Here is a 228,464-nt window from a genome sequence, read left to right as displayed (position 1 = left end):
AAAAAACCTACTTCCGGGTTTGCAGCGTTCTTAATCCAGGTTGTTCATAAACAAAGCTGTTCTTAAACCAAGGTCCCACTATATAAGCGTCAATAGACTGACCTTTTAAATAGGAAGCTACTCTTTATGTTTCTAAGCAATTTTTTACCTTTCAATTAATTCACCAATTTTGTGATGGCTCTTAGTACCATTATTTACCAGCTTTGTAGTAAACAATATACAAGTGAAGACAGTGAGTATACAAACAACTTAAAGCAGGGGTATATCTGTCCTCTATCTTGTTTATAAATAGTTGCCTTGGTGATATTATCTTGTGTCAATTGCAGTAGTCATTGTATCACCACCCTGTCCATTGTTTTATTGTTATAGATCAGGGGTCAGCAAACTTTTTCAGCAGGGGGCCGGTCCACTGTCCCTCAGATCTTGTGGGTGGCTGGACTATATTTTGAAGGGAAAAAATGAACGAATTCCTAGGCCCCACAAATAACCCAGAGATGCATTTTAAATAAATGGACACATTCTACTCATGTAAAAACACGCTGATTTAGAAGGCAATTGGGCCAGATCCGGCCCCTGGGCCTTAGTTTGCCTACCCATGTTATAGATGGTAACCAGACCAATGGCAGGGAGGAGAGGAGTTGGTTTATGGTGAAGCTGTGGAGTCTGCACCTCCCTTTCTTTGCTTATATTTTTGCATGATGAAGAGCTCTGGAGAACTTGAAAGCTTGCACTTTTTTTTGACAATTTGATTAGCGTAATAAATGTGTTGTAGCCCTATTGTGGATTTGGGAACTTTCCTTACTGGTCAACATGGAAGACGGATTTTATGACTAATGCGGCCAGAACCTTTGAACAGGTAGTGGGAAACTATATGGAGCCCACTCAGGAACCAAAACAGGAGCGTGCCATGACAGAACAACTGAAAGAAGAGGACCTTGCTGAATCTTGGGCGCTAGGGATGGAGGGACTTTTGGCCCAGCAGGAAAATGAGCCTTTGGATTTGACAAATGAACTTGGAAAAAACCAGATTTGGAAAGACAAAGTTTGGATTGATTTGGAAATGGGGGGTTGGACTGACCCCCCTATGCAGGGATGTTTGGACTTTCCGAGTCTGGCAATGGGGCGTCAGAGGTTTGGAGCTGCTGGGACTCCCAATCTTGGAGGGAATCTGAAACATGTTTTAAAATACCACATGGAGTCTAGTCTGGACTATGAGAAAGGGGCTGATTTTTTGAAATGGGTCAAAAACACTACCAAGCTGGAATTCCCACGAGTGAAAGGAAAATATGAAGAAGAGCTGCGGAAGGTACATGGTAGAGATTTGAAGGCCTCGGATACAAGATCACCAGGTTAATGTGCCAGACTAATGGGTTAAAAAAAAAGGACTGACAATCCCGGGACCGGGGAGAGGGGACGCTGGAAGAAGATTGGATTGTTTTTATTCTTTTTTTTTCTTTTTATTATCAGAAATGTTTTATGAACGTTGGAAAAATGTTGAAATGAAATTACTTGGCTCTTGTAAAAATGTTTAAAGAATCAGGTAAAAAGGTTATGGTTATGAGAAGCTGGTAAAAATAAGACTTAAGTCTTAAGTTTTAAGGTTTTTTATAAGATAAGATGAAAATAGAGTAAGATAATGTAGACAGAATACTATGAATTATGGAAAGGATTTGCTGTGACAATTGTTAATCAAGATACAAGAGATGGGAGGAGGAGGAGGTCATGGAAAGAAGGTAATGAAATTCGAGAATTTGAAAATGATGGTTTTATTTTTTCTTTTTTTCTGTTTTTGTCTTTTTTCTTTGTAACTTTGTCTTTTTATTTCTTTGTAATTTTTTAAAAAATTCTTTTTTCAATAAATATCATTTTAAAAAAATGGCTAACTTCCTCTGCGCTATTTGTATAGATGAGTCACACAACCACCCCTTTTTTCATATTTGTATTTGTACCTTGAAAATCAGTAAAAATATATTAAAATTAAAAACTATGAATTCCTGGAGCAAAAGGCTGTCAATGGCTACCAGTCCCAATGGCTATGTTACCTGGCTGAAGGCAGCAGGTGCCTCTGAATGGCACCTGCTGGGGCTGACAAGAGGGACAAGGGCTCTTGCGCTCAGCTCTTCCTTTTGGGCTTCCCGTTAGAGCAGCGTTGGGAGCTCCGTTGGGAGCGTAGATCTTAATTCGTTCTGGAGGTCTGTTCTTAACCTGAAACTGTTCTTAACCTGAAGCACCACTTTAGCTAATGGGGCCTCCCGCTGCCGCCACGCTGCTGGAGCACGATTTCTGTTCTCATCCTGATGCAAAGTTCTTAACCTGATGTACTATTTATGGGTTAGCGGAGTCTGTAACCTGAAGCGAATGTAACCTGAGGTACAAGTGTACCTGGCCAAAGCAACCTCACACCTCTCTTTGAATTTGTATACATAGTTAAGTAAGAGGCTCATTTATAATTATATTTTGGAGATGATTCATGTACTTATGTAACTGCATTGTTTTATACTTTCTGAATGTCTATGGGTGTAGCCAAAGAGGGGCAGGGAGGCAGCTGCCTCCCATTAAATCAAATAAATACAGTGGCACCTCTGGTTACGTATTTAATTTGTTCCAGAGATCCGTACTTAACCTGAAACTGTTCTTAACCTGAAGCACCACTTTAGCTAATGGGGCCTCCTGCTGCTGCCACGCCACCGGAGCACGATTTCTGTTCTCATCCTGATGCAAAGTTCTTAACCTGAGGTACTATTTCTGGGTTAGCGGAGTCTGTAACCTCAAGCGTATGTAACCCGAGGTACCACTGTAAATAGAAAAACTTAACTGAGGTTCTGCCCCCCCTCAAATCCCATAAATCCTGGCTACATGATCATATTATAAAGTAGTTGTGTTCCATATTATATAGAACAATTACTGCCAACAGTTCTTTGTTTCTCAATTACAGATAGGTAGCCGTGTTGGTCTGCCATAGTCAAAATAAAAAAATTCCTTCTAGTAGCACCTTAAAGACCAACTAAGTTAGTTCTTGGTATGAGCTTTCGTGTGCATGCACACTTCTTCAGATACATCTGTATCTGAAGAAGTGTGCATGCACACGAAAGCTCATACCAAGAACTAACTTAGTTGGTCTTTAAGGTGCTACTGGAAGGAATTTTTTTATTTTGTTTCTCAATGTATTTCTTACCAATACAAAATTTGGTGTGGCGAGAGCAAATTTTTATTTTGAAAGTGTGGTCCAGAGAGAAAAGTTTGAGAACCCCTTGATGACTGGCAGAGGACCGCAACACCCCCCCCCCCCAGACCTGGGACCTCCTGGTTCGCCGGCGCATGACACGTGTCTATATAGAGCAACCTCGCTTCAGCATATGGGGGGGTTTCAGGAGGCGGGGAAGCCCTTGCGCAGGACGCCCCCACCTTCCCGGGCCCTCTTCACACGTGCACAGAGCCTTCCCCGCCCGGGCGCTGCGGTCGTCACGTGTGAACCGGTCCCCGCCCCTCGCCGTCACGCGCAAACCCCGCCTCTTCCTGCCGTGACGAGGCTGTTTTGGTTCCTCCGTCGCCCCGCGGCTGCTGCGTCTGGAGAGGCGCCCCTCGCCGGGCCTCGTTGGCGGAGCCGGGATGTCGGCGCAGGACGAGGCTCCGGAGCCCCAGGGCATCTCCGTCAGCGACGTGCAGCTGCTGCTGCGGAAGAAAGACGAGCTGGAGGCCCAGATCCGAGCCTATTACGGGGTCCTGGAGGACGTGAGTAGCAACTCCCGGGCCGGGCGGGTTGGGGCCTCGCTCGCTCGACTGCCTGCTCCGCCCCGGGGTCTCGGCGATCCTAGGGCGACCCGGGGAGCTGCTGCGACGTCGTGGCCTCGCCCTCATTGCCCTGGTGAATTTGCCGCCCTGCCCTCTGCACGCCGTTGTGTTTCCCTCCTGCATTGCCGGGGGTTGGGATGGATGACCCTCGGGGTCCCTTCCAACCCGATGGTTCCATGAGGGTACCTGTAACCTTGCAGCGCTTGGTGTCTCTTAATGCTACCGTGGTCACCTCTTGTTTTTATTATGTGTTTTGATCTTGTATTTTAATCTTGTGTACTACCCTGAGGCCTACGGATAAAAGGCAGTATGGATATTATTATTAATAATAAACTTGCAAACTAAGATCTCTGTTAATAGCAATGCTATACCTATCTGGAAGTCTCATTGAACTCAATAGAACTTACTTCTGAGTAGACACGTGTAGGATTGTACTGTAGAGGAAAGAGGATTTTAAGCTAATACATTATCTGCCCTATTCAGGAAAAGGTCTCAAAGGGGTAATTGTGTTTTTTTCTTTTTATGCTGCAGCAAAAAGGTGTCGGGATGAACGAACCACTTGTGGATGTTGAAGGCTATCCACGTGCTGATGTGGATGTCTATCAAGTCCGGGCGGCAAGGCACAACATCATCTGTAAGCAACAGTCCCCAATTTAATTGATTTGCAGCCCGGGTACATTTACTTGGGTATGTTTACTTGGTAGTCAGCTGCACTGTTTTCAGTGGGGCTTACTCTCAGGTAGCATTCAGTGCTTGGGATTGCAGCCGCAACACATGAGTTCAGAGGGGCTTAGATTGGCTTGCCCACCAACCTGAAAGGAAGATATTACTTTAACGGGGTGGGATGTTCTATATGGCTGGACAATATCTGGTTTTCAGCATTGAGCTATATCCCCAGTTAATATACCAATATATCACAGTGTCTGAAATAAGGATGGAGCTATGCAGAGACCTCAGTTGGTTCATGTTTTTCCCGGTATCATGATTTTTGCTGGCACCTGCTCTTCTGTTTTGCTGCCCCCTGCATGAGGCAGGGAAGAGCTGAGCTGGCAAGAGTTAACAGCAGGTGCAGAAACGAGAGGAGCATTGGCTGGCTTCACAGTTTCCCCCACATTGTGATTTTTGCATAGCACATACACACAGAGAGAACGATTCATGATACATTGCCAGGTCAAACATTACGAAACCGATATCATGGTATGGACTTCAAACTGGTTTTGGACAATACAGTGGTGCCTCGCAAGACGAAAAGAATCCGTTCTGTGATTCTCTTCGCTAGCGGTTTTTTTGTCTTGCGAAGCAAGCCCATTGACGGATTAGCGTATTAGCGGCTTTTAGCTGATAAGCGGCTTAGCGGCTTAGAAAAAGGGGGGAAAGGGGAAAAAACCCGCAGGAACTCGCAAGACATTTTGCTTCGTCTTGCGAAGCAAGCCCATAGGAGATTCGTTTTGCGAAGCACCTCCAAAACGGAAAACTCTTTCGTCTAGCGAGTTTTCCATCTTGCGAGGCATTCGTCTTGCGGGGCACCACTGTATGTCTCCCAGCCCTGGGGTTCTATAATAAGAAGCCTATGATCAGCAACCTGTGGATAATGCTGTAATTCTGGTACAAGTGCAGATAAGGTCTAATGTGTAGAGCATCTAATGTGTAAAGGTGTTGTTGTTTTTTACAGTCAAGTGATATATAAGTTTTATGAAATAAATAAATAAATCCACTTTTCATTGCTTGAAATAAGAAGAAATAACCTAGTCCCAGTCACTATGAAGCCGTGTTAGAAACTCAGATATATAAGCTAATTGCCAAACGGCGCCTGGGTTACGGTTACCATAACTAATTGTCTAGGCGCCTCTTTTAATGATGCCATTTATTGCTTTTGTTGTTAATTTAATTTCTATACTGCTTGATATTTTAAAGGGGAAAAAAACCACAGCAGTTTACAACACATTAAAACATCAAATAATCCAGAATAAAACAAAATCAAGTTTCAAGGAAAATATTTCATATCCTTCTCTAGGTGAGATTTTGCTCTCCCCATGTTTATTTACCTGCTTAATAGGGGGTGAACCATGTACTCCTTGGAGAAAAAGGTGAGATATAAATGCAATAAATCAGCTGTTCTGCTTAAGAAAGCTGGAGGGGCCAGCCTGTTGGAAATGTCAGTTGCCATCCTGGCATCCAGAGATCTCCACAGGGTCACTATTGGAGCCCCAGCAGTAGCAAAACGCGCCTGGCACCTGGCTAATTTCTAACGCTGCTGTGAAGATAGGATTCAAAGCAGTGCGGGCAATATCCTCAAAGCCACAGGGAAAGGGGTTTTGTAGGCTTGGCAATGGGTGGCTGGGGCGTCCGCATGTGGCCCAGGTCTTTGTCCTTCCACATGATTAATGCAATAAAATAAATCACATGGATTTGGGAAGCATGTGAACATTTGCATAACCTTGAAGGAAAGACCATGTGTCCTTGGGAGAGTATCTGTTCTGCATGCTGAAGATCCCAGCTTCCCATTGTGGCAGCATTTACAGGTGGACCTGTGACCAGGAAATATTCCCTGGAGAGCTGCTGCCAGTCGGTGTAGGCAGTACTGAGCCAGATGGACCCAGATCAAATTTGGTACAAGGCAGCTTCCTATCTTAGGAGAATCCAGCTGTTCTCTGATGTATAGTTCAAGTAATTTTGTTCTCATTTTTTGAGTTAAATATTATTTTGTTATCATATATAACAAATGATTAATATTTTATCAGGTTTATTCATCACTGTGTACCAAAAAAAAATCTCTAAGCAGCAGGGTTTTATAGGTTTATTGGTGGCTTAGAGACATTATTATTATTATTATTATTATTATTATTATTATTATTATTATTATTATTATCATTTATATGGAGTGTGCAAGCTTGTTTTCTGCTGCTGCAGAGGGCAGGACCAAACCAATGGATTCAAATTACAAGAAATGAAATTCTAAGTAATCATTAGGAATAACTTTCTTGGTGGTGAAAGCTGTTCAGCAATGGAATGGACTCCCTTGGAAAGTGGTTGGCCAGCCATCAGTGGTGGTTTTGAAGCAAAAGTTGGTGGCCTTCTGCCAGAGGGTCTTTAGCTGTGATTCCTGCATTTCAGGATGCTGCACTATATGGACCCTTTGAGTCCCTTAAAGCTCAACAATTCTGTGATTATTGTTGTTTGTAGACCATTTCCTGAGATCGCTCTGCCATTTCTCCTTTCATCCTTTTCATTCCTATACTGTACATTATTGTACTGAAGCCTCAGTACAGATTTCAAGCCAGCTTGAAATTGTTGCCTATTCTTCCATTGCCTCCCCTCCCCTCCGTTTCCTGCCAGGGATCCCTCATGCCTGTTCATCCCCAAGCACATGTGTGTGGATGGCGTTGCTTAAAGAACCATAATAACTCAGAGAACAGGTTTCTGTGCAAATACATCTTGGGCTTACAGGAGCTTCCCCCTGCTTTCAGGTTTGCAGAATGATCACAAAGCCTTGATGCACCAGGTGGAACAGGCACTGCATCAGCTCCACGCCCGGGAGAAGGAGAAGCGCGAAAAGGACGAGGCGGAAGCGCGAGCCGAAGCCAGGAGCCAGAGTCAGGTGTTGCCCCAGCCTTTTGCCAGGGTGAATTCTGTCACGCAGGGTTCTCCAGCGAGCTTCTCGGCAAGTATTGCATCTCTCTCACCCATCCAGACCTCTGTGGGTTTGTTATTTGGCGAAGTAGAACCCTGCTGCTTTGGGCCAGTAGCCATTGATAGCCTTACCCTCCTCGGTGAATTTGTCTAATCTGCTTTGGAAACTATCCAAGCCGGTGGACTTTATCACATCTTATTTGTAATTTAGCTCTTCACTGCTGTGTGAAGAATTCCTTCCTTTTGTCTGCCATTAATCTTTCATCCCCAACTTCACTGGATGACCCCACTGGGTCCTGGCATGATGAGAAAGGAGAAAAAGTGTCCATACCATGTATAATTTTATTTACACCTGTCACGTTTCCCCCCTCCGCCTGTTACTCAGCCATTTTCATTTGGGATACAATACTGCTACCAGCTCCCCTCCCCCCCGGCCATAATCCTTGCTGAGCTGTGCACAGGATTTCAGGTGTCTGCAGCTTGTATTTCTCCTTTTGTATCCCAAACAATCATAATCTTGCTGTTTTTAAAATTTCTAAGGTTTGGGCGGTCCCCTGCTATACTTAGAACAATTCTAAAGTACCGGGTACTGAGTTTGGCTTCCTTCCCAAGGGGAAACCAGGGTGTATAATGTGTTCTTTGGCTCTCTCTGAAGGGGTTGCAAGTTGAAGATGAGATCGTCGAGTTTGGCTCCGTCAACACTCACAACTTCCAGTCGCTGCAGAATATTGCCACTGTGGTCCAGCACAGTGAAGGGGTAAGCAGCTTCCCCCCCTCCCTCCGTGTCTGAAATGAAGTCTCGCCTTAATCCCCACAAATGCCCACAGAGCCTGCCAGTGTCAGTGACCAGGCAGAAGGCAAACCAAGCCACAGTGTGGAGCATGTGCAGAGCGACACTTGCCTGAAGTCACCCGCTGATGCTGCAACAGGGCAGGAGACTGATAGCTGCCGTCCTCCTTAAAGCACTTGTGTCACACCTACTTTCTGGCGCCAAAAGGGGCTTCCATGCTGCTGCTCCTTTGAACAATGAATCAAGGGGGTTATTCCCTTTGGAGTAGACCCTTCAGTGATGACCTGCTGGTGGAAAACAGCTCTAGCACTTGCTGTGAATCTGTAGCCCAGCCTGGAGGCACCAGTGACACAGTTCCCACCTGGGAAGGTACCACAGTCTGACTAATCATAGACACTGGTGTCCCAAGCAAGTCTACCAGGATGCATGGGGAGTGGTGTCCATTGCCCTTTACTTCTGTGGCTGGTTAAGTTGTGTGTGTGTCTGTGTGTTTTTATGTTTTTTTCTTATTTTTGAATTTTAAAATCAAAGCCTATAAATCTAACCCCACCTGAACACGTTATTAAAAAGCCTTTTAAAACTTAAATGCCATGTAAGCTGACAAAGCAGTGGTTTATTTGGAAGCCTTTGAGTAAAGGTTCTGTGATCAGTCAGTAACGTGAAATGTAACACCAAGTGACTCAGAACTTTAAATCCTATAAAGTCCCTTGCCCTTTACTTTTGTGGCTGTATGATTTGTTGATTTGTGTGTGTATTTGTATGACATAGAATCATTTGGTGTTTTTATCTAATCAAGTTTATTTGCTGCTTAATCAGAAGAGACAAAGAAAAGTAGAGCTAAATATTTATTAAAAATACCATTAAAAGGAGAGAAAGAAACTTAAAAACAAGTAATAAAATGACATGTCTAGGTAGACTTCCCTAATCAAGATCTTTTAGCAGGCGTCTAAAATGATACAGCTAGGGCCCCTACCTGATGTTAATAAGTCCCCACTTTTGGCTATGCCATAAGCCCAGCAATGAGGCACAGAGGACATGGGGGTCTCCCCTCCCTCCCTGCACCTACAGCTCCCTTGGGCATTCCACACGATATTCAGCCAGTTACAAAAACTGTCTTGGGTACAGTGAGGACTCTTGTTTATTTTCTGCCCCCTGCAGCAACCGCTAAGTGTGACCGTGATCCGCAATGGTCAGAAGCTTCATTTGGGGCTCACCCCGAAACGCTGGAGTGGAAAAGGGCTTCTGGGGTAAGCAATGCAAAAATCAAAGGCAGAACTGACATCAACACCTTTGTAGCCGGTCCTGCATCACTCTGTAACCTCTGTTCTGAACTGGCCAGCAATGATTGGAATCTTTGCCTCTCCCTTCCATGTGCATTGATGTTTGGCCGCACTAAGGGGAACATGTTGGGAGAGGGCCCTCCCCTGTGACACATGTGGCTACCTGTACAATCCTGCCCAGGTGCTAAGAGCCTTCACATGTTGCTGGTGAATGAGAGAGAGGGCCGTCCCTCCTCAGAGAGGCTAACCTGGCTCTTGCTTGGTTAGGCTTAGGCTTCCTGTTCAGACGGGTTTTTGGCAGCTAAGGGGCAGACAAATACTGTGCATTTCATAATGCTGTTTTTCAATGTCTGAAGCTGCCTTGATGAATCGAAGCTTGAGATAATGGTGGGATGTAAATAACTGAGTGAGGGAGAATACTCCTGCCTTCCAGAAGGGCTGTTGGGCTCCCAGTTGCCATCACCCCCACCAACATGGCTGATTTGGGGTGGGTGGGAACTAGAGTCCAGCAGCGTCCTGAGGGCTACAGCTTCCCCTCCCCACCTGCTCTAGAGGTCCATACCCAGGGAGACTTTCCCTGCCCCCCCCCAATGAAGCAGCTGTTTGTGTCTGTGTCTCCTCCAGGTAAGCTAAAATTGCATCCTGCAAGGACAAGGAGCTTGTGACCATTCCTGGCCGTTGTGTGCAGAAAGCTGGATTCTGCATGTAGCAGGAGGGTAGCCCTGGTCAACCTGATGCCCTCCAGGTGTTTGGGACTAAAACTCCCAACTGTGTGGGCAGGGGTTGATGGGAGTTGTAGTCCAAATGGTCTGGAGAGCATCAGGCCCAGGGTGTAGGAGTTTGTGTGCAGCCTGTTTCTGGACAATCTGGTGGCTGCCTCTTGCATGAATTTCCCAGGGTTTTTGTCCCATTGCTGGCAGCCCCCTTCTCAGGGAGAGTCCTGAGGGGTCTGGTGTCCTGGCCAGTCCAGGGTCTAGAATGGTTGTTGCACTTCTTTCCTTCCCTGCCCTTGTTTTGGGGAAATAACCCCTCCCCCCCCCGGTTTTTAACGAGAATCTGCAGTTCTTGACTAGCCTTGCCAACCATTTTACTTGTCCAGCTTGCTCATTTTACTTGTCCAACTGTCAAGCAGATGCTCTTGTGAGTTACAACCCTTCCTCAAATAAAAAGTGCATGTCTGAGAAGTATGATCCTCTGAGATTTCTTATAATCAAAATATTAGAATTGCAGAAGGTCTCATATCTTTCTCTTTTCTTTCCCCCAAGTTGCAATATAGTCCCTCTGCAAAGATGACGTTTTTCAGTGAGAAAGCTCCAAAGTACTTGATGGCATCTCAACCTGGGTTTGAGCCCCTTAACATCTACCCGAAGAAGCCAGGATGTGGAAAGACAAGCGCTGAGGCTTTGGTGTTGGCTGTCAAAGGGGTTTGAATCTGACACACAGATGCTGTTTTGAAAGAGTTTAAAGGATTTAAAGGATTAGTTAGTCCTCCTCTTGCGGTGTTTGCCCCTGTTGTAAATAAAAGTTGGAAAGGGGAGCTTGTGGATTTCTTACAGAATTGGATGACTTATTCTGTGACGTTTTGGTTTGCTTGGGAATTTGCCAATAAAAGTTTTACACCAGTACTCATGGTGTCTTTCCATTTTCTTCTTTTACTGTAGCATATCTGTTGTCAGACCTGGAATGTTAATTCATGTTGTGCTTTGTATTATCAGGTCATTTTGAATAAAGTTTTAAAAATAGGCTTCATGTTCCAGCTTAGACGGGGAAGGGACATAAGCTCAGTGGCAGAGCACTTGCCTTGCATATGGAAGGTCCCAAGTGCACTTCCTGGCATCTGCAGGTAAGGCTGGGAGAGACCCCTACCTGAAACCCCCAAGAGCTGCTGCTGCAGCCATTGTAGCCAATACTGAGCTAGATGGACCAAAGCTCTCCCTTGGTATTAAGCAGCTTTCTTTGCTCCTAGAGTAACTAGCAGTATAGCCCTGTGCACAAAGGCATACTTGGGAAAATCTCTGCAGAGGCGGTACGTTCTAACTAGCAGTGGACACAACCCAACTGTCTAATTTATATAGACAAATACAAATCATCTCTGTGAGAAAGTACGTGGCCTGATAGCCCGTGTGCCTATTCAGTCTGCGTTCCAGGAGCTCACTGCTGAAGGAAGGGCAGCTTCAAGGTCCTCTCTTTCTTGGGCTTTTTATTTTTATTTTTTAACCAGACTGGGACCAAGCTGTTCTGCATCTAGAGGGTGTCTTTAATAGCCAGTCATTTTAATGACTGTTCTGCATTGTTTTTAAAGGTTTCTTAAATGCTGCACACTGCCATTTTGGGGGTCTGTGTGTGTGTGTGTGTGTGTGTGAGAGAGAGAGAGAGAGTGACTGACTGACTTCCCTCAGAACAGCCCTTCAGACATTATTTTGTAAAATAAAAATGGCCACCTTATCTGTTGGAGGACAGAGACGTAAATGTCACATGGGCTGCCCTGGGCTGCCTCAGGGGCAGAGGGCACTATCCTGTCACCAGAGCTGAAGAAAGAATTAACTGCTAGTCCAGTCAGGTTTCTGAGGGAAGAACCATCATGTCCTCCAAATGTTGGTTGAAATTAGGTCAAGGAGCTCGGGTCTGCAGTAGAAGGATTATTAATTAATTAATTAATTAATTACCTGCCTTCAGAAGATCCAACAGCAGGGCAGAACAATAGGAAATACAAAAACCATATAAAATTAAAATGACAGCTAAAGTGGGACATTATATAATCTCAAGTACCCAAGACCAGGGTAAAGTAGAGTGTCTTTTGTCATGCAGTATATAAATATTGTGAAGTGTAATAAAGAAAAATTATGATGTGATGAAACTTCAAAATGAAAATTATGGGTGAGAATAAAGACACATGGGAGAAAAGCCTTGAGCTTCTCTTCAAGATGCCAGGCTAGTTCAAAGCAGAGTGACATGCCAACGGGTAGAAAAAAACAGGTAAAATTATTGAAGAAAATGAAACGTCACGCAGACAATAAAATTAGATAACCATATAGAACTTCTGTATCATGGGCTGAGGGAGCTGCGTATAGGCACAAAGCAGAAGTATTTCAAAAAAGCGGAAAAATGGCAAAAGTGGAGAAGATGCTCTCGGTGATTGTGGATGTGTATATGCTAATAAACAGAGTAGAACAGGGAAGAATTCTCAAGGAAATCAGACTCGTGACAGAAAAGAAGGTAATAAAAAACAACCTTCAACGGATGCATGTTTGTGAACTAAAGGTAAGAAACAAGCAGCATAGCATAGCATAGCAGTAAGAGGCTCAGGCTGGAGGCGTCTCGTCCAGCTGCACCCACATCTGGAACAGCAACGCCCTTGATTTCAGCAAGGCATTTGACAAGGTGCCCCATGATATTCTTGTAAAGAAGCTGGTAAAATGCGGTCTTGACTATGCTACCACTCAGTGGATTTGTAACTGGCTGACTGACCGAACCCAAAGGGTGCTCATCAATGGTTCCTCTTCATCCTGGAGAAGAGTGACTAGTGGGGTGCCACAGGGTTCTGTCTTGGGCCCGGTCTTATTCAACATCTTTATCAACGACTTGGATGATGGACTCAAGGGCATCCTGATCAAATTTGCAGATGACACCAAACTGGGAGGGGTGGCTAACACCCCAGAGGACAGGATCACACTTCAAAACGACCTTGACAGATTAGAGAACTGGGCCAAAACAAACAAGATGAACTTTAACAGGGAGAAATGTAAAGTATTGCACTTGGGCAAAAAAAATGAGAGGCACAAATACAAGATGGGGGACACCTGGCTTGAGAGCAGTACATGTGAAAAGGATCTAGGAGTCTTGGTTGACCACAAACTTGACATGAGCCAACAGTGTGACGCGGCAGCTATAAAAGCCAATGCAATTCTGGGCTGCATCAATAGGAGTATAGCATCTAGATCAAGGGAAGTAATAGTGCCACTGTATTCTGCTCTGGTCAGACCTCACCTGGAGTACTGTGTCCAGTTCTGGGCACCACAATTCAAGAAGGACACTGACAAACTGGAACGTGTCCAGAGGAGGGCAACCAAAATGGTCAAAGGCCTGGAAACGATGCCTTATGAGGAACGGCTAAGGGAGCTGGGCATGTTTAGCCTGGAGAAGAGGAGGTTAAGGGGTGATATGATAGCCATGTTCAAATATATAAAAGGATGTCACATAGAGGAGGGAGAAAGGTTGTTTTCTGCTGCTCCAGAGAAGCGGACACGGAGCAATGGATCCAAACTACAAGAAAGAAGATTCCACCTAAACATTAGGAAGAACTTCCTGACAGTAAGAGCTGTTTGACAGTGGAATTTGCTGCCAAGGAGTGTGGTGGAGTCTCCTACTTTGGAGGTCTTTAAGCAGAGGCTTGACAACCATATGTCAGGAGTGCTCTGATGGTGTTTCCTGCTTGGCAGGGGGTTGGACTCGGTGGCCCTTGTGGTCTCTTCCAACTCTATGATTCCCCCACTCCCCAAAGCGCACCTGGCGGCTCCTCTGCTCGCGCAGCCTCTGAAAGGGGAAACGTTAAGCTCCGCCCTCCTCCTCTTCTCGGACCGCCATTGGTCTTTAATTTGCATAGCCCCGCCCGTCAACTCCCGCGCGCCGGCGAAAGGAAAGGGCCCGGGCTGCCGCCGGTCGCTATGGCAACAAGGGGAGGAAGCCAAACAGCTGCCGGTCCCGCAGGAGAAGCTACGCGGCGGCTGACGAGGCCCGGGGCTCCTGGGGGTCTGTTGCAAAGGGGCAGGGGAGGAGGTAGGTCTCTCTGCTGCCTCTACTGCATTGCATATTCGCGCCCCTCCCTTTTCTCTCCAAGGAGCTCAAGGGGGATCCCCTGCACGGGGTGGTTCTCCCCCCCTCCTCCTCCACAACAACCCTGCGAGGTAGGGCAGGCCGAGAGGCAAGGGCTGGCCCGAGGCCCTCACTCTGTGGGCAAAGTAGTGCCCAAGTGGGGGATTTGAACCCTGGTGGGTGGCGCTGTGGTCTAACCACTAAGCCTCTTGGGCTTGCCAATCAGAAGGCCGGCAGTTCGAATCCCCGCGACGGGGTGAGCTCCCGTTACTCGGTCCCAGCTCCTGCCAACCTAACAGTTCGAAAGCACACCAGTGCAAGTAGATAAATAGGTACCACTCCGGCAGGATGGTAAACGGTGTTTCTGTGCGCTGCTCTGGTTTGCCAGAAGCGGCTTAGTCACGCTGGCCACATGACCCGGAAGCTATACGCCGGCTCCCTCGGCCAGTAAAGCGAGATGAGCACCGCAACCCGAGTCATTCGCGACTGGACTTAACTGTCAGGGGTCCTTTACCTTTACGTTTACCTTTACCCTCCGGGGTTCTAGTCTGGCGCTCTTCGCCACTGTGCCTCACTGGCTCTCTCTGCACTCTGCTCTTCTTTATAAGTGAGGCTAAGATTGTTGCCTAGAATATGAAAGACGTAAAAGCAGCCTGGAGTATTTTTTCCCTCATTAGTGGGCAATCTCGGGTGCTTGCTTCATAATTACATATACTATATATACTGTGTATTTTACAAAGTCATTTTTCTATGGACACCTCTTAAAGAGATGATGGCCAAACTTTGCATGGAGGTTTGTGACGCCAAGGAACAGGTTGTTGTCTGTGTTTGGATACAAATGGGCACCACTGAGAACCAATATGGTAGACTGTGCTTTTCAAAACTGCACTGATTTATTTATTTATTGTTTCTTAAGAGTTCCTGAGTTGCACTGGGCACAAGACTGCTTGTTTCCAGTAAAGTTCCTTGGAGATGGAGGAAGACACCAATGAAACGGACCCCCCTTCTCAGGGGACAAAAGGATCGGAGGAAGCGACTGAGGCACCAAGAGAAGAGATGGAGGTTGTGGGTGCTGCTATGGACTCGGAGGTAAGCCTTCAGAGCCAGCCCAGTCTGCAGCCCCAATTTCCAGCAGAACCCATGGAAGCCACTTTTGACACAGAGAGACACCAGTGCAGGCCTCCCAAGATGTTCTCCCAGCAGAAACCAGCAGCTCTCCAACCCTGCTGGAAACTTCCAACAACACTGCTGCCACCAGTTTACCTGGTGTAAGTATTCACACAAAGCATTTGTCATGGTGAGTCTCATAAATTAGCAGAGGTGCCCCAGTAGCCCAAAGACACGGGGCTTTTTGTTCTGCAGTTGGGCACACAGCATGCAGCGTCCTAGGGAGCTCACCTTTCATTTTGAAAGACTACTAATAAAAACATCATGTTTCTAGTTCTCATGAAAGTATTGATAGGCCTGGAAGTATTTGGAGTATTGCTGGGTGAACACCAGGGAGCAGAGATTCAGGGCTTTGCAGTTTGGGCTCCTGCACATGAAATTGATAAACTATTCAGTTTTTGCAAGCACTTAAAGCAAACTGAAAATGTATAACCTGCAAAGATCTCCATAGCTGGACACCTCCTCTCCCCACTCTTTTTCAAAACTTTGGCTTTGTGAAGGTGCTATCCTGAGAGGGATATTGTTGCTTATTCATAGGCAGGCAAGGAGACCAAAGTGGATGGCAATTTGCATTGAACTTGCAAGTGCCTATTTATAAGTCTGTAAGTGCAGATTTAGGGACGCGGGTGGCGCTGTGGTCTAAACCACAGAGCCTAGGGCTTGCCAATCAGAAGGTCGGCGGTTCAAATCCCTGCAACGGGGTGAGCGAGATGAGCAAGATGAGCTCCGCAACCCTAGAGTTGTTCGCGACTGGCTCTAACGGTTAGGGGTCCCTTTACCTTTAAGTGCAGATTTAGCAATGGTTGCCATAACTTAAATAGAAATACAAATTAGAATGAATTATTAGGCCATTTTCATGCATTTGTATGTATATATTATTGGTGTCCCCCCCCCCCCGTGAACCTATTATATACTTATCTGTTTATTGTAACATTTGTACTCTGCTAACATTTATTTATTTATTATCTATCTCATATTATACCCCTTGATTGCAAAAAAAACCCCTCAAGGTGGTTTTCAAAAGGAATAAAACAATAAAATTATCTATAAAAAAAGCTAAAACATTTTTTTAAATCAGTGATCAGTAAAAGCAAATAAAAACACATGTCAGCATTCTACATGTCTGAACAGACTTCGCTAAAGAAAATTGTTGAAAAGAGTACAGTGAAGGCATCTGCCTGAGGTCAATAGGCAGGGAGTTCCAAAGATTGATTCCTTACAACTGCGAAACGAGCATTATGTGGCACCTGGGCCACTTCTGGTAGTTGTAGTAGCAATGATGATAATACTAGGAATATAAAACATCTCATGATAGTGGGGAAATCTAGCCAGGCAACTTCTGATGGTCAGTGTCAAGAGCTGTGGCCTCTTCCCTTCTTTTGCCTCTTTTCTGGACTTGGTGGTTTCAAAGAGAGAACAGCCCTCTCTGACAATTCAAATCGAGAACTCTCCCCTGCAAAGCAGGGTGTTCAACCCAAAACTTTGTTTTGCCTCTTAGGAAATAGCGGCTAAGCAGCCTTCAGAGGAGGAAGAGCCTGGAGTCCCAGAAGACGAGACCAGCAGCAAAAAGACTCAGGAGTCCCCCGCCAGGGAAGCAGCAGCAGCAGATAACCAAGGTGCAGAGAACGTGGCTGGTGCAGAGGAAGGACGTGGCCTCATGCGCACCCAGAGTGTTGCCAGGAGAGAGGAAGCCGGGAGCCCCAGAGAGGCAGCGGTGAGCTTCAGAGAGCCCCTTGCCTCGGGACAAGCTGCAAGCTCCGCAAGCAGTGGTGGGCCTGGCAGTCCGGCCACAAAGGCCGAGGCCGAGGTGAGCCACGAAGTCAACGCTGCCCTTGGAGGCACAGGGCCCTCAAGTGAGGATGAAAGGGCCAGCCGGGAAACGGAGGTGAAAACAGCCCAAGGAGAGAGTGGCCCTTCCCAAGCACCGACTGCAGCCAGCAGCCTGACTCCAGCAGAGGGGCAGGAGGAGTCCGCTGTCTCTTCGGCCCTCCCTGGCATGACCTTAGAGGAGACCAGCAGGCCACTCTCGGTGCACCCACTTGTGAGTATTGCTCAGAAAGGGAGTGGCGTCAGTAGAACAGTGGAAAGAGAGGCTCCACCTCCTGTCTGTCTTCTTACAGTTGAAATAAAAAATTAAGGATGTATATATATATATATTTAGGCTGAGGCAGCACAGGAGGACAGCCCTGGAGCCATTTTGGCTCCCAAACTGACCAAATGTTTTCTCTGCAAGGTCAAAAGAAAATGGAAAAGCCTCCCCATTGTCTTTTCATTCACAAAACCTGTCTTAAGGGTATATCTGTGTATGAATAGGGTGAGCCTGTGACCTGGCTCAGGAACTAAGTATTTGTCACTACAAAAGACTGGCCAGGCTCCCCAGGGTATCCAATCAAGTAAGCATTAACAGGTAACCTGCCAGACAGGAGATAAACAACGACAAGAGATAAACAATGCACTCAGATTTCTGCTGTAGACCACCCTTTCTGTGATGTATGTATGATGTTTCTGGGGCTGGTCTTGGACTCCAGGGAGGGCAATTTAAAATGTCTATATAAAAAGGCGGGCACACCTGGGTTCTGGGTCCTCCTCCTTTTCTGCGTGTGAGGGGAGCACCCTCTTGCAAAAGTTCAATATAGATCAGGCTTATGAGCTGCTTTGCTTCTCAATATTCTCTGGTTGGCCTCTGTTATTTTCTCCAACCGATGGAGAACCTACAAAGGACTCTAACAGGGCTCTTCTGTTCCCCATAAGGCAATAAGGGCAGATTTTCATTTATTACACAGTAAAATACAATCACATCTTATGCACATTAAACCTGTGCGACTTTATGCATGCACGATTGAAGCCCGGTCAGTTTGAATTCCACAAATTAAATGAAGGCAAGGTTTTCACTGTGTGAAAAGAGCTTTTAAGCTCTCTGTCCTGCTTACTGGGACAGGCCGTCTCATTGTGCCGTCTCTGGAACTGTGGGGGTGTTTGCACAGCATGATCTTGTGAGATCTCACGAGATCATTGCCAAGCCGGCAGGCTGAGTGGGCCTTGCCCAGTAAAGCTCTCTGTTTCGCTTGGGAGACAAGGCCCATGTGGTTTGCCAGCTCTGGAAAAGAAAGGTATGCATTTTTGCATATATGCAGCACACCCAGAACATGACCCCAGATCTGGTTGTACTGAACATTTTTGAAAATCAGTAAAAATTAATTGGCCAAAAAAATTCTGATTGTACTGTACAAGCGTTATTGGGAGTCACCCAGTCAAACATCAGTTTCATTCAAGGGCCCATCTAGACATTTTAAAGTTGTGCATTCATGATGGTTTGTGCTTGTGATGGTCTCAGGGCAGCTCTGTGATGTAAGGAGGCATCTTTCTCCATTCTGCCCTGCATTCCCCCCCCCCATTTCTGTTCCACTGCCAAAAATGACGTCAGAGTACACTCGCAATGTAAGCACATGTACCGTATTTTCCGCCCTATAGGACGCACTTCTCCCCCTCCAAAAATGAAGGGGAAATCTGGGTGCGTCCTATGGGGTGAATGCAGGCTTTCACTGAAGCCTGGAGAGCGAGGGCATCAGTGCGCACCGACCCCTCTCTCTCTCCAGGCTTCAGGAAGCTATCCGTAAGCATGGGGAGCCCTAGGCTGCGGATAGCAGCCTGCTGGCCGGAGCGTGGGGGGAAAATAATTTTTTTCCTTTATTCCCCCCCCCCCCCCGCAAAAACTAGGTGCGTCCTATGGGCCGGTGCGGTAACTTCTGCACATTCAGCTTTATGCACTTGGCAAAATTAAAAAGGAGGCGGAAAGGTGGTCAGTGTGCAGGGGGGAAGTCTTTGGCAATCCCACCCTCCATCGCAGCCAGTGTGTTTTGACTATACACGGTTTTGCTTTAGGTGCAATCCCTGGAACGTAACCCCTGGGTAAGTTGCGGGCTTACTCTATTTGTATTGTTTTCTGCTGTAGCGAAATGACTTTTAATTAAGTAAATTACATAAGCTATGTTGTCATTACATTATTCTACCGCATTTATTCCACAATGTTAATGTTGTTGCAGAAGACACCCAGACCAAAAAACAAAAAATAAAAACCAAGTACCAGTCTGGAAGGGCACAAAATTCATGGTTGCATGCAAATTTAATTTATGGCATTTGTGGTCACAATATGTTGTTGATTGCCGCTGGGGGGGGGGTGCCTTTCCACACTTTCCATTTACTGCTGTGCACACTTTACGACAGGAACACTTAGCATATTGCTGCTGTATGATGTGATCTGACTCATCATTTGTAACTCCCTCCCTCCGCCCCCCACTCTCCCTGGCACAGCCGCTCCCCCTCCCCAGAGTTGCCAACAGGCAGCTCCTTCAGCCCCCCCCCCCCATCGCTGTCCTGCTCTGACCAGCCCCTCCATGATGCTTCCTTGGGACTCACTACCTGCACCAGTTGTGCTGTTGGGCTTACTTACCTCAGTAAAAAATGATGTTGGGGTGTGTTTGTGTGTGTGTATTTTTTATTTTTTACTAAGCAGAGCCCCCCTGCTCTGTCTTTCTCTTTCAGAGTTTGTCTTGGGTCTTTGGCTATAACAGCGAACTCCCGGTTTTCAACCTGCTTGATGAAGACTACCGAGTGATCTTATACGTCTCCTCTCACACGGCCGTGATCCATGATGTCCTCAGGAACAGGCAATATCTCCTCCAGGTAGGGGTCAGTTCCGTATCGGTGCTGGAGAACCCATTTGTTCTCTCCTCTCCTCCTCCCATCAGGCCAATGAGGAGGAGGCTTCAGGCCGCAGAGGCAGATGGCAGGAGGGAGGAGGAGCGGTGACCTGGTGCTGGAGGACAGAGCTGAGTGTGGCATGTGGCCTGTTTTGTTTTTGCTCTGCCTGAGGCACAGAACAAGATGGCGCCCCATCCCGTTCTTCGCACAGAACCTCACCAAACGGGCAGCTGAGATGTGGTTCCACACTGGTGTTAGGGCAGCCATCTTGTGGTACCCCTCAGGGCAGCAGCCGGGCAGATTTCAGGGCGCACACAGAGCTCTCCATCATCCCAGCACCACTCCCCGGCTGCCCTATACAGTGGTGCCTCGCAAGACGAAATTAATTCGTTCCGCAAGTCTCTTCGTCTTGCGAGTTTTTCGTCTTGCGATGCACGGTTTCCCATAGAAATGCATTGAAAATCAATTAATGCGTTCCTAGGGAAACCGCCTTCAGACCAGGTCTGGGGACAGTCTGTTCCCGGACCTCTTCTGAAGGCTGGGGGGGGGGACAAGGGCTTTTCTTCCCACCCCCAGCGTTTTAAAAAACCCCGGGACAGCGGAGGACTTCTCCGCTGTCCGGGCGATCTTAAAATGCTGGCGGGCGGCATTTTAAAATCGCCCCGGGACAGCGGAGGACTTCTCCGCTGTCCGGGACGATTTAAAAGCCCCTGGGAAGGCAGGCAGGGGGGACAAAGACTTTCGGCCCCCGCCCGCCTTCAGAAGGTGTCCCCTCCCCCCCCCCGCCCGGCTTCGGAGCACCGTTCAGAAGCCGGGCGGCGGCGGGAGGTGTTCCCTCCCCCCCGCCCGGCTTCGGAGCACGGTTCCGAAGCCGGGCGGCGGTGGGAGGTGTTCCCTCCCCCCCCGCCCGGCTTCGGAGCACCGTTCCGAAGCCGGGGCGGCAGCAGGAGGTGTTTCCTCCCCCCCACCCGGCTTCGGAGCACCGTTCTGAAGCCGGGCGGCGGCGGGAAGTGTTCCCGCCCCACCGCCCGGCTTCGGAGGAGCCTTCCGAAGCCCGGCGGCGGCGGGAGGAGGTGTCCCCACCCCGCCGCCAGGCTTCGGAGGAGGTCCGAGGACAGTGGGGAAGACGCGCTGCGCTTCCCCGCTGTCCCTGAGATTTCCCTATGGGCTGTCGTCTTGCGAAGCAAGCCCATAGGGAAATTCGTTTTGCGAAGCGCCTCCAAAACGGAAAACCCTTTCGTCTAGCGGGTTTTCCGTCTTGCGAGGCGTTCGTCTTGCGGGGTACCACTGTACTAGGTTCCTTCCGCTAGTATGCTTCCCTCAAGCACAGCGGAGGAAGTTTCCCTGCTGCCAGCGCTTCTGTCTGGTCAGCTTCTGCACATGAAACTGGATGGGGCGCCATCTTGCCCTGTACCACAGGCGAAAAAGGTCCCGTGTCAGAAGGGTTTTTCCTGTTTGCTCTTCTTGTTCCAGCCGCTTTGGCCTACCACCTGCCTGCTTGGCGGCACATCTTACCTAACAGAGAGAACTGTAATCTGAAGTCGCCATGATGAAAACTGAAGGGTGGAGGGTTTTACTGTAGACGACTTAATCCTGAGCACGTTTCCCTCTGGTGCTGCTGGCCATTGGCAGGGGAGGACCTTGGTCATGTGGAGCTCTGTTTGAGGCCAAAATTTGTGGCCTGCAGCTCTCACGCTGCCTTCCCAAAGCTGGGCAAGCACTAACTAGGCTGGGGTAAGGACTCCAGGACCCTGTCAGAGCCCTCACGCCTCCGTCCCAAAGTACAGCGTTTACTAGGCTTTGGGAAGGCCCCCCTGTGTCCCATGTAGGGAAACTGGGTGTGCTGCCCTAAGTATGCACCTGCCATTGGCAGTGGCCCCACTGAGATGCATTCCTTGACAGATTACCCACAAGGTTATGTCCCCAATAAAAAAACGGTCCAACATTTAGCATAACGGCTTGAGGGAGATTTCCCATGAGCTGCCTCTGCAGGGCTCACTCTCTTCCTTTGACTTTCCAGGGACACACAGACTGCATTTCCTGCATCTGCATAAGTGAAGACCGAAGGTGGATAGCAACAGCTGACAGGGGCCCCCAGAGCATGGTGACTGTTTGGGACGGGTACTCTGCGTAAGCATCTGGTGGAGGAGGTTTGCTAACCATTTATTTCTGCGTTAGACCTCTCCCGCATTGGCCTTAGCTGCCAATAGTGTTGTTGTCGCGACTCTTAAAACTTGGTGGGTAATTGGGCAGCCCTAAAGCCAATGTCTCGGCTGCCTCTGTCCCACCAGGGCAGAAGTGAACCTGCTTCAGTTTCAGAGCGTTCAGTGTGTACTGTGTTCTCCAGGATTCCTGTGCACACCATATTTGACAGCCACCCAGAGGGCGGAGTCTGCGCCATCGCAATTTCGCATGATTCCAAGTTTCTGGCTACCATCGGGGCTGGGGAAGTGCAGGTAAAGGAAGCATTTCCTGTGCTGAATCCTCTAACTAGGGTGCCTCGAATTTGTGAAGGAGAGAAGTGAGGGGGGCACTCTCGATGGTGGGAGGGCATGAACAGTTTTGTTTAATGGGCTATAAGGAGTCAGGATTTCCCAGAACATGGACTCTTTGGGCTCTGCAATGGTGGAGCTTCATTCTTCGGCACCGGGGGGCGGGGGGGAGGCGGAGACCAGGCGAGGGCGGGGCTGACGCGTGTCCTGGGGGTGTGGCGCACCACATGCAGGGGCCGGCAGCCCCAATGGCACCCCACCGGGATCACGCTGCCAGGGGCGGTGTGCTCCCCCTGCGCCCTTCTTCCTTCTCCAGTGGGGCTCTGGGGTGGGTCTTCTAAGGCACCCTTTTTCTGGAAAAAAAAACACTGGGGTGGTATTAGAACAAGTATACACCCTTTGGGGTGAGGCAATCCTTCAAACAAACTGGTCCCAAGCTGTTAAGGGCCTCAGAGACCTAACAAATGGGCAGTCAGTGCAGGTCTTTGAGACAAAGTGTAACCTCACTCCTGTCCATAATCGTGCTGACACAATGCCCAGTTAGGTTTCATCCAGAGTAGTATGCCATGGGGGATGTGGGAGGTCTGTTAAGTCTTAGGAGAGTGTGTTATTTTCTTGCCTTAAAATGCTTTCTTCATCACATCAGAAAGTTTGCATTTGGAGGTGGACCTCACCTGAGACAAAGCCTGTCTGCAGCGTAGAAATCCAGCCGCAGTTTGGCTTCCAGGTGAGACATGAGTTTGGTTTGTTTTATTGATGGGTGGGTGGGTGGATTGGGCGCTGTGGGTAAAACCTCAGTGCCTAGGACTTGCCGATCGTATGGTCGGCGGTTCGAATCCCCGCAGCAGGGTGAGCTCCCATCGTTCGGTCCCAGCTCCTGTCAACCTAGCAGTTCGAAAGCACCCCCAAGTGCAAGTAGATAAATAGGTACCGCTTTATAGCGGGAAGGTAAACAGCGTTTCCGTGTGCTGCGCTGGTGCTGGCTCGCCAGAGCAGCTTCATCATGCTGGCCACGTGACCCGGAAGTGTCTCCGGACAGCGCTGGCCCCCGGCCTCTTAAGTGAGATGAGCGCACAACCCTAGAGTCGGACACGACTGGCCCGTCCGGGCAGGGGTACCTTTACCTTTACCTTCCCCTCCAGGGAGCCCACATCCACAATTTAAAAGCAAAAACAAATTAAAAGCATTTCATCTAAGAGCAACTGAGCAATTCTGCCGTGGTATCCTGTTTGTGGTGGTGAAACTGTTCTTAGGATCTCTTAGATGACTCCTTCATCCTCCTTGCTTACTTACTTTGTATTCAGCCTTCCCTCCACAGAGCTGCAGGCAAGGTACATTGGATCCCCCGCCCTCTTTACCTTCTCGTCAGCCTGTGAGATAGGCCAGGCTGTGACATGCCTCTGGCAGCTGCCTGAGTACCTGGGGATTTGAGCCCAGGTCTCGCCATTCCAAATGCTCCATTCACCACACCACACAGGCTTTTCTCGTTCTTTTTTAAAGCACCGCGTATGTATGACTGGTGAGATAGATGTGGACATTTGTGAGCGTGCACACACTATATTGATTCTGTGAATCCTTACTGTAGAGACAATGACAATTCATCAGTGTTGCAGAAAAAAGTGTGTGAACTGACTCTTAGTTAATACTTAGGCATCAGATTTCATTAAAGCAGCCTTTCCCAACCTGGAGCTCTCCGGAAGTTCTGGACTACAACTCCCATCATCCCTGCCCATTGACCACACGGTCTGAGTTGGGGTCTGAGACATCTGGAGGGAGGCATCCATTTGAGGAAGGCTGACTTAGGGGTCAAACTCTATGTAGGCTTCCAAATGAGAAGAAATTTTAAGTGCCATGAGCTAAAGCATGGGTAGGCAAACTAAGGCCCGGGGGCCGGATCCGGCCTAGTCGCCTTCTCAATCTGGCCCACAGACAGTCTGGGAATCAGCGTGTTTTTATGAGTAGAATGTGTCCTTATACAGTGGTGCCCCGCAAGATGAATGCCTCGCAAGGCGAAAATCTCGCTAGACGAAAGGGTTTTGCGTTTTTTGAGTCGTTCAGCAAGACAAATTTCCCTATGGGCTTGCTTCGCAAGACGAAACATCTTGTGAGTTCTTGCGAGTTTGTTTCCTTTTTCTTAAAGCCGCTAAGCCGTTAATAGCCACTAAGCCGCTAATAGCCGTGCTTCGCAAGACGAAAAAACCGCAAGACGGAGAGACTCGCGGAACAGATTAATTTCGTCTTGCGAGGCACCACTGTATTTAAAATGCATCTCTGGGTTGTTTGTGGGGCATAGGAATTTGTTCATTCCCTCCCCAAAATATAGTCCAGTCCCCCACAAGGTTTGAGGCACAGTGGACTGGCCTCCTGCTGAAAAGGTTTGCTGACCCCTGAGCTAAAGTGTCATTCTGCTACTGCTGTCACCTCTGAGCTTGTTCATTTTCCAGGATTACATTGCCTTTAATTGCCGAGACCATAATGAGCTGGTCAGCAACAGTAAAATTCAAGTCATCTTCTACATATGGGTAAGTTGGAATTAAAATGTCTGCTGTACTTTGGTATGTTGTTTTAGCTGGTAATAAGTCCACGGGGGATGTAAGTGTTCTCTGTTTTATGACTGTGCAGCTCCAACACAGAAATGATCAGAATTCAGCCTCCTGGAAATCCCAGACAAGGTTCAAGGCTCCCTTTGGCCTGGGTAGTGCCGGCACTTCTGAAAATGTTGGGGAGGGGCCATAACTCAGCTTTTGGTTTGCACACAGAAGGTCCCAGGTTCATTCCTTAACACATCCAATGCATTTACCCTCCATTCATCAGCTGGAAAGGTTCCCAGAAGGCTTGCAGTTCAACAAAAACAAGACACAGGCTGTGCCCTTGTTATGTAAAGACATGGCATGAAAGGAAAAAGTGATGGGGAGGAAAGAAGAAAATGATGTTAGAAGGTTCTTAGAATAATAAGCTTACTGGAAATGGGCTGCTCACAGTGAGGTGGAGGGGTGGGAGACAGGCCTGGGTGGTGTCTGAGATTTGATTCTGTTTTTTCCTCCATGTCTTCTTAGAATGCCGACATCTTGCACTACCATGCTCCGCCCCTGACAGATAAAGTGAGTATTGCATTGATCACTGTAGGAATGTACAGAACTGACACCTTTGGAGGGCCTTTGGGCAAGGCGCCCTCCTACTCTTCCTCTATGTCGCCACCACTGTTGTTGCCAACTGCTGCCCGTCGTTGTCTTCTCCTTTCGCATGGTGCCCCCTGCTTGCTTGCCAGGCAGAGAGCCAGTGGGTAAGCACGCAGGGGCATCTGTTGTTGCTCCTCCTCCTCCTCAGCACCACCCATCAACTGGGGGTGGGGCTCAAATATTTTATGGGGAGGCAAAGGGACGACAGCCCCTAGGAGTTGGCGCCTATGTTTTGTGTTATGGTTCTGCAGCAAGCAAATCCAAAGTCCTTCAGCAAAAACAGGTGACCAGACAATCTGTGTGCAAACTCACCATGGCTAGACACCCAGAGGCCAGTTCACACAATTGGCGGACCCTGGCTATCTCCAGTCCAAGGCCAGTGATGTAAACAGTTTAAAGACTTGCCTGTTAGTACCTTGATGGTGCAATTAAGCTGAAAGCAAACCTTTAAACTGGAGGGTATGTCGTCCCATCCAGCCCTGCTGCTTGTGCTCATGTCATTTGACTCATTCTGTTTTGAATGTGTAATTGCTGAACGAAATAATAATAATAATAATAATAATAATAATAATGATGATTTATTTCTACCCCACCCATTTGGCTGCGTTTCCCCAGCCACTCTGGGCGGGTTTCAACAGAACATTAAAAGCAGAATAAAACTTCAAACATTAAAAAGTTCCCTAAGGGATGCCTTCAGATGTCTTCTAAAAGTCGGATTGTTGTTTATTCCCTTGACATCTGATGGGAGGATGTTCCACAGATCTTGAGACTGGCGTGCTGCACACTCTGCCCATCAGCCTGCCCAGCCAAGCAGCAGCAAATGGATTATGAAGGGCTTGGCTGGGTTTGCGGAGAGCGGAGGAAGGCAAAAATACTCTGAAGTTGTGCTCCAGAGTATATTCTGTGTTATGTATTGAAGTTCTCACCCTCTGCCTGGTCCCGGTGGTAGAACGCATGGTGGACAGCAATTTTGGACGGCTTTGGAGCTTAGTGATTTTTAAGCTTCTCCTTTAGCACGTCCCGCAGCGCTGCCTGGACTGCTAGTAGCGCGATTAAAACTCAGGCCGTCTTGAACACCTTGGGCCTGCAGAGGCTGAGGAATAGTGGGTGGACATAGCAGACGACACAGAGATTTCTCCAAGTAGTTCTTTATAAGTAAGCTGAAACTGAACTGAACTGAACAACTCAGCCAGCCAGTTTTTATAGGCAGCCGCATGTCACATTGTAACAACAACAACAACAACAACCCAGGGTTTCCCGCCTAAAGTAACGTATTTTTCGCTCTATAGGACACACTTTTCCCCCTCTAAAAATGAAGGGGAAATGTGTGTGTGTCCTGTGGAGCGAATGGAGAGCGAGAGGGGTCAATGAGCACCGACCCCTCTCGCTCTCCATGCTTCAGGGATAGCCGCCTGAAGCCTTTGGAGTGCAGCGGGAACTTGTGCTGTGCTCCGAAGGCTTCGGGTTCCTTTTGCTGAAGCCAGGAGAGCAAGATTCTCCTGGCTTCAGTGAAAGGAACCCGAAGCCTTTGGAGCGCAGCGCAAGTTCCCGCTGCGCTCCAAAGGCTTCAGGCGGCTATCCCTGAAGCCTTTGGAGAACAGTGGGAACTCACGCTGCACTCCAAAGGCTTCGCAACCTTGCCGCCGCTCCCAGACCTGTTTTGGGGGCTGGGGCGGGGGAAGCTCGGGCTTCCCCCGCCCCAGCCCTGAGGCTAAAAAGGAAGCCAAGACAGCAAGCGGGATCCATCCCGCTCGCTGTCTTGGCTTCTGCCAAAGCCGCGCGCAGCCTCTCCTGGCTGGAGAGGTTGCGCGCGGCTAAAGAGGAAGCCAAGACAGCGAACGGGATGGATCCCGCTCGCTGTCTTGGCTTCTTTGCTCTTTGGGGCTGGGGGTGGGGATAATTCCCCCCTTTATCCCCCCCAAAAAACTAGGTGCGCCCTATGGTCCGGTGCGCCCTATGGAGCGAAAAATATGGTAACTGACGTGGACCTGAGTGAAAACTATATACACAATACCCCTGGTGGCCAGGGTGAGAACTTCAATACTGTACGTACCTAACATTCTGAACTGGCAGCTCAACACATTTTGTGCAGTGGGAACAAAGGGCTTTGTGCTGCTGGGAACCCGGAGAATAATAAGGAACATAAAAGCATAGAATTGTAGAGTTGGAAGGAACCCTGAGGATCATTCAGCTCAACCCCCTGCAATGCAGGGATCTCAGCTAAAACATCCATGATGGATGCTCACCCAACCTCTGCTTTGAAACCTCCAAGGAAGGAGAGTCTACCACCTTCCAAGGGTGTCCGTTCCACCGCCAAATAGCTTTTTCTGCCAAAAAGTTCTCTCCCCTCCCTCCATTTTCATAACCTTGAGTCAATATTTATTTATTTATTATTTATTAACTGCATTTCTATCCCACCTTTTCCTCCAAAGAGCTCAAGGCAAGTCCGGCTCATCCATGAGGCGAGGTGAGGCGGCTGCCTCAGGTGGCAGGATTCACAGGGGCAGCTGATCGGGCCTCAAAGGAACGTGTTGCCCGCTGCTGCCGACACAGTGGCAGCGACGGCTGCGCCACATGCTTTGAAGGGCGGATCTGCCACCTTCTCAGCAACCTCTTGGCCAATAGGAGGCATTGCTGGTCTTCTCCTACCCTTGTTCCCAAAGGAGAGCTTCACTCACCCCTTATGTCATGGCTTGAGGTGGCCTACATGGTTCTCCTTCAGTCCCCACAGCAACCCTGTGAGGTGGGTTAGGCTGAGAGGCAGTGACTGGCCCAAGGCCGCCCAGTGAACTTCGTGACTGAGTGGGAATTCTTTTTTTTTTAAAAAAGATATTTATTGAAGTTTTACAAATTATATCAAACAAAACAATACACACAAACACAAACAAAAAAAAAGAACAAGTATAATTTCAAAACCTTATTTTCTTAAAACTTACTTCACCGACCTCCTCATACCTCCCCTTTCTGCATTCCCATTTCAAATATTTAGTTCAGCAAATCCTCACCCTTAATTTTATCTAATTGTCAACCTTTCTTTTCTTTTAACTTAATCTTTACAGCTGTACTCCATTTGGTTTCTAACGCCACATCATTCTAGCACACATTGATTTTGCAATGTTTCTTAAGATAGTTCTTAAATTTCTTCCAATCTTCTTCCGCCGTCTCCTTTCCCTGGTCTCGGATTCTGCCAGTCATTTCTGCCAATCCCATGTAATCAATCACCTTCATCTGCCATTCTTCCAAGGTGGGTAGGTCTTGTGTCGTGACTGAGTGGGAATTCGAACCCTGGTCGACCCAGATCCTAGTTCAACACTCAAACCACTACCTTACACTAGCATATGACAGTCTCTCCTTCTTCCTCTCTTCCTTGCTAATGTTTCCCTCTTTCCTTCTTTCATTCAGGAGTGTCGTAAGGGGGTGGCCTGGGGTCTTTGCCCTGGTCCTCGGAGCTCCTGTCCACTATCTTCCTGCCTTTTAAAAACAAAACAGACAAACAAACAAAACTTTGCTTATACGGCTCTTGAGCATGCTGCTAAGTGCAGGGGCCAATAAGCCTTCAGCCACACAACATCTTAACAACAACAACAACAACATCAACAACAACAATTTATTATTTATACCCCACCCATATGGCTGGGTTTCCTCAGCCACTCTGGGCAGCTTCCAACAAAATATTAAAATACAATAGTCTGTTAAACATTAAAAGCTGCCCTAAACAGCCCTTCTCATCTTGCAAACTCATAAATATGAACAACCTAAAGTAATGGTTGACTCCATTGGGTATAGTAAATATAATAAAATTAAGCATGTGTGTTTGATAACTGCTGAAGGAGAGCAAAAGTGTGTTCTCTTCTTCAACAGCCCTCACCCCATTTCCTTTTCCAGTGAATAAAAGTATATTCCAGTTTAGTTAAATAAAACCTTCAGTCAGCACAGCAAATACAATTAACATTTATAAATCACACAGGGCATTTCCCCACAAATGTACGTGAAAGTGCCTTGGGGAGAGGGAAGGGGAAACAATTTTAGAGGATATTGGAGGTAGGAACTGTTTCCAGATAAACAGATAAACAAAGGAATGCACAAGTAATACATTAGGTTGGCTCAGAGGCTTAAATCTGTATTTTCACATACAAATTAGCATATGCAATGTTTTGAGCAAATTGTGCCCTGTGCCTATGCCCAAGTCTTCCTTCCTCCCTCTCTTTCTCTCTTCCACCTCTCCCCAATCTCCTTTGTTTCTCTTAGTTATAAGGATGGGGCAGAGGAGCTGTGCTCGCTGTTTGTGCAGTGCTGGGGGTGGGGGTGAGAACCACCGAAAACACACCCACCCCCCCACCCCCCCACCCCGCCCTCTCTTATTCTCTGGTAGGGACAGGTGAGGAATTTGCTTCTAATGCAAGTCCACTTAATTCACACTCCCTGAAACAGTATGCAAACTGAAACAATGTGCTTGTGTCTGAATTAGGTGATTAGTTTGGCAAGCAAAAAGCTCATATATTATGGGACACAGGTCATAAGAACGTGTATGTTATTGAAAGCGATGTGCAAAATGTGTTGTGTTGGCTTGCAAAAATGTGTCCATTGGAAGGATTGTGTAGGAAAATGCAGCTATAGGATTTTTAAAATAAAGATTCGCCAACTGATGCAGAAATGGGGTACAAATTGACCTTAAAATTGGAAAAAAAGAGAACTGGAGAGAGCGAGAGCTCACATTCTTCTATCTCTGTTCTCTGCCACTTGTATGCATTTGAAAGCCCTTCTGTCGCTGGCTGCTTTGTGTTTTGCTCGGTGGCGAAGGGCATCTTTCCCTTTCTCCCTTCTCCAGTCATTCAACAAGGTCGTGGGGATCTTCAGCCAGACCATTTTCCACTTCAGCTCTACTCAAGCCATTACTGGGACCATGGAAGGGAAGCTGGTGGTCTGGGATGCCGTTTGCCCTCCCTCCAAGTCTTCTGCCGTGTGCGTCAAACCCTACAACATGAAAGCCATCAAGCTGGTGCACTTGCAGCGGGATGGGATCACAGTGCTGGCCATCACAGACAAGTGAGCAGCTTATCTCTCAGGTCTACGTATCCCATCTGCCTTGTCGCCTGGGCATCAAGTGACCATGCTAGATCTTCAGGTACCATGAGCGCATCCATGGAAGACCAGCCAGGCCAAGTGGAGAATCCACAAAAGTATTCAGCAAATCCTTAGATTCCATATGTCTCTGGGAGAAGGCCATCTTAACAGGCCCATCCTACCCCTACGGGCGGGGGGAGGGGGAGGGGAGAACCTGTCACCAGTAGCCCCAGTTAGGGTTGCCAGACCTTCCAGGGCTGACCTGAAACCTTGGGGCTTGCCTGGCCCCCTCCAGGTGGCAGGAGGAGGGCTTAAATCTCCAGGGGGGTGAAAGGGCCCTTAATGTAATGTAATTTATTAAATAGGAAGACAACGTGTGCAGCTTGCAGGCATCAGCCCAGCAGTAGCCAGCTGCAAATTATTGGATTGACTCTCAGGGCACAGGGTCTGCCTTCCTTCCCTTGTTCTTCCCCTGTCACATTAACCCCCATCTCTACACATATTGCACAGACTTAGAATCATAGAATCATAGAGTTGGAAGAGACCACAAGGGCCATCGAGTCCAACCCCCTGCCAAGCAGGAAACACCATCAGAGCACTCCTGACATATGGTTGTCAAGCCTCTGCTTAAAGACCTCCAAAGAAGGAGACTCCACCACACTCCTTGGCAGCAAATTCCACTGTCGAACAGCTCTTACTGTCAGGAAGTTCTTCCTAATGTTTAGGTGGAATCTTCTGTCTTGTAGTTTGGATCCATTGCTCCGTGTCCGCTTCTCTGGAGCAGCAGAAAACAACCTTTCTCCCTCCTCTATGTGACATCCTTTGATATATTTGAACATGGCTATCATATCACCCCTTAACCTCCTCTTCTTTCCAGAGTCCACCCCCTGTGACATCACTGGGGCCCCATGACACCATCAGGGGGTCTCAGGTTTGGGCCCTGAAATCTTAGGGTCTGGATGCTTGCTGACCTAGCAACCCCAGTCCAAATGCAGCCTGCCACTCTTCTGATCCGATTCACCCCTCCTTCCACTACTGCGCTACTGTACTGTATTTAGTTTGGCTGTCATTTATGGGACACCTGGTGAGTGTTAAGAGGAGTTCCCCAGTTTTACCCAGCAGAGGGCACTGCTGCATTCAGGAACAGAGAAAAGTGCAAAAGCAAGGGATGGATTGCATCCCATGAAAGGGTTGGTTGTATCAAGGGCTTCACAAGAGACCTGCCATCCTGTCTCACAAATAGCACACAGCGCAGCAGCTCTATGAGAAGACCAAGGCAGCACTAGATGTGGTTGCAGGCCAAGCAGCTGCCCTGGCAATGCGGACAACGCATTATTTATCACAGGACCTGCTCTGTCACAAGGGCCAGAGCTTCAGCATCTGTGACATGGGCTCCCTGGATCTGAATTGCTAACTGAACCTTAGGGAGCCAAAGAATCCCAAGAAACATAGTTTAGTGCAAGAGCAAGGAATTGTTTTGCCAAATTCTCCTCCTTCTCTGTGGTTCTACTAACTGATTGCCAGCAAATTTCCCTCTCCCTTGGAAATAACTATTTGGAATGAGATTTCCAAAGCACACCTGCTCACCCGCCTCATTCAAAACAAGGCCTGAAGGAAGAGATGGCAGCCCTCACTCCATCCCACCTACCAAAACTGTTGAATTTGGCCCCAACAATGGCTGCAAGACGTTTCCCTCTCCCCCAAGTGGTGACATTAAGCTGCTGGCCAGGCAACACATCTTCTCAGACTTTGGCAGCGTTCGCCACCCCTAGCTTCTGCCTCACTCTTCCTAGTGACAGGGCTGGCCCTCAAGGGGTAAAAGACTGGCACCGTCTGAACAATATACATGAGTATAATAGCATATAGAAAACTGCTTTATGCTGAGCCAGATTATTAGTCCATCTAGCCCAATATTGTCTACACAGACTGGCAGCAGCTCTCTAGGGTTTTGGGCAGGGGACATCACCACTGGGGATTGAACCTGGGACCATCTGAACACAGGTGCTCTACCACTGAACTATGGTTTTTCCTATCTACTTTCAATGCTCGGTTGAGGTAGAGCTCCTACTGATGACGGACGTTGGTCCTGATAATAATAATGTCCTGTGCTCCCTATTTTGTGGCCCTTAGCTGCCAGTAGAAGCCATTCACATTATGTTTGTCCAGATTCTGACTCAGCAGGACAGATTGAAATGTCCACTGCAGGTAGCAGGTGCGGAGTAGAGCTGTGTGTGTCTTGCGCCCTGTTCTGCCTCCTCTGAGCTGGTGTGCTGCACTCGGGTATGGCAGAGATGCTCCCCACTGCTTGTCTTGGACATTCAGCTGCAGTCTTGCTGACTTGGATACAGAGAATGGTTGCCAAGGCATTGTGGCACCTGGGGCGAACCACAAAATGGTGCCCCCCCTCCTGCCAGGGAAGAGGGGATGAATGAAGATCTACATCAGTGACAAGGGGGCGGTAAAGATCTACATCAGAATCTGCTAACCTGTGGATCCTGCCACCTAAGGCACTCCCCTCACCTTATCCTTTGCCCCAGGAAGCAAAATGTCTTTGGTCCACCCCTGTAGCTAGGTTTTTCTTTTAAGAGGCAAGTCCAGAGCAGTAGTATATTACCTATTTTAGGTTTTAATATTATTCTTTGTGGCCAATGTGATGCCATATCTCTACAACAAATTGATTTTCCTTTCAGGAATTTTGTGACCTGTGATGTCAAAGGCCATGTGAAATTCTATGATGGAGACCTTCAGCTTCTTCACTGGTACAGCCAGTTTAAACTGGGACGCATCCGATCCATATCCTTCTCCAAGAAACCTATGTGTCCTGAGGACACCACCAAATTCCCCACTTCTAGCACTTTAGCAGGGCTTCCCTTTGTTGTCAGGTGAGAACTGAAGAGAATCGGGTTTGGTCCCACCCTGCAGGGCTATTTTCTACTCATGGTGATGTTGTCCCAAAAGCTGCCACCACTTAAGGCCGTCTGTGCAGCTTCACATTCATTTTCTGTGTATATATCGGTCACAAAGAGGTAAGTTATATAACGAACCATATAGAAAAACTGAGATGAATGGTAGGCATCCAGTAAATCTCATATTCACTGTCTCAGCATGTTACTCTGGAGCAGGCATACGAAAACTCGGCCCTCCAGATGTTTTGGGACTACAATTCCCATCATCCCTGACCACTGGTCCTGCTAGCTAGGGATCATGGAAGTTGTAGGCCAAAAACATCTGTAGGGCCGAGTTTGCCTATGCCTGCTCTGGAGTGTGAATCAAAATTCTGTTTCTTTTTCACGGTGCAGGAATTTTATTATTTCCACGGCGGATGCGTTGGTGATCCACGTCAAGACGGAAGGGACGAAAGTGAGCAAGTGCCTAGAGGAGCCCAAGGAGGCCGTCCATGCCGTCAGCTGCCACCCGAGCAAACCTCTCATGGCCAAGGGGAGTTTCTGCGGGCTCCTGAAAGTGTGGAACTACAAGATCAATAAATACCTCATTAGCCGAATCTTTAAGGGCGAAAGCATCCAGAGCCTCTGCTATGACTCCAGTGGTATTGATCCATACTCCTTCCTTTGCAAGAGGCAGAGCTGTAGCTACAGGGGTGGGGGCAGACCAGCCAGGCTTTTTGCCCCGTGTGAAGCCTCCAAAGGGGTGCCATTGAGGCTCCAAGCCTGTGTTTGTGCATTCAAATGCCTGGGTGTGGGTGTGCCAAACTGGGTCTTTAACCTGCGTGAAAGAAAGCCTAGTTTCGCCCCTGCAAAAAGAAGTCTGGGGAGGGGGGAGATTTTTGGCAGGTTGGGGGTGCAGGGTTCATTTCTTTTGAAGGGAAGGGAGAGTTTGAGTCTATTGATGCCTTTGCAATAATTCTTTGCATGCATACAGCTTAAGCAATGCTAGTTCTGTAATTATGGATCCTCAAAATCAGATTAACTCTTTCTAAGGAAGAATCCAGGGAAGAGGCCCCATTGCTGGTCATTAACAGTGGTTTTTGTTTGTTCTAATTGCTTCCGCACCAGCAGGGGTTTTTTTTGGAATTGTAATCCTTTTAATTCACATTTTAAAGAAAGCATTATTTCCAGCTAGCTGCTTTCTAGCATTCTTTGTGTTGCCCTCCCATAATTTTTCAAACCTGATTTGCAGGATTTGACAATAAATAAGTAAGTAAGTAAGTAAGTAAGTAAGTAAGTAAGTAAGTAAGTACTTGCAGGGCCAAACTACTGAGCTTTTGGAGGGCTACTGTGCCTTTAATCAGGAGCTTCTTCCTTGTGGAGTCTCCCTCTATAGGCTTCCTGTTCAGCATAGCTGAAGAATTGCCCTTTGAGTTATCTGTTCCCTGTGGAGGGATGAAGCGTAGGTTCATTGGTGATGGCTCTATCTCTTGAACAGAATGCAAATAAGAGTCAGAAGTCACAAGTAGGCACTTTTTAATTAAAATTGCTGGACAGCAATAATGTTTAAGATAGCCCTACGGAAAGATCTTGTCCATGCCAATATAGCATTATATTAGTTGCCACGAGGAGCCAACATTTTAATTCTTTCCCACCTAATTGTGAGGAACCACCCTCTCACCAGTAAAAAAGATGTTGCCTTATACCAGCCATTGCTGACTTGGTTTCCTCCAGAGGTTTTGTGCTGCAGCTCCCGTCATCTTCACCAGCACAGAGTTGTCCAAAACATCTGGAGTAGTTCAGGCTGGGGTCGGCTGCCTTAGATCATCCAATCTTGCTGGGATGAGAAGTTTGCGGAACAACTATTTCTCCCATGCACTTTTTAGGTTCATTATTGGCAGCCGGATTCATTGATGGAAGTGTTTACATTTTGGATTCTATATCTTTGGAAAACGACTGTCCAGAGCCTTTCCAATATTCCAGCACTCCCATCACCATCATGAGCTTCTCTCCTGACTCCCAGTATCTTGCGACTGCTGTGAGTATTCCTTCCCCTTATGTGTGAGTCACATAGCGCTTTACTCCTACAGAAGCATTTCTTGTATTTCCCTACAACACAGAAGCAGTCTGGGGGAAAATGGAATCAATGTTTTACTGCAAATACAATTCGGCCCTTTCCCCGAGAAGTTCAGAGCAGCGTCCACGGCTCTCTCACCCTGCCCCCTTGCCCCCATTTTATATCCCTAACAACCTTGCAACAGGCCAGTGACCGCAATGAGCTTTCACGGCCAAGAAGGGATGTGAAGCCATATCTCTCCATGCTGGAAGCCCACGGGCAGAGCACCAGCCTTGCCTGCCGTTGCCACAGGTCCTGGGTTCAAACCCCGATGGCATCTCCAGATAGGGCTGGGAGGGACCCCTGTCTGAAGTGCCGCTGCCAGTCCGTGTAGGCAGTACTGAGCTACAAGGAGCAGTGATGTGACTCAGTATAGGGCAGCTATCAAAATCCAACGCTCTAAACCATGGGTAGGCAAACTAAGGCCAGGCCTGGGGGGGGGGGCCGGATCCGGCCCAATCGCCTTCTAAATCCAGCCCGTGGACAGTCCGGGAATCAGTGTGTTTTTACATGAGTAGAATGTGTGCTTTTATTTAAAATGCATCTCTGGGTTATTTGTGGGACATAGGAATTTGTTCATTTTTTTGTCTAAAATATAGCCTGGCCCCCTACAAGGTCTGAGGGACAGTGGACTGGCCCCCTGCTGAAAAAGTTTGCTGACCCTTGCTCTAAACAGCTGTGCTGCTGTGGCAAAGGAAAAACGAAAGGAAACGATTTATTGATACAAAGTGAGGTTTTTTAAAATTGTCTTTCAGGATGAAAACATTTCATTGAACCTTTACAAACAAACCATGGTTGAGGGGAAGAAAGTCTGGGACCGCCTGGCAGCCTTGCACTCCCATTACAAGCCCATTCGCACCATTCTCTTTGGGGTTCACTTGGACAGCGATGAGCCCTGGCTCTTAACTCTTGGCGAAGATCGACTCTTGGTAGGTGCTGTGAGCAGGACACAGTTTCTGCTCATGCTGCATAGTTGCATAGAAATGTGTCAGCCTGGAGAGGCTTCAGAGCGGAGCCATTGGAGGCTGGGAACCAGGGACTTGGGAGGTCAAGCCAGCGGTGCAAGTCAGGTTGCCCAACGGCCATGACTGGCCTCCACTCTTCAACTTCAGCCCTGTGGAGGTTCAGCAAGGGTAGAATACCAAGCTCATTCCACCACACATCCGGTTGAATGCATCAGCATTTCTCCTAATGCACGCATTTTAGTACAGTGGTACCTCGGGTTACATATGCTTCAGGTTACATACGCTTGAGGTTACAGACTCCGCTAACTCAGAAATAGTACCTCGGGTTAAGAACTTTGCTTCAGGATGAGAACAGGAATCGTGCTCTGGCGGCGCAGCAGCAGCAATTAGCTAAATTGGTGCTTCAGGTTAAGAACAGATTCAGGTTAAAAACGGACCTCTGGAACAAATTAAGTACTTACCCGAGGTATCACTGTATGCATTTTTCGTAATACATACCTTTCTGCAAAGCATCATTTCCTGTCAGGAGCAAGCCAGCAGTAAACCACACCATGCAAGTTGGGCGTTAACTCTTTATTAGCAGAAACAGGACTGTCAGGCCTAATGATCACAGCAACGTATCTCCGGTAGCTCTTGCCCCCATGAAGCAATTGCTGAGACTGAAGGTCCCTGCCTCCCTGGAGCTGTCTTAGTCCCTTCCTCTCGTGGGTTTTCCCCCAAGCAATCGGAGACTGGACTCAACTATACAGCTGCAAATAAAACCTTTTAAGTGTGTTTTAAGTGCAATATACAATGTGACATCAGATGGCGATGGTGAGCCTTATGGAAAACTCAATATACTTTTTTTAAAAAAGCATTTTCAGAACGTTTTTTATATGTGTGTAGATTCCATCACTGTGTCTGTGTGTCGCCAACCTCTGTCCTTTTCATGCTTCTTCTGGTTCTGGGAGACAAAGTGAGAGGGGAGCTTGTTGCAGCAGGAGGGGAAGACACTGTGACTCTTCACCAGCCCAACTCATCTCTGCCTCATGGCCTCGCTCCTCCCCTGCTTCAGCTTCTAATTCTGATTCTGGACTTCTCTCTACCACAGACTCTCCCAGCTCACTAAGCCCAGTTCCAGTGCCTCCTCAGTTTTTGACACCTCCTCCTCCCAGTCTTCTTCCTCTTCTCCCTCTGACCACCCATCGTTGTCCCACCACCAGTCCCCAGGCACTGAGCCATCCTCCCTTGGAGATTCCCTTGGGGCTTCCCCAGTTCGCTCCTCCCACCATTCCTCTTTGTCCAACAAATCCATGACATTTCCCTCCTAAGGATGCATCATGGTTTGTTAGTTTCACTAATTGTGCATTTTTTGCACGCTTTACTTTGGCGCGTGCATTTCTATATACATTACGTGGCTGGGGAACTGCACTATGAAATCCAGAAAAGTGCAAATTTTGAAGGAGGGTTCTGTTGCAGTTTCAGAAAATGTACATTTGCTAGAATCACCTTTAAACGTTAACTGGATCGAATTTCTCTCACGTCCCTAGTTCAAACATAGTTCCTCCACACCCCCAGTAGAGTCACTTTCACACATTCAGCTTCAGGGAAACCAAGTGATGGACACAGATGTTTGGACACACACACCCCATCACTGGGTCTCTGTTACCTTGTTTCCAGGTGGAATATGACCTGGAGAAGAGTGTCAAGGATGAGCTGGTTGTCATCCGAAGGGACCGCATCGAACAACATGCCGTCCCCAGGTGCATCACCTGGTACCCACCTCTCACCACAGAATATTTTTTCCTCACTGCCAACGATCAGTACAAAATGAAAATGTATAATGTAACCACAAGATTGTGCAGGTAACCTGGTAAATCTCTGGTTTATTTCTTCCGTGTCTCCTGCAATTATCCCACTCCTATTTCCCTGTAAGTGCTGTATTTGTGTGTCTTTCCAAGTGGAACTCCAGACAACCAGGGTCCAGCACCATCTCGCCACCTGCACTCCCACCAATGCACTGTTTCACAAAGCCAATTGAGGTCTATGCGGCAATGGCCCTACCTCAGCTGCTGTGTCAGCCCTGCCACCTGCTCAGTTGCAGTCTTCTTGAGCTTGACCTCCCCACCCCCTCTCCTGAGCTACAATGTCTTATCTCTGGTCCATCTGACCTTTCATAGCTGCTTCTGAAACACAACCCTTTCCTTCCTGGTCACACAGCTTGCTGACGACTAGCTTCCCTGTGGACCCTGGTACCTTATCCCCTAGACAAAGTCTGAAGAACCTGAGGTCTATCAGATATTGTTGGACTCCATCTCCCATCATCCCTGACCACAGGTTCCTTTTGCAGTGCTGAAACTCCTTCCTCCATTAGGAGGTCTATGGGAAGATACTGTAACTAGGGCTGTAAGCTTTAATTTGTAGATTAATCAACTGACATTTCAGTTGATTAATAAGTAGGAGCCCATTGTTATCATTAGGGAGGAAAGTTCAGAGCATGTGGTTCCTTTTTTACTTTAGTGCAAGGAATGAAAAGCTGGATACTAGGCTTTGCCTACCCTTTTCTTCTGACATGGAATGGTAGTTTATATTTATTAAGTTATGAGTTAATTTGACCTATCTCCAAAAACAATGCATTCTATACCCGGATATGCATATATTTATGTGTATTTAATAGATTGGGTAGCGCAGGGGTTACTCGAGAGAAACTAGTCTGTGGGGAGTGAAGGGGTGCCAAGGATTTATTAGATGACCACAATACAGGATTTTAATATACGTGGGGCAATGGCAAATATATGTTTTTGTGGGGGCGGGGAGAAGGTGGAATGCCTGCTCTCCTTCACTATCCTTAGGTGTGATCCTTGGATTAATTTGTTAAAGGTCAGGTGCTCAAGAGCTCCTGTTGTTGCTTTGTTTATTTTAGGAAGACTGTTGTGGGACCAGCCTATGGCTCCCCCCTGGAGAAGATTCTGGTGCTTCCACTCGCAGAGGGACATGATTCTCAGAGACGGTACTTGGCCTACATTACAAAAGACAAGGCAGGTGAAGGTCTTTGGACCAGCCCCATCCTGAGTCCCTTCGAGGCCTGGGATAGGCTCCCAGTTCGACCTCTGCCCTCCTCAAACATTAGGGAGGCTTGCAACCGACATTGGCGATGGGTCAGGAACAGCCATGGGGTGTTGAGCACATTATTGTACACAATCCCAGGCACAGTTGTACAGAACAACCACAAAAAGTGCTACAAGGAACATTGCCGTGATCTTTTGTCTTTATCGTAAACTACTTATTTTTGTCCATATATTGTTGTCAACGTCATATGCTTTTTGTTGTGACATCCCAGGTTCTCCCAACCAGGTCTGTTCCTTTTTCAAAGCCACTATGGCAGGGAATACCCAAGTCTGCTAGCTTTTGTTGGCCTGTTGCATGACTCCAACTGTCCCCTCAGTTCCTGAACTGCTGGCAGATGGCCAAAAAGATGTGGCAATCTTCAGCTGCCCTTGGTAGGCCTCTAAATTCCCCAAAGAGGTCTTCTCACTCAACTTACCTGCTATGGTGGGAACAGCAGTGGAGAATTCCTTGGCCTTAACACCAAGGATGGGGGAATCCCTGGCCTTCCATACATAGAACTGAATTCTAGAATTGTAGAGTTGAAAAGGACCCTGAAGAACACCTAGTCCAATCCCCTACATTGCAGGAATATGCGGCTGTCCCATACGGGGATTGAACTTGCAACCTTGGCATTCTCAGCACCATGCTCCAACCAACTGAGCTATTTCTCCATGTTGGACTCCAACTCCCATCAGCCTCAGCCAGCCCGGCCAGTGGCCAAGGGTGATGGGAGCTGTAGTCTGGCATCATCTGATGGGCGGCAGGCTCCCCATCCCTGGTGTACACTCTAGGCTGTGGAGTGGGGAGGCGGACTAGGTGAGTCTTTGGGGAGAGTCACATCAGGTTTTCTGGATTCTTCCCTAGGTCGGCCTGCAGATACTGCCCATAGATGGGAACCCGCACAAGTCCTCAGCTTTCATTTGCCACCCTTCAGGCGTCACCAACTTGGAGTGCTCCTACGACGGGTGCCACCTCTTCACGACGGGGGGTAACGACTTAACTGTGATGAAGTGGGACATTAATTTAGTGTAAGTTGCAACAGAGCTTTCACTTCCCCTGATCAATGCTGGGATGGCCAGCAAGGTTGACTTGCAGAGCAAGCCACTGAGGGGATGGGAGGAGGGAAGCAATTCAGTCCGATTTACATTTAAAGGGGGACTTAACTAATTCACACTTATCAAAGCACAACCATCCATAGAAATTTTCACTTCTCCAAATTTTGCAGTGCAGTTCTACAGCCAAGTAATGTGCACAAAAATGTAAACACAAGGGGAAAGTGTGCATTCAAATACATCTCTTAATTAAAATACATATATTAATTTCAGTTAGAGGGAAGTGCTTAGCGTAAGTGTGTTTATTAGAAGAAATCCACAAGAAATGCTGATGAGGACTTAAAAAATTATTTTAATGCAAACTGATGTGGAAATGTGGAGAAGTGAACTTATATTTGAAAAATGAGAAACTGGGAGAAATTGAGATGAAATTGAGATGAAATTGACTTTGCCCCCCCCCCCACCTGAGAGTGCTCTTGAGTGTGGGTAAAAGGCATTATCCCAAACTGGCTGGGATGCAGGGCTGGCCCTATCTATTTACTTACTTGTTTGTTTATTAAATATATATACAGCCATACCTCGAGTTGAATGTGCTTAGGGTTGAGCACGTTTAAGTTGCGCTCCGTGGGAACCCGGAAGTAACGGAGCGCATTACTTCTGGGTTTCGCCACTCGCACATGCGCAGACGCTCAAAATGACATCACACACATGCGCGGAAGTGGCGAAATGCAACATGTGCAGATGCGCCGTCGCGTCTTGCATTCTGTCTCGGATGCGAACAGGGCTCCGGAACAGATCCCGTTCGCATCCCGTGGTACCACTGTACTGCCCTTCATCCTAATATCTCCTCAGGGTAGTTCACAGAATAAAATACAACAATAACCCTACCATTAAGCAAAGTGAGGTGGCTGCCTCAGGCCGTGGGGAAAGCCCCCTTGTTGTTTCCTTCCTGAGCCTCTACTCCTGTCCTCCTGCTGGAGGACAAAGCTGTGTATGGCCTGATCTGCCCACATCATGAACCTGCTGTCCTTAAGCACAGGGGATACCCTCCCGTTGCCAGAACTGAAGTCGGATTCCCTTGACAGTCCAGTTGCCACTTAAATGGATCTCAAGTAGCAGGGCTAGGAAGGATGCTTATCTGCCTGAGATTTAGGAGAGTTGCTATTAGAGAACATGGGCCCCAGCGGCATAGCAAGCCCCTTTTTGGGGCACCGCTGGGCCTGCAGGGGGCCCGAGTTGCCACGTCACTCCCAGGCACCTTCCTGCTGGAGGGCACCCAGGAGGGACATGGCAGCTTGGGCCCAGTGCTGCCCAGGATGATCCACCCCTAGCTACGGATAGGTAAAGGTAAAGGGACCCCTGACCATTAGGTCCAGTCGTGGCCGATTGGGGTTGCGGCGCTCATCTTGCTTTATTGGACGAGGGAGCTGGCGTACAGCTTCTGGGTCATGTGGCCAGCATGACTAAGCCACTTCTGGCGAACCAGAGCAGCGCATGGAAACGCCGTTTACCTTCCCGCCGGAAGGTACCTATTTATCTACTTGCATTTTGACGTGCTTTTGAACTACTAGGTTGGCAGGAGCAGGGACCGAGCAACGGGAGCTCACTTAGTCGCGGGGATTCGAACCGCCGACCTTCTGATCAGCAAGTTCTAGGCTCTGTGGTTTAACCCACAGCGCCATCCGCGTCCCTGGTGGTAGCTGAAAGCACTGCAGGAATTGTAGGATATTTTCAGCAGGTTGTGTGTGCTATGCCCGGGCATTCTGGGATGCGTTTTTTGTAGGGGGTGTTCAAATGCTTGTCACTTGGGGTGGGAGTGGGGTAAAAATGCTCCCCAGGACACTCCTGGCCGTCAGCTGTGGGGCCACTGCTCTACGGTAGAGGTGGGGAACTTGTGGCTCCCAATAGTTGGTTGGATTCCAACTCCCTTCAGCCCACGGTCAACGTGGCCAGTCGCCATGGGTCATGGGAACTGAAGTCCCGCAAGATCTGAAGGGCCACAGGTTCTCTCTCTGCACCCTGCTTTAGGGCATCTGGCTAACTAGCATCAGAGCAAGCAGAAAAAATACAATTGCAGTGGGACAGCTGTACTAGTAACATTTTCTCCACGCAGGTGCATACATGCACACTCTTTGTCTATGTGACTTAATCGGTTGGAGGTCCAGCCTGAGCAAGATTTAAACGAAGGCACTAGAATATAAATGATCCTTCTTTGTAATTGTTGGCTGGAGTCCAGGCAGTTTTGAACGGCTTTGTAGTTTGTTTATGGAGGAAGGAGCTTTATGAGCTAATTAGTGGTTTACTGCTGCCTTTGGCATCTTCTGTGTGTCTGCAATATTTAATGTCCAAGTTTAACTTAATTATATAGAGAAGCATCAAGCGTTTTGATCGCAGAAGGCACAGCCTTATTCAGGGTGCAGGCACATGGATCAAAATGTATGCTGCTCTTTGAGGTTGAAGCAAAAGGAAATATTGGAAATCACTCTATGCATGCATGACACCAAGCCATGGTTTGTTTTAACTATAGTTTGTTCAACAAGCTGCAGACCTTCATGAAGGTGGGCAAAGGTTTCTTTCCCCAAAGCATGGTTTGTTTTCCAGCTTGGCAAATGTCTGGGATGGGGCACTAACCAAACCATGGTTAAGCATGGCTGTTAGTTAAGCGTGGGCAGGACTGGAACAACGACAACATATTGATAAGGAGAATAAATTTACAATAAAGCAGGGCAAAATACCATTGCAATTACAAAGTGTAGAACTTCAGCAAGGCTTGCAAACAACCATACAAAAATAATTTGTAAGCCTTGCTGCAATTTACACTTTGTAATTGCAATGATTTTTTTTGTCTAACTTGAGCTAATGCTGAGACCATGTGCTGATTTATTGAATGAAGCTTTTGGGTTTCCTGAAGCGAAGAGTGAGAGCCAGGACAAGTGGGTTCAGGCTGACCAGAATATGCGTCCTTGAACTCTGGTCATGCTCTCGCTTGTCTGGATGGAGGGTAGAGAGGGACGTGTGTTTGTGTAGGAACCAGACTACTAAGGTAAAACCCACATTTATTGCTTCACCCACTTCTGCATCTGGCCCACTGGAGGTTGTTCAGAAGGGGATGTGGCCCTTGGGCTGGAAAACATCCTCCATCCCTGCTATATTCAATCATGCTGGGATATGCAGGGATTTTAGTTGCACAGAACTCCTCATCAGGTGGTGAGGGGGATATGAAGCACTCTTCAAGCAGCCCAGGCTCCACTCCGGTTCAGTTATCACCTTTTCATTAGTGTCTCCATTGAGATGCTCAGATGCAAAGAAGACAGCGCGAACTGGATTCTTTCCTTGGCTCCTGCAGGGATGGGCTTGGAGGCTGAAGGATTAAATTAAATTAAATTGAACTGCGGGAATTGAGGGCTTTCATTATTTCTGTGTGAGGTGTGTGTGTGTGTAATGCCTAGAGTGAGACATGTGGACTCTTTTATATATATATATATTTGTGTTTTATGGGGCTGAGGGATTGCTATTTCATGTGCTCAGACCAGAAGGGGAGGAGGGAAGCACACAGCTGGAAAATACAAAATCAGCACAAAACTATCCTAAGCCCCCAGCCTCCTTGGAAATACCACCTCCTGTAGCAAGCAATCAGAAGCTTCTGTTTTTGTTGTGATTGTCAGTATGTTTTTAATAGAACATATATACGTGCGTACAGATGTCTCCCCACATACATGCGTTCATCGTGTGTGCAACCTCCTTCTATGTGTGGTGCTGGGAAATAAATAAATAAATAAATTGATTTAAATTGCGAAAAGGTGCGAAAAGGGAAAAAACGATCCAGAAAGAGGGGGTGAAACTGCAAAAACCGTGGGAAAAGAGCTAGCAATCCCAGGAGCCTTTTTAACTATAATCCTATTGCGGCTTTGCACCAACCTCTGAGACATGTGGAAAGTTGGAGTTTGTGGAAAGAGGTTTGGAGGGTGCGATTATGGTGGAGTTTGGCAGATTTTTGTGGATTTCCAGAGGTTTGGATGATGTTCTCCATTTTATGCGATTTCACGTACATGTGTGTGACATCGTACACCCAGGGGGTGTGCAGCTGCCCCCCTAAATCAAGTACCAGGAAGGCGAGAGGACCCACACAGCTCCCACATGGCCCAGCTCTCCTGGAACAAGGGTTCAAGTCCCACCTAGGGGTGGCAAGACTCTTTTGCCAAGCAGCCAAGGGGAGGGCTGGGAGAGGCAACAATCACTGCATTGGTCATGTGGTCAGAAATGAGAAGATGGAGGTTCAAGCTCCCCCAGCTGGTAGAAAACAGCATGGTCCCACTCAGCTTTTGAATGCCTGGCAACAAAGTAAAAGGGGTGGAAATTGGGCCCATTTCTGGGGCTGGTGCAGAATTCCGCCCCCAACAGGGTGTGGCTTGAAGGGGTAGAAGATTCAGCGTGGGGGTGCTCCTCCCCATCACTTTCAGCGGTTCCACCTGTATATTTGATGTATTCGGCTGGCATGCCCGTCATGCTTATGGTACCGGTATATCTCAAAGCTCCTCCTCATACAGCAAAACTCAAGTATAGGATTGCACCCTTTAGGCTTTTTTGGAATTGCACAGGATAATTTTAATTTTAAGGACCTGTTTTTCAGTGCAGTAGGTGGCAGGGGCAATGGGGATGTGTGGGGCTCCTGTCTCACCCCTCTCCTCCAGACGTGTCTTTGTTGCTCTCCTCCTAGTGCTCTGGAAGCAGCTTCTTTTCTGGGGGGTGAAGATTTGATCCCATTCTACAACCTTCTGGAAGGCGGCAGAGAGGGCGAGTTTTTCAAGGTAATGTAAGACTTGCATGCTTTCCTTATTTATAGCTTTGCTACTCTACCTTTCCGCGTCCACACCCTCAAGGCAGCTTACAATAAGTCGATAATGAAATATATATCACCAAAAAGCAGCAGTAGAACTGCATAGATAAAAAGTGACAGAGTCCAGCATCAGCCCAAGATGCAATGCTGCCTGAAGCCAGTGGCGTAGCGTGGGTTGTCAGCACCTGGGGCAAGGCAAGTAATTTGCGCCCCCTAACCCGTGGATTTGCACCCCCTAACCCGTGGATTTGCGCCCCCTAACCCTAACCCCCAGATGTTGCGCCCGGTGCGGCCGGCCCCCCCTGCACCCCCACGCTACGCCACTGCCTGAAGCAACTCGTTCCATGCAGAGAAGCTGACTGGACTGGTGGCTGAATCTTATCCCAGTGCTCCAACCCCTTCCTTTGGCTTCCTGACCCCATCCATGCGCCTGCTGCTTCACCCTGGAGAGGGCCAGCCCTAGTGAGACAGCAGGTGAAAGCAGCAGTCAAAAATAAGGAAAAGGACTGTGACTATATAAAGCAGAAAATAAACTTCACCTGAACCCTTAACGCTAACAGAAGTGGTACCAAGCAAACTTATCTGGGAAGAGCTTCCAACATTTTGTGCACCAGTGTAGAGAAAACTCTCCAGCAGCTGCCTTCCTCAGCTCAGAAGACTGGGATACACGGAGATAGGCTTTTAACGAAGTTCCTAATCAGTGGGAAGCTTCATTGAAAGAAAGTGCTCCTTTAGATACCTCACCCCCATATTGTTTCAGGTTTTAAAGTTCAAAACATATCAGAAGAGCCTGGCTCCTGGATATACCTGAAGGAGCGTCTCCACCCCCATCGTTCTGCCCGGACGCTGAGGTCCAGCGCCGAGGGCCTTCTGGCAGTTCCCTCATTGCGAGAAGCAAAGCTACAGGGAACCAGGCAGAGGGCCTTCTCGGTAGTGGCGCCCGCCCTGTAGAACGCCCTCCCATCAGATGTCAAAACGATAAACAACTACCTGACATTCAGAAGGCATCTTAAGGCAGCGCTGTTCAGGGAAGTTTTTAATGTATGATATTTTAGTGTTTTTTGGTTTCTATGGAAGCCGCCCAGAGTGGCTGGGGAAACCCAGCCAGATGGGCGGGGTACAAATAATAAATTATTATTATTATAAGACCCAAGGCACATCCTGTTCTCAAAGGAGCCAACCAGATGCTCGTTATGGGAAGCCCAAAAGCAAAGCAGAAGCACGATGGCACTCTTCCTTCTCATGTTCTCCAGCAACTGATATTCAGAGGCTGTCTCAGATGCTGGAGGCACTATTGTATTTCAAATCGTGCTTCCAGTGAATGCTGGAGTAATATGTTCCTTGCTGCTGGGTCCCACTAGCAAGCCACGTTCTGCACCAGTTGAAGTTTCCAAATGCTTTTCAAAGGCAGCCCCATGCTTCACCTCCCCCAGATCCAAGTGCCCCATTGAAGGACCCAGAACCCTGGAGCCAGCACTGTTTCAAGATCCAGCCATTATTGCATGTCCAGTTGGTTGCTTTGCACATGGGGTCATTGCATTTTACCATTTATACTTGATAACTTCCCCCCAACTACATGTTTTTTTAAAAAGATGAAACATGAACTGAATGTCAGGGTTCAAGTTTAGAGGAAATGGCTATTAATGATATCATTTATCTAGCTATCTAAATCATCACCTTTTGTGTTGGCCATCTTCTACGGCAGTGAGTCCAACAACTCATGTAGCCAGGAAATCCTTCAAAATGTTTAGTCTAATCCCAATCTGAGCTGATTGGTTCCATTCCTACCCTCTGGAGCAAGAGAAAAGAAATGTGCTCCATTCTGTATGTGGCAGTAAATGAATATTTGAAGGTGGCTACCCAGTTGCCTTTCTTAACCATATGCTCTCCAGGCTGAATAGACTCTGCTCCCTCACCTTCTCCTCATGGGCTGTGCATTACATTTCCCCCTCCTCCAGGAGCTGGAAGACTATTTTTATTATGCTCAGCTGCGTCATCAAGGTATTGACACCATGGAACCCAGAAAGGTGTCCACACACATCCCTTTGGAGCAAATCCCTTTCGTCATGCGCGCCATGGGCTTCTACCCATCTGAGGAACAGGTCAGTATTACTACGGGGGAGAGTTGCACAAACCTGTGAGTAGGAACGGAATGGAAGAATCCCTCCATTTTGGTTCTCTCCCCAGACAACACCCCCCGCTCCCAATGTTGGCCACAACTCGGTGTCACTGTGTCCTGACATTGTGGGGCGTGCTGGGCACCCACCGTGTGGGGCCTAAGTTTTGGCACCCCTATTTAGGGGGGTGTACTATATATGGGGAAATGGCTTGCAAAAAAATCGTAAAGCATGAAAAATATTCTATTAAAATATGTATATGATCAGAAATTTGCACTAAATTTCTCAACGTGTGCATACATATACTGACAGTAGTCTGCAGAAATGTTGAGAGCTGAAGACTGGGGAAATAATCCATATTGTCAGGAAAAAGCAGCAATGCAAAAGCCAGCTGCAGGTGGCTGGAATGCAAAACAGGATGTTGATGTCTGCAACTGTACTAGTGGAGAAAGGGGACAGTCCTTTCTCTACTCTGAGCACCGGATGTTAGCTCAGAGTGTCATCTGACCTGTGCTGGAAGTACAGGGGTGGAGCAGAGACTCTACTGCCGGAGTCTGGAGGGTACAGACACGTTTTCTCTGTACTGCTGAACGACAGGAATAAAACATGTAAATAGGACTCCTGTCTGTCCTTTCTTCCCCTCCCTGGGGGGTGCAGGGAGGGAGAGAAGGAGGAAAGTGTGTTCTCCTCATGTTTGAGGAGAATCGCTGATTTACGACCTTGCCTGCCGGGAGACGCAGACGGAAGGTCAACAAGGATCCCAGCCGAATGCCTGGAGTGAGGCCAGACCCCAGCTGGAATCCTGACACATATAAGGGCCCTGTGCTGGTTTCCTGCCTTAAATTCCACCATTCCAGCTATATGCCACCGAAGGGACTGTTCAGGTACTGCAAGCAGTGGTGATTGCAGTGCTCCCCCCCCCGGGGTACTCAAGGGTACGCAGCACCGGTACCTTCTCCCCCCCCCCCCAATGCTAAAAGTATGGCACGTACTGCAACACTTCATGCTGAGTACTGACAACTTTTTTCCTTAAAAGAAGAGGACTGAGTGGTTGGATATATTTTTGATGTGAAATTGGCGCAGATACCTGCCATCTCAAGGTAGGGCTGAGAGAGACAAACCCGGAGAGCCACTGCTAGTCAGTGTAGACAGTACTTAGCTAGATGGACCAACGGTCTGATTCTGCATAAAGCAGCAGCTTATGTACTGAGCCAGATGGCACTGCATTGAAGAGAAGGGGTTTCCAGGGAGACCCAAAAGCTCCCTTGTAGGTTTTCTTGTGCATGCCTATTTTTTCAGAGCAATCCTATAGGCAGTTGCTCAGAAGCAATGAAAATGTGTGTCAATGGTTGCAGCTGTCACTTAGGGATGGCGGAAACCACCAAAGGGCATTGCTGGCAGGTAGTCCTGAAGGTGGGAGAGACAGGGACAGAGCAGAAATAGTAGCAAAACAAGGTGAATGTTGTGGAAGCCCCACTGAGCAAAAAGTGTCCTTGTTTCAGGATTTCACAGGGCTGTGGAGACAGCTCAGCCCAAGTGTGTGCTTTGAAGAGAAGGTGCCTGTTGGTGGCAGAAGGACAGGAAAAGCTCTTCAAGGGTGACCAAACATGTAGCCCAGTTCCCTGCGCATTGTAGCGTAGCGGGGAGGGTTCATGGCCTACTTCCCTCCGCTGAGCAGAAATGCGCAGGCACAATAAGAACAGCGCTGGAGCTGCCCCACTTTTATGAAACAGCCAGAGGGTGTGAAAAGAGAACCAGCTCTTCTCCCCACCTCACTAATCCTTTGCGACTCCTTTCCCCCTGTGCATGTCATATCCTTGGAAAAATGCCTCTTGGGGATGATGAGGGTCGTGGAGAGAAACTGATATTTCTAATTTTATGGCGGGAGCAGTAATTATTATAATAGCCTTGCAAGTGGCGTCACTTCTCTTCTTCCTTCTCATTCATAAATCTATTTTCACTCCTAACAGAATCTGTGTTATCAGGACCAGATCTGATTATCTGGTATCTGTGGCTGGTAAATCACCACCTCTGTTTTTCCTTTTCAGGAGGTTTTTATTGAGGGGTGTGTGCATTTATTTATTTATTTGATTTTTTAAAACGTATATGCCACATGGTTGTGAAAAACACCAAATTGGTTTTTTTAAAAAAAGAATAAAGCAATGACATTACTAGTAAAAACAACTGACAGCAGATTAAAATGCACATCAACTTTCCACATATCTGGGGAAGCTTCTCTAAACAAAAAGGTTTTTAGCAGGTACTGAAAAGAGTCTAGTGACAGTGCCTGCCTGATGTCAATATACAGGGGGTTCCAAAATGTAGGTGCTGCCACACTAGAATTTGGATTCCTTATAAATTCAGAACATCTGTAACAGTGCCAGTTCTGCAGATTGAAGCAGTTGAGTGGGCATATAGCAGGTTACTAGAGAGAAGCAATTCTTCAGCTTCTACCCCAATACCCAAGTTTCTAAAAGTTAAATCTCTAGTTGGGGAAGGTTCATCATTCTCTAGGGTTCATGCCTGTTAATGCTTGTACATGACTTCCAAGCTTGCATCCCCTTGAGCTCTTTAACACTGCTGAAGTATGGTTTCCCCACAATTATCTGGAAGCAGAATTAAAACAGAGGTTCCACAAAGCATTTGCTTGTTCCTATACCGTAATATTAAACCATGGTTTAGTTTTATGTCTGAAAAAGGCCGTTTGTGCAAACAATGCTTTGTATGGTTTTTCTGCTTTTCTGGACAATTCTCAGATGCTGCTCCAAACAGTGGCCCACAAGGGTGGAGCAACATTAGAAACAATGGTCTGTTAATTCAGATGTAACAGCAAACCAATTTGCTTAAACTGAACTGTATTGTATTTGTATGTTTTACTGATTTTGTAAACCACCCAGCAGACTTTGGTACACAGATGGCATAGAAACGGAACAAATATATATTTGGACATCATTGCAAACAGCGGCAGCCAAATGGGTAAGACTCAGAGGGAACATCATGCAAACCATTTATTCCCAATCCTTCTGAGCATGGGTTGGAGGGCTGGGAAATGTGACCTCTCTAGGCGGCAAAGTGTTCCTTTTTCAGTGGCCATGAAATGTCTTTTATTGTTGCCTTGGCGCAGAATGTCAAAGCATTCCAGTGGCGTCAGTATCTCCGTTTACAAAGGCACATTTTTATTCCTTTAGATTGAAGACATGCTAAATGAAGTCAAATTCAGTGAATATCTGGAGACGGGCATGCAAGTTACCGACATCAATTTAGGCAACTTTATCAAGCTGTATGTGAATCACCGGCCTGCCTTTGGGCTCTCACTAAAAGAAATAGAAAATGCCTTCCAAGTGCTGGGCTATGAGAATGAGAACAGCGAGGTGGCCATTAGCAGGGATGAACTGCTGCTGCTGCTACAACAGAGAGGTGGGCCTCAACCCAAAGGAGGGCAGCATTGGCCCCAAAATGGATTTGTCACAAAGCTAACAGGTTGTGTTTTTACCTTATTTGACCCAGGAGAGCATTTCACAGAAGAGGAGCTAGCAGAGTGCCTCACCACTTTGCTGGGCGCAAATCCTGAGGGGGGCCGCTCCGAGGTTGGCACCTACGACGCTACAGGTACTTGGCTACAGCAGTGGTGGAGGAACCCTCTCTGGCTCCTGGGGCAGGGCAGCCTGTACGGAGTGCACATGTGTGGCATCCCGCACTGTGCACTCCGTACAGAATGCCGCACATGTACAGTTTGTACGGGATGCCACACGCCTTACGGGTTGCCCTAAGAATAATTTTTTATTAACCGACCAATCACATCAAATCAAACCAAATTACATAAATTCCAAATTACACAGCCAAATTTTAAATTTTTGTTGGGGGTACCCATATTTCAAGTTCCGAAGGGGATCCAATCAACTTCTTGCTTCTTACTGCTGTTTTAATGTCCACAAATCTAACCTTATGATGTTCACAGTACTATCCAGTCCTTTCTTATTGTTTTTCCACATCTCTTGTTGTTAATTTCATATATTTTTCCTTTCTCTTTGTGACCTCTGATAGTCTCCGCAAGCTCGTTAGAACATTTTGTAATCCTGCGTGGATATTTTTTTTTATCCAGTAGCTATATCCAGACGTTTTCCATATAACATCACTTCCATACATCAAAACAGTCTTAGCGTCATTAATCTTCACCAATCTGCCTCCTTTCTCAAAACCTCTGAGGAGATTCACCAGGAATGCAGTCTGAAAACAAGTCCATTCTTCCTCCCGGCTATAAATCCTTTGGCAAGATGGCGACTCTGAATTAATTGCTGCGCCATTCCAAAAGCTCTTATTGCTTCTCGATCTCCATAAAGCATACTTTTGGTTAAAGTTTATCTCCACACAGACCTTAATCATCTTGCTTGGGTCAGTTCAACCAACGATTCTAATGAGGAGGGGTTCTTGTAAATCACATAGAAGGAAAGTAAAAAAGGTTCCCCCCCCCCATTCAGTCCCATTGTCAACATACCCAGCCTTTGGTGTATCTTCATCGTAAAATATTCCTGTTTCTCCAACCCGTCGTCTTCTTTCGCAGAGGTCACTTAAATTAGCAGACTTCACTCCCCTTCTTCACTTGAAATATGTGCATTTGCTTCTTTTGTAATTAATTATTCCAAATTGCTGCAGCTAGTGCGCGATCAGAGACAGCGTCCAGGAGAGCCGAGGTCCACACAGGGGCATTCTGCCTAGGGCCCTCACCCCCTTCTTTCGAATTAGGGGGTGATTTATGGGTACAGCAGGCAAGGGCAGTGTTCCTCATTTCCTTGGGGCAACTAGGGAGGCTGCCTACTCCCATAACAGCCTCTTAATTACCCCGTGTGGGTCGGAGAGATGGTATTGTCGGCCATCTTCCAATGCGCCCCCTAGTGCCCCCCCTCCTTACGGGTTGACGCTCATGCTGTATGGGCTGCCGCACATGCTGTTTAGGTTGTATAGGCTGCTGCACATGCACAGTCCATACGGGCTGCCGCTTGCACGGTGTCCATATGGGCTGCCACTTGCATGGCAACAGTATGGAGTGCGCATGTGCGGCAGCCCGTATGGGGTGCTGCACATGCGCACTCTGTACAGGCTGCCGCTCGTGCGGTATCCTGTACGGACTGTGCATGTGCTGCATCCCGTACGGCCACATGCACAGTCTGTACGACCGCTCTACAGCTGGGGGGAGGCAGGGGCCATCTTGTCACCCCCCTCCACCCCCCACTTTGTACCTCCCTGGGGTTCACTTACTGTGAAAACATCGGCAAAATGACAACTAATAACCTAGAATGATGTCTATGCAGCCTAGTGTAAGCTGTTGAGGGGAGAGCCCAGTGCAGATGCAACATCTTTATCTCTGTTGTCCTGAATCCTAACGTCCATTTCAATGCCTCTCGCCTTTCAGGTGCAGATGCCTTTATTGAGGAAGAAATTCCAGAGGAAATCACAGCGACGCACTTCATAACAGACATTCTTGACTTACCAATTCCTGAGCCGAGACTGACAGAGACGGAAACAACAAAGACCACAAATGAACCTGAATCTGGGAGCAGCACTCTGATCATTAAATCTTAATGGCCTCTGATTGTTCTTAAGCCTTAAAAAGAAAGCACATTGCTGCATTAAAAATATATATATTTTTTGCATCCCTTTAGAAATTGTATTTTCTTTTGAAATAAAAATTATCAGAGCCAGGGTCATGGAAGATGAAGGATTTTTTTCTGGTGATAACAGAATAAATGATGGGAAGGAGGGATCTGCAGTCCATGATAGGAAAAGAGGTGCATCACGCTCTTGACTCATGTTAAGATTGTGGTCCACCAAGACCCCTCGGTCCCTTTCACATGCACTGCTATTAAGCCAGGTGTCCTTTGCCCTGTATTTGTGCATCTGGTTCTTCCTGCCTAAGTGCAGAACCCAACATTTGTCCCTCATGAAATTCATTTTGTTACTTTGGGTCCAGTCCTCCAATCTGGGTCATTTTGAATTCTGATTCTGTCTGAGGCATTAGCTATGCACCCCAAGCTTGGCATCATCTGCAAAATGGATTAGCACACCTTCAGTTCCTTCATCCAAGTCATTTATAAAGATGTAGAACAACAACGGGCCCAGGACAGAACCCTGCAGCATCCCACTGGTCACCTTTCCCCAGGATGACAAGGAACCATGAATGAGCCTAGGTTAGCCGGTGCAAAATACTTGCCTGGCCCTGGCAAAACCATGCTGCACCACTGCCTCAAAGGACACAGTTCATCTGCATACTTATTAAACTGACTTGACAAGCAGTTTCTATACAGCACAAATCTCCCAGGTCTAGGCATTATTTTCGTTCATTCATCAGTTACCTTCTGTACAACAATCTTAAGGCGATGATGTATATAACAAGAAACTGTGAGTGAAAAACAAAAAACTCAGTAGGATACAGGGACAATGCAAAGTGCATTTAAAAGCAAAACAGGCACCACATGAAGCAGCCCCTTGTTGTGAACCCGCTTCGAGACCGTCCGTGTTTGTGTTTTACAATCAAGCTGCGTATAAATTTTATGAAGGAAATAAATAAATGCTGAGGTAAACTCATCCAGCTGGAAGATGCCAGGTGGGACGCAAAAGGGGTGGGGGGCGGGAGGAAACCCCCAAGCGCAGGCATAGGCAAACTCGGCCCGCCAGATGTTTTTGGGACTACAACTCCCATCATCCCTAGCTAACAGGACCAGTATTCAGGGATGATGGGAGTTATAGTCCCAAAACATCTGGAGGGCCGAGTTTGCCTATGCCTGCCCCAGTGTTTCGCAGGAAAGCGCAGGCATCGTCCGGCCAAGAGCGCTCGCCTCACACCGAACTGCGGCGCGGCGCCGCTTCCCTCAGAGGACAAAAGCGCGGGAACGCCCCTCCCCCCGCCCCAGCCGCGTTCCCGCCCCCCTCGCCTCGGGGGTGGAGCTAAAGGCGCGCGTCCGCCGGGCTGGCGCCTGCGCAGTGCCCCGCTCGGCTCACCTCCTCCTCCTCCTCCCTCCCTCCGGGGCGGAGCCAGCGAAGGCGCCTCCGTCGTGCGTGCGTGCGTGCGTGCGGGGGCGCTGCCGCGGAGCGAGCCGAGCGAGGACGGAGCTGCCTCCGCCTCCGCCTCCCGCTCCCAGCCTCTGCCGGTGCGGGCCCAGCAGTGCGAGAGGGAGCGAGCGAGCGAGCGCGGGAGGGAGGGAGGGAGCGCGCCAGCCAGCCAGCCAGTCAGCCGGAGTCCGGGCTCTCCCTCGCGGCGGCGGCGGCGGCGGCGGCGGCAGCATGTCGGGCCGGTCGGTGCGGGCCGAGACCCGCAGCCGCGCCAAGGATGATATCAAGCGGGTGATGGCGGCCATCGAGAAAGTGCGCAAATGGTGAGCGAGGCTGAGCCGCAGGGAGGAGGAGGAGGAGGCTTTTGTTTTTGTCTCGAGATTTATTATTTTTAAGGGGGGGTGTGGAGTGAGAGAAGGAGAAAGGGGATAAAGGAAGAGGGGCGGCGCGGGGGTGTCGGCGCCCCCCTCCCTTCCCAGACAGGCCAACATTTCTCCTTGCCTCCGAGTAGGTGGGTGGGAGTCCCATTGTGGAAACACCCACACCCACGCATGTGGCCTCCTCATCTTTTCTCCCCCCCCCAATATGTCTTACCCCCCCTCCAACATGTCTTCTATCTCTCCCCTCCCTCAGTTTCCACCAAATACCCTTCAGGGCTTTCTCCTTTCCGCCCCTCCGCCCGCTCATTGTTGAACCCCCAGACTCTCCCCCCTACCCAGTTCCTAGTACAGACCCCTTAGTGCTTTCCCTCCTGAGTCGCCTTCCTCCCACCCCATCTATTCCCCCCAAGGCAGCTTGGGGGCTCCTCCCACCTCCGTCCTCTTGGGAGGCTTCTCCCCTCTTGCACATAAGTTGAGCACACACCGCAGCAGCGCCCCCACATCCTCAGGGCTTTTCTCCCATCTCCTTTCCCCTTGGCTTTCCCCCTTCGCCTCTTGGTGCCCCTTATTGGTTGTCTTCTTTCTATAGATCCCCTAGAGTTGGTCAGCGAGACTCCCTCCAAGGCAGCCTTGCAGGCTTACTTCTTGGACCCCCTCCCCTTTGTTGTGGTCTTCCCCTTGTGGTCGACTAGAAGTCCCCCAGGCACCTCTTTTTTCTTTTTGGGGTTCTTTTTCTGACTTCAGTTTCTTATGCATATATTTCTTTGTCCTCCCCCCCCCCCAGTCCCTTGGGTTTTTGTCCCACCCCTTACTCTTCAATGGTTTTTGCTCAGCAACCCCACCCTCAACTCCTTGATTAACTTCATAGAATGGCAAAGTAGACCGCGAGGGTCATCTAGTCCAACCCCCTGAAAGACAGGAATCTTTTGCCCAGTGTGGGGTTCTCGAACCCGCAACCCTGTGTTTAAGAGTCTCATTCTCTACAGACTGAGCTATCCCTGTTCCTCTGTATCATATCTTAGTGCAATTTGGGTGCCTTTTCTTTTACAGATACCTGGGTCTTTCCCCTTCCTAATTTCTTCCTATTTTCCTCCACTGTAATTATTTTAAGGTTTTCTTTACCCATGTCTAGCCCCCCCCCCCCAATTTTTCACTGTTAGATCTTCTTAAACCTCTCCCTTGGTCTTATGTATTTCCTTCCACCTGTCTCTCTTCTCTTCATTGCCCCTTTAGCCATAAACTCATTTGGCAAATGCCTTGGGATGGATTCCTTGGTTGGTCTCCATGCAAGCATTTTCTTCCTGTCAACTTCCTTCTTGTCCCCAAGTGATGCTTCCCACACCCACTAGCTGTGTGTGCTCCCTGTTGTGTGAGATAGATCAATATTCTCACCATTCCACATCCTGTTCCGCTGAATGTGGCAGGAGGCAGAGGAGGACTTCTCTCTCCAAACTCTTCTTTCCTCTTTGAACCCAATATGACCTCTTCCCCTCCCAACTGCCCCTTGACCTAGATTTGAAGCATTCTTAGACCAGTCATTCGATTTTTTATATATCTAGCCCAGGACAGGCTCTTCAGTGTCTTGGGCAGAGGTTTTCCCCCTGTAGCTGAGATCCTTTTAACTGGATAGAGACTGAATCTGGGGCCCGTGACTCTGCTGTAGCCTTTGCGGGTATCTCGTGAGCTCTTCTCCCTACCATGAATTTTACAGACACTCTTTACCATCACTTTGTTCAGTGTGTGTGCGCTACTGTTTTCTGTGGCTATTCACACAACATACAGTGGTGCCTCGCAAGACGAAATTAATCCGTTCCGCGAGTCTCTTCGTCTTGCAGTTTTTTCGTCTTGCGAAGCACGGCTATTAGCGGCTTTAAGAAAAAGGAAACAAACTCGCAAGATGTTTCGTCTTGCGAAGCAAGCCTATAGGGAAATTCGTCTTGCGGAACGACTCAAAAAACGGAAAACTCTTTCGTCTTGTGTGTTTTTCGTCTTGCGAGGTACCACTGTATTTCTTAGAATGTGCATGGCAGCACCTTCCCAATATCCTCTTGGTGAGCTGTCTCCTACTTCATGGGGGGGGGGCAGAGCCCTCTTCTGCACACTCCAATGATCATTAGCTGTTGTAGCTCCTTTTATCCTTGTGCACCTTCTTTCTGATACCCCCGAAGTGTAGTACTGCTTTTGCTTGGCTCCCTTGTGCTTTTGTTTGGTTGGTGAGAAAGAGAACAGTGTGCTTTGTGAATTGTGATTTGTGGGTATTTCCTTTTTTATTTTATTTTTAATTCAGAAGGGAGAGTATATTATGGTGAATAGGCAGGCATCAGAAGTGACTTGGACTTTCATCTTTCTTTTAAAATCCTCATGCACCTTTAAGTGTGAATGGTTGTTTTAAATGCTTTTCACACATTTCAGAGGAAAATCTTAAAAGTGATAATTCTTGAAATCCTAGGTAAAGTTTAGAATGCGTATGTGTTCTGATATTTTAATGGGAATGGGTCAACCAAATGAATGTATTTTAAAGATTTTTAGTTTTGTGCTACAAATCACATTGGTTCCAGCTTGTATTGTTTAATTCTAAAATCTGAGTGGAGCTATACAGGGAGGGTGTAATTGCTACTTGAATTTGTTTGAAATTATATAATTAAAGGTTGTAACCTTGGTAGAATTGCCCTCTTTTGTTAAATCTTTACAACGTTTTAGCATTTTATTCTTTTGTGGGGTTTTTGTGTAGTTTTTATTGTGAAAATCATTGTGGCACAGCTAAACAATACAGCGAAATGGTTATTGAAGCACAATAGGCAATCAGTGTGCAGTTTGGTATTTTTGGATCAGATAACATAGTATGAATGTAATTCAAGACAGGCTTATTTTGTAAAACAATGTGATTGAGTTTTTGTTACACCAATGCACAGCTCATAAAAAGCAGAAATCATTGGATTCAAGGGTTTTGTGTTGGATAAAATAGTTCTTCTATAGGTATATATTATAAACAAGCAGAATACAGAAAAATCAGTTAGTATCCTTCTTTTCTTCCCAGAGTGGATGTTTGCAGTTTTAAAAGCTGTGATGTTTGTGAGCAGTCCAGTTCAAATTGCAATGGGCAAATAGCTAAAAAGTGTCTTTTCTGATGCAGACTGAGAAGAGGAATTCAAAATAGAAATCCAAGCCATTGTGTCGAAAAGCCGAAACACTGCCAGCCTTGTAGTCTTAATGATAGTACAAAGTTCTAGGAATAATGCTTTTGTTGTGCGCTTAAGAAAATGCACTTCGCTGGCACGCACTTTTAGGAGCCTAACATAATGCAGGGAGAGATGGTGATGCTCATTGTCAGCATCACTGTAGCTGGGTGCTTGATGCTCCATTTGTTTTTTCAAGGCAAGTGTGCGCCTTGTTTCCTTTTGTCGTTCTTTGCCAAAAGTGTGGAGAAGAGAAAATTGGAGCCTTGCTTCTTGTTTAACAAATAAGTCAAGTGAAACTTTTTTGCCAGCATCTTCTGTTGTCATAGCAACTATGCACAGGTGATCACACTGGCTCATTCCTCCAAGAGCAGAGTGATGGGGAAAGCCATAGAAATTTTGCAGACTTCAATCCTGACATAGCAGCCTTCCAGTTGCTGTGGGAAACCTAGTCAGATCCTTAAAAGGATTGTTCATGTCACAAGTTTATGTAGATCTTGTTCTTCAGATGAACAATGTAGGACCCCCCCTCTATTTTTCCCCATTGGGGAACAAGAACAAGAAGAAATGTACAAACCTTTACTAATGTACAGTGATAGGTTGTGGATATTTATGTATTCTGAGATGAAAGATTGTTGGCATGAAATTTAATGTCTCTACATGCCTTCTGTGTGCTGCACTGTATTGAAGACTTCAAGCTTGCTATTGCTGAAGACACTTTGAGTGGTATGGCACTGGGTCCCAACATACGTTGGGCCTTTTCAGTAGTGGCCCCCGCCCTGTGGAACACCCTCCCATCAGATGTCAAGGAAATAAGCAACTATCCTATTTTTAAAAGACATCTGAAGGCAGCCCTGCTTAGGGAAGTTTTTAATATTTAATGCTGCATTGTTTTTAATATTCAGTTGGAAGCCGCCCAGAGTGGCAGGGGAAACTCAGCCAGATGGGCGGGGTATAAATAAATAAATTATTATTATTATTATTATTGTTATTGTTATTGTTATTGTTATTGTTATTGTTATTGTTATTGTTATTATTATTATACGTTGGGTACAGTTCTGTGCATGCCTGCACATGTGCGTGCGGGTATGTAGAATGAGAGAGAGAGAGATGGTGCTGGAAGAAGAAAAACCTGCCTGAAGCAGTCATGGGAAAATAGCAAAACAGACCAGGCATATACATATATCTCTCACTGGAAGGTTGTTGCAGGCAAAATGTTCTACAAAAAGTTATTCCATTGCTGTTACCAAGTGTGATTAATGAATGCTGGCAAACTTGGGGAACCCAGTAGTTTCAGCAGTCATTGGCTACCTTTGATGGTTCAGGTGTTTGGATCGCTCTCTGCATTCATTCAGTTGAGAACAGACTGGTCCTTCTCAATCAGCCTGGCTACTGACACTGGTTTCTTCAGCCTCCAGTCAAACATCTGCTTGAGACAGAAAGGTTTATTGTTCAGTATTCCTGTGGTTTGATGGTGTTGATTGTATGTGGCTTGATGATTAGAGAAATATTTTTTTTTCCTTCTGAGGCACCTGGATTTCTGCTTGTTCGAGGTGTGCATCTGTGTCGGCGATGCAGCCTTCTGTTTATCAGATGGATACGCTATACCTTTGAAAACTCTAAAGTGGTATCTTAGGCATGAGGTTAAATAGGGCCTTGAAGGCAACCTATGATGAAAATGATTTATTTCAGTGCCAAAGCCTGTTGAGTATTTCTCATGTGTATGTGCTATGTTCACCTTTTTATTTGATATGTATATGCATGGTGCAGGCCAGAGAAACCAGGTGATCCTATTACTAGTAGAAATAGTTGTGTTTAACAATGTGCTTAATCATATTGATATGAGTGGTACTTAGGCATATATAATTTACTCTGGCTTGTGTCCATAACCGGTTTGTAGAAGGATTTTTATATTAATCTACCTTTTGCTTAGGTCCATATTAAGATAATGTGTTAAACTAGAAAAGTATGTCGCTTTTTATGCATAACTGAACTTGAGATTAAAACATGCCCCGATTTTAAAGAAGCTTAATTTGACCAAGATGTGAAAACTTATTGGACTAGTCTGCTGAAATGGTGTGGTGTAGTTAGCCAGATCTCTGGGGCTCAGTTTCTGTGCAAAAGAGGTGCAACCCGATCTGTTTGCACTGCTGCATACATAATCCTGGTGCACCCCCCAAAATCTTTATCCACAAGTGTAGCAGTCCCTGACCCTAGTTGGCCTCCTCCAGCTTCCCTGGAAGAAAACAAATGTCATTGTGCCCCCTTATAGGCCATTCACAACACAATAGAGAAAGGTCGAGATAAACTAAGAAACGGAGGTACTACTGCCAAGTGAAATGCTTGCAGGGAGGAAAAAATATTAGAAAGTGTTAATTTTAAAATACTGAAGGTGATGGTAGGTAAAAAGAAGAAATACAGTGGTGCCTCGCAAGACGAAATTAATCCGTTCCGCGAGTCTCTTCGTCTTGCGATTTTTTCGTCTTGCGAAGCACGGCTATTAGCGGCTTAGCAGCTGTTAACGGCTTAGCGGCTTTAAGAAAAAGGAAACAAACTCGCAAGACGTTTCGTCTTGCGAAGCAAGCCCATAGGGAAATTCGTCTTGCGAAGCGACTCAAAAAACGGAAAACCCTTTCGTCTAGCGAGTTCTTCATCTTGCGAGGCATTCGTCTTGCGGGGCACCACTGTACCCATCTTAAGTAGTCATGGGAAATAGTAAAACAGATCAGATAGCAGCCTATGTAAAGTAGAATCCTAATCCTGCTCAAAGAAACTGCTGATTTCCCCTGTTTTTTCTTTATTATTCAAGATTACAGAAGGCATATGCGTCCCTAAGTATCATTCATACAAATTATAATCCATATTGCGCTCAGCAAGCCCTATTCCATGCATACTACCCCATGCAGATTTTGGTATCTCAAAAATGTTTGTGGAATGGGGAACTGTAATTAAAATAGAGTGCTTCCAATTAGATACTGCTTTTTGAAGGACAGGTCAGTGAAGCAGCATTGCTAAACTGGAGGAACTAATTATCTATTTGCTAAAGTTTGTATGCTGTCATAGTGGCTGAATAGGACATACTGTTCAGTCGTACCTCGGCTCCCAAACACCTTGGGAGTCAAGCGTTTTAGCTCCTGGACGATCGAAAACCGGAAGTGAGTTTTCCAGTTTTTGAATGTTCTTTCGGAAGCCAAACGTCCAACGGGGCTTCTGCGGCTTCCTGCAGCCAACCGGAAGCCATGCTTTGGAAGTGGAATGTTTTGGAAGTCGAACAGACTTCCGAGGTATGCCTGTCCTGGGACATAGTGTTTCTATTCCATATCCTTACCAGTATGTCTATTCCCTCAGGTTCCCTGATTCTTCAAGCGTTCTGTCCTTTGGCCCAAACCCAAAGAACCGTGCAGCTAACACTGCATGCTCAAGGGGACTTTGGACTTGTATTTCTTAATAAAGCAATGGGAAACTGCTTTTGAATCTTAAGGAAGTTTCATGAGAGGCATGGGATACTCAAAGAAGAGGGCGTTAGTCTGCTGGGCACATCTCAGGCAGCTTGTTAAATCTTGTTTTTTTCAACATATGTAGGCCTGAGTTCAGTGCTCTTGATCATCTACATTAGTGGTGGGGGACCTCTAGCCTGGGGGCCAAATGTGACCCTCCAGGCCCTTGTCACTTTTCCTACCACACCCTTCACCGCCCCTTCTTCACCTCCTTCTGGAGTGTTTTTGCCTGGCTGGAATGTGTCCTGGAGCTCTGATAATGTCCTCTGCTTACCTGGAAGGAAGATAGAGAGGGATGTGTGAGTGTGTGGACTAGCCAATGGGTAAAATAGCTCCCCCTTGCACTGGCAGGTGACCCCCAGATTGTTGCCCACAAGGGAATGTGTCTCTTGGGCCAAATAGAGTCAAATCTACATAATTAAATGAAGACTCTCAAATATCAGGGATAAATTTCACTCTAGATTTTTTTTAAATAAAAAATACTAACATAGGTTTCCTCCTGTATTCTACAGTTGATCGAGTGAAGATGCTGTTTGTGGCTGCTTTGAGATGCTAACAGGTATATTGAACTTTTGGTTTTCAAATGCAGCATCTCTAATACATTGTGGAACAGATTCCGTTTAAATGTTGTTTTTATAACTAGAAACACACAGGTGTCTTGTGTTCAATAGAACAGTGATAGGTTCATTCTTCCATTGGCTTAATTGCTTAATTACATTACACATGCAGCCTTATGTAAACTGCTGAAGAGCTCTTTTTTGATTAAGCAGTCTATAAATTTTGTTAAATAACAAATTATGTTTAGAACTCAAATTTAAAGTGCGTTCTACTTTAGTGATTTTCCTTCTTTCAGTAATAGGTCAGTGCATTGGATTTCAGAGCACTGATAAACATTTCAGAGCATTGAGCTTTAGGAATGGAGAATGGCTCTGTTGGATCAGAATGTTAATATAATATATAAAATACATGTTTTCAGAAACACCATTGTAAGAAATGCTGCTGTGAGACACTATACACTTTTATGATGTGGATGGCCCCTGTTTCTAGATAGTCTTTGTCTTCACCCTTTTCTCTATGATGAATAGCTAGTAGGTGAAATAAGGCTATGGAGGGATTGCTGCTAATTTTCATAAGTGTCTCTCATTTAAAAGCAAAAACAAGCTTTGTGGTATCACAGAAATGATAAAAAGATAATCTGGACCTCTTTCCATTCTATTGTTGTTCTTAAAATTCCACTAAACCTCTCACATTCTGTTCTACAGATTAATACTTCTGGCCCACCAGGGAATCTTGTTTCTCCCCTTCCAGTGTAGCTGCTTTTGTTACTTATACTTGCTGGGACTTGCAAGGAGTTGAGTTCCAGCTAACTGTACATGTATGTGTGCTATATCATGCGGAAATTTAATGGGGTGCTTCAGACATAACACAAGACAGTGGTTTGGCATTGATTGAGTGAAGAGTGAGCAGTTTGGGGTTTGGGTGCCTCACGTGAAGTGATTATCTGGTTTAGCATTTGAGTTTCATGTGTCATGTATCCTTCCAAAATTTTCCTTTCTAAGCCTGACAGCCTCCCATTGTAGAAAGGCTCTCCAGCTGCCACCAGCTGCTTGGATTTTGCAGAGGGGATTGGAGGACATACATATGCTGCCATGTGGTATTCCTGTCTCTTGGAATTTGGAGTTAGTTGGTATACCTTTATACTTTGAGAAACACTTAAAATTGATTTTGGTTACGTTTCCCCTCAAATTAGATATTATCTGCTGTTGTGACATACTAAACGACCAAAAGATTGTGTTCAGTGCATGTGCTCTCTGGATGGGTAGGTCTCTCTCTCGCTCGCTTTGTCACTTTTGCTTGTTGGGCTGTGCCAACAAGAACCCGCAAAATGGCAAAGGTATCTGCTGGTTTTAAAAGATAACATGTCTCCTGTATTAAATGCAGACAACTCTACACATCATCGTATGTTCTCAGGTCCCTAGAGAACATACAACCAATTTGAATAGGTTGTTACAGACCTTCCACAATATATACTACCACGCCACTTTTTAATGTTCTATTTTGAAACTAACATGTGTTATCTTTTTGTAGGGAGAAGAAGTGGGTGACAGTTGGTGACACATCCCTCAGGATTTACAAATGGGTACCAGTAACAGAGCCCAAAGTAGATGATGTAAGTATTTCAAGAAGTGTTAGAAAGTGATATATAAAATCCAGGAGCCGAATGGCTCCTGGAACCTGGCTTATAGGGGCAAAAACAGCATGGCTAGTTGCCATCTGCCCCCCTCCAAATGCAGCAGCACTTCTTATTTTTTTTATTTTTAAATACATGAACTAATACACAGTTCAGTGACACATTGTTAATTTCACATGTTTAATAGCAGTTCTTAATTGGACACCACAATTAAGAGAGGTGGGCGTGGGTGGGATACTTTACAGTTTGTTTACTTGTGAAAGCAGTACCACAATGGAGTCTCTTGCGCATATCAGAAGGCTTCAGGGAAGTAGCATAGAAAAAGGGGATGATAACAGCTGCCCTAGCTCTTCTGCAGTGGAGATTTATTTCAGGCTACTGGAAATCACAACTTGGTCGCTAGGTGGTACTCTTGAGTTGCAAAAACTACTGGCGACGGCTTAATTTCGAACACTGATTTCAATATTCCTTGCATATAACTGGAGGAAATGCATAATAATCTTCAGAAAACAAGAAGATTGACCAAGTTGTGAAAAAAGGCTAGAAAACACATAGCCTCTTGATTAGGCTTGAGTGTGCGTGTGTCTAAATAGGAAAACGGGAGCACATTTCCCCCTTCCTTTTGGGCTTCTGTCTAATGTGTTTTAAAATATCAGAAGCTAAAAAGAATTCCTGTTGGAATGAAACTTGCAAAATATTGTATTGCCTAGTGTCAGCGCTTAATTGGAATGCTTGCATCAGAATGACTGTTTGCTGTAATTATAACCACTTTATTAATGTATTTTTTTTTAAAAAAAAACTGGCTATGAGATCTCCAGAACTGGTACCTAACATGCAACTTTACAATTAATGATACATTAGCATCATGGAAAGTTTATTTTAAAGTCAAAAGTTTCCTGGAAAGATACCCTCCATCTTTCATTATTGCTATTCTGTCTATGCAGAGGCGTTTAGCGATCGCAGTGTTGAAAATTGCGTCCTTTAATCATTTTGTAGGCTGTGTCTACAATACTGATTGCATAGCTATGGTGCTTGTGTGACTGCAACATTTTCACCTGTTTGTCTCAACAGACATACACAAATGCGGGTAAGAGCAAAACCCCCAACATGGAGTCAATGCCTTCTGTAGCGATAGGCTGTCATCTGGCCATCTGCTTGTAATTTTTTAGAGTGTTGCCTGACCCTAATGCTCTCATCTCTGAGCCCTGCCCCTCTCTTTGCCCCCTTTCAAGCATCTGGCTTCTCATTCTCTCCGCAGGCACCGAGTGTGCTTTGAGAGCAGTGCATCTGTCACTTTCTCCTAGGAGACCAATTACGTCACCTTCTAATTGAAAATGCAGCATCCTTTTTCATACATGGATTTTTCACACGGTTGATGTTATCATCCCTCACTTGGTTTTTTTTAGCTTCTGCAGCGCTGTTAGCATTTGAGGGAATGGATGGTGCTCCATGTAGCATCTGATTAGGTTTGTGGTTTCACGTTGATCTTATTGTTGTCTGCACCAGCGTATATAAGAATACTCCCCCTGCCCCAAATCGGATATCTTTAATTATTCATTTAAAATTGTGTAATGGTATGAACTATAAAAGAGTAAATTAAATCTGAGTTAAATACAAACATGTTAAAATAAAGTATATTTTATATAACCTCCTAGAATTTAATCCACAACTTTCTGTAAAACATATTGACCAGAATTAAGTGCATTAAAAGTGGTTTTCCTATAGAAGGAACAAGCTGCTTGAACTCTAGCATTCAAAAGACTGTGAGATATAGATATAATTACATTCATAAAGTATGTAAAATGTATATTTATGTTTTATTTTTAAAATCCAGTGAGAGAGAGATTGGATTACAACAAATTGTGGGCTTGGAAATGGAAACCAAGAACAAGAAAGCTATGGCAGGTGTGAGATCTAGCTTCAGAATCACATTGAAGCTGTCCTTTATTTCTCTGAACTTACTAGTCTTACATTCCTTTCTTAAGCCAGTTTCATGTTCCTCTCTGCTGCAAAGTTCATTGGATGACTGCAGAATCATATACAGTAATTGTAGATTTAGAAGGACCCCAAGACTCATCTAGTCCAACTGCCTCCAAGGCTGGAATTGCAGCTAAAGAATCCCTTACAGATGGTCATTCAACCTCTGTTTAAAAACCTCCATTGACTTTCTGAGGTAGTCGGTTCCACCGTTGACCAGGTCTTACATTCAGAAGGTTCTTCCTAATATTAGGCAGAATTTCCTTTCTTGTAATTTGAATCCACTGGTTTGGGTCCTCCTTTCTGGAGTAGCAGAAAACAAGCTTGTGCCATCTTCTATGTGGCAGCCCATCAGATAGCTATCATATCTCCTCTTAGGCTCCTCTTTTCCTGGCTAATCATACCCAGTTTCCTCAACTGTTCCTCATAAGGCTTGGTTTCCAGATCCTTGATCATCTTGGTTCCCCTTCTCTGCATACATTCCAGCTTGTCAATATCCTTCTTAAATTGTGGTGCCCGGAACAGGACACAGTACAGGCAGAGACTATTTTAGGCACGTCCAAGATATGTGTGACGATGCATGTGTGCATTGTGCCAATCCTGAAAATAACACAAATACATCAGAGAAAGGGGCGGGGCAGGGTTTTTTAAGGCTTTTTCAATGATGTTTCAAATATACACAATTTCACTTAAACATGTGGTGTCTTGGAATGTAACCAGTGCATAAATGGGGAGTTACCTGTACTCCAGGTGGGGTCTGACCAAGGCAGACTTAAGTGATACTATTACTACCTTGATCTGGATGCTAGACTTCTGTTGATGCAGCCTTTGAGGAAAAAAAGAAGCAGCACCATGTCCCTTGTCCTGAACTATTTGGAGGAAGAGCAGAAGAGAGATTTAAATAGTAATATATGTTTTAATGAGGCAAGCTCTGCAATTTTTGCTATGAGTTGTGAAAATGTGTAGTTTTATTTCCCATCTCACAGTGGAGAAGAGTATTTGGAGTTTTAGGAATACAGAAAGCTACCTTATACGGACTCAGATCATTAGTCCATTTAGCTCAGTATTGTCCATGCTGCCTGGCAGCTGCTCTCCAAGATGTCAGACAAGGTTCTCGTCTTGCCCTTCCTGGAGATGCGGAGGATTGAATCTGGAACCTTCTACATGCAAAGTAACTTCTAAGTTATGGCCCTTGACCCAAAATATTTTGGCATTAGTCTGCAGGAAAGTGACATTGTCCAGGTCTTTTTGCAAATACAATGAGATGATCAGAAATCCATGATTTGAAATGATTACAGCCGTACCTCGGAAGTCAAATGGAATCCGTTCTGGAAGTCTGTTCAACTTCCAAAACGTGAAACCAAGGCGTGGCTCCGATTGGCTGCAGGAAGCTCCTGCAGCCAATCGGAAGTTGCGTCGGACGTTTGGGTTCCAAAGAACGTTCGTAAACTGGAACGCTCACTTCCGAGTTTGCTGCGTTTGGGAGCCAAAACGTTCGAGTCGCAAGGCGTTCATCAACTACGGTATGACTGCATATGTATTTTAACTATGGTACGACACATGCAGTTTAACTCAAATTATGATCAAAGAGTTCTAAGCCAAATATTCTGTATCATTTTCGAAAGTAGTGAATACACACACACACACACACACACACACACACGAGCCATTGTATAGCTAAAACATACCTTCCTTACTAGGATTTTCCCAGTTGTAAATAAAATATGTTGATTAACTTAGAAAGTTGTGTAAAGTGCAGATCAGAAGCTTGGTCAAACATTGGTCCCCTCCCCCCATCAATAGGTTTCTCCTCCTCAGTTTAAATTAAATAAATTTAAATTAATACACCTTGGTCTCATCAGACTGGAAAATCAGCATTGATAATCACAAGCATCTTCAACAGGATGTAATTGGACAACCTTTTCCACAGCTTTCAGGGTTGAAGGAGAATTCATATACTTGCATAGAATCAGAATTGTAGAGCTGGAAAGGACTCTGAGGGACATCTCGTCCAGTTCCCTCCTCTCCCCTTCCGTCTCCTTGGGAGTCCTCCGGGCAGCTAATGCTGCCACCCCTGGTCTCTGAGCTGCCCCGCCCCAAATAGAGGTGCCTCCTCAAACTGACCCACAGGGACCTGGGAACCAGCCCCAGAGGCACCATTTGCCTGGGGAGCTTGTAGCCATGGCTGCTACAACAAACAGCCGCACAAGCCTTTGGGAGGCAGAGCTGTTAGAGGGCATCAGAGGAGGGAGGGAAGGACAGAGGGACAGACCTGTATTGCCTGCGGCACCCCTGACCATCATTCAAGGCACACTGGTTGAAAACTACTGGGCATCACCATTTTGGATCCTGCTTCTTTGATATCAATACAGTGGTTCCTCTGGTTACGAACTTAATTTGTTCTGGAGGTCCGTTCTTTAGCTGAAACCGTTCTTATCCTGAGGCGTACTTTCACCAACGGGGCCTCCCGCTGGCGCACGATTTCCATTCGCATCCTGGGGCAAAGTTCGCAACCAGGAGCAGCTACTTCCAGGTTAGCAGAGCTTGTAACCAGAAGCGTTTGTAACCAGAGGTACCACAGTATGTCATTAATTGATTAAAATCAGTGGCACTGAGGGATACTTGGTTTGCACTGTTATACAAGAGATGCTTAAACTAAAGTTTCAGTTCATAAAACAAACCATATTTAGTAACTGGGAATTGAACCTTGGTTGAATGGGTAAAAGTACCAATCCCTGATCATTGGACCTTGCAGTGGAGGCCACACGATTTCATGACTTATTTTTTTTTCCCTTCTCAGAAAACCAAGAACAAGAAAAAAGGTAAAGATGAAAAGTGTGGATCTGAGGTGACTACTCCAGAGAACAGCTCTTCTCCTGGGATGATGGATATGAATGGTGAGTGGAGCAAGGAGACAGTGCCAGCTTCAGCAGCTGCAGGTGTGGTGTGGAGAGGGGCCTCCAGACATGGCCACTTGACTTCCGCATGGATTGATAACCAACATTGGTTTAGTGTTTGGCTATATAATAGAACCCACATGGGCATGGCTGAGATCTGGGGTCGCTACTGATACCTATTATCACCAGACACAGTTGTGGACCACTTTTTGAAGTGTTTAGCACAGGCATAGGCAAACCCTGTCCCTCCAGATGTTTGGGACTACAGTTCCCATCATCCCTGACCACTGGTCCTGTTAGCTAGGGATCATGGGAATTGTAGTCCCAGACTTCTGAAGGGCCGGAGTTTGCCTACGCCTGGTTTAGCAGATTAAACAGTATAATCTAAAAGGCTGCTGGGAAGCGGCTGCTTCAGAGAGAGAATTTTTCAGGCTGGCTTTGTGTTGAATTGGTGCTGGTAGGTTTGGTAATGGTTGGCTTTCGTCTGGCATAGAAAATGAAGCAGTAGGAAGGGGAAATATCATTTGATAAGTAAGGTGTAAGGGAAGGAAATCTTAGCATTGTTTCCATAAGTTGAAATGAAGCTTGAAGCAAATTAAATAAAGCATTTGCTGAGTGATAATTAATTTTGATCTCCCACATTCCTGAATTCATATGTTCCATACCCGATTTTCTTTAAACATAAAACATTGGATAAGATCTGAAAGCAGCAAGGCAGTGCATGGGTTCAGGCACTTCCAAAGTCAGTGTGAGGCTGAGAGATTTTTCCTCGCTTAAAAGAAGGATGGGGATGTCTCCCCGATCTTGCTATGAGCTTGGGAGAATCTTGTCTTGCTCTTTTGTGAGACCTGGGAGATTCATTTGCCTTTCTTCTGTCCAGCAGAGAGCAAGGGCTGGTTCTTCCATCATGCTGGGCCTCTGAGGCACTATGAGTTCTTCCAAGACAGGCAAAACCACTCCCTCTCTCAGGAAGGAGCACTGGAAGGAGCTGCAATATTTGACTGGCGATAAAAGCTCAGCGGAATTTACGGTCCCTCTAGATTATTTTGGATACTAACTAAGGGGATAATGCTTCCCCTTAAATCTGTCTTTCTGTACTCTATATCCATTTCCTCTTCCTTTTTTGCATGAAAAACAGTTAAATAAGCACACCGTAGCAATGTTCTAAAGAACATGGAATGCCGTTTTTGGAAACACAGCAGTTCATCTCACTTGATGCCCTTGTTTCACTCTGATTCAGTTTTGTTACCTTGTGAATAATACGGCTTCAGATTCTCATCTGATGTCAGAAGAGATTCTAGGTCACATGGGGGTGCTTTCCTGCTGTAATATGTGTCCCTGGAAAGCCTTCAAACCTGACAAAAGAGAGTCTGGAGAATTAAGGTTTTCTCTCCAGAAGCATGTACTTGACAGATTAACACTTAAAGTGAGTCATTAAATGTTACCATGGCTACCATCAGTGGAATCTGTAATTTTCCAATTCTGAATGTCTTGGTGAGAGGCAAAGTAGGTAAAGCGATAGCTTTTATTAGCCAGCATCTTTCATCAAGAGTGTGGGGAACCGTTGAAACTCCATGGAGGAGTTTTTCAGTTGGTAGCTGTGACCAAAGCCTCTTTTTTACCCATATTAAGTTGCCCTGTATTTTATTTGAGCATCACGTGAAGCTGTCCTTATGCTGAATCAAATCATTGGTCCATCTCACCCAGCAATGTCTCCCATAACTAGTAACTACTCTTTAAGATCTCAGACCCTTGGGTCATTCTCACCACCTGCTACCATATTTTTCTAGCTGGCGATGATTAGGATTAGATTTAGGACCTTGTACAAATAAATCATGCATTCCGCCACTGAGGTATGGATCTCCCCATATTCAGTTGTGAATCCTTTCCCTAGGAGAGCTGAACTTAGAGAGGGTCTGCATAACCAGGGTGGAGTGGAATTGGTCCTCTTTCCTATAAGCAAGTTCAGGCATCTGGAATGGGTCTAAATCTCTCTGGCTAAGTGCATCCATACACAGCCATGTAGCGCTGACTAGATGTTTATTGGCATGAATGAAGGATGAATTTGCCTGAAATCTAATTACCTGCATTTACCTTGGTGCAGATTTGATTGAACTAGCCATTTTAGGTGCATGCCGTTGTCTGATGCAATTTAGGAGATGCAGCTGGATTTTACTCCATAACTGTGATCTCCTTCAAGTGGCTTTTTAGATGAAGCATTTGCCCCATGAATGAGGAGCTACTAACTTTCGTAGCAGCTGTGTTTCCTGTGCAACCCAGTATTTGTGACTGTCCTTTTGTCAATAATGGTCAATGCAGTTCATTCCTTGCATGTATAAGAAAGGGAAGAAGGAGCAAATCATGAAAGAAGGACTAGCCAACACTTGCAGGGAGAAGGTCAGGCGGCTAAAGCTCAAAACAAGCTCAGGCTTGCAAGAGAGGTTATAAATAATAATTAGTGACTTTTTTGGCTATATTTGAAGCAAGAGTGGGTCCTCTGCATGAAGGATATGGAGAAAATGCTATTGGGGGACAGGGTGAAGGCAGAACTGCTCAACGTCAGTGCCCAACCTGGTGTTAATGGAATAAAATAAACGATGCAGAGAGGGAACTGCAGCCCAGGATAGGCAGAGAGGGGGAAAGGGAACACCTAGCTACTTTAAATGAAATCAGATCTCCAGGACCTGGTGAACTGCTTCCAAGGAAACTGAAAGAACTTGCAGAAGTAATCTCAGAGCCTCTGACTATAAGCTTAGAGAATTCATGGAGAACTTGCAGACTGGAGGTGGGCAAATGTTGTCCCCATTTTCCAAAAGGGGAAGAAAGAAGACTCGGGGAACTTCCGGATGGTCAGCTTGATGTCAATACCAGGAAATGTTCTAGAACAGATAATCAAACAGTTGGTCTATGAGCACTTAGAAAAAACAAGTCATGATCTAAAAGTTTGGTGGGTCAAGGGAACGCTGTGAATGTAGTGTATCTTGATTTTAATAAGGCTTTCGACAAAGTCCCCCATGATATTCTTGTGGAGAACCTGGTTGACCGACTGAACCCAAAGAGTGTTTGCCAGTGGTTTGTCGTCATCCTGGGAAAAAGTGACAAGTGGGTTGCTTCAGGGTTCTGTGCTGGGCCTGGTGTTGTTCAACATCTTTATAAATTACTCGTATGAAGGAATTGAAAGAACGCTCATCTAAGAAATGGTTGAAGGAGTTGGGTATGTTTAGCCTGGAGAAGAAAAGCCTTACAGGTGGCACAATAGCCATCTGCAAATATCTATCAGGTTGTCACATGGAAGATAGAACAGAGTTGTTGTTTTTTTGCTGTTCCAGAGGGTAGGATCCGAACCAATGGATTCAAATTACAAGAAATTAGATTCTAAACTTCTAAAGGCTAGGGAGAACTTTCTGAAAGTAAGAGCTGATTGCCAGTGGAACAAGTCTAACTTGGAAGGTGGTGGACTCTCAGTCAATGGAGGCTTTTAAACAGAGACTGTATAGCCACCTGTCAGGGATTCTTTATCTGTGATTCCTGCACTGGAGCTTTGGGTCCCAACTCTTCAATTGTATGGTTCTATGTCCAGATTCTGTGGCAGTGGAGCAGGTAGGACATGTGCTTGTGGGAGGAAAAAGTACTTCACTTTCCTTTGTTGTAATTGTGAGCCAGCTCGCACTATGTTTGCTCTCTCCCTCCACCATTCCTTGGAGAATTTTGCTATAATGTGAGTAGCGTGACATCAGCATATTATATAGTCATATTTTTGACAAGAATAATAAGTATTGCATGACTGTACTGACTATTAGCCAGTATGAAGTCCCCATCAATACCACAGATTTAAAACACCTTGTACATCACTTAAGCCTCCACTTTTAAAAAATGGATAAATCCCAAACTTTAGGCAGCTTCTTTCAGCTTTCTCTGCATATTTAGACAGCTGGGAAGAGTCAGTGAACAGATTATTGATACTTGAAGTACAAACTAGATGCAACAGAGGCAGCCATGGTTGCTTTTCTGTGACATTAAAAGGATCTGCAAAAAGATCTCTCAAGTAATTAACCCTTATATTGGTCTAGTTTGAGTTGCCAACATAGATACAGTGGTACCTCGGGTTACATATGCTTCAGGTTACAGACACTTCAGGTTACAGACTCCGCTAACCCAGAAATAGTACCTCAGGTTAAGAACTTTGCTTCAGGATGAGAACAGAAATCGTGCGTTGGCGGTGCAGCAGCAGCGGGAGGCCCCCATTAGCTAAAGTGGTGCTTCAGGTTAAGAACAGTTTCAGGTTAAGAATGGACCTCTGGAACAAATTAAGTACGTAACCAGAGGTACTACTGTATGGATTTGATATGGAATACTGGGAAGTGTCAGAAATGTAGCCATGCACTATCTTGCTGTATAATATTTTCGTAAGAAAAAAAGTTGTCATCCTGCAGTTTGCCTGGCTGCCAATAGGTGGCCATGTCAAGTTCAATATGACAACAGAACAGCAAGCAGGCATACAAGCAAGTGTCAAGATGAGCTGCAGGGGAATAGTCAGGACAGACAGGGGTTGTTTCCAGAAACTGCCCTCCTCTGCTGCCATTGTATACCTGACACAGCCATTTTGGTCTCTGCATCTGCAGCTGGAGAGGAAGAAAGCAGCTACAAAGCAAGATGGTTGTTGAGGCCAGCAGCCTTGGGGCCAAAAAGGAGGTTACTGCAGAATACTTTATCCTCTTCACGCCCCTCTCCTCCATGAGTGGTGGTTGGGATCGGAGTGAGCTGTGAGGGGATTGGGAATAGCAACAAGAGTGAGTGGGTGGATAGGCAGGGGTGTGGGGAGTTGTGAGAGGCTGACGAAGTGAGGGGATGGGGGAGTTGGGTGAGGTGGAAAGGGGTGGAGGGCTTGGCAGGTCAGCAGCCCCTAACATGTAAATACAATTTTGGGAATGTTCATCACTTTCACCAAGCCTGTCTGTTATTTACAGATGATAACAGCAACCAGAGTTCCATAGCTGATGCTTCACCAATTAAACAAGAGAACAGCAGCAACTCTAGCCCCCTGCCAGAGCAGAACTCCACAGGGCAGGCAGATGGCCCTGCAACAAAATCTGACGATACTCAAGCAGATGCAAAAGAGGAGCCTGGTTCAGAAGGTAATTCATGTGCAAATCTTCCTACTCATAACTGGTAGATAAACAGTTGGCATTCCATGTGCACCACATAAACTTCATTTGTTAGCAGACCCGCTGTGTCTCCCACTTGAGAAGGAGATACAGTGGTACCTCCAGTTGCAGATGGGATCTGTTCCGGAGGTCCGGCCAGATCTTGAGGTTTTCGCAACCGGAGAGACCGCTTCTGCGCATGCACGCGTGTGGCAAAAACTCAGAAATATACTTCCAGGTTTGCCGCTTACATACCCCAAAGTTTATGTAAGCAGAGGTATGACTGTAACTATAATTTAAGATCTGCCCTCCTTCCTACTGCTTTGAAAACTGACACTCCGTTTTCACTTAGTTACTTTTTGCTTTCATTGACCACATTCACACAATGCTAAACCATGTTGTAGTTCTGTGTGGACGAGCCTCCATAAGACCAAGGAAAGTGTTAGACTCATAAGCTTCCCTTTCCTTCCATGCAGTCAGGGAAGGACTTCTGTCAAGTGTAGGCATTCTTTCTGCTTTCAACAAATCCTTGGCTTAGTGTTATGTACAAAACAAGGATTGTGATTTACAACATACAATGGTTAACTGCTAAACAACTCCAAACCACATCTTATGAAGCTGGCTTGTTTAACTAACCATTGTTTGTTATAAACCATGATTCAGAGTTTGTACATTTCACTAACCAGAGAATAGATAATTTGAAAGCAAAGTAAAAGTCAGTGGAAATACAGTGGTACCTCTGGTTGCGAACGGAATCCGTTCCAGAGGCCCGTTCGCAACATGAAAAGCCCGCAACCTGAAGTGTGGTATCTGCGCAGGTGTGCAGCATGATTTAGCGTTTGTGCGCATGCGCGAAGCGCGATTTAGTGCAACTGCACATGTGCGAGCAGCAAAACCCGGAAGTAACCCTTTCTGGTACTTCCAGGTTACTGCGGGACGCAATCTGAAAAAACATAACATGAAGTAAACATGGCATGAGGTATGACTTTACTGTTCCTGATGTGCTCCTTGTCCACGTAGTGTTGTTGTTAACCCTTGGCTTAATGCAAGAGTGGGGAACTTGACCCACCCGCCTGTTAAATTATGTGCCATCAGGTCATTCAGATTTTTAAAATCTGGAGCATGCTTAGAGTTTCTTCCTTCTTAAGTTTGAATCCAGGTTGTGACGGCAAAGATTCTGGCCAAAAGCAGGAATTGCATTTGGCACTGAATTTTAAATTTCAGCAGACATCAGCTCCACTTAGTTACTCCAATCAGGAGTTTAAATTGAAAACATGCTGAATGCAAGTGCTGCCTGCCGAAGAACAATTGGGAGCACACTCACATTAAGGCTTTTGCCTGCTTGCAGCCATAGCTTTACCTACTCACACCTGGTATCATATGGTGTCAGGTGTGGGCAAGGCTGGGGGTAAAATGGACTGCTGGCTCATATTTGACCAACAGCCTAGAAGTTCCCTATCCCTAGGTTAGTGATACTGTATATGCAAACAATAAGTCATTCTCTCTTTGTGTAATTACTGTTGGAGATAAATTTTCGCTGAGCTGAATGTAAAGCACAGCTCAGTTCTGAAAGCTGTTCACATTTACCCCTTAATTTCAGATAGCTTTATTTAATTACCTGACTGCTTTAGTGCCAGTTCCAAAAATATATATTTTGCTCCATCTTTCTTGACTCCTCTGCTGTCTTGAATTCAGTTGATTACTTTCTACATGATTACCTTTATATCTAAGAACTCACTGATTCCATTGACTTACTCTCTTCCTACCTGTTTGCTGTTCTAATCTGTCCTCTCCTTCTTGGTTGAGATCCCTGAGGGCTCTGTTATTAGTCCTGTATGCTTGTCTCTCTAGATTCATAAGCACACAATATTCCATGGTGCCTGTTATGCTGATGGTACCAAGCTTTTCCACTCTAGCTCAGAACGTTCTTCCTTCATCCAATTCCAATTCTCCAAGTGCTTTTCTGTTTCTGCTTGGATGCTTCATAGGGGTCTCAAGATGCCTAGGACTGAACATCCTGTCTTTTCTCTCAGCTAACATTCCCATTCCATTTTTGTTGTTGTTCTTTAGTTGTTTAGTCGTGTCCGACTCTTCATGACCCCCTGGACCAGAGCACGCCAGGCACTCCTGTCTTCCACTGCCTCCTGCAGTTTGGTCAAACTCATGCTGGTAGCTTCGCGAATACTATCCAACCATCTCGTCCTCCGTCATCCCCTTCTCCTTGTGCCCTCCATCTTTCCCAACATCAGGGTCTTTTCCAGGGAGTCTTCTCTTCTCATGAGGTGGCCAAAGTCTTGGAGCCTCAGCTTCAGGATCTGTCCTTCCAGTGAGCACTCAGGGCTGATTTCCTTCAGAATGGAGAGGTTTGATCTTCTTGCAGTCCATGGGACTCTCAAGAGTCTCCTCCAGCACTTCTTTATGGTCCAGCTTTCCCATTCTATTTATATTTCATAAAATGTATACAATGTTTGATTGTAAAAAACAACAACCTCAGAGCAGTTTCTAAAGATAAAAAATGGCTGTAAACACAGTTTAAAGCATGGGTAGGCAACCTAAGGCCCGGGGGCTAGATCTGGCACAATTGCCTTCTAAATCTGGCCCGCGGACGGTCTGGGAATCAGCGTGTTTTTACATGAGTAGAATGTGTCCTTTCATTTAAAATGCATCTCTGGGTTATTTGTGGGGCATAGGAATTTGTTCACCCCCCCAAAAAAAATATAGTCCGGCCCCCCACAAGATCTGAGGGACAGTGGACCGGCCGCCTGCTGAAAAATTTTGCTGACCCCTGGTTTAAAGCATTAATAAAAAACAAAATAATAAAGGAAAAGCGTAAATCAACATTCTACATTTCTGACTAGGCATGTCTCAGCAAAAATGTTTTTAACAGGCTCCAATAAGAGTACAGTAAAGGCGCCTGCCTCATGTCAATAGGCGGGGTTCCTATCATCAGATTGGGGGCTAAATTGAACCTTAAAGCATGCCTTATAAAATGCACTCATTCAGATAGTAAGCTGTGACATCTGTTTTAACTTTCATAGTTCAACATTTATTATAGGTCAGATAATATGGATGTAGATTGATTCTTCCTTTTCAGAGGAAAGGTCTAAATTATCAAGTTTTTAATCTGAAAATAAGGAAAGACACCTTGTTCAGGTTTTGGCAGAGAAATCCACACAGTTTTTCTTAACTTGTACAAAACTGCATCTACTTAGGCTATGTCTTCTGTACATAATGTTTCAGATTCTGAATTTAGATTCCTCCTGTATGTGATAGTAGGATGACAGTTGCTTATAAGTTTATAAGCTGTGGCTGGATTCCTGCGTAGATCCAATTATGGAGCATGTGTTTTAGCAAGCTGCATGAAATACAAAAGCCTTTCATGTTATGAGATACTACAGTGTGTACTTAAAAACCCTTTTAATGCAAATCTATCCTTTAGTGTGATCAGGTATGCTTAGGTGTGCTTTCAGATCAAGCTCTTACATTGCAGCCTTGTGAATACTGGAGGGGCTTACACCCACACCTTGCAGTGCTGGGCTAAAGGCTTTTCCATGTCCCATAAATACTGTCTGGATCCTTCCCCATATCCATGTGGTCTTGGCCTCCCTCTAGTGGCCAGCTCAAGATTTCATTTGTATGTTGCTTGAAGAAGAGGAATCAGCTTTTTCCCCCCAGCCGGAACCTCTTCGGCAACCCCTCTCTGTGTACATCATCCTGGGCAGGTGGCACGTTTTCTGTGTGCAGGAATTTGGATGGACCGGGAGCGATTTTTGCACTTTGCTTCTCTTCCAAAAGAAGCCCTTGAAGGGGGGAGACATGGTGCGTGTTTTCTCTAAAGCATGCGCTCTCAACAAGTTTGGCATCATCCTGAAAGAAGCTCAACAACTTAGGGTTGTCTGTCAAAGAAGGTGGGAGTTGCTGCACCTCTTTTTCTAGAAAAAAAGCACTGATAATAGTTATAATTCATTTTTATACTGCTTTTTAGTTAAAGATCCCAGAGCTATGTACAACATTAAGAACATAATTTACACAGCATCATAATGACAACATAATACACAGCATCATAATAAAGTAATCATAACTGGCCCCATTTAAAAGTCCATAGATTGCTCCAATGCCCAAGTGTCCTTGCATTCTAATCCAAAATCATTATGTCTCCCTTCTAGCTAAGACAACAAATCTGTAAGTAGTCTATGGCAGGGTGGAAAACAGATTAGCAACCTTGGTTAGCTTAATTGACTTTAAAGCCCTTTTTAAAGTTGGGCCGGCACATCTTGGAAACTATAATTTAATAGCAATACTTAAAGCCTGCTATCTGCACTTTTAATGCCTTAAAGGTGTTCCATCTTCATTCTTATACAGAAGGAAATGCTTCCCAAAGTATGCCATCTATCTATCTATCATCTATCTATCTATCTATCTATCTATCTAATCTATCTACAGTGGTGCCCCGCAAGACGAATGCCTCGCAAAACGAAAAACTCGCTAGACGAAAGGGTTTTTCGGTTTTTGCGTTGCTTCGCTAGATGAATTTCCCTATGGGCTTGCTTAGCAAGATGAAAATGTCTTGCGAGTTTGTTGGCTTTTTTCTTAAAGCCGCTTGAAGAGGCGCAGTTGCGACGGACCATGCTTCGCAAGTCGAAAAGACTCGCGGAACGAATTAATTTCGTCTTGCAAGGCACCACTGTATCTATCTATTCATCTTCTAAGAACAAGTAAAGTGCGTCGTTTTCTTCAAAACTATTGTTTGGCAGCATGCAAATTTATGCAGATTAAATAAACTAAAATTAATTTACTTTGCTATGGAGGTTTGTATGTGATGCCAATAAAAGGTTTGATGATGATAAATTAATTTACTTATAATCTCTAATTTGGTGAGAACCCTAATGAGAAGTACTATAATACATTGGTGATTCAGTGCAACTTTCTTAACTCTTTCAGATGCTTCTGATGAACAGAACTCACAATCTTCAATGGAGAATTCCATGAATAGTTCAGAGAAAGTGGAAACTCAACCTTTGGCAGAAAATGATATAACCACAGATGCATCTAAAAACTCTCAGGTAATTCAAAATCATAGATAAGCGAAAAGGTATCGTCAACAGTGTGAATGAAAGTTGGACCTGTCTTGTCCATTGGATTAACATCTATGTGTTCATGCTTTCTAGTTCTGTGAATGCTTTGATATCTTTGCACTTGAACATTGACAGTGAGCTGTTGTGCTTTGCACTTGGTCTAAGCAGCAAGTTGTCATTAATATGGGATAACTTGTTAAAATATTTGAAGTATGTTCCGTAGTAAACCGTGATGATCCTTCTAGTAAATTGCTAGGTGATCCTTTTAGGACTGTATGTTCCTTTCCACGTAAAGTGTTAATAGGCTGGAAAGATGGTAATGCCACCAGTTTGAAGTGAACAAATTATAGCAAGGTAAGGCAGCATGTTCCTTTTCTTCTAAAATCCCAGCCAGAAGCTATGAAGGTTGTACTCCAGCCTTGATTATCTTCTGAGTCCTCACATTATCCCTTCTTTCCCTATGTGTCTGGAAATTGATATAGCCTTAACAGTCCACAAGCTGCAAATATGTCTTCCAGGTGCTTACTTGTCTTAGTATGTCTTGCAAGGATAATAGAACTGTAGAGCTGGAAGGGAGCCAAGAGATGTCTAGTCCAACTGCATGCAATGCAGGAATCTTGGCTAAAGCATCCATGACAGATGTCCATCCACCCTCTGCTTAGAAACCTTCAAGGATGTAGAGTCCACAACCTCCCAAAGGGGGACTGTTCCACGATCAAGGAGCTCTTATTGTCAGAATGTTTTCTCACATGTCTTGGTGTGTGTGATCTTACGGGGTGGGGCTATAAGGTAAATGTGTGTTGCCATTTTGGGAACTAGGACTTACATGGGTAACTATGTTGGCAGCTTTCGTGTTGCTTTGTGGCCATGACACTTGCTTCCTGGGGTTTTCTTGTACCTCTGGAGCACAATAACATTATTATGCTTTTATTCAGTACTGATGCTGATTCTTCTTTTCTTTCTCCTCCTGTTAAGGACTCTGAAGGAGTGCCACCTTCTAAAAAGATGAAAGTAGAGGCTCCCTCTCAACAAAACATTGATGAAATATAGACACTAGATTTTTCCTGGCCAGTTTTTATGTAAGGTACATCAGTGGGCTAAATTATATAGAACAACCATATTTACGTATATTCTCTTGGATGAGGACAGAACTCCTATAAACTTTTCAAGTTACCAAGCAAAAATCCAAGAAACCAAGCAAAGGCATAATCTCTTCAGACACTGAAAACTTTTCTTTTCTGTGAAGCAAAACGTTGAGAATTTAAGTTACTGTCTCTGAAATGGTTGGAGTAAACAACTCAGGAGGGGTCTACGCACTGTTTCTAATGTCAAAATTACAATTATGTTGCTGCTGTATTTTATCACATTCTCTATTTAACATTATAAGATATTTAAGGATGGTACAGGTCAGGTCTTCTCATGTGAAGTTCATCCTTCTGGTGTGATGTCTGCTTTTTTCTTTTTGTGTGTGTGCCTTGTGTTCCAAAACAAAAAAACAAACAAAACCAGTGCTAATTTTTTAAACTTGTTTTTGACAGTTCTCTCCTCTGCAGAGTGGCCTACGGTTTATACAATGCCATATAGGAAACTTTTCATTGTGTTTGTTTGTTTCTATTTTATACCCTGGTGCTTACTATTTTAACATAAGAGCTATTGTGAGTGAAATCAGGAAGCCATTTTCACTGTTGGAGTCCAGAGAGAACCATACAGCTGACACTTGATTTTTCTGCATCCAGAAAATAAAAATGACTTATTTTTAATGCACCAACTTGAGCCACCAAGACCCTCTTCTGGCAACCTCCACAGAAATGCATGCAAGTTACACAGTAACATAGCTTTGAATAATTTCCTGATGGCATGCCTCCCCTTGGCTGAATAATGTAGACTTTTAAAACAGATATACCTAAAGTGAACATGCTCTGCTGTTTACTTAAATTGGTGCTGGTTTGGAAAAGTATTGAAGCAAATTATGCGTTTTAAGTACTAGATCTAGATAACTTTATCAGAGTCTTTTTTAAAAAGTGGGTCAACTATAAATACAGGTACAAATAGGCATATGTGTTATGACAGATGTAGTTTTGATTGAAATGAATTTCATTGTACTGTTCTTTTACAATTAGTTTACTGATACTCCAGGCAATACTGTACTGGAGGGGCTTACTTTTGTTTCAAGAGTAGCTTATAAATACAGTCTTGTTACTTCCATAATCTCTTCTTCAGACATCTCTCAGTTTTTGAAAAGTTCAGTTTTATTTCTTGCATGTTTGACTTGGCAGGAGGCACTGTGTCAATCTTATCCATGCTACATGGCCATTGAATATGCTGAACCATCTATCCATATCAGATGCTTTGATGCTACTTGTAATCACCGGTAGAACCACACGGTCGTGACTAGTTCCTTTTGAAATGCAACTTTAGATGTAACATTTTAGACATTCCCAATGGGGCTTAATTGTGACTAGAACTTGATGGGCTCGTTTATTATGTTTTGCACATCTAAAGAGGTTTTGAGCCCTTAAACCTCCATTTTGAAGGCTGGGGAAAATATGCGTGTGAATGGAAAACACAGAGGTGGCATAAGGAAGCAATGCGTCTTGATAACTACGAAACTGCAACCTGCAGCTGTAAATGTGGTTGCGTTTAATTTATAATGGATGTACTGGGTGACCTTTTTTTTTTAAAAGGAAAACAAACCTGCCTCCAATCAAAGCACTGCATAAAAGTCACTCACTAAGCTTTACTTCTGATTTCTCCAGCGGTGAAAATGGCTTGAGCTTTAACTACTGTATTGCATTTGCAATGAATTCCGAGAAAAGTTAGGAGAGGTGGAGGTGCCAATTCTGACCTTCCATCACAACATTTGTTAAGCTGCAAAGAAACTGGCGATACACTCAAGGCTGATATATTTTTTATCTTGAAATAAACATTTTACATCTCATCAAAATTAAAATTGGTTGCAAATTGTTCATGAAAGCAGTGTGCTCCCTCCAAAGTCTCTTTGTGCTTCGATCACAAAATTCATTTAATATCAGAAAGAGGTGTTATATTTGCACAGTATACATAAATGGTAAACTGATTTCCCCACCCCTTGAATTGTGTATCTGCTTCAGAAATGTGGGTTATGACTGGTTAAATGGCAATCGGTATGGACATTAAAACCATATTTAACCAGGGTTCGTTTTTTGAAAACATATTGGCTGATCTATGACATAGACAAATATATTTTTGAACTTTAAAAAATTGTAATTATGTAGCTTTTAATTGATCAGTGCTAAAATGTCAGTGGGTTGGAAACCACTGTTGATATGTTGTCATGCCCAGTAGTTGCTGTCTGTAGAAGCTTCAATTTTGTGGTTGTGTGTTTTTGATTTGTTTTACACAGTTTCCAAGGAAGTAGATAGGCTTTTTAAATTTCAGAGCTGAATCCTGTACTTAATAAAATATAAATAGCACTAAAATACCTCAATTTTTTTCATTAGGTAGAAATGTTTATTGGCATTACTGACACTGATAAGCTTCGTGATGAAACTGGCTTCTTAATTCCTACTGTACTTTCTTTCTTCAGTTATGTGTCAGCCATTCACTAAGGCCTGCTGCCGTCACACAATCCCCAGTGTCTTTCAGTTGGGCTTGCTTGTGCTTGACTTGTGAATTGAGACCTGCAAATGAAAGATGGGTGGCAGTAGCCTTTGATTAAGTGTACAGTCATTTTGCTATTCCATGACTCAAGAAAAAGAAAACCAGCATACCCACAGTGGTTAGTGGCTCTGCTTTGATTTGCAACGTTAGATATTTGAATCCTCTGCCAACAAATAGGGGTTGGAGAAAGCAAATGGAATTGGACTCCTTGCACCCATTAGGGTCAGTCTGCACCCATTTATCAGGATGGAGGAGGATCTTGATTCTCTTTGGTATGCAGAAATTTAAAAACGTGCACACTGTAACTGCCTTTTGATAGGCCATTTGGATGTGCAGTTAAAACACATTTTTAATGCTTGAAAGTTAGTTTAAATTCAACCAGCAAGGAAGGGATCTTGCAACCTTTGAGATTTGGTACTGGGTCCAGCTTCTTGGTTTGCTGCCATCTTTAGGGATTTTGTTTTATGGGCTTGCATGGAAAAGCCTGTATTGATAGCAGTGGGGAAGAGGTGAGGAGAGAGAGAGAGTCGACACATCTTGCATCTCAGTGACTGGAAATTCTCAGGCAGGCAATAGACGGTGTCCACCACACACACAGCTGTGCAATCTGCTCATTTCAGTGGAGGTCATGCAACATCAGTGGTTGGTGGGTTGAATCTGACATTTTTTTTAGAAATAGCGTGAATATCAAGAAGTGCTTCCTTATCGACACACTGGGCATTTGGACACTCAGTTACTCTCAAACTACATCTGTATACATAAGCTAGCAAGGTAAATGATCTTTGTGGGTTATGGGGTGAGGAGGGAGGCCTTCTAGCTGGGCAATTTACACAGTCAAAACATTTTATAGCAGAACTGTTCATTTTGGAGTTCTTATGGGTGGGGGAATAGTTGTTAACATTCCAAAAAGTGCTGGCACTTAACAACAACAACAACAACCAATCAGTGAGGCAGCATAAAAATTACTGGCTTTTGTGGTAGCTTGCTTCATACAGAAACATTGTCATGTTTTATAATGTTCTTTATATCGAAAGCCCTGCTAGAAGGTGTAAAGAATTTTGTGGGTTTATTTCATTACCTAATTGTTTTTCCATCTTAATGATTTTGTGTGTTGTACAGCAGTATCATTTTTCACTTATTTATTCCATCAGTAGCTATGGTTTGTACAATGTACAATGGTTTCATTAAAAAAATAAACTTTAAAGTCACAACACAAAATGCTGTGTGAACAATCTTTTGAATAAGAAATTAGTTGATTCAAAAGTTTGAGTGTGATAGCTTTCACATGCTTTAGGAAAGGACTGTAGAAAGCAACATACAGCAACATTATTTGCATCCAGAATGTCCTAGATTCAGCCTTTGGCATGTTCGGCTGGGAAGGAACCTGGTCTGAAAAGCTGGTGCCATTCTGTGGATGGTTAACTGAGCTAGATGGGCCTGTGGTCTAGCTACATTAAGGCAGTTTCCTGCAGTCTAAGCACTTGATAGTAAGGCATTTATCCCAATGGGACTTCTGAGTAAACATACCTAGGTTCTCAGTGTTGACCAGGCCTATAAGGCTATCTGTAGGTTGGTGGTACAGATCACTCAAAGTCTTGTGGCACCTTGGCAGGCTGACAAGTCTTTTGTGTTGAAAGCTTTGGGGGACTAAAACTGGTGCTTTAATAAATTACCCTTTGAGGTGCTCTAAGCCACTATGTCCCTTTCCTTTTTGCTGCAAATAGACTTAACAAGGCCGCTTCTGTGGAACACTGTCCCATGAGTTGTGGCACAAACTTATTGACAACTGGAAGAGGTTGCTTTGCCAACACCACTTCTCCTAGTGAGACACTTAAATATTTTATTTAAGCTTTATATGTACCACCCTTCACACAAGCATGCTTCAGGGTGATTCACAATAAAAAATACAATAAAATAATGATAATTTAAATACTACAAATAAAAGCACCTTCCACATTCATAAGGGCACCAGGACCCATTCACACAGCAGAAATAAAATAGATGGAATTCTTTGGCCAGGCAAGATAGCTTATCTCCCACCCATAGGATCTTTTGCCCTAGGCCAGGGGTCTGCAACCTTTAAGACAAAAAGAGCTACTTGGACCCGTTTCCGAAGAAAAAAAAACTGGGAGCCGCAAAACTCGTCATTATAAAAATAACTTTTTTGTCACTTTTTATTATTTCTTTGTTTGACCCCTCAGAATTACTCCTCCTTATAGAAATAAATGTTAAATTAACAAGTTACCCTTTTTTGTATGTGTGTTCTTCACTCCCCTTCAAAACAGTGACCAGCGTACATGCCCCTTACAATGTAGCGGGGCGGGCGGGAAGGTGACGTTGGGACGGTGCGTGACTAAGGCATGCACCGCCCCCATGCGACGTCACAGCCAGTACAGCGCCCGCCACAGTGGGGAGTGTCGGGGCGCACAATGCGCCTCCTCCCCTCGTTAGTATCCGCCCCGGAGCCGCGGCAAAGGTGTAAAAGAGCCACATGCGGCTCCGGAGCTGCGGGTTGCAGACCCCTGCCCTAGGCCAACAACCTTCCTGTGTTATAATTTAGCTGGTGCCTTTTTTTAATCTGGCTGGGTTGTGTCTCACTGAGGTAACATTCACACCGTGCATTAAAGGTGCTATGATTCCACGTTAAACAGTAAAGTGTTCCCTCAGAGAATTCTGGGAGCTGTAGTGAAGCGAGAGTGATTAGGACACCCCTAGCTCCCTTCCAGAGCTAAAATTCCCAGTTTCCTGGAAAGGCGGGCCAAGTTGGGGAAAGAGAACTGTAACTTTAATGTGGAATCACAGAGCTTCAAATGTATGATGCGGATGGGGCCAAAGTCATACTTTGAGCAGACCCATTAAAATGGATGGCGCTAAGTTAGCACATTCTGCATGCACATTCTCCCATCCCTGCCTCAAAGAGCTCTGGGCGTGGTAGTTTGCTTAAGGCTTGCTGGGAGCTGCGACCCCATGAGGGGTAAACTACAGTACCCAGGATTCTCTGCGGTAAAGAATTGCTTCAATGGTATCGCTGTGTGTCCTCCTATTTCAGTGGGGCTGCTGGCAATCATAGGAGCCAATTCCAATATAATATTTGAGGGGGCCGCCTCCCCCCCCCCCAGTTGATGGACCTTGCCGTTCAAATGGGGTGTGTGCACCATTTCATATGCTCGATTATGTGGGGCAGAGTTTACCCCCCCCAAAAAAACAATTTATTCAAGCTGCCCCCCCCCCCAAGCTGGCAAGTGTGGCTTCCAGCCGCCTGTTTCCACCTACAGCCGCTTTTCTGGGAGTTGCACATGTGCTTCTGGCTGGCTTTGGGGGCGGGGAGGTGATGGGTCCGCTTTGTTCGTGTTTCCCTCATGTGTTCGTGTGCTGTGAGCCGCCCTGAGACCCGCGGAGGAAGGGCGGCATACACAAGTCTAATAAAAATAAAAAAATTCCTTCCAGTAGCACCTTAAAGACCAACTAAGTTAGTTCTTGGTATGAGGTTTCGTGTGCATGCACACTTCTTCAGATACACCATGCATGCACACGAAAGCTCATACCAAGAACTAACCTAGTTGGTCTTTAAGGTGCTACTGGAAGGAATTTTTTTATTTTGACTATGGCAGACCAACACGGCTACCTATCTGTAACAAGTCTAATAAATAAAACCAATCCCTGTCGGCCGCCTTGCTGCGTGAGGCGAGGACTCGCCGCCTGAGAAGAACGAGGCCGAGCAGCAGGGCGCGCACGGCCGACGAGGCTCCCAGGCGCCCCGCTCCGCCCCTTCCCAGCCCGGCCGAGGGGGCGGCGGAGGCGGCAGGCAGGCGGGGCCAGGCGGGGCGGGAGGCGGCAACGGCGGGGCGGGCCGGCCGAGGAGCTCCACTCGGCCGCGCCGGGCCTGACGGGGCAGACAGAGCCGGCGGCGGCGGCGGCCCTCTTTCAGCTGCTCTGCGATGGCGGCCGGCGTGTTCCTCCGGGCGGGCCGCTTCCCGGGGCTGGAGGCGGCCTCTCCCTCCCCGGGGGCCGCGGCGCCCCTGTCGCGGCGGGCGGAGGCGGCCGGGCTCTCCTCGTCGGAGGACAGCGAGGACGAGGTTGGCGGTGGCGGCGGCGCCGTGTCGGCCCCTCGCGGGCGCTGCGGAATGGTGGGCGGGCGGCGTCGGGCTCCGGGCAAGCGGCCGGGCGTCGCGGCGCAGATCATCCACTCGGGCCACTTCATGGTGTCGTCTCCGCACAGCGAGCACCCGCCCAAGAAGGGCTACGACTTCGACACCGTCAACGAGCAGACCTGCCAGACGTACCGCTTCGGCGCGGCCGCGGGGGCCGGCGGGGGAGGCGGCGCGGCGGGCGAGGGCGGCGGGGGAGGCCGCCTCAGCATCGACGCCTCGCTCACCAAGCTCTTCGAGTGCATGAGCCTCGCCTACAGGTGAGGAGGGGGCGCCCGCCCGGGGAAGGCCGCCCGCATTGCACACCCTCGGGTGGAAAGAGGGGGGGGGATGATAATAATAATAATAACAGCAGCAGCAGCAACAACAATATAAATATAAATAATAAATGCCCCGCCCACCCGACTGGTTTGCCCCAGCCACGCGGGGCAGCTTCCAACACATACAAAAATGTTAATAAAACATTAAACGAGAGAAACCTGCCTGCTGAAGGGTGCATAGTTACTTATGGCCTTGGCTCAGGGGGTCCCATAACTCCAGACCCTCCAACGTTTTCCCTATGAAAATAGGCATGTCCTGAGGAAAAGAGGGTCATTGCGGGATCGAATGAGAAATCAGGATGGCTTCTGTAAATCTGGGAAAATAGGGACCCTCGGAGCGTCTGTTATTTAACTACTGCTACTGATCTTATTTTGGCTAGTTGGAGCAAGCTTCGGTTTGTTTGCTGTCTAGTTTCCAGCCACCTTTTCTCCCAGGCGCCCCAATTTGATCCTCACAACAACCTGGTGGTGATTATTTATTTATTTATCTCATAAGATTTCAGCACAGCTCCACAGTTAAATTTCTTTCTTTCGCAAAGCAGTTTACGAAAGGTAAAAAGGTAAAACCAAGGGAAAACTCACAACGCTACTGTGAAAACGTACAAAAGTTAAAATCCTAAAACAGATTAAAATCATCACAACCTTTTAAGCATCCAGATAGGCTTGTCTAAGCAGCCATGTTTTTATTAGCCTCCCCAGTCAGAGATCAAAGCGCCTGCTTGATCTCACTAGGCAGGGAGTTCCAGAGTTTAGGTGCTGCTGCCTTAAGTATTAAGTGGCACCCACAGTAGTGCCAATTGAAGTGGTCGAACGAGCAGCTGTGCGGTAGGCTAGGCTGAGAAACGGTTACTGGCCCACCAAAGTTGGAGATAATGGGGCTTGCTTGAGAGTGGATGTGTGTGCAGAAGGTGCAAGAGGCAGGTAGGGTTGGTGAGAGCATCTCCTTCTAATGCCACCCCTTCAGCGCAGAGTCCAGAGTGCTGCCACCCTGCATGCAACTCCTGTGGAGAAGAGTTAACCATGTCACTGGGCAAGCACTGGGCATGGGGTGTCCTAATCTTGGGAAGCGATTTTACTGGGGTTTTTTGTTCTGATTGATTGAGTGTGCTTTTTTGTATTAATAGGGTGCTCACTACTTCATAGAGAGCTTATGTATCAAAACGTTGGTTATAAATGGATACCAGATGCCATGCTGTGGTAAATTTTCAGCGTAAGAGCACATTGTGATTGCCTGTACAAAGAACGCCACCATCCTCAGCTGTTACTCTTTCTAGCTAGGGCTGATGGGAATTGGAGTCCATTCTCGGCTTGATTATTTTTCTCATGCTCTCACTTCCTCTGTGCTAATGTGTTACAAAAAGTAGTTAAAACTTGGAAGCCTCATCATCACCTCATTCCCTTGCCTGCCAATTGCCCTTGTCCTCTGCCCTCTGTCACATGATATCATTTGCCGTGTTCAGAAAAAAGTCATGGAGCTGTGCTTCCATTCTTCTGCACCATTGGTTAATGCTATTAATATAAATGCTTAAAAAATAAATCCCACCCTTCCTGTAAAGACTGGAGCATGGTTGCCCCATACCTAGCCCTTATGAGGTAGGATTATCCTCATAGCAACCCTGTGATGTAGGTTAGCAGTGGCAGTTGATGAGCAGCGGAGAAGGCAATGGGGGGCCTTTCATAAAATCCATGGTCCCCAGCTCCATAATCCCCTCGCCCTTATTAGCTGAACAACCCTCCCTATCAGGGACGCGGACTTATAAAAAATATTGGGGGGGCCCGGGAAAGCTCATGAATAATAAATAAGCTCATGAATATGCAAATAAAGTGGCGCCGCCTCCTCGTGAGCGAATAGGGGAGAGCGTGCTGCGCCTATTAATCAGCTCCGAAGGAAATTGGGTGGAGCTTTTGCGAGTCGGGAGGGAGGGCAGGAGGCATGCAGCCCGACCCTGTGCATTTTGGGCTGGGGGAGGGGCGGCGATGGCACTCTGCTGGAGGGGTGCCGGAGATTATTGGGGGGGCGGAGCCCCCCCAAACGAATTTTTGAGGGGGCTCGGGCCCCCTCAAGCCCCATGGAGTCGGCGCCTATGCTCCCTATATAGACACATAAAAACAATGCATGTCATAAAAAGTAAGGGACGGAGACCTATAGAGATGCTGCCTGTCCTAACATCATATTCAAATTGTGTTTGAGTAGGGGCATTCAGATTCAAGTCTAAGGCTCTAACTCAGGCATAGGCAAACTCGGCCCTCCAGATGTTTTGGGACTACAACTCCCATCATCCCTGACCGCTGGTCCTGTTAGCTAGGGATGATGGGAGTTGTAGTCCCAAAACAGCTGGAGGGCCGAGTTTGCCTATGCCTGCTCTAACTACCCAGGAACTGTGAGGGGAAGATGTGTTGCACTGGAGAGGAAGCCTGTATTCTCTGGAGCAGGCTTTCTCAACCTCGGCCCGCCAGATGTTTTGAGACTACAATTCCCATCATCCCTGACCACTGGTCCTGCTAGCTAGGAATCATGGGAGTTGTAGGCCAGAAACCCCTGGAGGGCCAAGGTTGAGGAAGCCTGCTCTGGAGGCTTGTGAGAGGGGCAAGTGGGGGCTGATTTAGTGTAGCAGGTGACGTTAAAAAAATGTACTGAATTTGTGTTGCAAAGAATGTGAGATTCTGTCTTCTTTTGCATGGTAGCAGTTTTCAAGTACGTATCAACAATTGTCTTTGGGTGTGACCCCAAATTAGCCAAAGTAGTTAACAGCAAATCTTCTTTGCAGAAAGAGCTATAAAAGTAAGTTTATGGTGGAAAATCTCAAGCTCCTCCAAGTCAGCATGTTGTTTTGGTTTCCACTCCTATTTTGCCCATTGCAAGAAATGAGTGTGCTTTCTCTTTACCATGCTTTTTCCTTTGTATGCATTAATTCTTTTAATTGAGAGATTGAAATGTCAAAAGCTACGTTGATAGAGGTCCAGAATTCCATGAGAGAATGGAAACAACTTTTGGGAATTTACATTACAGTCTGTTTTTTCTTGGGTAATTCTCCTCGTCTTGCCTCAGGAACATGATTTGCTCAACATTGCAATGTAAATTTGTGCTAAGCTAATTGGATGTGGAAACAAACGCAAGAGCTGCCCTGTTGGAGTAGACCAACGCCTGTCTTGTTCAGCATTCTGTTGCCTGCACAAGAAGGTCTGTTGTCATACTACTATGAGCAAACTTTTTATAACTTTAAAACAGTGTCTGCTTGCTTTTTTTTTGAAGCCTGCCATTAGAAGTTGGAGCTGGCGCATAAACCAGTAATCTAGCTGGAAAAAACAGGGTGTGGAAAAGGGCTATGAAGGGACTGGTGAACTTCCTTGCAAGGAAAGTTTATGTTTGGGGCTCTGGAGAAAGAGAACTAAGGAATGTGTGCAGCCACTATAAAGGTCTGTGTGCATGGTGTGAAGGAAGTGGATAAAAGTTGCTCTTCCCGCAAGAGATTCGGAGCAGACAAAAAGCAAAACTTCACACATTGCAAGCACAAGATATGGAGATGGTTTTAAAAAGAGACGAGGCAAATTCAGGAAGGATAAGGCTATCAATGGCTACTAGTCATAATGGCTGTGCGCCGCATTAAGAGGCAGTTTACCTCTGAATGCCAGTTGCTGAGGACCATGAGCAAGAGAGTGCTGTTGCACACATGGTCCCTTTGGGGGCTTCCCATAGCCGTCTTACTGACCACTATGGGGAAAGGGATGCTGGACTGGGTAGACCTTTGGCCTGATCCAGCAGTGCTGCTCTGATGTTCAAGACCAGTTTGTGGGGCTGCTTTCCAGGCAGTGAGTTACAAAGCAAACTTGCTTTCAATAATACCAAAACACAGTGTGTCAGGTGGACTATTAGGGCTACAGCTGAATTTTGTTTCTAAGTGGGCTAGAGTTTCAGAAGAGAAACCGCCCTGTTGTTGTAGGAGGGACATGCTTCATTTTTCTAAGCTAGTACTGTAGTACACAAATTGTGCATTGTGTGCTAAATTCATTCTGCTACAGTAATGAGACCTAGAAAGTATTTTATCTACCTCTACAAAGTATTGCAGGAACATTTTGTTCTCCTTGCCTTCCCCTCCTAAAGATCAAAGTATCACAACAGGATCAAAGATTGTGACTGATCCGGATTAGATAGGTGTTTGTAGGCGTGCACAGTCTCACAATGCTTTGCAACAGTGATTCTCCCTCAGTTAAATGAAAACTTGCAAGATATTTTGTGAAGGATTCTGTTAACTTTAGATTTACCCAAACTGTGCATGCATAGAAACCGTGTTACTACTTCCTTCCCTCCTATTATGGAAAAAGAGTGCTAGAGGCAAAGTAATGTTTAAGTGACACAAAATATTGTTAGAATGTTTTCCCTTCTTGTTCTTAACACAGGTGTGTAAATATTGTTTGTGATTTGTGTAAGCTCTTTTTAGAATATGCAGCAAACAGAAGCCTATACTGAGTTAGCGTAATGTACCAGGTTCATATAGCGAGCAGAAATTACTTTGTTGATCTATTTGCGTGCTTTGGAGGCGATCTTATCTGTTAAGGAGACTTTGCTTAAGATAGATGTGTGGCTGATGGTTATATTTTAGGAATGATGTTAACACTGGGATTAATCAGTGTAAGCCCTCTGAATCTTGTTTGTTGAGGTTGCCCAGATCACGATATCAACAAAACCTAGCTCCTATAAATTTTGGGTTAAAATGATGTGTGAAATTATTATTTATGATTATTGTTGTTGATTTCAGTGCTGTGAGGGTGGGTTAAAAAAATGAAATGCATAACTTCCCAGAAAATTCTCAATATTGGGGGTGGGGCAGGGCAGGGGGGAACAAGCATTGGGGCACCTTAAAGACTAATTGCATTGGGGCACCTTAAATACTAAGTCCTGGTCTGAAGTCTTCAACTTTATGGAGGTTTTCAGTATGAAAGCTGTGTAGGATAGTTTTGCTTGCATGCAGCTGGCCACTTGGAGCAAAGAAGAATTGCTTTCAAGTAGTTTGGTAGGGAAGTATCACAAAGGCTGATTGTGTCTCTTTTCCCTTTTCTTCTAGTTAATAAATAACTAGCATTTAGAACTATATGGAATAATAGAACTACAGTGGTACTTCAGGTTACATATGCTTCAGGTTACATACGCTTCAGGTTACAGACTCCGCTAACCCAGAAATAGTACCTTGGGTTAAGAATTTTGCTTCAGGAAATCCTGCTCCGGCGGCATGGTAGCAGCAGGAGGCCCCATTAGCTAAAGTGGTGCTCCCGGTTAAGAACAGTTTCAGGTTAAGAACGGACCTCCGGGACAAATTAAGTACTTAGAATCATAGAATCATAGAGTTGGAAGAGACCACAAGGGCCATCGAGTCCAACCCCCTGCCAACCCGAGGTACCACTGTAGTGACTTTTTTTGTGTGTGGTAATTTTTGTGAACTTATTTGCAAGGCTGCTACAGCTTGAGGCTAGTAGGTAAGATAAAAAATAACAGTCTCTTCTTGTTCCTTTTCCTGTGTGCAGTTTAGGAACAAGGCTGGATTTGGTATGCTGCATCTTTTACCCTGTAAAAGGAGCAGCTTACCAACCTTAGCCCTGTAAAATGTACAGAAGGGGGATTCAGCAGTAGAAAAGCAAGGACAATGGTCTCTGCGAAACCAACCATTGGATCATGTGGTTTGTTATCTCCTTCTGGTGAAGGTGAAGGTAATGCTGGAAAAATTGACTGACACTTTTCCTGCCTGATTAGCCAACTTACCTCTGGGAAATTAATCTGTCATTAACAGACAAAGCATTAACCCCTGAAGTGGGCAGTTTTTCACAGGAAGTGGTTTGGGAAGCAGCCTAAAAGACTAGCAGAGCATTTTATTTGTAGTAAATATTTTTAAAAAGATAATAGAAAGCAGCAGATCTGACTAAAAGGAAAGAAAGTTGATTGCACTGTTCATATTACATTTTGGGGGTATGAGAAAGTTATCATTCTACCTTTCAGTGGTTGGAGTCTGTGCCAAGCAAGCATTAGCCTTATTGTTGCATTTATTTACTTTGGGTACATTTGTACCTACCAATCTCTCACCAAAGAGCTTAGAGCATTAGATTGGGATTCTTTAGTTGTCTCATCCAGCTGTGGGTCAGGCTCGTTTCTGTGTTCCTACAGAGCTGGAACTATGGACTTGTTTATAGTGCATGTGAAATGAAAAGGCCTGCGTTTCTGTGGTTTAGGGTCCAAGAAGGGGCAACAGTGAACAAGAAGAAATGATTGTATGCTTCAGAAAGATTGTTTTCTATTAAACAGAAATTGTGTCCTTCTGTAAGAGCAGTTCATCAATGGGCTAAGCCTCCTAGAGACAGTGCATAATCTCATTCAGCGATCTTCATGGACAATTTGGACACCCGTTTTTTGAAAATGCTTTATGTACAGAAGGTCCTGTGTAGGACAGAGACATGCACTGGATGATCAGTTTGCATCCTGCCTAGGATGAAGTGCTGTTGACAGTTCCATGCCTGAATTCCTTGCAGCCCGATCATCCAGAGAATCCTAAAGTAGGATTTCAGCCTGCAGACTCTAGATACCTCATACACATCCTGTTTCTATGCTTCTTTACACGGAACCAAGGGGACGCAGGTGGCATTGTGATCTAAACCACTGAGCCTCTTGGGCTTGCCAATTGGAAGGTTGGCGGTTTGAATCCACACAACGGTGTTGAGCTCCTGTTGCTCTGTCCCAGCTCCTGTTAACTTAGCAGTTTGAAAGCATGCCAGTTCAAGTAGATAAATAGGTACCGCTGCGGCGGGAAGGTAAACAGCGTTTCTGTGTGCTCTGGCTTTCATCATGGTGTCCTGTTGCACCACAAGTGGTTTAGTCCTGCTGTCTGCGGATAAACGTCGGCTCCCTCAGCCTGAAAGCGAGATGAACACCACAACCCCATAGTCGCCTTTGATTGAACTTAACCGTCCAGGGGTCCTTTACCTCTACCTTACCTTTTACATGGAACCAAGTCCTCCTGACCTGAGTTTGATGGGATTGAATCCTTGGCATGAGAACACAGCATCAAAATTCTGAGCAGTATCCTCCCTGTGGATGAAGTGGCTGCTTGAAAAGGAAAAAGTTGCGTAACACAGGAATCACAACATTGTTTATTGAAGCTGTTATATCCACTGTAATGGACATGTTTGCTTCTAGTGGAGCTTGTCATTCCATATCATTCCAGAGCCCATCTGTTTTCAGACTACAGTATGAAATGAAAACAGTAGTAAATGAAAATGGTGCAGTTAGGTAATTTTAGACTCTGGACTTGATTGCCTTATTGGAATGCCCCTCTTCAGACAGTAGGTGGGTATTACTTCACCACTGTTGGAAACTCAGATATATAAGCTAGGCAGCAAATGGCTCCTTAAACCAGGGTTTCAGTCACCAAAATGGAATGCCTCGTTCCCATTTTTTGGCCAGACGACTCAAAAGTTATATTTTTCAATACAACTTTTTGGTTCCTGAAATTCATTCTGATTGTGCAGATGAAATAAAATGGATAAAATTCTACAGGATGTGTTGCTAGTGTGTGAGAACAGTCAGGATCCAAGGATCCCCAGGCCAGGCATGTACCCCCAGATGGTGGAGATGTCAGGCCCGGGCATCTTCATTTGGTTGCAAAGTGCGCCTGGGGAATTTTGAATGCTGACTTCACCTACTCCAAAATGGCAGCCTTGCTGTGTTTGGGGTCCCACCTGCTCATTCTCCTAAATAGGGTCTTGGACTTCTGCCCCCAAAGTCTGGTACCACAGGGTTTGCTGTTGCTGAGTTCCATTTTGCATTGCTGGGGCTGCTCCAAGTGTTTTCTTCCTGCTTGTGCAATAGTTATTTCCCAGAACTATTAGCAGGCAATTTTTTTGCATTTCCTTCTGGGAGGAGGGCTCAGTCAATACTAGCATATTGTGAAAATATAGGCACTTCTGTTTCTGTAGCTACACAGATGATTACTATTAGAATTGGAATAAGCATAATCTGACTGTTATTGCTACATGTCTGCTACATGCTGCTGCTACATGTCTGCTACATGTCTGCTACATGTCTGCTACATGCTGCTGATCCCTTGCAAAATTCATGTTGCTGAAGCATTTACAGGAGCTCTCCTTGAGTTTTTTCCTACAGTTTGTTTCTTGCAAAGGAAAAAAGAAAGTACACCCTCCTTGAATTCTGTGGTTTTACGTATCAGGGCATAATGGCAATCATCTCTTCCTTAGCAGGTCTTAAAATTAGGTACCGTATTTTTTGCTCTATAAGACTCACTTTTTCCCTCCTAAAAAGTAAGGGGAAATGTGTGTGCGTCTTATGGAGTGAATGCAGGCTGCGCAGCTATCCCAGAAGCCAGAACAGCAAGAGGGATTGCTGCTTTCACTACGCAGCAATCCCTCTTGCTGTTCTGGCTTCTGGGATTCAGAATATTTTTTTTCTTGTCTTCCTCCTCCAAAAACTAGGTGTGTCTTATGGTCTGGTGCGTCTTATAGAGCAAAAAATACAGTAAATACAACCTCAGATGAATAACAACACATTACACCATGCCTTGATTTATTTAATAGAAATAAATCCAAAATGGGTAGTTAGAGAGACACTTCAGTGGGTATAGGATCAGATAGCTAACATTTTCATGTAAAGTCTGCATATGTTCTTAGTTGGAATCCTTTGTGAAAGTACCTGCTTGTGTGCTGACAGAACTGCCTGCTCTCTCTCCCAATGGCAAAAAAGTGTTGCTCTTGATAGGGTGCTTGTGGATTGTGCTGCTATGCTAAAACAAACCAAGGCAAGAAGTTCACAATACCAAATGGGCTGTGTCCCTAGCAGCAGGTCAACAAAGGCTGAGAGGTCTGCGTTGTATTCTTTAAGCAAGGACTTCTCAAACTTTACCATCTCAGACTTAACCAACCCAAAACAAACAGTTGCCTGTAAATAGATGTTAAATGTCTTCTCTTTTCTCCACCTGCCTTCCACCCACTTGCTGCTGATCCCTTGCAAAATTCATGTTGCTGAAGCATTTACAGGAGCTCTCCTTGAGTTTTTTCCTACAGTTTGTTTCTTGCAAAGCTTATCATTCTGTAAAAAGCCACATGGGGTTTCAGATGCACAATTACACTTGTTGACGTTCATCTAAAATTCTTTGGCAGGAAATAATAATAATAATAATAATAATAATAATAATAATAATAATAATAATATTTATATCCTGCCCATCTGGCTGGGTTTTCCCAGCCACCTCTGGATGGCTCTGAGCAGAACAGTAGAAACACGATAAAACATCAAACATTAAAATATTTGCTAAGCAGGGCTGCCTTCATATATATCAGGGGTTGGCAACCTAAGGCCCATGAGCCAACCCATGGGGGTTGTTTAACTGGCCCATGGACCCCTGCAGGCCGCTTGGTCAGCTCTCGTGCGCCGTGCTAAACTGGTGCAGAGCAGAGCAGGGACTGCCTTCCGTGAAGCTGACTGGCTTCCCATTGGTTGCAGGAAGCTCCTGCAGCCAATGGGAAGCTGTGCACGCCTCCTCCATGCCAGAAGGAGCACCGGAAATAGCATTTGCGCATTCGTGTGCACGCGTACACTCCAGCCCACTGTGACGTCTGTGGGGCCGTGAACCTGCCCAGGTTTGCCAACCCCTGATATATATGAATGGGGAGAAATGGCCAGGGAGGAAAACCCCTAGATCTTCCAGCCCACCTGCTGTTCCTTAGCTCAAAATTGCAGCCTTCCAAGTTTTCTCTTCATTTGAAATAGAATAGTTGGAGGGCTGTTATATGCAGTTGTGGGGAATCTGTGGCCTTCCAGATGCTGTTGGACTCTAGCTCCCCTCAGTCTCTGCCACCATGGTCATAGAACTGTAGAGATGGAAGGAGTCATCTCAGGCAGGTCAGCTGGAGAGGCACATGCTCCCCACCCCTGATGTAATATGTAGTTTGCCTGTCAGCCATAATACTGCTCAAGATTTGCCTTTGGTATTCCAGCAATCCTATGCTAACAAACGAAAGCTGCATCTGTTAATTTTTTAATTTTGCTCTGTACTAGAGCAAAAATCTTTTCAAAAGCACCCCTGCTTCCACATCAAAAGCTGCCTGCTTAGCTGGAAGGCTTATAAAATCCAAAGTCTCTCTGCAAAGGGAAAGTTTGTATTTATAATCTTTTACATGGCCTTTGTTAAGCAGATAAGTGAATGGCAGCTCCTTTTATCAAGCTTGTCAGAGGTGTCGATGTTTGCAGCTTGATTCCATCGCCTCTCTGCTGGCTGCCTGGGAGCCAGTCATGGGCACAAGCAGACTGACTGCACTCCTTTCACCAGCACTCGCCACATTGTAGGATAATTAAGTGCCACTTGATAAGGCGAACTGCTCTGATGTGCTAAGTGAGGTAGCACTTGACTTCTCATCACTCTGTTCTGTCCCAGTGGCTGAAGAATGGCTCCAGGTTGGAGACTTTTCATTCTGAGCCCTGATGTTCCATTTAGAGCAGCTATTTCAAGGCGTCTCTGCTGAGCATTTGTATGTCTTCTTTAGATGAATGCCAGCCACAAATGTGGTTTTCACCACTCAGCAGAGGCATGAATGGAGGAGCCTTTTCCCAAGCCCTGTCTTTGACAAATCTACCTGCCTGTTACGCGAGTTTCCAAACACCTTTGTAGGACTTATTTACGTATTTAAGAAATGTAGGCACTGCCCATCATTTGGCCCCACAGTGGTTTGCAATAATAAAATGGTTATGAAATACAGTACATAAAACAATATAACATTTCTTAAAAGAAAACACAATGAAAAAGAGAAATAAAAAACTCCAAATAATTCATCACATTATTTTAAAAATTGGTTTGCTTAACCCATCAACCAAACAGTTCATTAAACCAATGAAAACAAAATTGCACTTCATCACCAAATGATATCATTTTTAAAAAATTGATAAAGAGTGACAATTTCTTTACAAATTGATCTATATCTGTAGAAAATCCTGAACCCAAATATCATATGTTTATATGATATGTTTATACACTATAGCTGTGTTCCATAAACCATTCTGATAACAGAGGTTCTACTTTTCTTCTTTCAGTACTTGGGAATTACGGTAACATTTTAGCCACTACTAAGTTAGTTACCGTCTCAACATTTGTACTATCCAGACATCATTCCAAATAATTCAGTAGCATTCCAGTTGGTATTCCATTTGGTTCATTTGGGATATAGCCAGTCATCTGTTTAATATAATGCAACACAAACCACTGAAAACTAGGAATCACATTTCAAAAATAATCTGTGTAAATTTTTCAACATCAACAATTATCCTGAGACAACTTGTTAATCTGTGTTTTTTTTAATATGGTGTAAAATATCATTCACACATTTACAAAAACTTTCTTTCAAATGAGCAGCAATTAGTACTTTACTTACATTTTCTCCCAAGCAATTTAAATGTAAATAAAAAATTATTCTAGTTAAAATAATAAATGATAGAAGGTTTTGGGGAAAAGTTCAACATTTGACCAATCAGGTTATAAAACAAAAGTTCATTTTGGACCCAAAAGTGGTGTTGCTTAATTATCAACCCCCAGAATTTAATTAATAAGAATTTAATTTTACACTTGTTAACAGCTGCAAAGTTAGTCATCACGAGACATTGGAAGTGCCTAGATGTGGACCTCTTTGAAACCTGGATCACACAGATTTGGACTTAATACTTATAGACACACTTAATACTTTGCAACAAGAACGCTGAAGTGGGGGGGGGGAGAGCACTGCTTTTTATGCAACATGGTTTGTTTTCTTCACTATGTACAGTCAGTCAGGTATGGCTTCCACCCCCAAAAAACACGAGAGACACTACGGAATGACACTTTGGTTCATTGTAAGGTGGTGGACTCTCCTTCCTTGGAGGTTGGACTAGATGACGCTCAGGGTTCTTTCCAACTCTACAAATATATTGTTCTGTTATTCTATATGAGCAAGAGAATATAGTCTTCAGTAAGAGAATAATTATATGAAAGGTTGTTGTTGTTTTTCCTTCTAGTTTTGTGTCTTTGGATGAGATGGTTCATGTTTTCTCCAGTGTGCTGGCCCCTCTTTTTCATTGTTTTCTTCGTTTCATCTCCTTTGGCATCAGTCTACGGAATATGGATAAATGTTTAGATGAGATGCCTTTGACTTTGGCTGTGTACAGCTGCTCAGAGTGGAAAAAGAAGACGGCAGCCAGCTTTGTGTTAACTCTTAAGATGCTGTAGGTAGATGATTACTGCAGTAACATTATGTGTATACTTTCTACTGTTAAATATTCATTTTAAGAACATGAGAAAAGCCTGCTGGGTCAGGCCAATGGCCAGTTTAGTCCAGCATCCTGTTCTCGCAGTGGATAGCTAGATCCTGTGAGAAGCTCGCTGACCTGACCTGAGTTGAGCACAGCAGCACTCTGCTCCCCTGTGTTTTGCAGCAGGTGGTATTCAGAAGCATACTGCCTTTGACAGTGGAGGTAGTACATAGTCAGCATGGTTAGTAGTCCTTGACAGCCTTATCTTCCGTAAATTTGGCCCTCCAAGTTGGTTGCCACCATTGCCTCTTGTGGGAGCAAATTCCAGAATGTTATGAGAGAGGGATAACAACTTTCTGCTGTCTCCTTTCTCCACATCATGGATAATTGTATACACCTCTGTCAAGTTTTCTCTCTCTTGTCTTTTCTCTGAACTAAAAAAGCCTTGAATAAGCCCTTTCCACATAGGGGATTTGCCCCATCCCCTTGAAAATTTGGGTGTACTTTTCTAAACCTTTACAGTATCCTTATTGAAGTGAGGTGATCAGAACTGTGAGTATTTCAGTTGCATTTGCACCATACATTTTGTTTTAATGATCAGAGTTTGCTCTGAAAGGCTCAGGAGCAGCTGTTCTTGACCTATTGTGTGTGTGTGTGTATGCATGCATGTATATGCATATCATTACATTACTAGAGAAGCCGTCAAGCTGACCTAATTGTCTTTTATAAACCTGCAGCAGCTGTTCTTTTTCAGCACAATCCATTCCTGAATTATTTCTACTCCTGACATGAATCAGGGGTATGGGAGAAAATAGCCTGTATCTGTTTCCAGGTAGACTCATTTTTTCCAAATGCCTGGCTATTTGGTGAAGTGTGTAGTGGCTAAACTCATGAGCTGTGAACTGGAAAGCATTTAAAAAACAACAACATGAAAAAACCTTTGCAACTCTGCCTTAGATGAAGATATCTATGTATCTGAAAGAATAATTTTTCTTATCAGCCGAGTCTGGTGCAGTAAAATACTATTTCCTGTGCTGCTTAGAGAGTTGGTGATGCAAAAGCTTTCCCGTGGAAAAGTTTGGGGGACTGAAAAATCTCCATGCTAGGATGATTTTAAAATCCTTTTTGCTGCCATTTCCTGGTCTTAATCCAGTCTTATTGGGAACACACAGATGGATTGTCCCATGTAGGCCAGATCCATCAGTGTGAAACTTCGCTCCCCTTAATGGCACCCCAGATCCACTGCTGAGGATAAATTGGGAAACTTCAAACTGCAGGACAGCAAGAGGTGCCAAAAGGATGGCCCCTCCCTCTGCTACGTGCCCTTAAATAACCAGGAACTGACATGGCTTTTTCAGGCCTTGTTGGCCAACACAGGAGTGGCAAATATGATGAGGCAAGCCAAACATGCAAAGCATTTTAAAACACATCCCTTACCCTCCGTAAAAAGGCTGCCCTGTAAGCAAGTGCTGTGATTTTTCTGCAGCCAGTGATACGAATTTTAAAAAGAGATGTTTGCTTTTGCTTTCTAAGCAACTTCTAGAATTCAGATAACACATTCCAAGGACATACTTTTAAAATCTGGCTGCTGTGATACAGGTCACTTTGCAAATTTATCTCATTTTAACTTGTTGCAAATCCTGTTTAGGCTATGAAAGAGGTCTTTTGGCTTTCACAGGGTTTCCTGACTAACTTATTATAACTTATTATTATTCTAGACTAACTTTTTCTGTGATTAATGTTTTGCCTGGTTTCTGTTCAGTTTAATGCTTTCAACAGTAAACAGGTGCTGTTGATGAGCTTTTGAGCTGTAACTGAAGGACTGTTTTTGCATTGTGTGAGAGAGTTTGCATTGTGGACAGGTTCAGCATGGGAGAGGTGAGCTGGTTCTTCAAAATGCTCTTTTCTGGAACACCGAGGAGACTGTTTAGAATAAGATCCTTGTAGTCTTCAGGGTATTTATAGGCTTGTCGTGTTGTGTGGGGAATGCTACATTATCCTTGGTGACAGAAGAGCCTAGCTTCAGGTTTCTCCACCTGTTATATGTGGTAAACAGCTCACTGTTCTATGAAGTCAGTAAACCTTCCCCAGGCGCCTGTTCATCTAGGGTAAGAGACAGGCTAATAAATAATTGGAATAAGGTTGTTTTGAGGTACTTCACAAGAGCCATCTTGGTCAGCTCTGCTGATAAACAAAACATCATCTCAACCTGGAGTTGCTGCTTAGACTTCAAGGCTTTGCAGAATTTGGAATCCCCCAGAATCCCAAAGCATTTGATTATTTGCCAGCACCCGTTACTTGGTTTGGGTGGTCATTTTTAATACTTGGAAGGAACCATAAGGTGACACTTCCAGCTTGGCAGTTATTTTTGGAAATGCTTCAACTTCAGCCAGAATTATGACTCGCATCACATTGTTAAACGGTTCTCGCATCTTTAGGATAACAGGGCTCCTGGAAATGCAATAGCCGAATAGCTGAGTTAATTTTGACAGGTGAATCTTCCCAGCCTTTGCAATACCATCGGCAGGAGAGAAGCTGAATTTTCTGAAATCTTCCATTTCTTTGTACAGTCGTACCTCGCGAGTCGAATGTTTTGGTTCCCGAACTCTGCAAACCCGGAAGTGAGTGTTCTGGTTTGCGAATGTTCTTTGGAACCCGAACATCCAACACGGATTCCTGCATCCAGTCAGAAGCCGTGCCTTGGTTTCTGAACGTTTTAGAAGTCGAACGGACTTCCGGAACAGATTCCGTTTGACTTCCAAGGTACCACTGTACTTACTAAACCAGATTGGCTTTGCATTTTAAAGTCTAATGTCTCTTGCAACCACCCCTGTGACTTGGGTCGTTTTTTAGTCACAATTTTACAAACTGACAAATAAGTGTGTCCCAGTTTAGCCCATGTTGAGCTGGGATTTTGAACTCCAATCCAGTTCTCTGTCCTGTCTTCCATGCTCATTTGTTGTGGCCAGCTGGTGTCTTCTTGCCCCTGGCTTAACCTTTTTGGTGGGGCAAGCAGAAGTGCAGCTGAGCATGTTAACTGCAACTTGTTACGGTAACGGTGGCAGAGCTACGTCGTCCCCTCTCTTCGTGTCCATCCCAGCCGTAATAAAAGGAATAAAGGAACCCTTGATAACTTAAAGGAGGACAAGTTGTTTCTGATCTCTTGTAACGTTCCTTTGCAGTCCAGTGCTCTGTGTTAAACCAGCTCCACACAGACTTCTGTTTCACCTCACTTAAGCCTTCATCCTCTTCCACACTCCTGAAGCTCGAGCAAGATTAGGAGAATGGAAGGGAGTGCAAAGAAGGAAGGGGAACAGGCATTTTTTTCTGGGGGGTATTCAAGGGTATGCAGTACCAGCACCTCTGCTTTTTGTTGTTGAAAAACTGTGGCACTTAACTATAACAACTTCATGGTGAGTACCAGCACCTATTTTTCTGGGGGGAAAAGCACTGGGTGCAGGCATCACAAAGGTTATTTTAGAGGCAGGAAGTGAGATAAATGTAAAATTCTTCCAGGGCATCCTCTCTGTTCCCTATCCTTACACCCCACCAGCTTGTCAAATATGTGGAAGAAATTATGGCACTGCCACATAAAGTGTCCATATGGCAGAGATGACAGGCAGTGACCTGGAAGCAATGGAGCACGTTACTTCTGGGTTTCGCCGTTCGCCTATGCGCAGATGCTCAAAATGACATGATGTACATGCGCGGAAGCGGCGACATGCAGACGCGGGTTGTGTTCACTTCAGGATGCGAACAGAGCTCTGGAATGGATCCCGTTTGCATCCAGAGGTACCACTGTAATACAGTGGTACCCCGCAAGACGAACGCCTCGCAAGACGGAAAACCCGCTAGACGAAAGGGTTTTCCGTTTTGGAGGCGCTTCGCAAAACGAATTTCCCTATGGGCTTGCTTCGCAAGACGACAGCCCATAGGGAAATCTCAGGGACAGCGGGGAAGCGCAGTGCGTCTTCCCCACTGTCCTCGGACCTCCTCCCGCCGCCGGCTTCGGAACGAAGCTCCGATGCCGGGCGGCAGAGGGGGAACGTCTCCTCCCGCCGCGCGGCATCGGGACGAAGCCCCGATGCCGGGCGGCGGAGGGGGAACGTCTCCCCCCGCCGCGCGGCATCGGGACGAAGCCCCGATGCCGGGCGGCGGAGGGGGAACGTCTCCCCCCGCCGCGCGGCATCGGGACGAAGCCCCGATGCCGGGCGGCGGAGGGGGAACGTCTCCCCACGCCGCGCGGCATCGGGACGAAGCTCCGATGCCGGGAGGGGGAGGGGGAAAGCCTTCTCCCGCCGCCCGGCATCGGATGGCTTTCCTGAAGACTTGGGGTGGGAGGAGGGTTTTCCTTCCCACCGCCAACATTCAGAATGCTGTTCTGAATGTTGGCGGTGGGGAGGAAAAACCCTCCTCCCACGCAAGCCCCGGGAACAGAGGGAAAGCGCTGCGCCCCTTCCCCTTTGTTCCCGTACCTGTCCTGAAGGCTTGCGGTGCGGAGAAAAGCCCTTCTCCGCACCGCCAGCCTGGCAAGCGGTTTCCCTAGGAACGCATTAATTGATTTTCAATGCATTCCTATGGGAAACCGTGCTTCGCAAGACGAAAAACCCGCAAGAAGAAAAAACTTGTGGAACGAATTAATTTCGTCTTGCGAGGCACCACTGTAGCTATCACTACTGCTGATGCTTATTAGACTTGTTAGATGCTTATTATCCAAAGGTCTCCAAGCAACTTATAACGCATTAAAACATCAATATAAATACATAATACCATAAAAGCAGAGCAGACAATATCCATAACTGACACAGGAAGCTCGGCAGCTCACTAATAACAAAAAACATGTGGGGGGGAGGGGGATGTAAGTCTTTATGGTGCCGCAATGTTGTGCACATTACCAGAGACTGGATTACCAAAGCCAGCCTGTCTCTATGCAGGTAGGGTCACAGCTAGAGTACCACCACAGACTGATGAAAGGCACTGTACACACTCCTGATTGGCTTCAGCAAGTCTCACAAGACCTCAACCACTCCTATTGGTAAGGGGAATAAGATTGCAAAAACACCCTTAAATATGATCTCCAATTTAGCTCTTTCCTCTTCATGGCAATAGGGCACTAGGCCAGAGTTAAGTGTGTCCTTCCTTGATGTGAGCCGATGGCTGTGCTCGAAGCTTTCAAGGGCAGTTGGGGATTTGCTTTCTAGCCATTTTGAAAACTGTATACAAACAAGTCAGTGGGTGAGTTTGGACTTCATTGAAGCCGCCCAGACAGGAGGGAAATAACAATTCTTATTGGCTCAATACAGGAATGTTTTTGTCCTGCCATGTCTGCCTTTTTGCTCCGCAGCACAATAAGTGAGCGTTCTTATCTGATGCTCTGAATGAACCTCTGTTTGAGAAAATATTGTTAGTTTTGGCTTGAAGAGAGCTGAATTCACGCGTCCAGTTTCCCACAAAAGAGATTAGATTAATTTTCTTTTAACAATAAAGAAATGTGGAGAAAGTGTGAGCCGTTGTCAAAACTGGTTTGTTTAGTTCAGTTGAACTGAAAAGGCTAGGTAACTGAATGTGTATTGAGAATTAGGTTTAGGAGTGTTAAGTTGCTCAGTTTTATTATTGTGCATTCAGATTAATTGTTTTAAAAGTCTGGTTAGTGTAGCAGAATATGGGTATCATCACTTAACGGTTTTATGACCGAGTTCCAATTAGGAATTGAATAAGTCGCAACAAAAAGACACCACTCATCTCCTACAAGGATTTACCAGTGACTCAGTGCCAGAATACAATTAGTTGCTGGCTGTGTTTTCTACATACAGAATGTAGATGCCAACATGGTTGAATGCACTGTACCACTTCAGATTTACAGGTGGGAGATAATCACTTTTTCATACTTCCCCATGTCTGCCCATAAAAACTAGCATACTAAGAGTAAAAGTTAGTTTTCTTTTTAAAACCAATATACTTCACTTTCTATATATATAATGTTTATTATATAACATAAAAATTATTTACATAATGCAGATATTATAAAATAAACCATCAGCTATAATTATAGTGCAGTTAAGGGTGTTAACATGTGAAAATAATGCACGGTTGAGCAGGGAGTAGGGTCAGGCATAAGGGGCCATTTGTTTATTATGGGTTTTTTAACAGACAACTGGAAGAGGAGAGAAGTGCAGAGGACTACAGTGGTGCCCCGCAAGACGAATGCCTTGCAAGACGGAAAACTCGCTAGACGAAAGGGTTTTCCGTTTTGGAGGTGCTTCGCAAAACAAATTTCCTATGGGCTTGCTTCGCAAGACGACAATGTCTTGCGAGTTCCTGCTGGTTTTTTTCCTTTTCCCCACCTTTTTCTAAGCCGCTAATCAGCTGATCCGATCAGCAGATAAGCCGCTAAAAGCCGCTAAAAGCACTAATCCGCTAATCCATCAATGGGCTTGCTTCGCAAGATGAAAAAACCGCTAGACGAAGAGAATCACAGAATGGATTCTTTTCGTCTTGCGAGGCATCACTGTATAAGCGGATGGGTGCCCTATTTACCATCCTTTGGACCCTCTGGGAAACTCACCAATCCAAATCTTCTGTAGCTTGGAACTGACAGTGCTGAGTAGGTCAAAGTTGTGGGCGACCTAGGGTGAGGTCACCACGTTCCATGACGCCTCTCTGTTGTGAGATCTTGTGGGTAATCTTTGAACTCATTTAGGCTCTGGGTGAGAGCCAAGGTCAATGGGTGGTGTCCTAGGTAAGAGCCAGGAAGCTGAGAGGTTTTGTGTCAGAAGGAGAAGGAATTGATACCAGGAAGCATTCTTTAATCAGTTGTGTTACTAATTCTTCTGTGTATTTTTGTAACATTTGCTGTTCCTGCTTTAGTTTTCTGATATATTTTTATTAATTGGGAGGTTTGGAAATGGTATAAACCAGGGGTCTGCAACCTTTAAGACAAAAAGAGCCACTTGAACCCGTTTCCGAAGGAAAAAAAACTGGGAGCCGCAAAACTCGTCATTATAAAAATAACTTTTTTGTCACTTTTTATTATTTCTTTGTTTGACCCCTCAGAATTACTTCTCCTCATAGAAATAAATGTTAAATTAACAAGTTACCTTTTTGTGTGTGTGTGTTCTTCACTCCCCTTCACAACAGTGGCCAGCGTACATGCCCCCTTTCAATGCAGTGACCAGCGTACATGTCCCTTACAATGTAGCAGGCGGGCAGGCGGGAAGGTGACGTCGGGACGGTGCGTGACTAACGCATGCACCGCCCCCATGCGACATCACAGCCAGTACAGCGCCCGTCACAGTGGGGAGTGTCGGGGCGCACAATGCGCCTCCTCCCCTCGTTAGTATCCGCCCCGGAGCCGCGGCAAAGGTGTAAAAGAGCCACATGCGGCTCCGGAGCCGCGGGTTGCAGACCCCTGGTATAAACAAAGAGGAGCATTTCAAAATGTTAACCCCCACCCCATGCTGCAGTCTGAACTGTGGCAGTCAGGTTTCTCCACTGTACAACCCAGCCTTTTGATTCAGCATAGTATTGTCAACAGCACTTTGCCTTTCCCTTATTCGGGCTACCCCTTTCTGAAATAATCTTTCACTATGATTATCACTGCTTTGCTACTTGGTCTGTGTCTGCTTCAAGGTGGAATGGTGTGTGAAAATTCTCATACATGAGATGCACACGGTCATTCAGAGCATAGTTGCTTTCAAGGGCAAAGGAGCAATGAGCAGATAGCAGCCAAATCACAGGGCCTGTGGTCCACTGAAGCAGCATGTGCAATGCACTAAGCAGCTCTTCCCAACCTGGCGCCCTCCAGTTATTTTTTGACTCCCAACTTCCATTAGTCCCAGCCGGCTTGACCACAGCTCAGGTATCATGGCAGTTGTGGCCCAGCACACAACTGGAGAGCACCAGATCAGGGAAGGAAAGCATTAGTTAACATGAAGAACGTGAGAATAGCCTGCTGAATCAGGCAGCCAACCCAGTAGTCCCTCTAGTCCAGCATCCTGTCCTCAGAATGGCCACCCAGATGTCCAGAACCTAAGTGCAGTAGCAGCACTCTCCCCACCTGTTTCAAGGCAAAGAGGGGAAGCCATCTGCAAGGCTCTCGTGCTCTTTTACTGCTTGAAGTTTGGTTTAGCAGTAAACATCAATTTTCATTCTGTCATCAAGACAGTCTGCGCAAGAGTTTCCCCCCGCTGCAGTTCTGCAGGTAGCACTTTAAGGGCCAGCGATTCGCGGCCTCTTTGTCCTGTGCCTTTTCAGAGCTGTTCTGTTACTGTTGTTCTGCTATTTCACTGTCTCTGTACTAGTGCTTGTGTGCTTTAGCTTTGAGCTATTATCACTGGTGGGAGGTTTCTTAAATGTGTTGTTGTTTTTAACAATGCTGGGGCTGGCTTTCTGGGCGGGAAATAGTAACCTGCCATTTTCATTTCTGACCCTCTATTTCATGGCCGTTGGGTAAGTAGTGAAGACGACCCTTTGCTGCAGTGTAGCTGTAAGGAATTGCTTTTATTTCATGAACTCAGCTGTGTTGCTGCACCTTGTGGAGCATCACAGAGCATTTCCCCCCCTTTGCTCCTAATGTACAGCTGCGATGCTCCGCAGGTGCTTACCTGATAAAATTAAATAGAAAGTCACACGAGACACAAATGCCACCCAGTAATAAACAACAGTTGTAATCTCTTGCATGTGGCAAGGGATTCCAGATTAATTTTAGGGGAATTATACCATCATCCTCAGGGTGGCAGCCTGGGAGAGGGCATTCTCTGTGGCAGCCCCTAAGCTGTGAAATTTGCTCTCCCCCACCCCCAGCAGAGGTGCATCTAACACCTTCATTGTATAGCTTTTGCTGTATGCTGAAGGCACAGCTCTTTACCCTGGCCTTTGACACCTAGATTTAGTTAATAGGAGCCACCACAGTCCTCTGATGTAAAGTTTCAGCTGGGGTGGGGGGGAAGGGTTAACCCACCCTGGGACATTATGGTGAAGGGCAGGTAACACATCAGTACAGAAAGTCAGATTATACCATAACATGTGACCACCAAGCAGCAGTTCAGTTTGCAAGACAAAGTAGCACAAGGAAGCCTCACTAGTAGAAAAGTGTCCTGTGCTGCAGTGGTGGCTGGTGCTCATTGGGGCTGGTGAGGTGTAAAACAGGAAGCCAACAGCAGGTGGAGCCAGAGGTAACGTCAATAAATTCTAGATTTGTTCCCATCTTCCTCCCTTCTGAGTTCTACAAGGGCAATTTTGAGGCTGAAGAAGAGGAATCTGACAGTGCCACCCCCTGGATTGGTAGCTAAGTAGCAAAATGGGCAGGTGGGGGGGGGATGTTGTAGTTGTTTAGTCGTTTAGTCGTGTCCGAGTCTTCGTGACCCCATGGACCAGAGCACACCAGGCACTCCTGTCTTCCACTGCCTCCTGCAGTTTAGTCAAACTCATGCTGGTAGCTTCGAGAACACTATCCAACCATCTCGTCCTCTGTCGTCCCCTTCTCCTTGTGCCCTCCATCTTCCCCAACATCAGGGTCTTTTCCAGGGAGTCTTCTCTTCTCATGCGGTGGCCAAAGTATTGGAGCCTCAGCTTCAGGATCTGTCCTTCCAGTGAGCACTCAGGGCTGATTTCCTTAAGAATGGATAGGTTTGATCTTCTTGCAGTCCATGGGACTCTCAAGAGTCTCCTCCAGCACCCTAATTCAAAAGCATCAATTCTTCGGCGATCAGCCTTCTTTGTGGTCCAGCTTTCATTTCCATACATCATTACTGAGAAAACCACAGTGGGAAGGATAGCTGAGAACAAACTGAGGTTGGGGGGGGGCAGAGCTACATTTCCCTCCACTGCTGCATAGGTTGATTCTTCCTTGATCTTCCAGTATGCATTTGCTCCAGTTTGCCCATGGATGGTTCCCTGCTTTCAGAACTTACTATGAACTCAGCTTTGCTTGCTTGCTTTCTCAAATCAAATGTTCTTCATATCTTTCCCGTGCTGTTTTATCTTCCCTGGGGGGGGTTGTAAATAAATGGCACAAGAGGTTTGTGGGTTTTTTTAAGAACACGTTGCTCTTAGGAAATACAGGATTAAAGGGAGGCAGTATGACCTTTGGGGAATTAGCAGCTTTAAAAAGTCACCTCATGCGATGCAGGTTGATTAAAGTATTGCCTGCCTCTTGGGTTGGGGATTAATTATTATCTGAACTTGGGCTGAGAACTTGAGTCTCTCCCTCCAGGATTTCAGCCAAGAGAGAGCAGAGTGCATTATACACATCCAGACTGTAGAGCTACTTTTGTTTTTAAACAAGTTTGTCAATATTTGATTACTATTACAGTATTTGTTAAATCCAGCCTTGCTAATAACTCCTAATAACATTTACATACAAAAAAATATCTGACTAGCCCACCCTAACTACATACTGGAGCCTTTTTTTGGAGTTTTAAACTGATTTTTGGAAGGTTGTCTTCAGTTGTTTACTAGACGTTTTAATTGTTATTAGTCTTGGTATGTTTGCCACCTTGGGCTCCTTTGAAGATGGTGTGGGTGTAAATCTGATGAAATACATTTGCTTGTCATTTATACCATGTCTGTGGCCTGAAAGGAAAAAAGCCACAATATAAATAAATATCTCAACCTCTGTGTCCAAGGCTAATGCAGGGCTGGGGGTGTCACCAAGATTGCAGCTGGAGAGGGAGGGGTTCCCCACACTCTGCATTCCTAGGGACCCCCCCACCCACATGCTTTGTATTCAAGAGGAAAAACCTGTGGCCAAAGCTGCATGCTATGCATTTGAAATATCATATATTTGGGCCCTCCGTATCTGTTGATTGGTGTCTTGGGATTGCTGGCTAAGGCCATGCAGTCTTACTTTGTGAGAGTGGGAGACACAGATACCCTTGTTGCACAAACCTTTTCCTGCCTGTTTTGGATGCACATGATGCAGAGGTTGTCATCACCAGTATTGCTTGATAGGAAACTGAGCATTGGACACCAGGAATATCTGAACCCCTGTAGCCACAGTTTCATTCTATGTTAGGCAATTGGGGTTAAGAGAGCCAGTGTGGTGTAGTGGTTAAGAGCGGTAGTCTCGTAATCTGGGGAACCGGGTTCGATTCCCCGCTCCTCCACATGCAGCTGCTGGGTGACCTTGGGCCAGTCACACTTCTCTGAAGTCTCTCAGCCCCACTCACCTCACAGAGTGTTTGTTGTGGGAGAGGAAGGGAAAGGAGAATGTTAGCCGCTTTGAGACTCCTTAAAGGGAATGAAAGGCGGGATATCAAATCCAAACTCTTCTTCTTAAGGCAACAAAAGAAGCTGAAGAATTATGTCTACCTTGGCCATTCACTCTTTTGAAAGCCCTGGAAATCTCAGGAGACAAAGAGTTGCTTTAGCAGATGATTCAAGTCTGTGCTTTTCAGTGTCCAGCAGGATGGTGTGTGTTTGGTGGTTGTTGTGTTTTGTTTTAAATTGTACTATATATTTCATTGCTATATAATGGAATGGAGCAGCCTTTGCCAATCTGGTGCCTTTGCCAATCTGGTGCCTTTCAGGTGTTTTCGTTCAGACCATCTGGAGGGCATCAGGTTGGCAACGGCTGGAATAACGGCTGGGAAGCAAGTACAGGAGCTGCATAGGTCAGGTGCTGTGGTAATAGCACAATACAGAAGAAGCTAAACAGTTACCTGACATTATCATTGCGAGGGGAAGCCAGTATACATTCATCTCGATGCAGTCAAACTCCTTCCGCAGGTTTTTACTACCCACTTTTGACAAAGCAATTGTCAGTGGGTTGGCTGTAAAATGTGCAGCAGCAAGTCACTAAAATCTTATTTAGGAACCTATTTTGAGCAGGGTGGATTTGATTTAAGTCAAATTGATTTAAATCACTAGTCAGTAAGACTTGATTTAAATCATTTTTTTACAGAAAGATTCATTCTTGCTGGTATAATCTTAATAATGAAGATTTCAGTTTTGGAATAATAAATTTTCAGAGTAGTTTTTACAGTTACCGGTATATCAAAAATTACTAATTTGGTTATACTATACATAGACAGATAATTATGAAACTATTGTGAGGTTTAATAAGTTAACTGTTTATATTTGGACAGCTTTCCTGCTTACTTTATTGGAAGGAGAAAAATAATCATTTCCTTAATAACAATTTAAATGATTTGTTTAACTAAAACAATAACATTATAGCATATGTATCCATGTTTGTTAACTGATGTGGTTGAACGATTTTTTTAAAAAACAACAACCTTAGACTGAGTTTTAGCACACATGAAAAACTTAAATCAAATCCTTATTTCCTGATGAATAGCCTTTGGACTATAATGTAACTTAAATAGAAAGCTATCTTTAGAAATATTTTTCCTCCAAAAGCATTTTATTTTAAAAATCCGATTTACATCAAAAAAATCTGATTTTAAAAAAATAATATCATTTTTAATTTTTTTTATTTTAAAAAATCATTGATTTTTATCCACCCTCATTTTGAGTTTAAGGGGCATGAACTTCACTTTGGATATTTTCTAGGAATGCAGTTAACCAACCCGTTAAGTCAGAATGACAGAGCGCAACTTTTAAGTTAAAGACAGTTTTTACATTAAGGCAGCAAGATGTCTGGTTATGGATTTCCTATGTCATTGTTTTGACCCAGAAATTGTAGCTGCTCCCTTGTGTGTGGTTTTTCAAATGGAATGTAACATCAGAGAATGAACCCAGAGGGAGAGCCTCGTGTTTAGTGAATTTGTGTTCCCGATCGGGCGAGGCATTTTCTTTTAAAGCATGGCAAGGATTAAAGAGGTCCTATGTGTCATCAGCCATTCTGCTCAAAGTGCTTAAAAACAGATAAAGCCAAACACCCCCTCCCAAGCAGTGGACCAGAAAGGAAGCCAGGTGGCCGTGTCCACCCTGTCTAGACTTAAGCCCGTCACAGACACAGTTGTCGCCATGAGCCATTACAGGATTATTTGGGGAATAATGCCAGGTCTGGCAATCCCAGGGAAAAACAAGCAGCTGTCACTGGGCCAGCAGGTGTGAGAGATCAGGGCTTTTGTCCCTGCACTAGATGCAGGGAAAGCTGTCGCTTTTCCAAGCCTCTGCGGGCCTTCTCATGCCTGCAGTTGCTTTGCTTTCTCTAAATCACGTTGCATACAGCCAGGCGGGTGGCAAAGGAGCAAGAGCTGCAGGGCCCATTTTGGTCCCACATCCCATGCGGCTTTTGTAACCTCAGTTCAAAAGCCCATCCATCTCCCGCTCTTGGAAACCATCGATTGTAGTGCTCATTAGGGTTGCATCGATTTTCTTCCAGATTGATTTTGAACACTGTCTTCAGTATACAAACACACACCCCCCCCTTTAAATCAGCTTAGATCAGGTGTTGGCAAGGTTTGCCTTGCCTGGGCTGGTTCATTCCAACGGAGATCCCTCTGTGGGCCGGATTGTGCACGCACATGAGCGTGCGCAGCCGTGATTTATGGCGTCTGCGTCTGTGCAGAAACGATTTCCAGTGTCTGCATCTGCTCAGATGTGATTTCCGGCACCATGGAAGCGAGTCCCCATGTTGCACTGCACCGGTTTAGCACAGCGTGTGGGGACTTGCCGAGCAGGCGGCTTGGTTTGGGGGTGGCTCGTGAGCCAGTTAAACGACCCCCATGGGCTGCTTGTGGCCCATGAGCCTTAGGTTGCCTACCCCTGGCTTAGATCAGCTTCCGAAACCCAGGATATCCCGGCACAGTTCGTGTTGCCTCTTGGCATCCTGCCCTCTCATTTGTCCAGACAGTTTTCTGTGCTTTCTGGCTAGTGGTGGTATCTTGTGCTAGCTGCACTGTAGCCAGCATCAGTGAATCCCCGCATGTACTTGCTTCCTCCTTCAGAATGATGTCACTGCCAATATATGTGTGTGCATGTAATGGCTACTATATGTGGTTTCCTTGCTCTAAGGGGCAGGGAGTGGTGGGTGCATCAAGAATCATGGCTGGATGTTTCAAGGCACATTTCAGTCCCTCTCATGATGACAAACAGTTTGAAAATAGCTGTTCTTCAATGAACCCCATCAGCTGTTCTGCGGTTCAGCAAAACATGGACTTCCTCTGCTGTCTTTGAATGAACTGATCATTTGAGGTCATTTGGCGTCACTTAATTCTGTCTCTTCCATGCTCTAGCGACCACATTCCTCATTTTAAATTCAGATTGGAACAGAAGCTCCTCTGTTTGTTTTTTAAGTATGTTTTTTCACCTCTATCTGCAATAGTGTTTGGTAAGTGTGGCGAGATGGTCAAGAGGTTAATATTTAAGTCTATCCTCTGTCGTACAAGTTGTTTTCCACGTGATTATTTCTTTTTTCTTCCTTGTTTCTTGGCTTGCTGTCTGTTGCAAGCGCCAGTGACCTTTAAAACCTTTTTGCACAGAATTTGCTTGTGAAAGGCAGCATTGAGAGAGAGATTGAAGCATGCCCCATCTGTGCTGGGCCAGAGTTAATAGTTCCCTTATAGCCTCTTCAGGGCTACTTTTGGCTCATGTAATGAGGCCATCCTGCAGGAATGCACTTAAAAACTTTCTCAGTCTTGATCTTCACCAGCTTTCAACACAGGAAAAATTCCCAAACCCAACCAATCCTGAAACGCAAAAGATGTTTTTAAAGTTGTAGAGGATTCTGGATGGGCTTGATTTCTCAGGGCATTGGCTTCATTTTTTAGGCAGTCTCTCAGGAAATGCTTTCAGCAGTATAGCTGAGAAGGAACCTCTGCACATCAACCATTGAATCCCTTCATGTTGCAAAGGGTTCTTGGGCATGTTCTAACTTCTAAGGCTCTTGGGTCTTACCATTACCCTTTATGAACTGGGTGTGTCATAGAACATCCCAACGCTCACCCCATGGCTTGCAGTTACAGGAGATACCATATTTTTCACTCTATAGGACGCACTTTTCCCCCTCCAAAAATTAAGGGGAAATGTGTGTGTGTCCTATGGAGCGAATGCAGGCTCCTTGGCTTCAGCAATATCAATGTGAAGCCTCCAAAGCGCAGAGGGAGCGCTCCCTCCGCATTCCGGAGGCTACGCGTTGCTTTCGCTGAAGCCTGGAGAGCGAGAGGGGTCGGTGAGCACAGACCCCTCTCGCTCTCCAGGCTTCAGGGATAGCCGCCTGAAGCCTTTGGAGCGCAGCGGGACCTTGCACTGCGCTCCAAAGGCTTTGGGTTCCTTTTATGAGAGCCGGGAGAGCTGGCTTCAGGGATAGCTGCCTGAAGCCTTTGGAGCGCAGCGCGAGGTCCCGCTGCACTCCAAAGGCTTCAGGCGGCTATCCCTGAAGGCTTTGGAGCACAGCTGGAACTCACGCTGCGCTCCAAAGGCTTCGCAACCTTGCCGCCGCTCCCGGACCTGTTTAGCCCCGTGGCTAAAAACGAAGCCAAGACAGCGAGCGGGATCCATCCCGCTGGCTGTCTAGTCCTTTGCCAAAGGACTCTCCAGCCAGGAGAGGTTGCACGCGGCTAAAAACGAAGCCAAGACAGCGAGCAGGATGGATCCCGCTTGCTGTCTTGGCTTCTTTGCTCTTTGGGCGTGGGGGGGGGAGAATAAGATTTTCCCCCTTGATTCCCCCCCTAAAAACTAGGTGCGCCTTATGGTCCGGTGCGCCTTATGGAGCGAAAAATATGGTAATCCACAGCAGTGGGTGAGCTATCTTTCCTTTCGTAGAGAAGCTTGTCCTCACCAGCAATTACCTTACAGAGAAAGACCTGATGGGCCTTCATGGGACTCTCCAGCATTCCTTAGGGAGGGGCCATAGCTCAGCAGAAAACCACATGCTTTGTGGGCAAAGGTCCCAGGTTCAACTCATGGCATCTCCAGCTAAGAAAAATGATGGGATGGGAGAAATCCCTCCCTGCTTGAGACCCTGGAGAGCTGTCATCTATTAGGTTAAAATGACAAATGCAGTAGCCTGACCTTGTAAGGCTTATAGGAAGCTTATACAAGGCAGTTTTTAAAGCCACTGCTTCAGAGTACTATATCCAGGGCTTTTCTTTTTTTAGCTGGAACTCAATTCTGACACCTCTCAGGTGGACACCATTGCCATTATTGGCGTGGGTGGCGCTGTGGTCTAAACCACTGAGCCTCCTGGGCTAGCGGATCATAAGGTTGGCTGTTTGAATCCCCGTGACGGGGTGAAATCCCGTTGCTCTGTCCCAGCTCTTGCCAGCCTAGCAGTTCGAAAGCACGCAAAAAAGTTCAAGTAGATAAATAGGTACCGCGGTGGCGGGAAGGGAAACAGCATTTCCGTGTGCTCTGGCTACCGTCATGGTGTTCCGTTGCGCCAGAAGCGGTTTAGTCCTGCTGGCCACATGACCCGGAAAGCTGTCTGTGGACAAACGCTGGCTCCCTTGGTCTAAAGCGAGATGAGCGCTGCAACCCCATAGTCTCCTTTGATTTAACTTAACTGTCCAGGGGTCCTTTACCTTTACTCTTACCTATAGGAGAACAAGGGAGGTGTTCATTGTGAGTTCCGGCACCTCTTTTTCTAGAAAACTAGCACTGACTATACCCCAAATCCAGAAACTAGCACAGTGATCAAAAGGGATGATGTGGCTCTTTTAAGGCATATATTCGCCTCAACAGAACAGAATATCTAAATATCTGCTGCCTAATTAAAAAAGTTGTATGTGAGCAGGGCTGGCTGGAGTAGAAACATGGGTTTGCCCTGGCAGCAAGATAAGGGGTTTCAGTGTCCCCATGAGTCACAACTTGTCCCCTTCAGCTCTGCTTTCAGGCCTGGTCAGAATTAACACTCAGGCCCAGGCAGAGGACACTAGGTAGCCTTCTAAGCTGTCAGCCTGGTGTGCTGTATCTTTGCTTTGTTTTGCTTCAGAATACATTGTTTATTATTGTTGTTTAAATCTGAACCTTCTCTGCTTTGTTGCAGCGGCAAGTTGGTTTCACCCAAGTGGAAGAATTTCAAAGGCCTGAAGCTTCAGTGTAGGGATAAAATCCGGCTCAACAACGCCATCTGGAGGGCTTGGTACATTCAGTGTAAGTTCTGCCCATCCTAAATGTGTTTGGGTGCTTTGGGAAAATCCACACATTAGTACGTGGCCAGCCTGGGACTTTTGTTTGTTTATTACATATCATATGCCTTGTCCTCTTTCAGGGTGTGCAGGCAATATAAGCAGCAATATAAAAGCCTCAACAAAGCAATCTTGTCACACAAAACCAGGAAGAAACATCCCATAGCCAAATCAGGCAGAGGGAGCAACTTCTCCGTTGTGTCAGATACCAGTTGAAAGCAGAATCTCAGCCTTTCCTAGGAACCCCAGTAATGCCAGCGGCAGGGAAGTCTCCCTTTGGAGAAAGCTCCATGGTTTAGGCTCCACCACTGGAAAGGGTCTGTCTCCTCTAACCCCCTCCATGCATTAGAGGGCAGGGGAATGTGGGGCCAAGGCCTGCTCACCCATTCTTTGTTCCCTAGGAATTTGCCCATGGTGAGAACAAGGCCATCTGCCCCTCCTTTGGTTCCTCTCCTCTCTGTGGATAGCATATCTGTTCTTTTTATTTTAATATTATTGAAAGTAACCTTGAACATTTTTAATTGAATGGTGAGGTTTCATTTTAAAATAAAATTAAAAGGGGATGGTTGAACCTGAAAACACTCTAAACATGATGTCTCCCTGGTTCAGTTGTTCACTACCGTAGATTCCGGCGTATAAGACGACTTTTTAACCCCGGAAAAGAGGTTAAAAAGTCGGGGTCGTCTTATACGCTGGGTATGGCTGCAGTGGGTGGTGGGCTCTGCTCCGCGTTGAAAGGAAGCTGCCTGGTGAAGCTGCCCAGCGATGCTAAGCTGGCTTTGCTGGGCAGCTTCCTCCCGGTGCGGAGCCCGCTGCCCACTGCCACTCCCGTTTTTTTCTTAACACTTGTGCAGAATCTGGCATGTGCACATCCCTGGTTCTTTAACAGCGGAAGTCCTGCTCTGTGGCTTACTTAGCATGGCAGTTAAATCTGACCTGACTTGCTCCCCCTAGAGATGTGCACTGCTAATGCCCTGGTTCGTGTTGCAGATCTGGAGAAGCGGAAGAACCCTGTGTGCCACTTTGTGACTCCCCTGGATGGTTCTGTGGAGGTAGATGAGCACCGGCGCCCTGAGGTACATCAGGCAGAGAAAAATGTGACTGTGGTACAGTGGATATCTCTTCATGCTGTGGGCTAATCTCATTTTATGCTGCTTTCACCTTAATTCAGTGGCGTAGCGTGGGGGGTGCAGGGGGGGCCGGCCGCACCGGGCGCAACATCTGGGGGTTAGGGTTAGGGGGCGCAAATCCATGGGTTAGGGGGCGCAAATCCATGGGTTAGGGGGCGCAAATTACTTGCCTTGCCCCGGGTGCTGACAACCCATGCTACGCCACTGCCTTAATTGCCTTTGCTTATCTGCCCCTTCCTGTCTTTCCATAGTTCTCTGTTGTGTTTTGACACTGGGGTAGAGAGTGTCATAAGTACATAAGCAAATGCACATATTTGAATGTAGGCTTCTTTTCAGTTCTGGGTGGGCAGGTGGGTCCCGCCATCAGGCAGATGGTGTGTCAGATGCTAGAGGCCAGGTGGTATAGTTTGTTTAGGGTGCTAAGAGTTATTTTGAGATCCCTATTCCCCTCAGAGCTACAATTCCCACAGTTCCCTGGGGAAATGGATTGGTTATTAAACCTCTTTGGGAAGTGTAACCTTCCCAGAGCTCAATAAACAAGGAAAACCTGTTGAGTGGGTAGGTGGGAGGGAAATAAATGAAGAGTGGGGAATGGGTTTCTCCCACTCTTTGTTTATTGATTCCTTCCTGCCCCCTGTGCCCACATGTGTAAAGTGAGCACGAGTGATGGGCCCACTGTACTTCGCCGCCACCACTTTATTTTTTAAACATTTTTCTTCCTCAGGCTATTGCAACAGAAGGGAAGTATTGGAAACGGCGGATAGAAGTAGTAATCCGAGAGTACCACAAGTGGAGAACCTACTTCAAAAAAAGGGTATGTTTTTCACATCCAGGTTTTATTTGGAAGTAGACCAGTATCTTCTCAATTGCCTCCAGAAAGGAAGGAAAAGTTTCAGCTTACCAATGAAGGCTTAAGAATGAAAAGGGTTGGTAATTCAACTGTATTAGTAGAAATATGCTGGCCCCAATCAATAAAATGTTAATTTTGTACTGATTTTTGCATTCTGTTGTCACTCAAATTGTCCTGGTTCACCTGAATAGTCCAAGTATCATCGAACTGTAGAGTTGGAAGGGACCCCGAGGGTCATCTAGCCTGCAGTGCAGGAATCCCAACTGCATCATACACGACAGGTGGTCATCCAACCTGTGGTAAGAATTTGCTTCTATACCACGCTGTTCATTACCCAGGCGAGGGACCTTTTAAATAAAACATGCAACTAAGGAAATGAATTCAAGTCCAGTAACCAGGAAGAACCCAGAATTATTGTAGCTATTGCAATAGGGGAGAGCTCAACTCAATGCGGTTGTTCTATCCGAACGGCCAGTTAATAAGAATTAGAACAAGGGTATTATAGGTAAACTGTGGGAGGCAGTGGAAGACAGAAGTGCCTGGCGTGCTCTGGTCCATGGGGTCACGAAGAGTTGGACACGACTAAACAACAACAATTATAGGTAAAGCTCACAAAGAGAGTCCTAAAACATCTAAATATTCTTAAAACATAAACATCCTTCTACTTACATCAGGAAAGATTGCAGGTCATAGGATGGTAAACATGCATGGCTCCATACTGTGATCTGCTCCCCCGCAATTACCGTATTTTTCTGTGTATAAGACTAGGTTTCCCCCCTGAAAAATAATGTCAAAAATTAGGGGGCGTCTTATACACGGATAGTAAGGGGCGTCTTATACATGAGGGTGTCTTATAGATGGGAAAATACAGTACCTTGGGGTGCCCCAGGTGCCCAGGCCTTTTGAGCCTCTAATGTCACATTTCTATCCCTGTTTCCCTGGTAACCAGGCCTTTGTCGAGTTGTTGACATTGCTTCCTTTATCTCACTTCCCTTCTCCTTTCTCCCAGGAAACTTCAAGGATAGCTGTTTTTAAACTCCTAACTCATGCAAACTCATGATAGACTTGGAATAACATCCTGGAGGGTCACTTTCAGGATTAGATAGGGTTTCTTGTTCATGGTCCAGATCTTGCTGGGAATTGGTGCCACTGCCTGAACCGTATCTCTGCTGGCAGCCAGGTGGGCAGAGAGCCTTTTGTGGCACAGCCTCTCTTGGGCTTATGCCTCTCTTTGTGGCTGCCTCACCCTTCCTCATGGGCAGACCAGTTCTGAATGATAAAATACTTTGCTTCAAGGCAGTAAGAATCCCTCACACAGATAGGAGCTCCAGTTCATGGTAACTCTAGAACTGTGTTGTAATTCTGTTGGGGAAAAATCTATTTTTCTTCTTCAGTTGCAGAAACATAAAGATGAAGACCTCTCCAGCTTGGTTCGGGTAGGTGTTGAGTTAGCTCTTGTTTTGTTTGTTGTTGGTTAGGCCTGAAAGTTAAGAAGAAGGTATTCCTCTTCTTATTTTTGCTTAAAAATTAGGTGTGAAACCAGGGCAGTCTGCAGGTCAGAGGGGAAGTGAGGGGTGCTGTAACCAGTAAAATTCACTGAATTGCTACAGTTGAGCACCATTTTGCATTCCAAAGTTCTTTAATGGTCCTATTGATTATTCTATAGAAAATCCACTATGAGTTCGGTTTTTCTTGCTCGCAGCTGCAGCTGAGCCAACCAGGATGCCCATGACTTAACTGAGAGATGTGCGTCAAGGTCTCCTTGAAAGAAACCCTATCCCCAAAGAATTGCTCATTGCAGAATGTGCTCTGTGACTCTCCTCTCAATTGAGAAAGGAAATTGCTGAGTTTTATGCCTTGTGGACTCCTTGCTAGCTGGGTGCAGCTCCAGACACTCCTGCTTCTTTTAATGTTTATTTTTGTTTTAAAATGTATTTTCAAAGAAACCACAAAGACAGTAATACAAAACATGACAGTCCCCACTAAAATTGCAAATACTGACATCCAAACTGGGCCCTGTTTTAACTTTTCCCTCCCTCCCTTGACCAGGATGATGACACGTTCCTCTGGCACAAAGAGACATACGGCAGGGAAACACCAGTCCCTATGGAACTGGACTGCCTCTTCAGCACAGACATGCTTATGTCAGAGCTGCCAGACACCCTCTTCTCCACACTGTCGTCTCACCAGCCGCTCTCTTGGCCAAATCCCAGAGAGATAGGTAAGAGAAGCTTGCCCTTTCCTGGATCATCTGTGGAGAAGGAATTCCACAGGATAGGCTTCCAAGTGCTTCCAAGTTCTTTCCTGTTTTGGGGGGCGTGGGAGCGAGGAAGTACCTTGCTGTCTTACTTCCAAATGTGTTTCCTAGCAGCCACCAGTATTGGGATAGTTTAAAAAAGACCACAGAATCTTGCCTTGGAACATTTAAATGGGTATCTCCAACTATACATAGAATTATATCACTTCTGTATCTGTGTTTTATTTTTTCTAGTTTCACATTTCTTTTATTCGCCATATCCACCATTTTTATTGTATTCTGTGTGAGTTTATGTCAGTAAGCTTTTAATTTTTGTTTTAAGATTATCTTCCTTGTTCACAGGCCCACCCATGCAGGCATCAGAGGTTAGGGGAAAAACTTCCAGGCAAATCCCATGCACTTTAGACATTAAGCACTCGTTTCTTTCCATTCTTTAAGTTGGGGGGGGGGAGGGGGCAAAGGTGAGAAATTGGTAGAACCTTGTCTTGAATCTAGAGGTCAAGGTAGATTATTTTCTTTAGAGGAATAGTTTCTAATCCAGAGAATAGTCCTTGGTGAGAGGTTCAGTGAAAGAGCCTCTGGGGGGAGGCACTGTGGTTCCAGGCACCCAGATGGTGGTCTGATTCCATGGAAAGAAAGGCAGCTTTCTTTGTGCCTAGCAAACCGCACCCATTACTTCCAATCCACCCACAAAACACTCAGGCACAGGGGGGAGCATTGGGGGTATTCTTGGACATGCTCTCAGTTGATGTGAGGTGGTAGAAAGTGTCCGGAAACCCTCCCATGCCCTGTGTGAGCTGCTCTACTTTATGCGGTCTTCCACACACCCTGCCGAATCTTCAGAAACCCCTTGGGTTTGGGGGACATATTAGGTAGTTGTCAGGGGACTGCCGTTGGAACAGGGGAGGGGCCAGGGGGGTACAAAGAGCCTCCAACGCTTCTGAGGAGCAGCTCCTCGTCCAGCGGTGGGGAAAGCCACACTTCCAGTGGAGCACAGTGGGAAGGAGGGAGATAAGCGAGGGGAGGGCTCGAAGATCCTACTGAGAGCCCAAGCGCCTCACCTAGCCTGACTGGGCAGGAGGCAGAGACACCGTTTCTGTCGCCCAGCTTACGCAGAGGGGAGAAACATAAGGAGGCGAGGCGGAGATTTGGGGTGTCCCAAGTTCTTCTGTTGGGGGAGAAACTGGAAGGGGCCACTCCTAGAATCTGCAAGTGACTAAGACGGACATGAACTTTGTGTTTCTGCACTGTAAATAATTTGCACCAAATAAAACCTGTTAAAGACAGGTCGGAGCCCTGCCTGGTTACTCATGAGCAACCACTACCAGCATCTGACATTAGTGTAGAAATTGTTTCCTGAAAATAGGAAATTTGATCATCGCTGCCTTGGAGGGGAAGCAACCATGTTTTGTACCATGCTGCCATCAGTTTCCCAGCTTTTCAGATCACAATGTTGCTCTTGTTACGTAAATGGGGAGGGTAGCAATAGGAGACAGAAAACACAGAGAAGTTGGCCTGCCTCTGGTGCTGTATCCCAGGGGCCCCAAACTCCAGGTATTAGTTGTTGGGCTCCAGATTTCCTGCTCCCCCCCACCCCCGCACACCTTGCTTTTGGGCAGTTGGGCACACTGGTGCAGTATTGGTGATGCCTGTACCACCCTCAACCTCAGTTTCCCAGAGTCATCCATACTAAGTGTATTCAGCACAGTGCCCAGATGTTGTGGACTACAATTCCTATTATCCCTGGCCATTGGTCATGCTGCATTGGGCTTATGGGAACTGTATTCCAAAGCATTAGAGGGCACCACAGAAAATCAAGAACAGGGTTAGCTGAACTGGTGCTTTCCTGATGCTGCAGGACTACAACTCCCATCATCCCTGCCCATTGGCCATGCTGATTGCGGCTGGCCAGCACCCTGGTCTAGAAGCTCTCCAGTACACCTTCTCACTCTTTTTCTCTTTGAAATTTTCCAGCACACTTAGGAAATGCTGACATGATTCAGCCAGGACTCAGCCCTCTCCAGCCAAACTGTATGGATACTTTTGAGTTTTTTCAAGGTAAGAATTTTGCAGGGGTTAAAACACTCTTGTTTGCCAGCACAGATTTCCCCTGGTATCGTTTATGAAGCTGTATATTGAAAGTATTAGGCTATGCTAATGTTTTGCTGCATTGCCCTCTGCTATCTGGATTTTGGAGTATCCAGAGTTTGTTCCTATAAGGTGTAGTTCCTCCAAGAGGAGGTATGTACTGTTCCACTGGTTTTAGACTGGCAGTCAACATTTGGGTGTGATTAACATCACCAGCAACACCGCTGTGCTGAGAATAGAGGTGCATTCCATTTAGCATCATTTCCTCTATTCAGAGTTTAGGAGGTATGAATATTGACCCATCTGTAGGCAAAGCAGCAGTACCCTCACTGGGCAGTGGACCTCTCTCTAGAGTGGTCTCACATGTGGAAGAATGCTGAAGGGGTAGAATGGCCCTGTTGTTGTTATTGTGGTCGTCGTCACCACCTTTACTTGGATTTTTATTGTTGGATTGTAAGCCTTTCGAAAGGCAGAGTAAAAGTGTTAATAAAAATATGTAAGAGTGGTTAAGCTACTTGGGATAGCTTGCATTAAAAGTAGGGCAACTATGTATTGAAATAAACCGAAATGAAATTAAAATAGGTATTTGGGTCCTTGTGTCTTTCTGAGAGGTCCCTCCTTACTAAACGCAGCTTTTCCATATGTAAATTAAGCAGATTCCCTTACTTTATTGTTGTTTTTAGTGTGGAAGGTGCTCTTTTCTTTTTTCTTTCCTGGTGCGTAACAAAGGTTTTCTGTTTATTTAAATGCAGCTTGGCAAAGTGCAGCTGTAAAATGAATAGGAGTATCCAGAAGTGATTGTAATATTTGCCTCCCCCCCCCCATCTTTGCCCAGATCTTTTCTCTTCCAGTCGTCCTAGTTACTTCAATGCATCCCCCATCACTCCTGCTGCCAGCTCTGCCCTGGAAGACACCTGCAGCCATTCTTCCCAGGTAAGGATGGGGAAGAATTGTTGCTCTGTGGCAGTTGGAGTGTGTGCTTTGCATGAGGAAAGTTTAGTCTCCCTGCAAGGCTGGGAAAGGTCCCCCAGCTGAAACTCTAGATAGTTGCTGACAGCTAGTGAGTAAATAATACTGTGTGAGGTAGATCTCAGTCACCTGAGTAGAAGCCGTTTCCTAAGAAGTCTTCCTAGAGTCAAGGTAGTCTGGTCTTTGATTTTCATGTGCATTCTCAATGCCTTTGGGCTGTCAGCTGGTCAGCACCACAGCTGGGCATATTTATCTGAACAAATATTCCCAGATGACTTTTATTTATTTATCTGAATTTATAAAATATCCTTAGGGTAACTCTAAGCAGCATGGCTTCTCTTAATTCAGAATGAGTTGGTGCCCATTTTGGACTCATATAACTATAGATCTTACTACATGAGCTGGTGTGTGTGTGACTCTAGCTGTTTGGTCCTAACTGTGATCACCTGTGAGTATGAAAAGTAGGCGCAGATGATGAAGCAGGGACATTTTTGTAACTCAAGTTAGGGGTGTGTGCGCTTTTCTTTCAGGTAGGCTAGGCCAAGAGATCAAGTGTCCCAGGGTCACCGAACTAGTTTCCATATAAAGCAGAGACTTGAACCCAGATCTCCCCAGTTGAAGGCTAGGTCGCTGATGTAATGCAAATGGGTGCCCTTCAGGTGTTGCTGGACTACAAGTCCCATCATCTTTTACCTTTTGTAATTCTGACTGTGGCTACTGGGAATTGTAGTTCAACAGCATCTGACGGGCAACAGTTTGGCTAGCTCTTCTCTATTGACTCCCGCAGGCTAATAGCTAATAACGGAGCGGGGAAGAGCATGTAACTTTAGGAAGAATTACTTGTGATGGTGGGTAACACCAACAGTGGAGTCCGATCTGGGTCCTATTTCTCTCCCTCAATACTTACCAGTTTAGAAATATAGAACATCCCACCTGGTATCTGGCCACATTTAACGTGCCTCTTCCCACTCTTTTTTCAGACATCCGACCTCTCTTCGGGTTCTTTGCCCAACACGCTTCCCCCAGTGAACCTCAGCGAAGGGCTCGTCACCACCCCAGTTCCTGCCCCTATCATTCCCTCTGCAACGGACGTTGGTGCCGACCAGTGCCTTGGCCTGAGGAGTGGGACGGACTCCTTCCTGCAGCCCTCCAACTTCAATTCTGAACCCCCTCTGAGCAGCCAGCCACAGTTCCTGTCTCCATTCCCGGCTCTGGTGCCGCTCCTTCAGCCAGGCGTGCTGCCCCAGACGCTGCCACAGCAGACTGCGCTGCCTCTGAATGCCGGCATGGCTTCCCAGGGGTCCATGTTTGCTGCTTCAGAGGTCCCAAAGTTTGGGCTCAAGTCTTCGGTGATCACTCACACAGCCTCAGCCACTCCGACGCACAATGTCCCAGCCACCACCTTCAGCCAGAGCCAGGCTGGCCTCCTGGCAACCCAGCAGCCAGGGGGAGGAGTGCCTTGCAGCCTGACCCTTCAGACTGCCGTGGCACAAAGACAGCCTCTGCTGCAGCCACGTCCCACCTTCGCGCTCCCAGTGGCCAGTGGCGGGACGAGGTCCAAGAAGCTGCAAAAGATAGTGCCTGCTCGAAAGCCAGAAACCGTCTCCTTGGTCTTGAAAGATGCCTTCATTGCCCCAGGTGAGTGGTCCTGGAATGCCCCCTTGGGTTGGGGCCAGGTGCAGTCAGGCATCACAAGTGCTACCAAACAAGGGTTACGGTGTTTGGGTGCTTGCCACTCTGTCTGTCTGTGTGTGTGTCAGACACCCTGCAAGTCTGGGGACAAACCTTCATCCTGAAAAATACTCCTCAGATACTTAGCATACTGTTTTAGGTGAGTGCAAAATGGCCTGTGTGGAGCCGGGGGGTGTTTGACTTTTAAATAGCAGACCTTGGTAAAGATGAGAAAGTCATATATAGATAGGTACTGACCTCCAGGAATCCCACAAGCAGGCCATGAAAGGAAGAACCCACTCTTCAGGGGCATCTCCCTCCCTTCCATATTGAACAGTTTATGAAACTCCCCACAACATTATGGGGTGGTAATCCACTGCTCAGGATACACAAAGCCTCCTTGGCCATGTGCAACTAGTCACATGGAACTTTGGCTCCTGTTCCAGGTTTATAAACTAACAGCGTGGCATCAGGCGTGGAGAAAAATAACACTAGGGCAGCTACAGTGGTACCTCGGGTTAAGAACTTAATTCATTCTGAGGTTCGTTCTTAACCTGAAACTGTTCTTAACCTGTGGTACCACTTTAGCTAATGGGGCCTCCCACTGCCGCCACACGATTTCTGTTCTCATCCTGAAGCAAAGTTCTTAACCCAATGTACTATTTCTGGGTTAGCGGAGTCTGTAACCTGAAGCGTCTGTAACCCGAGGTACCACTGTAATGCCAAGAGACAGAGCAGTGAGGGCCCTTGAGGGGCAGGGAGGCCACTTTTCTGCTGAGCTGCAGGCAGGAGTGCTCTTGGCGTTGCTGCTTGGGGCCTTGAGTAGCTGAGCCCAGCCACTTGGGATGGGACATAACCCCCTCCCCACAAAAATGCATTTTGCTGGCTTCTATGTAAAATTGTTCATGAAGAAGGAACAAAGAGTAAACACAATCATGCAGGAAGAGTAAAGCAAGCCATTTTTAAAAATAAATATTTCATAGTCCAATTTTGTTATTTTTCTTAAAATGGCCAAGTTTTGCCAATTTCCTGCTGTCTGCAAGAAGTGTGGGGCTGTAACTCTGATAACATGAGGCATGGCTATCTTTAGATGCTGCCTTTATGAAACCTCCTTTTGCCCTATAGGGGCGGGTGCCTGGTGCCACCGGGCTGCCGTATGCCAAGGGCCCACATTAGTCGAACTTGCTCAGGGCAGTGTCCTCCAGCTGGCTCCGCAGAGGCCTTTCTCTGCCCTTGTCCATAACTGCAGCTGGCAGGCGTTGAAAATGGGACAGGGCCTTTACCGCTGAGCCTCTCCAGGGGTCTCCAACAGCTCCTGGGTGCCACCGCTGGCCTTCTTGTTATTCAAGAGCTCTGGGCAAGCAAGTCTCCCAGTCTGTGACTCGTTTCCCCCTCTTGTAACATGAGGCTACTGACCTGCTTCTGATACATTCTGAAGCTTAATTATTTAATGGGCCTGAAAGCCTGAACTGAACAGAAAGAGATAATTTTTAAGATCTCAGCTTTCTCCACAGGATGGTGCCAGCTAATCAGCTGGAGCTGTTCTTCTCTTTTTGTAATTTTGACATTATTTGTATTATTTTAAAAGACTGTTTTGGATAATTGAGAATAACAGAGATTTCACAATGTTAAAGTGCATACTTTAAAGCAGTAGGTAAGTAAGACTGACGTATCGGTTCAAACACTCACTTGCTATTTTGTTTTTCATGTAGAGTGTCACTGCAAATATCCTAGAGAAGTGTGATGGTTTTGATACTTCAGTAATGGCTTTAGTTTCCAAACGGGTGCATTCGGGGATAGATGCGTTGTGTTGGGATTTCCATAGAGCACCATTGTGGCAAAATGGCAAACCTACCCCATGTTCTTAGTCTGTAGTCCCCGTGCCTCACATAAATAAATACATAAGCCTGTGTTCAGATCTTGCAGTCAGGAATAGGTACAATCAGGAACCAGAGCTTCCCTCCTGCCCTGCTGTGGGGTGAGCTCTCCTTTCACACACACACACACACACACACACACACACACACACACACACACTCCTTTACTTGTCTAAATTACACACATAGGCCCCCAATACCTGAAAGACCAACTCTCTCCTTTAAAACCTTCTCAGGTGTTAAGATCAGCAGAGGGAAATCCTCTTGGTAGTTCTACCACCCTCAGAAGTTCATGCAAGCAGCCCATAAGAGGGCACTCCCTGTGGCCGCTCCTTGGTTATACTGTATGGTTTCTGATGTGTGCTGAAGATGCTCCTCTTTGTTATTGATTTGTTTGTTAATCAATTTCCCACCCTTTCTCCCAAAGAAGCCCAGGGTAGCAAGTGACAAACATACTAAAACAATTCCAGTACAGATGCAGACTGGGGGAAATTTCAACTTAAAAGGCTTGCTGGAAGATGAAAGTCTTCACTAGGCGCCAAAAAGACAACCGAGACGGTGTTGGTCTAATATTCCAGGCGAGGGAATTCATGACATCTGCAGGAGGCCTTCACCTGCAGAATGCAGTGATTGATTGGGTATATAAGGGGTGAGATAGTCTTTACCTAGGCCTTTGACAACTGAGTGAGTTTTTAAGACCCACCCTATTCCTGTGACACTAATTTAATCAACCGTGTCATAATTATCTGGCTCCAGCATTTCATTTCCTGTTTCTTTATATCTGTTTCCTCATGCTCTAGACTTGTGCCATTTCTCCTCATTAAATAGCTGGAGCTTTTTAAAAATCTGTCATTCTTTTAAAAAATACCACTGAGGTGGTAGTTTGTGATTGTCACAGAATCTAGTCAATCAGCGCCTTGCACTAGGAGCCAGAGCTGAATCCTGGCCAAGGGCAGACATGCACAGCCAACTGCTAGTCGGCTAGAAATGAAAATAACCATTTGCTCCTGAGCTCAGTTCTTAAGGTTGTACATGTGTGACCAAAAAATGATGAGTGCTGACCCACATCGGGGTTACTACTCACACTATGTCTATATACACTTGAACTGGATTGGACCACATGTGTCACAAAATAAACTGGCCCATATATCAAGTGTACCATGCCATGCCATGGACTGTAATCCAGTTATTTCCACTTCCATCTCTCCATGTTCTGAAGGGCAGTGCAGAGCACAGGAGGCAAAAATCATTGGGTTAGATCAATACTTCCTCGTGGAGTAGGTGGACTATTAGAGTAGGTGGAATATAGTCTCAATGATTTCAACAGGTCTGTTCTAATTCCAGAATCACAAATTTTCACTATTAGCCAGGGATAAGCTTATGTGTGGACATGTTGAAAACATAAGAATAATGTCATATTTAAAATGGTGCGTTTTAAATGCTGGATGGAAACGCCCAATGTGGCTCCATCAAAGGATGCTCCTTCCCTAGGTTGTGGTTCTCTTGTTCTTCCTCTCCTGGTTCCTCCTTCTGCTGTGTTTTTCAGCTGCCTTTCAGGGACAGTCCAGAGCTGTGATTGTAACTCCAGCGCCATTGAAAAGAGAAGGGGTTTGGGCCCCAAGGATGTCTCAGCCCAGTGTTGTAATTGCACCTTCTGGAATGGCCAGAGTAAGAAGCACAATGTCTGTCTCGGGGCAGGGAATGGGGGAAGGCAGGGCATCTGGTGCTGGGAGGTGCCAACGTACAAGACATGCCTTGCGTTTTTCTCTCTGCATTTTGTTCCCAGGCACCCAGAGCAACAGAATTCCACAGCGGTATTCTGCTCAGCAGCCCAGGCCAGCAGTCTCCAAGCCCCCAGCCAGTCCAAGCTGCTGTTCCGCATCTTTTTTCTTCCAGTGCAATCCAGGAAGTGCTGGTGAAAGGCGAGCAGGCCCCTTCCCACAAGACCTGCTCACAGGTCCCCTCGCCTTCACCCAGTAAGTTGAAGAAATGCAAATCCTGGAACGGAAGCATCCCTTGCTGCATTCAAATGTGCATCAAGAGGATTTGGGCATGGGCATCTGCAAAGATTCAGAGGGTGCTTGAGCAGCTCCAGGGAAACTTGAGGGCCTGCTCTGCAGCCTCTGTTTTCAGCACTGGACTCTTCCTGCAGCAATGCTCTGTTTCACTCATGAGTGCCCCATGTCAGAGAGAGGCCCTCAAGCCGCAGTGTGTGGAGGGGAGCTTTGCTCCTCAAGGTGTGTCCACCTGTTGAAATGGTTCTTCTGCGGGCACTGATCTGAAAAGTATGAAGTGATTGATATCCCACAAGGCAATTGCAGAAATCAACTTACGAATGATGGGTGGAAAGAGTTACATATTTGTGTATTCATTTAAAACATTCTGAAATAAATACTGCCCATTACATTACATAGTAGAGTGCATGGCCATGTATTAAAACTGCTGCTGGAATTGGTGTGATTGAATTTTTATTCTATATTGAATTTAGATTATGGTCTCGTCTTATTTTGGTTGGACTGTTTTTTCTAAATTGTTTTAAAACACGTAATCCACCCCAAGAACAATTGATGAAGGGTGGATTTAAAAGGTCCTTAAAATACAGTGGTACCTCGGGATGCGAACGGGATCCGTTCCAGAGCCCCGTTCTCATCCTGAACAGAATGTAAGACACGACTGCGCGGGTGCGCAGGTCGCGTTTCGCCACTTCCGTGTATGTGTGTGACGTCATTTTGACCGTCTGCGCATGCAAGAGTGGCAAAGCCCGGAAGTAACGCGCTCTGTTACTTCCGGGTCACCGCGGAACGCAACCCGAAAATACTTATCCTGAAGTGTATTTATCCCGAGGTATGACTGTAATAGATAAATAGATAAAGAAAACAAATAACCATAACACGAAAACACTTTTAAATAGACTAAACTTCGGCTAAATTGGCAAAATCTTTTAAAATATCTAGATAAGCTGAAATGTTTTGACTGGTGCCTGAATGGTAGTGTCAGTGCCCAGCTAACCAAACTGGGGGAAGTGCTGTGAAGCTGCTCTTGGTGATACCAATGTTTAGATAAGTGTATAAATCGTTAGGCAGGCCAGATCTCCCTCTCACACGTGTTCATTCTGACGCTAGGACCATCCCAGACACAGCAGTCATTACTGTATGAAACTGCTGTTCTGATTGGTAGCAGCCTTACACAGGATCTTGGACAGAGAGCAACCTTTCCCAGAGATTCCTTTGCTTGGAGACGGCAGGGACAGAACGTGGAACTCTTCTGTGTGAACAGCATGTACTTTGTTGAACTTAGGTTTGTCTCTTGAGTTCTAGTAGGATACTATGCGCGTGCAAGCATGTGTACATGCCCAGTATTCTAAAGGAGCATGCTTGCTAGGACTGGGGTCTCAGGACAACAGAGAATGGGGAGTAGAGGAAAGGAACTGCTGTAGCTCACAGGCTGCCTACTGGTGAATAAAAATAAAGTGACATGGCTGCTGTAGAACAAGTGGCTTTCAAGCTTTCTGTCTTAGGGAAACTCTGCCGCATCATTTATCCCCTGTGCATCCACTTTGGGCTCCTGAAAAATGACAGAGGGTTCTTGGACATGTTCTCAGGCTCATGTTCATTCTGTGCAAGCTTAGTGAAATCTCCCTCTGCTCTGAGTCAGCTAAGAATGCGCCTAGATCACATTCAGCAGTCACTCATTGCCTTTTTATTGTTTTTATTAAAGATTTTCTTGAGGTTCAAAAGCACATCATCTCTGTTTTCAGATCAAAAAGTCCTTTCTATAGATTAGTTATATTCAATGCGAGACATTGATGTTGTGGGCAGTTTAAGGTTGGGGGAGAAGAGAGGTGGGAAGGGAAAGTTGTGCACTGGCAGAGGAAAGGACAGCTATTGTGTCCTTTTTAGAGGAAACTTCTTCATTATTACTGACACAGAGAAAAAAATAATGAAGACATTCCAAGGAGCCCCAGATTGGCCTGGTTCACACATAACGCAAGAGCATGGTTTATCAGACTGGCTTAGCATAATGTGCGAACCCAGCCCAGGTTAAAGGTTGCTCATTAGCCAAGGTTTGTAGTTGGTTCGTAAACCTTAATTAATGTCGTAGGATTATGTGAGAATGTGGTCCGTCTTCTTAACTCTGGTTAAAGAGTCTTCACCAACACAAAAGCTACAGAGTAAAGAGCAGCAGCAAATTCAAACCACTCTCAAGAGCTGGCTGGTGTTTTTAACTGTGATGTAATAAACCAAGGGTTAAGCGTTTGTCTACCAGGTACCTCATCTGAAACTATGGTTAACATTAACTTCACTTTAGCATTATGTCTGAACCAGACCATTGCATTGAAATTGTATTTTAGTGCTGCTGCTCCTTTAGTTGATTGCAGGTGCATCTGTATATTTTGTGTTATGGTTTTATTCCTTGTCCACCTTGAGAGGGCTTTTGCTTTGAAAGGTGGTATAAAACTATTTTAAACAAAATAGATAATTTTTTTAAAAAAAATGCTCTTCAGAGTATCAATCAAATCCCTAGAGAGGTTGCTGCTTGATCATTTAATCTGTTGTCAGGAATTCCCTTGGACTGATTGTGGGTTGTCTCCCCCCCCCCCCTCTTTCAAAGGCCGAGAATGTCAGGCCTCGCCATGCCCTTCGGACCTCAGTGCCAGCCCTCAGTCCCCACAGAACAGCTGCTCAGGGAAAACTGCAACTGATCCTCAGATGACTGCTTTTAAGGTTGGTGGTTTGGCCTTTTGTGGTTCCTTTATTCACCCATCACAGCATTAATGGCCTGGAGGAATCCACTGTTCTGCATGTGATAGCCTGGGATAGGTTGAAGGTTGGTTGCTTATATATTTTACAAAGAATGAGGGCAGGTCATTGCCTCAAGGAGCTTACAGTATAGAAATAAAAGTACAGTGGTACCTCGGGTTAAGTACTTAATTCCTTCCGGAGGTCTGTTCTTAACCTGAAACTGTTCTTAACCTGAAGCACCACTTTAGCTAATGGGGCCACCTGCTGCCGCCGCGCCGCCAGAGCACAATTTCTGTTCTCATCCTGAAGCAAAGTTCTTAACCCGAGGTACTGTTTCTGGGTTAGTGGAGTCTGTAACCTGAAGCATATGTAACCTGAAGTGTATGTAACCCGAGGTAATATTGTACAATGAAGATTGCAGAGGAAGTGGAGGGAAAGGTTTATTTTTCTTACACATCCCTGGTCTTATTTACAATAAGGCAGCCTTTGCCAACCTGGTGCCCTCCAGTTGTTTTGAACTGCAGCTCCCATCAGCGCCATCCAGCACAGTCTAAGGGGTGCTGTAGTGCAAAAGATCTGGAGGGCACCAGGTTGGCAAAGGCTGCCTTAAGCCAAAAGGGTGACAGGATTGCTTTGGAGTCTTCTCCCTGGTTGTCGTTGAGTCCAGCAAACTCTGAACCTTCCTAACCAACCTTTTTCTGTGGCCTGGCTGCTCCTTGGCTTGTTCACAGCTGCTGGTCTCTGGTCTTTTATTAACCTTGTTGTGCCAAGAAGTTGGCGTTGGCACTGGGAAGGGGCCCTTTCTGGCATTGTGGCAAAGCTCCGCTGTAGAGGTTGATGGTGAAAGTAAGGCAGCATCTATGGAAGCAACTAAAAGAGCCACATTTCTACTTGGTACAGAGTCGCAGGATGAAGCATATTTCAGCAGAACAGAAGCGAAGGTTCAATATCAAGATCGGCTTTAGCACCCTGAACAGCTTGGTGTCAGCAAACTCTAAATCGGTAAGCTGTGTGCTGGGATCCTCCATCTCCTGCTCCATCTCTCTCACCTACTACTGCTGGCAGCATCCACCAAATCGTGAAGTTCTGTATGAACTTATACAGTCTGGCAACCTGTATAAATTCAGCAAATGTGCATCATTTGGGATGGGAGTGATTTTTGTCTTCACATGTTCTTCCAGTTCATTAATGTAATTTATTTTGGTTTGGCTAGTCACAAGAGCAGGAGCTGTTCAGGCAACTGGAGCCCTGCCCTAACCACTTGGTTATCTGATTCTGGCTCACTCCTTTAGCTTCTGTGATTTGAACAGCCATGGCCTACACACTTTGAATCATATATTTACATCTGTGAGGGCTAGAAGCTTGTTTTGTATTGCCAATGAAAACTGTTGATAAAAGTACTTCTTCACGCAGCGTAGAGTTAAATTGTGGAGCTCTCTCCCACTGGAGACTGTGGTTGCTGACAACAAGGATAGCTTTAAAAGAGGATTCAACAGATTCATGGAGAATGCTTTCAATGGCTTCTGGCCATTACGGCTGTGCTCTGCCTTCACGGTTGGCCTACCAGTTGCTGGAAACGGGGGTGTGGGGGAGAGTTTTTTTGTTCTGCTAGAGGGTCTCCCACAGGCATCTGGTTGGCGACTGAGAACAGGTTGCTAGACTAGAACGGGACGCAGGTGGCGCTGTGGTCTAAACCACAGAGCCTAGGGCTTGCTGATCAGAAGGTCGGCGGTTTGAATCCCCGTGACGGGGTGAGCTCCCGTTGCTCGGTCCCTGCTCCTGCCCACCTTGCAGTTCGAAAGCACGTCAAAGTGCAAGTAGATAAATAGGTACCACTCTGGCAGGAAGGTAAACGGCATTTCCGTGCGCTGCTCTGGTTCGCCAAAAGTGGCTTAGTCATGCTGGCCACATGACCCGGAAGCTGTACGCCGGCTCCCTCGGCCAGTAAAGCAAGATGAGCGCCACAACCCCAGAGTCGTCCGCGACTGGACTTAACAGTCAGGGTTACCTTTACCTTTACCTAGAGGGTCTCCCTCAGGCATCTGGTTGGCGACTGCGAACAGGTTGCTAGACTAGATGGGCTATTGGCCTGATCCAGCAGGCTTTTCTTACATGCTTCTCAGGATGCTGAAATCTGCTCCCATTTCTACATGCTTCAAGTTTCCTGCACTCCCACAGAATCATGGCATAGAAATGGCTGTGTGTGTGTGTGTGTGTGCACACACACACAAATGGACACACACCAGTGGTTTCTCGTCCTCCTTCCTTTTCCTTGAACTTTTGTAGGCACACAGCCTTAGGGCACAGTAAACATACCATAATTTTCGCTCCAAAACACGCACTTTTTTGCTCCTAGAAAGTAAGGGAAAATGCTTGTGCGTGTTACGGAGTGAATGCACGGATCGGAGCCATGGCTGCCGTCAGTCAAGCAAAGCGGGAGCCGTTTACACGCTCTATGAGGCTCTCACTTTGCTTGCTTTAAAGCGACCTGGAGCCGGGGAGGAGAGCCATGGCAGCAAAGCGGACACGGAGGAGGGACAGACGCTAGCAAAGGTCTGCGCTCTCTCTAAACAGAGCAATGAGGCTGCAGAGGGACAGCAGGAAAGATAAAATTTAAGCAACCAGCAGCAAAATAAAACCAACCTCTAGCTCTGAGCCACGCAGTGAAAACCAGGAAGTAAAAAAAAAAGGCTGGGGAGGGGAAAACTTCGCAAATCCCCCTTGTCTCAGCTGGGAGGGAGCAGCTTGTTTTCAGGCAGGATAGATTTGAGCATTGTCTGGGTCCTAGTGCCCCTTTCTCTTTTTTGTGCTCAATTCTATTGCTGCTGGTGGCTGCTTATCACTCAGGCTGCAAGGAGGAGCGCTTTTACACAGCTAATGGCGAATCCCCTGCAATCCAAGTCCTCCTCACTTGCTCAAATCTATTCTGCCTCAAAACAAGGAGTGGAAGGAAAAGGCTGCAAACTGTTAAATGGAAAAAAAAACCAGGCACAGGGCAAATACCTTAAGTATACCTTTAAAGCAACAGTGCTCTTTCCCTCCTTCCTCCCCGCTCAGCTCCCCGAAAAGCTCCTTCTCCACCCCCCCCTCGCTGCTCCTTGTCCCTTGAGTGCTTTTCCTTCCCTCCCCACTTAAAACGTGGTTACAAAGCACGGATCCACATGGATCCTCAGGATTTTTGCACTGGGTCACCCCAAATTCACCATCAGATCACATGTCTGTGGCCACAGCATGAACCACAATAATCATACATCCACTGTTTCATTTAGAATATTTTTTTCTTGTTTTCCTCCTCTAAAAACTACATGCGTGTTATGGTTGGGAGCATGTTATAGAGCGAAAAATACGATAGTTCTCTCCCCACACCTTTATTCACAAAACACCCCTGTAAGGTTTAAGCCAGGCCGAGAGGGCAACTGACGGAATGACTCAAGGTTAGGCAGCTGCCTGGTTGAGTGCAGGTTTGAACTGACACTCTGCCCTCCTCACTGCATTGACTCTCAAGTTTGCTGAGCTCACTCACAATGGGCGCCTTTTTGTATCTGCTGCAGATCAGCCATGCCCTCACACTCCAGAAGACGGTGGAATATATCGCAAAGCTTCAACAGGAGAGATCCCAGATGCAAGAAGAAGCCAAGCGCCTCCGGGAAGAGATTGAGGATCTGAATGCTGCCATCATGTGAGGGTTGAAAGCCTTAGGGGCTCTCTCTTTCCCTTTCTACCAGAGACAGGGGACCATTCCCATCAGGGCCAGTATAGGCACAAAAGGATGTCAGAATAATACTAAACGAGGGATTCAGGAAGTGAATTCCCACAGCTGTGTTTCTGCAGAAACTTAACTGGTCCCAGTGCACACCCCAGTAAATGCTGCCTGGTACACAAGCATGGGCTGGGTGTTAGGGGTAGCAGCACTTTCTTCTGTCTTCAAGTAGTACCACCTGCTGGGTCAGCCCAAAAGCCTTTTCTCTGTCGCAGCAACTGTTTCCAGCTGCATTGGCCTTCCCAGCCTGGTGCCTGCTCTTCCACCCACCTCCAGGTTGGCGAGGTGGGTGTCCACGAGGGAGGGGTCCTTCTCCGGGGGCCTCATGGCTATGGAACTCCCTCCCATTGGGACTCTGCCAAATTCCTACATTGCAGGCATTCGGAATACTCTGAAGACTGATCTTTTTCAACAGACCTTGCAGGGATGATGTTTGTTAGCTGTGTAACTGTCTGGCTCAATTAATGTTCTCTCCAGTTCTGTAATTTTATGTCAAGGGTTCTAACTTTTGTCCGATTTTTATCTTTTCTTTTGTCTGCAAGCCACTTTGGATGGGCATTTGCCCAGAAAGGATCCTGAAAGTGTTTTCAAACAAATGAATAAAGCTGTTGAAAGAAATCACCACACTACTACTACTACTACTACTACTACTAATTTTTATTTATACCCCACCCTTCTGGCTGGGTTGTCCCAGCCACAATACTCAGAGCCACCTCAAACTCACCAGCATAGGCACAATCACTGTTAAAACTGATCTGATTACAGTGGTACCTCAGGATGCGAACAGGATCCATTCTGGAGCCCTGTTCGCATCCAGAAGCAAACGTAACTAGCGACGGCATATCTGCGCACGCACGCGTCGCTTTTCACCACTTCTGCGCATGCGCGTGACGTTATTTTGAGCGTCTGCGCATGCGCGAGCGGCGAAACCTAGAAGTAACGCGCTCCGTTACTTCTGGGTTGCCTCAACTCGAGGTATGACTCTATATAATACTCAACAGCAGTAAAAATGTTAGAATCCTTCTGAGCCCAGAGAAGAAAAGCAGGGTCTTCTGATGGCTGAAAAGGGAAAATTTTCTGTAAGCAAGGAGCCACCCCTGAAAAGGCCTCGTTTGGATCAGGTGAAAAACAGAACAAAGCAATCTCTTGCTATTTATTCCTATCTGATCATTGGTTTTATATTTTACTTTCAATTGGTACTTCCAGGTGGGGACTTAACTACCACAAATGGGTCATTGGCTGCAGACTTTTTAAGCCTATTAAATTTTTTATGGAAAGAATAAGTTTAGATTAAGGGGATGGGGGAATATGGGCTGGCAGTGTTGTGTGAGCACTGCAGAAAAATTTGTGTGCGTGAGCAGCACAGACCCCACAATAAACACCAGCCTGGAAGCCCCCAGACTAAACGGTGGAGGGAAGCGTTTCATAGTTTTCTCTTTTTATTCTTCAGTTCTTGTCAGCAGCAGCTCCCTGCTACGGGTGTTCCCATCACACGGCACAGGTTTGATCAGATGCGGAGCATGTTTGAGGAATACGTCAGGAGCAGGACCCTGCAGAATTGGAAGTTCTGGATCGTATCCTTTTCCCATGCATGCAAATGAGTGGCTGCCTTGTTGTTGGTCTGACCCTGATCTCAGTTCACTGATCTCAGCACTATCTACTCAGACAGGCAGCTCCTTGAGGGTGTCTTTTAAAGGCTTCAACTGCAGCCACTGGGACCTGGGCCCTTCTGCATGCCAAGCATGTGATCTGCTACTGAATTAAGAGCAAAATCTTAGCATGACATAAGAGCCCTTAGAACTGCGTTGTTGCATCAAGCCAAGGGCCATTGAGCTTCCAGGGCAGCCAGCTGTTGGCACCAACGTCTTGTGCATAGTTAGCGATAAAGGCCACTTGCTTCAGGATGCAGATTTATAGCTTAACTTTAGCAGTCAAGGCATGCCACTAGATTGTCCCTTAAATCCACCCAAGCCTAAGGGTCATGTGAACCTGCCTTCTCTGCCTTGCCATCATTTCCTACTTTCAAAAGTGACTTATAGGTTGCTGGGGTTCTTTTTAATGGAAACGGCAGTAGGCCGGCATCTTTCGTGGCAAGGGGTCACCCATCCTGAAAATGAAAGCAACATGTCATCCAGAAACCACTTTGGCAAGCAGGATGTGTTGCGCTCTCTAGGTTTTGAACTCCCTTAAAAGCCCAGGAGGATTTTGTTGAGTCAGTGGGAGAGACAACTCATCGGAAGCCTTGATGCTTTGACATAGTGGAGAGATGGGAGGGGGTTCTCCAGGCTTCAGTTTAAGATTAAAACTTCTCATTTCCTGTGATGTATATCAGACAGGAAGGCTCTGGCAGGAAGGGAGCGTTTTTCTTTTCTTTCTATTTCAAGACCTTGTTTGTGTCTGAGCCTTGAACATAGCTAAGTACAGGACTGGCCTGAAACTAATATTGCTGTCTCCAGTTGCTGCTTCTTGACTTACAGCTTCCCAAGCAGCTCCTGCTTCTACCAGTTAGATTGGTCCAGCCACAGCTGCAGAGACATCAGCATCAAACATGGCTAGAAAGTTAACTAATGGGTAATCTCTTATTTATTTGCTTAGAGCAGGCATGGCCAAACTCGGCCCTCCAGATGTTTTGGGACTACAACTCCCATCATCTTTAGCTAACAGGAGCAGCGGTCAGGAATGATGGGAAATGTAGTTCCAAAACATCTGGAGGGCCAAGTTTGGCCATGCCTGGCTTAGAGCATTTGTTGATTGCCCAGTCAACAGAGTCCTATGGGTGGTTTGTACCAAGTTTAAAAATGCTAAAAGTACAAACGTTAAAGCATAAATTGAAATGAGCAGTTCAATTTCCTGCCCCCAAACCAGCACAAGGTATCAATTACAGAGTTTAAAGTCCAGTAGGAACAATCCATTCTGTGGACAAATAGCATAGTTCTAAAAGGCCTGGGAGAATAAAAGGGTGTTTGCCTCGTATCCAAAAGCTCTTGCTGTAAGCATCAGCCAAGCCTCATTGTGTTGCGTTTCCCATATTGGGGGTGCCCCACTACAAAGTAGTGGACTGTGCAAGAAGTGCCATACAGGGTTGAACCATCAGCCCAGCATCACATTTTGGCAGGAGGCAGCGAACTCTTCACTTCATTCAGGCACTGACCCTGCCAGCCTTCCCCCCTGGCTTGTCCCCTGTGCCTGGTGCTCTGAATTATCCAGGTTCCATTCAGCTGCCCTGTGGCTTTTATTCGCTGTTGACTTATCTGCCCATCACCTTGCTCAACCCCATTAAAAAGCCACCAGTAGCTGATAGCACATCTGATAGCTGTGAATTCCATGTGTAGTGTAGCAGTTTTATTTGATTAGCCACCATTCATAACAAAGATAAAAAGGCGTTCAGATGACTCAATTCTGCATGGCATGAAGGCCTTTTGAGAGCAAGTGAGGAAGTGGAGCAGGACACTGTAGGAAAGTGGCCTTTAATGGAAAATTTAGTGGCTTCCAAAGAACCCCAGAATTTTAATTTTTGTTAAAAGAGCATTATCCTAGTTCTCATGGTTCTGGACAGAGTACTGAAAGCACATGAGCATTAGGGATTTTTAAAGCAATGTGTTTCCTTTGTCAAGACTTAGCTGCCAGAACTGCCCTCTGCCAGGTGCACGATGAATTCTAGAACAGTCCCTGTTGTGCTTTTCTGTTGCAAAAATGCAAGTGTGTATTTACTTTCCCCTTAACTCACATTGCTGTGCAGTTTAGCATCATAATTAACCCACTGTTTGAAACATTCAACGGAATGGTCTCTACAACCAGCTTAGAAGAGTTGAACCAGACAGCACTGGCGTGGGTAGACCAGCACTGCTCCCTGCCTGTCCTGAGGCCAAGTAAGTAAGGAGTTGGGAGTTTCCAAGGGGGGGTTTATCACAGATTCCCTCCTGGAGCATCATAGTGGCAGCTGAAACATCAGTGCAGAGTCTCAGTCAAGGCTGTTAACTCAGCCAGTCTGGTGTAGTCTGATTTGGAGTACGACTTTCATCAGCCCAAATTAGCATGTCCGATGGTCACGGAAGCTGGAAGTTCCTAGTCTAGCAGCATCCGGGCTAGGGGGAGATTTTTCTGTTTGCACTTTTTAAAAAATAAGCCAACTTGAATGCACTCAGGTCCTGTTTTATGAACATTTGGTATGTGAAAGTTCACTAATCCGAACACAAGGAATCAGTACCCAAAACTCTTTATACACACTGCAGATTCAGATATCCTAACAGAGATCATTTTTTACTTCCTTCTTTGCCCTGTGGTGGTTGGGAGAGATAGAAGAGATCAGACAAATGGAGTGCATGTTTTCCCAGGTTTTTTTGGCTTTTTTGGGTCAAAATCTGAGGCGATTAAAAGCAAGATAGTGGTCAAATGATTCTGAATATCTATGAATTCAAAGTTTTCTCTCAAATTAGTTGTCAAAAGGAAATTGCTTTTGAGAGCAAAAACATGAGTTTGAAGGATTAGCAGATGGACATGATTTTTTTCAAAAATGTATACATTCCGAGACCCATTGAATGGTGGGGAACAATGGATCCTACTACATTACTGAAACTAACCAAACTGGAAGCCCCATGGAACAGCAGGATCCCGTGTGCTAAAAGCAAGCTCATTTTTTGACTGTGGATCCTTATGTAGACTAAAGAAGAGGGAGGGTATCATCAGGCTTGGAGGAACTCCAATGTTGGCAGAAGTACAAAAAAGTATTTGGAAAGAAAATGGATGTGGGGTGAGGTAGAAGATGGTGCAGCTTAGAGAGGACTGAGCCACTTGCTCTTCTAGGGATAAGTTGGTATCAAGCAACAACACCAGACTGTACAGCTGCTCCTTTGCGGGGAGCTCAACCCCCGGTAGAAGAGGTAGTGTGGCCACCTTCCAGACTGGGGAACCACCAGTCCACAATAGTTTTGAGTGATACACAGTTCACTGTGTTGCATAAAGTAGACCAGGGTCCATTACAGCCCAAGCTGGGCACCGTATTTTTCGCCCTATAAGACGCACCGGACCATAGACCATAGGACGCACCTAGGTTTTGGAGGAGGAAAACAAGAAAAAAAAAGATTCTGAATCCCAGAAGCCAGAACAGCAAGAGGGATTGCTGCTTTTGCTGCGCAGCGATCCTTCTCGCTGTTCTGGCTTCTGCGAAAGCAACGCAAAGCCTCTTCAGAGTAGGGGGAACGTTCCTCCCGCTGCCCTGAGGAGGCTTTGCGCGGCTATCCCAGAAGTCAGAACGGCAAGAGGGATCGGTGCGCAGCGAAAGCAACAATCCCTCTTGCTGTTCTGGCTTCTGGGATAGCTGCGCAGCCTGCATTCGCTCCCTAAGACGCACACAACATTTCCCCTTACTTTTTAGGAGGGAAAAAGTGTGTCTTATAGAGTGAAAAATACAGTACTTTTACGATAGACTTGTTCCGTTGCAAGAATCTCACCTTTGCAGCTGTGATCACACTTAGTTTGTGCACTTGTGTCTTCGTTGGAATTTTACTGCAAAGCACCCTTGAGCTTACATCACTTCTTTTGGCAAATAATCTTGGCTTCTTTCTTTTGCTTCTCTTCCCATCCTTAGTGGTTTTGAACACTCTTCGCCACTTGAGCATAACCACCTCCATTCTCTCTGACCCGTCTCGCTTGCCAGAACAAGCTACTGAGGCAATGCGCAAGCTCAAGAAAACAGAAACCTAACCAAAGGCAACAGCGTGACCTCAAGCCGCGACAGACGCCCAAGCCTTACCGGGGCCCAGAGAGACCTCCTTGTGGTTGATTCAACTTCCAGCACATGGGGGGGCCTTGGCACTTGGCCGAGAAAGATGTGTGGCGGTGGGGGGAGCCAAGGGGGACAATTGTTAAATGCTGCGCTTGGGTTTGGTCAAACGGGAAAGCCAACTCAGGTAACTACGCAGAGTGAGATATCTGCACCCAGCAATAGAAGCACTCCTTCAATGCAACATACTGAAAATATATGCAGTGCTGATGTTTTTCTGCAACTTGACCTCAGGCATCATGGCTCGGAGAGGAGGACGGAGGGGGCAGAGCCATGTGTTAAAAGGGAAATGCATTTCCATCTTTGTGAAATATAACTTGCTTTTATATTTTGTTACTGGACTTTTGGTCTCCCTTCTACTTGGGATTCTGGCTTCAGCCTTCACTGGCTAAGACTTATGCACCCACATGACCCGTCTTGGCAGGTAGCAGAGCATAAAGTTCCTTCCTGCTGCCGTAGTAAAAGGCAAACTGCCTTTGAACCAGAGCTAAGCTATGTTGGTTGGCTACGGTGGGAACAGGAGGCTGGACTAGACCAGCTCTTCTCCTGTTCTTCCCCTGCAGATTTTGAAATGGCTTTGGGAAGGGGGAAGGGGCATAGTGTTTGCTTGTCTCCCACTGGACCCTGGCAGACGTTCAGGTGCATCAGAAGCAGTCCTTTGGATCCTTAACAGGTGACTGGGGTGGGAAATATATTCATAACCAAAGGAGAAAATTTAAAAATTTTCACAACTGTACCCAGAATGCAGGATGTATTTTGTTAATGTGAAATCCGCTCTAGCTTTGTAGCCTTTGGGAAGCCAAGATATGCTGACACGCCCGTCCCCTTTACACAGGAGAGTGTTTCTTTAAGCTTTGCTCATTCTGTTCTTAAACAGAGACCTTTTAACTCCTGTGCAACTAGTTTAAGCTCTAGGCTGTGTGTTAGCCTTGCAAAGGGGTTCACAAAAGTTACTAGCCCACCAGCAAAAAGTTCAGTAGCCTGCCTGCCCACACATCTTAATGGCATGCTAATGGCTTCCAAAATAAAACTTGCCTGTCTGGTCACCTTCAGTGGCTTCTTGGTTGCCCCAGGCCACAAGCCTGTCCCTGAAAACCCAACACAAATGACTTAGTGCCACCAGAGAGATGTGAACTGTCTTTTTAACTTTAGGAAATATGTCCCTAGAAACATGATATGTTCTAGCCATTTAAAAGCCACTTCTGTTCCTACCACCCTGCTCAGCTATAATATTCCTTAACCAGGAGGTCACTTCAGGCTCTGGTTAACATTAACCAAGGTTTAAGGCCAGCAGAGGGAATTTACGCCTGAGAGGCAGGCTGTGCTTTGGGGGGGGGGGGGACATGTGTCCCACCGCCTGCCTCTACCTCTACTAAGATGATGACATATGCAGACAACATCTAGAAAGAACGCATGCTTGGGGTGTGGGGTATAAAGGAAATGCCTCTTAAGATTCTGCTTCTCATCTGCAGTTTTTATAATTTATAACAAGCTACAGATACATTTCAGTCTGCTGCAATATCTTCGCTTGTCAAAAAGCATGGGTTTTTTTTAATCGATTAATATAACCCATTAATTGATTAAACATTGCAGCCCTACTAATAAGTATTTTTGAATTTTATAGCTGCTGAATGTACAATGCAGATTTGGCACAGATCCCATTCTGCTTCCTGTTTTCAGGCCCTTTTCAGCTTGTTGCATTTAATTTAGAATAGTGGTGTCTGTCTGTCTGTCTGTCTGTCTGTCTGTCTGGTCATCTGTCCCAGAAGAACTCCATGCAGCTATGCTGGAGGCTGGCCTGATACTGTGAATCATTCTTCTTCCCCAACTCTTCTTATCCCAGTTGTCTCTGCACTTTGCATTTTGCTCCACCCTACTTTTAAATAATAATAATAATATCGGAAGTGCTTTTTAAAAGTTTGCATTTTTAAAATCTAAAAGTTCACCAGGGGTCTGCATAATCCAGGACCTCCTTGGACCTTCCTCCTCCCTGGAACTGGTCCTCCATAGCTGTCTCTCAGTAAGCTACATTTGCAGGAGGAGGGACCAGATTAGAATCATAGACTTGGAAGAGACCATGAGGGTCATCTAGTCCAACCCTCAGCAATTCAGGAATCTTTTGCCCAGCATTGGGCTTGACCCCGAGTATCATACTCTACTGACTGAGCTATCCCAGCTCCTTTCCCAACTCCTGGTTTCTTCTCCCAGCCCTCCAGCTCCTACGTGGGTGTAACAGGGACTGGTACCATACATCCTTTCTCCACAGTGTGGGCTGCCTCTGGAGGGTCAGCTTTCTCCGGTTACCCTCAGCATCCTGTTTAGTGGACCTTGTCCCTGAAGCCACAGCCGTGCACATAACAATGCAATATCTGTTGAGGAGTATTTTAAAACCCACCTGCTCAATGAATTTAGGTTTTCTCGGCATCAGAATGACTGCAGGCTACCTAAAAATGTAGCAACAGTTTTGTCCTGGGACCTGCCAAGAATTCCAGCTAATGTTGGAGTAGAGCATCAGTTGCCAGCGTCTGCAGAGCAGATGACAAGGTGATTTCTTTTTGGCAGGGTGGTTTCTGCTGGCTCTGGTGGCATTGGAAGCAGGGGGCTGCAGAGCTAGCAAGCACCTTTCTCTCTCCCTTCCCCGAATTATGGGGAAGGCTCCTGAACCATCTCATATTATTTCATACAAGCCTGACAATTAATAAAATAGACAGAAGCTTCCTGGCACAGACCAGAATTAGACTCTGGGCCACTAGCTGACCTGTTGTTGTGTGAAAAGAATTATGAGCTCCCTTTCACCCAGTTCTGTTATTTCAATGTTTTTCTCAGACGTTGGCAGCCATAGCAGTATTTGAAGAGGATTCTTGCCAAAAAAAACCCAAGACACTAAACCTCAAACTGTAGTGGGGGGTGGGCAGTTGCTCTGAACTGTCTCTGTTTGTGGCCCCAAGTTCCTCTGCTCTCCCATTTCTTCAAACATACTTTGAAAATCCACTGCTGTCTCCTCCTAAGATCTGCAAACAACTCCAGAAACTGGCCTAGTGAACAAAGATTGATGCAGGGGAACACCCCCCGCCAATCGTCCTATTGGCTCTGGGCCTCTGCAAATTCCGTTGACCACATTGAGCAAGCAGAGTTTGCAAGTGTTGCCACTTCCTGACTCTGAGAAAGAGGCTGATGCAGGAGAACGAACTCTTGTGGGTACCTGGACAGGAGATTTCATGAACAGCTCTGAAAGCAGCAGGTGTTCCTCTGTTTCAGGAGCTGTCCCTTGTCATTCCCTTGCTCTCCTCAGGTTGCGGCACTCTGCAAACAAGAGAGGTTTTTAAACTCCCCATTTGCTGAAATGTTTTCAGTTTACCTTCTGCTCTTGAGATGCGCACGAGCATTTAGCTTGGGAACGGAACACCCACCTTTTCCAGGAGCACTGACCATCTTTGCAAACCATAAAGAGGTTAGCCTCTTTGCTTTTCAGAAGCTGCTCTCAGGTACTTGCCTTCAGTGCAAAGATGGAGTTGGGTTCGTGAGAGTTCTTTGTGTGGAAAAGAGCTCTGCAAGAGGCACATGCACACAGTTTTGTTCTGCCTGAGCCTCCTTGGGTGTCCCACGGTTTGGCTGTTTCTCTTAGCATACAGTGGCTTGGTTGACCCAGATGTGAACATGGCAAGGATCCTTTTCCCTTTAAGACCATCTTCCCCAATATGGTGCCCTCCAGATGTTTGAATTACAGCTCCCATTGCCACTGAATTTTGGTCATGGTGGCTGGAGGTGATGGAAGTAGTTGGTCCAAAATGCATAAATGCTACCAGGCTGCGTGAAGGCTGGTTTAGTAGTTTCATCACAGCTGTCTTCACACCTCATGAGCTGAACCAGAGAAAAAACTTCCTTTTGGACCAGGGATGAGAACTTGTGAGCTCCAGCTCCCATCAGCCCCTGACAGCCTAGCCAGTGACATCATTTGGCAGGGCACAAGTTCTCTACCCGTGTCTTGGACTGACTGTTAAGAGCTGAAGAACCTTTTCTCCTTGGCATCTAGTCTCCTAAGGGTATCACTCCAGAGATGCTTAACACTGCCTCCCTTTGCTCAGGTGAACCTTTTTCTTCTGAACTCTGCCATCATTTTCCTCAGCCAGACAGGTGGTGAGCAATCAAGATTCTGTATGGCTTTGAAAAGGTACCAGCGTTGCAGAGAAGTAGTTTCCATATGATTGTACTTTGGAAGGTTGTGGATATTTTGGGACTTGCTTTAATCTGAATGATGCTCATAAAGTTGCATTTTGCTTAATAAATGGGGTTGCAAGTAGTACAGATAATTGTATATTTCCTCAATTATTGTTCTGGGCAAAATTGCTTGTTTTGCAACTACAAACGATAAAAGCTTTTATAATTAATTGGTTGTCTTTCTTTTCCTTTTTAATGAGCTGTGGGAGGATCTCAGACCTGCCCCTCCTTTCAGCCTTGTGAAAGATTTTTTGTTGCATGAAAATGGTGCTCCATGGCAACCTCTTGGGTTGGTCTCTTTCAACAATGCAATTGCACTTTTTTTACAACCAAAATAAATATTCTCTCTTTTTTAGGATTCCATGGCGTGTCTTGTATTGTGTCAGCTTTCAGTGGAGGAATAGAGTCTCTGTGGTAATGCATCTGGTTTAGATTTCTGCTCTGCCCCATCCAGAGGATTAGGGAGCTGCAAAGTGTGATGAGAGCTCCAAGCCATTAAGATGCAATATTAAATTGTGGCTGTTGCGTCTTACGATGCTGAGTCTGAGACAAGCCTCTTTGAAGGTGAGGTCTTGCAGAAGTTCTACAGAATGCTCGATGCTTAAATTTTTGCAAAGAGAAGACAGGTCTGCACTGCATAACATGAGCTCCACCCCCCATCACATGCTTTTTTGTGTAAAACTAATCTTTTTCTGGGGTCTTAAAAAACTCCAGGACTCGGGGCAGAGCGCTTGATTTGTGGAGGTAATGCACTATCCGTCTTCTTCAACCTCAATCACCATGAAAACACAATATCTTGTTGCTTCCACAGCCCAGTTCTCCAAGCTGTGAGGCTTCAGAGATGTAGCACTGGAGAGGTAAAGCATTTTGTGATCAACGGTTTCTTAACTGTTTGTAGGTGCAAATATTTGTAGGTGCAGTCACAGCATTCATATCCCAACAGATACTGCTCCCCCATCAAATTCTAGGGATTGGGGCATGCACCCTAACTATGCATCCAGAGTTCCTCTCTGCTGCAACCATTTGATCCACTTTCTTCATTTATGTACAGTGGTACCTCAGGTTAAGTACTTAATTCGTTCCGGAGGTCCGTACTTAACCTGAAACTGTTCTTAACCTGAAGCACCACTTTAGCTAATGGGGCCTCCTGCTGCTGCTGCGCTGCCGGAGTACGATTTCTGTTCTCATCCTGAAGCAAAGTTCTTAACCTGAAGCACTATTTCTGGGTTAGCAGAGTCTGTAACCTGAAGCGTATGTAACCTGAAGCGTATGTAACCCGAGGTACCACTGTATTAGAACTCCTGAACATCCAGTGTAGCTGAATCTTGGGAGGATTCAAGAAACATAAGAGAGTCCTTCACAGAGCAAATAGTTAAACTACGGTACTTGCTTCCACAGGAGGCAGTAATCACCACCAGCTTGGATGACTTTAAAATGAGATTAGACAAATTCACAGATGAGGCTATCAATGACTGCGGGCAACGATGGCTTTGTAGTAGAGGTCATGCATCTGAAAGCCAGTTGCTAGGAAACACAAGTGAGGAGAGGACTGCTCCGCTTAGGTCCTGCTCGTAGTCTTCCCAGTGACTTCTGGTTGTCCACTTTGAGAAGAGGAGGCAGGACTAGATGGGCTTGATCCAACAGAATTCTTCTGATGTTCTTACGCAGATGAACAACAATTCTTCCAGTTCTTTTGGAAGGCTTAATTGAAAAGGGTGGGGGAAACCGATAAAGTATGACACCCCCTTCTGCTGCCTTGGAGTTTTGTTTTTTAAAAAAAGTTTCTGCAAGGTGGTTTTGTGCCTCTTTGTGATAAATCACGTTTATGCTTGGAAGAATCTGCGGGCAACCACACTTTCCTCCGTAAGACAAACTTGCTGCATCAACTTCTTTGTAAGCAACAAAGAATCGGAATAATCAAATCAACACTATCAAGCTTTCTCAGAGTTGTAGGTCTGCAGGTCACACTTATTTTGAGTGTGTGTGAGTAGGATGCTTGCAGATGACTGCAGATCTGCTAGCCAGATAAATGGGGAGTGAAAAAAGCCATGCTGTGCAGCTCATTACAGTGATGATACATTGTAAAGGCTTACTTTACAATAATTTAAAACAAATAAGCTAGTGCTAACTGAAGTAAAATACCAAGAGTTTTGAGGGACTTTAAGGACCAGCAGGTTTCTGTGTGTAACTTTGAAATTTACCATTGTTATAAGAATTTTAAGGTCTTATATATAAAATAGATGTTCATAAATGTACCAAGCAAACACATACAAATATGTAAACCACATGTCTGAAACCCACAGAAAAGTCCTGAAACCATTTTCTCTCTCCCAAAATGACCTCAAATATTTCTCTGCAAGGTCGAAGGAAATGGGAGATCTCCCCACTGTCTCTTTCACAAATCGTGTCTTAAGGGCACATTTAAGCTATGAATAGGGTGAGCCTGTCACCTGGATTCAGGAAAACAAAAGAGTGGCCAGGATGCCCAGGTAATCCAATCAAGTAACCTAGCAGACAGGAGAAAAAACAACGCGCTCAGATTTCTGTTGTAGTCCGCCCCTTCTCTGATGTATTAATAATAATACTAATACTAATACTACTAATTTTTTATTTATACCCCGCCCTCCCCAGCCAAGGTCGGGCTCAGGCGACTTACAAGCAATAATAAAAACAAGTTGAATGATTAAATACAGCATTAAAATACAGCATTAAAATATTGAAAGGGGATGGTCTTGGGCTCCACCCCTTCTGTGATGTATGTATGATGTTTCTGGGGAGTGGTCTTGAGCTACATAGGGTGGGCAGTTTCAAAGTCTATTTAAAGGCTTGCACACCTTTGTTCTGGGTCCCTCCCTCTCCTGTGTGCTGAGGAGCACCCTGTTGCAACAGCTTTAATAAAGAATGAATGAATTCCTATGCCCCACAAATAACCCAGAGATGCATTTTAAATAAAAGCACACATTCTACTCATGTAAAAACACGCTGATTCTTGGACCGTCCATGGGCCGGATTCAGAAGGCAATTGGGCCGCATCCGGCCTCCGGGCCTTAGGTTGCCTACCCCTGCTATGGTTGTGGTTGGCCTCTGTTATTTTCTCCTACTGATAGAGAACCTATAAAAGGACTCTATATGGGCCCTTGGGTACCCCATAAGGGAAAAGTAGCAGTGTTTTTCTTATAACCATCAAATATTAGAGACTCTTCTAGATTATTTCTTTATTTGGCTTTCTTCAGTCCAGTCTTTATTGATTGAGCATTTGGTTTGGTTTGCTTCCAGGGTGTTTACACATCTTCCTGTTAATCTGTTAGATTATCCCACGCTTTTCATTGCATTTCCCCCATCAATATCCAAACCACACGGAGTTCAGTGTGTGTGTGTGTGTGTGTGGTAGAGGATTTGTTACACTATTAGGGCAACAGAACACTTCAATACACAGAAAAAGCAGTATTCAAAAGCAGAAAACAAGTTCCATTATGCACTTGACTCCCACAAAATAGTGCCATTCTGGAGACACCTAAGTCAAGATTTATGCTGAGATTCAAGAAGTTGTTGTAAAATAAGAATGAAACTTGACCTTTGCAAGAGATTTAGTGAAACCTACATGTAAATGTACCAGTAATTTCCCGAACAGAAGATATTCCTGGCAACTTTACCAGTGACTATTAAGGAACCTTTGCAGTCATTCTGGGTCCTGTTAACTCTCCCCAAACCCCTCAAACTCAATGCGCACGTTACGTTCTATTTTTGACTTGTTTCTTTCTACATTTTGTTTTCTTATTTTTTTCTATAACACTTTTATTTCTTTATAATTGAAATTCAATAAAATATTAATACCAATAAAAAAACCACCATAATACGTCAGAAACAAAAAGTTCAGATGGTGAGACTATCGAAAGCCAGGTCTACAGGGTCTAAAGAAAATAAACATGGAAGCTGAAGGTGGTAGTATTATTTTTACCAGCTGCTCCTGTAGTTCCTCCACTTTGATTCACCGTCAAACAGCTCCTACCATCTGAAAGTTCTTCCTCAGCTGTAGTTGGAATCTTTCTCGCAACATGCAGCCATTGGTTTGAGTCCTACCCTCCAGAGCAGGAGAAAACAAGCTTGTTCCCTCTTCCATAAGATATTTGAAGATGGCCATCACATCTCCTCTCAGTCCCCTCTTTTCCAGGCTAAACATATCCCAAATCCTTAGGCAAGTTCTCCCACCTGCCATTTTAAAGCTAGGTTGGCAGGAGCAGGGACTGAGCAACGAGAGCTCACCCCGTCATGGGGATTCGAACCACCGACCATCTTGCCGGCGAGTCCTAGGCTCTGTGGTTTAACCTACAGCGCGTCCCTTAGGACGTCCCTATTTTCATTAGAGAAATGTTGGAGGGTATGGAATTATCCCACCCCCCAAGCTGTTTGAAGGCAGCCCAGTATAGGAAAGCCCCCCCCCCCATGTTTAATATTTTACAGTGGTACCTCGGGTTACAGATGCTTCAGGTTACAGACTCTGCTAACCCAGAAATAGTACCTCAGGTTAAGAACTTTGCTTCAGGATAAGAACAGAAATCGTGCTCCGGCGGCCCAGCAGCAGCAGGAGGCCCCATTAGCCAAAGTGGTGCTTCAGGTTAAGAACAAACCTCCAGAACGAATTAAGTTCTTAACCTGAGGTACCACTGTATTATGTTTTTATATATGTTGGAAGCTGCCTAGAGTGGCTGGGGACACCCAATAAGATATGTGGGGTATAAATAGCAAAATTATCATTATAGAATGGGAACGTCCCTACTTTCATTGGAGAAATGTGGGAGGGTATGAACTCTTGGGTGCTTTAAGGTCCCAGGTGAGTTCGCGGTACATTTGGAAGCTGGGCTTGTGCATAACAGGCAGTGCAGAAACCTTTGAATGCTAACCTATAAAATGTTAAACATACAATTTAACTTTAAATAGCATGATTTTATTTTGTTGTGAATCTTAAAAGGTGGCTTACAAATACATAAATAAATACAGAAATACATATTAACAGAGGATCTTCCAAATACTTTAAATATATATTTAAATATTTAAAGGCACCCCCCCCCAGTTTCATCCTGAGATCAATAAAATATATATTATTATATAAACCTTTCTTTAGTATAATTACTCTTTATAAATTACACACACACAAATGTCAATATAAAAATAAATAGATTTTTTTTAAAATAGAATAAATATATGCATTAAAAACATTTAGACATACTGCAGTTGAATTTCTTGGGTTTATAAATCAAATTAAAAAGCCACATTTATTGGCAGGAATAGACTTTCCACAGTAAGGAATTGTCTCCTTCCCATTTTATTCGTGTTTTGAAATGACGTTTTGATTCCCTTGCAATTAAATCCTTACTCAGAGGTCAGCCCCACTGAGCTCAGGGACACTTAACTCATAGGAGCCTTAGTTTCTCCAGGGGAAATGTCTTCTGTATACAAAAATGTGACCAGCTGATCTCATTATTGTGCAGCCACCCCTTTACAAAATCTTTCTCTCAAACAAACTGTATTTTACTAGTGAAATTTAGCATGCAACTCTGGTACTCTTGGAAAGCATAGTAATATATCATTTTCCGATTAGTAAAAGAGGCATTTTTGGTGTAAGAAATATTTTCATCGGGGCATCTGGCGTTTTGCTGCTCAAAACAATGGCGGCATTCGGCTAGCTGCGTGATCCTTGTTGGAATCCCCCTGCCAGCGATCTTCAGGATGGGATCGTGGCTTCTGTTAAACTGCTCCAGCAGTCCAAGGAACGCTGTTATGGCGGCACAGCCTTCCTTGGCCTTCGGCGGTTCCGAGAAAGTGCAGTTGGGCAATCCTGTGAAGTTGAGACGGATGTTGTGGGGAAGCGCAATTGGCCCAGAATCATTCTTCTGTGGAAGTTGAAACAAAGACAGAGCCTTGTTAACAATGACATGTCCTGCCAGGGCTGGGAAACCTTTTTGGGCCAAAGTGGAACGCGGGTGGCACCGTAGTCTAAACCACAGAGCCTAGGGCTTGCAGATCAGAAGGTTGGCGGTTCGAATCCCTGCGACGGGGTGAGCTCCCGTTGCTCAGTCCCTGCTCCTGCCAACCTAGTAGTTCGAAAGCATGTCAAAGTGCAAGTAGATAAATGGGTACCGCTCCGGCGGGAAGGTAAATGGCGTTTCTGTGCACTGCTCTGGTTTCACCAGAAGCGGCTTAGCCATGCTGGCCACATGACCTGGAAAAACTGTCCGCGGACAAACGCCGGCTCCCTCAGCCTGTAAAGCGAGATGAGCATCGCAACCCCACAGTCATTTGTGACTGGTGTCAGGGGTCTCTTTACCTTTACTACGAGGACTGTTGCCACTCCTCTGGGCCGCGTGCCAGGGACAGGCAGGGGATGCCACCTTTGTTCTGGCAAAATACAGGACAGGACGGTGTGGAGCAGGAGGGGGCATTGGGGCAAATCCACAGCCCCCCTCCCCCCAGCCCGGTGCTGAAATAACTTCAAAGCAACCAATTGCAATCTACTGCAGCCTAACTGGGTGCCCCCCCCCACACACTTGTAAATCTGCCTGTGTTTTGCTATAAAGGGACCTCTGACCCCTGACCAACTCAGGGGTTGCAGCGCTCATCTCGCTTTATTGGCTGAGGGAGCGGGCGTACAGCTTCCGGGTCCTGTGGCCAGCATGACTAAGCCGCTTTTGGCGAACCAGAGCAGCGCACAGAAACACCGTTTACCTTCCCGCCGGAGTGGTACCTATTTATCTACTTGCACTTTGAGGTGCTTTCGAACTGCTAGGTTGGCAGGAGCAGGGACGGAGCAACGGGAGCTCACCCCGTTGCGGGGATTCAAACCGCCGACCTTCTGATCGGCAAGTCCTAGGCTCAGTGGTTTAACCCACAGCGTCACCCACGTCCTTCGTGTTTTGCTATACAGAGCTGAAATATATGACGCTTAACACAGACATGCAGTACTGTACAGTCATACAGGCAGGCCGGGCAAAAAAATAAATGGCGGGGGGGGGGGCATATTCTGATGAGGAGACAAGCTTTGTTCCACATGTTAAATTTCTGAAAGAAATAAAAATATTGGGGTGGGGGAGAATAAGCCTTGCAAGGAGCTACTTCTCCCCCACCCTCTTCTCTCAAACATCCATGCAGATATCTGTGTTCAGAATTGGGACTTCTGAGCTACACCAACCAGTGGCGTAGCGTGGGGGGTGCAGGGGGGGCCGGCCGCACCGGGCGCAACATCTGGGGGTTAGGGTTAGGGGGCGCAAATCCACGGGTTAGGGGACGCAAATCCACGGGTTAGGGGGCGCAAATCCACGGGTTAGGGGGCGCAAATTACTTGCCTTGCCCCGGGTGCTAACAACCCACGCTACGCCACTGACACCAACACAAAACCGCTTGTTTCTAGAGACTCTCAGAACCTGCTCCTCTCTGAGGGACCACCTTAACCCAGCCCAAGCTGCAGGGAACTGGAAGCGACAACACGAAAGAAAGCCTTGGCCTGGTTTGCTCTTCCTTGGGGGCAAGATGAGGAGAGGGAGAGAGAAGGAAAGAGGAAAGGAAAGGAAGTGAGAGGCGGGGAGAAAGAGAGAAAGTGCAGCAGCAGAGCAGAAACGGGGGAAATGCAGGACAACCTGCGCCCTGTACTGAATCAATACAGGACATGGCATTTTACACTGAAGTAAAGGACAATCCTCTATGGTGCATGATGGTTGGCAACCCTAGATGGGCCCACACACCCAACGCTCACACAGTCAAATGTGCTGCAGAAACACACGTTCAGACAGGCACACATAGGCCTGGCGCCAGCAGCTGGCCAGGTTGGGCCCTGACTGGGGGTCCATAGACCTATAGGCCTGAGCATTACATGTGGGGGCAATTCAACTTGTGGGTGGTCACTGCGGATGGGAGTCCAGCTTGGCTCCCTTTGCAAAGTGGGAGCCCTGGCAGCCATCCACGGTGGAAACGGGAGTCTCTGGAGCTGGTGAGGAGGGCACAAAGCGGTTTTGCAGACCCTCCCAAGTGCCCCTATTTTCCCGGGAGAGTCCCAGATTTATAGAAGCCATCCTGGTTTCTGATCTTGTCCTGGGATGTCTCGCTTTTCCTTAAAGGTAAAGGTAAAGGGACCCCTGATCATTAGGTCCAGTTGTGGACAACTCTGGGGTTGCGACGCTCATCTTGCTTTACTGGTCCAGGGAGCTGGTGTACAGCTTCCGGGTCATGTGGCCAGCATGACTAAGCCGCTTCTGGTGAACCAGAGCAGCGCACGGAAACGCCGTTTACCTTCCTGCCGGAGTGGTACCTATTTATCTACTTGCACTTTGACGTGCTTTCTAACTGCTAGGTTGGCAGGAGCAGGGACCGAGCAATGGGAGCTCACCCCATCACGGGGATTCGAAACGCCAACCTTCAGATCGGCAAGCCCAAGAGGCTCTGTGGTTTAGACCACAGTGCCATCCGCTTTTCCTTAGGATGTCCCTATTTTCATCAGAGAAACGTTGGAGGGTATGGCGTTTCTGCTGCAGGTGTGGTAGGAGCAGAAATGCGTGGCCATGCTGGGGGCTGGAGGGAGAGCTTGTTGGGGAGTCAGAGTGGGGCATGGAAAGGCCACGTGGCCTAGGGAGAGTCCCAAGGGCCTGATGGAGATCCCTGGAGGGCCTGAGGCTCCTTGCTCCTGAGCTAAATGCTCCTAGCATTTGATATTGCAAACTGCCCCGTGATCCTCGGATGAAGGGCAGTATAGACATTTAATTAATAGTAAAAATCCATTCAGCATACTTACATAGGCATCAAAAAGTACTTTTGCCTGGTGTCCCAACTTCCCACAACAATCTTTGTCCCAGGGTTTCTGCTTTCCATGGGGAGCTGCGAGTGCCAGGGCCCAGCAGAGGACAAAGGCCAAGGCATGGATTCCTGTTCAGGGGGGCAAAGGAGGAAATAAACAAAGAGCAGAGTTAGGCAGTATGGGGTTTGCCCTTCCCTGTGTGTTCGACATCAGTGATTTCCAGACTGGGCTCTGGGGATGGGGACCCTGAGGGTGGAGTGGAAGTTCATCAATGGAAGGGTCCTCAAGCACAGAGAGGCTTCCTGGGAAGACCCCTTCCTTGCCACAGCTGCACTTACAAGGCCACAATGCAGAGGGGCGAGCTGGGGGGGGGGGAGGGAAAATTTGTATGCGAGTATTAATATTATTACCCTTGTTGTTTGTCTTACAAATGTTTCACATCACAAAGTCATCAAAGTGGCGTGCACAGGAAGGTAGACCTACCAATTTGCTCCCAACGAAACAATATGCAAACTGAAATCCAGCCCTTCTGTGAATTTTGCAATGCTTGTGTGCAAAAATGATTGCTGTTGTTTTTATTAATACAGCACATTATTACATTTATTAAATTGCATGTACTGGGACATGTGCATAAAATGCATGCGTGAGTGAAAACAACACACAGAAATGCATTACGCTAGGGGGAAACGGCTTTGCAGGAACGCATATATAAGGAGAAACGGAGACAAGCATGGGTTCCTGGTGGCGGATTTTCATGAGGACCTTTTTTGTGCGTATCAAATTCAAAACGGATGTGGAATTATGAACTGAACTTGAAAGATGGGAAACGGAGAGAAGCCAAAAGGGGCAGATTTGCTCATCTGTAGTTGTCCAGCACTCACCATTCAGCCAGGACAATTTTTAGTGTGGCAGAAACATTGGAACTCCCTGTTTATTGACACCTTCACCCTCACCTTTTTGCTTAGATAAGCCTAACCAGACATGTTGACATGTGTTTTGAGCTTATTGTTAATTTTAATTAGTTTCCAATTCTTTTAAATCGCTCCTTTAAACTTTTTTTCTGATTGTTTTATTCTTTTTGTAAACTGTTTAGAAGGGTGTGGGGTTTTTAGTTCTTGTTTTTTACAGTCAAGCAGTATATAAATTTTATGAAATAAATAAATGAATAATAAGCCTGGTCCAAGACATTTTGCTACCTGAGGCTAAGATCGCCTTCTCCCACCCCCAATTCAACATTGCAGGGCCAGAGAAAACATGTTTCGGCCTGAGGTGAAAGCGTCACTCTCAGAAGATGACTGGACAGATTGCTCCTGGCCACAGGACAGGGTCCCCCAACACATCTGTGGGCAGCTGGCTAGCTTAAGGGCTGCAGGGCTTCGTTCCTCCCCCCCCCCCCAGCACCCACCATCCTCCAAAGCGTGCATGGCCTTCTGGGAAAGGCAAGTTGATGCGGGAAGAGTTCCTTAAAGGCAGCACACTTGGAGAGCTTTGCTCTCTATCCCTGTGATCAGCTGAAGAAGCCATATTTGCCAGAAAATCAGGTCACCAATAATTTTCCCCTTTGATGAAGCTCTTTTAGAGCTGTTGGTGCCAATTGCCTCCTCATTCCCCCTTATACAGTTATCATTCTTGACATGTAATATAATGGAACAACTTCCGTGACCCCTTACATTGTAATAAAATAAAATAAAATAAAATAAAATAAAAACATCCACATGAAATATTTCTGAAATATTTTGTCACCATCCATTGCTTCATTTCAAATGCGGACATTTACACTGCAATGCTGCCTTTTTCATTCCCCTCCAGATCTTGTTTTTTGTATTATTATTATTATTAATAATAATAATATGGCATACATGCATACATCTATGATATATAAGTAATAAAAAATATACTGTGCTCACCTTTGTGACTTTGCATGACTGATTGAGCAATCCTCTCCAATTTTGCTGTTGAGTGTTGAGCTTCGGTGTCTTTCTGGATCAGCCATAGTGTCCAATTTATACATGTTGAAGAGATGGGGGTTTTGACTCAGCACCACCAAAAGTGTGGAAGATCTTACGTAGGGGCTGAGAGGATTCCTTTCTCTTGAAAGAAGACCAGGGCCTTTCCCTGCAAGCGACCTGCTTCTACAGTGACCAGGGAAGTCAAAGCTGATTAGGATCATTTCCTATTGCGTTTGTAATCGCTAGTTTCCTTTTTCTAACTTTCCTGTTTGGTTTAGAGTGGTGCTTTTCTGATTTGAGCAGGTGGGTGTTGAAAGGATGGCCCTCCCTACCCAGGCAATCTGTGGCTTCGCTGGGCATCTGGCCTCAGTATCTCCAGTGGCAGCTGCAAGTTTTGGGGAGAACTTGGGCAGGGAACCCACCATGCCCTCCCTCTCAGTGCCTCTCACTCCCATTGTGGCCAACTTCCTCCACATTGCAACACACACACCCAGCTTGCCATCATAGGAACCAACTCCAGGGGGATGAGGTCCCTTCAGCCCCCCCCCCCAAATATTTGAAGGGGCCACCACCCTCAGAATTAATGGGCATACAAATGGTTGCATGCACCAAGTCTTGTGAGCGATTATGTGGCCTAGGACCCTCGTACCTACGGGACTGCCTCTCCTGGTATGTCCCACACAGGACCTTATGGTCTTCAACTAAAAACATCTTGCAGATCCTGGGCCACAGGGAGGTTAGGCAAGCCTCAACCAGAGCCAGGGCCTTTTCGGCCATGGCCCCAATCTGGTGGAACGCTCTGTCAAAAGAGACTAGGGCCCTGCAGGACTTGACATCTTTCCGTAGGGCCTGCAAGACAGAGCTGTTCCGCCAGGCCTTTGACCAAAGCACAGTCTGACCCCCTCCCTCCTTCTGTAATCCTCATAGACCTCTAGCCCAATGGTTGCCATTAATTTGATTCTGAATTGATTTTAGAATGTATTTCAATTAATTGACTATGTGATTTTATGTGCACTGTGCTATTTTCACTTGTTGTTAGCCGCTCTGAGCCTGGCTTTGGCCAGGGAGGGCAGGATACAAATAAAATTTGATGATGATGATGATGATGATGATGATGATACAGGGTAGAGCTTACCTGCCCCCCCAATGTTTTATTCAAGTTGTCACCCCTGCTTGCCATCCAGGAAGACAATGACCAGGCAGGCAGCAGCAACCACTGCTCTCCCTCTCCACCACCACCATTATCTAGACCAGAGCGAAAGGGAACTACACCATTGAAGCCAGATGCAGTCAGTGGTGAAGAGAAGGAGGGCCAGGTGCTCTTGGCAGTGTCCCCTGCCCTGCTGGGAGAGGCCCAGTTGTGCCGACCTTTGTGGCCAGCCCTGAGGACCCTGCTTGTTCGCAACTGGGGCCATGCTGGCTCTTCCAAAACAGACTCTGTTTCCCTCAATGCATCTTGACTTAGATTGTTTTAAAATGGAAATCCATGTCACCAGCCACTTTTGCATTAAAGTTTAGGATCACAAGCCCAGCCAGTTCACATAGCTAGCCTGGGAAAGGTCATTGGCAGACAAAGGTGTGGATTGTTGGTCATGAGCACATCAAAGTCCTTTTGTTGTTGTTTAGTCGTATCCAACTCTTTGTGACCCCCTGGACCAGAGCACGCCAGGCAATCCTGTCTTCCACTGCCTCCCGCAGTTTGGTCAAACTCATGTTAGTAGCTTCAAGAACACTGTCCAGCCATCTCGTCCTCTTCTCCTTGTGCCCTCAATCTTTCCCAACATCAGGGTCTTTTCCAGGGAGTCTTCTCTTCTCATGAGGTGGCCAAAGTACTGGAGCTTCAGCTTCAGGATCTGTCCTTCCAGTGAGCACTCAGGGCTGATTTCCTTATGAATGGATAGGCTTGATCTTCTTGCAGTCCATGGGACTCTCTCGAATCTCCTCCAGCACCATAATTCGAAAGCATCAATTCTTCGGCGATCAGCTTTCTTTATGGTCCAGCTCTCACTTCCATACATCACTACTGGGAAAACCGTAGCTTTAACTATATGGGCCTTTGTTGGCAAGGTGATATCTCTGCTTTTTAAGATGCTGTCTAGGTTTGTCATTGCTTTTCTCCCAAGAAGCAGGCGTCTTTTAATTTCGTGACTGCTGTCACCATCTGCAGTGATCATGGAGCCCAAGAAAGGAATATCTCTCACTGCCTCCATTTCTTCCCCTTCTATTTGCCAGGAGGTGATGGGACCAGTGCAAAACAGAGATTCCCAAGGTTATCAAAGGGTGGAGAAAGGTGTAGGATTCCAGCTTCCATGAGTATGAAAACAGGTGAACAGGCAGGCTGTGCCCAGAGGGGGGAAAGTGTTGTTTTACAGGAGGCTTGAGTTTTTGGAGAAAGGTGTGCTGGAAAGAAGGAGGAGAGCAAAAGCAGCCCTCCATGAGCTGCTGGGCAGGTCAGAACTCTATGGCTCTGGCTGGCAGTGGCTGAGGCGGCACTGGGAGATGGGGAGCCAGGATTGACGGCTGCTTTGGACTCAGACTTCCTGAAGCTAATGAGAGACACTTTTGGAGTGTGATATTCTGCACCCTCTCCACTGAAGACTTCCAGGTGTAAATATGTGCAGTGCTCCCCCCCCCCCAATAAATTCAATTCCCATTTGGGTCATCCATCAATGCTGGGGACTGCTTTCAGGTATAGTTCAGAGATTTTCACACCCATTCAGTACTACTAGTACTTCATTCAAACAAAATAATTCATTCTAAGTTCATGCCATGCACTGGGAGTTATGGAGGGGGGGGTGTCCTAAATTCAAATTTAGCTCATGCTTTTCCACACACCAAAAGTTTCCAACTGGCAACACACCAAGTTCGGAGAATATTTTCTTCTTATTCCTCACCTTGAATCAGTGGCATATCAGTAACACTGAAGGAAGTGACAGACTTTGATGTGCTGATAATGTGAGGAATCATGACGGCTTTGAGGCCAGATGTCCTGATAATATGAGAAAGTTCAGAGGCCAGGAGGAAGGTACCAGCCCACTCCACATCCTTAGGGGTTCCCCCTCCCCACAATGAGCTGGAATGTGAGGGTGGCACCTGGACTCTCCCCACAGCAGATAAGCACCAAAATGCCCCCTTCCGTCAGAGCCTAAAATGCCCTTATCCCCGAACCCCCACCCCAGCCCTACGATTTCAAGGAACTGATTCTGAGAGGAAGAAACCACCATTTCCATCTCTGGGCAAAATTAAATCAGAACGCTGGAGAAGACACACGTAGTAGCACCTACAAGGGAAAAGCGAAGGTCATTTTCATCCTAGTATCCTCCCACAACTCAGTACAGTGGTACTTCAGGTTACATACGCTTCAGGTTACATACGCTTCAGGTTACATACTCCGCTAACCCAGAAATAGTGCTTCAGGTTAATAACTTTGCTTGAGGATAAGAACAGAAATCGTGCTCCGGCGGCACGGCGGCAGCAGCAGGCCCCATTAGCTAAAGTGGTGCTTCAGGTTAAGAACAGTTTCAGGTTAAGTACGGACCTCCAGAACGAATTAAGTACTTAACCCGAGGTACCACTGTATAATCGTCAAATTGTTAACCGTGATTCAAATTTCAGTTTGATTCGTAAATGCTATCCTAGCTTCTTCTTTTTTAATCTTAATTTCGATTTCTGTAGTCATGGAATCACAGATTTGTAGAGTTGGAAGGGACTCTGAGTGTCATCAAATCTCAACTAGATCATAAATGACAACGTGGCCATCAAATATCTACAGTGGTACCTTGGTTTACGAACTTAATCCATTCCAGAAGTCCGTTCTTACACCAAAGAGTTCTTAAACCAAGGCATGCTTTCCAATATCTCCATTCAGACCAGGTCTCTCCATAGTTTTTAGTTTGGTAATGAGTTGTAATTCAACTTCTCTTTCAAGTTAGGGTTCCCTTCTTGCCAGGGAACTCTGGGAATTGTAGCTCTAGTTAAAGGTTAAGGGTTAGCGTTAAGGTTAGAGTTAGGTTTAGCGTCAGGGGTAGGGGTAGAGTTCCCTTTTTGCCAGGGAACTCTGGGAATTGTAGCTCTTGGAGGGGAACAGGGGGTCTCCTAACAACTCTCTGCCCCCTTTTCAAACTACAGCTCCCAGATTCTTTGGGGGAAGAAGCCATGAGTGTTTAAAGCGGCTTCATAGCACATGAAATGGTGCGGATGTGGCCCTGGCCTCCCTCACCCCACTGCCCCTTATTCTTGAGGAATCGAAAAATTTCCCCATGCAAATCTTTCGGAAACAACGTATTTCATCTGGAAAACTATCGAATAAAGATTACTTTTTATTAAAACCTTTGAATGTGTTTGAACTGTGTTTGAGTGCGCAGAGAATGATTTCACTTGAAAGCAATGCCCTTAGATTACAGAATCATGGAAGAGTTAGACGGGACCACGAGGGTCTTCAAGTCCAGCCCCTGCAGGAATCTTTTGCTCTACGTGGGGCTCAAAGGACGGCCCTGAGATTAAGGGTCTCGTGCTCTACTCAGTGAGCTATACGGATTGATCTAAACAGCAAACACCAATTATTTATTTTTTACAATTTACAGTGGTGTAAAATAAAGGGTGTAGGAAATGAAATGATTGTTGCCTTTTCATTGTTTAAGGATGTTTTGTTAAGACTTTTGATTCAACACACTTATTTCAATATACAGTTGTACCTTGGTTTTCAAACTTAATCCATTCCGGAAGTCCATTCTTAAACCAAAGCGTTCCTAAACCAAGACGTGCTTTCCCAGAGCAGCAGGGGACTCAATTTACAAATGGAACACACTCAACAGGAAGCAGAACATGTTCTGCTTCCAAGGCAAAGTTCACAAACACCGACTTCTGGGTTTGCAGCGTTCTTCTCCCATAAACTAAGCTGTTTTTAAACCAAGGTACCACTGTACTTAAAACCTCCAAGGAAGAAGTGCCCACAACCTCCCAGCGGAGACTGTTTCACTGCTGAACAGCTGTTACTTCCAGAAAGCTCTTCCTGACGTTTAGTTGGAATCTCCTTTTTCGTACCTGGAAGCCATTGCTTCGGGTCCTATACTTCAGAGCAGAAGAAGAAGAAGAAGAGTTTGGATTTGATATCCCCTTTATCACTACCCTAGGGAGTCTCAAAGCGGCTAACAATCTCCTTTCCCTTCCTCCCCCACAACAAACACTCTGTGAGGTGAGTGGGGCTAAGAGACTTCAAAGAAGTGTGACTGGCCCAAGGTCACCCAGCAGCAGCATGTGGAGGAGCGGGGAAGCGAACCCGGTTCCCCAGATTACGAGCAGGAGAAAACAATAGGCAATAAACAACTATGTGGTGGTGGAAGACATGGGAACCGTACATTTGCAACTGCATCAGGTTCGGCCTGTGTTTTTGCCATTGTGAGTCAGCTTTTCCATCAAAGAAGCTGTATTCACCACACACCGCTGTACGAACTACCTATAGAAAGAACAAAGGATGTCTTCCAGCCTCCAGCCAAGGTCATCCTGGCAACTACCAATACCTAACTATTCTTCATGAAGCCCTGATTCCAGGACAGGGGCACTGAATCTGGACTTCGGGGTGTAAGTCCAGGGTTCTGATGCCCAGAGGCCCCTCCCCAAACAGCCATCTGAGATGGTGGCAGATATGGGAATGGTGAGACAGAGACAGTGGCGGAAGGGGGGCGAGAGGGGCGGGCTGCCCCAGGTGGCATCTCTGAGGAGGGGTGACAAGAAGGAACCCCACGGGGGGCTTGCCCCACTGCCCCCAGGCACGGTGGCATGAGCTGCTGCCATCACGCCGCTGCAGCTGCATATGGAGGATCCTCCGCAACCCAGGACTTTGGCCACATTCACACCGCACCTTCAAAGCAGCAAAATCCCGGGAGCTGTAGTTTGTGAAGAATGCTGAGAGTTGTTAGGAGGGCCCTGTTTCACTTACAGAGCTACAATTCCCAGAGATCCCTGGGGAAGAGGAACTGATTGCTAAACCATTCTAACAACTGTAGCTCTGTGAGGGCTAGCCTTGTGGATCACCATTTATTGATGACATCCCTTTCTTGCTTTTCCACCTGTGCATTCAAGGGGATGTACACCAAATTGCAACCGAACTACTGTCCCGGAAAGCAAAAGAAACCATTAAACAGCAAAACCATTAGCCCCAGTGACTTTTCTTTTCAGCATGTGATGATTATGTGAAAGAAACTTGTAGCTTTGAGGATTACAAACTTCTCATCATGTCTGCTTCACCATTTACAGGAAATGGCCATGTAGAAAAGCAGCTTAAATTTATCTCTGTTATTTAATTTTCCTGTCTACAAAGGCTTTACCTGTTGAATTTTTCATTGCTTTTCTGTGTGTGACTATTTTATGAGCAAACCCAGTTGGCCGCCAGCATTTCCAGTGTGGTTTGGCGTACACCAGGGATCGCTGAAAGCCCCCATTTCACAGCATAAGAGTCACTGGATTGGAGAAACAACTTCTTAAGATTCTTTACTGAAGCGGAATGCAAAGCTGTAGACCTCATGGAAGCAAATCTGTTTTCACGACATGGAAACAATCTGCTCAGTTTGCCAGATTTGGGGGTGGAGGAGAGTCTGACCAATAGAAAGAAGATGAGATAGCCTTGAATGCACTGCCATAAATGTGCATTTTTGTTTCAGAGGGCCTTTTTGAGTGCTTTCTTCTTCTTCTTCTTTTGCTCTAAAAAGAATAGGAAAAGGAAGAGATAAAGAGTTTTGTCTCAAGATTGCCCCGATTAAATACACACATGCAAGCCAATGTGGATATGAACAGTCAGATAATGAAGATTTAAGAAGCTGCTGCTGTCTGGGGTTAATTTGGAAACCAATTCCTGCCCCCAAAGGAAGCCAGACATGCCTGGCCACGTTGAGGAACTCTCCAAAAAGATAAACTTAGGCTCAATCAAGTAAAGGCAGTGCAGCTTATCATTTTCCTCGTACTGTGTGTCATGGAATGGCTAGACACAGAGAAAAGGTGCTCATTAGGCCTGGCACCCCTGAGAAGGCCTTCTTTCTTCTAATAAAGAGTTAACTTCACCCACTCCGTGTGATTTATTGCTGGCTGGCTTGCCGACACTGTCTTGTTTACATTTTGATTAGTCTGGTTTCTTTCCGGTGCTGCTAATCTGCTGCAAGACATTGTTTTCTTCTGTTACATTCATGCCTTGATCTCTGCCTGGTCTGATTTCTTGGGCCTGATTATCTACAGTGGAACCTCGGTTGTCAAATGTCTCTGTTGACGAACATTTCGCAACCCTCAGTTTTCGAACGTTTCAGAAGTCAAATCATCCTCCAAAACGGATTACATTCGAAAACTGAGGTTCCACTGTATGTCCCTTTATTTTGTATAAGGCTACCTTTCTCCAGGATATGCTGCCTTTCACCTCTTTGTTCCTGCTTCCTCCAACTTACATTTCAACCATCAAATGTTATTACACCTCTGCCTGTTGCCTGTGAGTTTCTAACTTTTTCTCACTGAATTTTTCTCATTCTATTACCAGTACACCTCCTTTTCCTTTATCATGTTCTTCTTTTTGCCTAAATAAATAAACAAATTTCTTATTTATATCCTGCTCATCTGGCTGCCCATCTTCCAGCAGAATATAAAAACATAATTTATTTTCTCCTATTAATCTTCTTCCTGTGATTTACTCCCCACACCACCCATTGATGACCTGCCTAATTTTATTTTCTTATCAGACTTTGGCTTTCTTTCTTTCTCTTTCTCTATTTCGGCTTTGACCGGCAACTTGCTGTGCAGTGCAAGGAAATGCCCAGCCAACTTCCCTGCGCGCGCACCGCTTCCCAACCCAGCGGTGGGAGCGCGCGGGACGCGGAGGAAACGGGGGAAGCGCGTGCACGGACTAATCTGGAAACTGCGGACTGCTTTGCAAAACCGAAGCAGATTCTCGAGAGGGCGTTGCGTGTATTTACATCCGAGGGATTCCTACCCAGCCTGCCAGCAAAATTCCCAGGGCAGCTTTGCAACATTTAAACACCCAATAAAGCAACCTTCCAAACGCGCGGCGCATCTTGCGCGCCCGGAGAAGTGCGCGAGGCACCCGTTGCTTGCAGCGTCTACAAAGAAGGGATTCCAGGCAAGGATCCCGCGCAGCGCAGCCCTCGGCGCCTCCACCCGGAAGCAAGCCCCGGGAGCCTCGGCGTCGCGCGGCAACCCAGCCCGTCGCCTGGCAACGGGGGACGCCGGAGAGGGATGCTCGGCCATGGCGGGTCCCGGCGCCGCCTCCGCCGCCTTCTGGGAGCACCTTCGCCGGCTGTGCCTGGACCAGTTTCCCTGCGGGATCGGGAGCTGGGTGAGCTGGAGGGAGGCGAGGAGGGCGGCGGGAGATAGGGGGGCTGGGGGAGGGGGAGCAAGGGGAGGGGATCCTCGTGCTCTCTGCCCCTCCCGCCCAGCAAACAGCTAGCTGCCCCATGGCACTTCCACGTAGGGCTAGCCCAGGTGCGGGGCGCCAATGGCGGGCAGAGTGTATTGCGGAGGGAGTGGAAGGGAATGCAAATTTCAGAACAATGAAATACAATATAAGAAATAATTTAAGCAATACACACACACAATTTTGTGTGTTTGTGTGTGTGTGTCTACACACACACACACACAAATAGATATAAAAGGTAAAGAACCCCTGACCATTATGTCCAGTCGTGACCGACTCTGGGGTTGTGGCGCTCATCTTGCTTTATTGGCCAAGGGAGCCGGCATACAGCTTCCGGGTCATGTGGCCAGCATGACTAAGCCGCTTTTGGCGAACCAGAGCAGTGCACGCAGTGGCGTAGCGTGGGGGGGTGCAGGGGGGGCCGGCCGCACCGGGCGCAACATCTGGGGCTTAGGGTTAGGGGACGCAAATCCATGGGTTAGGGGGCGCAAATCCACGGGTTAGGGGGCACAAATTACTTGCTTTGCCCCGGGTGCTGACAACCCACGCTACGCCACTGAGTGCACGGAAATTACCTTCCCGCCGGAGCGGTACCTATTTATCTACTTGCACTTTGACGTGCTTTCAAACTGCTAGGTTGGCAGGAGCAGGGACCGAGCAACGGGAGCTCACCCCGTTGCGGGGATTCGAACCACCAACCTTCTGATCGGCAAGTCCTAGGCTCTGTGGTTTAACCCACAGCGCCACCCGCATCCCTTGACATAGATATACACACACACAAAATTAAAAATCATGCTCAATACAATTGCTACAGCAGGTGGGAAGATGTTTTAAGTGGTCTGCCAAGACCCTCCTCCGTTATCAGGTCGTCCATCGGGAGCAATAGATGGGGAGCGGCTCCCATAGACACTCAGCTTGGGGGCGTCTTGTCTCCTTCTCTGCAGTGCCCCCAGCAGAAGCTTATACATCTCTTCTTTCTGTCCTCTGCAGAATAAGTCCCGTTTCCCACCGAGGAAGGCCACAGTTTCCCCCAGATGGGCCTTGCCAAAGGCCAGAGCTTCCCCTCGCGATGGGTTCCTGCCGCCAGAGGAGGAAAGTGTGGAATCGCTCACCGACTACCTGAGAAGCCTGGGCTCTCCATGGGCCCTGCCTGCTGACTGCAGCCCTGAGGACCAGCAGTTGAGGGAGCTGGCTGTGCAGGCTCCAAGGGACATCCAAGACAGCTTAATCTTCTCCTACTTCAAATCGCTCAGGATTGTGAACAAAAATGTGGGTGGCCAAGACTCTTGGGTGGTTAAGACCATAGCGCAAGGATTAGGGAACCTCAGCTCCCCTCCCAGGTCAAGTGGGGCCCGCCAGCCCTCCCCATTTGACCTGTAAGGCCATTGTGGCCAAGCTAAGCCCTCTTACCTGTGGGGGCAGCGCCAACAAAGCCTTGTGTCTGTCGCTTTGCAAGTGCCAACAGACAGCTGATGATGGAGGGAGTGGGGGGGGGGGTTTGCAGAGCTGTACAGGTGTTGGCAGACATCTAATTGTTGGCACTTGCATAGGTCAATGTGTGGCCCTAAACAAGCCTCAGGGATCAGCTGATTTTCAGGGCTTGCATAGTTCTGTGTGGGTAGCACCCAGGCCATGTTGAGGGATGCCCTGTAGCCCAGGGAACAGCCTAGTGCTTATATTCCGCTCTGATGCCGATGCCTTGCTTGTGCCGCTTTGACTCAGAGCTTGAGTGCTCCCCTTCTGTGGACAGCTCAGTTGGTTAGAGCGTGGTGCTCACAACACCGAGGTCACAAGTTTGATCCCTGAATGGGACAGCTATGTATGCCTTCATTGTAGGGGTTGGACTAGATGTTCCCCAGGGTCTCTTCCAACTATGATTCTATGATCTAAGTGCATCGACTGCTCCTTTCTGACTGCAGAGTGCTCAGGTGGGACGTAACTGCCTTCTGTATTTGGATTGCCATGGCACTGTGTTTTTGAGTGCAAGTTTTACGCAGCTCTGACAATTTTAAAACAAGAAATTGAGTGTGACTGTTGTTTGCTGGGTAGGGTTAATTTATTTTCTTAAGTCCCCTGGCTTCATTTACTGTGCTAGAGCTTTCCAATGGATCGCTTGTTTCCCGCTTGTGACCACCTTTGACTCCCTGAGCATGAGCATTGTTTGTGTTTTACTCTCTTCCTAGGTGACTGAAATTGATGCTGATTTGTTAAAGTTCCCAAACCTGGAAGAGCTAATCCTGAGTGCGAATCACATCAGCAAGATCAACTCCAGCAACCTCCCTCCAACCCTAAAGGTACCTGCAGGTGGGAGGGAAGGTAGATAAGGGTGGGAGACATGGGAGGAGTTAGTGGAATGGAAGATACATGGAGCTGAGAATGTCAGCTAGTCGGTGGGAGGACCGGCTGAGGGGTGGGCTGCTGAGCTTCCCACTGGAACACAGGATCGGCCCCTGTGAGAAACAGGCTGCTGGAATACATAGGCTTTTGGTCTTATCCAGCCACAGGGCTCTTTCTGGGTCTGAAAGAGTCAGGTTGCATTTCTTGGTACAGAAAGTATTGATTGGATGTGTAGAGATCTTTCCTATTCTAATTAATTCAAGATGGTTCTGGAAGCTTCTCTGTGTGAAAGAAAGAAGCAGAAAGTCCGTGTTGTTTGGGTTTGTGCTTTCCCTGGAGGTAAAATTCCTATTCTTTCTCCTTCTATCTGAGGAGTTCCATTAAACGATTTGGATGTGTACCCAGCACTCTCGCCCTCTTTGTTACCTGAAGGTTATTTCCTTCCTCTCCCTCTGCCCTCCACCTGGCAGGTCCTAGAACTTTGTGGCAATGAAGTGGATGGTCTGAAGGACCTGTGTGCTCACCCTCCTCCCGAACTCCAGCATCTGGGCCTCGGCCACAACTGCCAGCTCGGTTCGTCCGAAGAACAGTATCTCACAGACACTTACTGGTAATGGGAAACTTTTAAGCAGGCAGGAAGAGGAATGGAGGAGAAATTTAGTTCAGTGCGCATTTGAAGCTAGAACAGTGGTTCTCAAACTTTTTTCTCTGGGTCTCGTTTTCGGGGGGAGTGGGGGGAGTTCATTCCACACCAAATTTTTCACAGATAAGAAATACATTGGAAAACAAAAAGGAACAACTCCTAGCAGAGCTGGATTTAAAACACACAACATAACTATTTCATAAGAACATAAATCATTCCCAAAATATAATTGTAAACGTGTCTTCTCCAGCACTCTGTTCAAACAGTGATTCTGGATCACAGCTAGGATTATCCTCTGTATCACTTGATATTCTTGTTCTCATTTTGAAAATATATCTATCCATATTCTGCAAATAAAAAAAAATTTTTTTTGATACTACACTGAAATGTTTGAATGTTTCTTTGATTTTTCTTGACTCTTCTCACCACCCTTGCCATCCTCTCCTGTCACACTAGTGTGGCTCCCCACACCCTTTGAGAACCACTGAGCAAAATATATTAAAAAATTGCACTTTCTGAAACAATATGCAAACTAAAAGACAGCCATCCTTTGAAATTTGCACTTATCCAAATGTTGTGATGGACCAAATGTTTATAAAAATGTATATATTGGTTGAAAATGCATAAAAATGATGGTGTTAGTAGGAAAATACATACCAAAATCATTATTTGGGGGGAAATGGCTTGCAAAAATGTGTACATTAGTCAAAATTGCTTATAAAGATGTGTTTATTATGAGAAATTTAAACTAAATTTAAACTAAATGCTGGTTAATTTTATGAGGATCTTTTTTAAAGTTGTTTTTTTTTTGTCTGATTGCTGCAGTTTGTGGGAAACTGAATTTAGGATTGGAGAAATGAGAAACTGGAAGAACTGAAATTGACAGGTCTTTCCATCCCTAGGCAGGACTACGTTAAGAGTGTGGGAAACACATTGATCCCCCACCCCATCTTCTGCCACTAAGTTCAGTCTCCCTTGAGGTGCAGATGGGGAAGGACCTTCTTCACATTTTTGGTCACAATCAGGTGTGGCTGAGGAGGAGGGAGGAATTCGATTTAGTTCTCAGTTAAAAGTGAACTCACCTAATTCCCACGTTCTGAAACAAGACACCAAGGAAGACACAGCTACTCTTTGAAATTTGCACTTTTCGGATGCCGTTTCCCAACCAAGTAATGTTGCTTTTATTAAATGCATAGACTAGCCTAAAGTGTAAAGGTAAAGGGACCCCTGACTGTTATGTCCAGTCACAGACAATTCTGGGGTTGCGGGGCTCACCTCACTCTATAGGCCGAGGGAACCGGTGTACATGTGGCCAGCATGACTAAGCCGCTTCTGGCAAACCATAGCAGCGCACAGAAACACTGTTTACCTTCCCGCCGGAGCAGTATCTATTTATCTACTTGCACTTTGATGTGCTTTCAAACTGCTAGGTTGGCAGAAGCAGGGACCGAGCAACGGGAGCTCATCCTGTCGCAGGGATTCGAACCGCCGACCTTCTGATCGGCAAGTCCTAGGCTCAGTAGACCACAGCGCCACTCGTGTCCCAGCCTAAAGTGTACATGCATGCATTAGTTGAAAATAGCATTTACAGTCATACCCTGGATCTCTAACACCTTGGCTCCCAAACAGATCGGCTCCCGAATGATCGAAACCCAGAAGAAAGTGTTCTGGTTTCTGAATGATTTTTGGAAGCTGAACATCTGATGGGGCTTCTGCAGCTTCTGTTTGGATGCAGGAACTTCCTGCAGCCAATCAGAAGCCACGCTTTGGTTTTCGAACGTTTTAGAAGTAATCGGACTTCCGGAATGGATTCCGTTCGACTTCCAAGGTATGACTGTACATGCATCGTTTTTAGGGGAAATTGCCTTGCATAAATGTGTGTATTAGATAAAATTGCATGCAAACGTATGTACAGTTCTATCGCATCTTGTGCAGGGGTTCAGTACACATGAAAATTTTGTATATCCAAACTCTTTGTACCACTCCATGGCTAGTACCCCCAGAGCCTGTTGCACTGAGTGTAGGCCATGCTCAGTGATGAAGGCGGAGAGCATAAAAGCATTTTCCAAGCTGGGTAACCCCAACCAGACCTTCCAGCTCTGGAAACCATGGGGTGCTTGTGAGAGATCTTGCAGGAACTTGGATTGCCCTGCAAGATCTTGCATGAGCACACAAAAGTTCCCTGCCATGCTTGGGTTTAACCTGTGCCCTTTCAACCAGCCTGCCTTCAATCACATATGGTTGAGATTGTGCCAGTTAAAATATGTGTAAGATACAATCATACTGTATTATGAAAAAATTATTGATTCCCCCCCCCCCAATTGCAAACTGATATTGAAATGGGGAGAACTGAATTTAAGGTTGGAAAAACGAGAAATGGAGAGAGACTAAAATTGATGGGTTCGCTTGTTGCCAGGTGGGACACACAGAGAATGTGGGGCACTGTGTTCATGTGTGCGCACTTCCTTTAATCTCGAGGTGCCCAATGTGGTCCTCCCCAGATCCTGTAGGACTCCAGCTCCCACCAGGCCCAGCCAGCAACATCCATGTCACCTGCCCCTGTTCCCATTAGCTCTCACCAAAGACCCATTCCCTTCCCTTATTTTTCTTTAGGCCGAAACTCGTCTCCCTCGACTTGAGCTACAACAATTTCACCAACTTGCTGAGCCTCCTCTTGAAGCTTTTGACGATGAAGAAACTGCGGGTTCTGGTGCTTCAGGGAAACCCACTCGCCCTGCTGCCTGGCTACAGGGGGTTTGTCATCGATAGCCTGCCAAAACTCTGCACGCTTGACGATGTGATCATCACACCTGACGAGAGACACGACTTCTTAGAGCTGTCTAGCAATCCGGGTGAGGCTTCCTTAGTCAAAGAGCAGTCCATTTATGGAATATCCACATCCCTGACAAGTGGCCAGGCAGGGCTATCTTAGTTCCAGCAGCCAAAACATCCAATGTGTGATAGTCGGGGCAAGTAAAAGAACTGACTCATACTCAGAATGCCAAACCTAGCTTTGCAGTGCAGCTGGACACTTGAACCCAACCCTGTGCATGTTTTTCTGGAGCCTCAATGTAGTGGTTTGGAGTTACTCGTGCGTAAACTGTCCCCTTTTTGGAGCTTGGCTGCCTGGGTTAAACCGTCTTGACTGCACAGCCCATCTCAGCGTGGCTGCCTCAGTCGCTAGCAGAATCTGTCTGTGGGCATTTCTTAAACCTTTGCCAGCATAAAAGCTGTTTGACACCCAATCGTCTCCGCCTCTCATTGCGCAGGAGTCTCCTGCGCAGGGAGGGCGTGGGTAGTGGAGGACCAGGGCTCTCCTCACTGACTTCCAAGGAAGAATCCCGGAGCCCTTTCCCCTCTTCCCCCATTTGCTCTCCTGGATCCTTGGTGTTACGCTGATTTCCTTCCCCCTCTATCAAGCTGTGTCTCCCCCTAGTGCTGGTGCCTTCCCCTGCAGAATCGGAGAGCCTCTCCTTCTCCTGTTGCTCTGATGTCAGTTTCCTGACACTCAATATTCAGTTTCTCCCCAGACCCTGTAATATTGTGGCTCTTGGGTGACTCCTAGTGGCGTAGACTTTTAGGCCTCTTCTGAAATAGACTAGGATTCATGCTGAAGCAAAGCTAGAGGAAGTTAAAATGCTGTGCTTGGACAATACCCTCCATCATTTTTATCTTAGACTCCCCTTCCTCCCCTGCCGTGAGATCACAGAGTCTCAAAAGGCACATTTTGGTGCAAAGCATTCAGGACTGCGTGATATCGTGGAGTCCAAAAATGTGGGTTTTGGGGCTCTGATATCGTGCGAGGTTGCAATCCTGTGTTTTGAGGTGCTGTCCTGGATTGCCTCTGTTGTAACCCCCAAACACCCGTGCGAATGCTAAACATTCTGTGAATACACAGGTTGTTGGGTGAAAACATGGAAAGCCAGAGGAAATGGAATGGAATGGAGTGTCCTGGGAGAAGGTGTGGCTGAACCCTGAGCAGGAGCATTCTACACTGCAGCATTTTGTTGCAGCTCCCACTTGTACCCACCCATAATTTAGTGCTCTCCTCTACCCCCAACCCCATGAGACCTTTGCACAGCTGAAACAGCGCACCTTCCTTTGCCCAGACGGCTTAACCAGCTCTGCTTTTCTAAGCTGTTTGGGGGCAGATGTTACATCCTGCCTGCGTGTGTCTGTCTATCCTGTGATTCTGCATTCAAAAGGATGTTGCCGTTCGATGTTTCGTCTCCTGCTTTCGCAGAGCTCTTAAAGTGCTACACCAAAATGGTTGTGGTCATTGGCAAAGTCAGAGGCGTCCCTAATCCTGTTGGCCCAGAGGAACCGGAGACTGGACCCGAGGCTCCAATAATCACCTACAATTACTATGTGACGTATGAATTTGCCAAAGATGAGAAAATTGAGGAGGAAGAAACAGACAAGGTAGACGTTCTTGAAATGGGGTTGTGTGTATGTCACTGATTAAACTGGTTTCAACAGTTCTGCGCTTTCTCCAGGGAGCCCTGGGAACTGTAGTTCTGCAAAGGGAGATAGGGAACTATTCATTATTATTATTAAAACAATTCTTAATTAAAAAAATTACCCTTCAGCCAATGATCATAGGGTGCTTTACAATGTAAAAACACATAAATGCATAGCATGATAACAAACATAAACAATACCCCCTAAGACAGCTTAAAAGGCTATAGATTGTTTAATTAGCCAAAGGCCTGGCGCCTAAAGATATGAAATGAAGCCGCAAGCTACAGTTCCCAATGTGGAGGAAGCCATGACAGTTACTATAGTATACCTTTGGTAGTATGAACAAGCCTTACCCTATAGAGGCAGCTTAAGTCCTACACATGGGAGTATTTCCATAAGGGCACAACAGTCCAGTGAGGACTGAACCTTCCTTGCAGCTGTTGTGCAGAACCATCAACTGCAAAATGAGGTGGAATTTGGGATGGATGCATTTCAATAATGCAAAGGAGGAGGCAATTCCATCGTACCAGGAGGAGACACCGCAGAAAATGATAATAGTGCTTTTTGCCCTCTTTAAAGCTGAATGGCAGGGATGCCGGTGGCGCTGTGGTCTAAACCACTGAGCATCTTGGGCTTGCCAATCAGAAGGTTGTCGGTTTGAATCCCTGCGATGGGGTGAGCTCCTGTTGCTCAGTCCCAGCTCCTGTAAACCTAGCAGTTTGAAAGCATGCCAAAAAAGTGCAAGTAGATTAATAGGTACCACTCCGGCGGGAAGGTAAATGGCGTTTCCGTGCGCTGCTCTGGTTTTGCCAGAAGCGGCTTAGTCTTGCTGGCCACATGACCTGGAAAAACTGTCTGCGGACAAACGCCAGCTCCCTCGGCCTGTAAAGTGAGATGAGCGCTGCAACCCCAGAGTCGTCTGCGACTGGACTTAACTGTCAGGGTCCTTTACCTTTACACTTTAAAGCTGAATGGCAAAGATAGCAGAATACAAGTGTCGGCTGCAATAAACATTGCAATGTTGATTTTTTATGTTCAGGATTCCATCAGCCAGACAAGCCCCTTTTCAGGATATTCCATTCTATTCCCCCTGCAGTAGTTGCCCACAACAAGCTTCCCATCAATAGTAGATGCTTCCCTTATAGCACAGAAGCAGAGTCACTTGTAAATGCAGTTTTTCAGGGGGTCAGAGAAACTCTGATATACACCATTATGCAGTCTTTTCCAGGTTGATCAGGTTGATAATCTTTTGGAAGAACTCCAATTTTTAAACTAAAGAGAAGTTTCAAAGCTCCTAAATGTAGCAATTTTGCTTAGACAATTTTTTTTGTGCTTATGAATATCTCTACCTTTTAATATTATGTATTCTTTATTCTGTAACTGGTTGGTGGGTTGTAAATAACTTGTTTTATTCAATAGTATACATTAGGACAGCCTTCCCCAACCTTCTGCTGTCCAGATCTTTCGGACTACAACTCCCATCAAGTGTGCCAGATGAGGCTGATGGGATTTGTAGTAAAAAAAAAATCTGTAGGGGACCAGTTTGAGGAAGGCAGCTTCAGTGCCACCTATGCCTTTGCCCCCCCCCCTTATTTTGATCCATGGAATGCAGCTGTTCATAGAATCATAGAATCATAGAGTTGGAAGAGGCCACAAGGGCCATCGAGTCCAATCCCCTACCAAGCAGGAAACACCATCAGAGCACTCCTGACATATGGTTATCAAGCCTCTGCTTAAAGACCTCCAAAGTAGGAGACTCCACCACACTCCTTGGCAGCAAATTCCACTGTCAAACAGCTCTTACTGTCAGGAAGTTCTTCCTAATGTTTAGGTGGAATCTTCTTTCTTGTAGTTTGGATCCATTGCTCCGTGTCCGCTTCTCTGGAACAGCAGAAAACAACCTTTCTCCCTCCTCTATGTGACATCCTTTTATATATTTGAACATGGCTATCATATCACCCCTTAAGCTCCTCTTCTCCAGGCTAAACATGCCCAGCTCCCTTAGCCGTTCCTCATAAGGCAGAGTTTCCAGGCCTTTGACCATTTTGGTTGCCCTCCTCTGGACACGTTCCAGTTTGTCAGTGTCCTTCTTGAATTGTGGTGCCCAGAACTGGACACAGTACTCCAGGTGAGGTCTGACCAGAGCAGAATACAGTGGCACTATTACTTCCCTTGATCTAGATGCTATACTCCTATTGATGCAGCCCAGAATTGCATTGGCTTTTTTGGTGTTCTTGGTGTCTGCATGTTTCCCAGCTATGAAATTTTCACGTGATTCTTCTTATATATTATAATGGCAGAGTGTCTTAGCAGTATCAACTACATTGAATGTTGAAAACGCACAAGGAGGAGTGGAAGGAGCGGGAAGCAATGAGCCCACACCTGTGGACTCTCCAATCAAATCTCCTACTGAGCCTGGTGAGTAGCTCTACAGGGCCTGACGGAGTAAATTGGAACACAAGTGAACTTGCATTCTGCATGTGTTACCAGCCCCACACAGATAACTCCAAGAAACCTAGCTGCAGGGAGTTCCCCCTGTGCTTAGCTCAGGCTTCTAGCTGAGCTTAGCGGAGCCTTTGGGCACAGCTGAGGGCTTCTGCAAGCTTTAAAACTCATGCAGAAATTAACCAGGGTAATTATTAAATAGCTCAGCTCTAATGTGCTATGAGTGCACTTTGCTAGACTGTAGTAGATTTGAGCTATCTAGCTGCTGATATTTAGCTATAGTTTCTAAATAATGCCTATTAAAATCCTTTGCTAGGCTTCTACTAGGAAGTTGCTTGGCTTCCTAGTTTCAGAAGTCATGACTGCAAAGTGGGGCATGACTCTTCAATGGCAGAAAGTTGTTATGCAGCCACCTTTGTTTCCAAGCTCTTTCCCAAAGTCTGTGGATGAGTAACAGGCAGCCTTTAAAATGTCACCAGGTTTAAATGCACCATAAATGCAACTACACATATGCCAGTCTCTTCAAATTAAGTCCAGGTTTTCTTCACCTGCTATGGAAAAGAGGGAGAAACCTGTGGCCCTATAGATGTTGATGGACTACATGTTCCATTATCCCTGACGGTTTGCCATACTGACTGGAGATGATGGGAGCTGGAGTCCAACCACACCTGGAGGACTGTAAGTTCCTGCACCCCTGCGCTAAGGGACAAGACAAAGCACAAGTGCGATCCCACTTCATGCCCCCACCTCTCCTTTTCTGTCAAATCTGTTATTGTTACACCTACAATAACTGCATTTAAATCAGTCATGGATAATGGACATTGTAGTCCAGGACATCTGGAGTGCACCAAGTTGTTGGAAGTTGGTTTAAATCAATAAAGCCTTTCTCTCTTTGCTTGGGTCCCTTCTTTGCAGGGAAACAGCACAGAGATATTAATTCTGCTTAATGAAAACTTGGTGTGATTGCAAAGTATGCAGGCTGTTCTCTTTAACTGAACACATCTTTGGCCCAGTTAAAGAGAATCATTGCTGTCCTTGATTTTCTGTTACCTGAAGGTGATTATCTCCAACCAAATTTGGGAATGATTATTGGCCTAGTAAGAAATCAGCTATCCACTTCTTAAATAGTGTTGCTACTGCTTTATCTCTCGGGACAGTGAGGGACCTGTTAGCAGAGCATGCTAGTTGATTATTAACAAAGGACATTCTTATCCTGAACTGTCACCTGATCTAGCACAAGAGTTTTGGCATGCCTGTTTAACATGCCGAATTGCAACTCAGATGTTGAGGCAAGAAGGGGTTGCTTTTAAATCTCCCTGCCTGGTTTGATGCAAAACCCCAGTCATGTTATAAGCAATGGGGCAGGGCAGGGGTGGGCCTTTGGGGTTCGAAGCCCAGGGCATTGCAAACCAGAGAGATTCTCTGTATTCTTCTCAGATGCTTTTGCCTGGCTGGAATGTGTTCTTGGAAATGTGATAATGCCTTTTGCATGCCTGGATGAAGGGCTAGGGGGTGTCTGCAAAAACCAGAAATTTGCATTGCTAGACTGTATGCTTCCATACAACAGTAAGGGAAGAATCCATTGTGCTACCTGTATTTTGCCCCTGGTATCTGACCGCCCCCCGGCCCCTCAAAGGTGGTGCATGAGGGAATGTGGCCCGACCTTTGAGGTGTCCTGTTCTGAAGAAAGCCCTTCGTTTCTCCCCCTTAGGAAATGTTTATTCCACCCCTCGAAAGCCCTGGGCTGAGGTCATAGACTGTGACCACACGAAGGAGCATGTCACCAGAGATATGGTTTCTCTGAAGGCCTATCTTCTCGCCGGAACCACGGTGACAGTTGTGGAGGAAAAGGTTACGTATTCCAAGGCAGATTCTGTACAGATATAGATGCAAATATATATGCAAATATTCAAACTGTCTTTTATATTTACATGTTTAAATGGTTTTTGTTATGTACTGAAGTTCTCACCCTGGGCCAGCAGGGGGATACTGTAGATAGTTATGCAAATGAAGGATCGAAAGTGACGTTCAGTGATTGGATAGTTTGTATGCAAATGAAGGATTGGAAGTGGTGTTCAGTGATTGGACAGTTTTAGAAAGTTGTTACAGTAACAAGGTACTGGAGCTCTATATAAGCAGGCTGACTGAGCCCTTCAGCTCAGTTCAGTTCTGGCCTCAGAATAAAGAAGAGCTGTTTGAAGAATCGCTGTGTCGTCTGATATGTTCGCCCACAACTTAACAGTTTTTGTATATGTAATTGTTTTCACATGTGTTATTATGTTGTTAATCACTTCATGATGCCCCATGGGAAGTGATTTTGTTTTTTTTTTTATAAAATTTTTATTTGGTTTTCTGCTTTTATAAAGACAAAACAGACACAAAGAAAAAACAAAAGACAAAAACATGTATAAAATCAGCAAATCCCCATTTCATAACCTTGTTCCCTGACTTCCCCCCACCCCCCCTCATGCATCCCAGTTTCAAGATTATGTCAGCAAGTTGATATTTCTCCTCTTAACAATCTTATTCATCTTATTTCCTTTTTTATAATAAAAATTAATTTTCATAAGTTGGACTTAAGTTCTCTTCCATCGATTTTCATTTTATCTTAATTAAAAGTCATCTTAACCAAACCTAAAAATCTTGAGTGTTTTTAAGAGTCTCTTCTTCCCTCCCTCCCATCCCCGGTTTTTGTCCCTTCCCAATAAAAATCCAAAGTCGAAGTTCTCAGCCTGGGTTCCTCACGTCCGAGGCTTTCAAATCTATTTCCATTCCTCTCGGCCTGTCCTGTTGGTAGTCCTTTATAGCAGTCGTCAGATCTGGGAAAAGTTCTTTCACCATCAAAGTATGTCCTCTTCCGACAAGAAGATTCAAAGGTAGCTGCTGAAGTATTTCCACAAAGTCTATCTCTTCCAAGTCAAAGTCCAAACGGAGGCCCCAATCATATTTCTTTATTTTAAATTCCTGTACTCCATTTTGTCTTGGGGCCTCCTCCTTCTTCTTCTGTATCTCTTGCAGACTTGTGGTGGAAATGTTCCCAGCGTCTCCTTGCTTGTATTCCACAGATGTCAACTTTTGGTTGTTGCTTCCCAGGATTACTTCTTCTTTTTCTTGTTGTTTAGTCTCTTCCAACTCTGTAGATATTGTTTCCCAATCAGCTGTGGATTCTTTCTCATTAAGGTCCTCAATACAAAGAGCAGAGTTGCCTGTTCCCAAGGTCATAGTCTCAAGTTGTTTGTTCATGGCCAAACTCTGCTCCTGTAAGATTCCCACCAATTGAAACATCCTTTCAATTTCCACTAGTAACTTTCCTTCCACAGCCATTGTATCCATTGTAGTTTCACAGAGTTCCCCCTAGGGGGAATCTGGTTACTTATTTGCCTTTTCACCAACAATCCTTTAACTGATTATTATTACTTTGTTTCCAACAGTTTCAACTCAATTATAACTCGTCTTAGTCCATAGGAATCTTAAATGGCAATTTCTCACTTTAAACCGCCCGTTTGGCAGCTTTGACAGCTGTCAAACTCCGCAGCTCTAACGCAGGCACAAAGGCAGGACGTTCCCGAGCCCGGGAGGGGGGGTTGTTTAAAACAAAGACTCTTCCAACACTCCGCTCTCCTGCTCAAATTTGCCTTTCCAAATCTTGGAAGTTACTGTCTTTTTGAAACTCACCCTTTACAGGGCAGGCACTCCAGCTTAGCTCTTCTATCGTTGCTCTGGATCGTCTGCAAGGGGGGGGGTGGGGACTTCCTTTTGGCACACCCCCCGGTCGTCTCAAATTCAGAAGGTAAAAAATTTTTAAAGTTCAGTTCCAGATTACTCACGGGTTCTTTTTTTCCAGTCCAAATTTCAAGGAAGGAAGTCAGCGCTCTCCAGTTATGGCTCGCGGCTTCGCTCAGCGGCGGTAGCGATCGACTCTCAGTGCCGCGCCGTCCCCCGTATCCCCTCCATAGCCTTTAAAAAGGCTCTTCGCGAATCAGGGGGGGCGCTTAAGGCACCCGCCGAGTCTTCAGTCCGCAGGCATCCGCGCCTGCGGTTTTTAAGGGTCCCCGTGTCGCCGGCACGGCAAAGACCCATCCACCGCTGAGCCGATTCCCTCCGGAGCTCGGAGGGAATCCGCCATTCCCAGATCGCGCCAACCCGGAAGTCCCCATGGGAAGTGATTTTGACCTCTGCAGCTGCCTCAGCTTTTGTAGCTGGAGTCAGTCCAGACCCTGCCCTCCCAGGCCAGGGGAAAAAAAGCTTGCAGGGCAGGGAGCAAGTCTTTTAGGACTCATAGCCAAGATGGGAATATACTAAAAATCCATTGTTAACACATCTGTTCTGGATTTTTGGCTTTTTAAATGTTAGCGGATGATATGAAATGTTACAATGTTACATTAAATGCTACAATGACATGAAAACGCCCCTTTGCTTTTGCGTTTTGAAAGTTCACTAATAATCTGGCCTTTCGTTGCCCTAATAAACTCTCTTGCTTCACCAGGTTGTCTCCTGGCCTGTCGTTCTCACCCCAAATGAAAGCCCAACCAAAAAAGGCAAAGATAAGGGGAAGGCAGAGAAAGGGAAGGGAAAGGGGAAAGGGAAGGAGAAGGAGAAGGAGAAGGAGAAGGAGAAGAAGGCAGAGAAAGGGAAAAAGGACAAAGGCAAAGAGGAGAAGGGGAAAGCAAAGGATGCTGGAAAGGTAATGAGAGGTGAGAGTTGTGCCCGACTGTTGCTCCAGTCAAAAGTGTATGAAGCCAGACCGGGGGGGGGGGGCAGTTAAGCAATGCCTGAAACAGAAATGTCAGTTTGCAAAACATGCGTAAAGCATTATTGGGGGGGGGGGATGGGGTTATTCTCAAAAGGTGTGGCAGGAGAGGATGGCAAGGGTGGCGGGAAGATTCAAGGACAACCCAGGAAACATTTTAACATTTCAGCGTGGTGCGGTGCAGTATCAAAATATTTTTGTTTTATTTGTAGAATGTGTAGCTGCATTGTTTAATACTTTCTGGATGTTCCATGATCGTATTGCAAAGTAGTTGTGTTCTGTGTTATATCAATCAAGCACTGCTAGGAGTTGTTTCTTTTTAATTTTCCGATGCATTTCTTATCAATAAAAAAAATTGGTGTAGTGCGAGCAAACCTTTAATCTGAAAGTATGGCCCAGATAAAAAAAAGTTTGAGAACCACTGGGTTAAGCAACGCGGGAAGCCTTGCCTTCCCGTTATGTCAAAACAAGGGATAGTGGTTTGTTGCTCCTTAACAGGCCACGATTCATAAGCTGGCAATATACTCTGGCTTCAGGTTGGCTGGTGGTCATGGCCACTTGTTTGGTAGAATGAAACCGTAGCCCCTGGTTTGGCTGTAACGTGCAAAGCCAGGGAGTCTGGCACAGTCCCCTGGGCTCCTTTGGGAGGAAGAGGGGTGGGGTATGACCTTAAATATAAATAATGGTCCTTGTTTGTTTATTGCACTCATGCAAAGTGTGTCCAAGCTCCCTGCTCCTCACAATAAGCCAAGGTAAGCCAGGAAGTCTGGCTTGGCCACTTTGTGAGGTAACAGAAAAAGATCTCACAAGGAAAACAATTAGCTGCCCACAGTCTTTATTTTTAGGATGCAAAAGCCTGCCCTTCAAAATTCTCTTCCTGTGTGGACTTGATAAACACTCTCCCTTCCCATTTTTAAATGTCACTTGGACATGTTTCCAAAAGGTGACTCTGCTTTTACTGCTGTAGTCCAAAATATCCGGAAGGCTTTAGATTGGCGAAATCTGTTTTGCATTTGTTTGTAGGGCTAGCCTAAAGCATTTTGGATCCTTTAGGTGAGGCAGCAGATGGTGTCTCTCCCCCCCCCACCCCAGAGAGTTCCCAAAACTTGCCAAGTTATTTTGGCATCCAAGGCAGAAAACCCCAGAAGTGCCTCTTTCCTTCTCTGGCAGGTAAAACAAAAATAACAGTAATAAATTAAAAAACATTCTGCCTTTCGTGACAGCCATAATTAGCTGCCTTTGGTGCCTGTCTTACATTGCTCAACAGCGGAGCCAGTGCTGGTTTTGGATTTTCTGCTGTTCTCAATTGACGACAACAAAAGCAATAAGAAGTTACCGTATTTTTATTTTTTTTAATGTATTTAGCAGTTTATGTTGCATTTGCAATAGAACTGCCAGGATAGCAGTGTTTAAAACATAATAAAATTTCCAAGATGGTGGTCTTGGAATTGCATGCCCTCTAACATTTCTCCAACAAAAATAGGGACATCCTATTCAATAATAATAATAATAATAATAATAATAATAATAATAATAATAATATCCCACTCATCTGACTGGGTTTCCCCAGCCACTCCAGGCATCTTCCAACATATATAATAACATAATAAAACATTAAACATTAAAGAAACTTCCCTATACTTCAGATGTCTTCTAAAGGTTGTATAGTTACTTACCTCCTTGGTTCTGGGATCGCATAATTCCATACCCTCCAACATTTCTCTGATGAAAATAAGGATGTCCTAAGGGAAAGCAGGACATTCTGGGATCAAATCAGAAACCGGGACAACTTTTGTAAATCTGGGACTGTCCCTGGAAAATATGGACATCTGGAGGGTCTGGAATTAGGATTCAGTATCAGTGAATCACAAATAAACAAGGAATTAATTTATAAATATTTAAATAAATAAAAAGTTAGCTGACTGTAACTCCTCCTCTGACCCACAGCAATTTTTGTAGACTCTTTAAATTGACCTGCTTCAGTTTACAATGTACATTATTGCAACAGCTGCGTTGCGGTTGTGTTTATTGTTAGTGTTTGTTACTGTGGTTGTTAGCTGTATATTCTGAAAATCTTTGAATGAGATTATTAATAACCCAGAATGAATTTATCTGATATGCTGCCACATCCACATAGGGTGGGAAGAAAAAGAAATCTCCTCCTCCTGAGCTACGAAGTGACCCTCCCATCGTGAAGGTCCTGGGCTCAGGCCATGTCAACCTGGAAAGCCTTCTGGTGGGAGAGCCTCTCGTGGAGACCGTGTGCGACTTTGGCATTCTGATAACGGAGTCAACTAGTAAGCCCCCGTCTCCGAAAGAAAAGGTATTTGGCAACTGAATCTGTGTTAAATGCAGCCACCAGGTCAGAAAGGTTGCTTTCCTGAGAAAGCCCCCCGTGGGCAGAATTGGGCCTTGGTGCTCCTATTTATTTCACTTACACTGCCTGAAATAGGACATAAATGGCTGTTAAGCCTATGCTTAGAGTCAGAATGGGAGGTTAGGTTGGCCCCCACCCCAACATAAATCCTGAAAAAAGCTTTCCCTGTCATCAACCAACATGGCCAAGGTGGTTTCAGTCCCATGATGGGGCCTGGATCCAAATGGTCCACGTGCTCCAGATGTGCCTGGAGGGAGCTGCCACTCAGTCACCTCGCCCAGGAAGACTACCTGCAATAAGGAAAGCAATGTGAAAAGCGAAACTGGAAAGTATAGGGGTAACATTTTCCTGATGCAACGTCCTCTAGCCTCCCTGCAAACGAAGCAGGAAGAATGCTCGTTCAGCAGCCAACATCATCTAATCTCCCCACAGCCAAGTCAGGATAAAAGCAGCCAAAGAGGCTTGTAGTGATTGAGAGCTCAGGAGTCATGAGGCCTTTTGTGTGGCCCCTTTGTAGCCCCTGGGGGCATGAGGCCTACTGCATAGAGCAAGGGCTACCTGCTGACCTGTGTGGAATGTCATCCCGCCTACCCACAAATATGGGGCAGCCCATCAGCTGGGCTTCTTGTGGGCAATGTTATGTGCATATTGCCTTGAGAATGGTGGTTTAGAACAGGGGTCAGCAAACTTTTTCAGCAGGGGGCCGGTCCACTGTCCCTCAGACCTTGTGGGGGGCCAGACTATTTTTTTTTGGGGGGGGGGGAATGAACGAATTGCTATGTCCCACAAATAACCCAGAGATGCATTTTAAATAAAAGCACACATTCTACTCATGTAAAAACGCCAGGCAGGCCTCACAAATAACCCAGAGATGCATTTTAAATAAAAGGGCACATTCTACTTATGTGAAAACATGTTGATTCCCTGACCGTCCACGGGCCGGATTGAAAAGGCGATTGGGCCGGATCCGGCCCTTAGTTTGCCTTCCCAGGGTTTAGAAGATGATTAATAAATGTTATAATGATAATGACCTCAGGTTGTGTCACGGAGTCTCAAAACGTGTAGGTCAGGCCTCCATCTGGCAGTACAGACTGTTCCTGGAAGAACTCTTAGTCTGTCATAACCTTGTACGGGGAAAAAATACCCACTTTTTAAAATAACTAGGCTGATCAGACTGAAAGTACAGAAGTGTGGTTTGAAAGGTGTGGCTCCAAAGTATTTAATCGGTATGACATTTCTGACTGCCTTTTTTTTTTTTTTTTGCACATGTGTGTTTCTAGCCTTCCTAAAAAGCACAAACTTCTTTTCTGTAGGATAGTAAAAAGGGTGCTAAAAAGGACAAGAAAGCCAAAGCTGCAGCTGCCGAGAGCGCAGCGTCAAAGAAGGCCACCACACCTGTCAAAGGTAATCCCAGGAGAGCCCCTTCATATTATGGTTATTTTGGGTGTCTTTGGGTGCTGGAGATCTGCATGAAGCCCGGGCAAAGTTAAAATCTTCACTAAGATGACAGTTATGCAAAACAGTGGTGTTTTGCATACCTAACTGCCTGTAACCAGGGCTGTGTACCCACCATATATTTAAAGTACATTTGAAAGACATTTCCTTCCTTCTGGGAACGGTAGTTTGTTAAGGGTCACCAGGAACTGTAGCTCCGCTTGGGGTAAACTTCATTGCCCATAATTCTTTCAGGGAAAGAATGTGCTTTGAATATTCTTTAAAGGTATAATGGGTACATAGCCTAGGGATGTAAGAAAACACCGTTTTCAATTCTGCCCCATACAGCACTGGTTCCAGTCCACTACCGTTTGTTTCCTGCCCAAAACTATTCCACTTGTCTCTCCATCTGCTGTGGTGAAATTGTATAGCTCACGTAATTAATTATGTAAATTACATTATTGCATTGTCATTACGCTATTCCACCCTATTAATTCCAGTGCAAAGGAAACACAATACGGATGGGGAGCAGGAAGCAACGTGCTCCTTGTGGACTGGAAGCCACAAGAATAGTGACTATTTTCACAATTGATTTGTGTTCCAGACATGAGGCGAATAAGCAAACATTGGAAGTTAATTTTGTTTAACAAAATTTCTATAATGCTTATAAAATTTCTAAGCACTTAGAAAACATAACAGCAAAACATTAAAATCATCAATAAAAGAACAGTATTTAAAACATTCAAAAGACAATTAAAAGCAATAAAAAGGTAAAAGATATTGTCAGGGAACTGACATCAGAGTAGAGGGGAGAGGCGAGGCTCCCAGATTCTGCAGGAGAGGGAACGAGTAAGGGAAGAGAGAGAACGTCATCTGGGGAAGGAAGTCCAGGTGACACCAGGAAGAAGGGAGAGGCAGAGAGCATCTCGGAGGTGAGGCTCCGAGACTCTTCCAGTGACGTCAGTGAGGAGGGTGGAGGACCACCACTCGGCACGCCCACTCTGCGCAGAAGGCTTCCGCGCAGAGAGGCGAGGAGAAGGTTGTCCGTTAAGGAATTCTTATGCCGGAGGAAATTTAGGAGACGCCCACTCACGGATTCTGCTAGCGACTGAGCAGCAGCGCAAAGGGCTGCTCCGTCAGGGAAAGACACAACCACCCCTAAGCAGTTTGGAATGGCTGGAGGTTTACACACAAGCAACCCCATTTCCCGTGACAGATATGTATATCTCAAAAGGCATCCCTAAGCCAAAATATTTTAAGCAACACCAAAAAGGCCTGAGGCCAATAAGCAGGGAGTTCCAAAGTGAGGCTGTTGCCACAACAAAATACTGTTTTCTTATAGAATGAGTAGCCTATGGCACTTTTAACAGTGCCACTTCCACACCGACCGAAGCAGCCAAGATGGGGTTAGGCAAGTAAATTTACTCTCCCATTTCCATTCACATTGGAATTCTCTGGTATTCTCTCTTTTGCAAGCATTCTGCTTCTCTTATGGGGACCAGGAACTACTAGTTATTTTTTAAAGGATAATGGAAAATCACCAAGAGGTCACGATTCTATGTCATTCTGTTAGACTATTTCGGAACAGAGGAAGTTGCCAAGTCAGAACCATTTGCCCATCTACCCCAGTATTGTCTACTCTGACTGGCAGCAGCCCTCCAGGATTTCAGACAAGGAGTCTTTCCCAGCCCTCCCTGGAGAGGCCAGTGGGGACTGAACCTGTGACCTTTGGCTCACAAGGCAGGTGCTCTGCCACTGACCTGTGACCCTCCCTCCTTGTCAGAGTGGACTGGTATGACTGTCTTACACACTGTTACGTGGAGGAACTGATTTGACCTTTCCTGGAGATCTCAGGCCATAACAAGGAAGACTGATTGTGAGAAAATCTATGAGGAGATTGTGCCCCTGTTGGTTAGACATGGGCAGATCCATTTTCCATTTGAATTGCACCCAGGATCAGTTGCAGCCACCTTGCGGTAGGACAGACTCTGCTGTCTGTTACATCACACACTAAAGGCGTCTGCACTTTCCCTGGGCTTGAGGTCCAGGAACTCAATGGGACTTTGTTCTGTGTTGGATTGTGCTGTAAGTGCACATTTTAGCCCTTCATTTAGACACTTGTAAGGAGCTGAGCGCACCACCCGATTTGTTCCAACTACAGGAAATGGCTGTCATTGTCTTCCAACTGGTGTCAAATATTGAGTTACTAGCCCATATAAGTAAACATAATATATAAGGTGGTGCTTGTTGCTTCCAGTTTTCCATGATGCGTATTATGATGTTTACCTGGGAGACAGGTAATTCCTTTCAGCATCATGTGGAGAGTTGTTAAGCCAGAGTAGAGTTGACTTTGTGATAAACAGTCTGACTTACCCGTTGGTCAAGGTGCCTGGGTGGGAGAAATGAAGAGGAAATATGTTTTCATATAGAGGCATTTCCTTGAATGGTTTGTGAAAGGCAGACAATTTGTTTGGGTATGACTGCTGAACTTGAAAATGTTGTTTTCATAAAGTCATGTGGCAGGGAAGTGTGGTATCAATTCATGCATGAGGGATTCTGCCTACATGCACCCCAAACAGCAACGAAATATTTTGGCAGCAAAAAGTAAACCTGGAAGATGAAGAAATAGCTGCAGGTGTGTTTCACTTCAGCTCCACCAGAGGCACTTTACCAATACTGTGTGATTTTGTGGTCAAAGTCTTTGACAGCCTGGTGTCTTCTACCTGTTTTGGACTACAACTCTGCCCAGCACCTCTGTGCTGGCTGGAGCAGATGGGAGCTGTGCTGCAAAAGAGCTGGAGAACACCCAGTGGGAGAAGGCTGGTTCCAACAGTAATCAGGGGCCGTATGTGGCAATAACCATGTTAATGTAAACATATGAAATGACATTGAAAGTTATAGATTAATCAAAACCTTAACGACTGGGCGTGGTTTAGCTCAGGGGATAAAGCTCCAAGAAGCCTGTCTCTGGGATCTTTAATGACTCCCAGTGTCAATTCCAAACAATCTGATAACCTGCACCTTCGCTTTTTCCTTCAGCTCAAAACCTCTTGGAGTTATGAATTTAAAAATTACTGAATGGATAGTCCCTCCTTGGGTACATAGGAAGTTGGCTCATACCCATACACCCTACTAGCTCAGGACACTGACTGGAGACAGGGTTGCTCTCAGACCTGCAGGTTGCAAAATATTTACTCTACCACTGACCGACATCCTTTCCCATCCCCGCCATCAGTTCAGCCCCTTAGAGGTATGAATAATAGTTGGTTAAAAACAAAGCAACAAACCCTGAAAGGCTACATGGGTTGAGGAAAAGGTCCTTCAGGGGGTCAGTTATAAGTACACCCACCCAATGGGTAGGAGGCTTAAAAGAAGCAACAGCACATACTTCTCCCTTCTTTTTCCAGGAAAGGGGAAAAAGAAGGACTCTCCAGACGGGGCAGATATCCTTCAGAGCCAGCCAGTACCGCTGACGGTGGAATTCCAAATGCAACATGTGAAATGGAATTCAGCTTCACAAATCCTTTTACATTACAACATGTCAGAGTAATTGTTTTGTGGGGAGCACAGATCGTGCTTTTTAAAAAGCTTCAAGGGTGAGGGATGTGGATTCTCAAGAGCTATGTCTACCTGCTGTGGGAAGCTGAGGTTGTAAGGGCAGGCAGTCGCAGCAAAGGTTATGCCGGGGCAGGGATGCCTTTATATCACACATCTGCATCTTTGGCCTGACCTCAGAAGTTTGAACATTCGGCTCATCCTGGATGCAGGGAGCATCACTTTCCTGTGGAACACTGAAGACCTGGTGCCTTTGGGCAGGGGGCAGCGCGGCAGAATTGATTTATTTGCAAATGTTCTGAGGTCCAGATGCAGAACTGTCCAAAGGCAGAGTCAGCACAGGTTCCCCCTCCCTCCGAAAGGTTCTGAATAGACAAGAGTCCCCCACCCATAAGCCTTTCTGCTTCCAAAATCCAAGATCAGCATTAGTGGACAAATCCTGCCCACCCCCTTTCCCCAAAATAAGAGACAATATATTTGACGGGACCATTGGCTTAAAGAGAATGTACCAACAGTATGTCGTCTGTCTTTGATTTTCAGTTTAGCCTCTAAACCTTTGTAAGAATCAAGGGAATAAAATCTTCAACCATCTATCAGCAGCCAATATATGCTCCTGTCTTACTGTGTGGAAAGTTTAAAATCTGCAAATATGGACACCCGAAAGCCTACGTAAATGCATGTGTGCTCTCTGTTCTTTATTTGTGCCTGATAATTGACACTCCAAAGCCTGCAAAAGCTTTACTCAACAACAGCGCAACAATTTTGTCTTCAGAATCTAGGACTATACATTTCCCACACCCACAAATTGCATCATTGGGACTTTTGGGACTACTCTGGACATGCCATCTGGGTAGCAAGTTTAATAGAGGATCTTTGGTTTGGTGAAATATGTTCTATTCACCAACCTGGATTATTAGTTCCATTTATCACAAAGCAAGTTTTTTAGACCTCATGGTTTCAGAGACGCTCAGAAGAAAACTGAATAGCACTTGTGATAGTTGAGATAGAGCTTCTGTTGACTTACCTCTCCTACTGCACCCTGCCTCTCATGTATTCTGCAGTTTGTGAAAAGTCTCAACAGCCTACCTGGGGTTTATAATAAATGTTAACTAGGAATGTTTATGTGATTCGCATTGTTTATTTTGCAACAGAAAATCTACGCTTCCCTTGAATTTTATTTATATTGGTCTACAGAGACTGGCCAGTACTCTTTGGCTTTTGCTCTCCACTTCCAGAATCAAACACAGCCCCTATACTGTAGGGCAGCTTTTGTCAAGCTGGTGCCCTCCAGATGTTTTGTACTACAACTCCCATCAATCCCCACAGCTGTAGGGAGTTACCTCTGCACCCGCATCTCTCTCAACCATTTCCCTTTCAGCCTCCCACATCAAGATAATTGGCAGAAGGGTGCAATATGATTATCTTCCTCTCCCTTCCCCTTAAGACACCTTTGCATTTGGGAGAAGGAATGCACTGTACTTTCAAATTTTTATGCTGTGTGATGTTATATTTACGTTGTGTGATTCTAGAAGAATGTCTTGCTTTGTGTGAAGTGCCCATTGAGAAGAAGGCCTTGGCTATAGGCAATAAGCTGAACTGACAAGGACCCCCCACCCCAACCCTGAGGCTGCTGCAGCTGGAGCGCTGCATGGGCAGACTCTGTTGTTGCCGTGGCGACCCTGGCCTGGAGGCATCCCCGAAAGTGCCTATTGCGTTTCCCCAAGGGGGTCCGCGAAGGGCCCACTTTCCTGGGGAAAGGGGTTGCAGGGCAAGCTGAGAGTCTTTCCCGACATGGACCTGTTGGATTTCTGCCTGCTAGCCATTTTCTTTTGTTACTTGTGGTGCTGCCCGGCTGCCCTCCGTTCTCAGCCTTTCCCAGATGGACGGTTGCTTCCGCTCTCAGAAGGAGCTGCACTTCCTTCAGTGGGCGGCAGAGGACTGCCCCCACACCCGCTTTGTGTAGGAGGGTGACAATGACATATTTGTGAACACGTGCAACATTGTAGAGTTCCTTGAGCCTCTGGACCTTGACAAAGATCTTTTTGCTGGGGATGACATCAGCAAAGCCCGGCCAATCAGGGACACCAACACTAAGAATTTTATCCCAGTCATTGTATCCGGCATCCTTCTATCCACACAATGCTGGTAGTGGGGGCTTTGTCATGTCATGGCTGTCAGTGCAGCAGCTGCAGGTGACTGCAGGACACTGAGCTGTCCCCAACAGATGATGTCTTTGTTGGAATGTGCTTGGCCAAAATGGGGAGCATCTCGATGCACCACCCAGGCTTTAAGACCTTTGAAATCCAGGCCCTTTGATCCCTGTCTTTACAAAGAACTGATGATTATACGCAAATTGAACTCGACGGAGCTGTGGGTCGTGTGGACGTTGCTGAAACATGACAACCTCTTATGTGCCATTCCAGAAACTATAGGATAGATTAAAATTATCAGATTGAGACTCTGAAATATATATACCTGGTACCTTTGAAGATGCAGACATTTATTTCTTTATTTAATATACATCCAGTCCACCCTCACGGTGCAATACAAGCAAAATAATCCAAATAAAACAATACAGACAAACTACTTCCGGGTATGAGCAAACTGAACGAGCAGCTAAAAAACACAATTGCAACAGTTAAAAGAGAGATTTGTACAGTGAATACAAACTGGGTGCTGTTACACTTAACTGGATGTCCATATCAAATTTCGCTAAAAGTATCTACTGAGGATTTACTAATTTACTGCAGGGGCCGCTCGGCGGAGCGAAGTGAGGGAAGCGGGTTCCTTCCCACAGATACTTGAAGAAGGCGAATCAGCTCCGCATCCACCGGCCACTCAGGGCCGCCGCCATCTTGGTTCGGTCCCGGCGCAGCGGAAACACGTCATCGCCTGCGCCACGGCTAAGGCCATAGAGCTGATTTCGTGAGGGGGGAATGTAGCCTTCCGCGCCCCTTTTCTTCTGCGAGAGTCCCGGCCTTGACGTTTCGCGCCGTCGCCTTCCTCAGAGATTGATTTCCCCCCGGCTGCGTCTATTAGGGATTTACACAGCTAGAACGACAACAAAAATCCTCATGATTGGGAAGCTTCCGCCTCCTCTCTATCGTCACTTCCGCTCTGGAACGGAACTGTTCTGGCGGAGTGGGAAGGAGAAGGTGCGCACTCTAGAGTCGCGAAAGTGAAGAGTGGCACTCCTCTGTGCACACGGCGAGCTTGCTCCCCGCCCGCCGCCAGAGGCCACGTGCCTCCGAGTCCCCGGCGCTGGAAATCATGAGCGAGATGGAATTGGCGTCCGCGAGAACAGAGCGCCCTCTGTCCTATATATTATATAGAGCACGTCTAATATGTCATTATTATATATTACATATTACATATTATATATTAGTACGCATATATTAGTATAATGTATATATTATATATTAGTGACAATAATTTGAAGATAAAAAAATTCCTTCCAGTAGCACCTTAAAGACCAACTAAGTTAGTTCTTGGTATGAGCTTTCGTGTGCAAGCACACTCAGTGTATCTGAAGAAGTGTGCATGCACACGAAAGCTCATACCAAGAACTAACTTAGTTGGTCTTTAAGGTGCTACTGGAAGGAATTTTTTTATTTTGACTATGGCAGACCAACACGGCTACCTATCTGTAATAATTTGAAGGTATTTTTTCAGCCAGTTGGAGTGTTTTCCCCTGGCTTGGAGTTTTGATTTCTTTCGCAACACAACCAGCCTGGCTTTCTCTTGTTTCCCCGGGGTGGTGGGGGCCCTGGGGGTGGGCGAATGGGGGGGTTCAGGCACTGGGGGTGGTGGTGGCAGAGGTAAAATAAGGGGAGGGGGAGGTCACCCCAATATGACAGTGAAAGGAGATCAGAAAGAAACGGGGGAGATACAGTTAGAAGAAGAAGAAGGGGTTTGCCCCCAACCACCCCGAGAAAAACCCCCAACCCTAAATAAAGATACAGGTCCTTGGGGAAAACCCTCTTGGGTCAGGGCTCCTCTGAGCGCCCCCATATTTATACTCCTCTGCGCTCGCCCACCAAAACAAACCCCCCAAATATATATATATATATTTTACAATAGAATAGAAGGACCAAACCGTTCCAGAGCATAACAAAACAAGGCAGCACAAATTGCAGCACGGTTGAATTTGGACAGGGGGTGGGGTGGGAGTTCAGTGTGTGGCAGCAACCTCCCTAGACCTGGGTTTGACAGACCTCTTTGTCTGTCTCCTTGTTTGTTCCAGGAGTTAGGGTGGACTTTCTATCCCTTCAGGCGTCAGGTTTTGGGGCTCCCTGGTGCGATACCACACCCCTGGGTCCTGTTCGATGGTGGGTGGCCTGGGAGAGCACTTGAGATGGCTCCCCCCAAGCCTGCTATCTCCCCCAACTCTTATGATTTCATGAACGTATGGAGGGCCAAAGTTTCCTGACCCCTGGAAGGTTATTCCAGTGGTTCTCAAAGGGTGTGACAGGAACAGGGATTTTCTTTTCTTTTTTTAAAAAAAATGATATTTATTAATGTTTCACAAACAATAAAAACAAATTCCAACATTTAAATTACAAAAGCAAAACAGATAAAAGATACACAATAGAAAAACAGTTGATAGAAGAAAGAAGAAAAAATAAAGAATAAAGAATATAAACAAAGAGAAAAGCCAAAAATCAAAACTAAAAATAAATTAATATTTTCAAATCTTATATTTTCTTCACTAGTTTCTTGACCTCCTCACACCTCCCATTTTGTATTCCAGTTCAAATATTAAATTCAGCAAATCCTTACCCTCTAGCATTCATCCTTACTCCATATAATAACCTATTATTATAACTATCCATTTCCAAAAGAAAAAAATTCCTTCCAGTAGCACCTTAAAGACCAACTAAGTTAGTTCTTGGTATGAGCTTTCGTGTGCATGCACACTTCTTCAGATACACATTTCCAGTTATCAATCCCTATTTACATTTTCTTAAGCATCTCTTTACCAGTACCACTTATTTTCAATCAAATGTCATTTCAACATTCCTTAATTTTACAGTGCTTCTGCAGGTAATCTTTAAACTTCTTCCAATCTTCCTCCACTGACTCTTCTCCCTGGTCACGGATTCTGCCAGTCATCTCTGCCAGTTCCATGTAGTCCATGACCTTCATCTGCCATTCTTCCAGTGTGGGTAGCTCCTGTGTCTTCCAATATTTCGCGATGAGTAATCTTGCTGCCAGGGATTTTCAGCTCCTGACAGATGTGAAAGATCAGAAAATCCAAAGGCTTATTTGTGTTGATGAGGAGATGAGAGTTTGTCTGACTTAAATTAGACCTAAAACTAAGGAGATTACCTGGCAAAAGCAAGCTCTCACCTCTCATTGAGGTTGTATGCAGACTTAAGGTACATATGTAAGAGGCTCGTTTATAATTATATTTTGGGAATGACTTGTGTTCTTATGGCTTCATTGTTTTTTACTTTCTGGATGTTCCACGATCATATTACAAAGTAGTTGTGTTCTATGTTATAAATCAAGCACTGCTAGGAGTTGCTTCTTTTTGTGTTCCAATGTATTCTTATCAATAAAAAATTCAGTGTGGCCTGAGCAAATATTTATTCTGAAAGTGTGGTTCAGAGAAAAAGGTTTGAGAACCACTGGGTTATTCTGTAAACATAATAAGTTAAAAGGAGAGTGACTTGAATCCCTGAACCCCCCTACAACTCTTCTAGTTTTCTGTGTTCTTGTAAACATTTTTAAAATTGATTTTATATACTGCCCTATACCTACCCTATACCCAAAACATTGTACAGTGGTTCCTCAGGTTACAGACACTTCAGGTTACAGACTCCGCTAACCCTCGGGTTAAGAACTTTGTTTCAGGATGAGAACAGAAATCGTGCCAGGAGCAGGAAGCCCCATTAGCTAAAGCGGTACCTCAGGTTAAGAACAGTTTCAGGTTAAGAACGGACCTCCAGAACGAATTAACCCACTGTACTGTATTGTGGGTTTTTGAAAAGTCTGTTCCATCAATTTCCACTGTTCTTGTGAATGTGAAAACAGTTTTGTGTGCCATCCGGGCCTGGATTGTTGATAATTGACCTGGTTGCCCTCCATGTGGGTTTTTCTGGACAGGTGTCTGGGCTCACGGTGACTATTGCAAGATCAACCCCAAGACAGGAGGCATTGTCATGCTTGGCTGCAGGTATGCCCATCACTTTGGCGTGACCATATGTGAGGAATGCTTAGTGGCAGATAGCAGAATGGCATGCTGTGCACTTGTTGGCTGGGAATACAGGGGCACAGTGTCAGTCTGGCTCTTCTGGCTGGCTGACGTTTCTGAGGCTGGACCAGGAAATTTCAGAAACTCCCCCCACTCTTTTCTTCCCCTCTCTTCTGTTTCAGCATCCTGTGGTCTTTGTCAGGTGGGACAAGCTTTCCTTTGATGCAGGGCTGGTCCATGGCATACTGCTGCCCGAGGCAAAACAGCAAATACAGTGGTACCTTGGGTTACATACGCTTCAGGTTACAGACTCCGCTAACCCAGAAATAGTGCTTTAGGTTAAGAACTTTGCTTCAGGATGAGAACAGAAATCGTGCTCCGGCAGCGCGGTGGCAGCAGCGGGAGGCCCCATTAGCTAAAGTGGTCTTCAGGTTAAGAACAGTTTCAGGTTAAGAACGGACCTCCGGAATGAATTAAGTACTTAACCCGGAATGAATTAAGTACTTAACCCGAGGTACCACTGTACCTCCTTCTCCCCCAAGTCAAGTTGCATGGTGCCCAATCCAATGCCAAGCAAGTTGCAGGCTCCCAACTCTTATCAGCTCCAGCCAGGTGGGGGAAGGCTCTTTAATAACTTAGACAGACATTCTTTCTCATCATTTGCTATTTAAGCCTTTTACCTGGAGATGCCATTGTAGATTATCTCACGAAGGAACACCTGAGATACGTTTCCAAAGCCTCCTGCAACTTGGGTTTGAAAGCCACTGTGCTGCACAGGACAATTTGAAAAATTGCTTAAGGAAAACTCGTGTTTTTGGTAGACTAGAGAGGCTTAGTAATTTATTGTGAAGTTTACGCCCTGCCCTTCTTTATAAAATGATCCCAGGGCAGGTCACAGCGACAACATACAAATACGCTGAGGTCACATTGAAAGATAAAATGAGGATTAAACACCACAACAAATTACCGTTCGATAAAACTAGTTCTTCATTTGTTCCACTTCGGGGAACCAACCTGACGGTTGCTCAAAGAGACTGGCGGACAGGAATAGGAAAAATCTGGTCCAAATGCTCGTGGTTTTAAGGTCCAAAATTAAATAGCCTTGTGTTGTCCCTTTATTTGACACTTCCAAAAGAGGCTCTTAAGAACATCAAAGGAGGCTTGCTCCATTACAGTGAATGGGGCACTGCTACCCACTAGGCTAGTCTGCTCTCAGCGCCCCCAACTGCCTGCTTTCTTAGCTACATTCAGTTCAGAGGGCTGGCAGTGCCTGACAGCTGCCTCCTCCTTGGGCTCAGTGTTGTCTTTGGAGAACTCAGCAGGGAGGAGAAGGAAGGTGGGGACAAATCTAGAACTAGTTGCCTCTGCCTGCCATTGCCTCTGGCGCCACCTGCTGTTAGTCTCCCTGCTTCTGCCCTTCTTGTTTAGTCGTTTAGTCGTGTCCGACTCTTCGTGACCCCATGGACCAGAGCACGCCAGGCCCTCTTGTCTCCCACTGCCTCCCGCAGTTTGGTCAAACTCATGCTGGTAGCTTCGAGAACACTGTCCAACCACCTCGTCCTCTGTCGCCCTCTTCTCCTTGTGTCCTCCATCTTTCCCAACATCAGGGTATTTTCCAGGGAGTCTTCTCTTCTCCTCCTGAGGAGGGGGAGAAGGGGGGGTGGCAAAGGGAACTGGAGGGAATATATGCTGGGTGCAATGGCTGTAAAACTTGTGCTTGCTTGTGAGTTATCACACTAGCTCCTTCTGCTACCCGGAAGGCAGAATAAATAGCTCTTTCTCTGGTTTAACCCTTTGGTGTCTGTTGACTCCTTCTTCCCTCCTCAGGCGCAATGCTCTTCCACCCATGAGAAAGGCCTAAAAGGCTACACTATCCTGCTTAAAACAGTCAGGGCTTCTTCCCCCAAAGAATCCTGGGAACTGCAGTTAGTTAAGAGTGCTGAGACCATCCGTTTCCTCTGTACGGAGGAAAATGGGGACAAAACTAGACCAAGCTGGCTGTGCCTGCCATTGACTCTGGTGCCATTGGGCTCCCTGCCTTCTGCCCTACCAGGCTTATGGAGTGCCAGCTGCCCCTGCAAGCCACCATGGCCTGGCTTGATAATGGGCACATGTTTACTGTTCCCTGCCTTGGGTGTGGGGGCATGAATAAGTCTAAGCCAACATTTCCTTTGTCTCTTCAGTGGAAGCTTTTGAGGAGGTTTCGGACAGCCTCTGCGTCCCTCAGTACAACAAAGACGACGAAGAAAGGGTGATCCTTTTCCTAAAGATGGCCACCAACCAGGAGTTCAGCCCAGATTTGGTGAAACGCATCAGGGAAGCGATCCGTGTCGCACTCTCTGCCCGACATGTTCCCAGCCTCATTCTGGAAACTGAAGGCATTCCGGTATGTCAGCACAATCCTTTTTTCTTACTTCTTACTGCTGCTATATGTTTTTTTTCCATTTTCACCTTGGAATAGTAATTAAGGAGCACTTGTCATCTCTCTTCAAAGCCCACACATGCCTGGAAATTTTAGCCTCATCTTTTTTTAATTAAAAAAAGTAGAGTGGGGTTTTATAAATAGTTTGTCCATGTTGCTTGGCAACTTGTGTGTGCTTTTCTTCCTGAATAAACCTTCTCCTCTTTTTCCTCCCTTTTTTTTAAACACCAAAAAAGAGAGTCCCCTAATAAACACCTCTATTCGGTTTATAAATATACATGTGTCCTGTTGATATGCTGAGAACTCTTGGGCGTTGTTGATAATTATAAAATGAGATGATTGCCTTTCTGGTGTGCCAAAAAGCTGCTCCCCACAAAAAGCATTTTGGATAGTTCTGTTCTCTAAAAAGATAGGTTTTTGATTTGTTTTGCAAGAAGTCTCTCTCAAAAAAACAAAAAACAAAACCCGAAATATCTTGCAAAGCTTGTGACCAAATGTTTTTCAAAACTGAAGGAGCACAGAGACAAGTAAGGCCCGTGAAGAAAGTTTTGATTTGCTTCTGACATTCATGCGCAGGAACATAGGAAGCTGTCAGATCACTAGTCCATCAAGCTCAGTGTTCTCCACACAGACTGGCAGGTTCTCTCCAGGGTTTCAGGCAGGGAGTCTCTCCCAGCTCTACCTAGAGAAGCTGAGAATTGAACCCGGGACCTTCTGCATGTAAGGTGGATGCCGTACCCTTGAGCTACGACCCTTCCAGTGATAGCCTTGTTCTCCATAGTAAAGGGAAAGGGACCCCTGACCGTTAGGTCCAGTCGCGGACGACTCTGGGGTTGCGGTGCTCATCTCACTTTATTGGCCAAGGGAGCTGGCGTACAGCTTCCGGGTCATGTGGCCAGCAGGACTAAGCCGCTTCTGGTGAACCAGAGCAGCGCACGGAAACACCATTTACCTTCCTGCCGGAGCGGTACCTATTTATCTATTTGCACTTTGACGTGCTTTCGAACTGCTAGGTTGGCAGGAGCAGGGACCGAGCAACGGGAGCTCACCCCTTGCGGGGATTCGAACCACCGACCTTCTGATTGGCAAGTCCTAGGCTCTATGGTTTAACCCACAACGCCACCTGCATCCCTTGTTCTCCATGACTTTGTCCAATTTCCTTTTCAAGCTATCACTGCCTCCCGTGGAAAATTATGCACTGTATGACAAAGTACTTCTCTTGTCGGACCTAAATCTCCTAAAATTCAGCTTCATTGGATGGCCCAGAAGCTGTGTACGCGCTACATCTTTTAAACCAGATTCAAAACACTTCCCCCCCCCCCAAAGAATTATCGGCAGAGAGTTAAAATTCTCACCAATCCTTAATTACGGGGTCCAGAATTCTTTGATGGGGCAAATGTGTTTTAATGGTATAGTGTGTATACCTGCCTCCCTGAAAAGCAGCAGCGTAAGGCCCAGTGTAATGAAAGAGGGAGAAGAGCAGTATTGGACAGACTTTAAAAATGATGTTGAGTAAGTCACTCATGACTTCTCTCATATATATATTTAATGTGTGTAAGAGAGGCAGAGATTTCACACATGGCTGAATCTCCCTGCCTTTCCCAACCTGTTGCATTTGGGAAGTTGTTGGACTGCAACTTGCCTTCCCATTGGCCCGTGGAGTAAGTTTGTTCATTTATAGAAGCATTTCATATACTGCCATATCATTAAAGATACTGGTGTACAACATATGAAACACCATTCAAAAGCAATAGAAATAGGTAGATGTTGAGTGTGATAGAAAGAGTGCTTTCTCAGTGGTGACAGTAGCAGCATTCCAAAAAACCCAAACCTCTTTTTAAGATTACTTTTGGACTACTCTTTCCATCAGAACAAAAGTTGGCATCTTGACTATTTTGTCGGCACAGAAATGGCCGCAGGTACAGAATAACCAACTGTCCAAGCAAAGGTTAAAGTTCAGAGCTGAAAAAGCAGGGTAATTACATTCCTCATTAGTCAAAATCAGGCACTAGAAATTTGGGGCCGAGGATGCTGACCTACGACCTGCCATGTTGGATATATTGTTGAGGTATGGTTGTAAGAGTTAAGCGACCCCGTGGGAAATTGACGTTATTCTGAGGGGAGAATTGGACCTTTGGGGATTCAGGGCTACAACAAACAGGTGTGTAGGGGAATCCCTGAAAGGATAAATTAGCAATCTACCCCTCCAGTCGCTCGGGAGTCTAATAAAACAGTACTTCTTTACCTTGTAAAAGTTAAAAGCTGCAAGCCAGTTCAGGAACAGTTATATAACAATTAATGGGAAAATTAAACAACACTTTGCAATGACCCAACTTGAAACTCCTTCTAGTTCCCTGGCAACTGGAGGTTTGATGACTAAATGAATAATGTCGGTTAACTGTTGCCCGTTTAATAACAGTTTCTGTCACAGGACTTTTCGGTCTCTCAGGGCCTCCACTCTCCTTTCTGCTCTACAATGTCTTTCCTTCTTCCCTTTTCTTCAGCTTCTCCACGCTGCTTCTTCTCCTAGTCCAGGCAGGGGGTGTTTTTTGTAGTCTGGGGGCCACATTCCCTTCTGGATAGCCTTCTGAGGGCCATGTGCCGGTGGTGGGTGGGGCCAGAGACAAAAGTGGGTGGAGCAACAAACGAGCAAATGTTGCCCCTGTACAGTAGGCCAGTTTCTCCACACTCAAAGCACCCTTCCCTGTCCTCCACGCAGGCGATTCTCTCCATTCCAGGCCCACCTCACGTTCAGAGGCCCCTGGAAGCAGGCAATGTATCACCCTTGCAGAAGGAAAAGAGGTTTCATCACAGAGCCTCGAGAACAGGGGGAAAAGTGAGGGGGCACAATAAACTGGGCTGCTGTCCCTTACAGAGATCAAATCTGCAACCTTGACATTATCAGCACCACACTGCAACCAACCGAGCAAGGTGCTTTTCATTGTGGATTCAGGATGATTTGTCAGGGTGGTTATTCCGCTTTCAATAACGCTGGCACCTGCAAAAGTCTTGGGGCAGGCGTGTGGCTTTATTTCCAATCAGTGCGTGCCCTATAATTTCCTCCTGAAATCCTGTAACTTTTCAGAGTATAGATATTCTGGGGTTGCTTCCCCCCACCCCTGCTGTTGTTGCTTCTCCAGACCCCAGTAACACTGCAGCAGTATCACAGAACAACTAATAAAATGGAATGATTTGCAGAGGCTCCTGCATAAATCTAGCACCCGTGCATTATTTTTGCTGCACAGCACACCCACAAAAATCACCAGTCTGGAAAAGCCCTCATATTGCAAATAAAGACACCATAAGTCCATGTAGGGTTGTGGTCTAGATGAGGTGAGATAACTTTGCATGTGATGGCAGCTGTGGGCAGTTCTACTGCTCAGAGAAAGAGGGGTAGATTCAGTTTTGACAATGTCTCTTCTATATTTTCTTTCTAATTTATGCATGTAATGCTCAGCAGGTTTTGTTAGAAGTTGATCAATGCCATTTTATTATAAAATCAATAAAATATTCTAAAAAGAGAGAGGTGCTGATTACACCACTGGTCCATGCAAATGGTATTCCTGCCTGGGGCATCAAGGGTACTGGTGAAATCTCACCTGCACCCCTCCACAAACCTGCCCATGGTTAAAGTTCCTCCAAAGCCTTGCACCGCCAATCCCTTCTCCAGCATTCTTAAACGTAACTGTGTACAGTGGTACCTCGGGTTAATAACTTAATTCGTTCTGGAGGTCTGTTCTTAACTTGAAACTGTTCTTAACCTGAGGTACCACTTTAGCTAATGGGGCCTTCTGCTGCCGCTGCGCCCCCGTCATGTGATTTCTGTTCTCATCCTGAAGTAAAGTTCTTAACCCGAGGCACTATTTCTGGGTTAGTGGAGTTTGTAACCTGAAGCGTCTGTAACCCGAGGTACCACTGTACATGTATTCATTAAAACCTCATCATATATTCATTAATTCGTGCAAAATTGCTGGTGTTCACAAAGCACTGTAAAGTGGTACCTCAGGTTACAGACGCTTCAGGTTACTGACGCTTCAGGTTACAGACTCAGCTAACCCAGAAAAAGCTAACCCAGCTAACTCCAGAACGAATTAAGTTCTTAACCCGAGGTACCACTGTAATCTTTATTAATAAGCAAATACGGAATAGTACATTAATTCATGCCAGCTGGTTCAGAGAGACGCCAGTTAACTGAGGAAGTATACTAAGACTTATCCAAAGTGGGTTTCTTTTTAAAGTCTTGTTTTCTAACAAATGCATGGCAGATCGTCTCCCCCTTTTTAAAAAGAATCGGTGGTAGCAGATGGGATTTAATCTCTTGTTCGTGTTTCCTGCATAGTGTGGCAGCCTAGTCTTTTAATGCACAAATACAAAAATGATAGATGATGGTGCTTCAAATACCCACAGGTGAACTGAGAATTGCGGAAGAATACATAGACATGTGTAGCACATTTAAATCGGATATGCACCCAGAGAGGTTTTTTAAAGGCAAACGATTTTTGAATACAAACTCATGGTCATAAAGTGCATTATTTTTATTCATTAAATAAACTACCACTTAACTGAACTTAAATTTTTAAATTAACAACTAAACTTTACTTTAAAATGTTACAGTCTTTTTTCTGTAGCAATAACCAGGTGTATACAAAGATACAGTCAATTTTCATTATCTTTACCAGATAAAGAGTTAGTGCACATCTTTCCTTCCTGGAGAATGAGAGATCGCTTAGCAGGTGTGAGCAAAAGTTGGTGAGTGGAGCTCACAGAGGCAGAGCCACGAGACAGAGGCAGGAAGAAGCTGCAGATCCAGTCCAGTATTTGTATTCAATCTCGAACCTGCAGTTTTTATCTCCCCAACCCTAGCCCCCATCCCTGTGAGCCATGGCAGCTGAGGGGGCAGGGCTTCCACCCCATACTCTCTCCTCCTTGCCATCATCCACATTTTCTGTAAAACATTAGTGTATGAGCACACCTGCCATATCGTGTGCACACAGCTGTGGAAGAATTTAATCTTCAGTGTCGCATACCCTGCAACATTTCTCCATTGAAAATAGGGATGACCTACTCCATCATTGTGATGCGGGTGGTGCTGTGGGTTAAACCACAGAGCTTAGGGCTTGCTGATCAGAAGGTCGGCGGTTCAAATCCCCAAGACGGGGTGAGCTCCCGTTGCTCAGTCCCTGCTCCTGCCAACCTAGCAGTTCGAAAGCACATCAAAGTACAAGTAGATAAATAGGTACCGCTCTGGCGAGAAGGTAAACAGCGCTTCCGTGCACTGCTCTGGTTTCGCCAGAAGCGGCTTAGTCATGCTAGCCACATGACCCGGAAGCTGTACGCCGGCTCCCTCGGACAATAAAGTGAGATGAGCGTCGCAACCCCAGAGTTGGCCACGACTGGACCTAATGGTCAGGGGTCCCTTTACCTTTACCTTTATTCCATCATCATCATCATCTTTATACCCACCCATCTGACTGGGTTGCCCCTCTGGGCTGCTTCCAGCACATATAAAAACATACTAAAACATTAAACATTAAAAAATCTTCTCCATACAAGGCTGCCTTTAGATGTCTTCTAAAGTTACTTATCTCCTTGGCTCAAGGGGTTGCACAACTCCATACCCTTCAACATTTCTCCGATGAAAATAAGGACGTCCTCAGGAAAAGTGGGACATTGCAGGATCACATCAGAAACTAGGACGGCTTCTGTAAATCTGGGACTGTTCCTGGAAAACAGGGACACTTGGAGGATCTAGTGTTGGCCTGGTGCAGAGGGTTCTGGTGAGCATAGAGATTTAGCCACTGCCTTAGTGACTTCCAGGTTAGAGTACTGTCTGTGGAGGCTGGTCCATTATGATATTTCTTTCTGCTCTGCTTCCAGAAAGGCCATTCCCATCCTCTCCTCTGTCCTCCAAAACTCTATGGAGTCTAGGGTCATAGCTGAAGTCACTTTTGACCCTGGTATTTTGTTGTAAGACATCCTCTTATCACCCAGTTGTGATGTTCTTGGGGGTCACCTGCAAGGCCTGTCTCTGGGTGGTCCCTGAGGCATTGGAGGATGGTGCATTAGGGCAAAGGTGGTACTGCCCCACCAACCTTAGTCTACTCTCAGCTAGTCCTTACCTGCCTGCCTTCTAACAACCAGTCCAGGTGGTGGTACTGCCTATCATCTTCCTCCTCCTTAGTCTCAAGTTGTAACTGGTAGGGCTCTGCAGGAAGGAGGATGGGGACAAAATAAGAATTAGTGGGCTCTGATTGTCATTGGCTCTGGCATCTACTGAGAGCCAGTGTGGTGTAGTGGTTAAGAGCGATAGACTCGTAATCTGGTGAACCGGGTTCGCTTCCCCGCTCCTCCACGTGCAGCTGCTGGGTGACCTTGGGCCAGTCACACTTCTCTGAAGTCTCTCAGCTTCACTCACCTCACAGAGGGTTTGTTGTGGGGGAGGAAGGGAAAGGAGAATGTTAGCCGCTTTGAGACTCCTTCGGGTAGTGATAAAGCGGGATATCAAATCCAAACTCTTCTTCTTCTTCATCTTGGGCTCCCTGCCTTCGGCACTACCATCTCAGTAGGCACCGGCCAACACTGACTACTGCAATGGGGGCCAGAACTGTGATTTTGTTCAAAATGATTGGAGCAACAACCTTGGAGTGCTAATATACAACTCTCTCCAGCAGGTGTATTCCTTTAGACGTGGGATCTAAAATTTGCTTTTAGGCATACTACTGTTTAGGCATACTACTGTACTACTACAGAACCATTACCATTAGTTCTCACCCTAAGCAGCCTTACTTTCGATATAGAAGAAGAAGAGGAGTCTGGACTTGATATCCTGCCTTTCACTCCCCTTAAGGAGTCTCAAAGCAGCTAACAATCTCCTTTCCCTTCCTCCCCCACAACAAACACTCTGTGAGGTGAGTGGAGCTGAGAGACTTCAGAGAAGTGTGACTGGCCCAAGGTCACCCAGCAGCTGCATGTGGAGGAGTGGAGACGCGAACCCAGTTCACCAGATTACGAGTCTACCGCTCTTAACCGCTACACCACGCTGGCTCTACAGCAGGTTGTGCTTACACAAGTGGCACAAGATTGAAATTTGAGGCTGGAATTATATGTATGGAAGAATTTTGGACCTCTGTTATGCAGTGGCAAAGTTGTGGAAGGAGGGGGGTAATTTTCAAGGGGAAAGCAGTGAGAGGAAAGATGGTGCTGAGATTTCCTCAACTGCTTCTCCTCTAACTCGAGTTCCCACATAAGTGATTGAAGAGAAGCAAGTGTGACAATCTGGCTCCAAGCAAGTTTCTACCGTGTTCCTCTCTCTGCTGCCCAACATTCTTCTGTTCATATTCTCGGACACCTTGATGCTTGCAGGACCCTCCTCGGGGCATCCTCCCTCCACAGGGAGGGCAGGGTTACCCATGCGACCCCCTTGGCTGCAACCAGGCACCCCACCAGATCTAGGTGCCACCACCCTCCACTGGTCCCGCCATGACTATCTCCATGCTTCAAAGTTAATAGTGATTTTCTTTTCCCAGTCAACCTTGGGAACTGTAGTTCCATAGTAGTCTTACTAGATTGCCAGCTCACTTGCCACACTACAATTCCCAGCATTTTTTGAAGCCGGGATACTTAAACTGGCATAAGGCAGATGGAAAGTTTGTGGTGTAGCTATCCTAACCACTGCACTTCCAAGTATAGGTTTTCAACATTAGGGATTAGAGCTTGTTTAACACACACACACACACACACACACACACACACACACACTATTCTAAAGCTAACTCCTGTGTCCAGCTCCACATTCTTTGCTCGTTTGGAATAATGGAATATACGTACCATTGATCATAACTGTGTGTTGTGTGAATGGGATGGGACCTGTTAGTTGCAGTAAGATTGTAAGCCAGGAAAGGGGAATCTCTGGCCATTCAGATGTTGACCTGCGCTTCCCATCCTCCCTAACCATTGGCCATGCTGGTTGGAGCTGATGGGAGCTGTAGTCCAAACACTTATTGAGGGCCACAGTTTCCCCACCCCTAACCTAAGTCGGCCAAGCACCCTTTGACAGCAGCAAGGGCCCCCTTACAGTAACCTGTTTGCCGGCCTGTTTACTTTCCTTTGTTGCAAAGATGTGGGGGCTTCTGAATAGTGATTTCAGTGTGATAGGGGGCTCCACTCTCCTACCTTTTTAAGATAGAACAACGAGGAAGCTATAGAAACTTAGATTTATTGCAGCTAAAAAGAAAGAAAAAGGAAACGAAATTGTATGCAGATTTGCACAGCGCTGGAGTCGTGCTCTGGCACGACACAGTGGCTACTGAGATTTGGAAGCCTTCAGATTTCTGCCTTTCTGGGACTTGGGGGCCTCGTTTAGATTCCAGTCATGAGACCATCAACAGCAGTAGAAGCAACTCACTAGGCACACTCTGTGTGCAGATGGAAGAAGCTGGATACGCAATGCAGCCTCTAGGAATTATGTTAGCCAGCCCAGTGGTGAACCTCTGATGGAATATTTTTTGCCTATCCACATACGAATGTCGTTAAGCAACAGATGTCTGTGCAATTTCTCATCATTACTCCTGATGCTCAGACAAAGTCTCCCTCTCCGACTCACAGAGAACGGCCAGTCGGAGGCATTTCTAAAGTTTGGCCTTTAGAGAAGGCAGAATTCCCCACCTTTTCATTGTACACATAGCATATTAGTGCTTCATTTTATCTTTATTTTTAATCGCGGGGTGGAGCTGTAAAAAACCATGATTGGGAGTTGCGTTTGGAGGGGAGAGAGGAGGAGATTGCTTGTGGTTGCTGAAGGTCAAGGTGAGAGGAGGAGCTGAAGGAAGAACGGAATGGTGGGAGGTGGTGAGAATTTAGGGGGAGGGAAGAAGAGAAGGAATTATCTGGCAGGAGAGGGAAGAGGCTGAAAGGTAGCGCTGGTGACTGGTAGGGAGGAAGGCTGGGAGGCAAACAGTAGGGGGAGCCAGAGCAACAACAGGACAGAGACACCTTCTCGCTGCTTAGTTCTAGAAGAGCAATACACACAGGTTCTTGCATGTGCCTTGTGATCTTCAATGAATCCACGCATGAGAGCTTTGTGGAGTTTTGTTGAATGTTATCCAGATTGAGAGAGAAGTCTCAGGACGGAATACTTCCCCTACCCACCAAAAAATCCTAGGGACTATACAGTGGTGCCTCGCAAGACAAAATTAATCCGTTCCGCGAGTCTCTTCGTCTTGCGGTTTTTTCATCTTGCGAAGCACGGCTATTAACGGCTTAGCGGCTTTAAGAAAAAGGAAACGAACTCGCAAGACGTTTCGTCTTGCGAAGCAAGCCCATAGGGAAATTTGTCTTGCGGAACAACTCAAAAAGCGGAAAACTCTTTCGTCTTGCGCGTTTTTCGTCTTGCGCGGCATTCGTCTTGCGAGGTACCACTGTAGTATGTTAACGTTGCTGAGAGTTGTTAGGAGTGCTTTAACAGCCAACCTATCTTCTCAGGGAACTCTGGGAATTGTAGTTCTTTGAGGGGAATGTGGAGGGTGGGGTCTCCTAATGACTCTCATCCACTTTAACAAACTACAGCTCCCAGGATTCTTTGCAGAGGGGGAGCCATGACTGTTTAAAGTGATGTAGTCCCACTTTAGGTGTACAAGTGTAGATGAGGCGTTATTACTTCCTATTCTCTGGAACGCCTTGTCTGTTGATGTTAGACCTTCCAGTCTACTGTTTTCAGCACCTGTAATTCCCCGCCCTCCTGCTTCTTAGGCAAGCCTAACAAGCCACATAATCTTATGTGCATTTGTTTTAAAACCGTATCAACATTTTGATAAAGGTGCTGCCAGCCTTTGGTTGCAGCAGACCAATACAGTTTACTTTTCTGGCAATAAATAAGCTTGCCTACATCTTTCAATTAAAAATACTCGCCTTGGAGCCCTGAGGTGTGGAGTGTTGGGAAACTGTGTACGTGCAGCTACTCACACAGAGTCAGTTAAGGTTTGGCAGACAGCCAGAAGGCAATCTGAAGGAGTAAGTCTGCCTGGAGATAACAGAGGCATGGAGACAGCTCCCTGACTGGTCAAGCTCTCTCAAGGGAGTGATAATTAATGGCCTACTAACTGGTAGTTCAGTGTTTTGGAGTTCAGTAGTTCAGTGTGGGAGTTGAGAGTCATGTCAGAGAGAGCTAGCATAAGATCCGTGTTTTGTTCCGGTAAATAGTCCACTGTATATAATAAACACCCAACTACAAGTTCCTGATTCCTGCTTCGTCTATCCTGTCTGCAGCCAAGTTGCCAATTGCTTCCATGGATTCTGTGTGTACTCTGCTAGGTCTGGCTAAGGTCCTGCAACTAGTCAGAAAGTTGCGAAACACCAAATAGGTTTTGCCAATAGGGAGTGCCTCCCCCTGCTTCCTACTAGCCCTAGGGCGATACACATTTATTATTTTATTATTTCATTTATTTATTCAATTGATATACCTCTGCTTATCCAAAGATCCCAGGGTAGCATACAACATTAAGAACGTAATTTATGCAGCATAATAATAAAAGCACAACACACAGCATAACAATAAAATAATCATAATAATGGGCCATAGATTATTTAATTGCCGAAGCCCTGGGTAAAGAGGAATGTTTTCGCCTGGCGGCGGGTTTGACTCCAACCTTGTTTGTAAGGAAGTTCTGCCTTCTGGCCATGTATAAAGCAACAGGCAGGCACAAGATTCCTGTGCTCTGCGTTTACTGCAAGATATAGTTTGATATATGACATTTTGTGAATTAATAGAAGGCTGCAGTGAGCCCAAAGTGAGCTTCTGGGGCCAGTTTAATCTGCCCAGCACAAACAGACAGAGAGACTGCTTAAGTGACCTGACTGTTTGAGAACTCCAAATCTATTTTGTGCTTCGTTGGCTCTGAAGGTTCTGTCTCTGTCATGGAACGATTTCACGGCTCTGCTGGGGTGTAGCAGGGACACGGAAGATGAGGAGGCCTGCAAGCAAACTTTAAATGCATCCGGGACGTGGGGGAATTATCATCTAGCAGAGAGAATGTTGGAAGGCAGCTCAGAAAGACCGTAAACGTGTTAGATGGATATCGTCTTCCAAAGTGTTGATGAAAGGCATTATTTAGTTCCACTAGAGAGAAATGGGTGGGTTGGCACATTGGAAGCTGTCTTATACTGAGTCAGACCACTGGCTCACCTAGCTATACTGACCTGTAGCAACTCTCATGGTTTTAAGCAGGGGCTTAGCTGGGCACGTCTAGGATTTAACCTGAAACCATTTGTGTGCAAAGCAGGGGCTCTCCTGCTGAGGCATGGTCTGTTGCCTAAAAAATAAAGTAAGATTCTAGTCCTCACGGTTCTCAATAAAGGGCAATTAAAGAGGGACACAGGAAGCTGCTTTCTACCAAGTCAGGTCTTTATCTAGATCAGTATTGTCTACACTGTTTGGCAGGGTCTCTCCAGGGCTGGAGACATAAATACATTATTAAGTGTTTTGCATTCTCATTTTGTATTTTTCTATTGTGAACTATCCTGGGATCTTTGGATGGAGGGTGATAGAGAAATTTAATTAATTCAGAGAATCATAGAGTTGGAAGGGACCCCAAGGCTGGTGGCGTTTGGTGGGGTTGTTGTTTTCATTTGCTACTACGGCATGTATTTTTGTGTTTTTATATTGTGATCCTCGGATGAAGGGCAGTATAGAAGTTTAATAAATAAGTGGCGCTGTGGGTTAAACCACAGAGCCTAGGACTTGCTGATCAGAAGGTCGGCGGTTTGAATCCCCGTGACGGGTTGAGCTCCCATTGCTCGGTCCCGGCTCCTGCCAACCTAGCAGTTCGAAAGCACATCAAAGTGCAAGTAGATAAATAGGTACTGCTCCGGCGGGAAGGTAAACGGCGTTTCTGTGTGCTGCTCTGGTTCACCAGAAGCGGCTTAGTCATGCTGGCCACATGACCCAGAAGCTGTACGTCGGCTCCCTCGGCCAATAAAGCGAGATGAGCGCCGCAACCCCAGAGTCGGCCGCGACTGGACCTAATGGTCAGGGGTCCCTTTACCTTTACCTAATAGCAACCCCACGTGGAGATGCATGGAAACTGAACCCGGGACCCTTTGCATGGAAATCTTGCACTCTCCCACTGAGCTTCAGTGGGGAAACTGTTTTGATAGTTCCTGTTCATACATTCCAGCTCCTGGGGAAACAGCAAGTATGGAGAGATTTAAAAAAATTAAAATATATTTTTGCATAAGGAAAGGTGTGACAAGACCCAGCTTTGTTATACGTGGCACCCTCCATTCCGAGAGAAAAGGGAAGGGGCCATAGCTCAAGTGGCTTTGTGTGCTGAGGGCCTCAGGTTCGAATCCTGACATCTCTAGTTAAAAGGACGTTAGCAAGCGATAGGGTGATGCCGCTTGTCTAACTTAATGATTTATCAAAACAGTAGACAGCAGGTATCTCCTTAAAAGAGACTTTCCCCTCAGAGTTCCCTGAGCAGTGTAGCTTTGTGAGGGGAATAGGGAGTCTCCTAACTGCATCCATAGCGCCAATTCCCAGGATTCTTTGAGGGAAGGCATGGCAGTTTAAAGTGGTATCATAGTGCTTTAAATGTATAGTGTGGATGGGGCCTAAGTCTTTGCTAGGGGCTAAAGGTATTTTATTAAACTTAGAATTTCTTTTAGTTGGGTAAACAGGCCTGATGCTACCCCATTTAATTCAAAAACAATTTCTGTTGGCATACCTAGGCAGGTATTTTAGCGAGTCAACAAGTGTCTCAACTTGCTGGGTTTATTCACTAACTAACCAGCTAACTAACTAACTAGCTAACTAAATAAATAAAATGGCATCCCTGTCTCTACCCTTTAGCAACTGTAAGATGACAGTTTGATTTAAAAACTGAGTTAAGAAAAAAAAGGGGAAGGGGGAGAAGACAAATCAAATTCCACCGTCTGCTAGATGATGAAATGTATTGATTGCCACATACAGTTTCAAAATCTGTATTGATGGCTGCCGTATTCTCAGCTCTGCCTGCTGTAACCTGTGATTAGATTTAAGGGGAGACTAGTCGATTCCCATGCCATCCAAATATTAAAAGGCTTTCGTCGTGAGTCTGGAGCTTTCAAGGCTTGTGGGTCTGATTGAATTTCCAGGGAGACGGGTTAAGGCATTATTTATAAACCCGTAAGACAGAGGCTTCCGCAATGGCTGGGGGGCTCGCGCTTCTTTCAGAACAGCGGTGGTGAAATGGGGGAGAGCATATGAAAGGGGGGCTCTTCCCTCCGTTTGCCACCTAACTTTATATTCCTCTTGTATTCTATGTTCCACGTTGTATTCTGGCCATGTTCACACCATACATTTAAAGCACTATGGCACCACTTTAAACAGTTATGGTTTCCCCCAAAGAATCATGGGAACTATAGTTTGTAAAGGGTGCTGAGAGTTGAGAGGAGATTCCCTATGCCCCTCACAGGACTACAATTCTAAGAGGTCCCAGGGATTGAGGGATTGATGCTTAAATCAATCTGCAGCTCTGTGAGTGGAGTAGGGGGTCTCCAAAGCCTCTTAGAGCTGATGGGAATTGTAGTTTAGCAGTGCCCAGATCGAAAGGAATAAGAGACAAGACGTTTTTTGTGTGACCTTTGACCCGGGTTGCTTGGGCTGATAGGAGCTGGAGTCTAACAACATCCGAAGGGCAATGGCTTCCCTGGCCCTGAAATAGATGATAAACCAAGGGATACCTTTCCAGATTTCGTCAGACTCCAACTCCCATCAGCCCAGGCAACCAGGGTCAAAGCTCAGGAAAATACAGTGGTACCTCTGGTTGCGAATGGGATCTGTTCCGGAGGCCCGTTCGCAACATGAAGAGAACGCAACCTTCAGCACGTGCGGGTTGCAATTCGCCACTTCTGTGCATGTGCGTGACGTCATTTTGCACGTCTGCGCATGTGCGAGTGACAAAACCCGGAAATAACCCTTTCCGGTACTTCTGGGTCGCGGCGGGACGTAACCTGAAGGAACGTAACATGAAGCGGATGTAACATGAGGTATGACTGTATGGGAGTTGCAGTCTAAAACATCTTGTGGGCCCCAGGTTGGGCAAGGTTGCTGTAATGCCTTATTACTCCAGCATAGAAATGCAAGGATTCTGAGTTTTGGTAACATTTCTGAATCCAATGTGACAATTCTATTAGGTTACCTGCTTGACCCTGTAAATTAAACACCTCAAAGGCCACTGCTTCTATCTCTTCTCCCAGTTTTCAATTTACTTCTCTCAGCTTTGTAGGGCAGAGAGACGTAATGCCAGAACCAAGTGTCATTTAAATCTGACTAGGGAGGCAGAGCAGTAGGTTTAATTTTTATTTTATTGGACATTTTTTCTTCCCTCTCCGCTTTCCCTTCCTGTTCTTGTAGCAATCCAAATTCCATTACGCATTCGTGCTTTTGGAGCAAAACATTTATGCCTCTCATTTCTAGCCCCTGAAGGTAGAAAGAAAAAAAGGGGGAGATCATATTTGGCATGGGATTGATAGATTGGTTTGTCAAGATTTTGTGAGCTGTTCCATCAGTGTGGCAACGCTGTTTATCATCCCTTAGGATCAAAGAACTGATTTAAAAGTACACCTTGAATTATACCTAAAGCACAAAGACAAGGATAGGCAATGTGGTGCCCCCTCCCCCGACTGCTGGACTCCAAATTCCGTCAGTCTCAGTCAGCCTGCCCAGTGGCCAGGGATGATGGGAATTGTAGTCCTTGAAGGCACCATGCTGGCCACCCTTGTGCTAACAGTTCTGGTAAGGAAGGTGTTGAGACTCATGAATGCTTAGTAGGCATCATAGTCTCTGATTCGGGACCCTACGTTTTGATCCTAGATGTGGTGCTAGGGATGTGGGTGGCGCTGTGGGTTAAACCACAGAGCCTAGGACTTGCCGATCAGAAGGTCAGCAGTTCAAATTCCCGTGACGGGGTGAGCTCCCGTTGCTCAGTCCCTGCTCCTGCCAACCTAGCAGTTCAAAAGCACGTCAAAGTGCAAGTAGATAAATAGGTACCACTCCGGTGGGAAGGTAAACGGCGTTTCCGTGTGCTGCTCTGGTTCGCCAGAAGCGGCTTAGTCATGCTGGCCACATGACCCGGAAGCTGTACGCCGGCTCCCTCGGCCAATAAAGCGAGATGAGTGCCACAACCCCAGAGTCGGTCATGACTGGACCTAATGGTCAGGGGTCCCTTTACCTTTACCTGTTTAGAAGCCAGTTGTGGTTGAGGAAAAACAAAACAAACGCCTTTGCACATGGAAAGCGAACAGAAGAAGAGCCTTCTGCATCAAGCCAAAGCCCATCTCATGCAGCAGTCTGTTCTCACAGTGGCCAACGGATGTCTGTGGGAAGACCGACCTGAGAGCAGCAGCATTCTCTCCTCTTGGGATTCCCAATATAGCCATCCTAGCTAGTAGCCATGGATAGTTTATGATGCTCTGATGGAAGTAGCAGCGCCTCCTGAAGCAGATGCAGGTCTTCTCCATGAAGCGCAGTGCCTGTTCCACCCGAATATTGCAAAGAAGGCTATGCAGTGCCTTACAACAGGCATTGTAACTGTTATCTCCCTCGTGAAGAAATGTGTGGAGTTCATCACATTGTGCCAGGAAAGCATCTGCCCAGAGGCAGTTATCGCAGCCAAAGGACTCATGGAAGCCCTTGATGTTGAAGCCACTTTCAAGGACTCCCCATGTAAGCGCTGCAAGAAGAGGCAGTTTGAATGTGAGGGTCAGACTCACGATGAGTAGTGCAGTAGTACAGAATAAATACCGTATTTTGTGCCCCATAAGACGCTCCAGCCCATAGGATGCACCTAGGTTTTTTGGGGGGAAATAAAGGGAAAAAAAAATATTTCCCCCCCAGGTGCGGGGCTGGAAGAACCAGCTCGGGGAACAGTGGGAAGGAACGCTCTGCCTCCCCGCTGTCCCCCGAGCTTGTGGGGCTGGCGAAGGGGAGAAGTGCGCTGATCCCGCGACTGCAGGCAGCTCTGCACCACCATCCGGAGCGGGGCGGGACTTAGCGCCCCGCTCGGGATGGCGGCGCAGATCTGCCTGCAGTCCCGGCACAGCAGGCAGCTCTGCGCCGCCATCCAGAGCGGGGCGGGACTTAGCGCCCCGCTCGGGATGGCGGCGCAGATCTTCCTTCAGTCCCAGCACGGCAGGCAGCTCTGTGTCGCCATCCTGAGCGGGGCGGGACTTAGCGCCCCGCTCGGGATGGTGGCGCAGATCTGCCTGCAGTCCTGGGACTGCAGGCAGCTTTGCGCGGCCATCTGGAGCGGGGCGGGCTTCGCCCCCAGCTCCCGGTGGCCTCGCAGAGCTGCGCTGATCCTGGGACGGCAGACAGCTCTGCGCCGCCATCCCGAGCGGGGCGGGACTTAGCGCCCCGCTCCCGATGGTCCCGCAGAGCTGCGCTGAGCCGGGGACTGCAGACAGCTCTGCGCAACCCTCGGAGCCGGTCTCCCGAGGGTTGCGCAGAGCTTCCTGAAGCCTGGAGAGCGAGAGGGGTCGGTGCGCACCGACCCCTCTCGCTCTCCAGGCTTCAGCGAAAGCCTGCATTCGCCCCATAGGACGCACCCAGATTTCCCCTTCATTTTTGGAGGGGAAAAAGTGCGTCCTATAGGGCGAAAAATACGGTATTCAGGCAGGAATTCTTGTAAACACAGCTTGTGTTTCAAGAGAAGAGTGATTTGAACTGCTTGATTCTCACAGGAATACATAGGGATTCTTGTACAACCTTGAAAAGTTACTAGAAGAGACACAGGCCACCCACTGTTTGGACCTGCTTAGGGGCCCGTCTGATGGTAATCACTGACATGGATGGTGCAGATTGTTGTGTTGCACCGGGATGTCTCCGTCGCATCCTGCCTCCCGTGAAAGGCTCCCCATGAGATGCCCAGAAGTACACCCACGGTACCCAAGTGTCTTCTCTCATGTTTGTGTAACACTACGAATTCTCCTGACACATCCACTTACAAGTTGCCTGTGGTGAGTGTAGCTTCTGAAAAACTGAAGTTCATCAAAATGTCCTTGTGATCTACCATGATGGAGAAGAGGCTCACATCACTACTTGTCCTATCTGCTGAGAATGGCATTGCTCAAAACCTTGATCTCTCAGCCAGTGTTCTGCAGTTTGCACAAACTACACCTCGAAAAAGCCACAGTGTGGCTGTGCGCCATATAACACTTCAGAACTATCGCAGGTTTGACTTCTAATATTTGTAGTTTCATAGCAGTTCCTGGTTTGATGGGGGTTTTTTTGGTGAGCATTCTTTATTTTAGAGTATCCATTATTTCTATGCTTAAAAATAATAAAGATAAGTCATAAATATGAAGGTATCCAGCTGACCTCTTACAGCTTCATTTTATTTTGTTGTTATTATAGTGTTTATAGTGTATACATAGTGTTTATAGAATATAGTGTAGTTTATTGTATTACCCGCCGCTTTGAGGGACATCTTCAGGAGAAGAAAAGGCTAAGGAATAAACCCTACACAAATCTGGACTCCTAACAACAGTTGGATGGTTGCCTTGTGCGCCACCTTCCAGCAACTCCTACAGCCAAGCTGGTGCCAAACGTATTGCTCTGCTTTCCTTTGGATCATATCAGCAAGGCCTGGATGGGGGTCTTGTCATCTGGGCAGCCCAGGACTTCCATACACACTGCCTGGAAGGTCACTTGGGTGCTGCTAACACGGCAGGTGTTAATGCAGCAGGACGCGGGTGGCGCTGTGGTCTAAACTACGGAGCCTCTTGGGCTTGCCAGTCAGAAGGTCGGCGGTTCAAATCCCTGTGACGGGGTGAGCTCCCGTTGCTCGGTCCCAGCTTCTGCCAACCTATCAGTTCAAAAGCACGCCAAAAAATGCAAGTAGATAAATAGGTACCGCTCTGGCAGGAAGGTAAACGGGGTTTCCGTGCGCTGCTCTAGTTCTCCAGAAGCAGCTTAGTCATGCTGGCCACATGAACCGGAAGCTGTACACCGGCTCCCTCAGCCAATAAAGCGAGATGAGCACCGCTACCCCAGAGTTGTCCGCGACTGGACCTAACGATTGGGGTTCCTTTACCTTTACTTCGCATAGTTATTCTCTTGTGACATTCTAGAGCAGTCAGAATTTCTGGCTTGCTGCTTAGATCGACTAAAAATGATTGGTTGGCTCAGGAGGATAAATGCTGTTGCGAAGGGTTTGAATGGTACAGGGTTGGGTTTTTCTTCTTCATTTCTCCTTAGCTAAAGTTGGTCCTTTTCTCTCCCCCCCCCCTCCTAGTAATTGCATGTTCACCTGCCTCAGTGTCTCAGCTGCAGTACCTGGGACCGTCTGGCTTGCCAGAGCCTCTTCCGTTTGAGTGTATCAGGGACTGGCTCCCCCTTGAGACAGAGAGAGAGAGAGAGGGAGCCAGGTGGCGACTTGAAAGAAAGATGCAAAGCAGGAGAAACTTGCCAACCCCACGACCCCGCCTGGCTGCCAAAATGTCATGCCGTAAAGAAGCTTGTAAAAAAAGAGCTCACACACCTACTGATCCATCTGTCCATTTGGTGGGCGGAGTGGAGATTGTTCCTTTGTTGGCAGCCTCAGAATTCAGCCCTGGTGCTGTGTGTGAGAGAGTCTGTCTAGCCCACTTTTTAAAAAGCTCTTAACAGTTGCTGCCACCCAGAGTCGTCTGCAACTGGGCTTAACTAGGCTTAACTTTACCATTTTAACACAGCAGAAACAACGTAAAACACAGCAGTTACGAGTTACCAGTTTCTGCAGCCGCAGCAAGCGCTGTAATTCTCCAGTGGTGTGACTTTACCTTCAGAGTCACACTGTATTGTCTCTTGAGACAGACAGATGCCAGCAACAGCAACAATAGTATTTGAAGTGCTAAGTGTTTGGCAATGTTTCCTCAAAGTAAAGCTGTGTTCCACAGTTTACCCAGCACAAATGACATCGAAGTGGGAATCAAAAAAGAAAATACTTTAAGAAGGAGGGTCATCTTTGCAGTTAATAGCCAAATAACCTGTAGAACCTTGAGGCAGTGTGTGTGTGTGTTTGAATGTGAATGAATGGTTGCAGACACTTGACTTTTGCTACGCTTGCTCACTGCAGACAGTACATTAAAAAAACAGAGTCGCTGAGCTCAGCTTGGTGCCCCCTTAGCTCTTTGCCCCAAGTGACTGTCCAGCTCACCCACCCCTAAGGCCAGCTCTGGGGTAGGTCACTGTGAGTACAGAATTCTGGATTAGACAAGCCTTTGGTCTGATCCAGCAGTACTCTTCTTACACACTTGAACTTTTTAAAATTGCATAAATATACACACATAACTTCCCCCATAATGCCCCTCTCTCCTTTCATCCTTACCAGGAATTCAACTCAGCTGACCAGCCGCCTCCTGCTCTATCAATACCCAAAATGAATCCCTGATCAGGGATGCAGAGATATGCTCACCATTACTGATCTCCTTGACGAGCCCAAGTAAGGATCTGGTTCCAATTCAAGTTGAAACAATTATCTGTGTCCCCCCCTTCCCATTCCCCCCTCTCTTAAATATGCTGTAATATTTTTGCATCTTAAATATTTTCATGCTGGGTTCCTTTCCAGGCAGCTAATTATAAACTTCATTATAATAGTTCATTATATTCTTCTATTGTTCAATTAGTTTAACAAGTTGCCAAATGGAATACAAGGCAGGCAATTAGCTTGATCTAATGGCAATGAACTCCTGAATGTGGGTTACCAAAAATATCCTTTATAGAGCTCTTCTTGCAAATTTTACCAATCAGTGAATAATAGAAAAAAGAAAGAAAAGGGGACCAAAAAAAACAGTGTGTCCAGAAATTTATCCATGGGTGGAATTGCTCTTCTTTGCTTTTATTAAACGGCAGTGTGATAGTGAAGGAGAACATTAAAATTCTACCACCACAAACTTTCTTCTCCCTTTCCTCATAAAACACTGTGGGTACGTCGTCATCCCTGTCTTTGCTTTTTATTTAAGCTTTAACATGTTCGATGCACTGATTGGGCAAGAACATGATCATTTTGATCTGATCAAGTATTTGTGAGCTTTTAAATGGAGTGCGTTTATGTATGTGTTCAGAGCAAAGGCATGAAAAAGAGAGAGAGAGAGAGGGAGAGAGAGAGAGCGCAAGCCAAACAAGAAGTTTGGACAGAGATAAGAACATAGGAAGGGATCTGCAGCTGGATCAGACCAAATGCCCATCTTCTCCAGCATCCTGTTTTCACTGTGGCCAAGTGGAGTGCTATGGCAAGCCCACAGGAGGCAGGACATGAGCACAACGGCAGTCACCTCCCTTGTAGTATGGCCTGCAACAGTGGAACCAGGTCATGGGCATCATGGCTAGTAGCCAGCCATTAATAGCCTTCTCCTCCATGAATTTTCCCAATCCCTGTTTTAAGCTGTCTAAGTTGGCAGCCATCTTACTAGTTCTTACGGGAAGAAATTCCACAGTTTTAACTGCATGCTGCGTGGAGTACTTCTTATGATCTGTCCTGAAACTCCTGACATTCATCTTCAATATCTAGCCCAGAGACCTAACATGAGTGGTAGAAACTATTCGCTTTCTTTCCATTGTGCGTAACGTTGTACACCCTTAGCATCTCCTCCCTTTCTTGTCTTTTTTCCTAAACTCAAAAGCCTCAGATGCTGTAACCCTTGCTCATATGGTAGCTCTCCCTTGATCATTCTGCTCGCCTGTGTGAATGCCTCTTTTAAAATCCACCCCAGTAACAATCCACAGGATTCCTAACGTGGCACAGGAAGATCTGACACTTCTCCCTCTTTATCCAATACCTCCCTGCAGCGATGGCATTGATCACGGAAGGAGTTAATGACACGGCAGTCGATAGAATCACCATGGAATTAAGTTCAGGCTCAGGCATTATTAGCTCCTGACTTGAACCAGAACTTCTTGACATCTGTTTCCAACAAGGACGAAAAGTGCACGTACCCCTCAGCATGCCACAAAGGGAAATTGGGATGCTAGTCTTTCTGGGCTGAGTCACGTGATGCATATCCTTTGCTAAGAGAATCACAGACTCATAGAACAGCAGAGTTGGAAGGGTTCCTGAGAGTCACTGTTAGAATTCCTGCTCCATGATTGCAGTCATGGGATTTTTGTCTATCACATAGAATCATAGAATCATAGAGTTGGAAGAGACCACAAGGGCCATCGAGTCCAACCCCCTGCCAAGCAGGAAACACCATCAGAGCACTCCTGACATGACGGTATATGTTTTGACTCCACAGAGTGGGAAGTGACGGAGACAGGATATTTGTGCTGCTGTGTTCTGTGAAGTGGGACTGTTGTCCTTTGTTCTTTTTCTCTTTGCTGTCTGATGCTTGAAAGAGAGGGAGCCATGTTGCAGTGTTCCGTGTGTGTTTATATGTAAATAAAGTAGATTAGCCAAAATGCTGAGTTGCTGAGGTCTGTCACGCAAGATGCGCAAAGTGTGCCAGTGTCGGTTGGCATCGGTCGCTGTGATGTTCGGGCTGAAGAAAGCTTATGAAGCTCCTGAATGATCGACCAGAAGGGAGAGAACATGCCAGTCGGGCATGTGTCTTTCCCAGGGTCCTACTTGAGTGTAGGCTGAACTCCTGACACCCACTAAAAGGCCAGGATCTCGCCCCAGCAGAACAGGTTTACTGGAGGCTGAGAGTGCACGCTCTTTAAAGCCGGCTGCCTGTGAGGAACGTAGCCAGTCGGGAGACAGAGAGGAGGTGTGGCAGGAGCCAGAGCTGGAGTCCGCTGCCTTCTGCTCCAACACTGGACAGAGGTAGCAGCTGTCTAGCCAATGCCAGTGCTGCCACTCAGGGACTATGGGCCCCCGCATAGCCACCTGCCTCCCAGCCAGGATGGGGCACATGTCACAGCCGCGCACCTTTTGCACGGCTGCACACTCCTCTCTTCTCGCTCAGGTGCCTGTGGAATTTGGAGGTACCTAATGCAGCTGCCACGGTCAAGGGCGAGAGCCGCAGGGCTAAAATCTGGGGTGTCTCGATTAAATCAGGACAGTTGATGGGTTTGAGTCTGACAAGCTCTCCGCTCTTGACACCAGCTGGGATTTATCCCTCAATTGAGACAGGTGTGTGTATCTGAGTCAAAGATTATGGTGGCTTGCTTATGGCACAGTGGCAAAACTGTGATAATAAAGAGTGGGGAATTCAGCATTATTGTTCATCTAGGCAGATTTTAGAATTTAAGAACTTAAGAAGAGTCCTTCCGCATCAGGCCAAAGGCCCAGTTTGTCCAGCATCCTGTTCTCACAGTGACTCTTGAAATGACTCTGGGAAGTCCACAAGCCGGGCATGATTCTGTTTTGAGGCATAGCTATGTACACAGATCCAGTGTGAGAAGTTTGAACATTCTTAAGAATAAGACTGTTAATAGCCAGTATATTGTCACACCCAGCAGGGGACTTCACACAATGGACCTTCTTTGTGGTAAAACAGACAGCTCATCGCAAGAGCAGCAGCTGCAGAAATAATGATGTAGAGCAGTCTTTGCCAACCTCGTGCCCTCCAGATTTTTGGGTCAGCAACTCCCATGCAGGTGGTGTCAAGATACAAACAGGCCTTCCCAGTGGTGACTCCCTGTCTGTGGAATGCTCTCTCCAGGGAAGTGCACCCGATGCCTTCATTGTTTCCTTTAGGTGCCAGGTTAAAACATTTCTGTTTCCTCAGGCCTCCTGGCCATCGCTTAGTGGGGTGGGAAGAATTGGATTATTTATCTGGGATGAGCATGTCCAGGTATTGTGTCTTAAATTTGTTGTTGTTGTTGTTTTAAAGTGTTTTAATGCCTTTTAAAGAAGCCTGCTTCTTGGGAGAGATGCAATGACAAACCTAGACAGCATCTTAAAAAGCAGAGACATCACCTTGGTGACAAAGGCCCGTATAGTTAAAGCTATGGTTTTCCCAGTAATGATGTATGGAAGTGAGAGCTGGACCATAAAGAAGGCCGAAGAATTGATGCTTTTGATTTATGGTGCTGGAGGAGACTCTTGAGAGTCCCATGGACTGCAAGAAGATCAAAACGATCCATTCTGAAGGAAATCAGCCCTGAGTGCTCACTGGAATGACAGATCCTGAAGCTGAGGCTCCAATACTTTGGCCACCTCATGAGAAGAGAAGACTCCCTGGAAAAGACCCTGATGTTGGGAAAGATGGAGGGCACAAGGAGAAGGGGATGACAGAGGACGAGATGGTTGGTCGAAGCTACCAACATGAGTTTGACCAAACTGCAGGAGGCAGTGGAAGACAGGAGTGCCTGGCATGCTCTGGTCCATGGGGTCATGAAGAGTCGGACAGGACTAAACAACAACAATGCCTTTTATGCTGGAAGACACCTTGAGACACTCTTCTCTGTGTGAAAAGTGACAAAGAAATATAGTAGATAAAGGAATCACTAAATGATTTTGGGAATGGGCACAGATCCTAACCCCAGCCACCCACAGCTTCTCTGGTTTAACCACAAAGAAGAAAAATGCCAGGTCATAATTTCCTTCCATATTATGAATATCTGAGGCCTGGGACTGAACACTCCCAGTCAGGGGCTGGTCCCCAAGCGTTTCTCTTTCTACCTCAACAATTTTAAATTTAAACCTGGGAAATCCAACTGAATGCCACCTGTGTGCCGTTTTCCAATTCAGCGCCACTTTGATTCCCTTCAGTCGCGAGCGTCACCGTCTGACAAACCCCCTCGCTTTGACAGATGGATGAGCTTTGTGCTATCCTCCCCTTAATGTGCTCCCTCGGTGCTCTTACAAAATTTCCTCTCAGGGATTCTTGTTCCTAAGCAGAAAGAGAGAGATAAATGGCTTGTCGCGTTGGAGAGATGAATAACCACACCCAGGACGGTTCATATGCTCCTTTTTCTATTCCTCCCATCTCTCTCTCTCTTCCTTTCTTCCCCCCTCAGCAAAATCCTCGTAATGTGGTGTCATATCTCCTCACGAGCTCTAATTAGTCTCTCCTTTCCAGTTGTGAGGGGGACGGATGTCAACAAGTCTGTTCCCATAACAGGCTGGAGATTAAAGATGATTCCTGCCACCCAAGGCGAAGGGCGCTGAGGAGCTGGAGAGCCCACGGGGAGATCACAGAGGGAGGAATCCACATCTGCAACTCTCCAAAATCCAGCAACTGCCTCATCAGTAATTCAGGTCTCAGCGGAGAGAACCGTTCCGCCTAATGAGGACACTTCCGTGCTGGAGGGTTAGCGTTTGTGTGCATCTATCTGTTGCCAGGATGCTCTGACAAGACTATTTCTCCCAAACTGTCAAGTGAGCAGAAGAGGCAAGAAAAAGCCAGTTTTGTTGATGGAAGTGCCCTGTCCTGGTAGAATCATAGAACTGCAGAGCAGGAAGGGACCCTGGGGGTCATCTAGTCCAGCCCCCTGCAATGCAGGGAATCTCAGCTAATCTAATGACAGATCGCACTCGGCTTTTCGTCAGTTTCTCATTTTGCCAATCTTAAACTCAGCTCTCCACATTCTCACATGGGTTTTGGATTTATTTTTAATTTTTTTGGCTTGCTAAATTCATCAGCATTTTCGTGTGGATTTGTCCTACCGCACACATTTTTCCAACCAATTTTCATTAATTAATGCATTTTTTACTAAATAAATAAATATTTATTATTTATACCCTGCCCATCTGGCTAGGTTTCCCCAGCCACTCTGGGGGGGCTTCCAAAAAAATATTAAAATACTACAATACATCAAACATTAAAAGCTTCCCTAAACAGGGCTGCCTTCAGATGTCTTCTAAAAGTCTGGTAGTTGTTGTTCTCTTTGACATCTGGTGGGAGGGTGTTCCACAGGGCGGGTGTCACTACCGAAAAGGCCCTCTGCCTGGTTCCTTGTAACTTGGCTTCTCGCAGCGAGGGAACCGCCAGAAGGCCCTCGGTGCTGGACCTCAGTGTCCGGGTAGAATGATGGGGGTGGAGACGCTCCTTCAGGTATACTGGACCGAGGCCGTTTAGGGCTTTAAAGGTCAGCACCAACACTTTGAATTGTGCTCGGAAACGTACTGGGAGCCAATGTAGATTTTTTGAGATCGGTGTTACCTGGTCTCAGCGGCCGCTCCTAGTGAACAGTCTAGCTGCCGCATTCTGGATTAGTTGTAGTTTCCGGGTCACCTTCAAAGGTAGCCCCACATAGAGAACATTGCAGTAGTCCAAGTGGGAGATTACCAGAGCATGCACCACTCTGGCAAAACAGTCCATGGGCAGGTAGGGTCTCAGCCTGCATACCAGATGGAGCTGGTAGACGGCTGCCCTGGACACAGAATGGACCTGCGCCTCCATGGACAGCTGTGAGTCCAAAATGACTCCCAGGCTGCACACCTGGTCCTTCAGGGGCACAGTTACCCCATTCAGGACCAAGGAGTCCTCCACACCTGCCTGCCTTCTGTCCCGCCAAAGCAGTACTTCTGTCTTGTCAGGATTCAACCTCAATCTGTTAGCCGCTATCCTTCCTCCGTTTCTGTGGACACTTTACCCCAGTTTGTGCATTTTTCTTCAACTTAGGGCTTGTCCATATTTCCACTTTTTATGTGACCATAAAGCAAATATGTGAGAGTTTTCTGGTTGTCCTATGCACAGATCCGAGAGGTTTTTGTTTATCCTGCCACTTTCCCTGGGAAAACCCGCTTTTTCCTGCTGAATTGGAACAATGCCTGAGCACTATAGTTTACCCCTCACAGAGCCACAATTCCCAGCACTCTTAAAGAACTACATCTCCCAGGATTCTTTGGGAGAAATCATGTGCTTCAAATGTATGGCGGATCGCTACATATTTCCTTTTCTTCCTCCTTGTTTAATAACGGTTACAAGATCAGTCTCTGTTGCCACCATCTACTGATTGTAACATTATTACACCTCACGTGCAATCGAGCATAAAGGCCCATATCTCTCCAAGACACCTATAGTCTCTAAAACAGAACCTGAAAGATTTTTATCTTGAAGGGCAGCCCCAGAGACAAATGCGCAATGCCCAGCTCATTAATTTCTTTTGAAAGAGAGGCTCTCTTTCATCCATGTGTGGCAAACAACCCCATATTACAGTCAGATGTTTCCTCTACCTTAGAAACTTCACCAAGATCAGTGTAAATCTTCCCACCAAAAAAGGTAAAGGCAAAGGACCCCTGACAGTTAAGTCCAGTCGCAGATGACTCTGGGGTTGCGGCGCTCATCTCGCTTTACAGGCCGAGGGATCCGGCGTTTGTCCGTAGACAGTTTTTCCGGGACATGTGACCAGCATGACTAAGCCGCTTCTGGCGAAACCAGAGCAGCACACGGAAACGCCGTTTAGCTTCCCGCCGGAGTGGTACCTATTTATCTACTTGAACTTTTTGGCATGTTTTCGAACTGCTAGGTTGGCAGGAACTGGGATGAACAACGGAAGCTCACCCCGTTGCGGGGATTCGAACCACCAACCTTCTGATCAGCAAGCCTAAGAGGCTCAGTGGTTTAGACCACAGCGCCACCCGCCTCTTTCCAACCATACATAAATTACTCCGAAGTAACGTGGGTCTGTCTGTCTCTCTGACCCAGCTTCTGCCAAACTAGCAGTTCAAAAGCATACCAGCGCAAATAGATAAATAGGTACCGCTGCAGCGGGATGGTGAACGACATTTCTCTGTATTCTGGTCCTCTGTGCAGCAGTAGCAGCCCATGGTCAACTGGGCTTCACTGTCCAGGGTTTCTTTACCTTTACTCCAAAGAGCACAATGTCCCGTCAAAATTCTCAACAGAATGACTTTTCTCAGCTCCCTTCTTAACTTGAAAAACCAAAAATCTGGCTCTGCACTTTCACTCAGGCCTGCTGCTGCCTTTGCTCCTGGGTCTGATCTTGGCTGGACTAAAGTGCTGGTGGTCTCATGAACCTGTGTCATGGGCTGGCTGGATGCAGAGGAGTGGGGGGGCACCAGCTTGGGAACCCCCCAAGGGAAGAAGGCTCAGAGCCAGGGGACTGCTGGTGGGATGACAATGAGTGGTCAGAGGGAGAAGAGGGAGCAGGCTGGGAGGAGGAGGTGTCGGAAGCTGAAGTAGAAGAGTGACTAGTGGGGTGCCACAGGGTTCTGTCTTATTCAACATCTTTATCAACGACTTGGATGATGGACTGAAGGGCATCCTGATCAAATTTGCAGATGACACCAAACTGGGAGGGGTGTCTAACACCCCAGAGGACAGGATCACACTTCAAAACGACCTTGACAGATTAGAGAACTGGGCCAAAACAAAGAAGATGAATTTTAACAGGGAGAAATATAAAGTATTGCACTTGGGCAAAAAAAATGAGAGGCACAAATACAAGATGGGTGACACCTGGCTTGAGAGCAGTACATGTGAAAAGGATCTAGGAGTCTTGGTTGACCACAAACTTGACATGAGCCAACAGTGTGACGCGGCAGCTAAAAAAGCCAATGCAATTCTGGGCTGCATCAATAGGAGTATATCATCTAGATCAAGGGAAGTAATAGTGCCACTGTATTCTGCTCTGGTCAGACCTCACCTGGAGTACTGTGTCCAGTTCTGGGCACCACAGTTCAAGAAGGACACTGACAAACTGGAATGTGTCCAGAGGAGGGCAACCAAAATGGTCAAAGGCCTGGAAACAATGCCTTATGAGGAACGGCTAAGGGAGCTGGGCATGTTTAGCCTGGAGAAGAGGAGGTTAAGGGGTGATATGATAGCCATGTTCAAATATATAAAAGGATGTCACATAGAGGAGGGAGAAAGGTTGTTTTCTGCTGCTCCAGAGAAGCGGACACGGAGCAATGGATCCAAACTACAAGAAAGAAGATTCCACCTAAACATTAGGAAGAACTTCCTGACAGTAAGAGCTGTTCGACAGTGGAATTTGCTGCCAAGGAGTGTGGTGGAGTCTCCTGCTTTGGAGGTCTTTAAGCAGAGGCTTGACAACCATATGTCAGGAGTGCTCTGATGGTGTTTCCTGCTTGGCAGGGGGTTGGACTCGATGGCCCTTGGTCGCTTCCAACTCTATGATTCTAGTAACAGGGTTTAGTGAGATGGGAGAGTCTGTGGCAGAGAGCAGTTCAGGATTAGAGGAAGAAGCAGAGGCTGTTGAGGAGGGCGGCCAAAAGGCAGAGATGAATCAGGCTGATGTAGTAGTCAGGGGGCTCCCCCTCCTGCTGCAACCAGCTTCCCTCCCTGCTGGTCTCCCAGAACCAGAAGAGATATGAAGGGGGTGCAGCACAGCCAGACAAGGTGACAAAGTCCCAGACTGCTTGGGAAGGACCTGGGGGAGGAGGAGCCTTAGGAAGTTGTGGGAAGGTGGAGACCTTCAGTCCTCACAACTGTCTCATTGGGGCAAGATCTGCCGGGAAGAGTTGCTGTGCTCACTAGGCCTGGCCTCCTGAGCTTTCTTGCTTCTTTGAATAAAGAGTTCACTGATGCCATGTGAGTTATTGCTGACCTGCTCCCGGCACCTGCTCCTGACAAGCAGAGTATTTCCCAGTATGGTGGTCTCAGGGTCATCATTGGTGTCTTCTCATGTCCTCTTGAACTTGGTAAGGAGCTTTTCTTCCTCTCTGGTCCATTCCAGTCCTAGGCTGGTACCACCAGGAAGTGGAGAGACACAACCAGCAGAAATTGGGTCAGTAACGGACTGGTGGCTTATGAGTGGAGCCAAGCAAATCCTGAAGGTCATGGATGGCAGAACGTGGAACTTCTTTGCGCTGGGTTCTCCAACAGAACATTCCATGGCCAGCAAGTGGATTTCTAGGTCGCCATTACATGGAGCAGCAGTTAAGGTGTTGGAAATAAACTGGGAGTGGTCCTGTCCTGTCCTGCAGTCTGACAAGGCCAGGCTCATCTTTGGGGAATGCAGAGGTCTGAAATTGCTCCAGAAGGAACAAGCTTAAACTGAACCCTTTCATAAGAGATAACACCAGGTGCAGCCTAACTATTAACACCAGTTGTGTTGCAAGATGCTTAAAGGGTTCCAGACTTCTCCGGTAACTTCCAGCTGTGACAGAGCAGGAGCAACTCAGGTCTTCCAGGGTCTTTCACAGTGGGGACCTCAGAGTCAGACAGTGCCACACCTTCATTCTGGGTGCAGGTGGTGGACCCACAGGTTCACTGCTATAGCCATGTCTCTGGGGCTGGCACAGGGTGCCCTTCAGAACTCTTGACTCTGTCACCTGATGAAGAATCCAACTCCTGATCTCTGACAGATCGAAGTTCAAATCCCTCCTCAGCCACAGAGCTTGCTGGGTTCCTTTGGACAACAGTCTTTCAGTTGGACCTGACTTTACAGGATCGTCGTGAGAGTAAAACTGTGCAGGCATGTCACAAAACCTCTTTGAAAGAAGAGAGGGATAAAAATGTAATAAATGTGAACCAATTCCTAGATTCTGGCTTGAGACGGTTAACCTGGACCGGTGCCCAGCCAGCTTGGTTGTGACCTTTTTGTGAAGAAAAACTAAACTGGCCTCTTTCTTTGGGTGGAAAGGAGAGAATAATGGGAGAGGCTGAGAACTATGCAGGCTTTAGATGGAGATGGGGCAAAAGAAAAAAAAGGAACAGCAGGTCATTTGGAGAACAGCTATTAGCCCGATCCCATTCCTTTGTCACGAATTCAAAAGCCCCATTATTCTCGATGCCTGCCCCTCCACTTCTACTTGACCCCAGAGCAGCTGCCAATTCTTCATGAACTGTGCCACTAGTGTCCCCTCCCTCTGCCCCTCCACAACTCACTGTGAAGACATCTAAAGCAGGGCAACCTCTCCGCAGCCCTTCCTCTTTCCTCGTTCCTTCAGTTTGACTTGCAGACCAAGTTTCATTTGGGTTGTTGAGGATACAGTCTGGGATGGAGGAATGGAGGAATATGCCAATTCTGGTTCCTCTCAGTGTCTCATTTTGCCCAGTCTTAAGCTTGGCGCTCCACATTTCCACACCAGTTCATTCTTTTGCATTTTAGTGAAAAGTTCTCCTAATATACCCATCTGTGCATGCTGTTTTGCCTAATATAAACATCTTTGCAAAGCATTTCCCCACAATGTAATGCATTTTTGCAGTGTCATTTTCACTAATACAGTGGTACCTTGGGTTAAGAACTTTATTCATTCTGGAGGTCCGTTCTTAACCTGAAACTGTTCTTAACCTGAGGTACCACTTTAGCTAAAGGGGCCTCCCACTGCTGCCGCGTGATTTCTGTTCTCATCCTGAAGCAAAGTTCTTAACCTGAGGTACTATTTCTGGGTTAGCGGAGTCTGTAACCTGAAGCGTCTGCACCTGAGGTACCACTGTATGTGCATTGAATGCACACTTTACATGAGTAGATGCATTTTTACACACTACTTGAGCTGGAGAATTGCATTGCAAAATTCAGGGAAGTGCAGATTTCAAAGGGTGGCTAGTTGCTGAAGAAAGTGCGGATTTAGATAACTTTGGCTGTCAGTGAGAACTGAATCGAATTCCTCTTCTAATTTCTACCAGGACATCACACCCTCTGGTAGTTGTCATTGACCTCTTTCAAACTGTGATAAATTTTCATTCCCTCAGCACAGCAGTAGAGGCTCATGAAATCATAATTAATACACTTTCCCGCTTTCATTCTTTTTTTGTTTCTTTTAAACGAAGAAAATCCTACAGTTCAAGCTTCCCAAACAACCTCCCATCTGCCTCACATGCTGTGGCAATGAACTCTTCCAGATGGCATCTGAGCTTCCTCACGGATGGCTCTGCGTGCTAATGGCTCCCAGCTAATTCTTAATAATGAGCGAGAGAACATCTGGAATGGATCTGGGTGCCTTGTTAGAGTCCCCTTTACCTGAGCAGAGAAACTGCAATTATGCTCTGACAACGGGAATATTAGAATTAATTGCACAGCACAAGGCGGGGCTTCCCTGCTCTCAGAGGGCAATTTTGGTTAGGGCAAGTCGAGTTCCTTCCGTTGGCAAGAAATACCATGTGGAAATAATGAGCTGTGTTTTTCTCCAGACCTATGCCACTTCTAGCAGTTCGAGAAGCCTAGAAATTTCAAAGACCTGTAGCCAGATGCAATATTACTGAATTATATCTATGGCAGGGTGTTCCAATTCCTGGCCTGAGGGCTGCATGTGGCCCTTGAGGCCTTTTTTTGGTGGCCCTTGGCAATTTCTGAGGCCCCCAATCTGGTGCCCCCAGATGCTGGACCACAACAGGAGCAGGAACGTTTTACAGCCCAAGCCTTCACACACCTCTCTCCTTCCTTCACCCAAGGCAAAGAGGCGTTGTCAGAGTTGAAGAGTGTTTTTCCAGCCAGGCAAAATCAATAATGGAGGGTGCAAAGCAAGACCAGTGGGGAGGGTGGGTGGAGTGTGTGGGGTGGCCAGGGGAGAGTGCTGAGGGGCCAGAGAGAAAGGCTAGGAGGACTCCATTCAGCCACCAGACCTGTGCTTCTCCACTACTAGGCTCCAAGATCTGAAAACCATCAGGTTGGGCAAGGCTGGGACAGCCACAGATGTGTTACCCATGAGTTTATTCTTGAAGAAGGTTCACCTTGGCTGCTTTTGACCAGTGTTGGTGCTTCCTCTCACTTGCCTGCTGCTGTGTGACAGGAGCTTTTCTCTGTCTTGACTCTTCTAAATTCTGCCACTCAGGATTGAAGGGACATGGACAGGTCCTCCAGCCCTGCCGTGATTTGTGATGCCCAAAGGACCGGCCCTTTGTTCAGCTTCCTGGAAGAAGTTCTCCATCCACCCGCACTTTCCTGTCCACCTGCTGAGATCTCTCATCGCACAAATGAAGCGTTGCCAGCTTCCTTCTTCCAGGCTGCTGCTGCTCAATGAGGCGTTGTATGCGAAACTTCTTCCTCACCAAGTAGTTGCAACAAAATTCTGTGAGTTTGATTCCACCTGCGGCTCTCCTGGTTAACGCTGTCGCTTTATGGATTCTGGTCGCCAGGCGGTGTGGGAGGAAAGCTTGGTGCTGTCTGGAGGTGCTGGGATTTGTGCACAGTACACTGTGTGGTGAACCACTGAACTGCGGATGGCAGCTTCTTAGCGAAGTACCTTCTGGGCTGCTGCTGTCCACCCAGACTGGTCATTAGATCTCCTTGAGATTTCTTGTAGCTCTCTCTAGTCATGTTTTCTGCTCCCCCCTCCATATATATAGCAGTATCATCTGTGGTGCAAATATATGTTATATGACTAGTGATGCTTGAGGAATGAAATCTTTGCAAGTCACTACAGGAGATGATCTGATGCACACCTCAGAGTAATGTGTAGACTGAATTTAGCAGGTTTTGCACTTTCTCCAAATGTTGGAACGCCGTTCTCTGCACTCCAAGCTAAATAATAAAAAACATGCATTTTAATCCACGTTTTGAGAGGCAACACTCATTATGTATCTTAAGAATAGGTGCACATTTAAATACACATTAAAATATGGATTTAGATAGCATTGTGAGAAGTTTTTTAAAGGAGTAGCTGAATAATAAAGGTAAAGGGACCCCTGACTATTAGGTCCAGTCGTGGCCAACTCTGGGGTTGCGGCGCTCATCTTGCTTTACTGGCCAAGGGAGCTGGCGTACAGCTTCCGGGTCATGTGACCAGCATGACTAAGCCGCTTCTGGCAAACCAGAGCAGCGCA

The 228,464-nt window shown here is 46.0% G+C and overlaps 7 protein-coding genes across 11 annotated transcripts; 6 read left to right on the top strand and 1 right to left on the bottom strand.

Annotated features, from left to right (window-relative positions):
• The first annotated feature begins 3,504 nt into the window (after nt 1–3,504).
• On the top strand, nt 3,505–11,117 carry PSMD9 (proteasome 26S subunit, non-ATPase 9). Its single transcript, XM_083476518.1, has 6 exons — nt 3,505–3,732; nt 4,324–4,426; nt 7,260–7,453; nt 8,078–8,179; nt 9,371–9,459; nt 10,758–11,117. The coding sequence occupies exons 1-6, from the start codon at nt 3,610–3,612 to the stop codon at nt 10,783–10,785; spliced, it is 639 nt and encodes a 212-aa protein (XP_083332644.1). The 5' UTR covers nt 3,505–3,609; the 3' UTR covers nt 10,786–11,117.
• A 3,000-nt stretch (nt 11,118–14,117) lies between these two features.
• Nucleotides 14,118–53,617, top strand: CFAP251 (cilia and flagella associated protein 251). Its single transcript, XM_083476397.1, is given in 23 exon segments — nt 14,118–14,268; nt 15,221–15,462; nt 15,465–15,572; nt 16,970–17,512; nt 20,014–20,154; nt 22,193–22,302; nt 22,520–22,628; nt 23,311–23,391; nt 25,109–25,186; nt 25,721–25,765; nt 30,672–30,889; nt 33,598–33,789; nt 34,207–34,454; nt 35,679–35,830; nt 36,664–36,837; nt 38,533–38,717; nt 39,776–39,890; nt 40,825–40,988; nt 45,730–45,820; nt 47,808–47,951; nt 51,155–51,383; nt 51,474–51,575; nt 53,377–53,617. Coding segments are annotated over 22 exon segments (3,585 nt in total). The 5' UTR covers nt 14,118–14,268; nt 15,221–15,276; the 3' UTR covers nt 53,547–53,617.
• A 1,365-nt stretch (nt 53,618–54,982) lies between these two features.
• Nucleotides 54,983–84,207, top strand: BCL7A (BAF chromatin remodeling complex subunit BCL7A). Its single transcript, XM_083476519.1, has 6 exons — nt 54,983–55,336; nt 64,155–64,236; nt 69,035–69,131; nt 74,099–74,266; nt 79,217–79,338; nt 80,326–84,207. Exons 1-6 carry the CDS (start codon nt 55,245–55,247, stop codon nt 80,398–80,400), a joined length of 636 nt encoding a protein of 211 aa, XP_083332645.1. The 5' UTR covers nt 54,983–55,244; the 3' UTR covers nt 80,401–84,207.
• A 2,681-nt stretch (nt 84,208–86,888) lies between these two features.
• MLXIP (MLX interacting protein) lies at nt 86,889–146,466 on the top strand. 2 transcript variants are annotated; one of them, XM_083476424.1, is made up of 17 exons: nt 86,889–87,397; nt 116,623–116,729; nt 117,755–117,840; nt 118,619–118,708; nt 120,139–120,180; nt 120,794–120,965; nt 122,976–123,059; nt 123,925–124,022; nt 125,039–125,696; nt 129,153–129,274; nt 129,393–129,582; nt 132,218–132,330; nt 133,249–133,350; nt 135,900–136,027; nt 137,559–137,682; nt 139,848–139,977; nt 141,696–146,466. In XM_083476424.1, the coding sequence occupies exons 1-17, from the start codon at nt 86,928–86,930 to the stop codon at nt 141,809–141,811; spliced, it is 2,832 nt and encodes a 943-aa protein (XP_083332550.1). In that variant the 5' UTR covers nt 86,889–86,927; the 3' UTR covers nt 141,812–146,466. The 2 variants fall into 2 exon arrangements, with proteins under 2 accessions (XP_083332550.1, XP_083332551.1); XM_083476425.1 differs by lacking the exons at nt 129,153–129,274; nt 129,393–129,582 and having other exon boundaries at nt 86,890–87,397.
• A 4,634-nt stretch (nt 146,467–151,100) lies between these two features.
• On the bottom strand, nt 151,101–157,224 carry LOC310693972 (uncharacterized protein). Its single transcript, XM_083476553.1, has 3 exons — nt 156,798–157,224; nt 154,888–155,018; nt 151,101–151,999 (listed from the first exon to the last, which is right to left on the bottom strand). The coding sequence occupies exons 1-3, from the start codon at nt 156,811–156,813 to the stop codon at nt 151,622–151,624; spliced, it is 525 nt and encodes a 174-aa protein (XP_083332679.1). The 5' UTR covers nt 156,814–157,224; the 3' UTR covers nt 151,101–151,621.
• A 7,687-nt stretch (nt 157,225–164,911) lies between these two features.
• LRRC43 (leucine rich repeat containing 43) lies at nt 164,912–188,371 on the top strand. Of its 4 annotated transcripts, none has more exons than XR_014519425.1 (12): nt 164,912–165,171; nt 166,240–166,518; nt 167,433–167,543; nt 168,057–168,196; nt 170,843–171,081; nt 172,473–172,651; nt 174,991–175,108; nt 176,847–176,986; nt 179,622–179,829; nt 182,023–182,208; nt 183,576–183,666; nt 187,104–188,371. XR_014519425.1 is itself a non-coding variant. In XM_083476453.1 (12 exons), exons 1-12 carry the CDS (start codon nt 165,082–165,084, stop codon nt 187,244–187,246), a joined length of 1,914 nt encoding a protein of 637 aa, XP_083332579.1. In that variant the 5' UTR covers nt 164,912–165,081; the 3' UTR covers nt 187,247–188,371. The 4 variants fall into 4 exon arrangements, 2 of the variants coding, with proteins under 2 accessions (XP_083332579.1, XP_083332578.1); XM_083476453.1 differs by having other exon boundaries at nt 179,622–179,819; XR_014519426.1 differs by having other exon boundaries at nt 165,029–165,171; nt 172,473–172,657.
• A 4,074-nt stretch (nt 188,372–192,445) lies between these two features.
• LOC310693856 (uncharacterized protein) lies at nt 192,446–228,025 on the top strand (the record flags this gene model as incomplete). The annotated part of the gene is made up of 4 exons (XM_083476238.1): nt 192,446–192,538; nt 193,288–193,429; nt 195,631–195,833; nt 227,474–228,025. 4 exons carry the CDS (start codon nt 192,446–192,448, stop codon nt 227,477–227,479), a joined length of 444 nt encoding a protein of 147 aa, XP_083332364.1. The 3' UTR covers nt 227,480–228,025.
• Between the last annotated feature and the right edge of the window lie 439 nt (nt 228,026–228,464).

Source organism: Podarcis liolepis, assembly GCF_965112155.1.
Source record: "Podarcis liolepis genome assembly, chromosome: 15".
In the NCBI taxonomy this organism is placed as follows: domain Eukaryota; kingdom Metazoa; phylum Chordata; class Lepidosauria; order Squamata; family Lacertidae; genus Podarcis; species Podarcis liolepis.
The sequence above is the reverse complement of the archived record's forward strand: the minus strand, read 5'-3'. Positions and strand labels throughout refer to the sequence as shown.

What these genes read in the sequence shown, in the direction of transcription:
- MLXIP (XM_083476424.1), top strand. Translation starts at nt 86,928, where the DNA reads ATGGCGGCCGGCGTGTTCCTCCGGGCGGGCCGCTTCCCGGGGCTGGAG. An exon ending in TGTCAGCAAACTCTAAATCG is followed by an intron (nt 133,351 to 135,899) that starts GTAAGCTGTGTG and finishes TATCTGCTGCAG; the next exon opens with ATCAGCCATGCCCTCACACT. An exon ending in CCTGCCTGTCCTGAGGCCAA is followed by an intron (nt 139,978 to 141,695) that starts GTAAGTAAGGAG and finishes TCCCATCCTTAG; the next exon opens with TGGTTTTGAACACTCTTCGC.
- BCL7A (XM_083476519.1), top strand. Translation starts at nt 55,245, where the DNA reads ATGTCGGGCCGGTCGGTGCGGGCCGAGACCCGCAGCCGCGCCAAGGAT. An exon ending in TGGGATGATGGATATGAATG is followed by an intron (nt 69,132 to 74,098) that starts GTGAGTGGAGCA and finishes TGTTATTTACAG; the next exon opens with ATGATAACAGCAACCAGAGT. An exon ending in AGAGGAGCCTGGTTCAGAAG is followed by an intron (nt 74,267 to 79,216) that starts GTAATTCATGTG and finishes TAACTCTTTCAG; the next exon opens with ATGCTTCTGATGAACAGAAC.
- PSMD9 (XM_083476518.1), top strand. Translation starts at nt 3,610, where the DNA reads ATGTCGGCGCAGGACGAGGCTCCGGAGCCCCAGGGCATCTCCGTCAGC. An exon ending in TGGTCCAGCACAGTGAAGGG is followed by an intron (nt 8,180 to 9,370) that starts GTAAGCAGCTTC and finishes TGCCCCCTGCAG; the next exon opens with CAACCGCTAAGTGTGACCGT. An exon ending in AGTGGAAAAGGGCTTCTGGG is followed by an intron (nt 9,460 to 10,757) that starts GTAAGCAATGCA and finishes CTTTCCCCCAAG; the next exon opens with TTGCAATATAGTCCCTCTGC.
- LRRC43 (XM_083476452.1), top strand. Translation starts at nt 165,082, where the DNA reads ATGGCGGGTCCCGGCGCCGCCTCCGCCGCCTTCTGGGAGCACCTTCGC. An exon ending in TATCTCACAGACACTTACTG is followed by an intron (nt 168,197 to 170,842) that starts GTAATGGGAAAC and finishes ATTTTTCTTTAG; the next exon opens with GCCGAAACTCGTCTCCCTCG. An exon ending in CCCCGTCTCCGAAAGAAAAG is followed by an intron (nt 182,209 to 183,575) that starts GTATTTGGCAAC and finishes TCTTTTCTGTAG; the next exon opens with GATAGTAAAAAGGGTGCTAA.
- LOC310693972 (XM_083476553.1), bottom strand. An exon ending in AAGTACTTTTTGATGCCTAT is followed by an intron (nt 152,000 to 154,887) that starts GTAAGTATGCTG and finishes CAACTTCCACAG; the next exon opens with AAGAATGATTCTGGGCCAAT.